The following is a 206,598-nucleotide window of genomic DNA, read 5'->3' as shown; positions in this document are numbered from 1 at the left end:
CTCGCTTTTCAGATTCTGTTGATCGAACTACCTTGTTCGCAGCGCTTCGTTCGTGACACCTGGCCCCAACTAGATTCAAGGCGAATGCCAATTTTCCATGGCATCTTCGGCTGAGTTATTCATTAGCCCAAAGGCTATCTTTATTTGTGCTATGAGATTCGATATTTTGTCACCATATGGCGCTAGTGATCGTGAGCGTGAATCCACTGACTCGAACAATAAAAGCCCTTCACTTATTGAACAAATTTGCAGGATCTTGAGATATTTGCAAAACCAAAATTGCATCCACACTAGCGTCATCTGCTGTAGAAATCTCCAATCTCTTGGCTTAAATAATGATAGTCCTTGATTTTGTTGTTTTGTTTATTAACGACACTTTACACTAGATGGGTACATTCGTGTCGGTAAGAAATGTTTAATTTGTTTCACATTTACACAATTCATTTTTGATTCTCACAATTTCTTATACAATCCTGTTTCGTGTAAGTACTCCAACAGGGCTTCTTTCAAGCTAAGCGTATCGATTTCGTATCTCCTTCTTTCTTGTCCAAACTTTCTGCAAAGCAGAATTAGATGTCAGCCGCGTATGAACGATTCTTAATTTTATTATTAAGCGTTGGTCGGCCGCATTGCCATGTATTGGAGTAGGCAGTAAAACGAACTACTCTTGGCAGTGGTAGAAACAGAAGAGAGAAAATTTTATTTAAATTAAAATCTAGCCTACTATGTTTGTTGTTCGGTCTGAACGCCTACTATGATTACTTCATCTTCCAACAATCCTCCTCGCGCAGATTCGGACGTAATCCCACAGCTAATCGCAATCTCTCCAGACGAACCCGTTGGAGTGGTTTCGTCATCAAGTCGGCCAGCATTGATTTCGTCGGACAGAACTGCAATCTAATCTCTACTTTTACTTGCAGGTCTCGTACGGAGAGCTTTGTATCGATATGTTTGCTGCACCGTTCGATACGATTATTGGTGGTATACAAATACCGAAGAATTCGCTTCGCTTCTGCTCAATCTTGCGAATTCGGGCAGCTGGTTTTTTGCGCCAGAATCGACACGCGCACGGATATATCTGGTTGCGTGTGCACAGCTACATACAGGAGACCTCGTATCAAGCTCATATAGTTGTGGTTGTTCGGCAGCTGATCCATCTTCTCATTCTGCTGTAGGTAGCTCGGATCGAGTGGTACATTGGACGGTTTCGCTTGCTGCACACCGAATCGAGCCATTTGCAGCCGATGGCCTTCTTGTCGGCCGGAAGCTGCACCAACTCACACGTGTCGTTGTTGATCAGCGCTCGAAATTCTTCGTCCATGGCGGATTGCGCCTCCGTTCGCGTTTTGGGATCGCCCGACTTGCTCGCCGGACGTTTACTCGCCTTCAATCTTTGTTGCCGATTGCTCTGACCGGCTTGGTCGGGCTGCTCTGTAGAAGGGAAAGACGGAAAGTCTTTTTTTCGGAAATACAAAATCATTGTATTTGCCTGGAATTGCGCGCTCCCGAGCGCTGCGCCTCAACCAACACCTGTGACTCCGGTGGATTTGAAGATTGTCGCGGTGGGAGTAATAGACCATTTCCGTCAGATCTAACCCTCAGTTTTTTGTAATTTTCTTCGAAAGACAATCATTTTTGATGAATATTAACGCTTTCAGATTTTGTTTTTATGTACTCCTGATTTTCTTACAATTTTTTGAAAACATGGAAACTCACCACATTTTGAAAAATAATTCGAGATGCGGCACACTTTGTTCAACCCTATGGGTATCAGCGTGGTGATTTTGCAACAGTTTTTCGATGCCACCCCTGCATTGGGATGCTTGTTTACATTTGGAAACGTCAAATCTGGTGCGCGCTCAAACTGATCGTGATCCCGGTCAGGGCGCCCCAAACAGTAGCGCCAACTAACCTGAAATTACTCAAACAAACGTTTTTAAATAAGATTGGAACAACAAATCTCTCATCCACCCAACAGTTACGGTACCGCTAGTTCTATTAGAGGCTATTTTTACTATCCATGCTGGCAAATGCCTAAATCTATCTGTTGGATGTTGATCCGGAAGATTTCCACCTTGAGGCACCAACAGCCGCACAAGGAAATTTTGAGCGGCTGTTGCTGCCTCTAGTCGGGAATCTTCCGGCTAATTTCAATCCTCGTCAGCACAAAACAGAGAGATCAGGCATCTGTCGACTACAATCCTTGCGTTCCAGAACCGTGTAGTGTTCGCCGGGTGCGGTCATGGCCGGCCGAAGCGGTGAAGGTGGTTTCCGCGGTGATTACGGAGACTTCAGGAACCATGAAGGAAGGGGGAGCGAAACCAGCGGAGCCCATTATGATGAATGAAAACATAAACAATAATCATCTGGTCATGCCAGCTGATCATAAATTCACCACAACGTGGTGGCGAAACCATAGGGGAAAAAGGGGTCTGCATTTTTCCGAGGTGAAACAAATTGTAGGGGACCGAGGGGTGAACTAACGTGCCGCAAGTTTTTCATTGTTTTCTAACAGTTGAAGGCTCCAAAACATATCGGTTCCTTAGGAAAGTTTGTTCAGTAAATTGTCAGAAAGCATATAAGCCAATACAAATTTTTCACGGAAATGGTCTATTGTCACGTCACCCTCAGCGCCTTCTGAGTATTCGTCGTCGCTGTGTTCAGCTTGCGAATAAAAATCTTCATCGGATTCATCTTGCGGAATCGGTTCTATCGGACTGGCATCGAAGTTCAATTTGATTACGTACTTCTTCACCGGGCATATAGCCGGTAGGCTTTGGTCAGCTCGTCAAAACCGACCAGGATACACTCCGTCAATTTCGCATCCCGCTTTTGCTTGAGAATGTAGACCATCGTTTTCGCACCAAAAACTCGCACATGGAAAAGATCGGACTTTCGGCCGGTCCATGACTCCTCTGGTGTTAAATCGTGACCTTTGGTGGGGAACCGATTGATCAGGTAAGTTGAAGCTGCTACCGCTTCCGCCCAAAAAGACTTTGGTAGTTTCGCTTCGTAGAGCATGCATCTTGCACACTCGACAACGGTTCGATTGACACGCTCGGCCAACCCGTTTTGCTCCGGTGTGTATTTCGGTTACGTACGTTGAAGTGACCCATTGTCCTATGCCAGACGTCCAAGTTGACTGGCTATGCTGCGAGTGATAGAGAATCTGTTCCTCACACTCGTCAAAGCGGAATGGATCATTGAAGGTAGTTTTTGTCAGTGCTCACCGCATCAAAACAAAGGCGCCACTGTATATGGGATTTAATATTGTGACAGCATTGCTGTTCTGTCAAACACACAAGACTACGGTGGCGCTATCTATGCTTTCCATAGCGGCCGTTTTGAATATTTTAATGATCCATTGTCCAATCGAACTTGGTTGTCGCCAGCTCCGCCGAGAGACATTTTCTGCATCGAGAATCTTCTTTTGAAAAAAAAAAAACTTGGGCCAATAACCTATTGGAGTAGGCAGTAAAACGAACTACTCTTGGCAGTGGTAGAAACCTAAGAGAGAAAATTTTATTCAAATTCAAATCTAGCCTACTATGTTTGTCGCTTGGTCTATGATTACTTTATTCTTCCGCCTACTATGATTCAAATTCCAACACCTGAACAACTTGTGATATCGTCCTTTTTCTTCTCCCTAAGCTTATTCTCTCTTGGTTCGAACCACAGGCTACCCCATCGGTGCCGTATGGCTTCTTTTGTCACAGGAATGTCGATAGCCGGTTGCTGTCGAGCTTCATTGGTTAAGCGGTCTGCTTTATTATTTCCGGTTATGCCAGCATGTCCCGGGATCCAACAGAACCAAAAGATTTTGTTTCGCACTATGTGCTCGATCTCTTGTATGCACGGGTGTTTGGAAGATCCTGCCTCCAGAGCCTGCAGGCCACTGGCCGAATCCGTAAGGATCACCACCTCGTTTCTAAGGTTGGGGATTTACACCGCCATCTTAATTGCATTGCATACGCCTCTGCAGAGAAAACGCTGCACTCTTTTGGTAGCCTGAACATTCTTGAGTATTCATTATTGTGAAGCACGGCTCATGCCGTGTCTTCGTACCTTGACTCGTCAGTGTAGACGATGGTCGAGTTGTGGAACCGAGTCGACAAAAGATTCTGAACAGCAGGGCGGACTGGTGACAAAGGCTCCGGAAGCAAATTGAACTATTTTATTATAAAGACTGGACTCATAAAAAATGAGACACACAAACATGATCACCAAAAATTCATTTTAAATCGAATACTTCTCAAATTTTAAGGGATTACATAACTATGTATTAGCTATCTTTTGGCGTATTTTTTATTGAATTTCCTCCCCCAAGCTGAATGCTCGTACATTCCACTTATCACTGCTCATGAGATCTTGAACGAGGCTGTGCCCGTATTTCTCACACAAATTCTCCCAGTTTTTTTTTTCAAAGCTTCATCGGTTAATTTCATTTATCGGTTTATATTCATTTATTGCCGGTTGTAACGAACGGCTTGCTGTATCGTCCGCACTCGCCTGCTACATCAGATACTTCTTCGCGAATTTGTCCATCTTTCCCTTCCGGAACTTTTCCGGAACCTGCATGCAGAACATATTGACAAAAAACTCGAGGCCGGGGATTTGTTTGGTGTCCGCCTTGATGTATGTCTCGTCGTCCATGACGAGACAGCCTGGCTTGCCTAGCCACTTACGGTACAGCTTCCGCGCACGCACTTTGGCCACCGTGTTTTGCTTGTCAGTCCGGTTTGGCGCCTTCCTAATATTAAAAACACGTAGCCCAGCCCACTTCATGATCTGCTGGACGAACCACTTCGACGAATTGACCCTTTTGGCCACGTCTCGGGTGGAAAGGTTCGGGTTATTCTTAAAGTACTGCCTTATCTTTCGCGCCTTCTCTGGGTATTCCGTTTTCGGTTTTCGACCGCATTCAGCGCGCCGCTTGATGGTCTTCGTCTCCTGGAATATCTTCACAACGCGGGACACGGTGAAATGGTGGATTCCAAGCTTTTTACCGATCCATCTGTGCCACTGACCAGGATTATTGATTACTGCGCCGAAAACACCATCTTTCTAAATGGTCAGGATCTTAAAATATAAATGCGTCAACGAAATGTGTCATGCTCACTAGCGCCACCTGGGCAAAATCTCAATTTTTTTGCTAAAATAATAATAGACCTTGAGACACTGTACAACTTTGCCGAAGACGCCATTTTTTCGTCGAATCCATACAGGCCAAAGGTCAATGTGCAAATTCTAAGGATAGGTGAGATAGTTTCCATTTTAAACATTATTTATCATGTTGTTTTCAACAACATGATCCAAAAATTTCTTTATGTTTCGTTCATATTTGCAAGAACATTGCTGTGTCAAAAAAAAAATGCGTGCTCAAAAAAGATGAAGGAACTTAGATATCGCGTCGTAAAGCCAAAAAATGAGTAAAAAAAGGACAGTACATAATCAACTCACTCTGATTGTTGATCGAAAGAGCAGAGACAGAACAAAAAACGACTTCAAAGACAGACAAACGAAATCCCGAACATACAATATAATTACCGCAATTGAACAAGTGAAATCGGGGATGAAGAAAGAACAAGAGACAAACAACATGATTATAATTAGTAATAACAGTTAGTGAAAACAAAATAAAACCACAAGCCAGAAAACAATGAATAACTCTGATACAGAAAAAAAGAGAGGGAGAGAGATGCGATAACATCCTGATCGAAAGTAAGTGAAATGAGAGATAAGAAGTGAAAAGAATTCCGAGAATCGTCGAGTCGAATGAAAATATCAGAAATAAAGATTATTTTAAAAATTAAAATCCGCTCACAGTAGTCTTGCGAGAAAGAAAGGTCCATTCTTCAACTGGTCGTCGACAAAAAAAATCCGATCCTCTACGGTTGATTACGTATCACTACCACTAGTAAAGTTGGTTATGATCACTTCTTTTATTGCGCGCACTTGTCTCACTTACAAGACTATATGTATTGTAGACACAAATATCGGTTAATCTTTTAAATCAAATTTCAATAGGTCCTTTCAGTTTGTCCTCTTTAAAAGGGAGAACGCTGAAGAACTTGCTACCTAACTTAATGTCGTATTTGGTAAATGAAGGTCAGGTCGGTTTTTATGGTCTGTTTTCGACTACCTACCTACTTAAAACTCGGAAATAATCAAGGAAACTCTGGCTTCGCCCACTTGCTAACTTATTGAGCAGGAAGTTTAACAAAAAATGCTCTCTCATCTCATCTTTTCGAATCCGAAAAGACTATAAACTGGTAATATGTAGTTCGGTTACCTGAAATGGGTTTCCTTCTACGTTGGTCGCACTCTTGCCACTCATTCATCGCCAGTCACACTCTAGGTTAACGAGGATAGGAATCCGGGAGGGGTACGGGACCATTCGTGTTGGGTCACAGCAAAAACAGTCTCGCAATCTCTTATCGGAATATGTAGCGACAACAGCGCACTGTGCGCATCGCTTCTCTTTCGTACTCTAGTAGGTCTGTGCTTATGTGTCCTAGATGGGGACAAACTTCTCCATCGAATGGATTATCGTTTGCACTTCCGTCGGGGAGTCGAAGGCCGGCGCCAGCGATACCAATCGGACGCCATTGTTGTTGACGATTTCGATGGCGGATCGTTTCTCGAGAACCTTCAGACAGTTGCGAACGGTGTCGGTCGATATGCTCTCACCTGTGAAAGGATGGATAGAATTAGTGACCTGTAGACTAAAACCTTCTGACTGTGCCTTAAGGGGTAATATTTACACCAAATTCAAATCGTGATAGCTTCGCGAAATTCTGATAAATTTTCGGTTTTCTGCTGTTTTGGAATTCAGTTTTACTAAAACATATAAAATATAATATCTCAAAAACGGTTTTATATAAAATTATACTTTCATCAGAAAAAATAGTAACAGAAGAAGGGCTACTTATTACACACTAGTTGACTGAAAATTCCTTCAAATGAAGGCGTTGACTCAATAAACATTATTTTCTTATACCCCTAAACGACTATGACGTTCTATAAATAGATCTTAGAATGGTTCTACATTCTGATAGGTAATCTGGAAAATTGATGTCTTCGTCAAAGTTGCTCATTGATTCAAAGGTTATTGACCTTTCGGTCGTCGCGCAAATTTTTGTAACCCGAGTAGTCGCGAATATCCCAGGAGTGATGAAAATGTGGGTGAAAACTCAGAAAAAAATTGCAATCCTTATGCAAATTTTTTCCAAGAAATCTATACTACATTTTCGGAAGAAGACCGCGATCGCAATTATTTTGCGTTTTATCCGGAATTTTCTAGAGATAATGGTGTAGATCAAATCCATTTGCGGGAAATTTCAGACGCTTTAATGAATTTGGACGCTTCAAAAGGTCCCGGCCCTGACACGATTCCACCACTATTTATGAAAAATTTAGCAAAAGAACTTACAACGTCATTGTTTTGGCTTTTTAATAAATCCCTTGAATCCGGAATCTTCCCAAAAATATTGGAAAGCTCCTTTTTAGTGCCTATCTTTAAATCTGGCCGAAAACATGGCTTCTTTAAAGGTCGCTCGACCTCAACAAATTTACTTCAATTTGTTGACTATTCATTGAATGCAATGGACAATACAAACCACGTAGAAGCTCTTTATAAGATTAGAATCTGTACAAAAACAATTTATTTGTTTATTTGTTTATTTCTACTATATGCTCTTCGTAAATTAGGTTGGACATCATTTCCACTTCCACCCTACAAAGCACGCTGCATGCTTATTGACACACAAACTTTGAAAGAGCGGCGTGAAATCGCAAGAGTTTCATTTGTAAATGATATCGTTTCGCAACGTATTGATTCTACAGAAATCTTATCAAAATTAAATTTCTACGTTCCTTCTAGGCAACTACGAAATCGTAACTTATTCTTGACAAACCATCATCGAACAAATTATGCCAAAAACGGGCCTTTAAATCAAATGATGGCCATTTACAATCAACATTGCGAAACGATTGACTTTACCATGTCTCGGCAAAATCTAAAAACATACTTCAAATCCATTAGAAATCGCAACACATAAAATAAAACAAAATGAAATTAACATTACTTACACTATACTTTCTTTTTCAATATTTTTTATAAATTTCATAATTTTAGTATTAAGAAATAAAACAAAAATATGTATATGTAAAATGTACTAGTCTACGTCGGTTGACGAAACAAATAAATAAAAAGTCTGACGAGATGACGTCTTCGGCAAAATCGTTCGGTAGCTTAAGGGCTATTATTATTATAGCCAAGAAATTCGGGATTTTGACACTAGGCGGCGCTAGTGAGCATGAAACTTTTGTTTCTCAGATGTCATGATACTGACCACTTAGAAAGATGACGTCTTCGACAAAGTTGCTCGGTAACTCAAGTATTATCATTGTTTGAGCTTGTTGATTCAAAATTTTGCCACTAGGCGGCGCTAGTGAGCATAAAACATTTGTTTCGCATATATCTCAGGAGCCTGATCACTTAGAGAGATGGTGTCTTCGGCAGAGTTGTTCAGTAGTTCAAATTCTTTCTTTGTTTAATCCTTGGGTTCATTCACAAATTTCATAACGCTAAAAACGATAATTTTTGACACCCATCCACCCCCTCATAACGCTTTTTGTATGAATATTTCACGAATTTTGTATGACCTGTAACATTTCGAGGACACCCACCCACCCCCTTCAGCGTTATGAAATTTGTGAACAAGCCCCGTTAAAGTTCGAAATTGAGATCCTGCAGTATCCGCAAAACAAATATTTCATGCTTACTAGCGCCGCCTGGTGGCAAAATACCCTATTTCTTGGCTCAAATAATGATAGCCCTTGAGCTACTGAAATACTTTTCCGAAGACACTATCTTTCTAAGTGGCCAGGTTCCTGAGATGTCTGCAAACAAAAGTTTCATGCTCACTAGCGCCGCCTAGTGGCAAAATTTTAAATCAAATCGCTCGAAAAATGTTAGTCCTTAACTTACTAAACAACTTTGCCGAAGACGACATCCTTCTAAATAGTCAGGATCCTGAAATATCTGCAAAACAAAAGTAAAACTTTCATGCCCGCTAGTGCCACCTAGCGGTCAAATTCCAAATTAAATGAGGTACCATCAGATAGCGCTTCACCTCCAGAACAACTTTAATAAAGACCCCAAGTTTCTATATTATCTGGATTTTAAGATATGACGATTTCAAACTGTGGTTTCCTCGAACCGTACATAGTTCATTATTATGCGACTTCCATGTACATTAGTTGATTTTACCGTCAATGTTGCCGAACAGCGATCGGAAACGCGAGGCACGATGAATTTTCGTAGACATCAAAAAAGAATTTGCGAATAAACACGAACAACCGTTCGGGCGCTTCATTCGTTCGTGTTTCATTTTCGGATCGCTGTTTCTCCCGACGCTATCATCGGGTGATTTTCCATCGCTAGGTGATGTGAATGGTACGATCCACGCTGCCTGATCTTCGCGAAGAACAGAAAAATATTCACTTCGATCATCTTCATGCAGGCTCGCAACAAGCTGGTGCGCCATGAAAGGCGTGTTTATCATGCGCGTGGTTTATTAATTTATTAATTTGAAAAAGATGTTTGGGTAAATTTAATTAAACTCAACAACAAAATAACAAAAGCATTTTTTGTTGTAATAGTTTGATGCTATACTGTTACATCTCACTCATAAAAGTGTCAAAATCAGTACATTTTGCGATTCTTATACATGCCATCGATTTTATGTTGCAATTGTACCTAAACATTACCAGAAAATTGTTGCGCAATTAGCTCAATAGCGGCCGCTCTCCAAGTCATAGCCAGCAGCACCTAGCCACGCTCGTGCCGTGCACTTTAAGCGTGTTTTTGTTGGTCTGCATGTACTCAGTACACCATGCAACCAGCAGAGTGTTTGCTTGACTTTTTGAGAAGAAGCAACCTTGCAATGAATCACGAGAATGAACAGCGCGTGGATAAATGAATCCTACGAGTGGGAAGACTTCGCGAGCCACTTATCGGTGTGTTCATTTTGGTTCTTCGGTGTTGCATCCGCTCGCTTTTTTCGATGCTCTTCGTGACGCAAAAATGAAAAATGAATTTTGGCGAATATTTGATCGCAAAGATGCGTCGATCACCGCTCGCGAAGAAGATCCATCGCAACCCTGTTTACCGTATTATAAAGAGCCATACTGTAAATAAAAACTGTCGAGTATTGTTATTGAGAAGATTCTTGAGGAATACATTTTGGTTTGCTGTCGATAGATATGTTTGTTGCAAAATGATAGCATATAAATCACAACTGTTGTACAAAGTACAACAGCGCGACAGCCCGAAGGTTAACTGTATGTTTGCTTAGTTGAACATTCTCCAACTAGGAGATACCTGAGACGAGATTCGCGAAGACGCTCTTCTTTTACTGTGATTGCTGAGTTTTCTTCTTATTGCACTCCGTGTTTTTATTAATCATGCGCGTGCTGTTCAAACCCTCTCATGGACATCTCAGCAAAAAGTTATAGTGTTTGAATCACACCACACCGAAGTACAAATAGGCTTTTGAGCGAAATTTTGTGCCAGCAAACGCAGCAGACATTAGAAATAATTAGCCTTGTGTTTAAATATATCAGCATCTTTGGAAAAACTGCTCTGCTGACTGAGATTTTTAATAACAGATTATTTTAAATAAATTTTAAATTTATTTTAAATACAATACTTTCCACTTTTCCAGCCATAAAAACAATGGGCTGCATTCGACGTTTCGTGACAGCGGAATCTGGACTGCATAGTAGTTATCACGCCCAATGGTATGGGTACCCTAGTATAGATGTAGTTGTGAACCTTAGAGGAAAACAATATGTCTCGAAAAACACCCAGAATTCGGGTGTAAATTTTTCAAATTGGGAATATTTCCATATGCATTTTGATGAGTCTGGAAAGCTTGTGCAAGTTTTTTTGAGGAAAACAAAAACAAACTGTGTATGACGAGCGTATGCTAGTCTACGTGTGTTCAAATGTCCCTAAGCTCTATATGACGTTGATATCTTTCCACTTCGCGAGTCTCTCTCAGGGAGATACTAGTTAGCTACAAACATTATTAAACAAACGAATACAAAGTAAACAAATTTACTAGGACCATAAGGTTGCGGGCTCCTGCAAACTACTAGTCAAGCGGAACTGCAAAGCATCAAGAACTCCTCATGACGAACAAGTTCAAGTTTTTGATGCAGATTATCAGTCAGGAAGTTTCATGGAGTTGGTGTTGATCTAGGAAGGTACCGACACCGGACGAAGCGAATGCCATATGGACTGATGACGCAAAGGCACGGGCGCTCATTGAATTGCCGATTGAAGATGGTCAACTATCTCACGTCATTTAACCTGCGACGGCGAAAGACATGTGGGACAGCTTTAGTAAGTACCACAAACGGTCATTTCTCTCAAGCAAGGTTCATGTGTTACGGAAGCTTTGCTCGTAGTGTTTACTGGAAATCGGAACTATGTCGGACCACCTGAACGAAGTAACGGCGCTGACGAACATACAGACTGCGATGGGAAAAGAACTCAAAGAATATCTGGTCGTGGCGACGCTTTTTTTCAAGTCTACCGCAGTCATACGGGAGCTTGATCACAGCACTGGAAGTAAGCCGGAGGAGGACCTTACTCTCGGGGTAAGTTACTGGACGAGTGAAGATGTCATGAGGAGGTAACAGAGAAAATATTGTGAATCGGTGGCGAATTTACAGGACCGTCATATGCAAGACCGAAAGTATCGTGCCGCCACTACAAAGAAGGACACTTCCGTCGTTGCAAGAAGTTTGCGAAGGATACTTTGGAGAGTTTACCAAAGACGAAATAAAGACCTCCATGACCCTTGCAGTTGTCCAAAATTTTATGGCGCATAAGGTAAAAGAGCAATCTGCGATCTGTCAAACTTGGGTACCTGTTGCAGTACCAAGAGACCAAATGCAGTACTAGAAGTGGTACCCAATCTGAACCAGAGTGGGATGCACCTTGTATAACGGTAGCGAACGAAAAGCAAATCAGGGCCAACCGCATTGGCATAGGTTTGTTTCAAGCCGTCAACGGTGAAGGAAACCCGATTAAGTTGACTCAAGTTTATTACGTTCCGGAGCTAGCTGAGAAGGCAGCAAGGTCCTCAATAACGGAGAAATGCACATTCTTGGAGAACAGCGAGGCATCCTGTATCATCTCAAGAAACGATAGGAGAAGACAATACTTACCACCGCCAGTCACCCGAAGCAATGCGTTCATCTGTGGCACACACTGCAGTGCACTGGTTGGGTCACCGGAGCATTGATGCAATCAAAAAAAATCGTGCGTGAAGGCTTATGTCATGTAGTGGAATCACTTTTCAAGATTGCGGAGTACAGACGACGTATCACTTCCCAGTAAATCGAAGGTGTATGAAAAGATCTAGCAATACGTCAATTTGACCCAGAACCAGTTCGGCCGGAAGCCGAAGATTTTTCGAACCCATGGTGAAGATGAGTACTCTAGCGACAAACTCAAGACGTTCTTCGCCGACAGCGGCATTATGTTGCAACAAACGGCACCATAGAGCCTACAGCAAAATGGAGCCGCTGAAAGGAAGAATCGTTCGTTGGCAGAAATGATGCGATGTCGACAGCTAATATCAATGTACTACCTATAACGGCATCGAGTATGACCCCGTATGAGCTTCGTATACCCATCTCCGGGTGTTTGAATCGTCGGCATGGGTGTACATTATAAACCAGAAGCGGATGAAGCAGGATCGGAAATCAAAAAATATTGTGCTGATGGGATACGCTGAGGGACGCAAAGCTTACCGTCTACTGAATTCTGAAACCAACGTTATCACTATCAGCAGGGACGTCAAGTTTGAAGAGTCAATCGAAAATACCAGTAACATGAAAATGGAGAACGAATCAAATGAAATGGAACAAAATATGAAGCTTAATGGACCAGAAATCGAATTCAAATATGATGGCAACGATGAAGAGGGTAGCGACGATGCTGCTAGCGTGGCGTCGGAAAGAAGCTATCAAGTGGGCTTCATGGCCGTGCGGTTAGTGTTACCAAGCATTTAGCCGCATCGAGTCAAGGAGTGTGGGTTCGATTCCCACTTCAGTTGCACGTTGCATGCTAGTCCGTTGTCTAGTGTGGTGCTTCCTTCAAAGTGCAAATCGTTCACTGGAAGCATTAACGTGTTGGTGTCTTTTCCTTTAAGTTTTCTCGAGAAGCAAGTGGATGTTTATCGTATGCAACTAATGCAGAACCCGTTCCTGTACCTACAACTTTGCTGAAGACAGCACGCCGTAACTTCAAAATCTTGTGAGTTACAAGCGAATTTCGAGTTTTTTAAGTGTATTTTTGAAGTGAATTTTCTCAATTTACAAAAAATACGTTCTCACAGTTTTTGCAGCATGGCCTTTCTAATGCCACTAAAAGAAAAAAATTATCGTACCAACTCCATGAGTTATGGGCATCTAAAGATTTCATAGTTTTTCACCTAAATTTGCTTATAACTTCAAAATCACAAGAATTACAAACTTGCGATGTTCAGCAAAAATGTGTATATTTACTTCCTCTGCAACTCTTTTGAAGACCACATTCACGTAAAACTGAAAATAAAAAAGTTAGATCAAAATAACTGATTTTTTGGATCCACCCTAAGTTAAAACTTTCAAAATCAATTTACTTAGCTCAAATGAAGAGTTAGATCAAAAGTGTCTTCGACAAAGTTGTTCAAAATAACATTTTCTAAAAGTTCGCAAAAGAGCACAGCCTCGAATTTCATCAAACAAAAAAATTTGAGGTAAAATTTTAACCTAAATAAGGGCCACCCTATTCAACTTTTTTCTTAAAAGATGCAAAACTCAATTACGAATAACTTCTCTGAAGACATCGAACGTCTAAAATCGACGAGAACAGAGAAAACACTTTTTTCCGGATAAATTGTCGATTCGGTCTATTGTGCAGTGGTGCTACATTCTTGTGTACTTCGAGGACCTGACCATAGCCAGCTTTAACGAACGTATACTCGAGAGAACAGCCAAATGACTTCAGATTCAGATTTTGGGACCAATATTATACAATATTTTCACATCTGACTTACCTGAGTTACCTCAGGGATGTCAAAAATCTCTGTTTGCGGATGACACAGGCCTCTCCGCCAAAGGACGAAGCTTGCGTGTCATTTGTAGTCGATTGCAAAAAAGTTTATTTTTTCTTCATACTTGCAGAAATGGAAGATTTCTCCTAACGCTTCCAAAACCCAACTAATAATATTCCCACATAAACCAAACGCTCTTTATTTGAAACCTGCAAGTAGACATGTTGTCACGATGAGGGGGATTCCAATAAATTGGTCAGATGAAGTTAAAACTTTTCAGGTGATTCAGGTGTTCATCGTAGTGCTGCTTCCACCTTTCGATCACATCGCGTCCATCCGTCAAGATGCTCCCATCCTTATCCCGGCACATCTCAGTTCACGGCACGAAGCCTTTGCGGGATGTGTTGAGCTTCTGCTGACGTCATAATGCGGGGAAATTCCCAACTAAGCAATGCGTTTTAGAGCAGTGCTTTTCATGTTGATAATTTTGACCAAAAAATGTTAATTTGGACCTTTTAAATGAAAAAACTCCCTCACCGCGCAACACCATTCCTCTGTTCATTTTTGTTGTAATCTTTTTGAAAAGTAAACAAAATTGCTCTTCAAAAACGATTGTAAAAACGAAAATCCTTTCAGATCAAGCAAAAAAATGGGGTTGATAGGTACAGTCAGACAACGTACTATTTTTAAGAAAGCTCTAGAAAACTATTGTACAAAATATTAAATAATAAATAAATAAGTGCAATACAAAAGCCTTGCAAAAATGCATGAGTGAAAAAAAACACAAACTTTTTTCACTAGCAAAAACTACAGCCCTTCAAACTGCTCTGATGTCATATTGACCCTAGATTATTATTATTATTTGTCTTTATAACGTGATTATTTTCCCTTGGCGAGTTCGTCACTTAACAATTGACCCCAGAGCACAGACAAAAAAGTGAATAAACTGGTAGAATTTTGATCACTTACCATACTTGCACTGGCCCGATTCAACCCGGGAAGTAATCTCCTTGATGCACTGCTTGATGAATTCGCCCTCGACCATCGAGTTGCCGCCGAGTAGCTGATTCAGACTGCTGGCAACGGCTGCGTACGTGTTGGTGAACGGAGCCAGCACCGATTGGAGCACTATCCGATCGCAGTGCTTCTCGGCTGGTAGGAACACCCGTTCTTCCTCTTCCTGATCGATTTGTTCGTCGAAGTAATCATCCTCGCTGTAGCTGCCATCGTTCAGTTCATCCAGCTCAAGGTTGGCCGCCAGACGGCGAGCGCGATGCTGTTCCTCAGTGTACTCAACCTACGATGATTTATCTTTAGAACTTCAACTGGCTAATGTCGCGAATGTTGTCCACTTACCTCCGGTTGCAAAAGCAGTTCCATTATGCACAACCTGTGGTAGCAGTCCTGCAGCAACGTCTCCAAGCTTTGGCAAGGTTTCGATAGGATGAACTCGTACATGAGCAGATCACAGAACTCTAGACAGGTGCTGAACAACTCCTGCCGACCAATACTGACATCTTCGATGGATTTCTGCTGCTCGCGCAGCCTCTGTTCCGCTTGCCTTTTCAGAAAACTGGCAACGGTGATCACAATCGAGTCTAGGGCAAAGTGGGGTACCAAACTGTTGGAATAGTATGCCAGTTCGATCACGTTGGGAATCATGGTGACCGGTTTGAAGAACATTTGACCCGCTCGCTTCTCCTTTGTGACCAAACCGGGACCTAACAAATCGGCTGCGTATTTCACGATGTCTTCAGACGCACCGGTGAAGCCAATGTCGCGTGAGGTTGTGTTCAAGTAGCTACGTAGTTCTTCGAGTGCTTCGGTGAGGATCGCCAGGGGTGCGCCGTCACGGAACCGATTCAGCAGGAGGAAGGCCAATGCGTTGGTGGTCATAACCGAGGTAGCTTTGGCACAGTCGTATACTACGTGTCGGGCAATGTTGTCGACCAAGGTACGGAGTTCCTGCTCCTCCTGGACAACGTCCGTCCCAAACAGGGACGACGAGGATGGTTTGTGCTGCAGGCGTCTAAACGATCAAGACGAGAAGTTACAATTGGTCACCTTTTCAGAAACTTCTTTACTTACCTATTCTCGGGAGCATAGCTGCCACCCGTTTCCGATTTGCGCAGCGACTTGACAAGTTCGCTTAGCGAGAACGGTTCGTTGAAGTCGATCCGCATGAGACCGTAGCGTGCCTTCAGAACCTTCATGATGGCGGCCGCCGCCGAGGAGAAGCTTTCCGGGACCTTCTTCTGGCCGAGCTGTTCGCGCACAAAGTTTCCATCGACCAGCTTCTCGTAGTTGATCGACACGGGAACGAGCAGTGCGTCCGAGATGCTCTTGTCATTGAACGCGTCCACTATGACCGATAGGATTCCACTCTAGAATAGAAGACACTTGATCAGACTACATAAACGGATCCCAAGAAATTCGGCGCAACTACCTTTGGCATACAGGGTTTTCCGGTTCTGGTTCGACCGCCTTCGATGAAGAACTCCACGTTGTGGCCCGCAGTTAACACCTTTTGCACGTACGTGTGCAAAATGGAGCGGTAGACGTGATCCTTTTTCCCGGTCAGGGGATCGATCTTTCGCTTGATGAAGAACGCCCCATCGTATCGGAGAATGTTTCCGAAAACGGGAATCCGCAGGTTGTCGCCGCCAGCCACCAGCGGACAACGGATGTCGTGATTCAGTAGGATGAAGCTAACCATGATGTAGTCCAGATGGGATCGATGCAGTGGCAGGAAGATCAACGGAGCGTCCGGGTTTTTGGCGATCGCACGCTTGATCATGTCCACCTGACCGGGATGGGCCGCCACTCCGGACAGGAAGCACGGAAGCAGTTTGTACAGCACCCAGGACGTGATGCGCAGCACCATGTCGGACAGTTTGGAGCGCATACCGATTAGGACCTGAAAATAGAAGATTTTTATTAAAGATGAGGCTGTTTACGAAAGTACGTGGTTAGTACTGGTCAACGACGAACATCGAATTGACCGGTTCGATGAAAAGTGTTGATAACTGAAGCACAATAAGCATAAACCGGAATGACTTGCGGAGATTTTCTGAAACGGTCTATGGTACGCGACATAATACCGTACCAGTGCCCGCAATGTGCCATGGTCTAGAAGGGAATTAGCTATCAGCAGCAGCACTAATATCACATGGTCGCAAATTCTCTTAGGAGGACTATTTCGACATCTTTGGAATCGATCGTAAAGCAATAGAGAAAGCTTTCGTTCCTATGATGTTAAAGATAGCAACTATTGACGATTAAATGTGAGGTTAAGTTGCGAAAGTTTTGCAAACTCAAATGAATATTTACGAATTATTGTGATTTGAATTGCCGAAATCTTATCAGTGAAATTATTGTGGACTAGGATGCACTTCTCACCATTCTAAATCAGCTTTGCATTAGATCACAAAAAAGCTTGAACATTAAATACCATAACGAAGTATACGGTTGCAGGTTTTCGAAAGAAGCATTGGTGTAGGTGCTGAAGTGGTGATTAATGGGAATGTGTTTGAAGTTGTTGAAGAATTAGTATTCCTTGGAACACTTGTGACGTTTGAAAATTATGAAAAGACTAATAACCCATTTACGGATTACGTAATCTTCTCTCTCGCATCTTACAAACGGGAACGAAATTAGCCCTGTGCACACGTTTGATCTGTATGTTTAAAATTATGGATCGATGCATGAACATCCATATCAATTTGTTGTGATTTTCTTGTAAACTTTGTGTGTTTTGCACACTTAATTCTTTAGTTTTGCTTTATGGACTGCTTCAACAACCGACAACAAAGTGATCAGTAGTGCTGGATCCGTTGAATCTGTTGCATGCTCCTTGTGGGCAAGCGACGGAATCCGGATTCATTGTGTCCGGTTTGCGTTTTGCGGAAGAAAAAACGAAGTGTGCCAGTAAAAAAAAAACGCATCAGTAGTGTTGGATCCGTTGAATCTGATGCATGCTCCTTGTGGGCGAGCGACGGAATCCGGTTCTATAGTGGCCGGTTCGCGTTGCGCGGAAGAAAAAACGAAATGCGCCGGAGTAAAAAAAAAAAAAAAAAACGCGTCAGTAGAGTTTGATACGTTGAACCTGTTGTATGCTCCTATCGAGCGAGCAACGAAATCAGTATCGTGTCCGATTTGCGTAGTAACCGCACTATCAGTGTCGGTCATTCGTGTATATGCTCACGTATTAATTTCGAATTATATATTTATCGTTTACCAAAACGAATCCTTTCCCACATCCAAATTCCCAGTGTTTTTTTGTGGAAGTGCAGAGGACTCCTCAGCTTCTGTAAACCAAGTAAAACATCAACATTTCCCTCCCATTCCCAAATTGACCTGCATTCGAACGCAGCCGGCGCCGGTATTGTTTATTATAATAATGAGAGCACCAGTACTTACACATTGAGGATGCTACTGATCCCGAGTAGTGTCTGTTGGTTCCCTGTGTATGTACAGCTGTTCTTGCAATAACGGAGTAGCAACTGCGGGAGGTCAATTATGCTCATGCTCATGCTCATGATTCAACAACCGACAACAAAGATTCCATATTTTTTGTCCACATAAGTTCCAGAAACTTTCCCGTTCAGATATGCGTCAACCTATGGGTGCATAGATCATCAACCATCGATGAGCTTTGCTGTCGATTTCCGTTTCAACATTTCTAAATTGTATGTGACCACCCCATAGCGAACTAAATTGTGGTTGGACTGCGGGTAGAACGACAGTCTTCAAAAGAAGAAGCAAGAGCTGAAAGTGTTGGAGAAAAATTTTCGGTTTCGATATTTCTTTTACCGGTGAAGATTTCTGAAACACGAGAAGTTCATTCTACCTTTATATGAAAACAATGCATTATTTCCAGCATTGAATATAATGTATAGTTTAGGTGAAAAATCGAATTCCACTAATAGATTTTAATAGTTTTCAGCTTTGAATACAAAATCCCGGGCTTCCAAAATTATGGGTTTGCGGCACTCCGTTTGTTGCTGGCTTATTTGTTTGTAAATAAAAACATTCAAGTGAGTTTGCGACAAGAAGAATTGCCTCGAATCCATGTTTTAGAGAGCAAGGGTTCTACTACCTAATTCCTTTTTTCAATCTCACGATATTTATGTTCTGTCACACATGACTATCTCAAGCCACTACATTCGAATTCAATAAGTAAAGCAGTCAGTTTTCATTATTTAATATTTGATATATTCATGTTTTGATTCACACGACAATCTAATGTTGATACCGTGAATGCCTTATTGCGTAAATCTGTAAGTAAACACACGACCTTAACGTGTGTTTTTTTTTCAGTGTATCTATGGACACTACACTGAAACAAGCGTTGCAGTAATGAGAACCATGAACGAGTTTTTAAATTTACTATTCCAGCCACGATTGAGCTATCATGAACGCTTTTTATTTGCGTTTTGTTCCCTCTCAATCCAACCGCGTCGATAGCCGAGCGGCTAGCGTTCGCGCTTGACAATCGCCAGATCCTCGGTTCGATTCTGGTCTGCTGCAAGTTTTTAACCATGATATAGTAATTTTTACTATACAAATGGTACCATGGTAAAATTGAATGCACAAAATATTCTAAATAAATGCGAATTTAGTCTGCACAAATCAAGTGGCGTTGTGTATTTAATTTAACTCTCTGATATAGTATTTTCAACCGCAACGCTGTTCTCAGTGTAGCGTTCGGCTTATTTTTCAAAAGTTCTCAAAATCGAAAATTCGTATGGTTTTCTGAATTCGTATCACATCAAAAGGACACCTCAAATTTTAAGTCAAAAGTATTGAGATTTCGAAGTGGCGCAAGCGACTTGAAGGTAAATTTTCAAGTTATAAAATATGACCTTCAGTAAAGTCTTCATAACTTTGTTATTTTTCAACCCATTTTAAAGCTCTTAGTACTATTCATTTGGTAATTAAATTTATAAAAAGTTTGTAGAGTTTCAGATTTGTTTAAAATCAAAACTACTCTTAGTTAAAAGTAGCCTTTTCTTGTTTTTTTCTCATTTTTAAAAAAATCCTCTTTGTTTGACCATAACTTTATAAATACTTATCCGATTCCGATACTTCAAAAGCATGTAAAAATATATGAAATCGGATGAGTATTCATGAAATGAATGGAGAAAGATTTTAGAAAAAAAAAAAACTACCTTTAACTAAAACTAGTCTTAATTGTAGGCAAATTTGATATTTAATTTTAAAGAAAATAATGCAAAGAGCTTCAAAATTGATTGGAAAATAACAAAGTTATGAAGACTGCACTTGATGTCATATTTCATATTTTGTCTATATTGTATATAATGATTTTCCAATTTCCAGAAGTTCACCCCCTTGCTAGAGTCTTCGCCCCCCTAATTTCAGTTTTACAAATTACACTGCGGAACACGTTTTTGTCTCCAGCACCAAAATACCGCTATTCACTTAATTAAGGGTTGCTGAATCCATTGCCGTTTTTAGAAATATCATAGCACGTCTAGTTTTTGAGATATCGACTGTTGAAAATGCAAAAAATGACTATTTCAGCTAACTTGCATGCAAGTTTGCCAGCTTGTAAGGTAAAATATTGGCTTAATTTGCCACAAAATTCAAACTTTATGTGTATAACAATACTTATCATTAAAGTTTGTAATACTTTCGATACGGAAAAGTTGTTTTTTGATGGTTTAGAGAATTGTTGTATTTTGCCATATAGAAGAAACGAAGAATTTTGTATGGAGACTGCAAGCATGTTGAAAAAAATCGATTTAATCGAAATTTAATCGCGCAATTTCAATCAAATTATGTCTGAAATGAAAGTTCAAGTTCTATTTTGCATGTTTGGTGGATTAGATTACAAAAAAGTTTGATAAATTGTACTTTAAATTTCATGTAAACATTAATAAAACCAGTGTTTTATACAACTTTGGCGACCTGTAGCTAAAAATTGTGACGTGCTGGAACATTTCTGAGAATGGCACCAGATTCAGCAATCCCAAATCTACTAGAGACACATAATTTGATCCTTGGGACACGCAAAAATGTCATTTTTGTTACGCTGTGTTATCGCCCCCTTGATCTGAAAATCGCCCCTAAGGGTGGGGGTCTAACTCATCCACTTTGGGAATCACTGGTCTAAACCTTCCAGAGGAGTTTTGATGGGGTTCTTTCAGAAGGCAGGTTTAATATTCCTTTCATTGCCAGGTCGGTTGATATTGGTTCTTGTTTTCGTTTTATTCACATATTTCGGCCAGAAAATTCAGCCTAAAGCTCCATCCTAAGTTTTGTAAGAAAATTCCCCAAACCTATTTCCAGATTAGTTTTTATATTCCCCGTTGGCAATGTTTACGAAATGTTCATCTGACTTGTTTCAGAAAGTAAACCAGTATGCGAATTCCGGCGCGTATTTTCTTCGAAGAGAAGAAAACATTCTTGCTGGTGAGGGATGGAAGAAAATTTCTTCTCTTCGAAGAAATTGTTCGTCGGAATTCACCTACAGGAGTCCCCATATTTCTTGAATACACCCGATTCTGGTTTGCACGGGGGATGCATACCGTGCAAAAAAAGTTTTCAGTTCAAAATTTCAAAAACCGTATCAAAAAAGTAACACTATTTCTCGACGTTTCATGCAAAAATAAGGTTTTGGGGGAAAAAAAATGCATGGAAACCTTTTTTGCAAGGCCGTGTAAAAAAATCCGTGTAATAACAGAATCGGGTGTACTTTGGTTTCCAAATCAAACTATATTTGTCTTTACAATAACAATTATCTGTTTCTTTCTGTTTGAGTTTGAAAATTTTATTATCATCAGATCACGAGAATAGTGATATTTATTTCTAGAAAAGTGACTTTAGTTACTTTTTGTTGCAAATAGTGACTTTTTAGTGACCAGGGCGAAAGAAGTTACCAAGTCACTCCTTACCAGCCCTGCAAACATCAAACAAAATCTTGGATAACATCCTGCAGGATTTTCTAAAGAAAACTGGATGTGTTAAGTCGGAGAAATAACAGGAATCATTCTTGTAGCATTTTCTAGTGTGAATACCTGAACTTTCGAGGAATCCGTGGACAAATTCGATACATGTTAGGAAGAGATAGTAGAAGTCATTCCTGGAGGAACTTGAGGTGGAATCCCTCGTCGAGCTCATGGTAACTGTTGTAAAAGATTTGAACATAAAAAAAAACTTCGAAACAATTCATAGAGCAATCTATAGAGGAATTCCTGGAAGAATGCTCATGAAAATGACTGAAAAAATAGCCGTGAGAACTCCTTGAAGAATTGGGTCCTAAAATTTTTAATGAAATCTTGTTTTTATTTAATAACACGAAAAAGCATGTTACTGTAACTACTTTAGCAATTTTTCCCGCTCAAATAATGGCTATATCATGTTTGAACTTTAATTTAAAAATTTGGTCCACAAATGAACCTTGACACTTTTGATCATGTTTGACGTTCGCTTAGTCGACAAAAACACCACAGGGCTTTTAGTTCGACCACTGGGGTTGTACCTATCTGACATTTCGTAAGGGACACGGAAAACAAAATACACCCAAAATTTGAGTTTAAGCCAAAGGACGTGACAAAATCTAATAAAATGTTTTTTGGGCTTAAACCAACGGAAAACATTAGAAAATTGAGTAAACACGTGTTTTTGGCCTAAACTTAAGCTTTTGGCACTAAAATTGGGACAGGGCTTTAGGACCCAATTGTTGTAGTTTTTACTGAAATAATTCCTAAACACATTTCTACAATCAGCCTTTGCGATTTTTTCAGGATGATTTTTTGAAGGAATATTTGAAGAATATTTTAGAGTAACAACTGGAGAAAACGATAGAAGAATTACTGAAAATTGTATGAAATTCATTGCAGAATTTTTGGAGTGATCTCTGTGGAAAATTTTGGATGTATCAGCATTAGACTTCTAAAGAAATTCATGGAGCAAAATTTAGAAGAATTCCTCTAAGTAGCATTAGATATATTTTACACAGTTTTAAACATTTTTTAATATAGACAATTTTTTGGTAGAATTTCTAAAGAAGTCAAATCAACTCCAGCAAAGGTTCATGGATGAGTCTCTGAATGTAATTCTGAACAAATCTTTAGAAAATTGTCCTCTCGCACCTCTCCGAAACGGTTTAAATCTTCAATTTTTGTATGAGTTACGGTTTTAGTTACCCTTCTCTCCTTTCAGCGTTACGTAATTTGTGGAATGAAGAATGATTTAAAAGCAGCGCTGTGAAATGTCAAAATTTTCGAAAAGTTAAAATGCCAATAGCAACCATCTACTATTGGAAATATCGCATCAGCATAGATTGCCAACATATAGTATTTCGGAAAAGGTCACCGAGAAAAACATTTTCCGATTACTTTTTCCACGGGGAACGATGATATTAGCAATATTCAAGTTACGTGTTATTCGTGACATTTAACAGCCCTGTTTAGAAGACCATTTTAAAAAGATACTTTAGAGATTTAAAAAAAATAAAATGGTTTAGAGCCTTGCAATCAACAAAAGACTGATTTCTGAAAGAATTTTTGAAGAATTGATGTAATGGGTAAATTGTCTACTAGAAGCATGGGTGTCTTAAAAACATTTGTAGGAATACTTGAAGAGGGTTTAAGAGGATTCCTTAGAGCAAAGATATTCTTTGAGGTATATCTGTAGATAGAAACTATAGCAAAAACTACAGGATAAACCATTAAAAGAATTTTCTGGTACAATCCAGACGCACTTACTGGGAAAATCTCTAAAGAAAACTAGTTGTTCCAGTGAGCTTTGGTATGAGCTCACGGCGTTATTTCACCTAAATCATATTTGTGGCCCATAATTCATAATTTGTGGGGGAACCTTGTTCAATTCGCACCTTGTTCTCATACGTACCATCAGCATTTTTCAAAGCTGGCGCTTCTGTGCAAATCATATCACGCAAAAGTAGTATTGCAATTACAAACGGATTAAATTTTGTCACAATTAACTCACACCCTAAAAACGTATTCACATGACTTACCCTGTGCGCTCTCTTTTCGTGCTTCCGCATCGTCTCGTTGTAGTACGCATCCTCATCGAACGTATCGTCGCTCTGGCCGGCATCCAACAGTTCCTGTCGCTTCTCGTTGACCGACTCCTTGGCGGCCGTTTCCAGCGCCTGTTGAACCCGTTCCTCGCCCAGCACTGCGCCGGCCACCTGTGGATAGTCATACTTCTTCACCCGGGCGGCCTGCGCCAAATGGGGACACCAGACGCCCCAATCCGTAGGGGAACTGTTCGTTCGCCGTCCAGCGTGCGATGTGACCCGCAGAATGTCGATGGCAGTCCTCCGGCGGTCCACCTGATCCAGCTGAGGTTGCTGCAAGATGAACGAAACAAGATTAGATAAGAACATAGCTGTCTCACTGTAGATATCAAGGTCGTTGTCGTAGTACCCATCCACCATTACCGCCACCTCCCAAGTGATAGACGCGATCCACACTAAAAAGACTACTGTACAACATTTTCTGAATTTTCTCCAATCGAATGCACTGAAGTTACGTCACAGCGCAGTGCTTAGTCACTGGGCAAAAACAATTGCCAATAGTTTCGAGGACTTCACTGTCGAACGTAGAAAGTGAGATGAAAAATCATCGCTAGGAATTTTTTCCCACGATCAACACGCGATGATGATGCTCTCAAGTTATTAATACTCGTGAAACTGCTACCTATAGCTTTTCCGACAGTCCCAAAGTAAGCATGTGAGATTTACTTTATCACGGTGAATACAGAGAGAGAGCGAACCACGAAACAAAACGTGGGTGACACGCGTGACGCAGCACTATCGCAGTAGAACGTAAATATTACTGAAGCCGAGCGCAGGTAACTTGCGCACCTGACTTATTCTCTTAATGGAGGATATCTCAGTCGGAGTCCGGCGAGACGGCTCGTCGAGCGTTTGCGAACTGAGAGGTGAGAATTTCATTCAACTCTAGTGGGTGGAAACGATGCGCAATGGTATTCTAATGTATCGCAGGGTGATTCGCCTATTGTTGACCAGTCCGTATATTCCGCATGTTCGACATTTAGCGAGCATCTTTGCTGTTCAACAATTGGCGAATAACCCTATATCTACATATTTAATTCGCAATAAATAAAGTAGATTATTATGACAAACACTTGTTGCAGTACACTGGCCGCTTGTTCTCCGACGCTATCGATTACGTTGAAACAAACTTGAGTGAGATTTGCATGACATTGGGTTTTCCTGTAGACCAACACAAAATCTGAGCAAATTTTACAAGTTCAAGAAATCCAATTAGTGAAAGTGAAGTCATTTGTTCATTCTCGCACAAACGCAATAATAGAGCATTGTTGTGCAACTTTTACTTGACAGTTTTGTTTAACTCTGATTATGGCCCTTTTCGAAGACTGCTGGAGTTCAATTAAAGCAGCCATTGCACAGTGGTCCAGATAGCAAGTTTAGGCGGACATGAACTTTTCGACGTCATTTTGTGGTTTTAGAGTATAGGTTGCTTCCCAGAAGTGGCTCGAAATTAGTTGTACTACAATTCGTACGAAAGGGAATTTTTGTCTGCACTAATCGCAATAGTGTCCTATATGCCAACTTTTTTATGTTAATATATAGCAAGTTGGTATATTCAGCAAAGTTGTAGTATATTTTAATACATAAAACTTTGTAGAACAAACTTTTTCTCTATCTCTTATACTTTCTGAGATAATTGACTTTTTATATACAAAAATAAGAAAATAATTTTTTCGCTCATAAGTCGTTTATTTACAAATTTTAGCAGCCTACTATGTTCTACAAAGATTTTCGTACTATTGTATTCTACAACTTTGGTAAATATACCACAGATGTATTTCTTCTGGTAACAACAGGAACAAATGGTAACGGATATGCGAAATGAAATAGTCGCCTAACAGAATATGAAAGTCGAGTTTGTTACACTACACTGAAGACGGCCTTACAATTGAGGTCGAAATACGCGTATCTGTCAAAGGAAACTCTAGTGCAATTAAATGGTATAGTACGTTTTCCATCTATTTACGTGATTAGGAATCACCTTGGTAAATGATGCGATTCATGTAGCCTCAATTTAAAAAAAAAAAGTTATCTATCCGTGCGTCGACAATTTTAATGTCGAACTATTTAAAGGTTGTTTTTTAGTTATTGCGTTAGTTTTTAGTTATTACTTTTTTTAGTTATTGTTAAACAATATGCTCGTGTAGCTCAAAATTTTTAAAACAGGACCTGCCGACACTTACGGTGACGAACCATCCATAGAAAAAAGAAGTAGATTGGAGTACCTTGTACCATTTAATTCCGCCCAAATGGCTTATTTTTGACAGGTATTTCGATTACCACTTGCAGATTTACTGCAAAGACTGCAGGATGCATAATTAGTTTTTGGGTATGCTTCGTAAATTCTGTCAGTTCCTAGCGAACTCTTGAAAGTTTCTAGGGCGTCGTATGGCTTTAGAGCGTGATATTGTAGATTTTGAGTATTTCTTGTTAAATCCAAAGGATTCTGAATAAGTTCTCAGCAAAACTTTGCTTGCAGTAGCCTAGGAGGTCCTAAAAGACTTTTAATAATTCTTATCGAAGACTTGACTGTTATATCACAGCGGAATCTTAAAATTACTAGCGAGCTCTTGGGCATATGCCAATTTTCATCGGGATCCTATGCGAAATCCTCCTGAGCATTCTAGGCGGGTTACTGCCGATTCCTACGGAGATGGTTCAGTGTGGGTTTTTGTGGATTCCTAAGGAACACCTGAATATTGATATTGGACACTTGTGGTTTCATAGCGGCATGCTTTTATTTTTTGTTGATTTCATATGGTTGGTTTATAACATATATCAAGCTAAACTTCTAAAACACAATTGAAACTCTTTTCAAATTTGAATCATATTGTGTCTATTTATGTATTCTGCAAAATGACGGGTCAGGTACGGTCATACGGAACTTACACGGTTCGGTTATGAAAAATACTTTCATTGTTATGTGAACCAACAAGCTTTTTATGTTTGCCCTTTTAATTGAAGTCAATCGTTCAAAATGAGATGTCTACTTTGCTAGAAACTTAATTTTAAAGAGACATTTTCCACTAGCGAATTTTATCAAATTTGACTGCACTATGTTTACAAACTTTTTATATGATTACAATTAATGCTTCTTTAACAAAACTTTAAAATCCAAGCCACTTTTAAATGGCACTATCGTCAGCCGAATATTAGCCAAAACGCTAAAATTATAGAGTGAAAATTCTCGAGAAAAATCGTGACACGAGCAATCGGCGCAATGCGCGTATCTGTCAAAGGATACAAACTCCAGTATAGTAGGTACTAAATCAGGTTTTCATTTACTTAAACTATGTAAGTTTTTCTCTAGTCTCTAGAATTTTGCATCAGAACTAACTGTGAATAAAATAAAATACTTAAGAGACCTTAGAGATTTTCCATTAGGGCCCAACTGAAATTGAACAATAGTGAAACCCGTAAAAAGCAGTTTCTCCATAATAATTAACAAATCGAATAACATATTCCTTGATTTGTCGTCTATTATGGAGTAAACTGCTTTTTCAGTTTTGACATTTGCTCTATTTTTACTAAAGCTCAAAGACGGGGTTGGTGGTCTAATGGCTATCGCTTCTGCTTTGCAAGCAGAAGGTCGTGGGTTCAATCCCAGGCTCGTCCCTTTCACATATTTGTAATACTCTTCCTTATAGCTGTCTTTCTCTATCTCTCTGCGTCATTATGGCGAAAACATCATCAGTTCTATGTATCGCTAGAATTGAATATATAATATATTCACTTAATCGCTTACCACAGTGGTATCCATACGGTCGAATACCTCATGCATCACTAACAAAACATTCCTACTTCCAAGATGGTAGCTGTGGGAAATGCAGGAGATTCTCCAGTTTTCTAGTAACAACGGCTAACTAATTAACTTCCTTCCTCTCTCCGGTTGGCATAAGGACGTGGCCGGCGCCGTTATCAATCGAGAAATATCAAGGGTAGTGTGATTGTACATTGAAGATGAAAAAAAAGCTAAAACCCAAGCTTCATCAGAGTGGTTCTCTGTGCAATATCACTATCCTGATTGATCACGGAGTAGCAACTACGAAGTGTATGTTCCATCAGTTGATCGTTTTGATTGTTTTTTGATCGTTGCTCTATTTTTACTACACACTTAAATAAGACGAAGTTTTTACTACACACTTAAATAAGTACAGTATTCGGTGAAAAATCACCGGAATCCGTTGAATTCCGACGAAGTTACGGTGTTTTATTTCACCGAACTGTTCAGCTGTTGAGATTACGGTGAAATTCACCGTAAGAGCTTAGTGTGTAGAGGCTCAAGAAAAAGTGTTTTTAGCGAGTTACATTAAAATAGAGATCAAGCTACTGAAAAGAGACTTGTTACGAGCCCTGGAACACTCATACACCCCTGTTGGTGCAATAGTGTATGAATAATCAAATGATACGTTTGCGATTTCTATAAATCTAGACAGTTTCCAACAACTTTGTTTCATTAAATTTGGTTTAACCCTTCCTTTCCCATGATTTTGATCGAATATTTCTCTACAAAAAGGTATTTACAGTGTCCAGGGAAAAAAAGATCATGTCACCGTGCTTCATACAAAATGGCTGAGTTTGGAAACTTTTTTTTTGTATGGTATTCAGTTGGAGCTGCCTGACAGCTTAACTTGTCAAGGCTGAACCCTCGGTCTGGCTTTTGCCAAGTTTCCCCTCTACCAGGACCAATAATCAGACGAACTAGGCAATGGCGCCCACATGAACACTGCTTTTTATTAGTATTGTGACGTGGTAGTTTTTGAAAAATACCCATATTCCCTTGCTTCTGAGAAAAGGAAGCATTGTGAAAACCAGCAGCTCCATCAGAATTTGTTTGTAATAGTAGTGTAGTAGTGTCATTATTAATACTGTCTAATCGAAATGGTTTTGAATAATTTGTCATTCAAGTGCTATTCTGATTACTCCTGTCTTTTACGTAAGACTAGAGTCTTAAATGTCAATTGTCGTCAAGTCTTAACAAAATTAGGCTGGTTAGTAGTAGTTCTATTTAATTTCAGCGTCTCACTTTCCATAGTCATTTTTATAGTGAATATTGAAGAGTAAAGTTACCTTAGGCTTCTATTAGTCTCCTACAAGATTCACTTTTCGGTGGCAAATGCAATGCTTACCAACGCCTACTTTCTACTTGTAAATTTTGCGAAAATGAAGCTGGAATTAGATTATTTATACCGCTGTAACAAAAGAGGTATTTCTTATTATGGCAATGTAAAAACCATATTAAAATAAGATTGTCGCCACTTATTTCTACTCAGTGAATCTACTAGTCATTTTCCTAAGAGTTCCTAAGTATTCCCTACGTCGTATATGATAACGATGTATCTAGCTAGCTAATAGTAAAAGTGGCTACGGATCATTCTGGTTAGCAAAAGGCAAACTGAACGTCACCAATAGTATTAATGCCCACTTCGAAAAGATTAATTATTTGAAATGGGCATCAATTCTATCAATGACACAGAATGTCCGTTGGATCATATCCGAGATATTATTTGAAATATCGGTCGCGTGTTCAGATGTCTCCCGTAGGCAAAGTTATACTCCAAAAAGTGAAATAAAACCAGTTGAAGTAAAACCAGGATCCCGACGTGTTGTCGATGCAAATATATCACACCCGTGAAATATTGGACGTTACACAGTACATGACACTGACAATAGCCTTACAGTTGAGGTTGGAATACGCGTATCTGTCAAAGAATACATACTCTATTGGATTTAAAAAGTATAGTGCTTAATCCGGTTTTCATTTACTTAAACGTACGAATTTTCTCTAGCCTCTAGAGTTTTGCATCAAGTTTGACTGTGAAAAAATGAACTGTACAGACCATTTTTGTCAAAAAAAAAAAACTTTAAGGACCTTTAAAGTTAAAATTAAATACGAGACTTTTTAGCGACATACATTTAAATAGAGATCAAGTCTCTGAAAAATAGCTTATGCTAGCCATGGAACACTCATACGCCCTTCTAGCTATAGATGAACAAGCGAATAATTTTTGATTTACATTCTGATATATGTTTACGATTTTAATAAATTTGTTTAGAGCATTTTCCCATTCCCATTGAAAGAACTCGTGGGCTGGGGTTACGTCGTAAGCCATGACATTGTCGGGTGTTGAACGGAGTCGACGGAAAATACCGAAGGTAAGAGTAGAATGATTCTGCAGCAAGCCGCTCGGAAGAACAACTCAATATTCCGTATCTCGATGTAGATTTGTATAACCATAGTAAACGCTGGTTTTATGTTCTTTAATTCGATATCTCTCTAAACTCGATGGCCCTTTCAATATCGAGTCACAGAGAGTTGACTGTAATTACAATATTACACCAATAAATCAATGAATGCTCAAATCTAACGAGACAACACTAGCAGAAGGCTCAAAATGCAAAGATCGAGTTCATTGGGTTCCTATTACTTCAGTGCCTTGGCACGAATTGCACGTTTCGACATTCATTCTATATCAACATCGTCAGCGGAATTGAAGTTACATCCACAAATCTTAGTTTGCTTACCCTGGAAAATCAACAAGCTGCTTTGCTATGCAAGATGTTATGTTTCTATTTGCTAACAGTAAAACATCGTCGCGTGTCACTAATGAATCCTCTCTATTAGACGACTAAGGTAGGTACCGGAAAAGCTATATTGCTCAAATAGGCAATGCTTAGTGTTTACTGATTTGCGTCTATATACGGGCAATTTTATCAATCTAAAACAAACATGGATAGGTGGCAGTTTCATAGTCAAATAAGCCTATAATAAGGAGGTAAATTGATATGATGTATTTAATAAATAAATATTTTTCTGTGTCTTTCTCTTTCTTTCGTTACTTGATAACTGGAATCGAGCCTGCTTTTTAGCATAGTTCTTTTGTGGACACTTTCCACAGTTATTACCCTTTCGGTTGTCGTGCATTTTTGGGAACACGAGTAGTCACGCGTTGTACTTTGTTCAACATGAAATACCTCGTGGGCTGGAATTCCGCCACCAGGTGGTGCTAGTGTGCATAAATGTGTTGTTTTGCAAGTATCTCAGGAGCCTGACGACATAGAAAGATGGAGTCTTCGGCAGAGGTGTTCAGTAGCTCAAGGGCTATTATTATTCTAGCCAACCGATTCGAGAATTCGCCATCAGGTGGTGTTAGAGTGCATGCAACTTTTGCAGATATTCAACGCATTTTTGAAAATATCTAGGAAATTAAAAATTGTTGATAATATTTTTTTTGTCCATAAACCATAGCAAAATCATGAACTTCGCTATTCTTGGCTACGCCCATCTTTACCGTAACTTGGGATAGAGGGAGGAAATGTTGATGTGCTCAAAAACTGTAAATATAACGTGCACAAACCATGTAGTACTAGAACAAGCACAAGAAACCTTAACAATAAACGGAAACAATCATTACTTACACTTTCTGCCGGCGAACAGAATCGGCACGCCATACCGGGCATCGCTTTGCTGTCCAGCGAGATGTGTGGCGTGGGCGAGTTCTTCATATGGTACAAACTGTCTTCTCGCAGCTGATCGTATTTCGGATCAGCATCAGCATGTAGACCGAGGTTATTGGGGATAGCACCAACAATAGTTTTTGGGATGTTATAGGAGGTGGTTGCCAATTCCATGTTTAGAAAGCGTGTTCGGGGAAAAAGTAAAAGCAGAATATGGGGTTTGAGGTTAGAATTGTTCGTTGATTTGATTATTTACAAGGCTGAATGGCAGTAGAGAAAGCATGACAGTGATGTATTGCTGGAAGAATCGTGCGAAATAAGTGCTGCTAATTGACCCGAACCAATTGGCCGTGTCAATTGACAGCGGTGCGTTTTCTCGTGTATGATGCACTTCGAATGCAATATCTACGGTGCAGTACTAGATTCAATGCAACCAAGCAACACAATACTATCATTCATATCAAAATGTCTGAAGAACGAAGTGACCGTATTTCGCTTACCTTGCGATCGTTTTCTTTGTCGATCTGCCGTTTGCGCTTCTTCTGCTCGCCGAAGCGTTTGAGCATGGCATAGGTGGAGAAACCTCCGGCCTCCACCGCTTGGGTCGTGCCGAACATGCCCGGCAGCCGGAACGAGCCGTATGCCTCCTGCACACGGTTGGATATTATGTCCACCATGTCTGTGCCTCTGCGGAGAAATAGGGAGAAATACAATGGAAAGATTATTAGATGGGAGATGGGTTAAGTTTAGCCCTAAATTAAGCAAATCAAATGGTAATTTATTGGTACAATATTTTTACAGTGCTGCAGATGGATTGCAATCATAGACGAAATACAGACTTTCATGTCCCTTGCAGTTGCCCAAAATTATATTGCATATGAGGTCATATATCAAAATCTAGAATGCTGTAAAAATGTACTGCGCTCTGTAAAATTTGGGTACCAAGTATAGTACAAAGGGATCAAATGTAGCACTAAAAGTGGTATCTATTCTGAGCCCGACTGCTATGTGGATAATTACCACGTGATCACTTATTCTGCAGTGATTATGATCTAAAACGCATTGTCGCATCACTACTGTTGGTTGTCAAATCAAAGTGATATTGATAGCTCGCCAGTAATATTGATAGTTTTAGTATATCAGCTATCAGCCTAAAAAAAATAGAAAATAATTTTATTAATTCTTCACAATCATACAAATACCAAAGAAATAAATACGTAGACAGTTTCCCCATGACTTTAGTGAACTATTTTTCAGTAAAAACAAAGTAATACAAAACATGTCATCAAAGAATTGTTACATGCGAGCCACATTACATTAGTATTCAAATTCCATTCGCAGGCCACACAAAATCTTCTCGAGGGCCGCATGGTGGAAGGACAGAAAACAGTTTTTCTTTCAGTTTCACAAACTAAATTAAATAACTGTACCGTTGTCAAATTTCGAATTAATTGTTTCTGACATATACCTAGTTTTTTTTCAGATCAACTAGTTTTACCCGGGTCTGAACATTTGACCATTTTGCATGGACATCTATCAACGTTTACTTTATGCTTGTCAGTACTATAATCATAATATCAAGAGATATGTACAAGTTCAGCTTAGCTTAGCTTAGCTTAGACTGACTACACATATCAATGGTTGCTATTCCGTGATTGACCGGAGTCAGTGAAAATGCACAAAGAATCAACTAGAAGATCGGCTGGGATTGGCCATAATCTTCTTCAGTGTGCATAATTCAGTGCCTCTATTTATACATGGTCAATAACGGCGCCGGCCACGTCCTTGCAGTCAGGTGGGATTGGGGGAAGGAATGTTAGTGTGTAACCTTTGCTATTTGGAGACCGTGTTTGCCTCTGCATCTCCACAAAGGTTACTGGGAGGGATGTTTGTTAATGGGAAGGATCGTTGGGTCACAGGATTCACTTTGATAAGCGATTAGACCATGATAAATAATTATTGGTGAGATATAAACATGCTTATATGTAAATATTATTTTTTCATTTGATATGAACAATATCTATGTAGAGAAAAATTATGCCGACACTTGACGTGACGAACCTTTCAAAGTTTGTTGAATAAAGTGAACCTTTCGCAAGTCTACACTCGTAGTGTCGAACCATTCAAAGTTTTTTTTTTAATTACAAAAATAAAGGTAAAAGAAAAAGGTGTTTTGAAAAAAAAAATTAGACATTAATAATTTATGAATCAGAATTTATGTCGACACTCACAGTGACGAACCTTTCATAGTTTGTTGAAAAATCATATTTACGTCTCACCGTTGTAACGATTAAAGGTGCAGTCATACATATTTTATAGATTAGAAATAGTAGCATGAAACGAGCTCACCAATTGATCCGTCATCCTTGAGCAGCAACAATCCACTTTCAGCTTCACTCATTTGATCGGCTATATAAAAGCACTCAGAGAAAATAGGCGCACGACCCGAGAGGGAAAACAACTGACGACTGCTCGGGCTTTCTTGCTGCACTGTCCAGGAGCAAGTGTCAACTTCGAAAGATCAAAAAGAACTAATCGAACGCGCCACTTTTTCACTTTACCCGACCGATCGCGCGACATGTTTGATCCTGCCCTCATCGCCGGCCCCCGTAGGAGCAAGCGTCAAGGTCGAAGGATCAAACATAACTAAACGATCACGCCACTTTTTCACTTTCACTCGACCGACGCGCGACATGTTTGATCCTGCTTTCATCGCCGGCCCCCATAGGAGCAAGCGTCAAGGTCGAAGGATCAAACATAACTAAACGATCACGCCACTTTTTCACTTTCACTCGACCGACGCGCGTCATGTTTGATCCTGCCCTCATCGCCGGCCCCCGTAGGAGCAAGCGTCAAGGTCGAAGGATCAAACACAACTAAACGATCACGCCACTTTTTCACTTTCACTCGACCGACGCGCGACATGTTTGATCCTGCCCTCATCGCCGGCCCCCGTAGGAGCAAGCGTCAAGGTCGAAGGATCAAACATAACTAAACGATCACGCCACTTTTTCACTTTCACTCGACCGACGCGCGACATGTTTGATCCTGCTTTCATCGCCGGCCCCCATAGGAGCAAGCGTCAAGGTCGAAGGATCAAACATAACTAAACGATCACGCCACTTTTTCACTTTCACTCGACCGACGCGCGACATGTTTGATCCTGCCCTCATCGCCGGCCCCCGTAGGAGCAAGCGTCAAGGTCGAAGGATCAAACATAACTAAACGATCACGCCACTTTTTCACTTTCACTCGACCGACGCGCGACATGTTTGATCCTGCCCTCATCGCCGGCCCCCGTAGGAGCAAGCGTCAAGGTCGAAGGATCAAACACAACTAAACGATCACGCCACTTTTTCACTTTCACTCGACCGACGCGCGACATGTTTGATCCTGCCCTCATCGCCGGCCCCCGTAGGAGCAAGCGTCAAGGTCGAAGGATCAAACATAACTCTGAAATAAACGCAACAAAATACCTAATTTCAGACATCAAAACCTACCTGTCCGGGTCTTACGAATTCGATTGAAAACGCATTATCACATGACGCCTTTAACGTTACATCGCCGGAATCTATCAAGAGATATGTACAAGTTCAAATCATAATCTAGTACTTCATTTGTTGCTATTCCAACGGTAGCTATGCGAAATCATTCTACGAAATCATCGGTTCCAGTAATAGCAGCACGTGACTCTCCAAAGAGCACACCTCAATGTTAATAGACTCATTCGATTCCATCTCTGTTTTTTCCAAGTCGATCGCACTCTCCACTCCACTAACTGGATCTAGTACTTACGTGGCCTGGTTTGGGCACCTACGTGAGTATTGTTGTTTAGTACACACCACATAGTCCAAGACAAGGTTCATCCGGTGTACGTGCCGAGAGCGCTAAGCCGGCAGAAGATCGCGCATTTATAGCGGCTCTCGCGCAACGTGACCGGAATTCTTGCATGGTTCGCTGGGGAGCTTTACTTGACTCTCAATAATACCGGTGATAAGTTTTCCCCCCTGAGGGGAACCAATTCGTCACCGTCAACAAACTCGGGGTACACCCAAACAAGTTTGTTATCCGAAATTACAATTCATCATCCGAAATCAATTCAGGTAGTTGATCAAAGATTCAGATATAATACCAAAGATTTCTTCAAAAATTCGTTTAGTGATTATTTAACATGGAATTCCTTCAAGAATTTTTCTAGGGAATTCTTCCAAGTATTTTGTTTTGAATACCTCAAAAATTCAATCTGGTTGTTTTTTCAGAAAACTACAAAAATTACCTTTTTTTAGAGAAAATCTTTCGTCATGCACAATAAATTCTAGTAGTTCTTCTATGGTTTCCCTGTAACATTCTAAAAGATTCCTATAAAATTGTCTTTCAGCATTTCTTTAAAATTTCTACTAATTTATCTGACAATACCTTCAGGAATTACTCCAGAGATTCCTCCTATAATTGTTTGAGAAATTTTTCCGGTAGTTCCTAGAGATATTGCTCATGGGAGTCGCAGATTTTTTCCAGCCATTCTTCCAGGAGTTTTTTTTTTCAAATCAGAAATCTTGTGAAAACGTCGCGACACACTTGTCTCAGTGTACGGCTTCTGCGTCGCAATCAGATAAGCCCTGATCGATATCGCCGTATCAGTGATTAAAAAATTCTGCGCTGCAGTTGCAGCCGTTATCGAAGAATGCAACGATTTTGATTGAATGGTGACCTTGACGCCCACAGTCGACCATAACGGTTGCCAAGTCAACGAACTCAAGATACCTCCCACCCAATCAGTCTAATCGCTCGCATCACGACACCGGGCATTGTTTACGTCGTCGCAGCGATAAATTAGGAATGCGATCCGGTTTTAGACGATTCATTTTCTTACAGGTGGTGCCATGATTTACTGCCGAACGGCTTTTACTTTCGGATTTTTCGGGGGCTTACATTTTGGCAACCTTTGAGTTATCGATTCACGCGTAGTAAGTGTGCGCGGTCCAGGAAATTAGGAAGATAAGCATTTTTAATTTGGTTTGTCATGTCGTACGATCTCCGATGATAGGAAGTGACGCTCGCGTTGCCAAGACAACTGTTTGTTGTGTGATTTCTTTCGTAGAGATAGGTCTTTTATCAGGAAAGTTTGTGACGTTGCATACAGGACTGATAGCGATTGATTTTCTTGAAATTAGGAACTTTGGAGACCTCTGGGCAAAATAAGACACCAAATAGGATCCACAAGGAGACCAAGAAATCAAACAGAAAACTAACAGGAACCAAACATTAAGCGTTTGATTCCTTATATAAGCTGACCAGATGTTTCTCTCAGAATATTTTGAAGATTTTTTTAAAGAATTCTCTCGTGATTTCTTCGGCATTCTTCGAAAAACATCAGATCGAATCCCTAGAGAAATTTGTGTAGCAATGATCGGATAAAAAATGCTATATTATTGAGGTTAAATAATGTGAAAGCTTGAATGAACTTCTGGTGGCATCCGTGGAGATTTCAGTTAAGAAATTACTCGAGAAACGTTTGAAAAAATTGCAGGATTACTCTTTGGATGAAATGCTGGAGGAACTTCATCAGGATTTCCAGGCCAAATTTATTCTGGAATTCCAGGATGAGTTATTGATAGATTTTTTCGAGTAATCCCTGGAGGAAATAAACCTATGTGAATTCTATTGGAAGAACTCCTGTAAAATTAGTTGTGATAGAAGATCTTCTCGAGTAACAACTGAATAAATCGGCAGATAAATAGTGCACAACCATCTAAAGGGAATCTTCTGAAAGTTTGTAGGAAAATTTTCAGAGTAATCTGTGGAAATTATAGGAAGTAGTAGTGTTAAACTAATCGAGAATCCACTGGAGCATTTTGTGAAAAAAAATTCTCGAATCATTCCAGGAAAAATCTTTAAAAGAATGTCTGGGAGAAGTCTGAGAAAAACTGACTGTTCGGAAATTCGTTTTTTTTTATATTTCATTAAAATTTCGAAGTATTCTTCTTCCTTTTTCCATGACGTCCCCACTGGGACAGAGCCTGCTTCTCAGCTTAGTGTTCTTATGAGCACTTCCACAGTTATTAACTGAGAACTTTTTTTGCCAAACTTGCCATTTCCGCATTCGTATATCGTACGGCAGGTAGGTACGATGATACTCTATGCCCAAGGAAGTCAAGAAAATTTCCATTACGAAAAGATCCTGGACCGACCGGGAATCGAAATTAGCTTGGCTTTGCTTTGTAGCCGCGGATGCTAACCACTCGGCTAAGGAAGGCCCCCATACAAATTGATGGTTCTCCCTATTTCCATGTTCATGGAAATAATGAGCAAATGGAAATTGATTCTTTCAGTTAATCCTCCCTTTCCCATGGTTTCGACGACCACAAGCTGAATCGAATTAGCATTATTAGCTCAATAATGATTGTAAGGAACTCATACACTCATTTATCTCACTAAACATAGAAATATGTCACCCTATGTTGGTAATACTATTGGTAAAAAATCAAAAAACTTCTATTTTAAAAGTGATTTCGAATAATTATAATTATTTTCAACAACTTTTGTTCACGAATTTTATCTAAAAACGCTGTTTTGACAATCAAATTGTCAATCAAAGCTGTGGAAATGAAAGGGTTTATGACTGCTGAAATGCTAAAAGAACATAAGCTAAGAAACAGGCTTCATCGCAGAAGAAAAATAATAAGATATGTCTGAATCACTCACACTTTATAAATAAATTTGCCTTGATAAAATTAAAACTTATCTACTTCAATATCGTGGAGGAACTTTGAAAAAGTAAAAGTTTTTTGTAATATATGGGGTAAGTCTTTTGAATTTTGTTTTTCATTCTGGAATTCAGGGATGGTAGTGAAAAGCGATGACTAAAATAGTTATCTGATCACCAAATGAGTCATAAAATAGACTAGAAATGAGTATACGTTCTATATGGATAAAAAATCAATGTACAGCAGTAATTATTAGAAAATTCCTAATAAAAAAACATGTAATGTTTCTTACCAGTTATCTGTCCAGGATAAGACTTGATAGCTATAAATGGTCATAAAGATGATGCATTGGAGATTTACCTTCTTTCTTAAAAAAATGGATGAATTTCAGAACATTCTAAAAAAAATTTTGGCCGAATTCAAAATTCAAAACAAGCACAAAAATAGAAACTCAGGCAAAATTTGCGACAGAATTTCTGTTGAATTCTCGCATAACTTATAATATTGCCCTAAGAGCCATTGGCAACTGAGTGTGTAGCTCATTGTTAGTAAGTAAATGAATGGATCAATATTAAAAACTACCACGTTATTGTTAAACAACGTGTAAAACCATTCGTTAGTTCAGTAACAACAAGTTACACACTTGGTTACCAATGGTTATTAGGGCGAGATCATAAATTAAGCGATAATTAAACCTTTTCTTCTGAATAATCACTTATTACACTAATATCTACACTTCAACTGAACGTTCCAATTAATGCATTTCTGAAAACAATCATATCGTAATTTCACGCTTCATCAGTTCTACGACCCTGAAAATGACTTATTTTGCATACCGTGCACCCCCGCTACTTTGAACGGTACGTCATGCAAAGCATCGGAATTCATTTTTAATTTGAGCTTCTAGTCACCTTAAAACCGTGTTTCTGGATACCTGTTCGACTGTTTTTGTTTTGATTCTGCATTCCGTTTCTCAACGTTCTATTTCACTTCTTTGTATTCCAAGAGCTAAATGACTTTTTAACCCGTTTTAATCTGAACGATGTGTACATTAGCGGGGTTAAAATTAAAGAGGTCAGACTAAAAACGGTTAAACCGGATTTAGGCTATGAAGCAAACAGTTAACGATTGAAATCGCATATGTGTTGCTGAAATTTATTAACAGGTGGATTTGACGTTGTTCAATATTGCTGTGTGCGTTTGAAATGCAAATATCAAATGCGGGAACACCAAACGCGGTAGGATTTTTCACAAGAAATGCGATGTCAAAGGTAGATTTTTCTTGCTAGGGCGGCGGTGATTTACATAATCGTTGCTAGGTGTCCTTTGATTGTTTTGAGTTACCGCATTTGGAGGACATTTAGTCAAGATTTGCATCTCAAATGCAAACAGCAATAATGTACATTGTACAACCATTCATTATAGAAACGAGTTTTTTTTTTATACAAAAATAATTGACCAAAGTCGTAAAAACAGTATCATGGGCCAACGCATGTAAAAATGTATATTTCATAGGTTGGGATTTTTAATGTAATTTTTGAAAGGATTTTTAGCAAACTTGGTACTCACATTTGAAGTTCTAGACGAGTTTTTAACAAACTCTTTGATTTTATTGGTTGTTTTTCAAACCGTCTTTGGTTAATTTTCCAGAGGAATTTTTCTTTGTATTTATATACAGTTAACTCTCCCTTACTCGATATTCTGTATCTCGATATTTCCCCTAACTCGATGGAATGCGCGGTCCCTTCAATCTAGCATGCTTTGATACTTTTGTAAGTCGATACCTGTCTAACTCGATGTTCCCTAACTCGACGCAATCTGTTACAGTTACCCAAGTAAATTTACCTCTCTAACTCGATATTTTCAAGAAAAGTTTCAAATGTCCTCCAAATGTTAATATATTTCATGAATTTGAATATTATGATTGAATTGATAGTAAAATTAAGGTTTACTGTCCATACCCGGGTGATAAAATTTTCAATTTTTGCAGGTAGGTAAAAAAGTGTCACATAGGTTAATGTGGTAAAATTATATTATTTTATACATTGAAACTACTATTTTTTATGCATTGTGTAAAAATAATGAAAAGTTTAAAATTTGAAAAATATGTGTTCTGTATCTCGATACCTCCCTTACTCGATGGTCCCTTCAATATGGAGTAAGGGAGAGTTGACTGTATAACAAAAATCTATTTCTTGTTGTTTGAGTTTGGAAAGCTAAACCAGCCTTAAATTTCATTTTCATCGGACCACGAAAATAGTGACTTAAGTGACCATTTTTCTGAAAAAGTGACTTTAATGGCTTCTTGTTGGAAATAGTGTCTTTTAAGAGACCAGATCGAAAAATGTGACCAAGTAACTAAAAAATTATTTGCTATCAGCCCCGTATGACCCATGTTTTATCTGGTACCTAGTGTCGAATATCGGTGGAATAAGACAAATATGGGTTCTTCCGAGTTTACCTAGATTTAAGTTGTTTTAACCCACTATGAACAGATTGTTTTCACCCTCACGGTAAAAAAACATGCACGAAGCTATCAATAGTTCTGCACTTGGATTTGCACTACCGTCAAATCTTGACAATACCAAGGTAACATTGAATGTTTCGATTTGATATTAACAAAAAAGTTAAAATAAACATTTCCGCCTGGCCCAGATTTGAACCTTCAATCTCCGAAGTGCAAGTCTTGTATCTTACCTCTAAACACCAACTCGCATCTGTTGAAAGGGGTTGAATTGATCTCAATTACTTTCTACAACGAGCTGTCAATGATTGCTTTCATACAATAGACATGATGTTCAAAATCAAAGACTTCTCACTTCAGAGTCTAGTGCTAAAGACAATTGAAATTTTGAAGCTTGTCAGCTTCTGATGAGAAGTTTGTCAGCTTCTGATGAGAAGCTTGTCAACTTCTGATGAGAAGCTTGTCAACTTCTGATGAGAAACTTGTCAGCTTCTGATGAGAAGCTTGTCAGCAACTGATGAGAAGCTTGTCAGCTTCTGAAGAGTAGCTTGTCAGCTTCTGGAGAGAAGCTTGTCAGCTTCTGGAGAGAAGCTTGTCAGCTTCTGGAGAGAAGCTCGTCAGCTTCTGGAGAGAACCTTCTCAGCTGCTGGAGAAAAGCTTGTCAGCTTCTGGAGAGAAGCTTGTCAGCTTCTGGAGAGAAGCTTGTCAGCTTCTGGAGAGAAGCTTGTCAGCTTCTGGAGAGAAGCTTGTCAGCTTCTGGAGAGAAGCTTGCTTGAACTCTTCAAATCATGGTGATTGGTGTTTTGAATTGAGTCAAGTGATCAATCCTTTCAATCGAACAAGCTGAGTTTTTACCGTGCTGATTGTGAGCTGTTTATTTTGCTGTTGTCAAATGAAAATTACCTACTTAAATTACCTATAATTTTGACCAAATTTTGGTTATCCCACGGAACAGTCGAATTGGATCCGAAAATTTTTAATAAAATCTTGTTTTTATTTAATAACACGAAAGAGCATGTTACTTCAACTACTTTAGCAATTTTTCCCGCTTACGGATATATCATGTTCAAACTTTAATTTAAAAATTGGGTCCATAAATGAACCTTGACACTTGTAATCATGCTTGACGTTCGCTAAATCGACAAAAACACCACAGGGGTTTTAGTTTTAACACTGGGGTTGTTCCTATCTGACATTTCGGAAGGGACACGGAAAACAAAATAGACCCAAAATTTGAGTGTAAGCCAAGGGGTATGACAAAATTAAAAAAAAAAAACATAAAAATAAGTTTTTTTTTGGACTTAATCCAACGGAAAACATTAGAAAATTGAGTACACATGTGTTTTTGGCCTAATCTCAGCGTTTGGCACTAAAATCGGGACAGGGCTTTAGGACCCTATTGAGTCAAGAGAAGTCAAAGTTAGGTTGATTTATGGCTCCGTGTAGTCCTCTATCGAATCACAGCGACAAAGTTGTCAAAAACTTGTTCGGTACGTTTTTACAACGCTTCGAACTTTTCATGTCATTGTCATTGTCGGCAATCTTTCCCATAAGAACTGCGGATTAATCTATTCTTCTATTATCGGCATCTCGAAATCAATGACAGCTCGTGCTAAATTGTTTTTTTTTAGATTTATTTGTTGTATCAGAGTGAAACTAAACTAACAAAGAATCATGTAAATGTATTCGTTTAAGTGTTTAATTAGAAATTGCTGTGAATTTACCCTTTCAACTTGGTTGCCGTTAAGTGCCGAATGATGCATAAAAAAATGACCGTGTTTAGAACACTTTTCTATATGTCTTCCTAGTAATTTTCATATAAACTTACATCGTCTTTGAGCCACCTCTGAGTCGACACCGAAATGCCTGACAATTTGACAGAACTCTATTTTTATCATTAAAACATGGGAGCAAGAAGTTCTAAACATTTTTTTGAAAAATAGACACCGGCTTTGAAGTGACTGCCTTCAAAATAGTGACAATCTTGCTAAAAAGTGACTTGCTACTAGCCCTGGCGTATTACATCCAAACTGAGACAGAGCCTGCATCTCAGCTTCATATGAATGTTCTTATGAGTACTTCCACAGTTATTATGTGAAAGCCGATTTACGATTTTAGCATGTAGATACTGTATGCCTTGAGAAGTCGAGAAAATGTCCATTACGAAAAGATCTTGGACCGGCCTGTGCCCCAAGCCTGTTGAATGAAAATATCGTTTGACCACTCAACAAGCGCTTATTAATAAACTGCACGCATTCAAGTAGGTATCGACACAATGGGAAATGATTTTCCTTCCGGGCGACGATACCTACATCATCAGTTCATTCATAGTCATTGGTCCTTGAGTGTCCATTCGATTACTAACTCATTTGGATTACCCGATGGGTCATCATTGGTCGAGGTTTGTCAGAACAAAAGAACCTATATTGCGTAGCTGTCGAAAAGAAAGCTAAAGTATCTTGACACCATTCGCACAAAGCTTGCAGAAACTGCGTCCAACGCCCGTTCCTATACCTACGCAAACGCAACTCCTAAGTTCTTGCATAATCTAGTACTCCGTGTAACCGACTGGCTATAGGCAGGTGACATTCGAAGCCAAAGGGTCATTGTCAACTGTCACAGTCGTTCGTTCACTCTTTGCATGCTAATCGCATACGCAATCGTCGCGACTTATATCGACTTAAAATAGAGTTTTCGAAAATGTAACCCCCGGTCACCTTCCGTAACTTTGACACAGATTGCGTGATTGGTGGTGGCGCTGTGATCGTCTGCCACTCGAACTCGAAATCTCCATCAGAGCCTACCTGTTCTATGCGATAAGATTGATCGAAGGAGGCTGGTTATGGTAATAAGTGCACCGCAAATAGCCATGCAATAAGTACGTACAAAACCGGCTTTTACGAAGTGCGTACAAGGCGATATTTATTGGGTGAACGAGTTATCCATGCGTTACGCTTTTGGCCGGGGTCAATGTCAAATGGTGAAAGATTGTTTAACTGGTTGGCCGGTTTATGCCTTTCTTAGTATTTAATTACATAAATCAATTCCCTACCGTCAGTGCACTAATGTCGCAGGTCAGGTTTATAAACAGCAACACTACTAATCAGAGGAAGCTTTTCCATCGCACGAGCTGTTTGTGTTGACATAGCTAACCACCTGATTCTTATTGTAGGTAATTATTGTGTTTGACGTACTTCTGGCCTTGGTTAGTCAATGCATCCTTCATTGTTATGATTCCTCGGCAAATATTATGGTCAAAACAATTGTACCCCACAACAGCGCACACCTTGGGAAACAGGACGGATGATGATGGACACTATCATCTCAGCGAGCGGAGTATATGGTGCCAAAGTTCATTACCGATCAAATCCACAACAAAACACTCGACGGAAAGCTGATAAGATTATAGTGATTTTCGAGCAAAAAAAAAAAAAAATGGAAATTACTGTTGGGTACTTTTCCCGCCATTTGTGTATGATCGACAGTTGAGTCGAATACAGATGAAGATAATAATCTATTACTACTTTCTAATTGATGATTTATGATGTGTACTTCCGATTTGCCTTTGTTCATTTTTCTAGAGTTCGAGTCTATGAGTTTTACATTACGCAATTCTAAGCATTTACTAACTTAGTTCTATATTTAATTGCAATTTGCTTAGTTGTTTCAACTATTTTTAAAATTATTATGATGGGCCGAGGGAATCTCCAAATTTGTTAGATTTCTTTATAAGTATCATTTAAAGCATTAATTTCTATTCATTCTTTGTGTAGGCAACTCTATCATTCTAATAAGGTAATTGAAACTACCATTACCATTTTGTTAACAACATAATACATTCATTTGCCGTAGCAGTTCAGAATGTTTACAGGTTAATTGAATTAACCTGTTTATAAGAGGCAGAAAACGCTTTTCAATAAACTTAATCTAACTTAAATAAAATTTACTAACTTAGCCAATAAACTTAACTTGAAGAACACATCGTGGCAATAGAACACTATCATCATGTTTAGAGGATGTAGGCCCGATTATGATATATTGTCGAACATGCAATTTGAGAGAAAGTTAGTTTAATAGGATAAATGTGAAACATCTTTCGATAAGCAATGAAATTTCGGATTGAATAGGTTGAGTCAGTTCACATCACGATTGATTTTATTCACTACAGATCGCTGTCATCTCCAATTGACACCTAGTCGCAAACACCATTCAATTCACAAGTCGAAGCCTTAACCATGTCTTGACTGACCTATTGTTGGAGCTATGAGTAATCAAAAGTGACCGAGTAATCAAAACAAAAACGAATAAATAAACGAATTTAAAAAATGAAATGCAATCAGGTAGCAATCTCAAATCACGCAGCTGATCGAGTGATCAGAATCTGATGCTAATACGTCACATTGCAGCAGATCCCGGTGTCATTCGTCAATGAATTGTTTATTTCTAATCTAAGTAATGTAAAGCTACAAACGATGACGGTTGTAGGAGAAAAGTGATCAACGTCATACACTATGCAGATTCAATCCTTGAAGATCGTCAGCGTTTGATCGAATTGTTTAAAAGTAATGGCCGCTAAATATACCGAGTAGCACAAGAGCTAAACTGTATCAGTAGGGCAGAAAGTGGCGGGCCTTCATACAAAGTTCGGTCGAAACCACAAATACGACCCAAATCGCTTGATAATGGTAATCTATTAACTATCTTGGATACCTTATATCACACCGTTGGAAATAACTGTCAAATTGAAAATTCAATTCTCTAGTGAAATTTGTCCAAATTAAGTTTTTTAATCCAATCGAATGGCTATTACTACAAAAAATGGTTGTAATGCAGAAATTTGTGTACAAACTTAAACTAGAGATACATATTTAACTTCCTTGTAGTAATTTCAGTAAAGTTTTAAACGAGTTATGACACATTATATAGATTTGACTGATGATATAGATAAATTATATGATATGCTACTTCTTAGAGAGTGACTTATTTTCTCAAACCACTTCACATAAAATGGACTAAGTTTTGAAAATTTATCACAATTTGGAAGACAAATTGCAAAACACATTTTTTGCTACAAATAACAGCTTAAAGTTTATGTTATTACAGCCAAATCTAATGTTGCCAGAGATCGAAAACAAAAGAGATCAAACTCAAATGTTGAGAAATCGTCACAAGTGATTTTGATAATAATAACAAGTGATTTTGAGAACATGAATTTTTGAGGTTTTGTCCGGCCATGCGCCACTGTGAGGCGGTTCAAAATCCAAAAAAGTTCGGAAATCCAATCTCGCATATCGTCTATATACCATCCTAACAATAAAATAATTGTGGAATTTGCTGCTCTTTCTTCTCCCATCCGTCGGATCGAGTTTCTCTTTTCAGGAAGTTCCTATACTAAGGTTTATATAATTCGTTTTCACTATGAGATAGTGAGTTTGTACTTACATTATACTGTCCATAACTGTATATTTGTCACATTCGACATTTTAGACAATTTCGAATTAGTACCGGGGAGAGTCATCAAATGATAATTACTATCGATCGACTTAATGAAATTTGTTCTAGAAAATCCGAAAAAAATACCAAGTTGTTTTGTCACATTGGTAATTGTAACCGCATAACAGTCACATTGACATTATACATGAGTCCCGTAATGAAGAAGCGATGAAATTTCTATCGAAACTATTTTCTGACTGCGATACGAGTTGTACAAAATTTCACCCTCAAATAAGCATTTTTGAGTTCTTTGTGATTTTTCGAAATTTTAGTGTCTTTCCATACTTTCATAAAATGCACACTTGGTATTCCATTTACTCAATGCCTACTTTTGTCGAATGTTACAAATGTGCAGTTATGGGCAGTACAGTACTATCGTGTTTGGAACATATTTCGAAATTTGTTCATAGTAATTTCCATATAAACTTACTTCGTTTTTGAGTCACCTTCAAACCACCACCGAACACTATTTTCATCGCAAGAGCGTAAGAAAAATATGGAAGAATGAATATTTAAACTTTTTTTTACGTTTTGATCCGCCCTATTGTATCATCTAGCTTACACATTGTCGCTTTACATAGGCTTTGTCGTACTATTAATGGTTTCTATCAGCAGTTTATTAAAAAGCTTCAATAGTTTTAGAAACACAATTCGAGACAAATGTTGATGCCTAAGACACACCTACTAATCGATCAAACCAAGCTGTGAGATTCAGACACTATGGTTAGAAAAACAATCTACTCAAGTTTTTATTTTATGTTTGTTCAAATACTTCGATATTCAAAACTATCGCTAGTAGAAATAATTTGCAAACGAATACCATATCTTGGTATAAGAATTAAATACAAGCACACTATAACATTAGGGTGGCCCATTTTGGTAAAATATCACTCGAAAAATCAAAAAATTAGAGCCCCAAGATCTATCCCGGGGGAAAATCGCATTTCAGTTTTCCTAGGTATTACTTTTATTGTTTATGAACGGAAAAACCTCCGATTTCTTGCACACGCTATGTCTAAACCAGCAGATTATAAAGATCGAATGTATCTTCAAAACAACGATGAAAGAAATTCATCGACTACAGCACCACCAAAGGTACAAAATGTTATTGGCACCGTTTTTCTCATATATTTGGTCGAATTTCTTCATACAGGGCTGGTAGCATAAGAGATGATCAACCAAAACAAACAACCAGCGGAATGTGAAGGAGAGGCTTCTGGACCTATCAGTAACCGGCTAAGGTTCCCGCCAAGGAAGGAGGCGACCAACTTTATTGAAAACAGTGTGGGCAAAAGCCTAGATACTGTGACGACGGCAGGCACTGGCCGCTCCAGTGCAACATGTGTGGTGACCGATGGCCCGGGACTAATCGAGGCCATGGATCGCAATAGGGAGTACCTCCCTAAAATGCAGGTAGCTGCTGAGCAACTTGATGTCATCATCGAGTATGTTAAGAACAAAACAAATATCAGCAAAGACTTGAAAACAAGTCTACTGAAATTGCGACAATCAGTCCTAGCTGCAAAGCAGGACTACGAGAAAGCCAAGGAACAACTTGGCAAGGTAGAAGGCCAAAAAGACACTAGGTCGTGTCAGACCGAAGTGTTTTCCTTCACAGGCAACGCGAATATATCTGATGATATTATTCGATATGCGATGCGGAAGAGGGAAGCTTCCGGGGATGAATACGTGGCGAAAAGACGTATGGTTGCTAAGGGAAAAGTGACCTACGCGGCCGTCCTCCAGAGCGGAAAAGCTGGCACGAGCCAAGCACCGCGATCAAGAGGACATGGCAACAAAGGAGAGGCCAACACCAAGCCTAAGGCCAAGAAAGCCAAGAAAAAGGAGCCACGGGTTAACCGGAACCAGGCAGTGCATCCACAGGAACCACGGGCGCAAGGCAACAGCAACCCGTGGATACGAGTTGGAAATAAGAAAAAACAGAGGAAACCGAAAACGGAGCCCAAGGAGAGCGCTAAACCGAAAACAGCGAAACGTAGGAATTTAGGCGAAGCCCTCGTTATCAAAACGGAGGAAGCAAAATACGCCGAGGTTCTGAAGGCGATGCGAAGCACAGAGAAGCTATCGCCATTGGGCGCAGACGTGCGAAGCATAAGGCGAACTAGGATTGGTGAAATGATCCTAGTCTTAAAGAAGGACGCCAAGGAAAAGGGTGCAGTCTATAAGCAACTGGCACAAGAAGTACTTGGTGACGAGGTTGATGTAAGATCCCTTACTGCTGAAGCGACTCTCCAGTGTAAAAATCTGGATGAGGTCACCGATGCAGCGGAGGTCTCGGCTGCCCTCAAAGAGCAGTGTGACATCGACATAGCCAGTAAGGCCTTCCACCTTAGAAAGGGCCCGCAGGGCACCCAGGTGGCGGCGATCAGGCTGCCGGTCGCAGAGGCCAACAAAGCGAAGAACTTGGGCATACTCAAGGTAGGCTGGTCGGTTTGCCGGCTGAGCATACAACAGCCTCCTGAAGTTTGCTTCAAGTGTTTCGGGAAGGGCCATAAGTCGTGGAATTGCAATGGTCCCGACAGAAGTAAGATGTGCAGAAAATGCGGCGCTGAAGGCCATAGGGCAAGCGATTGTAAGCAAATCGCTAAGTGCCTAATATGTGTCGACAGAGCAGACAACGGACACTTAACGGGCGGACCCAAATGTCCGGGCACAAGCGGAGTATCAAAGCAGCCAAAACGGAAGTAACACAGTTAAATTTAAACCACTGTGATGCAGCCCAGCAGCTGCTTTGGCAGTCAGTCTCGGAAACCAAGACTGACGTGGTGTTACTATCGGACCCATACCGCATACCAGCCAACAACGGGAACTGGGTGGCGGATAGGTCTCAACAGTTAGCAGCTATAGGGACGACAGGACGATACCCAATCCAAGAAGTAGTCTCTAGCTCAAATGACGGTTTTGCGATAGCAAAAATCAACGGCGTGTTCTATTGCAGTTGTTACGCGCCCCCAAGGTGGTCGATTGAGGAATTTTCCCACATGGTCGACAGGATGATAGCCGAACTAGCTAATCGGCAGCCAGTAGTGATAGCTGGCGACTTTAATGCATGGGCAGTGGAGTGGGGTAGCCGCTGCACCAATCAAAGAGGCCAACTATTGCTGGAATCCCTGGCCGCTTTAAATGTAGAGCTGGCAAATGTGGGTACAGTGAGTACCTTCCGCAGAAATGGTGCAGAATCGATTATCGACGTGACGTTTTGTAGTCCTAACCTTTTAGGTACCATGAACTGGCGCGTTGATGACGGTTATACTCATAGCGATCATCAATCGATTCGCTATAGTATAATACCAGGCGGGCGGAAGGCAGCGCGATGTAACTCGACCCAAGCCCGAGGATGGAAAACAGCGCGCTTCGACGGCGAAGTATTCACTGAAGCCCTGAGGCGCGAACGGAACACTCTGGACCTAAACGGTGAAGAGCTAGTTGCTGTGATATCACGAGCGTGTGATGCTTCCATGCCGAGAAAAGCCCCTCCTAGAGAGAAAAGGCCGCCGGTGTATTGGTGGTGCGAATCAATTGCAAATCTTCGAGCAATCTGCCTTCGGGCTAGACGAAGAATGCAACGCGCACGCACAGAAGCACAAAACGAGGAACGCGGTGCAGCATTCAGAGAGGCAAAGTTGGCTCTCAAAAAGGAAATCAAGAGTCGGAAACGGGCATGCTTTGAAAGCCTATGCGAGAGTGCCAATTCTAGTCCATGGGGTGACGCCTACAGAGTGGTAATGGCTAAGACCAAAGGAGCCATAGCGCCCCAAGAGAAATCGCCCGAGTTGCTGCGATCGATAATCGATGTACTTTTCCCGCACCATCCCATAAGCCCATGGCCCCCAGCGCCGTATGCGGCAGATGAAGAAGAAGAAGTGGCGAGAGTGACGAACGAAGAGCTGGCAGAAGTCGTGAAATCATTCGCGTCAAACAAGGCACCGGGACCCGATGGTATCCCGAATGTTGCCTTAAAAGCGGCAGTGAACACGGATCCGGACATGTTCAGAACCACGATGCAACGCTGCATTGATCAAGGAATCTTCCCGGATGTATGGAAGCGACAGAAATTGGTGCTACTACCAAAGGCGGGGAAACCACCAGGTGACCCGTCGGCGTATAGACCTATCTGTCTACTAGATACGACGGAGAAGTTATTGGAGAGGTTGATTCTCAACAGACTAGTACCGTATACGGAGAGTGTGGACGGCCTGTCCAACAACCAGTTTGGATTCAGAAAAGGTAAATCTACTCTGGACGCCATCCAGTCGGTCGTTCAAACAGCTGAGGTGGCAATCGAGCATAAAAGGAGCGGCATCCGTTACTGCGCGGTTGTCACTCTGGATGTGAAGAATGCGTTCAACAGCGCAAGCTGGGAAGCAATAGCACACGCGCTTCACCGCCTCAAGGTACCGGTGCAGTTGTGTAAGCTTCTAGAAAGCTATTTTGATGGTAGGATTCTACTGTATGACACAGAGGAGGGGCAGAAAAGCGTTCGAATTACCGCGGGAGTACCTCAAGGTTCAATCCTGGGCCCGCTATTATGGAATGCGATGTACGATGACTTACTGAGGCTGCCCCTTCCGACGGGTGTTAAGATTGTTGGCTTCGCCGACGATATCACCCTAGTGGTCTATGGTGAATCGATGGAGGAAGTAGAATTGACAGCAGCGCACTCTATTTCCCTGGTTGAGGAATGGATGAAGTCTAGGAAACTAGGACTGGCCCGTCACAAGACTGAGGTGGTGGTGGTCAACAACCGCAAGTCCGAGCAACGGGCGCTTATCTCGGTAGGTGATTGCACCATAGAGTCCAAGCGATCCCTTAGGCATCTTGGGGTAATGATCGATGACAAGCTGAGCTTCGCTAGCCACGTTGAATATGCCTGTAAAAGGGCATCTACGGCTATAGCGGCGCTTTCGAGGATGATGTCTAACAGCTCTGCTGTAATTGCCAGCAAACGCAAGCTGCTGGCAAGCGTGGCGCTATCCATACTAAGGTATGGAGGACCAATCTGGTCAAAAGCGCTTAGAACGAACAGAAACCTAAAGCGGTTGGAAAGCACGTACAGGATAATGTGCTTAAGAGTAGCAAGTGCATACCGGACGGTATCTAAAGAGGCCGTGTGCATCATAGCCGGGATGACGCCCATCGGGCTCATCATCAAGGAAGATGTTCAATGCTTCAACCAAAGGGGTACCAGAGGAGTCCGCGACACGTGTAAAGAGGAAACGCTCAGAAGCTGGCAGCAGGAATGGGATAACTCCACTAAGGGTAGATGGACCCATCGACTAATACCAAATGTGTCAGATTGGTATGGTAGAAGCCATGGGGAAGTGAACTTCCACCTGACGCAGTTTCTGTCAGGACATTGTTGCTATAGACAGTACCTGCATAGGTTCGGGCACTCAGAATCTCCTGCGTGCCCCAATTGTGCTGGTGTAGAGGAAACAGCGGAGCATGTCGTGTTCGATTGCCCCCGTTTCATTGTTGTGAGAGGTCGCATGCTCACTACATGCGGAGGGGACACGTCCCCCGACAATATTATAGAGAGAATGTGTGCGGATGCCGAGTGCTGGAATGCAGTAACTACGGCTGTCACTCACATTATGTTAGAATTGCAGCGTCTATGGCGCGCCGACCAAGAGTTGGCTGCAGAGGATTAGCCCTGCCGAGGCTGGTCCCTTGTAACATTGTTTAAGTCGGCTAGGAGAAGCAGTTTGCCTAGGCTACTTCTGCTACACGTGTTGTGCTATATGCACTGGTCCCTTCCCGAAGAAATACCGTAAGGTGGTTCCGGGGAGATGAGGGTCTGAGTCCAAGGGTCATGTCGAAGCACTGTTCACCACTTGAGCAATTCTAAATGAATTGCTCAAGCACAGTGCATAGGCTGGTTTTAGCGGGTCGTCGTTGGTGCGTCATCCCCGCATTCCCTGAGTTATCTTCTCAGGGGATCTGTTTGCAGATTTCCCCCTTGTAAAAAACAAAAAAAAAAAGGGCTGGTAGCAGTCAGACAGTGAAATAATAGTGACTTTAGTGACCAAAACGATCAAAAAAGTGACTAAATAGTGACTGTGGTACTTGTGCACTTGACAGATTGAATGACAATCATCATTTTTGTATAGCATGGCCTACTCAGCTATATACATAACTACCACATCTCCTTTTCTATAACAAGAGATGATCTTGTATGGCATTGATTATTTTTTCAGCGATTTTCAACGTCGTTCCTGCGTATAATCATTCAGATCAATCCTGTGTTTGATCTCTTTTATGCACGTTAAGATGAATATTTGCCACTTTTATTGAGCACGTAGGTCTCTTTTTTTATGAATTTTTCACTTAAACATTTACTCATCTTTTTCCTTCAATGGGAAATTTATGTACCATAGAAACACGAATTTATATCCGGTTTTGACATGTGTATTCTTTTCTACCTCTTTGATGGTGCGGTCAAATTTTCAAATTTTCTTCTACGTTCCTTTAGTCCATTTTTTCCTTTTCCTGATGGATTTTCATCCGTCCTTTAGGCATTTCCCTCCATTGAGGCGAGATATGCTTGCCTTCTCCGGTAGGATTTTCATCTTCCGTTAAGGCGTTTCCCTTCATTGAGGCGAAACATTCTTGCCTCCTCCGGATGGATTTTCATCCACCGTTAAGGCGTCTCCCTCCTTTGAGGCGAGTCTTTCTTGCCTTCTCCGGGTGCATTTGCATCCACCGCTAAGGCATCTCCCTCAATTGAGGCGAGACTTTTCTTTTTCCCTCGAGTCTGATCTGATGAGATTCTATCTTTCGGAAAATCAAACGTTTATAGTTACCCTTTATAGATGCCTTGAGATCTATTCTGATCCAACTTCCGACTGGTTTATCCGTTGTTCTTGGGTTCTTGCTCATCGCCAATGTGGTACTTGTGCACTTGACAGATTGAATGATAATCATCATTTTTGTATAGCATGGCCTACTCAGCTATAACATAACTACCACAGTGACCAAAAAGTGACCTAAAAGTGACTTGAAAACTACAAGTATAAGTCACAAAAATGACTTGAAATGGAAATACGTTCTATGTGTAAATTAACCTTCTCTCTGTGCGAAAAAAGCTACGTTGTTTGTGTTTTGGGATCCCCAGAATGTTCAACAAAGCAAACATATAGTGTATAGCCTTTAGACTAATGAGCAACTTTGCCAAAGACATTAATATTACAAATCATCAGAATTGAGAACCATCGTATGATCTATAGAACGTCATAGTCGCTTAGGGGAATCAGAAAACCATGTTTTTTAGCTAGCGCCATCATGTGGTCTCAACAAATCTGGTGAATAAATCGAGGGAAAAATTTTGGTTGTTGACGAAACTGCTAATCTGTGGCAGAATTTCTGTTAAATTAAACCGTTTCTTGCAAATAAACAATAACTTCAGAACACAATTGATTATTGACGAATACGAGACAAACCGAATAAGATGACTGTTATTGAAAATAATCATATTACTCAGTGACGACTCGCAACTTCACGTTTTATCTGATCTACGACCCTGAAATGACTAATTTTGCTTACTTAGATTATATAGCAAACAGTAAACGATAGAAATCGCTGAAATTTATAAACAGGTAGATTTGACGTTAGGGAATGGTCACTGATATCACTATTAATAATTAACTATCGTCAAACAATGTACAAACACTCATTAAAGAAACGTGTTTTTTCTACATAAATAGTTTTCGATTACTTTTTCAAATCGACGTAAGTAACTTCCATACGGTTTTGACAAAATTAATTCAGAAGAATCACAACCTGTCTTCTAAAACTGTTTTAAAATGAATCACCTTTTTAACATTTTTTCGACGTGTACATTGCTTAAATTTTGCATACAATTAGCTCGCGTTCAAAAACTATGGAGTTCCTATTATTTCACACATTAACTCTATGACAAAATGATAAGCCGTTTTATTCAGTTACTTGCGACGTTTTTCTACCAGTGTGAAATCGACTCAAGTAGTGTTTTGTTTTGATTCGTGGTTAAGTCACTTTGTCTCTCCATACAGCGGGGCGGCGAAAGTAGTGGTTAGGTTGCGAAAGTTGAAAATACTTTCGTCGTTTTGTTAATCCGAAAATTAAAAATCGAATTGTTTCAGAGCGAAACGTGTAGAATTTCGTCTACGAAACACGTAGGATCGATAAAGTAAGTTTGTATACTTTTTTGACTTGAGTCTATATGAATAAGTTTTCGAGAGTTGATGAAAGTCTTGTAATAAAACACGTTCAAGGGTTAATCAATTGTTTATTTGTTGGAATTTCTAATGTAATTTCTGAACCAATTCTTTGATTTTTTTTTTCATTCCTAGCCGTCTCTGGCTTTTCTTCCGGAGGAGTTTTGATGATGTTATTTGAGAAAGCGGGTTCAAGATTTCTTCTATACAGGGTGTCCGCAAATTATCCGAACAGCAAAATATAGGGAAAGATGATCTCGCATTGAAAACAATGAAGAATTAATGTCCATGTACCTTTCATAATACATCTATGCGCTTACACAACATACAACTTTAAATAATTTTGAATTGATTGCTTGTTACTGAGATAATCAAATTTATTTTTTTCGGAGACGTTTTTCCTGAGCTTCGCTAGTCATACTGGAGATGTGTTATCCCTAAAATCTAAAAGCGATAAATCCAAATGTCCAATTATTATTTGAAGTAACCTACAGTTTAGTGGCTTCAAGTTAGACTGGAAATAGAAAACACAGCGGAACAAAAATTACATTTTTGCGTGTCTCAAGGATCAAATCATGTGTCTCTAGTAGATTTGGGGCTGCTGAATCTAATGCCGTTCTCAGAAATGTTCCAGCACGTCACAATTTTTAGCTACAGGTCGCCAAAGTTGCATAAAACATTGGTTTCATTGATGTTCACATAAAATTTAAACAATTTTATGCAATCATGCAAAATAAGACTATAACTTTCATTTCATATTTAATTTGGTTGAAATTACACGGTTAAAGTTAGATTACATCGATTTTTTCAACATGCTTATAGTCTCCATACAAAGTTCTTCGTTTCTCTTATATGGAAAAATACAATACTTTTCTATCCCAACAGAAAATAACTTTTGAGCATCGGAATTCTGATGAACTTTGTAGATTAGAATTGTTATACACATGATGTTTGAGTTCTGAGGCAAATTAAGTAAATAAATTGCCATACAAGCTGGCAAACTTGCATGCAAGTTGGCTGAAATAGTCAAATTTAGCATTTTCAACTGCCAACATCTCAAAAACTAGACGTGCTAGGATATTTCTGAAAATGGTAATGGATTCAGCAACCCTTAATTAAGTAAATAGCGGTATTTTGGTGCTTGAGACAAAACCGTGTTCCGCAGTGAAATCATACGGTTCAAATCCAGTGAGTTCTACAGACATTTCTCTTCCGTCATGAAGCTCGAAAAACAGCTCCGTTTGAGATACCTCAACATATTTGGCTCGGTTTTACAAATATTTGAAATCAGAAATGTGTCAAACCTACTTTTTAAGAATATAATAAGCCAATGGTTAAAACCATGCAAGAATATTGAATTTAATATGCCTGGTTGTATAGAGCCATGTCTTCAAAGTTTGTACGGATAATTTGCGGACACCCTGTAGCTGTAGATTACTCACAACAGATATTGGTCCTGGTTTTTGCCAAAATTTAATAAAATATTTCGGACAAAAATATCTTCCCAAAGATGCTTTCTAAGTTTTGCCAGAATCTTCTCTAAAAATTATTATAGGAAATGTTGACATTTTTCATAGGAAAGTCTTTATTTTTCTTGAATCAATAATCTTCTTTCTGTTTGATTTTGAAAAGCTATTAAAGCCTAACTTGTCATTGGCATCAGATCAAGAAAAAAGTGACTTTAGTGACCATTTTCCTGAAAAAAGTGACTTTAGTGACTTTTTGATGGAAATAGTGACTTTTTAGTAACCAGGTCGAAAAAAGTGACCAAGTCACTAAAAAGTGACTTGCTACCAGCCCTGTTCATACAAACTTCAAGCTTGTTTAACCCCCTCTTAAAGTTGAAGCATTCTGCTCATCTTTTCACAGTAGCTTCTGGGGGTCCAAGTGAACATGAAGTAGCTGGATTTAAGGTTTAAATATCTCAACTTTTTGCTTCAAAATACGCTTTTAAGGCAAGATGGACCAACCCATGGTCTAAGCCTGAGCAACAGACAAAAAAAACGCTTTTAAGCCATTCCAGAATTTTTCAAGAGTGAAGAGTCGGCTTCTATTCTTGGCACTTTTGATTCACTTCGGCAGTTTTTTTTTTTCTGAAAGCTACAGAGCCCATATTTGGCCACATTATTCGTTATATAAATAAAACATTCCAAAATTAATCATAGAAGTACCTAAGTAGTTCTGCACCCTATAAATTTTGAGATCAAAACAACCGATCGCGTTGAATATCTGATTAGTAACTCGTTGGTTCGATCGATTGATTTTCATTTTATACCACTGTTTTGTTTTCTAAATTTGTGTTATTGAAAATATTGAGATGGTTTTAATTCATCTTTGACGTATTCGACGATATGGTGGATCTCGAAATTTGTATTAGGATTTTCTAATTGCAAGGTCCAAAACTCTGTCCGGGATAATTAACCCATACATTTTTTTAGGACAGTTTTAGCTAAAAAAAATCGGGTTCTCTGGAATTAGATGGATGAAAAACAACTCTTAAAGACGGATTCCATGTCAAATCGGTCAGTCACAGAACTCGACCATCTTCAATTTGGATTAAATTTTGCACATATTTTTGGTATGGTAGAATAAGTGTTTTCCATAGAAAAAAATGATCATTTAGACTCAAGTGTAACTTTCGAAAATGGCCTATAAATTATTGCATGCAACCTATTTGAAAAATTCTAACTCCGAAACTGTGGATTTTAGAGAAAAATGTTATATGAAGAAGTTGTAGTGAACCGTTTGGACTATAAGAATACACTGAAAAAATATGTTATTTATTTTCATAGAAAAATCAAACATAAAACTTGAATTTTAAATTACACAAAAACCCCATTTTTAATATTTTTTTAAATTTTCACCATAGAATCTTGATAGTAAAAAGATGTTTGGGACAAAGTTTCATGATGGAGGAATTTTTAATAAAACAATTTTTCTAAGAACAACTTTTGGTCGACTTTCAAAATTTTGATTTTTTGTCAAAATAAATACGTTCTGATGATACAGTAAGCATCTTGAAATGATTCTAAGCCATAATGATTATATGAATAATTTCTCAAGAAGAAGCCATTTTCGAATTATATCGAGTTTAACGCAAAAAATATTGTTTAAATATTAAAATAGGCCATTTTCATAAATACTTGTTTTAAATTATGAATCGTGGTTTACGGCTAACCAGCCGAGTGGAAGTTTAACAACTACCGAAAAGCTAAACATTACATATAATTTGCAATTGGATTAGATGGACAAATTGATGTGAAGATTTGCGAAAAAGTTACACATCTTCTCAGTGAGAATCTAACTCACGACTCCCCGATCTCTAGTTGGGGCGCGTTACCACTACGCCATGAGAGGACTCAGAAACCTCAGCCAACGCAGTTGCTGGCTAGTGTAGTGTGCTATTCCTATACTTAAAAAAACAATGCGCTCTCGGGCTAGGCATTGGATATATATATAGAAAGCGTTGTGTTTGGATGGGCATCTAATTCATCCGAAAGAGGTGCACTTAGGCGGCATCCACAAATTACGTAACGCTTTAGGGAGAGGGGGAGTAGGCTTAAGCGTTACGGCTCATACAAAATTTTTAAAAAATTCATACAAAAAGCGTTACGGACGGGAGGGGGACGGGGTCAGAAATTTCCAATTTAAGCGTTACGTAATAAATGGACGCTGCCTTAGCGAAAAAGGACCACGTGATTATTCAGCTGAAATCGAATTCAGGTTAACTTCTGCGTTCATGAGTCCTCTCATGGCGTAGTGGTAACGCGCCCCAACTAGAGATCGGGGAGTCGTGAGTTCGATTCTCACTGAGAAGACGTGTAACTTTTTCGCAAATCTTCACATAAATTTGTCCATCTAATCCAATTGCAAATTATATGTAATGTTTAGCTTTGCGGTAGTAATTTTCATAAGTTATACGCGTTTCTCCATTAATGATAACACGTTTTCGTGAGTAAAGACCATATTTCTTTCCACTTACTTATTATCCTTGATGATGAGAAAAAATCTTATAGTCCAAACGATTCACTACAACTTCTTCATAGAACATTTTTCTTTAAAATCAACAGTTTCGGAGTTAGAATTTTTCAAATAAGTTGCATGTAAAAATTTATAGGCCATTTTCAAAAGTTACACTTGAGTCAAAATGATCATTTTTTCTATGGAAAACACTTATTCTACCATACCAAAAACATGTGCAAAATTTAATCCAAATCGAAGACTATCGAGCACGATCTTTATTTTTTTCGACTCATTCTGGATGAAATTCGAACTTGTAGAAATCCCCCTCACTTTCAGAATGTAAAAGTTTTATAGGGATACTTACTCTCGTCCAAAAGACTCTGATAATAATAAACGAAATTTTGATAATGTGATACAAAATTAAGAATATTTCACAAGATTTATCAATATTTTGAATATTTCCGAGTGTACTGAACTTGTGGTTAGTCCATTTAAAAACATTGATGAAAGCTTAAGAATGAAATATAGGGTAACCAATATATTTTGGACCCCTATATATTTTGGACCCCCTGGGCCATTTTCCTGCAAATTTCCCAGTTTAAATCGAAAGACCAACTCAATTCGCATGTCATTTGGAAAGATAGGACTATTCCGCACTTGCATCAACCGTTTTTACGTAGAAAATGTGTTTATTTTATCAGAAATAAATTAAATTGTATCGGTTTATCCATGCAACCGTTACAACATGTTACACACAGAAATTGAAGCCGTCAGAAATTTGTAAAATGTAAACAAAAACTTTTTTCAAATTTTGGAACTTAAACGGTAGAATTCCTTCGGTTTTCCATTGCCAATCGATTGATTAGACTATGGGCAAGAATATTATACAACCAGTGTCGTGGACTTTGTCACCAAACGATAAAAATATCGGGGGTCCAAAATATATATTTTATGGGTCCAACATGTATTGGTGTGTCCAAAATAATGAGAAACAGTGCTTCAAAATTCAATTATTTTCGACGTTTTTTGGATCCTAGATGACCGTAAGGGCATTTTTATCTCTTAGAGGGAGTTTTTCTCTACATTTTGACATGTTCTTTGACCTGATTATGCTGGGAAATTGATTAATTGAAACAAAAAGCTAAAATCACTTCCTTAGGGGGTCCAAAATACGACCGTTACCCTATCGGTCTTGTTTTGGTAATTCAAGGGTTCGCGGTACAAAGTCCTTGTTACTGGCAACAGTTTCTGAAGTTGAATCTATTTTAATGCAATTTTAGAGATAATTTTCCGTTCTACAGTTGAACAGAAGTCTACCGCAGCTGTCACTTTACTGATTTTCACAAAGCATCATAGATCGGCTGCGATGATACCTTGGAAACCACGCTAATGACTGTTGTTTTCTTTTGTTCTTCAATGCTTTGGACTCTACTAGCATATTTTGATTAGACGGCTTCCTTCAATGATACAACGATTTTCAAGCCTGCGGTAGAACTTTGACAGCTGCGTTAGAACTTGGCGGCTACCGCAGAATGGAAAATTTTCAAAAGAACCGTAAAACACTTGAACTACACTTGAAGCCAGGATAACAGTCATGAGTATTAACTCAACAAGCACTATTAAGTACTGGTAATTCAAGGACTCACGTGAATTCTAATTACTAAACAAGTTTTCTAGCTTGATTCGGTTTTGCTGCTAGTACAAAGCCCCTTTTTAGTATTTTTCTGGGACTAAACTAAAAGCGAAACAAGGATGGGACTAGAGTTCCGTTGCTTGGTCAAATATTAGTAGTACCGATTTGTTTCCTCAGATTAATTAAATTGATTATGTTTGCTAAGGGGCGCGCCTTCGCTGAGATGTAAGTCTCTATGAAGGGTGTAAATAGCGGGACCTTTTCATCATATTGGATTTTTATCAATCTCTGAGAAATCAAAACAAGAACTGTACATAAATCGATGCTTCATTACCTATCCATGGAAATTGAGTAATGCGACATGCACTATACACTAAGGATAGAGTAAAGTGGGGCAAAAGTTCGAGTGGGGTAAGAGTTTCTTTTTAAGATTTCTAGCTCAATTCAAAACAAATCTTATAAATGTCATGGTGATTCGAATGCTATTCAAGCAAGAGACTTTCACTCCAAATATCATAAAAATTGATTGAGATATGGAAAAGTTATGGCTATTTGTTGTTTTTCGACGTGAATATTGTAATTTTTGGTCAAACTTTCGTTGCATGGAACCAATTGAAGATAAAATCTTTTTCAATATTTTATGTAAGGGCGTTCCGAGGCCTAACATAAGGTTGCTTTGTGGTGTATTAGTTTTTGCATAAATGCTTGAAAACAATTTTTGGCCCATAGTGGGGCAAAAGTTCGAATCAGCGGGGCAAAAGTTCGACCCATGTATAAAATCACGGAAAAATTTGCAAATTGCCTAAAATCCACATGTTATCTTCAAATTTAGTTAAATTTGTCTGATCGTGTGAAAACTGTCACCAAAATTTTACATTTCCACTTAGTTTTACAAAAACCTGCTATTATTGAGTATATTACAATCAACCCGGTTTTGGGCAATTTTTTGATGAAAATTTAGTGTGTATTATTCGTTGAACTTAAGTTTACGGCTGGTGTAAAATATGCCTGTCATAAAAGGATCGATATTTTGTGTTTTAGCCAGCGAACTTTTGCCCCACACTAGAATCGAACTCTTGCCCCACCGGTGGGGCAAAAGTTCGAATAAGACAATCAATTTTGAAATTGTTATAACTAAAAATGGGTAAATATTTTGACACAAGTTTGTTCAGCAAAATTATAGCCAATATGTTGCTGGTTCACTGTATGGTATTTGTTTTGTTTTAACTGCTATTGTTTTCCTGGAAACTTTGATTATACCACTAAGGTCGAACTTTTGCCCCACCTTACTCTACGGGTAATGTCACAATAGATCTAAATAATGGTCGCAGTGGCGCATCCAGATAGAGAAAAAAAAACCAATTGTGTAGATTTCAAGCCAAGAATTTTGCAATATTTGAGGAAAAATCAAATATAGTTTCGTTGTAACAGATCAAGCTCAAAATAAAAAATCTTGCTCAATTAAAATGCAAATATCAAATGCGGGAACACCGCGGTAAGATTTTTCACAAGAAATGCGATGTCGAAAATAGATTTTTTGCAATTTCTCATCGTAATAGGCTACTTTTCATCATGTCAATCTGTCATGAAACGGCCTACTTTCCTGCACTGAAGTATGCAGTGCGGGAATAGTCATTACGCAACTGAAACCAGTGCTGTAATGATTCATTACGCAAAGCTTCCTCATTACGCAACTGTTTTGAGAGCTTTGTTTTCCAACCTACCGAACACTCATAGAATTCCAAGAGATTAATAACCGAAATCCCATTCCCACCCGAATTATAGAGTTCTTACCAGATTTATAATATTTCCACAATACTCCTAGAATGGTTTTTAAAATTCCAGAATTATCATAACAAATCTACAATGCCAATCGAAATCCCAAAGTTCTTACAGGAATTCCAAAGGAAATCTGAGAATACGGGATGTCATTGACTACAAATTCAGAATTACTTCACAAATATCTGAATTCCCATCGACATCCCGAAATTCCTAGAAAACAGTATAATTATCGTAGCATTCACTACCCAAAATATAGTAAACCCAACGAATACATTTTATTCATACCTCTTTCTTAGATGCCCATCCAAACACAACGCATAATAACAATCGTGAAAGGTGATTATAAAATGAAGCCAAACTTTGATTTTTCAAGTGCACAAGACTGGAGAATCTGATAACAGTTCGCGTTAAAAATCAATCAAATTACTGGCTTGATGGTGGGATAAATTTTCAACGCGGAGCGCTGTTTGGTTCTCAAGTCTTGTGCTCTTGAAAATGTTATGTGTGGCTTCGTTCTAAGTTTACCTATTTTGAACATAAGCATAAAAAAGTATCACATAACCAGTTAGATTAACAAGATAGGTGACTAACCCACTTGGGGGCTTCCTTAGCCGAGTGGTTAGAGTCCGCGGCTACAAAGCAAAGCCATGCTGAAGGTGTCTGGGTTCAATTCCCGGTCGGTCCCCAGGATCTTTTCGTAATGGAAATTTCCTAGACTTCCCTGGGCATAGAGTATAATTGTACCTGCCCGCGATATACGAATGCAAAAATGGCAACTTTGGCAAAGAAAGCACTCAGTTAATAACTGTGGAAGTGCTCATAAGAACACTAAGCTGAGAAGCAGGCTCTGTCCCAGTGAGGACGTTAATGCCAAGAAGAAGAAGAAGAAGAAGTGACTAACCCATGATCCACTTTTTTGGTACATATATTTTTGTGGTCCCGAATGATAATTAAATTATATTGAACGATGAAAAACTTTTCGGTAGATTTGTCTACAAGAAAAACTAAAAAAAAAATAAGTAGCAAATCAATAACAAGTTGAGATATATTACAGTCAACTCTCCATAAATCGATGTTGAAGGGACCATCGAGTTAGGGAGGTATAGAGTGCAATTGCGATCGAGGTAGCCATGAAAACCAACTTTTACTATGGTTCTCTAACTCGATATCGAAATACGAAATATCGAGTAAGGGCTAGTTTACTGTTGCTCAGATTAGTATGTGATTTATATAAGTTTGCTATTTTCTTCTGATCAGAATTTGTCTTGAAACAAAATGATAAAAAAGTATTTCAAACTGTTTTTAATAATTTTAATGAAAACTTGAGAGGCGCTCCTTATTACATCAAGATTCTCTTGACTCCATCACCCTTCAAGTCCGGGCCTCTTTTACAAGCGCTGACTAGAACATAAAGAAAGCGATTACACTCAATGGGGTTGTTTCTGCGAGCTTCCGGAACGATTAGATGGGACTTCCAAATCGATAGCGAGTCTTTGTTTCGCAGTCAACAACAGTTTATTGACAACAGACGGTTTTGTTGACTCTCTCGTTAGACAAGGTGAAGATCGTCATACCTGCTCTTGTTGAAGAAGTATCCAACTACGCAGAGGAATAGTAACACCTCCACGATGCCGATCATTTTGAAACTTTGTACTCGGCGTCTTCTCGTGTAGAATCAATGAAAACACCTGTTCACACACAATCCAGAGATATCAAGCGTCGGCTTTTTTCTTCGGTACAATCATACCCTTCTTCAGCGGAAGATTTTCCCGACGACGACGACGTCGATCAACGCAAGAGAGCTTTTCTGAATTCACCACACTCACTTCGCTGTTCACCACAGCCAATTTTCTTCACACACCAGCCGAGGTCTTCTCTCGTCAATGCAATTGGGGGTACCCTTCGTGTCGTACCCAAATCATTCATGCGCGAAACCGAAAGGGAAATTCGACGCCACACACTTGCACCGGAAACCTTCGCTTTGAACGGGGTGTGGGGTTGCTTGACCCCTTTTTATTTTCGGATCCCCCGAGTCTGCGACCCAGCAGATATAGATGATCACGCCACCGCCGCCGAATGACGATCACTTTTGGCACCGGTTCAAAATTTCACCACTGACTGACCGATCGTCCGGACCGAAGTACCGAAGCGCGCCTTATCACCGACCTATGAACAACTTTGCACGACAAACTGACCAAGGGCCAAGAATCAATCCACTTCCGATCCGAACATGGCGACCCGCGAAATGCGACTGAAAATCTGCGATGAGCAGCGCCAATGTTTTGTTGCCTTGAGTAAATCGCACGGGTTGAAAGTGTGAGTAAAGAACGCTACTACATACTACTCGCCGTCGAGAATACTTTGGTTCGTCGCGTACCTTTAAGTATACAGCCAAACGGGCGAGCTGAGTAGGACTGATAAGTACACAGAAGTATACTAAAGGCTGAATAGGAGTAAATCGGAACGCCCTTCGTGCGTCGCTAATACGTCTCTGGAGTGGGACAGATGCTACCCGTGGTCAGTAGCATCCGCAATGTGTAACTACTAAAAAACGATAACGGCGCCGGCTGTGTCCGAATGCAGGTCAATTTGGGAATGGAAGGGATTTTGGGGATTGTTTTAAGGAAACCGATGAATCCTCTGTACTTAACTAAGAAACCACTGTTAGATTGGATATGGGACTGCCTTTATTTAAAGAATCCTTAGGAATTCAGTAATATTTTTGGGTTTCGGTAAAAAAAATTAATGATTCCATTAAGATTGTTTTTTTTTTTTGTAATTTCTGGGATTTCAATGAATATATTGATATTCCAGAAAAAAAGAGAAGGCGGTGCGCGAAAATGGACGGACGTGTAAAATTTTGCTGCTGTCAATTCGTCTCGAGAAAGTTTGATTTTTTGGGTTTTTCTTGGACAAAAAAGTATATTTTATTTTGTTTAGAAGTTCGTTTGAAGTGTTCAGTGCAGTGCAGAGAGAAAATTAATTAGACTAGTGTCGATATATATCATTGATATTTGAACCGAGAGGGTACTAAGGGTTCATTCACAAATTTAATAACGCCAAAAATGATCATTTTTGGATCCCCACCAACCCCGCACGTAACACATTTTATATGAATACATTTCGATTTTCATAAGCGCTGTACACACTTAAAATAAATCGCAGTATCCTGTGAAATAAATCACCGAATTCGAATTGTAAACAACAAAAATACAGATTTTCCTGTGAAAACTATTATTATACCGAAAAAATCCGTGAAATCGACTATTTTACCGTAACAAATCCGTGAAACAAACAATTTTACTGTAACCCTGTGAAATACTAACGAACAGTTCGGTAAAAGCATTATTTTCACCGAACTTCTGTGAAATCGTGTGACAGCCGCTCTGGCAGGCATGAGCTTCCTTTTGTTTCAGTTTTTGCACACCATTATCAAGCAGTGAAAGCTGGCTTAGTGGTAGCAGGCCTGCTTCCTGATCGAAAGGTCGGGAGATCGATTCCTGGTTGAACCGTTTTCTTGTTTTTCTTTATGATTTTGTTCAATCATTTTACAGATTGTTCGGTGATTCAGCTGTTGAGATTACGGTGAAATTTCACCGTAATCCGTATTTTTGTTTAAGTGTGTATAACATCTTAAGGACATCAAACCACCCCCTTTAGCGTTATGAAATTTGTGAATAGGCCCTAAGGTGGCTGCCACCGGGTGTTGAGCAAAAAGTGTAACGCTAGTTTTCTTGATATTTATGGTGTCGACTCAATTTTGAAAATAAAATTCCCTGACTTTCCCTGACCTTCCAGTCCTTTCCAAGAAAAATTCCAGACCACTGAATTGGTTGATTTGAACCAAAGACGAAATGTTAGTCGGGCTCAGATTAATCACGTACCACTTCTAGTACTACATTTGGTCCATTGGTACTACAAAAGTTACCCAAGTTTGGCATATCACAGTACACATTTCACGGTATTCTAGATTTTGATCTAGGATACTCGACTTTAGGATTTTAACTGTGATTTTGTGACTTTTGCTAAACTACGAAAGCAACAAAATCACAGCAGGATTTTATTACTTTATTACTATTACTTCAAGCGCCATACATTTTTGAGCAACTACTAGGAACATGGGAGTCTTTATTTTGAATTTGTTTAAGGTGAAGATGAATCGAAGCCAAACCTCAAATTTTGAAGAGCACAATTCTGGAGAACCAAACAGCCGTTTAAGCTGAAAATTTAATCGATTGGTCACCACCAGCTAGTGACCAATCGATTAAGTTTTCAGCCTAAACGGCTGTTTGATTCTCTAGATTTGTGCTCTTGGAAATTTGAATTTTGGCTTCGATTCATCTTCACCTTAATCCGTGATAATTACTATATGTACAAGAAGATAAATATCTGAATATTTTTACATAATGTATATTTTTATGGGTTCCGGGTCATTTGGCCGAATGCTATTTGGCCGAATGCCGTTTGGCCGAAAATGAAAACAAAAGTGAACTACAGTTAGCATGGATTTATTATGAATTTCAAAAAACTTATCCAGCTTATTCATAAAAATAGGAAATATCATCATTGATATACATAAGCTTTTTAGTGTTAGTTGAAGAAACAGTAGAGCTGAAAGAAGAACATCCTAAATGTAAGCAGTTGTTCAATGCTATGCTAGTGCTAATAGCCACCAGCAGATGTTTTGGCATAGCGTTTGTAGTTAACTTTTGACAGTAACTGAAACAGTTTAAAACTTATTCGTCCTTCTGCTGGATCGGCTTGCTTCGATCCCTCGAATCGTACTAAGTAATATATGTCATAGTTCTGACATCAACAAGTCTTGGCTTCTTCTTTTCACAACGGAGAAACAGTGTACTTCTTTGACGTAAGTGTTCACCGAGTCGTTTATTGCTATATTCAAGAAACGGTGCAGTGTTCAGTTCCCAAGTTGTAATTTTAATCTTGGAGGAGAATGACATCTCATCTACACCCTTAAAAATAATGAAAATCTCTCCGGACGTAATTCACATTATGACTGAATGGCACATTATGTAAGTGATGAAATGACGTAAAAATGGGTTCTGAAAGATGTATTGAAAGAAAAATGTAATTTTACATGATGAAGGACATGAAAACGATGCCGCTATGATTGACATTTCCCGAATCAGTCACCATAGTATTTAAAATGAGACACAAATTCACGTCATTTGGCTCGCTTCTTTTATGTGCATCCAAAAGACGTAAAATCGCATGATTTTTTCGGAGTGTGTAAGTTAACCTTGAGCTTAAAAAATATGTTTTAAAAAGAACGTATTTTAAGATTTAATTAAATTTATTATGAAAAATATTTCCCTCTTGAAAGAACAGCCTATGAACAAAAGAAGGATAAATCTCTTATGAAAATTAAAACAAGTGCAATGCATATAATAATTTATTTCACCAGTACAACAACAAAGAATTGCCGATGATTTAAAGAAGGAAAAATTCCCAATTAAAATATAAGGTCAATCATTGCCGATAGTTATGGAACCAGTATAACTAGAAAGAATAATTTCTGATGAAATCATTAAAAACACTTGAGACCCTATTACACCATTGGTAATCCAGTGGCGAATCAATCATCACCTCAGTGTCTTAACGTGAAGTGTGGAGTTCACAACTTCGTCCTGAATAAAAGGGTCGATGTTATCATTCTCTTGGAGCTCTTATATAGTGACAAACATGACGTCCCGTCACATCATAAAAATCAACAAATTAATCAGCTTATCAGTTATTGGGTCACACTTATGAATCCTACACATCAGCGTTGTAGCAATTTGATTTTTTTGTTCATGATTCGGCCAAACGGCATTCGGCCAAATGACGTTCGGCCAAACGGCATTCGGCCAAACGGCGTTCGGCCAAATGGCCGGCCACCTTTTTATGTTATAGACCGTATGAATAAATTGAGCAAAAGCTTTTACTTTACTCAAAAACATCTATTAGATAATTTCCTAGAGGGTTTTTTAAAGCTAGTTTGATTAAACTGGGCACTTGATAATTTTCCTTTAAAGCATAAAGATTCGTATGCATAAAATGGTAAAACCTGATTAAATACATATTCTGAAAATTCTGGGTCACTCAGTTGAAATCTTCAAGCGCGAAAGTTAGATACTTAAATACCTCAGAAATGATTCCACAAATTTCAGACATAAACGAAAACTGTGACACCTTCCGCTACCAGAGTATACTTTTTAACTTATACGCAAACTATAAAGATACACCATGCTTTTTTTAGTGAAATTCGGACAGCTTTCTTTTCAGGTAAAATTCCCATGTTTTGTCGAAGAACTAGTACGAAGAATAGCTTCAAATAATTAAACAGTGATTTCCAACTTAGAACTCTCAAACGTATTTTTTCAGTTAAATGTTGCTGCCAACACTGCTCCGCGGTGTCGACGCAACTCATATTTTCCAGGAACCCTTCTAAGATTTCCACCACAAGCTTCTAAACGTTTTTCTCTACGCATATACCTTCAATACCAGATGATACTATTTCATAAACTGTTGCTCTAAAAATTCCACTAATCAAATCTCCAGATGCTTCTCTAATTTTTTTTTGAAGAATTCCGTCATTTTTTTAAAAATCACGGATTTTTTCCCCAAAACTCATTCATTATTTTTTTCAATTTTTTTTTTTGCGATTAGGGTAAATTATGTATTTTGGACAGGCTAAGGATATGTCTGGAAACGGCGATCGATTAACTGCCTTAGATACTAATATTTTATTATATTATGATACTTATATGCTTAATGTATCATTGTTTTCTGAGTTTCTGGAGAGAAAAAGCTTACAAACTGTAGCAATAGGTACCAAAATAGCGTTTTTTAATTGCCTGTCTGTTATACATTTCGGCCATCAAATATACATTTTGGACACCCTCATGTGAATATAATTTGGACAGGGGCGTTATCTCACTATCTATTCAATGGTTTCTTAAAAGGACGATCATATCATAATGTTTGAAGAGTTTACATGTGACTTATGCATTTTTTCGCTTATTGGATGTGTATATTAGTGATAATCAATAATTTCATTTAATGGAAGCAAATATCATCAGATCCACGAAATACGCCTGCAAGTATACATGCATGCGACATTCCAGTGCGTTTCATCAGATGGCCAAATTATATCAACTGAACAAAAACCGTAATATATTTTGGACACCACCTGATTTATGCCTTATATACTAACGTTAAGATTTTAGATGAACTTAGCTTCAATTTTAGACATATTTTATCATATTGCCGCCTTTAAACTTTTTATGAATGCCTATTCTGAGCGCTATTATTGCGTTTAAAGTATGTTCTTGAAACATACATTCTCTTGCATTCGTAGGTTTCACAGGTGTTCTTTTGATACAATTTACAGTTTTGATATTTTTGAAGCCAATTTGTAATTGTTATGAAATTGGCCATCATTATTAAGTAGCATAGTGTATTAATAATGCAATACATGATTTTCCGTACATAAATTCCTCATCATCTCATTGTAAATGAGCATAGAACAAGCAGCCTGTCCAAATTATATGCATGTCCAAGTTATATACGCTACCCTATTCGTTACAGCTTATTTGTTACTACACTTTTTTACTTTGGAGCAAGTTTTACATTATGTATATGAAAGAAAACTTATTGAATTTTAATACTTCACGATGCAAAAAAAACACTTACCAATGCAAAAAAAAAAAGAAATACTAAAAATCACTAGCGAGGCGAACAAGTTAAACTCTAATATTTTGCTAATCTTGTGACAAATAGGCCTATTTCATTTGCGAACTTCAAACTTCTTCAGTTTCGAGTACTTTTTTTTTGTTTTAATTCATATTTTAGACTTCCGCGATTTGATTCTAGGTTTTCTTCCCCGAAGTATTCATCTGAAGAATAATTCATTACATAATTGATCTAATAATAAGAGGTTTGATGTCTTTTTAAAACTGGTCGTGCCTCCAGCAACGCAGTGAGGAAGTGGTCCAAGAATCTTTCAACCAATTCTTTTATGTGTATCTTTTAGAAATCTTAAAATAATGAGTATCGAAGAAATTTATTAAGACCATTTTTCTTATATTCCTTCCTAGCGATTTTCTGGATTCCTAAAAAAATCTTTCGAGTAATTATTTGAAAATTTTTCGGAGTAATTTCTTTAGTATGTCCAAAACAGGACAAAAACAGAAGTTAACAGGTGGATGACGGTGTAGAATTTACTCTATTGCATGAGCTGCTTATGATGACCGAACCCATTAGTAGATCGCAACGTTTTACCGAACTACTGTTTTAAGTTATTTCAACCAAAAAAAAAAAAATTCCCTGACTTTCCAGGTCAAAAAATGGATTCCCTGACATTCCCTGACTTTCCAGGTTTTTCCAGGTAGTCGACACCCTGATAGGTGTTTTTCTGGTGATTTATATGGGATCTTCAAGGGTCGTGGTGCAATTTCGCAGTCAAAGTGTGTGGATTTGGTGGAGAGCAAGTTGAAACTTGTTTCTGGAGATTCCAAAACCGTTCTGTTTCGCCCTCAGCGGGATGGCAGATGCGGGTCCGGCATATATCTTTTCTCTGCCACAGAACATGAGAGACGCCTCTTACAGAGTCTATGACTGCCGCTCAGCTTGACAGCTCTGATTTAAATATTTTGATTTTGAGAAAGAAAAACAAGTAAGGGCTACATCAACATTTCTTCCCCGGGAAAAGCGATATTCATACGTTTAGTTGTCTTGTTTAAGATTGAATTAAGGTTTACTCCCCAGCCTTGTTTCTGGAAAGCAGTCTAAATGAGATTATCAAAAAGAAACATGAAAATTGCTAGTATTCAACCTACGAAGTATACCGTAACTACGCTAACGTTTCAATGAACATAATGATATTCCAATGAGTATCTTGCAAATTTGTGAAAATATTGTATGTGCTTGTCAATTTGGTATGAATTCAGGAATTCAGGTGGGTATGTTCAGATTGTTATGGGGATTGTAGTGGTGGTAATTTATGGAATTTAGAAAAAATCCCCTCTGTATCCTCAGGATTCTCAACGAAACTCTAAGCATTCTTATTGATATTCCAGATATTCTCAGCGTAATCTCGAAGATTTCTGCAGATATTCAAAAGATTCTTACCAGAATCTTTGATTTCTCTCTGAATACCAAATATTATAAAAAGATTTTAACTAGAATTGCTTTCGTTCACAACAGATGGCAAGAATCCTGTCTCAAAGATTCCTAACAAAATACCAAATATTCCGATCGGAGTTTCAAAGATTTTTACAGGATATCGAAAGATTCGTAACCGGAAGCCCACACATTCCCACCTGAATTGAAAATCCCCCTGATGCCCAGAATTTTTACTAGACTCCTAAAATTACAACAAGAATTCGAAAACAACTACTCGAATGCAATAATTCTTACAAAAAATATAAGATCGGCTAACAGAATTTCTCTAGTGGCTCGGTAGCTTTTAACGATGCGCTGTTTGTAGTACCGTTTTGTCTCAAATTCCGAACAGACTCATATTCCGAACACTCGGTTTTTGTATGGCGATATGATTGAAATGTTTCGCTGAAATATGTCATCAAATTACCAGGAAATGGCATCAATTACAATTCAATTTTAACTCCTTCCAATCTATTTTATACCTCGGGAATAGTGATGATTTTCTAGTTCGTGACGAGTTAAACTAGCTCAGATAGATTCATTAGCAAAATTATTCATTTGAATACGATTTATTCGCGCTGTTCGGAATATGAGACAGAATGAGATCAGTGTTCGGCATTTGAATCAAAATGTTGTTCCATACTTTAGCGTTACAACAATACTAAACAAGTTTAAATAAACATTTTCAACGGCACACCCAACAGCTAACACTTGGGTTTTGCGGAGAAATTGAAATTTACACAAATATCAGCTAATTTATGCCCATCAGATGTGTTTGAAGTCACTGTTGGCCTTAAGTGTTCGGAGTATGAGTCAAAACGGTATCTTCGAAAGGTGTAGTAAAATAAAATGGCTAGAACATATTCCACCCGTGTTCTACATGTAGCGTTTACTACAGTCGCATCTCGATATCGAAGGGACCATCGAGATAGGGGGAGATCGAGACAAAGAACATTAATTTAATGAACACTAGAGTGAAAATCACTCCGTTACTATGAAAATAATAAACAAACAAACTTTATTTCGAGTTTCCAAATTGTTCTGAATAATTTAAACCTGGTCTAGTAACCTTTGATAATGTTCATATCGACATATGGAGAAAAAATTGGAACAAAATATCAACAGGCATACATCAAATTATGGAGATATCGAGATAAGGAGGATATCGAGATATGGAGAGCGAAATCGTATGCAGAATGAAGGGACCGAAGCAATCATCGACATAGGGAGAGATATCGAGATGTAGAACATCGAGATGTGGAGAGTCGACTGTACCTAGAATAGAGTTAACCGAGTTAACCTCACTTTTTTGACATTTCAGCGGGATTGTTTACAAGGTACGATATGCAAAAAACTTCCGGTTGAAAATGATATAGGTCAGAAAACATGATTGATGTTTTCCAATATTCTCATGAAAGCGATCGTTTGATTGTCAATTCATAAAAATTCAGTCGAAAAACAGGTTTAAGAAGTTTTACATAAAAACTTAATCCGTGTAAACAATCCTTCTGAATTGTCAAACGCCACCTTCACAACGTCATCTTACAGTGTTCTATGTAGTCATTCACTCCGCCCAATGGTTTGTCTACACTTCTACAGAGAGAACAACTGGTGCAGGTTCGATCTAATTAGTCGATCGCGTGCAGAAACAACAGAACAGAACAGAAAGCAACCGCAGCTGTTCCATGACTGATTCTCACAAAGCATCATAGATCGGCTGCGATGATACCTTGGAAACCACGCTAATTACTATTGTTTTCTGCTGTTTTTCAAAATTTCAGACTCTACAAGCATACTTTGATTAATTAGTTTCGTTCAATGATACAATGATTTTCAAGCCTGCGGTAGAACTCTGACAGCTGCGGTAGAACTTGGCGGCTACCGCAGAACGGAAAATTTTCAAAAGAAACGCAATACAAACACCTGAACCACCCGGAGTGATCCGGTTACAAGTTGGCTGAGATTCTAAAGATGCCTACAACAACAGTTTGTCGAGTGCTCAAACCCTACAAGGACACCCAGGGGTCTAAAAACCAACTGAATTGTCTTACGTAATTAATGGACCGCCCCTTTGCTACAAGTCGTACAAAGCCAGTAAACATCCGAACTGACTCATGAAGTAGAATTCCGTAGACACAAAGCGTACAAGACTCTTGTACGATCGGGCTGCACATTGATAGATGACGAAACATACGCCAAACTCGTTTTGAGCAGCGTGGGGATGTGCCGGGAAGATTTAAGTTAGGGAAGAGCTTCATAACTTGGCAATTTATTTGCAGTTGCCAAGAAACGGAACCATCCGTCGCATCCTCGACGATGACATTCCAAGTTTCGAAGAATGCCTGAAAAAGCGTGTATTACTGTTCATTCACAAGTATAGGAACAAAGTCATATTTTGGTGTGATTTGGTCAGCTGCTACTACTCCAAGGTGTGGAATGCTGCCAACAAGATCGATTGTGTCTCTAGGCAAATGAATCCTCCGAATTGTCCGAAATTTAGAAAAATAGAAAAACACTGGGCAATTTCAAAGCGGCAGTACACCAACCATTAAATGGAATTTTTAAACTTATTGAATCCCGAATTACAGGCCTTTCTGTGCGTACCAATTTACTTTTAGTCAGCCTTTAAGGCGACGCAACAGGAGAAACGAAGGATAGCGACTGCGCTGTCGATTGAGTGCAGCGCGCGATTTTCCCATGATGCGTCTTATCAATGTGGGAGTCCTACATAGGTGCCTACTGATGGCGTGTGCAGATCTTGCCAATCAATCAGCGCTGAAGGGCGTCAAACATTTCGTGAGTACAACGTGATACAGATGGTGGTGAGATAATAGGACAAGCCTTCGACGGTTTGTGTCGTTTGGGCATCGATTGAAAGCTGCGCTAGAATGATCATCACTATTATAGCTTTGATATTGTAGTTTCTCACTAGTTTGAGGTTTCTGAACAGTCCATGATGTCCTGAGACCTTCGTAAAATTTTCTTAAGATGTAATGATAGGATGAACCTCGAAAGCGTATTGTGAAGTATTGCAGTTTGACGTTCCTCCGGCATGTAAACTTCATGTCGAGCCCTATTTCTTCATAGACTCGATAAGTATAACTTGTAATTCATGCAACGCCGCCAGATGTCATTGGTATTAAACGATGGGTATTATTTTCAGCATTCTAAGTTCTCCAAAAGCCCGACATCTTTCAACGTTCAAGATTCATGACCGTACCGGTCACCGGAAGGATCCGTGTAGTATTCGAGAGATTTGCCTTTAGCTGGTTCCGATTACTACGGCACCAGCAACATTTACGAATATTTCAAGTTGACAACCCGTAAAGGATGTTGAAAGCAATCCGTACGTTCGATATCGATCCTTTTAGCGTTTGAAGAATCAGTCTAATCAGTTTTGTCGGAAATCCATGTTCTATCATTATTTGTCACTTTTAATTCGTTTCTTTTCGCTGTATCATTCGTTTCTTTGCAATCAATGAACAGATGATGGATCGCATAATTCCCAGGTAACAATGGTTGCTGAATAACCATTTTTTAGCTGAAAAGAGGCTGTATAAACAGCATTTTAGCTGAATAAGCTGTTATGTTACTTGGGATGGACTCCCTTAACTTATCCCTCCCAATTTACAGAGAGGAGCACAGACTGAAGTGCTTCAATTACAGAGGGATTACCCAGCTTAATTCGGTGTACAAAATACTGTTGCGCTTCCTGTTCAACAAACTGAGACCACTCGTAGAGTCCTTCGTCGGGGAATTCCAGGGTGGGTTTCATGAGGGCCGCACGAAAACGGACCAGATGTTTATCTTGCGAATGATCTTAGATAAATTCCGGGAGTATAACTTGCAGACATCTGTTCATTGATTTCAAAGCGGCGTACGATTCAGTGAAAAGAAATTAGCTGTTCCAGATTATGCCTGAGCATGGTTTTCCAAAGAAACTATGTGGGCTGATACGTGTGATGCTGGATGGTTCGAAATCAGGTGTTCAAATTGCAGACGAGGTGTCAACCTCTTTTGCAACGTTAGACGGATTGGATCAGGGAGACGCACTTTTGAATTTTCTGTTCAACATTGCACTCGAGGGTGCTATAAGGAGATGTGACGTGTACAGAAACGATACTATCAGCACACGGTCGCACATGTTCCTTTGGCATTGCGGACGATACCGACCTTGTTGTAATCGATCGCAGTGGAGGATGCCTTTGTACCTCTGAAGGGGGAATCAGCGATGATAGGCCTGACCATTAATTCTACCAAAACGAAGTACATGGTTGCATGTAAAGATAGAGGTAGGCCTATCCAAGGAGCCACTAGCCCGCAAATTTGAATAATTTCACCCCGTGGTGGAGTTGCCACCGAGGTTATGTTATTCAATCGATTATTTTGTAGTCCGAATAGAAAATAGACAATACTGTCTGATCATCTGCTTTTCTTCTTACTTAAGCCACTACTAAGACAAGATCGCACGAGAGACGGACATGGTTCGATGAGCATACTAACTACCTGAGCTGATCCTCTCAAGCGATGCGACATTTCCTCGGTCGTCAGTTGGTATACGTACTTAGAAGTACATGTCCAACGGATTGCAGCCAGATTGCAGTTGCGTTAAGCACTCGGTAGTCAGGGTACAACCGATTGCAGTCAGCAATTGATGAATAAGCTACTTATTTATATACTACCTATTAAGAAAGCATATGTAAGCAATCGCTACTCGTTTTGTCTGATTTGCACTTTGAGTTTGAAACGGATTTCGACCGGCCGGCATTTGTACTTGGGCACTTTGCGTTGACACATTTCTTGTGCGTTGCGTTCGTCGTACATAAGTTAGGGCTTCGTCACTCAGTGTTTCTATTCTCGTCAGTAGGTTTTTAAAAGCGAGATCTTTTTGTTTTATGAAAAATGATCAACATTCCTGTGAAGGAACATCTCACGTTTGTCATCCAGGAAATGTGACCTTACAGACATGACCCCGGGGAACGAATCCGGACAAAGTCGTACGCTACCCTACATAAACTTATTGCATTATCACAGACGACTATCCGTTCGAGCGAGACGCGCAGTTTCTTCACTCTGATCGCGGTCATCGTCTTCGTTGTCGCTGTCGTCGAATTGAGTGCATTCTCTCTGATATGTTATTGTTGGTATATGGCAATAAACGGTGTGGAGAGTTCCCCCTTTTGCCGCTCTCTTCGGTTCGGGTTATTGTTGAGATGGGTACTATTTTTATCACAACCTTAAATTGCACAGATCGAATGCACTACTATTATGGGGTTTACTTTTGAGATGGTTCATGAATGGTGGTTGAGAATACAGCAGGTTCTACGTACATGAGAGGCTGAATCGAATGTTCTGAGAGCATGATTGTGATGCAAATTCACAACAATCTAGAACTAAATCGATTCACTAAGAATGGAGGCCTAACTAAAATGAAAATCATGAATTCTAGACGTAGAAGAAATTACGGAAAGTAAAAAAAAACTATTTTCAAATTACAAATTGTTTTTTTTAGAAACATGATTTAAAATTGCATTGAATCTCTGTTAGCAAACGTGTCGACTTGAAAGTTTCATCCAAAAGGATTTATTTATTTATTTGGTTTTACATCAATTAACTTGATAAAACCTCGCCAACAATATTTCGCTAATTCAGCGGTTCTCTCCATCAATCCTGGTGCACTTGGTCAATCCACCTAGCTCGCAGCGCCTCAGCTCGTCACACCGTTCTCATGCACGCCGCCGAAGATTGTCATTGGCACTCTGCGTTCGAAAACCCCAAGAGCTTGCAAGTGCTCCTCGAGCATAGTCCACGTCTCATGCCAGTAGAGGACTACCGGTCTTATGAGCGTTTTGTACATTGTGCATTTGGTGCGGGGTGAATCTTTTTCGACAGCAATTTCTTCTGGAGCCCATAGTAGGGACGACTTCTACTGATGATGTGCCTTCGTAGCTCACGACTAACATTGTTGTAAGCTGTCAGCAAGGATCCGAGATATGCGAACTCTTCGACCACCTCGAAGGTATCCCCGTCTATCGTGACACTGCTTCCTAGGCAGGCCCTGTCGCGCTCGGTTCCGCCTACCAGCATGTACTTTGTTTTCGACACATTCACCATTAGCCCGACCCGATAGAAGCTTCGCGTTTGAGGCGGGTGAACAAATCTGCCACCGGTTCAAATTTTCTCTCAATAATATCCATGTTGTCCGCGAAGCAAACAAATTGTCCGGATCTCGTGAAAAACGTGCCTCGACTGTTAAGTCCGGCTCTCCGCATGACACCTTCAAGCGCAATGTTGAACAGCATGCTCGAAAGTTCATCATCTTGTCGTATTCTCCGGCGGAGTCTGAACGAACTGGAGATCTTGTCCGTTGTCGAGCGGCCGTCGATGAAATCTGCTTGACTTCCCACTAACTTGTTTGCAATTGGTGATAGACGACGGAAGATAAGCTGGGATAGCGCATTGTAGGCGGCGTTTAGAGTAGTGATTGCACGATCATTTTCACACTCACGTTTCTCGCCCTATTTATAGATAGGGCATATAACGCCTTGCTTCCACTCCACCGGTAGCTGTTCCGTTTCCCAGATTCTCCTTGCCTGCGGCCTTGTTGTTTTTGAGCTATTGAATAGCATCCCCACCGTGGGAGCTGGTTGGTTTCCACTGTGCTGACGTAGACATCGCCTTTGCTGTCCTGACCCTATGTGCCTGTGTTCTCTGCGCCATTTAAGTATTCATCATAGTGTACCTTTCGATACCTCGCGTCTGTACGTCAAGATCCTCCCATCCTTATCCCTGCACATTTCAGCTCGCGGTATGAAGCCTTTGCGGTATGCGTTCGAACTTCTGACGGAATTTCCACCTTTCTTAAGAACGGTACAGCAACTCTATTTCTTGGCCGGTGCTTTTTGTACCTACCGGAATAGGCGGGCTTGTTGTTTCGGCATTAGTCTATATTGTTCCACGTTTTTCCGCGTGACATGCTGCATTCCGCGCAGCATTCTTCTCGACCAAAACCTCCTGGCACATCTCGTCAAACCAATCGTTTTTTGAACTTCTTTCCATGTACCCGACAATGATTTCGGCAGCATCGCTAACGTAATATAGTTACGGGTCATTTGGCCGAACGCCATTTGGCCGAATGCCGAAATTGAAAACAATACTGAACTACAGTTAGCATACATTTGTAATGAATTTCAAAGCTGAATTCCAAAGAATAGTTTATTCTTAAAAAAGGATAAATCATTATTGATATGCAGCTCTTAGTGTTAGTTCATGGAACAGTCAATGCTGAAACAAGAACAGTCAAAATGTAAGCAATTATTTACTTCTCTGCCAGTAATAGCTGCTAGCATAGGTTCTTCAATCTCTCTGATTATTATTTTTTTGAATTCTTTTAAATTAAATAATTTCTAGCAATCACAAGTTTGGCTTCTTCTTTTTACAACGAAGAAACAGTTAGCTTCTTTAACGTAAGTTTTCACCGAGTCGTTCGATCTCATTTTTAATAAGACTCTATGAACGTATAACAAGCCTTATTTCCATTAACTATGGAAAGGGGTCGTCCATAAATGACGTAGCTTTTTAGGGGGGAGGGGGGGCTTCGCGAATTTGTGACGATGTGTGACGAGGGGGAGGGGGGGTCCCAGCTAGTGGACGTAGCATTTTGAATCACGTCGGTAAAATAAAAGGCGCTGAAAAAATGACATACAATTATTTTTTATGAAACTTCTTTTTTCATTGTTTGACTTATAAAATTGGGTTCTAAAGTGATGATTCAGCTTCAAAACATTCATATGACAAGATTGGAAAAAATGTAAGAAATTTTATATTTTCTGTAGTGCAATCAAACAGATTTTTTTATGCTTTAAATAATTTTGTGAACATTATATTCATGTAATAATAAATTTATTTATAAATAAAGATTAAAGATAGATAAATTAATTAAAAATCAAGGCTTTAACAACTTGGAAAACATTGTTTGTTTAATTCATATTTTCTGTTAGAGCATATTTCTTTAAAAAACATATGTTCGTTTTATCAAATATTATATTAAAACAAGATATTCATTCCGTGAATTATGCTCTCAATGTTGCAGAAGATCTCCACCCAATCAACTCATCGATTTGTTTTGATATATCAATGCTCTTGATGGAATAGCCTGAATAAAACTTGATAGAAAAGCCTGGACGACAGATTCGATTGTTATCGAAATTGTTTTATCATTCAATTTTCTTAACAACTCGGTAATTTGAAGAAAGATTATTTTTAGTATTTATTTGTTTCGTTATAGTTTGTGTAGGATTTTTTCAGTATGGGGAACGATAATGAAGTTAAGCTAAAATATCAATAAAGTTGAATAACTTGTACAATTATCGCTAAGATTTTCTGAACATTTCAAATATTACAAGTGTAATCTTTTCTACATCTGGCACCTGATTGCTAAATGGATTGGCATTTGGATGATAATGACGAATATCCATTTCAAATCAAATATATCCTATCTTGATAATTTTCATTAAAATCTATTTCCTAACAACAAATAATTAAAAAACAATTCTCTAAAATAATTAAATTTCTTTTCAACATATTATAACATCTATTGTACGATTGAACTCTAACTCGTTACTGTTAGCTTCATTAATCCAATCAAAGATTTTTAATTTTTTCTATATTTTCAGCTGTAAACTAATTTTTCATGGTAACAACAGCAAAAGTAATAAGATTTAGCCAACAACTTAAACAGGAGAATTGATTTAAAACTGTTTTCCATATTACTTTCGAGCGCTACTGCAAATCAAACATTTATTCGTTAGATTATCCTTACGTTTCAGTCAGTAATTAATATCAAAATCTGTATTGAACTTTTGAATTCCAATTTTTTAACCCAATTGCTAAGGAAAATAAATAAAAAAAATATAGGGGGGGTTGCTTGAAATGCTACGTATTTTCCAAGGGGGGGTATCAGCATTTGTGACAAAGTGCTACGAGGGGGGAGGGGGTGTAAAAAATCAGTGAAAAAATGCTACGTCATTTATGGACGGCCCCAAAATATTAAAATATGAAAAAACAGCCTATAATCTTCTAAAAATTTAAGATAGTGTAATGCGAATAATTCGCCCCCTTGATGCTTTAACTAGATAACTCGAAATTTGATATTTTTGACTTCAATATGTCAAAATATTATTCTCAATTAGATCTGAAAAATATCTACAGCTCATAAGCGTGTGATTCAATATACATAACTTGAAGTTTATTTTCCAATCATATTCTCTGCGAATAACCATCACCTTGTAAAACGGTCACAGTTACAAATTTGCACATCTCAAAATTTTGATTTTCGAGTTATCTAGTTGTAGCATTAAGGGGACGAATTGTTATATCAGTATAACTATAAAGAACTGCCGATTATTTAAAGAAGGTAAAATTTGCAATTAAAATATAAGCTAAATTATTACCAGTACAAGTTGAGAGAATAGCCTATGTTTAAAAGAAGGAAACATTTCTTATTAAATTGTCAAAAACATTTCAAACCCTAGCACACCGTTGATAACCCAGAGACGAACCAGCCATAAGCTCAGAGTCTTGACGCGCGTTCAGAACTTCGTCCTGAGTGAACGGATAGTTATATGTATTCTCTTGGATCACTTATATAGAGACAAATATAACGTCCCGCCACATCATAAAGTTAACTAGCAGATCAGTTATTGGGCCACACTGATGAATCCTACACATCGGCGTTGAAAAAAGTTTTTGTTTCGTTCTTGATTCGGCCAAACGACCCATTTGGCCAAATGACATTCTGCCAAATGGCGTTCGGCCAAACGGCATTCGGCCAAATGGTCGAACACCCGTAATATAACCAAAACTACACTATGAAATACGATATCGAAAAAGCATGCGCTTTAGATCAATATTGTTTGGTAGTATTTGGTATATTTCTTATATATCGAAGTTGCTTTTCATATCGTTTGATGCCATTTTGGAAGCTGCACTTCATGGGCTACCTACAATGAATACGTAATACATCAAATGCAAACCGACATCTCTTCTCGGCATCTTGCACGTCAAGCAGCGATTATGAAATCTAGTTTTTACGGGAGCTCAAAGGGGGGAGTTTTATCCAGGGTGTATACTCTTTAACAGAAATGAAATTCCCTTATATTTCTTTAAAATATCTCAAATTGATTGAATCGTGTTAACAATTGTTACAAAAGTTATCAGCTACATATTTGAATACCTTATCCCATCTAAATTAATATAAATGATTTGTAAAACTTTTGGATCCCTCGATCCATTTCTTTCCGATAATGGAAACACGGATTATCAAGTCCCCGGTTTATCCCGTTCGACTTTTATAACATATAAATAAAATGAAGATAAATGAATCTATTTCATTCGAAAATGTTCAAGAGATCTAAATTAAACCCTTCCGTCCCAATGGTAGCTCCAGTGCTCTCCATTGATTTTCAGATAAATACAATGCAATAGTTACATGAATATGATTCTATACACATTCGATTAACCCACTTAATTAACTGCTACAATATTGAAAACAAGTAATTTTTATTGCATTGGTTTCGAATAATTTAGCGCATGTTCAACCCTCTTTGTTCAAGCATTTTTTTTATAAACGATTTTTTCGTGAAGTCGAATAAAGTTGTGGAAAAAAGAGGGCTGATCATAATTGATGAATAACAGAATAATTTCCAAAATTGTTTTTTCTGAAATCAAATATTTTCTAACACTATTAAAAATTATACATAAAGCTGTTATGGTAGCGACTGAGTGTCTTGAAAATAGGAAATTCAAAAAACTCTTTCCTGAGAAAAGAGACTGAACAGGAACCAAAATAAGACCAAGAAGAGACCCAAAAGTAATCAAAAAACATAACGAAACCTAACAGTAACCAGAAGAATAGAGTTTGATACAACCAGACATTTCTCAGAGAATTCGAAAGATTTTCTTTTCTCTTCAGTAGTTTAGTGATTATTTCTCATGAAATCTTTCCAAGCATTTTCCTAAGGGATTTCTAAAAAAAATATTTTGGATATCTCAAAACCAAACCTGGATTTCTCCAAAAATATCACAAACAATACCATAAGGATTCCAACAGGAAGTCCTTCATATACATTATTGCTTATATTTTTTTCAAGAAAGCCCTTGGTCTTCAAGGATTTTATCCAGTGATTCTCTCATAGTTTTTCTCTAGAACATCCTCCATGTTGGAATATTCAACCTTAAACTGCTCCAGATGTCCACAAGGATTTCTCAGGATTTGCTATAAAATTCTCCTTCAGAATTTCTTTAAGATTTTAACTAGAAATTTCTCTAAGGATACCTCCAGGAATTACTCCAAAGATTACTCCTTAAGTTTCTAAAAGATTTCTCAAGGAAGTTTAAAAAAATCAAACGTTCTCCCAGGAGTTTTCAATGTTTTTGTCCAACGAAATGTGAATTACATTTTCCATAAAGCTGAGAAATTGTTGAAAAAAAATCGTTACAAATTTCTAAAGCAAATCTTAGGGTAACTTAACTTCTGTTAAAACTTGTGTAAGTTCTTAAGTCACCTTTGATGAATAAGGATTTCTAGAATAACTCACTCTTGAGGAAATTTTATAAGATTTTCTAGATTTTTCTAGATAATTGAAAAAAAGAAAACAAATTGAATCTGTGGAGAATATTCCGCAGGATTTTGTAAAGGAATTCATTGAAAAATGTTCGGAAGAACTCCAGTAATTCTTGGATGAAATACTGGAGAAATTCTTTAAAAAAACTCAGAGAATTTAATAATGGAACACAAGTCGAATGAAAGGAATTATTTAAAATGTTCCTAATAGATTCACTCGAATAACCCCTCGAGGAATTTTTTGAGCATTTTTTTAAATAATCGGCGTAGAAATTCTTGTCGAGTTTAATGGAAAAAAATCCTTGAACAAATGCTACAAAAAATCTGGAATTAACCTTTGCGGGTTTTCTACTCTGAAAAAATCATGCAAATCGGTTCAGTATTTTTGGAGAAATCTGAAAATTACGATATGAGGTTTTTTGAAGTTTTCAAGATCTTCATTTGACCAGCGTGGTACCAGAAACATAAATGCGAATTACTCATAGACGGTTCCATCAAATGGTTTAATTTTTTCACAACATACTCACATTATTGTATTGTTCCTAGAAGGAGTGAATATCCGAATGTGATAAACGTTTTGTAGCCTCAAATATTCACGTGGGTTATGGCTACGCGTCGCTTGCTCAAGGAATTCTGGAATATCTCTGGTTCCAGATGTCCAATAATCTATATCGACACATATTCTAAAACTAAGAGTTTTTTGAGAGCTTGTGAAAAACTGGTGCAAAAATACCAAGAAACAAAAAAGTTATCGCGATTTGAATATTTTTTTTTGGGTAAAAAATGAAACTGCCGGTAGAGGGGTTAAAGTAATCCCTGAAAAAAATACTGGAGGTAGTATTGTTGAAGTGCTCAAGGATTTCCTGAAGTAAATTCTAGAGAAATTACTTTAAGAATCCTTCGAAACATTACTATAAGAATTGGTAGAAGAATTTTTGGATAGAACCCTGTTTTAATTCCTGATAGTCTTTACATGAAATCCCTGGAGAAACCACTAGGGTAATTCTTGAGAAAAATGAGAAGAAATTTTGCATCTTTATCATCTGCAAGCAAGATAAGGACACGGTGCTCCCCTGACCGTTATTATCAAAAAAATCTCCATCAAATCTGTGCTCACTAGTCGTTTTCTATAGTTAAGCTGCACTGCCGTTATACGCATAATTGTCCCATGTTCCAAACTACGCAATCGAGAAAAACGCGTTTAAAGATGTTAACACATTTAGGCCTCGTATTGACCAGGTGTGTGGTAAATTAGATTAAAATCTTTACAGTAGTATAAAGAATAGCGTGTTCATTAGAGTCAAGAGTTTGTGTTATGGGAAAAATGTAAATTTAGCTACGAAATTCATAGTGGGACTGTTATGCCTAGAAATATAGGGTTTTTGGTGAATTTCTACGCATAACAGTCCCACAGATAGTAGTGATCAATTATGTGCTAAGCATACTGCTGTAGATGACCGTTCCTATGTATATATAGTGCCGAATGTAGAGGACGTATATCCTCAAGACTATGTTAAGGCACCTAATGAAGGCTCAAGTAACATGTGCCAAACGGAGCCACGTGTAGGGAAGTGAATAAATACGATTTTATAGTTTGGGATGGAAAGCAAAGTTTTCTGTTTGTGTGATAATGAGAAAATGTATGAGTTAGTGAAAGAAAGAGTGGATGAGTAAGTTAGAGAGTTTATATGATGTAATAAATTCCTATATCGACACTTCCAGCTGCAGGCTTGACAGAAACTCATCGGCGAATTCAAGGTTATTTAGCGGAGTAAATATTCATCTCAAAATTCAAGACACAAATATTCACCAGATTTTACATTTCTTTGGACTTGGTTTACAAAATCATCGCAAATTAAGTTTATGAACCGCCAACATATTTGCCACTTGCACCGAAGAACCAGTTATCCAGAATAACCAGGTCATCCAAAACCTCTTGAACTATTCTTCTTTTGACTTGATTTGCAAATTCATCAAGTTTGGGAAATAAGTTTCAGAACCGACAATTTAGTGGCCATTTCCCCCAGGAAACCAGGATTTCGGAACAATCCGACATGTGGTCAAGTCATTCAAATACACCTTTAGTGAAAATTGATATGTCGCAAGCCAGGATTCAGATTCGCCAATATGATGGCCACTTCTACCAGTGAACCGGTATTCGGAACAACCCAGCATGATGGTCCAACCATTTTTATTTAGATTTGGTTTACTAAATCATGAAGTTGATTTGTCGCAAGCCATGGACTCGAAATTGAAGTGGTTACTGATTCTTCAAGTGGGATTACTTCAGTGCTCCCCGCGATGAATTCAAAATTACGGTAAATTTCTAATCGAAAACCGCGGTTCCAAAAACTAGAAGAATTTTGTGATTGACCCTGAAAATTCAATTAAAATTAATTGAAAAACGGATGGGAAATAATATTTTGATATTGAAAATTTCAATCAAAATTGACGTTCGGCTCGCATGAATGATGAATGCATCCCGATAATACAAACACATAAAACAGGTTGTGTTCCACATGGGATGTAAAGCCAACGTAAGAAGATATTCAAAACGATTTTCCCAAACTTCAGCTAAATAAAAACTGCCAACTGAATATTTTGTTCGAGATCAGCGCAGCGAATTGTATAGTGTGACAGTTATGCGTAGAAATACAGTAGTGCGACAGTTATGCGTGGAAATTCATCAATGGGACAAATTGACTTGGCTAGCTTTTCATTGAGTTTCCGAACAAAGTTAATTTTTGGTAAATGTTTTCTAAAACTATACGTAAAAATAAACTGTTTGATGAAAAAAAAGTCAAAATGCACAAAAAGTAACATGGGACAATTATGCGTATAACGGTAGTGCATGCCTGGGCAAAATTTAAAAAAAAAAATCGTAGTTTTCAAGTTACGCCCTTTTGATTGTATGAGTCCTCAAATTCAAAGGAAATCTAAGATATTGAAACGGAGTTTTATTGGCCGTGATCATCAGAAGAAATAAACCATCAAAATTTGGTTCAAAGATGGTGTTTTTAGTAATATGTAATCTCTGGGCCGAGTTTTGAATGAGAAGAATGTCGAAATTTTAAGTTACGCCCTTTTTGAAGTGTGACTATTAAAATCACTAATTTTAAATAGATTAATTAGGCATTCTAATACCGGTCAAATGTTTTCAATGACACATTGCACTTACATGCCGTTAAAGTCTTTCACAATTGCCAGATTTTTCGTTGGCTCAAGCAATATAAGGCATTTCGGAGCCAATTTTGTACTGTTATCAAAAGTCATAAAATATTGTTATAACCCAACAAGCTGCCCCTGGCTGTTCTGGCTAACGTTGAGCTGCCTCAGAACTTAAATCTCAAATGCTGAGTAAAGTATTTTTGACCAAACTATGGCACTCTAGACCACCTTAAATACTTTTGTGATCATTTGTAGCATACATTACAACATTTAGATTTTTCACAAATCAATAATTCTACCTGGGGCCGGTCTTTTCGATCACACAAACATCCTGGAATCTTACTGGATGAATACAATAGTGAAAGAATTGTATAAATCAATCAACCCATTATCAAGCCAACTCGTGAAGAGTAAGCCTCAATGCTTGAAATACGCTTAAGAAAAGTAGGATTTTTTTAAATATTCGGTAACACAGCGGAACAAAAATGACATTTTTGCATGTCTCAAGGATCAAATTATGTGTCTGTAGTAGATTTGGGGCTGCTGAAGCTGATGCCGTTCTCAGAAATATTCCAGCACGTCACAATTTTTAGCAACAGGTCGCCAAAGTTGCATAAAACACTAGTTTCATTGATGATTACATAAAAATTAAACAATGATTTATCAAAAAATTTTGGGATCTAATCCACCAAGCCTGCAAAATAGGACTTTAACTTTAATTTCAGATAGAATTTGGTTGAAATTTCAAGCATAAATTTAGATTAAATCAATTTTTTCAGCATGCTTGCAATCTCTATACAAAATTCTTCGTTTCTCTTATATGGCAAAATACAATACTTTTCTAAACCAACAAAAAATAACTTTTGAGCATCGGAAGTATTACAAACTTTGTTTATATGCATTGTTATACACATGGAGTTTGAGTTCTGAGGCAAATTAAGCAAATAAATTGCCATACAAGCTGGTAAACTTGCATGCAAGTTTGCTGAAATAGTCAAATTTAGCATTTTTAATAGCCAATATCTCAAAAACTAGACGTGCTATGATATTTCTGAAAATGGCAATGGATTCAGCAATCCTTAATTAAGTAAATGTCGGTATTTTGGTGCTTGAGACAAAACCGTGTTCCACAGTGTAATGTTTGGATTCATTGATGAAATCATAATACCTGCAGAGTTTAATTTCACATGTTTTCTTTAAATATCATTACTCAAATCAAAACTCTCTTGAAAAGTAAAATCTTTTCAAGCTACGAATTTAATTTCCTCGAATGTTATTAACCAGAGAGTCATCACCGTGAACGCATCATTATGCTGAATACTGTTGTCCCGAATTTAGAATTACCTTGAATGACATTGCCCTGTGATAATGGAATTCAAAGTAAAGCCATTCTAGGAACTGGTATTCGGGGTATTGGAATTCAGAGGGGTATAATTTAAAAAAATACTTAACTTACCATTTTTGTTACCAGAAAATCTTGAATTGTTCTGTAGCCGTGTTGGTTACCTGCTAATCTATCTACCATAACAGGATTTGAATCCTGCACAAACTGATGACTTATCTTTAAACTTTCATTTATTCGCTGCTATAATCAGTAAAGACAAACGAAAATAAATCATACTTTGCTAAACATACTGGTCATAGGACAAAGACAAATATTTGATACTAGTGGTCCCGGCAAACTTCGTCTTGCCATCAAGTAGGCTGTTGGAAATCGATTTGAATCACCCCATACAAAATAACAGTTTCGTTAATGTCCGTTTTTTCGACTTTTCTGGTACATATCCTTGTATTTTGATACACACAAACACGTCGGAACCCTTGTCGATCAAAGCGGAGAAAGAATCATCCAAATCCGTAGACCCGTTCGTAAGTTATTTCATGACATACAAACACCATTCCATTTTTATTTATATAGATTATACTCTGTAAATGCTACGATTTCATATTCAATAAAACAACATAATAACGGATGTTCTATAATTCGTTTTTTTTCCATTTGTACCGCTACTTTCTACATCGTTAATTTCATTTTATTACCCTGCTACCCATAACCGAAAACACAAGTCCAAAAGTATTCTTTGACGTCAACTTGTGCTTCGATATACAACATGAATTGCATGCTAAATAACCTAGATTGTGAGTTCATTGCTTCACCAAACTATCCTGAATATTGTTGTATAAGAACTAATTTGGTTACATGATGAAATTGGCTCCGTGATGCCTTATAGCACTTGAGCCTATGCAAAATCCAAATAAAAATCCGTTCAAATATTTCAGATTTCCTTTAAATTTGTGGACATTTTGCAATCAAAACGGCGTAACTTCAATGGCCCTGCGATTTTTTTTTAATTTTGCTCAGACATGCAGCTTAGCTATAGAAAACGACTGGGGAGCACAGATTTGATGAGACCATTTCGTTAAAAACATTAGAGACCTACCTTTAAACAAAAATAGAGACTTTTTAGAGACTCGCATGAAAATAAAGTTCAATTCTCTAGAAAGCATCCTGCTGCAGGCCCTAGATATGTTAATCCTTTACTGATTAAACACAGAGATAATAAAAACGTCAATCGTTTTATGGTAAGTCAATTAAATTGCATGCTTAAAAGTAACCTCACTGAACAACTCTAATCGCGGTTTGATAGCGGCGCAGCCGATTATTTTCAGATTGAAGAGAAATTTGACGTGAAGTTTTTGTCGGCAAGCAATATCTTTTGAAAATCAATTTTCTTCAATGTTGATTTACAAACGATCTAGTTCTGGGAATACGTTTTTGTGTAATTTTCTAAGTGAAATTTTTAAGTGCAAACAAAACTTGCTTTTTCTACTCCAATATATTCCATTGACTTCTACAATCAAATTCATTACGGAAAAACTACACGTTATCGCCTAAATTTTTTTCGTGTGGTTTTCTATGTAAAATAAATTTTTAGGTGTTATCGGAAATTATTTTTTTACTAAAACATGTTCACTTGACTTTCACAATCGATTTCATGTCGAAAAAACTGTATGTCATCGCTTTGAGTTTTGAGTTACAGACAAACGGGTTAAAAAAAAATAGGATTCTTCGTAACATTTTAGTTAAAAAAAGTTTTGAGTGTAATCAAAAATTTCAATTTCAGCTTATAAATGTTCAGTTAGCTTCTACAAGTAAATTAATGCCGAACAAACTACATGTCGTAGCCTTGAGTTTTTATTTACAGACAAACAAACTCGGGAAATAAGTTGTTTATGTTGTTTTGTAGGTAAAAAAAAATTTCGAGTGTAGTCAAAAAATATCTTTCTACTCTACAATATTTACTTGACCTCTGGAAGTACATTCGTGTCGAGAAAATTACATGTCATAGCCTTCAATTTTGGGGGCCCAGATAGCCGTAGCGGTTAACGCGCAGCTATTCAGCATGACCAAGCTGAGGGTCGTGGGTTCGAATCCCGCCGGTCGAGGATCTTTTCGGGTTGGAAATTTTCTCGACTTCCCAGGGCATAGAGTATCTTCGTACCTGCCACACGATATAAGCATGCAAAAATGGTCATTGGCACAGTAAGCTCTCAGTTAATAACTGTGGAAGTGCTCATAAGAACACTAAGCTGAGAAGCAGGCTCTGTCCCAGTGGGGACGTAATGCCAGAAAGAAGAAGAAGCCTTCAATTTTAATTTACTGACGAAAAGGCTCAAGAAATACTTGTTTCGTGTGGTTCCTGGGGAAAATAATTTTTGAGTATTATCGGAAATTCATTTTCTTACTAAAACATGTTCACTTGACTTTCACAATCAATTTACTGTCGAAAAAACTATATTTCATCGCTTTGAATTTTGAGTTACAGGCAAATGGGTCCAAAAAAATAGGGTTTTTTCGTAAAATTTTGAGTAGAAGAAATTTTAAGCGTAATAAAAAATTTCAATTTCTGTTCAAACAGGGATGAAAAAAATCATGCCCACTATACTCAATTCACTGAATTTATGCCACCATCAAAGTAACCGCACCACCACCAATATGATTGTACCAATGAAGATGGCACAAAAGTAGATGGGCAAAACAAACAACGATGCCCGTATGTCGTTGGTGTTTTTGATTATCAGAAGCAGAAGAGTATCAATTTTAGAAAATTGATTATCAATGAGGTTCAAATTATTTAAAAAAATATGCTGCTATACGGATAATGAAGGATCCGATGCATGGAATGGATTATATTGACGCGTCTTTAGTGTGCCTCGTGCAAAAATTACAACTTCCCGAAGCGGAATGTAAAAAAGTCAAGCTGGTTAGAATGAATATCATTTTTTACTTCTGATTATCAAAAAGCGGTTGAGTAGCAGCAGGTTAAAAGGAAACTGACAATCTTGCGCAAGCGCTTTGCCAATCTGTGTTGTGTTGTCAAGGTGAGGATAAAAACAAATAAAAATCATCGAAGATTCTACCCAGCAAGTATCAATGTAGGCGAGGGTAGATTGAGTATTTTCGTCCCTGTGTTCAAAAATGTTCTCTTGTTTTTAATTTACAGACGAACAAACTCGGAAAATAAGTTGGTTATGTTGTTTTGTAAGTAAAAACAATTTTGAGTGTAGTCAAAATTTTGTTTTCTACTTTACAATATTCACTTGACCTCTGCAAGTAACTTCGTGTCGAAAAAACTACATGTGTCATAGCCTTTAATTTTGATTTACAGACAAAAAAGCTCAAGAAATACATTTTTGTGTGGTTTTCTGGGTAAAACAAATTTTGAGTGTTATCGGAAATTCATTTTCTTACTCGAACATGTTCACTTGACTTTCACAATCAATTTAAGGCGAAGTAGCCCGTCATTCGTTTTGACAACAATGATGACAGCTTGCATTTCAAAGTGATAAAACTCAGTATTGATAGTTTATATTGACTTGAAAATGTATCACTGTACGCGCTAACATGCATAAAGTATGCTGATACTTTTTCAGCTGTGTCAGTGCAAAACCAACTGATTTTCTTTGATTCGAAATCGTGAGATTTATTAGTAACAATCATCAACAACGCGTACAAATTTCAATGACAGCCTACTTCGCCTTAATGTCGAAAAACTATATGTCATCGTTTTTAATTTTGAGTTACAGGCAAACGGGTCCAAAAATAGGGTTTTTCGTAATGTTTTGGGTTAAATAAATTTTGTGTGCAACCAAAAATTTGAATTTCTGCTCAAAGATGTTTATTACACTCAATCAAGCAAATTGATGTCGAAAAAACTAGATGTCATCGCTTTGACTTTTGCTGCATTGTTGAATTTGTGAAAAAAAAAACTAGGAAGTGCCTTTTGCTGAATAACTTTGGGTAGACGCATCTATTTCAAAACCCAAAGATGAACATCAATCTTGAATAGTGTTCGGTACCATTGCTGAAAATTGTTTGAAAATCGCATCGAAAACTAGAAAGATATGCATGGTCAAAGTTGCACTTCCGACTCTCTGAGGGGGGTTGGGAGTACAGGTGTTAAGTAAAGTACGTTGGAGTCATTCTAGATTTCAAAGTTTCGTGGACACCTCTAGAGGTCCGAACAAAACTGGTTTTCTGGCTCTAGAGTTTTCAATTCAAATTTCTCATCAAAGTAGTCTATGAAACACTTTTAGAGCTCTAAAAAATGCGTAATTTGGTGAGTGAAGAAACTCGCTATCTCTTTCCGTTTGGGAGTTATTGTTGTTTTTCTCTCAAAAACATGCCTACTTTGATTAAGAATATCTCTGATTGGGGCAAACATAAAAAATATCTTTTGATAACATTCAAAGGACAAAATAAAATTGTAATTTATATAAAAAAAATACAGATGTGTTATTTTCAGGCGTTGCAGAATTCGCTCTCATTTGAGAATGAAGCACGATCAAAGCAAGCAAAGAAAAACATCCCATCTGTTGCGGTCCACGATCGTCATTGTATCACAAGGTGTAACAAGTCTGATAAATGGAAGCAGCGAGCGAGAGCCCCAACGAGAGAGCGATGATAAAATCCATTTTGCTCGCTTGTTTACCGTTGGGGATAGGCGTTTTTCTTTACTGGCACGATAAACAATCCACGAACTTCCAATAACAACAGTGTCCCCCAGGCTTGGAGCATGTTTAGAGGGGTTTTATCATGCACTACTATCCCCCCAATCTGATCAAACTTGTAGCAGTATACGATAAACAGTCTCTCATAATGTGCAGCATGTTATGATAGTTACAGAGAGCGATACGTGTGAGATTCTCTCAATTTTCTCAGGATTCAATCCCTGGTTATTTTTGTAACTCTTATAAAATGTCTTTAAAAACAAATATGTTTTATCACAAAAACTTCAATAACTTTTGAACTAAAATAGATATCATAAATCTTTTTGCATGAAAATTTGCGTTTTATTAAGTTTTAAAAGTCGTTCATAGACGACTTCGACGAGAAACTAATATTTAAAAAAACTAGAGTTGAAAAACTTATTTTTGTTGGACCACCCTGCGATGATTAGGAAAAAAATGCTCTAGATTGGACAAACTTCGAGCTACAGAAAAACTTTTTTTGGCAACGTTGGTCAAAATTTCAAGTTCTACCGCTTTGCCTAAGAATATAGAAGAATTTTTGCAAATAAAAAAGTTGAATATATGATTTGTGGGATATTGTGGGCCACCTTAGTTTTAAAAGACACAGTATGAAAGCTAACATTTTTAGAAACAATTTTGTAGAAGATCATTTTTGTCTAAAATTTTATTTTCATGCTCAAAATGCAAAATAATGAAGAAATACATACCATGAACATCTTCAAAATAGTTTTAGAGCCCTATCTTTCTTGTTTCAGATTTCTCGTCAAAGCGGTCTATGAACGACTTTAAGAACTTAACAAAACAAATTTTCATGCAAAAATATTGATGATATATATTTTAGTTCAAAAGTTATTAAAGTTTTTCTGCTTAAAATCCTTCGTTTTTCAGGGCTTTATTAGAGTTACAAAAATAACACATCTGTAATTTTTTGATATAATACACAATTTTATTTTGCCTTTTTAATGCCGTCAAAAGATATTTTTTATGTTTGCCCCAATCAGAGATATTCACAATCAAAGTAGGTATGTTTTTGAGAGAAAAACAACAATAACTCCCAAACGGAAAGAGATAGCGAGTTTCTTCACTCACCAAACTACGCATTTTTAGAGCTCTAAAAGTGTTTCATAGACTACTTTGATGAGAAATTTGAATTGAAAACTCTAGAGCCAGAAAACCAGTTTTGTTCGGACCACCCTATGTCACCGTAGGAAAAGAGCATCGGTCAATTTAAGAGATACAAAAAAACTTTTTTTGGCAAAGTTGCTTGAAATTGAATGGTTTACAACTTTGCTGAAGCATGTATAATATAATTTCTACAAATAAGAAAGTTAGTTACACAATTTCTATGAAAAAGTGGTCCACCCTAATTTTCAATAACACCAAATGAAGGAAACAACTTCTTTTCAGTTTGGTGGTTATTTATTGAATGTCAGTCCTTTTACATATTCAGTCATGTCTTCCTAAGTCACTGCCTACCTTGATGATATTAATTATATTATTCTTTATTACAACATTTCGGCCATCCTGATTAACCGATGTCCTCATCGGCTGTTTCATTTGTTGAATTTAGACCTAGATTATTAAGAGATAACCATAGTTTCACATTCCCTGGTGAACATACAGATTGAAAGGGAAGGCTAGATGCTTGAAATCCGTAACTACATAACGATCATTTGGTAAAACTTTTTGGATAACATAAGGACCTTTGAATTTGTCTGACAATTTTGATGGTGAAACTGTTTTAAGGACAATAAAATCACCTACCTTATATTCAGTTACTTTTTTGCGTTTTCTATCAGTTGCCGATTTACTATACATTTGATTTTTTTGAATGATCTCCATTGCCTTATTTCTTTCAGATAATCGAATAATTAATTTCGATAGCATTTCGATAGCCATTTGCTTCTGGAGTGTACGCTGCAATTTTTACATGTTCAATGCAATTACTTTCTACGAATGTAATAATTCTAGCTGGTTTGTTGTAATAATTCATGTAATTTGATAGATTTCTAATAACTTCGTCTGTGTTTGTCGTTTTTGTAGGATAGAGTTTAACATATTTAGTAAATGCATCAACAACAACTAAAATGAGCTTAAACCCTCCACTAGATTGTAGTTGGATCGGGCCATAATGATCTAAATGAATTGTATTAAATGGTTCATTACCTTTATTAATTGTTTTTAAAAATCCTTCTTTCTTACCTTCCTTCGGACTATAAAAAATACAACTTAAACAATTTGAAATATATTTCTTAACAATCTTCCTCATATGTGAAAACCAATAATGCTTTTTTATTTCAAAGATTGTTTTATCTGTACCAATATGTCCATTTTTATCATGACAAATTCTAATAATATTATCAATCATTAATTTGGGTACTAATAACATTTTATCATCAACCTTTCTGAAAAGAACACCATTTCTCAATTCAAAATTTGGAAAAGTGCTGTTTTCAAGATGCTGTTTTATATTTTTCAATTTATCATCTTGCTCTTGAGCCAAAATAACATTCCTTTCAATATCTTCTGTATCTAATAAATTAATATCAATATTTTGTAATATTTCTTTATTTTTTTGTCATATTTTGTCTACTTAAGGCATCGACATGTTTCATCCGCGCTTCATCTCTATATTCCAAAGTGTAGTCATAATTTTCAAGAAACAAAGCCCACCTACTAATTTTTGGATTAATTTCTTTCTTTATTAAAATTTGTGCTAATGCATTGCAATCGGTAAGTATTTTGAAATTCATCCCAGATAAAAAACATGGAAACGTTTTATTGCATAAACTACTGCAAGAGTTTCTAACTCAAAACTATGTAATTTCGACTCAAAATTGTCTGTATTTTTACTAAAATAGCTAACGGGATGGAAATTATTATCTTTTTGTTTTTGCATCAATATTGCTCCAAATCCATATGAACTTGCATCACAGTGCAGTTGAGTTTCAGCATTTGGATTAAAAATATTTAGTATAGGTGCAGATATTAATCTTTCCTTTAATGTTTGAAAAGCGTCAAGTTGTACATCACTAAAATAAAATACTGTATCCTTTTTTAATAAATTATATAACGGTCTAGCAACAGTAGCAAATTTTTTTATAAATTTTCTAAAATAACTCGTTAATCCTAAAAATCTTTGAATATCTTTAACATTTTTTGGAACAGAAAAATTAGACACAGCCTCAATATGCGATTTATTTGGGCGTCTACCAAATTTATTAATCGTATAGCCTAAGTAATCAATTTCTTCAAATAAAAATCTGCATTTCTCCAAATTCAACTCTAAAAGATTTTTACTTAAAATTTCTAAAACTGATTGCAATATTTCCAAATGTTCTTCAAAAGTATCAGAAAATACAATAATATCATCAATATAAACACAAAGTTTTCCTTCTTCAATCAATTTTTTTGAAAATTTTGTTTATGAACATCTGAAAAACTGCAGGAGCACTACAAAGACCAAAAGGTACGCGTAAATATTCATACTGGCCAGATAGGGTAACAAATGACGTAAATTTAGTGCACTCTGGAGCAATTTTGATTTGATGAAATCCAGATTTTAAATCCAGCACCGAAAATATTCGTTTGTTTCTTAATTTGTCCAAAATGTCTTCAATTAATGGTAAAGGATAATTATCTCTATGAGTGTCTTTATTTAATTTACGATAATCAACGCACATTCTTATATTACCGTCTTTCTTTGGTATTAAAACTATAGGGCTAGCAAATAGCTCTTTAATAACGTTTTCGTGCAAAAGTTCTTTGATTTTTTTATCTACTTTACTTTTTTTGGCATGTGACAATCTTCTAAGCTTAAAATGAAACTGAGTACCAGTTTTCAAATTAATTTTCATATCCTATTTAGTTTCAGCCTGCTTAGGCTTCTCGGAAAATAAATAGTGTCTTTTTAATATATCCAAAAACTTTACAAACTGATCGTTACTTACATTTCCAACATTTGCTAAAATGTTTGATTCATCGACCGCATTAATAGGTTTCATTTCGTCAAGCTGTTCAGCATTCAGTTTCTCAATGATTGGAGTTCTAGAAATACTTATATGGTTTCTCTCAATAATTGTTCGAACCCCAGGTTTCATTATTAAATCGCGTCCAATAATTGCATCATACGACGACATGGTTGAATCAGGAACGACCAAAAAGCTTACCTTAAAAAGAATATTTTGAATATAACCATTAGTATTAAATTTTCCTAAAATGGTTAGTCGTGTTCCTCCGATACCCTTATAGATTTTAGTTTTATCGTGATCATCAGTTTTTTCATGTTTTGTATGTTTAAGATGTATCAGAGAAACAGGACTTCCTGTATCTAATAAAGCTTTTAAAGGTTGGTCAGTATTACTAATTTGCAAATTTACAAGTCCGTTATATTGTTCGTCTAACTCAGTCGATTTGTCAGGTGTTGTATCAACAGCTTCAATCCGCTTTGGACTATGATGTATTTGCTCCTTCCATGGATTTTTCCGACAAATTTGACGACATCTCGCAGCAATATGTCCTGGTTGACGACAATTATAACAAATGATGGAAGATGATGAGTTGGTCCTCTGATGAATTTTGATGAACGCAAAGGCATTTTTGATATCTGCAACTCTTGAAAAGTTTCTTATTCTTGCCTGATTTCTTTACTGTAGATCAGGAATTCCCTCAATAAGGTACTCAATTAACGACGATTCGTGGAGCTGTAACGGTAACGCCAAAATTTGTTTTTCACTGCAATATTCACCAAAGGATTCTCCAAAACGCCATTTTCTTGATTCCAACTGTTTGTATAATTCAATTGAACTTGTCTTCACCGAAAAAATTTCTTCCATTTTCTTGAACCATTCCTGGAGATCCATTTTCATTAAATCCGTCTGTGACATGGACCAAATTTGCGCATTCCCTTTCAAATGTTTCAAAACGATAAGCTTCATAATGTCATCATTGATCTTGAAAATATGTTTGATTTGTTGTGCCAACTTCGCAAAATGTTCAAAATTTTCATAACTATTTCCCGAAAAGTCTGGTAAAAGGCCAAATACTTCATTTAAAATGAACATCCGAATAGATTTTTCTTCCGTAGGTTTTTGAGCCATTCTTGCTTTTTCAGTTTGAATACATTCTCCTGAACTTTCATTCACGTTTGTTTGAAGCGAAAAGCGATTGTTGTCCAAAACACCAACGAGTGATCCAGAATAATTTGCTTCGGCTGAATTATGTAGATTCGAAAAACGAAGTTGTCTTCCGAAATTTTCCGATTCGTAGATATCCGAAGACTCCTGGCTTGTAGAGAACATCTAGGGTACAAGGCGATATTTTCAGGCGATATCCCACTTCTGAATGGACCAATGCACGAGTTCACGAATTTGACGTTTGGGCGGTGCCGAATTCACTGGTTTCCATGGTCACATAAATAACACGGCACCGCTAAAACGTCAAGTAGTGAACCCTTGCATATGTCCATTGAAGAAAACAACTTCTTTTCAGTTTGATGGTTATTTATTGAATGTCAGTCCTTTTACATATTCAGTCATGTCTTCCTAAGTCACTGCCTACCTTGATGATATTAATTATATTATTCTTTATTACAACACCAAACAAACGACCTTACTAATACAAACAACTTTGTAGAAGACCGTTTTTGTCTAATGTTTCATTCTAAAGCTCAAAATGCATCTTTCCGCGTAAAACTGATTCCTGGACCACTGTGCACTGGCTAAAAATTTGGAATTGTCGATGGTGTTCAAAGGCTGTCGACTGGTGGGTCTTGAGTCCATTAAGGACTAAAAATATTTTAGAATGGTCATTTACGTTAAGGTGAAACAGTTTGGAATCAACTTCTAATATTGCACTAAAACTTCAAAGGCACAAATCTCGCGAAGGAAGCATCCCACAACAGTGTACTTTTTATTTTGGCTTTGTGCACTAGCAGAAAGCTTAAAATAAGAAGATCAGGAACGTTTGCCCACTATTTCTCCAGTTTTGTGCCTTTGAAAAACGTGAGTAGGGGGAGAAGTCGGCCATTGTGCCGGCCATCTTTGGATTCCGAGATGTTTCACCTTAAAAGAAACAATTTGTTGTTTGACATATAGCTAGTTCTATAAACCGTATTCAAAATTATTTGGAAATATTCTACGTTCGGTATTGACTTGATCTATCACCGAATCGGAATCTCTTTTCACCACTCCCTCCCAATCAATAAATGATGTTTGCTGCAATCACGTTCCTCCCAACTTGGCTGTATGCATCACCAAAAAGTCACGCCATCTCGTCAAAGTCGAGATCGAGCGCACACACTTCGAAAAGGATCGTTCGGTCATTCTATGCACAGTGGGAGAAAATTGACCCAAAACGGCACCTACATCGAAAAACGTTTAATTCTGTAAAATAATATATAAGGTCGAAATTCAGATTCAAACATAAGGGAAATTTAAGCTACACACAGATATGAAACATTGATTTCCTGTGCTTGATTTCACAAATGTGTTGATTGTATAGCACGCTGTAAATTAAAATAACCTTGTAAAAATGTGACTAATGGGTACCGTTTTGATTCATATTCCGGACACTTGAGGCCTCAGTGGAGTAAAACCGATCGAAAAGCATATAAATCGAAATGTTCTGTACGATACCTGTGCATTATCATGCTTTAAACCCTATGAACTTTTGAATAGTTAATGAATATTTTGACTCTGCAGCTTAAATTCTCTAAAATAAATAGAGATTAGTTGCTTTTCCATGATTCTTATTTCGGATGCAAACTCATTTTTGCATCATATTCCGGACACTTTGATTCGAATAGCGGACTGCTCGCGAAAAGCAAAATTCAAATAGTAAAATTATATATTGAAACCCCCCAGCCGTTAGAGAAACGTCAAAACTAAATTCGTATAATTAATTTTCGTGGATTGCTATGGAAAATGCTTATTAAAACGAATCTGAAAGTTGTTAACCTTTGAACGGAAAATTTTGAAACATTCCCATACAAAGTAGAGTGTCCGGAATTTAAAGCTGTCCGTAATTTGAATCAAAACGGTAACTCACTGTTCTAACATCACGTAACAGGCTTTTTTTTTGGAAATAATTTTGAATATTCAGTCAACCAAACCAATGCGATAAAATTCAAATCGTACTTGTTCAAATTTTAACTTTTTGTTAAAAACCATAATTACTCTTTTTTTTAAACTGTTTGATCTTTAAAATAATTTAAAATGACTGTTCTACCTTCATTTAATATTACACTGCTGGTTTACAACACATATGACTCTTTCTGCTTGCTTGAGGATTGTTTTTTCAGTCTTTATAGGAGCTTCAATTATAGGTATGTATGTCATTTACCATCATGTCACACTGCAGATATTCAGTCCAACAACCCTAACTCATACAGCAATTCATATTTTTTGATTGATTGCATTAAAACTCGAGATGTGCTATTTTTATCGGATCCATTTTTTCATGAATCCGTGCTGTAATGTTCATGGTCCACAAAATCAAACCTAAGTACATACTCCCAAATCTGGGAATGTACATTAGTGCAAGTTTATTCAACAGCAAAAAACAGGGTGATGCTATTTTAATTTCTCAAGTATTAGAAATCGAACTTTTATGGCAAAGTGGAGTAAAACGGGCTCTTTTAGTAATTGACATTATGTGCTCCATCTTTTTACTAATACAGTCATACCTCGATATAACGTAACCTCTTTATAACGTAACTCGATATAACGTAATTTTTACCTAGATATAACGTAACTTTTTTTTGGCTCCCATTAATTTTTCTATGTTTTAATAAAAACATGGTTTATGAACTGCAATAAACATTTTTCAAAATTCAACCACAAACCAGTACTGAATCAAAGCAATGCAAGCGTTTACTATCACTGAATACAGTCAAAAATCGATATCGAGTGAGCTAAAGCTTATGTTAAAACCAACATTTTGTCATTGCTGTATATTTGTATACATCATTCTTCATCATTTTTGTTGCATTTACGCTCCCACTGGAACCAAGCCTGCTGCTCACTTCAATCATCTATGAAAACTTTAATAATTATTGATTTAGACTTTGCATTCAAAAACTCAGATTAGACTTGTGTTTCGCCGAGCCACGCTGCCATCGCCGATGCATTTAACGTATATTTGATAAAAAAAATTCTTAAAAATGTTTAAGGAAATATTGAGCCATTTCTTTAGGAATTCTTACAGATATCCTTAAAATGGTTTCTTCAAAAATTTGATGTTTCTCCTGAAATGTCTCCACGGATTTCAACTAAAATCATTCTGAGGATGCCCCCAGAGATTCCGCCGATAATTTCTTCATGGACTCATCTTAAACTCTCTTGGTATTCATTTATAAAACTAAAAACATATTCTTGAAATAATTCCGACAAACATATTCCAGAAATTTCGCTAGTCAACCCTCCAGATATTCATGTTTTGAAACCTCTAAGATTTTCTTCAGAAATGATGCCAGGGATTCCACCAGATTTTTTTAAGTGATTTCAGAGGTTCCTCTAAGAGTTTCTAGGATCATTTCATCAATATTGGATTTCCGTCTTACGAATTCCTTCAGGAATTCCATCAAAAAATTCGCATTCAATTTCACCAAGAAATTGTTCAAATATTCCTTCAGGAATTTCTCCGAAATATGTTCAAGATCTGTTTCCAAGGAATTCCAGATTCTAGGAAATTTCAATTCAACTATTTTAAATTTCTCCAATAGTTTTTTTTTTATATATCTATGAATTCTACTGTGCCTTTGCACAAAAGTTCACCAATTAATTTCTGTTAAGATATAAAGTGGATTCAACTATGGATTCTTCAAACCATTCCACATATGATACCTTATATTTTTCCGGAGTCTAGAGATTCATAAATTTCAGCAATTTTTCATGGAAAACCTGCGGCCTTTTTAGAGAACAATCCAGTTATAATTCTTGGAATGCTTTACAAATTATTCTAAAAAATCGTACAGGTATTCGTCCAAAAACCTGAAAACAAATTTCTTGGCATTTCTCCAGCAATTTTATTATGATTTTCTACAGAACTTTCTTAAAATATTTATGCAAAAACATTCTATATGCTACTTTAGTTTCTTCAAGGATTCTATGTGAAATGAAATCCGTCATTGATTCCATCAGGGATTTCTTAATAAAGTTCTCAATGATTCTTTTTATTGAGTTCTTCAAGTAGTTCTTGAAGACGATAAATCTAGAAATGTGTCTCAGGTTTATTTTTATTAGAAAAATATATTCAGGGATTTGTCAAAAAACTCAGTAAGTTTTCCAGATTCCTTCGAAAATTCTCATAGAATACTGCTGATAATTCCACCACGTATTCGTTCAGAAACTTTTACATGGAAAATTCCTCAAAGATAATTCTTATTTTTAATGGAGTTTTCTAGTGACTTCTTCTTCAATTCCGAAAAAAAACACATCTTTTAAAGAATTCTTGGGACATTCATTCTAAAATTCTGTCAAGAAATTACAAGAAGATTTGCTTTGGGAGTTTAACCACGAGTTCCTAACAGAATTCTTGAAATTCTATGATTGCCTGCTAGAAATGTTCATAGACTGATCAACATAAACTTTTTCAAAGATTTCTGGAAGATCTCATTTATGAACTTCTTTTATAGTTTCTTCGAGTGTTCAAGGATTCCTCCAAAGATTTTTTCCTGAATTTATTCAAGGATAACTACAATGGAGAGGTGAAAATAAAAAAAAAAGAAAATAAAAATATGTATAAAATTTTTATATACAGAATTTTTTTGAAAAAAATACGTAAAATAAACTGAAAATGCCTGCTACTTCAATAACATTAATTTAAGACCCATTTTCTTGTCAAAACAATACCGTGATGCATCAAAATCCGGACAGCACCAATATCCAGACACTTTGATTTTATTCGTTAATTTGAGCCAAAGTTAATGATTATAATAATAAATTTTATTCATACATGTTTCTAAAAATATTATAGATCATTTTACTTTATTTTTGATCTAGTGGTCATTGCTAAATAATGGATTATGACATAAACAAAATATTGAACGTCGATTCTTCGATGTGCTAGTGTTTTCGATAAGAGCGTCAACAAACGCACTCATAGTGTTTAGTTGACAATAACTTGGATAAAAAAACAGTTTGAATGATACAATTAATGAAGTGTTTGCTTTTAAATTGTGCGTACAATCATAACTCAACAGGTCAGTGATTTCATTGTTTGGAAATATAGCGAAAATGAATGGTTCTCGTTCCACTCTGACTGTCCGGAATTTCACACTTGTGGTTTAAAACCCGGACATTCAATCGCAGTCCCATCATTACTTGTGTAAGTGAAAAACAAAATATCCAAACTAATCGAATAATTGTTAAATTCTCACAAAATGTGTACTGACTGTCCAGAACATCGCAATTGGCCGTTAAAAGCAGAAAAAAAGTGTATATGATTGGTTGTTGCAGTTGAAACCGCAGAAGTTGCAATTCAGTTCATCATACCTCACAGTCCACATGTGATTTACTTTTGAAAATTGAGCATTAGGATCACAGATCCACGTCTTCGTGAATTTCTTGAATATTTGAAAAGTGATGTTCAATTATATCCCCATTTTTAATTATTTTCTATGTATATTTCACATTAATATACAGCTGTCCGGCTTTCGATACAAAAGTGTCCGGATTCAGAGACATGACTTGCTCCAGGTGTCCGGATTTAAGGACAACACATGCTACATTCTTTTAACTGTTTTCATGATAGAATCATAAATTTTATAGGAAAATTCATCGTTTTAAGCAAGATCAGACATAAAAGTTTGTGTTTCATAACATTACTTTAATAATTGACGAAGAATGCTTACTGAAAACAGTGTTCCATCATTTGACGCTGCTCAAGTGTCCGGATATTTATGCAGCACGGTACATGTTGAACGAAATCTAGAAAAAAATATTTTTGCAATTTCTCATCGTAATAGGCTGTTTTTCATCACGCCAATCTGTCATGAAACGGCCTACTTTCCTGCACTGAAGTATGCAGTGCGGGAATAGTCATTACCTAACTGAAACCAGTGCTGTAATGATTCATTACGCAACGCTTTTTCATTACGCAACTGTTTTGAGTTGCGTAATGAATCATTACACAACATTTTTTCAGAAATTGTGAAATGATGGTGAATGCATTCCGATTTAATTTCTGATACCCTCAAGTGGTCTTCTACGAAATTGCAAAAAATGTTGCACGTAACTCTTTGCAGAACTCGATTTTTACAGCACTCGTCGTAGGATAAATTTACGACTCGTGCTGTAAAAATCATCATTCTGCAACTTGTTCCGTAAACTACTATTACTGTCATTATTTGATTCCTTGATTTTTGTTCCCACTGTGCAATGCAATTCAGGGCACGCTTCTTCGCGCAGGCAGAGTGAGCCTTTCCCATCTTGCAGGAACGTGAAAGTCGGCTGAAGTGCTTTACATAAGTCATCGACGTCAACACATAGCAAACCATCAGCAGCAGTAGTGGCAGCCACATCTTGGCATTCGGCTGCTGATAAGAAGCGACCTATGCCGTCCGCTGATGGCGATGAGGTCGCTTTGTTTTTTGTTTTGATATTGTTCTTGCTCTTTTTTCCTGTCTCAATTAAACTTCGGATTGCGATGCGATCTAGAAGTCACGACCGGGGAAGTGTACGGCAAACTTTGAAGACATGGGCATCATCGCCTACTAATGTATGTTAGTGATACTTTTGATCCATTTGACAGATGAAGCCGTGTTGCCAGAACTCATTGGAGTTGTATCCAAAATAATCCAACCTCACTGTACCCTATATCCGTCCATCAGATAATGCCTCAGATAGCTGGAATTTTCCACTGCTAATCGCCGCCGAAATCCGCAATCGTTTTTTTTTCTTCGCAAATTCCGATCAAGCAAGGTTAATTTAAATTTCTTTTGTTTCTAGCCAAAATCAAAAATCCTCCGCAATATCTAATCAGTTTTGTGCGAATGTTCCCCCGAACTGCTTATCGCCTTACTCGTTAGGTTCGTAATTGTCTTTTTCACATTTTTTTGTTCGTTGTGCGACGCCGATGGCAACCGCCAACCAATCTCTGCTATGGGAATCCGTTTAGCGTGTTGAACTTTGTCCCCGTCCTGAACGAAAACAATGCCAGGCTTTCGAGTCGATGGAAGTCAAGTGAAGTGGAGTGGACCCACTCATCAAGACGATTAGGTAAGGGTGCATCGAATGCACCCTGCAGACTTGAAATGAATTCAAGTATGATAAGATTAAATTGTTAAGTTGGTTATCTTGAACCTATTTATAAGAATCGATATCAGCTCGTCGTATTTCTATATTTGACCAGACTTGATGGATTAACATCCGTTCCTTTATGCGATGCACCTAAGCATTTGATGCCGAACTTCTTTGAATATTAAAAAATCGGAAAAAGTCTCAATTTCCATATGATATGACTTAGGTATACAGTCAACTTTCCACAACTTGTTGTATCGTATCTCGATATCAAGTTATAACATCATCAAGTAGCTGTCAGTTTTCGGAATATATCACCTTCTTAGTATAGTACACCGTGATTAGGGTTTATTCACAAATTTCATAACGACGAAAATGGCCATTGTTGACACCCACCCACCCCCTCGTAACGCTTTTTGTATTGATATTCTATAAATTTTGTATGAGTTGTAACAATTTCAGGACACCCACTCCCCCCTTTAGCGTTATGAAATTTGTGAATAAGCCCTTAGTATCATTCCAAACATTATTGTTATTAGACCACGCTATCATTCTAATTTGGTAAAACAAATTTAAGATTTTATTGACATTTCGTTAACAACATATTACATTTAATTTCAGGGTGGCCACCAAATTTCGGTTTTGAAATTCCCGCTTTTTTCCCGGTTTTCCCGGTATATTTTACATAATTTTTCCGGTTTTCAATCCATTCTTTCTAACGACTTTAATTGACTTTTTCTACATCGAAAATCTTTTCTATGAAAAGCATCGCAACATTTTTTTTAATCGGTCTAAATTTGTTTAGTTGTTTTCCATAGTAATTTGATTGTTTATCAATAGTTTCACTATTGGAGAAATATGTTGACTATCAGAGTGTTCTAATCTATATAGAATCTTATCCTGAAAATTATGGCTTAGTATAGTAGCTGAATCGATTTGTCTCGCGTTCATCGAGAATCAATGGAGCTTTGGAGCTATCTATCATGGGAAAGATATGGTTAATTGTGCTAATAAAACAGATTCTACTCTTAACACGACAGGAGTTTGAGATAATTTGGCCAACAAAAGCCCTAGGTGCCTAAGTAAATCATCAAGATGCCCAAGTAGTTCTTTACGGTAATTGAAATTATTTGAATTAGGGTGTATTTTGGACAGAGCGTTACGCGTATATAATTTGGCTACATCCATTTTATTTTGCCGTAAATGGCCAAATTATATACGCGTAATGGTCTGTCCAAAATACTTTGATCACCCTATTAGTCCTTTGAATTTTATTCCATAAACCAAATAACTTCAAGATATGAATGAAACAAGGCCACACACACGTAGAAGCTAAGTAAGTGCTCACAACTTTAATAACACTGAAAATTATCATTTTTGACATCCACCCACCCTCTCGTAATGCCTTTTGTAAGGATATTTTACAAATTTTATATGAGCTGTAATGGTTTGATCGTTATTAAGATCGTAAATGAGCCAATATTTAAAACTTCGTCGATTAGATAACTAGTGAAATATTAAAAGCTTTCATAAATAGAGACTTGTTTTCAAGATTAGTTGTGGTATTCAGCAATTACAGAAGAGTGCTAAGCCAATCCGTAATAAGTAATTAAACTTTGGTTCAAAACGTCTAGTAAAACAAGTTAGAGAAAAGGTAAAAAAATATTAGCCTTGGTAGTTCGAGAACAAAAATTCAAAAAAATATTTCGAAACATTGCTAAGAAAATAGTGAAACATTTTTAAGAAATATGGTGTAGCATAGTAGAAATTAATTCATTGATGTTTGAAAGATACTTGTTCAAAATTGCTGATGTCTCATGGCAATGTCATTAAACATAACTACTTTCTATAACTTATTTTGGAGGTTGGTTTGCAGATTACAGCTTGAAGATGTTCGTTCAAAACGATTTTCCCGGTGATCTTCTTGAATTCCCGGTTTTTCCCGTCTTTTTCCCGATGGATTCAAATTCCCGTCTTTTTCCCGCTTTTTCCCGTTTTTCCCGGTTCGGTGGCCACCCTGTAATTTGCCGTAGCAGTTCATATTTTTTACAGGTGACTTGATTTCACCTGCTAATAAGAAAAAAAAATACATGTTTTCAATTTACTTAACCTAAATATATAACGCATTAATCGTGGCAATAGAAGATTGTAACGATTTTTGCCTGAAATTATTAATTACTTTATTTGAAATTTGTTCCAATGTTTCAACATTGAATATTCTAATCTCTTTGGTACCGTAATTTCGGGTGAAATTGATCATTTTTCACGGTTTTTCTTATCTGATTTCTATAATGTTGACAATGCCAAACGACTGAATGCAGAAAAACAAGTACGAAGGTGAGCCTCATTTGCTCAATTACCGAAATTTTCTAACAAATATTATTTTAGTGCTGAAAAATATCTCTAAAATAAAAAAAAAAATCAAGGGATCTCATTTAGGGGTGAAATTGATCACATATCAATGCGATTATTGTTAGTTTTCAAAACAATTCTACATAATAAATTTGAGCTCCCTAAATCCGAATATGCTTGCTAAATTCTTAACAATTCAATATTTCTAGAATTAATGAATAGTTAAATTTTAAGAATTACGCAGAAAACGCCTAAATGTATGCAATTTCGTAGGGAATTTCTTGATATTTAACAGAAATTCAATTGTTTCAACCAAATGAGCGAATTGGTACGAGTTTTGGTTATGAAATCTGGTTTGGGGATATATCTTAAGTATCCTCACCAACTTCCAGGATTATACCATGTTCAAATCCTTGTCTAAAACTAGAAGTTTATTCATGTTTGTCAATACTGCACCGTACATGGTTTTTAAATTTTACATTATTTTCATAGAAATAAATATTCCTTTACACAAAAAAAAAAACATCACAACACACAACTTGGCAATACTTACGACAAACAACGTTCTGCAGGTTACATTGATATTTGTGTTCCATTAGGAAGAAATAAAATCGAGTTACACGGTGATCAATTTCACCCGAATTTACGGTACTATACCAGAGAGGAAGCTTCAGAATCATTCTCAAAATTTTTATTTTGAAATCTCTGCAGCGCTTTGTTCCTGGTTTTACAACAGATGTCCATATTGGTACAGCATACAACATGGCTGGCCTGAAAATTTGTTTGAATATCAAAAGCTTGTTCTTAAGACAAAGTTTTGATTTTCTATTGATAAGGGGATAGAGACATTTTACATATGTATTACATTTGGCTTGAATACCCTCCATGTGATTTTTGAAAGTTAAATTCTTATCTTACATGAGCCCTAGATACTTAACTTCATCTGACCAATTTATTGGAACCCCTCTCATCGTGACAACAGGTCTAAAGAGCTTTTAGTTTATGTGGCAATATAATTAGTTGAGTTTTGGAAGCATTAGGAGAAATCTTCCATTTTTGCAAGTATGAAGAGAAAATATCCAAACTTTTTTGCAATCGACTACAGATGACACGCAGACTTCGTCCTTTGACGGAGAGGTGTCATCCGCAAACAAGGATTTTAGACATCCCTGAGGTAACTCAGGTAAGTCAGATTTGAAAATATTGTATAACTAGTGGTCCCGGCAAACTTCGTCTTGCCATCAAAGAGGCTGTTGAAAAACACTTGTGATCGCCCCATATAAAATGACAGTTTCGTTCGCGGTCCTTTTTTTTCAACTTTCCCGGTGAATATCCTGGGATTTTTCTACACACAAACACGTCGGAACCCTTGACGAACAAAACTGAGAAAGAATCATTCAAATCCGTTGACCCGTTCGTAAGCCATTTCGTGACATACAAACACCATTCCATTTTTATTTATATAGATATTGGTCCCAAAATGCTGCCTTGAGGGACACCAGCTCAGGAAGTTTTTCAGACCTGGAGTTCTGATAATTAGCCTGAAGTGTACGATTTGACAGATAACTTTGAATTATATTAACAATGTATGTTGGAAAATTAAAGTTTTTTTAATTTTACGGCCAAGTCTTCATGCCAAACATTGTCGAATGCTTTTTCTATGTCTAGAAGAGCAAGACCAGTAGAATTGCCTTCAGATTTGTTGGAACGGATTAAATTTGTTACACGTAAAAGTTGATGAGTGGCCCGAATGTTGTTAATGGCGGAATCCGAACTGTTCATTGGCAAAAATTGAATTTTCGTCAATGTGGACCATCAAACTGTTCAAAAATGACCTTTTCAAAAAGTTTACTGATGGAGGAAAGCAAACTGATTGGACGATAGTTAGAAGCTTCTGCAGGATTTTTGTCTGGTTTTAAAATTGCAAAAACCCTAGCATTTCTCCATTTGTCAGGAAAATATGCTAATTGAAAACATTTGTTAAATATATCAACTAAGAATGATAAGCTACTCTCTGGAAGTTTCTTGATGAGGATGTAGAAAATTGCATCATCGCCAGGAGCTTTCATAGTTTTTATTTTTTTTAATAATAGTTCTCACTTCTTCAAATCAGTCACCCAGGAATTGTCGAAAACGTTCTCTTGATTGAGAATATTTTCGAAGTCCTGAGTAACTTGATTCTCTATTAGACTAGTAAGTCCTAAATTCAAATTGTGCGCACTTTCAAACTGCATAGCAAGTTTTTGAGCTTTTTCGCAATTAGTTAGTAATATTTTTTTTTCTCTTTCAATACCGGTATTGGCTTCTGGTGTTTTTTTTTCAAAATTTTAGATAATTTCCAAAAGGGCTTACAGCCAGGATTCAATTGGGAAATTTTTATTTATTTTTTTTTTTCTTGATTGTGAAAAACGTTTCTTGCCATATAATTTTTATAGTAGGATCGCGAGTGCGTTGAAATTGCCGTCTCCTCCCGTTTTTAAGACGGATCAAGAGTTTAAGATCATCGTCTATAATCACGGATTCAAATTTTACTTCACATTTTGGAATTGCAATGCTGCTGGCTTCAACAAAGGAATTTGTTAAAGTTTTAAGAGCATTGTCAATATCAAGTTTAGTTTCTAAAGAAATGTTAACATCAAGATTAGAGTCAACATACGTTTTATATATATTCCAGTCGGTTCGTAAATAATTGAAAGTGGAGCTGATAGGATTGAGAATCGCTGCATGGGATATTTGAAATGTAACAGGAACATGATCAGAATCAAAATCAGCATGAGTAATCAGTTGGCTACAAAGATGACTAGAGTCGGTTAAGACCAAATCAATCGTAGATGGATTTCTAGAAGAGGAAAAACATGTGGGGCTATCAGGGTATTGAATTGAGAAATATCCTGAAGAGCACAATAGAAATAATAAACCATAGAAGAATAATGTCGCTGGTGTTCCCTTTGTTCTCGCTTAGAAACATGTTGGGTACATAAGTGTCAAACTGCATACATTTTCGCGTTGACATTTATAGCCCCGCCTATCTCCGCCAGCAAAAGATGTTCCTGCTGCGACGCCAGCGACATTCTTCTTCTATGGTTTATTACTTCTATTAAGAGCACTCATCAAATAAAATTCTGCCGTTGGAATTACTTTGAGAATTATTCCATGACCGATGTTTGGCATTAAAGTCACCAATGACAACAACATTTGACTTATTGCGAGTCAATTTTCGCAAGTCAGTTTGGAGCAAATTAATTTGCTGTCCAGAGCATTGAAAAGGCAAATAGGCAGCTATGAAAGTATATTTACCAAACTGTGTTTCAACAGAAACACCTAAAGTTTCAAAAATTTTAGTTTCAAATGACAAAAACAATTGATGTTTTATATGCCTATGATTGCAACTCCCATACAAGCCCCATCAAGTCGATCATCACGATAAATAAGGGGAGGAGTTCAAATTACCTGCTACGATATTGGCAAAGGATTTTCCGTGGGTAGATACATTCGAAATTATAAGATTCGAACGGCTACCCGACGGATTAAAAGTTTGTGAATGAGCATGATTAAGATCATCCTGGTGGGTATGATTCCTAATCAAGCGATTGTTAACTGAAAAATGAGCATTGTTCGATACTCTACCAGGCAAATTCCGGAAACGACCGTTATCATAACGGATATTATCTTTCATCTGCCTAGCACGAGCCTCGACGACTCTCTTGCGCGAAGGGCAATTCCAAAAATTGGACTTATGATTGCCCTTGCAATTGGCGCATAAGAACTTATCGGTATCTTCCTTCACTTGACAGACGTCCTTGGCGTGAGAAGAACCTCCACAAATCATGCATTTAGTGGTAAAATTAGCATCCAAGCGACAATTTTTTGTACCATGACCCCACTTTTGGCACCAACGGCACTGAGTGGGGTTCTGGTAATTTCCTCCAGGTTTCTGGAAATGTTTCCATGTCACACGGACATCGAACATAAGTTTAGCTTTTTCTAAAGCTTTAATATTATTTAGATCTTTTTTGTTAAAGTGAACTAAATAATATTCTTGAAAAAGCCCTTTCCGAACAATGCCAGATTGGGTTCTCTTTTTCATAATGATTACTTGGATTGGGGAAAATCCAAGTAAACAATTAAATCCATTTTTGATCTCTTCAGGTGATTTATAGTCACTTGAGAGACCTTTCAAGACAACTTTGAACAAACGTTCAGTTTTGTCATCACATCATAAGTATAAAAATGTGCTTCTTCTCTTCAAGATGTTTGAGAAGAGGTTTGCGATCTTTAAGGGTTTCCGGCAAACCACGACAGTCTACTTTCTTTGCGATTTGGAAGGAGATCTTGATTCCCCTAATTGAGTTCAAGATCTCCTGCCTAAATCCCTCAAATTCGGAACAACTGAGCACGATAGGCGGCACTCTTTGCTTCCTCACTTGAATCAAAGAGCCTGGGCTAGAGGCTGCTTCGATTTGGTGTTCGGAAAATTTGCCTAGAGCATCGAACTGATTGCTCATTTCGATACAATTATTCATTTCACCCTTGGAAGAAAGTTCGCATTCCGGAGAAACGTACTTTTTTCTATTGTTGCCACGTTTAATGACAGTTTTAAATCCCACTTTTTTGGAAGGAAGTTGTGAATTCAGAGATTCATCCTTCTTTTTGTTTGTAGTTACTACCTTCTTTTTCTTGGCATTCTTCAGCGTAGTGTTCTTATGAGCACTTCCACAGTTATTAACTGAGAGCTTTCTTTGCCAAAGTTGCCATTTTTCGCATTCGTATATCGTGTGGCAGGTACTCTATGCCCAGGGAAGTCAAGGAAATTTCCATTACGAAAAGATCCTGGACCGACCGGGAATCGAACCCAGATACCTTCAGCATGGCTATGCTTTGTAGCCGCGGACTCTAACCACTCGGCTAAGAAAGGCCCCTGTAGTTGCTACCATGTTTAGTGAATAAACGAAAGCAGACGTGACCTCCTAAGAGGTTTTTTTTCCCAAGACGGTGTCCAAGAAGGATTACCACCGCTAGTTTTCGCCAACGGGTCCAACGAAAAATCGAAGGCACGGGTCTAAACAAGGATCGTAAAGGGATCCATAGTAGAAAAAATAGTACTGAAAAGTACTGTTTTAGTAGCACCGAAAAGTACCGTTTTAGATTTTAGCACTGAAAAGCACTGTTTTTGTAGCACTGAAAAGTATTGTTTTATTGCTTTAGGTAGTTTTTAAGAAAACTTCCAAGAGCAGAGAAAATTCGTGTACGCACATCACGAAGGTACGATGCGCACTGGTTTACTGTGGCATTTATGGACGATTTGGATTGTTTTACGTTGACGGTCGGAGGTTGATACTTTGTTACTGCACCCAATGCTGCGTACGATGTTTCACCATTGCCGCCATTCTTGAGACCATTCTAGGACAGTATGCTTTTACGTGGCCTTCACCTTTGCACAGGAAGCATTTGTTCCTTAAGCCATCATCGAAAATCCTGGCTAAAAAATGATCGATGTACACATGTGGAGGAATCTCGTTGGCTACCCCCATAGGGAAAGGGGTGGTAAAATGAACACCTTAAGGATATCATCTTGTTTCTAATAGAAAAACAAGGAATATGTATAGTTCTATGGTACTAGATCAAAAATAGGGATGCTTTCTAAAACAGCAACACGAATTCAGACTAAAATAGCTAAATTTTCACGAATTTTTATCGCTAGCAAAAAACGATGGAAATGTTCATTTTACCTGCACTATGTGGGTAAAATGAACAGCTGTTGGTGGTAAAATGAACATCATGCAAAAATCGTGAGCAAAACTAATATTTAAAAAAAAATCATTGCATTCCCGAAAATTTATTTATAAATGCTTGAAACCCATTCAAAAAGAAATCCAAAAGTTTCAGATTTGACATCATATCACAACGATATTTACATCATTGAAAAACCTCAAATCCTCCGAGCTAAAAGTTACGTCAGCTCTAATTTTGAAACGTGGTTTTCTAAAATCTTAGTTTTAGTTGATATTTTCACTTCAATTGACCTCCGTATCAACCCGAACACTCTGATTTATGCTCTAAATCGTCCGTGCGTGATAAAAAATTCATTGAAATTTGTTTTTTCTCCGAAAAAGGCACGGTGTTCGTTTTTCCACCCCTGTTCATTTTACCACCACTTCCCCAAAATCCCAACGGTAAATTATCAGACCGTGTAGCAAGCATGGGAAACATTCACTCGAATAGGGTTTCGTTCTACTTCGTCGTAATAGCTACTATTCGTCGTATCAAACTTAAAATGTTCCACTACGGTGGATATTCCAACTTACCTGCAACATAGATTCATTTTCCAAATGTAATTTTGTAAAAGCTTTTATGATTCGTCCACATGTACACCAAAAATGCAATGAAACTACTGTATTTTGATAAATAACTTCAGTTCAATTATCCACTTTACACTTTTTCACCGAAATCGCATGGACGAACACGATTTGAGAGAAATGCTTAGCGATCGACATCAGTCATACTACTTTATGATACAAATTTCTTCCCGTCCCCCTGTGTGACTTACATCGCCGGGCACTTATTTACACTACGGAAAACCTTCGTACTTCTTCACTGAAGGATTTCATTCCAATCACACGCCGTAGAACTTCAATAAATCCCCAAATTTTACGAAATTTCCTCTACCGCCGCGAATAATTGAGAATGTAAACAAAGTTCAATCCGTCGTACTGAGAAAAAAAAAGTTTGTGCGCATCAATGTGTGCGTGATTTGTGATTTGTAAAAATGTAAAAATGTAAAATGTAAATGTAAATGTAAAATGTAAATGTAAAAATGCGAATGGGTTTAAAATAGGAATTATAAATATGGTACGGAATCTTCAATTGAGAATTTCTCAATGTTTACGTTTTGCAGATAGGCCCTTTTCAAATGTTACGCTAGAAGTTAGACAAAAACGGCAACAGAATGATTCACTCACTCCTTGTGCCGAAGGCATCCGATTGCTGTAGCGAATGATTCTTTACATTCCGATTCCGCACGAGTGGCATTCGTATTTGAGAGCTGAAGAGCGTTCACTGACTGGTAATACACAAGGCGAAATGTTTCAGTGAACGCAAAATCTGTACATTTCGCAGGAAGCTTTCAGTGATCGAATGGCGAACGCGTTCTTTCGTGTCTCCAATTCAAGAGAGGATAGGTGCTCTCTTCGCTCCGTATACAATGAGAATATATACCGAGGTGAGGAAGACGACATTTAGTGTGCGTGGCATCCGTGTACCGTGCAAAACAAGGGGTGGATCACTTTTTCACTGTACATCTAATGTACATCAGTTTGCATCAAATGCATTTTTCCGACATTCACATCAGCTTAGCACTGGCCTGTATTATCGTGCCGTGCTATAGCAACGTGCAATTGTTTGTTGTTAAAGGTTCGAAATTGTGTCACTAGGTTTTACTCTGCCTAATAAATTAAACTTCTCACTGATTTTCTGCAATTATCAACAAATTTTAATCGTTTCAGATTGCCAAGCTGTTGCCTTAGAACGGATATATTGAATTTAACCTGATAAAATTTGATAAAATATACATCGTCCCACGTCCCTGCAGATACAGATTGAAATCAAAAGTTATCGGAACTGCCTTACCGAGTAACCTACATTCTGTGCTTTGCTGGTGCCGGACAGAAACTCGCTTCGATTTCTTTGCTACAATTCTAGGCGGAAGGAAAAAAATCATGGACATAATTCGTCTAAATATCTTGTTTTATTTCTTTAAACTCCACTTGGGGCAAATTGAGTATCAACGTCTTATTCTATATTGCTTTTGGAATTCTTGCCTTGGACTTTCCACAAATATTCTTTCGGCTTAGTTATACAAAAATTGTTCACGTAGTTATTGAATATGTTCTTTACGGAACAGATATTTTCTGAAATATGACATAATACTGCTCATGTATGGCAGCAAGTGGACAGCCTATCATCAGATTTGTAAGAGAGAACAGTATTGGTCTTTAGGTCATGAAACACGTAGCACAGCGTGTTAATAGCCACATCTGGATAAACTCTCCTACGCTTTTGATCTGTTATCTATGAAATAGTTGGTTTTACAACAAAGCAATCCCTACTCATATTGGACAAGTTTTCTTTTTCTTTGAGCACGCCAGCATCCCATCCTCACAACCTATGTGACCGATTTGACGCTAACAGGTAGCTGCAGTCCAACTTTTCATCAGCTTCATAGATTTTGCCCTTTTTAATGAAGAAGTAACTTAAATATCGATATCCGATATTCCAATGAAGAATGTTCTTAGTCCTTCTTAGTATAATTGGGTCGACCATGCTTTGGGAGAGGTAGCAAAGCTCTTCTCAAGTTTAGAGAAAAATGAGTTTGACACTTCGACAAGAATAACAATCAAAGGTTTGAGTAAGCTATGATTTGCAAATCTATCGAGTGTGCATTTAAATGCATTTGAATGCATGAAATAATTGCGATATAACAGATGCATCAGAAGTGATCCACCCCTTGGTGCAAAATGTTTCACAACTACAAGCGGGCGAGCTCCCATAAGAAGCCGTGTAAATTAGTGACGTAGTTATTTTTGTTTACGTTTTTTCTCTTTACTAATACATAGCCATTGCTTCTTCTTCCACACCTTAGTATATATTCTCATTGCTCCGTATATCTTTTCATTTTTGGTTTATCTCAATCGTTTACGATTCGTCGGGATTGCGCTCACCCTAGTAGCGTTCGACAGTCATTGAACATTCGGTGGCAACAGATACTTTGCAGATATTTTATCGGTAGCGTTCGGGTGAGCGAGTGAATTTTCCAATGCTTGCCGTGTAGTTACTTCTAGTAGGTAATATGTCTGTTTCTGATTTTGATTTTCTCACTAAACAATAATTCAATTATTGAATCAAATGAATGATGTAATGTTACAAACTACACAATGGCTGAAGCAGTCCAAGTCGGTGTAAAATTTACTTATAAAATTGTTATTGGATTACGTTTCTCTAATGAACCCAAATATTTTTTTTTTTAATATTTAAAATTGGAATGCTCGTTCTTTGAATGGTAAATAGGACGAGTTGTTCAACTTTCTAACAGCTAAAAACATACATAACATACATACAAACAGTACTGAAACTGAAACTTATTTGAAACCTGGATCCAAACTCAAAAAAATTCAAACTTCTTTTGTTTTCAGTCGATCATAACACTGGATGGAGCATGTGATGGAATTGCTATCATCATTCGTAGGCGTTAAAAAAAACATCAACTTTTTTCGTCATTTGAAACTAAATTTTTTGAAACTTTGGGTCTTTCTATTGAAATACTGCTTGGTAAATATTCTTTCATAGCTGTTTATTTGCCTTTTCAATGCACTGGGCAGAAAGTTAATTTGCTTCTAAACGACTTGCGGAAGTTGGAAAGATACTAGTAAAGGAATTAAAAAAAGTTTAATTGTATTCCCACCCTACAAGGAGTTGTAACAATGATGAATATCAAGCAAAAACAATAAACAATAACACATTAAATGTGTTAAACTGATAAATTTTACCAGTTTCATATGAACAACACACAAATAATTTTCGTTGAAACATCAAATTTAAAGATCATTACTGGCACACAGCTGCATACGAGCCTTAGTACTATTTGCATATGTGCGCACAAGCGAGATGGAGGGAAAACAAACCGTTCCTAAACGCAGTCATCTCTATCTCATTCGCTCCTTCATGCTCTGTTGGTTGAACACTCTTTCTCCCTCAAAACCGCATCAGCTGCATAAAGAGGTTATGGTTATTGTGGCACTTTCCCCGGCAGTTTTCCAATCATTTTCACTTTTAACAAGGTTAATCGGCACGGTACACCGGAGTCGTGCGTGATCTTGGCCAACAAAATGTCTTGGATTTGAAGCTCTTTGGTACTTACCGTTGATTTGGCGTTGGACGTTGAAGTTGAGTCGAATATGTTCCTGTTGTGGGTGGAGGAAAAATCACTACTTTCCCGGTGACGATTATAACTCGAGTTAATTCTAACACAACGATTAAGTATTTTCGGAAGTTTTCAATTATCACATCACTTGAAATCACTCGCAAAGGCAAAAATACCGGATAAACGCGATAATCCGAAAGAAAACCCCTAGACAATTTCCACGACAACCTTCACGTAAACACCGCCACGAGAGTTGAAAAACGCAGAAAGAGGTTGATGAAATAATTCCGCACTCTTCACGCCTCTGGGGAAAATACATGTTACTTATCTCGCTTTATCGTACGCTCATCGTTCGCTTCCCGGAGAGCCGAGAGTGCAAAAGAGAAAAAAATGACAGCCACACAGGTCAACCGTTTTCTCCAAACGGTTGACCTAAAACGCTTGAAATCATATCGTTTTTCCCAGATGGCTTTTGATCTTCCATTTAAAATGTTGGGCATGCTAAGATAAATCTACCAAAAAATTAGTGAAATTTACCCATAATAAGCCATTTTATGAGACGTTTCGAATCATATGGTTTCCGTTTGTTTACACGGAGAGAATGGAAAATTCTAGTTAATATATTTTATATGCGATTGAAATCATTTCAATATTTTATTCATTGAAATGCTTAAAAATCAAATTCATTATAAGCTTTCCAATGCATAATTAAGAAATATTTTCAGCTGAGCATATTGATCATCCATAATTGCTCAGAGGACTTTGCATGTTACTCACTTGCAGGCGTGTTCTATCAGTAGCGAGCTACGTGTCGGCCATTGTAAAAAATCTTGCACGAGTCAAGAATTCATTTAGTTCTTTGTGCATATCGAACAAATTCATAAAGTAAAAAAAACACCTGGTAAGTTTATTCGCAAGATAGCACTTCCCAGCTGCGGAACCAAATACTGCAACATCATTTTCTCCCAGAAAACATTCCCGTTCTGATGGAGTTCTCGTTTGTGAGAAGAGCACCATCGCCGAGGCCATCGTGAACGTGAAAACTAAAACTGTTCCGGGAATGCCACCGGTAGAATGTGCACTACTTCATGCTATGATCCACTATTGATCTACAAGCGCAACTTCCAATGAAGATCTTCAATCTGCAATGGTCTTCCCCGCACCAAGTGAGTTTGACAAAAATTCTGCTGAGACACCAACCATGCAAATAATCTTCCTGCAGGGAGTATAACATATATTTGTTTTTCGTGAAAATGTAACAATTTCAATAAATTGATGGAAACTATTAAATTTCAATTTTACTTTTATTTTTAAAATGAAAACAAAAACATTTCAATGGATAAATTGAATTTCGTCTCTTTATGTATCACTTAGATAATTCCCAAATAAGCATGATCAAATATAAATGAGTTTTATACTAGCAAAGCATATTTTAGATATATGCATTACAAGGGGTGAATAGACCGAATATGGTTTTAGTATGACATTTAAGCTTTCTAGTATATTTAATTTTCTGCGTGTACCAGCTTTGAAAGTTTATGGCGGGCCGATTTATTTACGTTTCTTCTAGCGCTACATTTGGAAGAAGCTTATTCAATAATGGCGCTGGTGGCAATGCAACAAAGTTTTTAATTTTTGCCTGTATTATTGAAATCAGCAGGCAGGGAAGATATTTTTCATCTAATGGTAACATAATACATGTAAACCGGGTAGTAATTTGCGCTGAAAGAGACGAGACGTCATCGCCAACAAAAATGTGATCAGCGCCATTCAGATATCATGCTAGTTTTTTGAACAACAACAATGAGCGGCCCGCCAGAAAACGTCATTTGAACGTCTCGTAAAATGGCTTATCTGTTGGAGGCACCACACAGCGGACAACAACAGCGAACGAGAAACGAAGTCGAACGGAGAAAACGGACCGGAGAAAGAACAAAACACCGGTGTACTTCTCAACAGTACTCGAACGAATGATATTTATTTACATTCAACTTAGCATAAACAATAACAACACTGACAACACGTTCATAGTGTACTCATACAATTAAGTTGTCTCGATACGAGGAGGGATGATTGAAACATACACTCAACACTCCCCCTCAAGTCATCATTCCGAGTATCACAGATAATCTATATCACAGTTCTGTTCATAATCATTAAAAACTCTCGAAAACTTCATCTCTAAATTTAAAATCCATTTATGCGATTTTCACCTATATTCGGCTTTATCCTACAGATCTCCTAATCAGGACACTAACACAAGTTCGTCACACATTACAGCAGGACCACACTTGAAAACAAACAGCTCCCCCTATCCGAGCCAATCGGTCACTTCTGGTTGAAAACCTCGTCGTTAGCTCGGATTCGGAATCCAAACAGTCCGCATAACACACCTTCTTGCTGGGGTTTTTTTTCGAGCTGTTGCCCCTGCCTGCTGTTCTTGAACTGGAACCCAACGAACATCTCTATTCCGCTTCATCAGTTCTGGAACTTTGATCTGCACTGTCGATGTCTTCTTTTCTTTTTCTGTTGATCCCATCAAAACATTTGCTTCAAATATCACTTCACGATTTTCCATTTTCTTCTCCACAGAATAACCGGAGCGTCGTTTCTCCATCGTAGTATTCGCTACACTGAAATGAATTTTATTGTAGAATCTACTGAATCCATGGTAAAATTAAGAACTGCACCAACGATTTTCAACCGACTACATTAATCTGTTAACTCTACCAAAACATAGTTAAAATCACTACACAATAAAAATTTCTTTTGTTGATTTAACCAGAGTTGTAGTATTTTTGACTAGAAACATTCTTGATTTGAGAAGTTTGACATCATACTTTTGACCACACTGTGTTGTACGGTGGGTGTCACGGATTGAAATACAATGCTTTGTAGTGGATGCTACTATGGACATAGTCAAATTTACTGCACTGCTCAGTGATTTTCACCAAATTATAGTAAACTTAACAGATTTTTGTAGTCGGTTGAAAATCGTTGGTGCAGTTCTTAATTCTACCATGGATTCGGTAGATTATACAACAAAATTTGTTTGCGTGTATTACCGTGTCGGCCATCATCGCAGTTGTCACATCACGTCGTTTACACAAAACATTCAACTGATATTGTTTTCCTTTATAATGTCCGACGGCCATCACTGCTCCCTCTTTCTTAATTTCCGCTCTATCACCGGCAAAACTGACTTGCGAACCTGATCTTGCCACTCTACTCACTGAGAAAAGGTTGCAGCTGAGTTCGGGGAGGTACAACACATTCTTCGCCTCACACTTTTTCTTACTGCCGCTGACGATAGCATAAAACACCATATCACCACAGTATTCCGCCAGCAATCTCTGGCCGTTCGCCACCATCACCTCGACCGGTCGTTCCAAACGCCGCATCTCAGTGAAGAAACCCGAATCATTCACCATGTGGTCCGTGGCACCTGAATCCAGGAACCACTCTATCTTCACCAATTCATCCTTCGACGCCAGGAACACAACCTCCGCACGATCCGAGGAACTATCGTCTTCAACAACTTTGTCAGTTTTACGATTCTTCGAATTCACTTTTCCGTTGAAATTTGGTTTGGGAACCACTGACACACGACAATCGCTTTTTCGGTGTCCGATCTTCCCGCATCGAAAACACTTCACCTTATGCCAAACTTGCCTGCTCGTCATGGCAACACCCTCATTGTCACCATCAGGGGCCAACTGACTCTTCTTCAATTCCACATCAAGCAAGCGCTTCTTCACAAAATCCATTGTCACGCCGCCGGGAAGCGTCTCGATCGCGGTAACTACCGAATCGAACGAAGAAGGCAATGTCAATAGCAAATGACAAATTGCATCCGACTCTTCTACCGCCGCACCACTTTCCTTCAACTCGCGAATCAAACAGTCGAACTTCAACAAGTGTTCCGACAAACTCATTCCAGCTCTCTCCACATATTTCAACGTGAGGAGCTGCTTCCGAATATACAGCTGTCCGGCAACACCACGTCGTTCGAACACCGCTCTCAGCGTGTCCCAGATTCGCTTCGGAGTAGCACAATCTTTCACTAATTCAAGTTGATTATCAGCAATGGCTGAAATAATCAAAGCTTTGCACTTCTTCTCCGCGGCTCTTCGTTCCACCATTTGTCTTTTCTTTTCCGTTTTCACTTCCGCGGAGTCGGCAGCCATCTCGCCCAACTCGTCGATCTCGGCAATCTCCCGGTGGAGGCAATCAAGTAGATCGAACGTATCCAGAATGGTTTCCATCCGGAACTTCCAGTTGTGGAAGCCGGAACCATCAAACGCGGCGACTTTAAATTTCTCGTCCATACCTGGGCCGATAACCTGTTGGAGGCACCACACAGCGGACAACAACAGCGAACGAGAAACGAAGTCGAACGGAGAAAACGGACCGGAGAAAGAACAAAACACCGGTGTACTTCTCAACAGTACTCGAACGAATGATATTTATTTACATTCAACTTAGCATAAACAATAACAACACTGACAACACGTTCATTGTGTACTCATACAATTAAGTTGTCTCGATACGAGGAGGGATGATTGAAACATACACTCAACATTATCGTCGAAAAGTACACTGTTAAAAAATACTTAGTAATGTCTACCATCACTGCATATTTAACTTTACTATGCCGTTATATGGTACCAATAAACACGTATTATTTGATTTTTACCGCATTATAGTAATCATTACTATGGCTTAACGCCAATTGAAATGGTAAATTTAACTACATATTTTAGTCAGCAATATTCCATACCGTTGACAAAAACTTTCAATTCCAAATCCAAAGTTCGTGCCCGACTTCATAATTATAAAAGAATTGAAAATAAGGTACTTTCTTCAAATTGGTACTTCAGTTTAATTTGAAGCTCGAGATTTAATGATTTGATTTCAGAGGACGGAGCAAGCCAACAGAAGCAACTGAAGAACGATGGAGGAGACTAATCCACACCACCAATATCGCCAGCATTCCACCACCGAATCAACTAGCTTCATCTGTAGTATCAACATCACCATGGCTACCAGTACCCAACCTTAACAGCGATGCATCGCGAGAACCTCCGGAACCGCCTGAAATCATTCCACCTCCTCCGGTTGGACCCGATGGATTCATGAAAATGTAGACCGCAGCTGCTATGTACTGCAGCCCCCCACAAGGCGATCTAACATGTACTCCAGCTCATCAGGCGGTGATCTCTTCTCTACGCTTTCACTTTCCGGACGGGAATCTGTGGATCTCATTGCTGAACTCCTGCAGCAGTTGTCTAGCATTTGCCGCGGTGGTGACCCGCAGCACACGCAGCGGCAAAAGCATCATCCATAGTTGGAACGGCAGCAAGTTACGGTGTGAGCTGTGTTTCTCGCTTTGTGGACAGCATCTTATCATTAAGCATTCGATTTTTTTTTGATTTTTTTTTCTCAAAATGTAATTCCTCCCAATGTAACAATAAAAATAGATAATAAAATAAAAAATTTACAAATGTAAACAAACCAACTAAACTGCATATATCATACAACTACAAACGGGGGTAGCTTTTACTAAATCCATATATTCATTATTACCAGAAACATGGTAAATTTTACTACGATGGAACTCACATAGTAAATTTCACGATGGTATAGTCGCGCCAATAATAAAACATGTTCTGTCAAAATCAAGTGGTAAAAATGTTTTAATTTCACCCTCGACATGGTTGGCGTTACTATGCTTTTCCTTTCAGTGTACACACACTCGTTTTATGGGTAACGTACTTTGACATTTCTCGCATAACTTGTAAACTCGCCTTTATAGCCATTGGTACCCGAGTGTGTAGCTTGTTTTTACCGAGAAAACGAATGGATTTAAACGTTATTCAACTATTCTATACTGAAAATAATCCAAAAGTTCGATCCACATTAATTTCAACATGGATCTATCGTTTCAAATAGCAAGGTAAAATAACGTGTAAAACTTGTAATAGGGTCCTAAAGCCCTGTCTCAATTTTAGTACCAAACGCTTAAGTTTAGGGCAGAAACACATGTTTACTCAATTTTTAATTGATTTTCATTGGTTTAAGTACAAAAAACATTTTTTTATGATTTTGTCACACCTTTTGGTTTAAACTCAAATGTTGGGTATATTTTGTTTTCCGTGTCCCTTCCGAAATGTCAGATAGGAACAACCCCAGTGTTCAAACTATATGCCCTGTGGCATTTTTGTCGAAAAAGTGAATGTCAAACAAGATCACAAGTGTCAAGGTTCATATTCGAAACCATTTTTAAAAATTGAAGTTTAAAAATGTTATAGCCGTTATTTGAGCTGGAAAACTTGCTAAAGTAGTTGCAATAACATGCTCTTTCGTATTATTAAATAAAAACAAGAATTCATTAAACATTTTAGGACCCAATTCTGTTAAGGTTTGACTTTGGTCCGATTGCAAAGGTTTTAACATACAATTTAATCATGTTTTACAATTGGGTTGTTTAGTGATGAAAAATTCACAGTTTTTTGTAGCTTGATCGAAAGAGCACATTTTTCTAAGTGTAACACGATTTTATTGCGCTTTAATATCTGAATTTTGATATAGTAGGGTGCAGAGCTACTTGGGCACTTCCATGATTCACTTTGGCATGGGGGGTTTTTCTCAGCCGAATTGTCTGAAACTTTGCAATAAGAAGCACTTTAATATGACGCATATTGTGGCCAAATATGAACTCTGTAGCTTTCAAAAAAAAACCCCACTGCCGAAGTGAATCAAAAGTGCCAAGAATAGGATCCGGCTCCCTAAATGATTAAAAAAGATTTCATTCCGTCGACTCAATGACATTTCAATTTACATAATGACAGCTCGTCCCGAAGTAAAACATTCCGAGGGGTGATTCAAACGCGATTTCTATACTAAATTCAAACTTGTTTTAAAAATAGTTCCAGGGCACGGAAAATTATGAAACTTTGGATTCTGGCTCAGTTTTTAACGTAGAATCAGAATATGTAAAAAACAGGATACCCCTAAACAAGCCAATTGTGATATCAATCACTTGTAGAACTAGTTTACCTAACATGACATAGTCTTACATTTGCCATCCAAGCATGACATGTTTATTAACATGTTATTTTTTTGGGAAACCGTGCGCCCGTAATGGGTGCCTGGTATCAGAAAATCAAGAAATTGCTAATGAGTTTACAACAAACTTTTCGAAAAATTTTCGCATACTCTGAGATAACGCCCTAAAAGCCATTGGTAGCCACGTGTGTAGCTCGTTGTTTCTGAGCAGAAGAAAGAGTAAGCATCCAAACCAACACCACGAGCAGGTAGATAATGATCCTTTCTTCCCCATAGCTTTGTTGAATAGCATGAAAATCAATTCAAATGCTCAGAAACAACGAGCTACACACATGGTTACCAACTGGGAGGGAGGCACCGATACTACACACGAAATATAGAACAACGTTTGTTTGAACTGCAAGATAGCTCCAGCTTGCCAACAACAATCAAGGCAGGCTTGGGGAAAACCGCTAGTTTTCTTTTGTTGTGTACTTTCGATCTTTCCTGACAAACAAAAAAGGCCACAGTTTTCTTTGCAATAAATAATAATTTTCATTGGAAAAAGTAAAACGATGCGTTTTGCAATGCTTTATATTCAATCAGTTCACTTCCACGTTATCTCCATTTCAGGCCATAACCGTCTCAAAACGCCCAAAATATTCAAACGAATCTATGATTTGGACAAAATAATAAATCTTAAACAAAATCGCACAAAATCAGTCATATCTCAAAAAATCCGATAAAATCGCTAATAATTCATCGAAATGCTCAAAATCGATGCTCATCCCTAAAACGCAAATGTCAAAGTAGATCGATTCTGATGTTTTGTTTATCTTCGATCTCGCGACTACGAAGTTGGTGAATGTTACCAAGTTGGAGCAGCTACGAAAAATGCAGGGTTTTTCTGTCCAAATTTTTAAAAAAGATTAATTTACATATTGTGTAGTGAAAGCTCTTTGATTCTCCTCGGCTGAAACCAAATATATTGCAAAGGTAAGGATAATTATATTACGCTACAGAACTGTTTTATTTACTCACTTTGTCTTCTACTTGGTTCCAGTTTTTAGAATTCAAGTACGGAAACATCTATGTTTATCATGAGTCACAGTGGTCCCCTATCGTTGGAAGGTGATTTTCGGACGGAAATGCTCATAAGACATGGGATGGAAGCATTAGAATCATCAATAGTTTCTGATAGAGCTAACGGTCTTAAACATACTCCGAATCTTATCAAAATTTACCAGAAGGTAATCCTTGAGGGTTTTCCAGAAACCCTCAAGAAATCTTTGAGATAATTCTCGGCCAGAAATTGCAATAAATGATGTTCAGATGTACTTCAGTAATAATGTTCAATTCTCGCGTTTAGTATCATATAGGCGTATCTGCAGTAATCGATTTCTCTTCGTCGATTTTCTCTTTGGATTAGTACACAAAATCCAATCGATTATCATAACATTGTACGATGCAGCATGAGAAAAAACGATAAGCAGTTTATACTTAATCCAAAATATTAGTTAAAAATAGTCGCCTGGCCAAGTTATTAGCTAAAGAGAAAATCGATGAAGAGAAACCGATCACTGCAGTTACGCCCTTATGATACTGAACGCGAGAATTGTTTAATATCGGATGGAATAGCAACTTCCCTCTTCCCATACTGCTTCTGTTTGTTGCCAGGATGTTATCGAAGGTTGTGATTTGAACTGCTGCAGCTGTTTTGGCCCCGCCGGCTGTAATATCAATGTTTATTCCCACGATATGCCTCAAGGAAATTAATATTACTTTTTAGAATGATGTCAGGAGATCATAAGTAAAGATTTTGGCCACATCGATCTCAATCCTGCGATTCCGAGCAATATCAATATCGTGTATTTTGTTATGTGAGCGCATAGGCCAGGAGAAGTGGATGAACTTGTCATTCATTTTTCTGTCAAATCTCATACAAAATCTACTTTTTCTTTGACAGAAATTCACTCTAGGTGAACCACTTCTCCTGGCCTATAGATTTTAAACAAAAGCCGCTGGCTAGCGACGGTTGTTTTCGTATAAAAAGAAGAAGGAGAGCTGTCAAATTAGCTCGACTATTTTTGTTCCGCTTTGGGCGATTTCAAAACGGGTTTGCTTTTTTTATGAGGTTTTTGGGATTATTTCAGTTTTAATCGATTATTAGCATTTTGCTAAGAAAACTACGCAACTGAGTGTGTGAAATTTGCGATAACTTGCAAAAACTACGGAAATGGATAAAATCCGAAAAATGATTCCATTATCCGATATAATGAAAATAATTTGTAGGTAACTAGGAAACTCAAACAAAATTGAGTTGAAATTTCAACCGAATTGATTAGAGTCGCGCCCCTAGGTAGCGACCGGTGTGAGAATGAGTGACTAAACTAAAATTACAGCTCTGTGGGTGATCATTTTACTCACCGAAATGAGCCTCTGGACGTGCCATAAATTCTTTTGTTCTTTTGACTTTTACTGTGCGCCGTGTGTTGGTGCTGTCTCGCTCTCTCTCACAGGCAACTTGAAAATAGGGCGCACAGTAAAAGTCAAAAGTTTTATTGACTGTTTAACGATAAACTTGCGACGATCGACGTGCCACCATATTTCATGTAACGGAGGTTATTAGAACTAACTTGGAGGTGATGATTTGTAGGTTATTTGGAAATTTGGAGGTTAAAATCCCCTCCAAACACTAGCGATTTTGCGTTGACGTTTGATCACGAATAGCATGCATAGGCTCATAGTCGCCCCGTTAAAAATGCTCTAAGGCGACACGGAAGACCGTGTTATTTTCCATATCTTTCGTCTCACTCTAACAATTATCATCAAAACTTTGTGGAAGCAAATCTCGAGTTTTAGTGAACCGATGAAGCTGAAAATTTATTGGGTTGTGCACTGCATATATAGAATCATAGTGATACATTTTCGCATCGAAATATGGAGTGGTTCTTGGGATTTGCTTCTCGAAATGGATAGGGTGATTATGATGACGTCCCGTGCGGCCTTAAAAAAACTCTATGCGAGTACGAACATTGTGATACAAGATTTCAGCGTGTTGCATTTATCAGCTGTCATTTTATCATGCTTCTGTGTGTGTGAAGCGCTTCACCACCCTCACGCCCTTCAAGCACTAAAGCTGGAAACACAATGTGAACGGCATTACGGAACGGCAACAAAACGGAAACACTGGTTTGGTTTACAGTTTACATGTCAGGCCAATGTTGAATCTGATTTAGACGACATTGATCGAAATACTGACAGGCCACTCAAACCGGTGTTTCCGTTTTGTTGCCGTTCCGTAATGCCGTTCACATTGTGTTTCCAGCTTAACCCCGCGCTAACCCCGCAGAAAACCACACTGAACGAAAACTCCGGTCGCACATTGAATGATTATTGACTCATCCGAGCCCCATACCTATTTTCAGACACAATCAAGATGATTTTCATCTGCGCTAAAATCATCTGTTTACAAATCACTTCGAATGAAAATCATTCAGTCTTGGAATGATTTTTATCCTTCAAATAGATGCCTCAAATTGAATGATTATCATACACACATGTAAACAATCCCCATTCCATTATAGTTAATAATTAAAAGAATTCAAATCAAAAATTAACAACTACAGAACACTGTTACTGAATGCACATTATTATTTATTTCCTTAATGAGGTTATTAAATGTTATTCACCAGTCTTCAGGAACAACCTGCCAACCTGCCGAACACCATTTCGCTGAGCTCCATGGAATCATAATACTTGCATATTAGCGACCTGTGGTTGGTAGATAGCATTAAGAAATGTGAAATAAATGATACAAAAGAGACTATTGTAAGAATCCAAGTACAATTACCTGTAAAATTCAACCAGAAACGCTTGGAAAACCACGCTGCCGTCACCATGTTTACATTAAGATTTAGAAGATTGATTTGACATTTGACCATCCCCTTTTCGTCTGATACTTCAGACAGTTATTGAATGATTTTCGGTTTGGGACATGGAAGAAATTAAAATCCGTCATAAATTGCATTCTATTCATATGTGTTATCATTGTTCGATTAGCTACCTAATACCATTCTATTATGATCTAAAATTCATCTCTGAATTGGATGATTTTTGTTCAACAGACAGTGGATACAGCATATTCTTTCATAATCATTCAAAATGAGGAATGTGAAGTTTTATAATCATGTGAATTGCGAATCATTCAATGTGCGACCGGAGTTTTCGTTCAGTGCAACAAAAAGATCGCTGCCGGGGGGAAACTGCTGCTGGCTGTCATCGTAACACAAAACCCAAAAACTCCTCTCCCAAAAGTGCATGTGTTTGTTGCGATTTTGAGTCCTCACAGAGGGAAGTGTCTGGAAAAATCTCGAATCCGCATCTGCAAGTGACTAAACCCGTTTCGTCGAAATAGCTGAAATAAAACAAAACTGGCCGTTTCCACATCTTGTTCCTCCTGACCGCCGTAAGTTTGTTCCAACTCCATAAAAGGAAGTAAATTTTTGACTGCCCCAGCAGCAACGATGTCGTCTGCCTTGGTGAATTGTTACAACCGGGGATGCGGACAAAAGTTCGATCCCACCAACAACACCGAAGGTAAGTGTCTCTTGTATCTCCAGCTTGTCCATGGTGTTTCCACCATAGGTATTAACGAAAAAGTCAATTAATTTGGACCTAGCATTCGAAATAATTGCCCCACCAAACGCTGCAGAATGAAAATGAAAATACAGTGGTCCAATTTCATATTCGTACAGGATACTGTTTCCACATCAAGTTAGTAAAAAACTATTAAATGAAGTATTGAGCTACAAATACTTTATCCACATTGAAGGTAACAGGTGTTATCTATTATTTGCCAATCACAAAATGTTTCCATTTACATTCATCTTTGGATTAATAGAAAAGTATTGAATTGATGTCTAAAATTCACCCAATTCCATATTCGTTCACCTATCAAAATTCATACGCACAACGTTCAAAACTAAATTTAGAAGCTCTATTTGATTACTGAAATGCTTTATTATGATATTCAGATGTAGTGAAATACATTTGGGCAATTTATTAGTGGGCATATATGAAATTTAGGTAAAGTTATGAGAAATGCCAGTTTTACAATGATTTTTGCTATTAAATCCTATAATTCGAACAATAACGTTTATTTTTGTCATTGGATCCAATCTATAGATTATACTCGTAAGCTCTGATAGAAATTTAGTTGAATTATACATAGTTTAAAGAAATCATAAACAGTTTTTATCCCTTTTGAGTTCAGAGAATTGTTGTGCCATAAGTTCAAAACTCTTCTAAAATGATATTTTTAATCAATGTAAACCAAATTTTCATTCTAAACAACAGGTAAATGTTAATTTTGAATTTGTCTGTAAAACTAATTTGAACTAAGAACTTCGTTTTACAATAAAGTACCCTAAACTACGCTGTACATACCTCCACATAATTGATGTCATCGTAATATTCAATTATCTTTGAAATAATATTCAAATTGATAAAATAATTGTTATTGATATAATAAGAAAAATACAAAATAACTTGAATGAGCAGAGAGCATTGATATACTATTTAATAAATTATATCCTGTTGTTTTCATCATTTTAAAAAACGTTTGTGTTGCGGTTATGGCAATAATATTTATTCTTTAAATCTCTATAATCATGTTTGGTAGTAAAATGTAAATTAAAAATGATAATTACGCAATGTTTTGATAGGAACATTAACTATGAATTATGTAATTACATTTAGGAGCCAAACATAAAGAAATTAACTAAAATTTTTGGTTTTGGATTTGTTATAAATGTTATATTACCTAAGATTCAAAAGTATAAGTTGTCGATATCCACTCCTAGCTACTCTAAAACTGATTATAATTTTTTGAAACTTGTGCAATATTCGCAGTTATCATTCTTAAGGAAGTGATGTTGAAAAAAAATGCAATTTATTGTTCGACTTTCCGAATATTTTAGCAAAAAACATGGGAAAACTGATATTTTTCTTAAATTTACTTGAGTTTCAAATATGTCCGCTTTTAAATTTTCCAAATGTATTCTACTGCATCTGAACAACACAACGAAGAGCTTAAGTAATCATCTAGTCCATTAAAAATTAGTTTTGAATGCTGTATATTTCTTTTTTGTTAGGTGTACGAATATGGAATTGGGTCAATTACAGACACAATCTCAATACTTTTCCATTATTCCAAAGATTTAAGCAAATGAATACAGTTTGTCATTGCCAAACAATATATGACACCTATAACCTTCATTATTGATAAAGTATATCGAAGTCCATGCACCATTTAATAGATTTATACCAACTTGATATGAAAACAGTGCCCCGTACGAAAATGAGATTGAGTCACTGTAGACCAAAGTCCTCAAATCACGATAACTTTCGATTCTGTTGTTGAAATATTTTCAATGTATCTTACGAATGGTGTGTGCCAAATTGATGAACATTTTTGTCCGTAAAACGGTTTCAGACACACCGTGAACATCCTTATCGAGACGAATTGATCATTGATTATGTCCCGTCCTCTAATCGTTTCAGATACCTGCATCCACCATCCGGGTGTTCCATTTTTCCACGATGCCTACAAGGGTTGGACCTGTTGCAACAAGAAGAGCGTCGATTTCACCGAGTTCCTGAATATCAAGGGTTGCACACAGGCCAAACACTCGAACCAGAAACCGCCGGAACCGGAAAAGCCCAAACAGGACCTGATCATGGACGAGGAGCCTCCGGTTCCGAAAATCCCCGAACCGATCAAGTCAACGCTTCAGCGGCCTCCCTGGGAAAGTCCCATGACCACAATGGAACCGATCGTAGCTCCAGCTTTCAAAAAGCAAATCGACGAACTCCCTGTTGGTCCCGATGCGGCCAAAAAACAGGCCACTGATCCGACAGAAATTAAGCCCGGCACGGCGTGCAAAAACGGAGGCTGCACGTATTCGTACGAAGGAACCAAAAGCGATTCCAAACCGTGCGTGTATCATCCAGGAGTGCCGGTTTTCCACGAGGGCCTTAAGTTCTGGTCCTGCTGCCAGAGGCGAACGTCCGACTTTACGGCCTTCATGAACCAAGCGGGTTGCGAAACCGGCAATCACAAGTGGACCATGGACGAAGAGGAATCCAAGGCGGTCAAATGTCGAATGGATTGGCACCAGACGGCCACGCAGGTCGTGGTCACGGTCTACGCCAAAATGTACCACTACCAGCGAAGCGTCGTCCGGTTGAATCCGATTCGGCTGTCCATGTGTTTGGTGTTCCCCCAGCAGAACAACCACGAGTACAACGTCGATCTGGAACTGCGGGGTGTGGTCGATGTGGCCAAATCAAAGGTACAAATGTTCGGCACCAAGGTGGAGGTGACCCTCATCAAGGCCGAACCGGGCAGCTGGGCCAAACTGGACTTCCCCCGGGAGAAGAAGCCACGGCCACGGAGATTCAGCGGCAACTGCAGGAACAACAGCAGAAGGCCGCTGCCGAGCAGGAAGACGGTGGCGACGATTCCGACGTGGACCTGAATGACATTGAACCGACTTTCCGTATGGCCAGCCTCAAAGAGGTCAAATAGTAACCTACCTAATAATTGTACTGTAGTTAGCGCTCGGTTCGGCAAATGGTCTCAAAGGCGCCCGGCCGCGAATAAAACTTGCTGATGTTGTAAGTCGTGCTCTCGTAGTCCCTCTCGTGGTGATTATCACGTTTCGTGTTTATCCCAGGGCTGGTCGCGACAGTGTTTAAAAAAATTGGAACTTTAGCGACCTCATACCTAGAAAATCATAGCGCGCATCGTACCTTCGTGCTGTGCGTACAAAAATTCTCTGCTATTGGAAGTTTTTTTTATACTACCTAAAGCAATAGAACAGTGCTACTTTGTGATAGAAAACGGTACTTTTCAGTAATATTTTTCTACTGTTGATCCGTTTACGATCCTTATTAGTACCCGTGCCTTCGATTATTCGTCAGTGATGGAAAGTGGCGAACTGTTCTGCTGAACTGGAACAAAAACAAAACCAAACGCTCCCGAGCGCCAGAGCGCTGGTTTACTCGCATCCGTCGTGCTCCCGAGTAACCGAAGCTAAAAGTGATTCGCGAACGTGTTCGAAGCTGTTCAGAGTCAAATTGTGTTTTTGGGAAAAAAAGCTGCTTCCCCTCCAAGATTTATGGTTTCCAGGGGTTTTTGACTTCAAACTAGTAGTTTACTGTCGACTTGATGGTTATGTAATTAAGGGCCCTATTTTATAAGTCGAGTCGACCAAAAACTACTCGACTGGAGTCACTATCGACCAAAAATTTTGCTCGACTCGGCTCTGTCACTCGAGCTTATCGACAGTTGTCACTCTATGTGACTGGATTACTATGGTAGTCGAGGGGTGACATCTGAAATATGCATGCTTACTTTGATCGACAATGACTACAGACGAGTCACGTGAATTAGCTCGAATTACAAAATAGACCCCTAATTTGTCCGTCAGAACCATAATAAATCATAACTTGCACGATTACTCGCGAGTGAACGTTCCCGAGCTTGTTGTTACTTCTTTTGACATGTTCTCCCGAGCAGGCGGGTGTGGACTTACTCACACCTAGCCAGTTCGCGAGTCTGTGATGTTTGTTATGCGTTGGTATACACTCGTGAGCTACTTCGTGATGCGATCTTTTCCAACACTGTTATTCGTTGGACCCATTAGTGGAAGCTAGCGATGGTAATACTTTTTGGACACTGCCTTGGAAAAAAAAAACCCTTAGAAGGTCACTTCTCCTTCCGTTTAGTCACTAAACATGGTTCCAACTACGAGCAAAAAAAAAGGTGAACCGTAAAACGGGGTGAATAAAAAAAAGTAGGGCGAATAGTAACAAAGCGACTATAATGCATTGATAAACTTTAAAAACCTCATGAAATATATATTTTTTCTCATTAGTTCAATAGCAACAGAGTATCGATAGACTATTTGACAGCCATTTTTGACAGCCATTTTTGACAGCTTAAAACATCCGCCATTTTTGCCCATTCCTAACATGATCAAAAATGGAAATAGTCCATTTTACGAGACGCTTTTGAACAGCTGATCGATCATTTTATGAATGAAATTTTGACAGTAGGCCGTGCCGTAACGTGTGAAAGTAACAGCAATATCATCAGTGTTGTCGTTTCGTAAAATGGACTATTGTTTAAAAAAATATCTAGAGGAATTCGCGATTAGGGCCTATCTGACAAATCAATAACAATGAGAAAATAATCAATGAAATTTTCATGTGCAATTTTAAATTCCAATTGGAGAAAATATACTCAAACTTTAACTTTTTCACATTAAAACATATTTCATAAACCTAGTTTTAAAATCCTCATCAATACCACACACATCTCCTACAATTCCGGGAAAAGCGGGAAAAAGACGGGAATTTGAATCCACCGGGAAAAACCGGGAATTTGAGATGGTCACCGGAAAAATCATGAACGAATATTTTCAAGCTCCTAATCTACAAACCACCAAATAAGTTGTAGAAAGTTGATATGGTTGATAGTATTGCCATTAGGCATCTGAAATCTTGAACAAATAATATTTAAACATTAATGATTTAATTTCTTGTGCCCTGGCCACGATCACAGGGTTTGACGGTGCCAAAGTAGAAGGTGCACCATAATAATACCCGTCTGTGAAACATATCACCTTCCCAATACTTTGGCACACCTCTAACGGTTCATGATTTATCATGAAACGGCTGCATTCAGGCGGAGGATCCGTTAATATGTTTCGGCATATTATCAGGTCCTCTTCGAACGGAGGGACCGCCAGGGCTCATTAGTTACATATAAACCAGTGCTGGTTGTTGATGGTTCAGTTCGTTTACCACGAGCTGTAGCATCCTTTGTACTAATCAGTAATGGTTGTTAAGTTTCGAAGCTAACGGGTGATCAATCGTTTTATAATGCAACATTTGAATGGGTGTTTGGTGGAACTGCGCGTAACACTTGTTGTTATTAAATTTAGTGATTGTGTTGGTGCTAATGGTGTGTTTATAATAAAATCTATGGTGATGAAAATTTGAAAATGAAATTGGGAGTGATTCTGATAGTTTTGTTAGAAATATAATAATGATGATGTATGATTGATGTGAACTCTACTAATTTAATAAAGGCCATAATACATTTTGCAATCATTTCTCTGAATATAAACATTATTGCCTAGTTCTTCAAACATGCATAATAAAAGTGTTAATAATGACAGCGAGTGCATAAAAATGGATTGAAATGATTTTGTTTTACTGTAACTTTGTTGATAGTGCTAAATTGTAGTTTGAATAGTAATGACTCTACAGCAACAAAAATAACAACATTTAAATTGAATATCTTTTAATTACTTAGTAATGCTAACAGATGGTAAATGCTAATAACAATGAATTTATATGAAAATGGTGTGATGTGAAAAGTGATATAATGGAAAGTATATCTGAAGTGTATTATGAAAGTTGATGAGTGATAATCGGTGAAATACGTGATAGTGTCGAAAATAAAAGTGACGATAGTGAGTGATGAAATGAAATGGGGAATGAGGACCTTTTAATAAAACTATTTCGTTCTTCACTTTAACCACTCTAGTAGCATTTCAGGCCTTATCATAGTTTGATAGTAGTCTAAAGTACTAGACTGCAAAACTACGGTAAGGGCTGATTGCTGCTAGGGTACACAGTGACCATTTGAGCAACATTGCTTAGGAACGTCTGTGTGATGAACGCAATAGAGGCTTATAAAAGCAAATGCTGGGAAGGAGCTTAGGGCAGATTAAGAGTGCCAGTACTACCCCTATAGCTACCGACAAAAAAAAAAAAAAAAAAAAAAAAAAATGATTTAATTTCTTGTACAAAAAGTCTATTTTGCTACACTAAACTTTTTGTAAGATGTAAAAATTGGGCATATCTATATAAATTAAAATGGAATGGTGTTTGTATGTCGCGAGTTTGCTTGAGAGCAGGTCAATTTTTTTGCTCAAGGGCTCCAACGTGTTTATGTGGAGTAACATATTTGAAAATCCTCCGAGAAAGTTGAGAAAATGGATAACGGGAATAGAAGCAAAGAAGTGTAAGTGGCAGAAACCTAGTTTTGAGATAATCGACTTTGAAGTTTTTTTTTTCATTTCATACTAATTGTACAAGAACCAAAAAAACAAGCCAATCTCCTATAAAATAATATAATTTTTCCTTTTTGACTGAAAAATTACCTGAAAATTCCGTCTAAAAGCTTGAACAAGAATTTTTAGTATATTCTATTTAAAACCCGACCAAATTGTCCCCATTTTGCGTTTGGGCCCCTCAATGAAAAACCGGGAAAATTTTGAAAATTATACCGGGAAAACCTGAAAAAAAGCGGGAATTTCAAAATGGATATTTGGTGGCCACCCTGATATATTTTTTCTTCACTAGGTAAATATATAGAGTAAAGTGGGGCAAAAGTTCGAGTGGGACAAGAGTTTCTTTTTAAGATTTTTAGCTCAAATCAAATCAAAACTTAGAAATGTCATGGTGGTTCGAATGCTATTCAAGTAAGAGACTTTCACTCCAAATATCATAAAAATCGATTGAGATTTGTAAAAGTTATGGCAATTTGTTGTTTTTCGACGTAAATATTGTAATATTTGGTCCAACTTTCGATGCGTGGAACCAAATGAAGATAAAATATTTTTCAATATTTTATGTAAGGGCGTTTCTAGGCCTATCATAAGGATGCTTTGACGTGTATTAGTTTTTCCATAAATAGTTGGAATCAATTTTTGGCCCATAGTGGGGCAAAAGTTCGAATTTGCGGGGCAAAAGTTCGACCCATGTATAAACCCACGGAAAATGTTTCAAATTTCCTGAAATCTACATATTATCTTCAAATTTAGCGAAATTTGCCTGATCGTGCAAAAAATGTCACCAAAATTTTACATTTTCACTTAGTTTTGCGAAAAACTGCTATTTTTTGGGTGTATTATAATTAACCCTGTTTTGGGCAATTTTTGATGAAAATTTAGTGTGTATTTTTCGGCAAACATAAGTTTACAGCTGGTATAAAGTATGCCTGGCATAAAAGTATTGATATTTTGTGTTTTAGTCAACGAACTTTTGCCCCACACTAGATTCGAACTTTTGCCCCACCGGTGGGGCAAAAGTTCGTTTAAGACAATCAATTTTGAAACTGTTATAACTAAAAATGGGTAAATATTTTGACACAAGTTTATTGAGCAAAGTTATAGCCAATATGTTGAAGGTTCGCTGTATGGTATTTGTTTTGTTTCATCTGCTACTATTTTCCTGGAAACTTTGATTATACCACTAAGGTCGAACTTTTGCCCCACCTTACTAGGGATATTTCTTTGAAATGTACTTGAAAAAGAGTTAATTTTGAAAAATGAAAAAAAAGTATTGATATTTACTGAACAGTGTTCCTATTCGCCCCATCGCGGGGTGAATATAAACATACACAACATCTTCATTAATATTTGTATGATATTAATATTATTTTTTAACGTGACCCATATTTGGGACTAATAAAATAATAATAACTAATAGATAAAAAACTACACGGTTTAAGTTTTACACATTCAAACATGTCGGAGATTGTTTCTATTCGCCCCATTTTATGGAATCTCTGAATTCACAACTTCCTTCCCAAAAGTGGATTTTAAAACTGTCACTAAACATGGCAAAAATGAAAGAGAGAACATTTCTCCGGAATACACGCTTTCTTCCAAGTGTGAAATGGTGAATGTTGATAATAGGGTCCTAAAGCCCTGTCTCAATTTTAGTACCAAACGCTTAAGTTTAGGGCAGAAACACATGTTTACTCAATTTTTAATTGATTTTCATTGGTTTAAGTACAAAAAACATTTTTTTATGATTTTGTCACACCTTTTGGTTTAAACTCAAATGTTGGGTATATTTTGTTTTCCGTGTCCCTTCCGAAATGTCAGATAGGAACAACCCCAGTGTTCAAACTATATGCCCTGTGGCATTTTTGTCGAAAAAGTGAATGTCAAACAAGATCACAAGTGTCAAGGTTCATATTCGAAACCATTTTTAAAATTGAAGTTTAAAAATGTTATAGCCGTTATTTGAGCTGGAAAACTTGCTAAAGTAGTTGCAATAACATGCTCTTTCGTATTATTAAATAAAAACAAGAATTCATTAAACATTTTAGGACCCAATTGATTGCTCATTTCGATGCTTAAGACAAAATTTCCGAACCTTCAGTCGACGCAGCCTCTAGCCCAAGATTTTTGATTCAAGTGAGGAAACAAAGAACAAATTACAGGGGCCTTCCTTAGCCGAGTGGTTATAGTCCGCGGCTACAAAGCAACGCCATGCTGAAGGTGTCTGGGTTCAATTCCCGGTCGGTCCAGGATCTTTTCGTAAAGAAAATTTCCTTGACTTCCCTGGGCATAGAGTATCATCGTGCCTGCCACACGATATACGAATGCGAAAATGGCAACTTTGGCAAAGAAAGCTCTCAGTTAATAACTGTGGAAGTGATCATAAGAACACTAAGCTGAGAAGCCGGCTCTGTCCCAGTAGGGACGTTAATGCCAAGAAGAAGAAGAAGAAGAGGAAACAAAGAGTGCCACTTATCTTGGTTAGTTGTTCCGAATTTGGGGGATTTAGGCAGGAAATCTTGAACTCCATTAGAGGAATCAAGGTTTCCTGTCAAATCACAAATAAATGAGACTGTCGCGCTTTGCCGGAAACGCTTAAAGATCGCGAACTACTTTTAAAACATCTTAAAGAAGAAAAGGACATTGTTTTACTTATGACGACAAAATAGAACGTTTGTTGAAAGTCGACTTGAAATGTCTCTCAAGTGATTATAATGGCGTTTTGGTTTATTGCTGGGACGAACCTATTCTCCCCCAGAGTCTATGAATCTTATCATATTCCCACATAAACAAGAAGCTCTTTATTTGCTATTTTTATGTTGTAACGTTGAAAGGGGTTCCAATAAATTGGTCAGATAAAGTTAAGTACCTAGGACTCATGCTAGATAACAATTCAACTTTCAAAAATCACATTGAGGCCATTTGAGCTGAATGTGAAAAAAAATAAAAAATGTCTTTATTCACTTATTAACAGAAAATCAAAACATTGTTTTAAGAACAAACTTTTGATCTTCAAACAAATCTTCAGGCCAGCCATGTTGTATTCTGTACTAATATGCACTAGCTGTTGTAGTACCAAAGGAAAAAAGCTCTGCATAGAACCCAAAATAAAATTTTGAAAATTCATCTGAAGCTCCCTCCCTCCCGCATAGAAAAATACAATTTGCCACATATTGCTAACAGTAAGTATCCTATACCTGTTAAGGTCAATGTTTCACAAACAGTTGCTATTGTATTGAACAATATGAAACGCAAAGCTAATAACTATAACGTGTTGTTTAGGTAATCCATACCGAACAGTGAAAATATAACTTACTGTGCTGATGTTGTTCAACTATACCGGCACGATTTTTTTTTGGATATTGTTGAAATGTTTTGCATCTTTTTGTCAAATGGTTTTGACACATGTGCCTTTTACCATATATAACTTATTTCCAACAGTTTGGTAAACAGTAACCCACCTTGGTATTTGTGAGTGATTTTTATTAGGCACGCCTAAAAATTATCAGTAGCTGCAAGCGAATGAAAGAACTTTTAATATTTATATTGAAAGAATAATGCATATGTTTTTTACAGAATTATTGTTACATATTTCAAAAAAAAAAACTCAAATTGTTTTCTTTTAAGCAAAAATTTTTAAAAATATAAATTAAAAAAATATTTTTTTAATTGTTGTACGAAAAAGATACAAACTCTGAGTTGATGGTTTTCTAGCGTGCATTTTTTTTTGCACAGATTGGAAACCGATAAAGTTAAAAATAAAAATAAACTGAAATCTACTGAGCGTTCGCGAGTTTGTGCTGTTTCCACGGCCTAGAGGAATTACCAAGCGGGATTGTTGCCTACTTCCAATGCCGCACTGCTTGAAGGCCATACGGAACGTAAGTAGTTAACCGTGTTTGACCCAAAAACAATATTACCCAAGATTTTCGTCAATTGCAGCGAAACCAAGTCTGAGACCATGAGCGGAAGCTGAATGGAAAGCGTCGTCAAATCATCGTCCCACTGCTCGCAGGTAAAATTTAATATAAATATTGTCAACTCAAGTTTTGAAACGTTTCTTTCTCTGCAGTTTCTGGAAAATCAGACCAATTTCGAATCGGAGGATCATCAAAACAGCTATTTTCCTTCCGCTGATCTCCTATTCACAGAAAAATATCAAGGAAGATGTCAACTTTTCTAGAAGTTATCTGGTGGAAGCGGAAGTGGATGCTACGAGTGTTTCCCATGCATGAAATCAACTCGGATGCGTTAGATAATCCGGATGGCTGGGTTTTGGACCAAACAACTAAAGCTTGTGCGCAGCGTATTTCGGAAAAATGCTGTGACTATGGATCGCTCCTGTTACCTGAATAATTCCTGATTTATTATAAAAGGCATAGCTGAATAATTCTTCATTTATAAAAAAATAATAAAACAATTTGCTTTAATGATTTATAGTTGAAATAAAAATTTATTGTCAAATTTGAAAGGTATTCATCTTATTATTTAAATGTATCAGTATAGTATCGCATATTGTTAAATTACCATAACGTACCATAAATGAATCATTACGCAAACATTATTTGTTTTCATTTTTATTTTATAGTTGAGCAATATTATAACAGTTTGCATAATGGTGGATTGCACTATAAAATGGACAATATATCCGTCATTTGGCAAACTGTAAACGAAAAATTTTGTTTGAAGAAATCGACGTTTTTGAATGGTTACATAACTTACCCGCCTATTACCCATACTGTTATTTTCCCGATTACAATTTGCGAAACAGTGAAAACCGTTCATGGTAGGGTTGATTTATTGTTATTTTGATCTTATACGGAGTTATCCCGATATTGTTTTGAATAGTAATGGACAGTTTGTGAAACAGTACAAATACGGTTCATGATTATGCGGGCTGGTATAGTACTAATAAGTTACATAGAATGATGAGGGCGGAGCTCGATAGGGCCCTGGAGGTCAGTCAAAGCAGCCATTAACGACGCTGCTTAAAGCATTGTCGGATATGTGGGACAGAGATCAAGAAACGATTGGTTCGACGAGGAGTGCCAGGAGGTTTTGGAGGAGAAGAATGCAGCGCGGGCTGCAATGCTGCAGCATGGTACGCGGCATAACGTGGAACGATACAGACTGAAGCGGAAACAGCAAACCCGCCTATTTCGGGACAAAAAGCGCCGCCTGGAAGAGGTGGAATGCCAAGATATGGAGTTGCTGTACCGTTCTAAAGAAACGCGGAAGTTCTATCAGAAACTCAACACATCCAGCAAAGGCTTCGTGCCGCGAGCTGAAATGTGCCGGGATAAGGATGGGAGCATCTTAACGGACGGACGCGAGTTGATTGAAAGGTGGAAACAGCACTACGATGAACACCTGAATGGCGCAGAGAACTCAGGCACAGAAGGTCAGGATAGCGAAAGCGAAGGCTACGTCAGCACAGCGGACAATGGAAACCAACCAGCTTCCACGATGGGGGAAGTTAAGGATGCCATTCAACAGCTCAAGAACAACAAGGCCGCTGGCAAGGATGGTATCGAAGCCGAAAACATCAAGATGGGCCCGGGCAGGTTGGCCGCTTGTCTGCATCGGCCGATAGTCAGAATCTAGGAAACGGAACAACTACCGGAGGAGTGGAAGCAAGGCGTTATATGCCTTATCTACAAAAAGGGCGAACAACTGGAGTGGGCGAACGCTCCATCCAGTCCGTTCGAGTCCCGGCAGGGACTACGACAGGGTAATGGACTTTCGTGCCTGTTGTTCAATATTGCGAGGTGTCATGCGGAGAGCCGGACTTAATAGTCGAGGCACGTTTTTCACGAGATCCGGAAAATTTGTTTGCTTCGCGGTCGACATGGATATTATTGTGAGAAAATTTGAAACGGTGGCAGATTTGTTCGTCCACCTGAAACGCGAAGCAACAAGAGTCGGGCTAATGGTGAATGCGTCGAAAACAAAGTACATGCTGGTAGGCGGTACTGAGCGCGACAGGGCCTGGCTAGGCAGCAGTGTCTCGATAGACGGTGTGGTAATAGATTCATAGCTGTATATAATAGTAACAGTTTTATAATATTAAAGTTATAAGAAATGGAAATTTAAATTTGGTCTGAAATAAATGATGTCGATAAATATCATTTGAAAATAGGATTATTTAAAAAATAACGCTTTGGGCTGCGTTCGGTTTGGCATCACGCATTAGAAATAGGCTTTAGTGGGAGAGTTATTTGAATCTGTGGAGACTTTGGGTTGGAAGAAGCCGCCTCTTGCTCGGCGGAACAAAACGAGAGAGTGTGTGCGTGAGTGATACGATTACACACAGAGAGCGAATTAAAAAGTCTGCGTATGCAATGATCACAGTGAAAATATTGGTCAGTCAATCGGTGAATGTTGATAGCAACGGACGTGTTGCGACGCAGACGGGTATACCTTCAAGGTGGTGGACGAGTTTGTCTACCTCGGATCGTTACTGACGGCTGACAACAATATTAGTCGGGAAATACGAAAGCGCATCATCAATGGAAGTCGTGCCTACTACACGCAAAAAAAATTGTGCGGTAAAAAGTACCATTTTAGGGGGTTAACTTAAGCGCTCGCACCGGCAATTTTCAGCAGACCAGAAATGCGCTTGATTTTACCATGTCTGTAGTTGGAATCAGATTGTTGTAAATTATTTCTGTCAAATGTACCAGTAATGCGATGGGGTGTACCGTAAACATAGTAAATTGGTCTGAATTTCCATGGTAGTTTTAAGAATGGGCGTAGTCAGCTAAATTAGTTATTTTAAACTGCGGTTAAAAAAGATTCACCCCCGCACCAAATGCACGATGTACAAAACGCACATAAGACCGGTAGTCCTCTACGGACATGAGACCTGGAATATGCTCGAGAAGGACTTGCAAGCTCTTGGAGTTTTTGAACGCCGAGTGCTTAGGACGATCTTTGGCGGCATGCAGGATAACGGTGTGTGGCGGCGAAGAATTAACTACGAGCTCGCCCTACTCTACGGCGAACCCATTATCCTGAAGGTGGTAAAAGCTGGAAGGATACGCTGGGCAGGGCATGTTGCAAGAATGACGGACAACAGTCCTGTAAAGATGGTGTTCGCTACGAATCTGGTCGGATCAAGAAGACGTGGGGCGCAGCGAGCTAGGTGGATTGACGAGGTGCACAAGGACCTGGAGATCGTGGGACGAAGTCGAGGATGGAGAGAAGCGGCCATGAGCCGAGCTAATTGGCAAAATATTTTTGGCGAGGTTTTATCAAGCTAATTAATGTAAAACCAATTGAATAAATAGATAATATCTAATGTTGAAACATTGGAACAAATGTCAGATAAAGTTATTAGGGCTGATACAAATATTAATTTTCTTTTATGTCACCACCCCCTTCAAAAAGTCGAAAATATTGAAGGGGAGAAAAAAAGTTGTTTGCTTTTGATTGACTTTATAAGGTTTTCGGGAAAAGAAGCCGTTGAAACAACTACTCTATTGTAAATCTAAGTGAGTGTCAGGCACTAGGTTTATTTATTGTCACCTTTTCAAAAAAGTAATTGAACTGCAAAACCATTTACCATCAGTGCACCAGTTTCCGCTCATGTTCCCGCTCACACTGAAAAATGATAAGTTTACGCAACGTAGATTTGAAAACTTTAGCCGCTATACAATTCAAATGGACAAATAAAATCATTCTGTGGACATTTTTTGTGCATTTACTCAAATTACCATACTTTTTGAACTCGTGAGCGGGCTACTGGAACATAAGCGGATACTGGTACCACAGACAAACAGACGTAACAGCTAGAACAATTATCAATTTAAAACATAGTCACGTAAACATTTACGCCCAATGCTAAAACTTCTTCATTTGGCCAACCGCGAACTAGGTGGCGGTAGTGAGCAAACGTAAAACTAGAACAAAAGCGATATGAGCGCTACGAGTGGCCCGTCGGCCAACTACTAAATATTAGAATTGGGCGCTATTCTACTGTGCGATGAAAATAATTAGTGTGTTACGTCTGTTCATCTGTGCTGGTACGTTGATGGTATATTGTATATTGCAATACCAAATTATCTCAGATTTATGCATACAAATTGAAAAAACAAGAAAATCAAAAAACAAATTTCGGATAATCGAGTCCGACCTATATTGGCACGCACGGCGAATTATAGTGCTAATTGGTTACTTGGGCACCACCAACAATCATAACAGTCCTTTCTTCGAAGAATCGTGGCACGCGGGCAGTGGCGACCGATGACTCCGCAAAGAAGTCTACCAACCCCCTGTCGACACCGCTGCAGAACATGCTGAATAGCGATGAACACGTGGCACCGAGGAAAAAACAACGTTCACAATCTGACGTAAGTATTGCGTTTGACAAAACCACAAACAACCACATGGACGAAGGAGTAAGCGAACACAGAAGGATACTCATTAAACCTCATTGGAAGGCTCGATCAACGATGAGAACTTGTTGAACGAACAAGATGGTAAGTCGACGGTTCCATTGAACGATCCAGTTTTGGTGAGTGGCAAAAAAAGGAACAGAAAATAAATAGGTTTATTCTACGACTGGCGTGAGGTGACAATTGTCGGCGTCGTATAGCGAGTTGACAATTGGGTTGTTTAGTGATGAATAATCCACAGTTCTTTGTAGCTTGATCGAAAGAGCACATTTTTCTAAGTGTAACACGATTTTATTGCGCTTTAATATCTTTATTTTGATATAGTAAATGATTAAAAAAGATTTCATCACGTCGACTCAATGACATTTCAATTTACATAATGACAGCTCGTCCCGAAGTAAAATTTGCCGAGGGGTGATTCAAACGCGATTTCCATACTAAATTCAAACGTGTTTTGAAAATAGTTCCAGGGCCCGGAAAATTATGAAACTTTGGATTCTGGCTCAGTTTGTAATGTAGAATCAGAATATGTAAAAACAGGATACCCCTAAACAAGCCAATTCTCGACTCGAGTGAAGTGACTCTCCATTTGATTTACACGGCGAGTCACTTCACTCGAGTCGAGAATTAGCATTTTTTCTCGCTCAAATAACGGCTATATCATGTTTAAACTTTAATTTAAAAATTGGGTTCATAAATGAACCTTGACACTTGAGATCATGTTTGACGTTCGCTTAGTCGACAAAAACACCACAGAGGTTTTAGTTTTAACACTGGGGTTGTTCCTATCTGACATTTTGGAAGGGACACGGAAAAAAATACACCCAAAATTTGAGTTTAAGCCCAGGAGTGAGACAAAATCTGAAAAAAACATAAAAAAATGCTACGGAAAACATTAGAAAATTGAGTAAACATGTATTTTTGGCCTAAACTTAAGCGTTTGGCACTAAAATCGGGACAGGGCTTTAGGACCCTATTTTTAGTTTTGTTGTGCATGACTTTCCCGAAATACACGCCGCTTGACCTAGGCCTATCAAGGGGTCAAATCAAGGTTGTAAACGAACGGATAATATTTTTGTAAACAGCCTATTGAGTCGCAATTGAGCATACTTATTGGTCTTTTGTCTTTCAAGACGTGAGAATTTTCACTCTTTGGTATCAGTGTTATCACTTCTTCAGCGAACGACGAATGTGGCGCAGTGTCTGAAAAAAATCATTAAATAATCGTAGCAAATCGTCTTTCAAATCATTTAAAAGTTAAAATAAAATTCATATGTTATACCATCATGCCCGGGGCTTTTTTTCTTGGTTGATTGGTATGGTATAAAGCTTGCTCTAACTCAGAAAGTGTAATTGGAGCTGTCCAATTAGTACAATTTATCTGTGGTTCAATGTTCAGGTAATAATCTCTTATCGTTGGAATCAAGAAAATTTTATGCACCAGGGTGGAGCACATTGTCATATTTGTAAAGCGCTTCAAAATGACTTTCAATAGCAATTTTCATGGTTTTTGAATCAGAAGATAAGTTCCCATCGACATCTAATTTCATTGGACTATTTGACTTGTTACAGCGTTTTGAAAAATACTGATTTTTTCTCCCTGCAAAACGATGCACGCGCTTGTTTTCATTTTCAAATTTTCGATTCTTAATTTCTTCGTCAATCAAAAGGGTCGGATTTTTTTTCCAGTAACCCTTCCCACATCCCCCATCGGAAAAAGGAGTTGCTAAAGTCTCAAAACTTCTAACGGCATCTAGAAATGTATCTGGCACATACACGCTGTCTAGTTTTGAAAAACGTAAACGAAGCCTTCGAGCTGATCGAATTGTCAATATCACGGAGAGCTAGACTTTCAACAAGCTGTTAAAGTCTCTGGCTATCATTTTTAACTGTTCCATTTGAAACTAGCTTTAACAAAATACAATTGAAGTCGCCTAATATCACATTGGGACAGTTCTGTGACAGATGAGTCAAAACGTCTTAAGTAAAAAGTATGTCACGTTCTTCAAGAAAAGCAGATCCAGAATGCGCGCAAATGTTATTGAAATTAATTTTAAGTTATTCTCCCATTTGGGTTCAGAAGAACATCAGAAAAATCGATGATACTAAATCAGTACCACGGTTCCTTTGTTATCTTCTCAAAAGCGACTTCTTGGAGGAATAAAATATCAATTTCATTACTCCAAACAAAATCTTGTAGCTAGTTTTTTTTTGCGTGCCTAGGGCTGATCGCATTGATGTTATTAGAAGCATATTTTCTTTGAAAACGTGGGAATTTTAGAACTCGCAGCAACTGTCCGCAACGAAATGGTCACTATTCTTTATTTTCTGTTCTTTTTTTGCCACTCACCAAAACTGGATCGTTCAATGGAACCGTCGACTTACCATCTTGTTCGTTCAACAAGTTCTCATCGTTGACCGAACCTTCCAATAAGGTGTTCATTAGCCTGGGACACGGTTATATGAAAAATTTAGAATATCTTTCGCTTCAGTCCACTTTTGTATTGCATTTAGGTCCCATAACAACTGTGCAAAATTTCAGCTCGATAGGAGAAACTATATTTTAGCGCCAGCCGTTCAAAGTTTGTATGGGATTTACTATGGGAAAACTTACTTGTTCAAAGGAAAATCGCCAGAGATCGCTCATTGACCTCTATAAAAATTCTGAACACAAACCTCGATAGGTATCTATCGAGTATTGTTCTACGATGAACAACATTGTCGAAGACCCCAAAGCAATCCGATGCTTGTGAAAAAAAGTTATTAAACAAATACTATTCGGAAATTTTGCCCGATTTTGTTATTATTGTTATTCCTTTACGTGTTAATCAACTTCGCCTTGCTTCTTCTTCTTCTTCTTTCTGGCGTTACGTCCCCACTGGGACAGAGCCTGCTTCTCAGCTTAGTGTTCTTATGAGCACTTCCACAGTTATTAACTGAGAGCTTTGCCAATGACCATTTTTGCAAGCGTATATCGTGTGGCAGGTACGATGATACTCTATGCCCTGGGAAGTCGAGAACATTTCCAACCCGAAAAGATCCTCGACCGGTGGGATTCGAACCCACGACCTTCAGCTTGGTCTTGCTGAATATCTGCGCGTTTACCGCTACGGCTATCTGGGCCCCTACTTCGCCTTGCTAATAGATTTTAATTGAATAACTTTTTTCACAAGTGTCGGATTGTTTCGCGGTCTTGGGCAATATTCTTCATCGTAGAAATACCTATCGAGGTATGTATTCAGATTTATTATAGCGGTCGATGGGACCTCTGGCGATTTTTCTTTGCAAAAGTAAGTTTTCCCATAGTAAATCCCATACAAACTTTGGACGGCTGGCGCGTAAATATAGTTTCACCGATCGAGCTGAAATTTTGCACAGTTGTTATGGGACTTAAATGCAATCCGAAAAGTGGACTGGAGCGAGAATCTAAATTTTGTCCCACACTAGTGTTCATCGATCGTTTAATGAGTATAAGCCATTTTACGAACCGTTTCGGAACAGCTGATCGCCTGACGAGACGTTTCGGAACAGCAGTCACTGACAAAAAAGTTGTAGGGCTAAAAATCTCGTTAATAAAGATAAAATATAAAATAAAATATATATATATATATATATATATATATATATATATATATATATATATATATATATATATATATATATATATATATATATAATAATTTTCTGTTAGATAATAAAATCATTACGCTAAATCTTGTAAATAAATACCCTTATAAATGCTGGCAAAATTTAAATATGAAATTCATAAGCTCAGATGAAAAGCGCATTTTTATATTTATATTAAATTATCTCAACAAAATACAAGTTATTTGCCCAGAGGATTCCTGGAGTTGTTGGCAAAGTTTTGTACAAACAGTAAAGTTGTTTGGGAATGGATAACGAGCAGCATGAAGGAAAAAATAAAAATATCTGTAGATGACCCAGAAGAAATGCTTTCTAGTGTGATTCAAGAAAGACAGTATCAAAGTAAAGTTACTCTGTGGCTAACAACTATAGGTATCAGTTATTATTTGAACAATTAGTTATCTTAACGATGGAAAAATAAGATGTGGCAAAATGCTTCTGCAGATGGATTACGTAAGAATAAGTAAGAAATTGCAGAGTTTTATTAGTATAAGTTTTGTAACGTTTTCGTTTTATCAATAAAGGAAAAAAAACTTTTAACACCGTGCATAAGTCCTCTATAATAGGAGCATACCCTACAGTATTATCATCGAACGCCGTTTTTTTGCACAGGGTGTCTACTCGTTTACTGAAATGAAATTCCCTGATATTTCCAGGTTTTTTCCAGGTCTTAAGAAATAATTCCAGGCTCAAGAAAAACTCTTAAATGATTATCGAATTATTAATTTTTAACGAATTTGAATTCATTTCAAACAGTAGGTCTTAAAAGCAGTGCTGGGAATGAATTTCGCGAAAATCACGTGACTTTCCCAGTACAGTAGTTTAAAAACGTGAATCTCACCAAGCAGCCTATATTGGGTACATGAATTTTCTAAATCGTTAGTGTCATTGAAGGCTCTAAATGCAGGAAATGCAGCGGGAAATAGAACATTTTTCTACAGTAATTTGGGGTTGCCCTTAGCAACGGGTGTTTTGCAATTTCCTAGGCTCTTTGCCTACAGCAACGATAGGCGTGAGTTTCACTGGCTTCGCTGACTGTAACCAAGCATGGGAAACACTCACTCAGTTTTTGTGTTTCCCTCACTCGCTTCCACGCACAGTCGGGAGCGAGAAAGTCGTTTCTCTAACCAAGCCGAACGTTTCAATTTCCAGTGCCCATTCTGCTTCTTCGGCGAACGCCAAGCGAACCAAAAAACGGCAACTGATTGAGTCGCTACCGATTCTAAAAGCCGAAGGCAACCGAATGCATACCGAATGATTGTTTACATTCTGATTCCGTTGGAGTGGCATTCGGATTTGAGTGCTGATGAGTGTTCACTGACTGGCAATCCACACCACGGAATGATTCAGTGAGTGGGAATCCGCTCACTCAGTTCAATGCATTCGGCGAATGGATGCTTAATGCTTTCACTCGTGCCTCGCAGATACAAGTGTATTGGTATTCACTTCTCTTCGTGTTCCTTCCGATTCTTGCTTTTACACAATCGGTTTTGACGCTTTCATGCTACACTCCACCCAGTACACTCTGAGAAGTAATCATGTTCAAGTCATTACCAAAAACATATAGCTTTTTTCCATAATGCTTTTCATATAGCTCTTATTTAGAAATTATATAGATAGCGTTCATTATGAAAATCACATACCTTTTAAGCATAAAGACGATGAATATGGAATCCAATGGAAGTTGGTGTTATAGACAGAATCATATACATTTCATCCAAAATAAATATAGATAATAATTGGTTCTTTAATAAAACTGAAATAATGTTTAAATGGCATTTACTACATGATTATTTGAAAAAAAAAGTATCAAAAATAAAAGTACGCTAGAGTAGTACATTTTAAAATTATTTATTTAACATAACGTATTAGAATCCACGTAAATGATTTCTTTTTTGACATGTTTTGAGAGGGACAAGTACTTCCCCAGTCTTAAAATCTTTCATCATCCGGGTATTCGAATCCACTACTTAACCATCTCATAGTTACTACTGGAACCTGCAGCAAAGTAATTTTTGTTGTAGGATGGTCGGTACAAAAATCTAAAACAATGGAACCATGTTAACAAAATTTAAGCACAAAACTAACTGCCGAATAAAACATCTCACCTAGATATCGTCAAACACAACTTTAGAAAGTTCTCAGTTGTATAGAATCAGCAGCGAATTTCTTCAGCGAGCAAGGTAAATGCTCGCAAATAATGGTTTCACATTCTGAAATATGTACATAAAACTATATAATTATTGAAAAGCTTATATGTACCAGCTTACCGTTACAAATTTGCAAAAGCTCGTCGTTAAACCAAAATCTGCTACCAAATTGTATGCAGTGGCCGCCATCGTAGTACTAAATATAAACAGATTTTTTTCACAATATAAAATCATATAACATGTATCTGATTTTTCAATTACCGAACGGGTAAACGATATCCAATAAGTTATATGTGAAATTCAAACGGCTTTCATATGGTTATTATTTAAACCTCGTTGGACCTTCATATAGTCTTTATTGGGTGTTAATAAAACCTATCAAATATGAATTCTGATGCGTGTATATGATATTCCAGATAAATATAATCGGATTAATTGGCTCAGTGTACGATTCAGCTATCACTGAATGTTCGGTAGCAGCAGATTTTTTGCTATTTTTTATCGGTGGCGTTCGGGTGAGTGAGAGAATTTTCCCGTAACTGAAGTAACCATGAACTCTAAAGAAAATCACATGAAAAAGCGTAGGAATTCTTGTGGGGTTCCTTGGTAAAATTTCTAAACGAATTTCTTCAAAACTATAAAATAAATCTTTGTGGGTTTTTTTTTGAAGAAATTCCTGTACATGAATCTTTGGAAAATGGAAAAAGCTGGAGGAATCGATTGAGAGATTAGTGCATAGTTTAAGATAGTTTTCGGGAAAATAAATCAAAGAAATAAATGAAGAAATTACGGGTGCACAATCTGGAGAAATTCCTCTAAGCAGCCTGCAAAAAGTCGATGGATGAATTTCTGGGATAATTGGTAGAGAGAACTCTATAAAAAAAATCTAGAGGACATCGTTGAAAGGAATCTATGACAAAAGGTCGAAAGGACAAAAGGTCGAAGAACAAAAAAGGTGGGACAAAAGGTCAAAAATCTATTTTCAAAGAAGGAAAAAATTCCCACCATGTAAATCATTTTCGACCTTTTGTCCTTCGACGTTTTGTCTTTCGACCTTTTGTCCATAAACCCGTTGAAAGTATTCCGGATCAAATTTCTTGGAATTACTGAGATATTTCTTGTAGCTTTTCTTCGAGGGATCTGAGAAAAAAATCTAGATGAGCCTGTTGAATAGTCGCATTACAGTCTCTGAATGTTACAGTGTATAATTTTGCATCAGGATTAATTGCAAGCAATATGATAAATATAGTGACTTTGAAGACCATTGAGTCAAGTTCAAACTCTTCAAGCTTGATTGGCCGCCCGTGGATGCTACTCCAGTATCGCCAGATCAGCTGCACTTACACAAGGAACCTACCGAATGACTGCTTGGGACTAACAGGCATCCTCAGTGTATAAGTGCTGGTGATCTTCTATTTTGAGGCGACAATGGTGCCTGCAGACCAATGTGGGGAAGGGGGAGGAAATGATGTTGCACTTATACTGGCCCACTGTAGACCGTGGAGTCCAACTGCATCTTCGCCAGTTCGTGCGGGAGTGTATGGATTGGCATGGCAGAGAAGTTTGCTTTTGTGGTTAGCAGACTGCCTATGAATCAGGCGTAAGGAAAGACATGCGCGTGGAAGAATGGAAGCATTAGGGAAACGGTTTCTTGTCCGTCTCTTATTCTAGCGTTTGCTATGAACGCATAGTTTGAGTGTGATAGATTTAGAATGGGCCCAGATATCCGTAGCGGTTAACGCGCAGCTATTCAGCGTGACCATGCTGAGGGTCGTGGGTTCGAATCCCGCTGGTCGAGGATCTTTTCGTAATGGAAATTTTCTCGATTCCCAGGGCATAGAGTATCTTCGTACCTGCCACACGATACACACATGCAAAAAAGGGTCAATCGGCAAAGAAAGCTCTCAGTTAATAACTGTGGAAGTGCTCATAAGTACACTAATCTGAGAAGCAGGCTTTGTCCCAGTTGGGACGTAACGCCAGAAAGAAGAATAAGAATATTTAGAATGGAAGATAGAAGCAAGTGAGAAATATACAACTACAAAGTACGAGGAAAGGAACAGGCCTGAGATTAAACCCATGACCTTCTGCTTGTGAAGCAGAAGCGGTAGCCATCAGACCACCAACCTCGTCTTTATACCGTGCACCCCCGCTAATTTGAACGGTACCTCATGCAAACCATCGGGGTTCATTTTTAATTTGAACATCTAGTCACCCTAGAAACGTGTTTCTGGTTACTTCTTTCACTGTTTTGTTTTGATTCTGTGTTCCGTTCCACGGCGTTCCATCTCACTTCACTCCGTTCCATGAGATAAATGACGTTTGAACCATTTTTAATCTGAACAACGTGCAAATTAGCGGGGTACAGATTAAAAAGTGTTCAGATTAAATGTGGTCAAACCAACGGGGGTACCCGGTAGTGACTTTGCAGACCATTTTGTTCAAACCAGAGACTTTAGAGATCTTCCTTCAAAAAAAAAAAACATTTTTTTTCAAGACTTGCGTTGAAATAGACACCAAGTATCTTAAAACAGACCTGCTACCAACTCTGCACAGGACATACAATGTGTTTTTTTTTTGTATTTCATTAGAATTTCTACGAAAAACAGAAATGCTTAACAAATATTCTGAGAGCGGGCTCTAAACAGCTAGTCTGGTCTGAAAAAAAGGTTTATTCAGAAGTTTCATTAAAAAGTATTCATTTTACTAGTGTATGCGTCAATCTTTCACATTAATCATTAGAGCATCTTTAACGGGGGCGACTATTCCGGTGAGTAAAATGATCACCCACAGAGCTGTCATTTTAGTAGGTGATTATAGAACGAAGCCACACCTCAAATTTTCAAGAGCACAAGACTTGAAAACCAAACAGCGCTCTGCGTTGAAAATCTATCCCATTGGTTACCACCAGCAAGCAAGTATTTTGATTGATTTTCAACGCGAACTGTCGTCAGGTTTTCCAGTCTTGTGCACTTGAAAATTCGAAGTTTGGCTTTGTTTTATAATCACCATAAATAGTCACTCATTCTCACACCGGTCGCTTCTATATTTAGTAACTCATTTCCGTACCGGTCCACTGTGTTTTATTTTCTCGATTTCATGCGCTTTTTGAATAGCGCCCAAACCATTGATTTTAGCGATATAGTTTGTTCGGAGAAGTTTCTTGGTATATTAAAGCGCAACTTTTGACGAAAAAAAATTTGTGATCAATCCACCTGGCAGTGAGATAGAATTTTTTTTTTTAAAAACATTTAGATAGACATATGGTGTCTTCGGTAAAGTTGTAGAATTGGCCATTTGAAACAACTTTGTCGAAGATACGATTTTTCTATCTCTTATACTTTTTGAGATATATTCCGTTGTATGTGAATGGCCCCTAAAAATCATATTTTTTATCATCACTTTTTTCCAAGATTTTTAACATTTTTTGTGTTTTCTACAAAGTTGTTTGTCATGAAAAAAACCGTGTTTTTGCTGAACATATCATCACCCTATCTTTTGAAGTAACAAAGTTATTAATAAATAAATCTTTTTATAAGGGTAGTTTATGCCTATAAAACTGGCTTCGGCGCAAAATGGCGCAGACAACTCTTACAAATTATGAAAGTACCATATCTCCCCTTTCGGCAGTTGATAAAAACTTTTGTCTATAAGCGTCTTTGCATGGGTTTTTACTATCAAACAAATAAGCCTTATTAAAATTTATTAAATTCGACTGATAATTCTTTTACTTTAAGAGATATCTATCAGGTGCAATTATCAGCAAAAACACGCGTTTTAAGATGTTCAGCAACTTTGTAGAAGACATGAAAAATGTTAAAAATCTTGTAAAAGAGTTACGAATTTTTTAACATAAAGTACATACATTTGTATGGAAAAACTCGTTTAAAATCATTATTGTTCATAACGTTTTACTTAAATTTTTAACATTCTTCATGTCTTCTACAAAGTTGTTGAACATCTTAAAACGCGTGGTTTTGCTGAACATCGCACTTCTCTATCTCTTAAAGTAAAAGAATTATCAGTCGAATTCATTTTAATAAGGCTTATTTGTTTGATAGTAAAAACCCATGCAAAGACGCTTATAGACAAAAGTTTTTATCAACTGCCGAAAGGGGATATATGATACTTTCATGATTTGTAAGAGTTGTCTGCGCCATTTTGCGCCGAAGAAAGTTATAGAGGCCTAAACTACCCTTTTAAAAAAGAGTTATTTATGAATAACTTTGTTACTTCAAAAGATAGGGTTCAGCAAAAACACGGGTTTTTCTATGACAAACAACTTTGTAGAAAACACAAAAAATGTTAAAAATCTTGGAAAAAAGTTATGATCAAAAATATGATTTTTAGGGGCCATTCACATACAACGGCATATATCTCAAAAAGTATAAGAGATAGAAAAATCGTGTCTTGGACAAAGTTGTTTCGAATGGCCAATTCTACAACTTTGCCGAAGACACCATATGTCTATCTAAATGTTTTGAAAAAATAGTTTTTTCTATCTCACTGCCAGGTGGATTGATCACAATTTTTTTTTCGTCAAAAGTTGCGCTTTAATATACCAAGAAACTTCTCCGAACAAACTATATCGCTAAAATCAATGGTTTGGGCGCTATTCAAAAAGCGCATGAAATCGAGAAAATAAAACACAGTGCGGTCGTTGCATTTTGGGTCAACATATTGGGTTGTGAAAATAATGGTGATCATTTCAGGTTGGGAATTTTTGGAACTCTACTGGAATATCTATTATATTGTGGTGCGGAATCATTATAATTAAATCGGAAATACTTGTGAATCTGACTACAATCCTTGGGATTTTTTGGATCCTTTTCTTGGAATTCCAGTCAGAATCCCAAGGATTCCGGTTGGAATCCCGAGGATTCCGGTTGGAATCCCGAGGATTCCGGTTGGAATCCCGAGGATTCCAGTCGGAATCCCGAGGATTCCAGTCGGAATCCCGAGGATTCCAGTCGGAATCCAGAGGATTTCAGTTGGAATCTGGTTGGAACCCTAAGGATTCCGGTTGGAATACCAAGAATTCCAGTTGGAATACCAAGAATTCCAGTTGGACTCCCAAGAATTCCAGTTGGAATCCCAAGGATTCCGGTTGGAATTCCAAAGATTCGAGGTGAAATCCTGAAAGACAAATTCTTTCGAGAAATCGAATATTTCAAAAATTTCTCCCGGTTTTCCAATAATTAAATCAGATTCCTAGTATTCTTATCAAAATCTTGAATTTTTACCAGAATTCCCAAAATTTCATAATTTCCACTTTATGCGCATCATATTTTCAAAATTCCCACCAGAATCTCAGAACTTCCATTGTATGCTTAAATTAAAATCGAATAGCAGCGCTACTATCGCGCAACTAAATTTGCTCACCCGATGCTTCCCGAAAGCAGTATGGTATCTTGCCATCTAATTGGAACGAATAATTTTGACGATGGCGGTATGTTGAAAAAATCAATTTATTCAACATTTATTCGTGCATTTCAACCAGATTGAATCCTACATAATCCTATTCTGATGATTATTGGTGGGTTAGATCACTATATACCAATCATAGTTTAACTTTCAACATTAAAAAACAGCATTTTATACAACTTTGAGGACCCGTAGCTCAAAATTGTAATGTGCTGGAACGTTATCGAAATTAGCTTCAAATTAACCACCCCCAAATTTACTAGGCACAAGATTTGATCTTTTTGACACGCAAAAATGTTATCTTTGTTAAGCTGTGTTATATTACTGGTACCTTTGAAAATTTTAATCATGCAGATTCATAACCTGCAACAGACATTTTTTTTCCGGAACTACGGATAATCGATGATTTTAGTACTTTATGATAAATATATAGTGGATTATTTGAAAGCATTTCACAGAAAACGTCCAATTTTATCAATGAACTGTATCGTTGAAGTAGCATTTTTAAGTGGCGCAGCCGAAATTTTTTATATTAAATAAAGTGTGCAAAAATAGTTTCTAAATAGTTAATCGTGGACACATTCAACCATGAATAACTGTTTCAAAATTATTTCCCTGAGTGTGGCCAAAATTCCCTGAGAATTACAGGTTTTTCCAGGTAGTAGACACCCTGTTGCAGGAAATGTTCGGACGATTAAAAACGCATATCCGGGTCAGTGTTCATGGTTACATAGGAATATAATATACGATTTAATAGAACTGGTTCAGACAGAATTCAGAGCTCTCAATACATTGGGGTACACTTCTCTCGCAAGGCAACTCCATCTCGTCCCAAGTTTTACCATTCATGCCCCATAAAGTTTATCAATCAATCAAACTACCAAATATTTCTAGGATCCTAGTTTCATTAGTTAACGTATGTCTGTGTATTTGTTGTGTGTAATATGAGTAATGTATGTAAATTTGCCCCCATCTCAGACCCTCCAGTTTAGCGTTTGCAGTTTGTGTCGGAAATGGTTCCGTTAGTTGTTATACTGTCCGCCCTTTTTTGGTATGGATCAATGGATCGAAAAAAAGTAGATCAAAACCAGGTTGTTTGTTAATCATTGCGGAACTGGGAACCATTTCGCCTTATTTTAATGCAGCCTATAATAATAGCAAAAATGTCTTAAAATGAACTGTCTAAAACAAATATAAGGTACAGCTAAAGATTTTTGAAAAAAAGTTGCATATATTCTGGATAAATGTTTCCAACGCCGAAAGAGTTGTGTGCTTAACGGTGATGCTTCACATCAGTCCAGCCGTCCTCATCCGGGCCGGTGTTGCGGGCTGTAAAGACAAAAGCAACGTGCGGTCAATCAACAACATGCTCAAAAGCGGGTTTCGCTTAGATTCAGTACATACCCTCCTTCGGTCGCTCCTCGCGACGATCGTCCTTCGGTTTGGCCTGATCCTGTCGGGTTCTCCAATTGCCACCGTCGTCGCCTCCGCGGGGTGCTGGCCGGCGCCATGCGCTGTCACGATCGCCACCGCGGTCTCCCCGATCGTCACGACGTGGTCCTCCGCGGTCGTCACGACGGTCACGGTTGCCGCCAAAGTCCCGACGATCTCCGCCGTCACGACGTTCGCGATCGCCTCCCTCTCGACGCATGCCGACACCTCGTTCACCATCGCTGTTGAGAGGATCGGATTAAAAGGGTAATGATCGTTATTTAACTATTGGATCAAGATTATTTGCCGTTTGAAAGTAAATTAAAGCAGTAAGCTAAAGTATGTGTGTACAGTCAACTTTCGTTCGTTGCACTAAACCTTTAGCCCGTTTAGTGAAAGACTTTCACTAATCGGGCTGTCAGGCATTGCAGAATCCGCTCTCATTTGAGTATGAAGCACGATCAAAGCAAGCAAAGAAAACATCCCATCTGTTGCGGTTCACGATCGTCATTGTATCGCAAGGTTTAACAAGTCTGATAAATGGAAGCAGCGAGCGAGAGCCCCAAAGAGAGAGCGATGATAAAATCCATTTTTCTCGCTTGTTTACCGTTGGGGATAGGGGTTTTTCTTTTCTGGCACGATAAACAATGTACGAACTTCCAATAGCAATAGCGTCCCCCAGGCTTGAAGCATGTTTAGAGGGGTTTTATCATGCACTACTATCCCCCCAATCTGATCAAAGTTGTAGCAGTATACGATAAACAGTCTCTCATAATGTGCAGCATGTTATGATAGTTACAAAGAGTGATACGTGAGAGATTCTCTCAATTTTCTCAGGATTCAATCCCTGACCAAGAACCAGTGGCGCGGGAAGTGGGTAGGACAGGTAGGACATGTACTACGCACAAAAACACCTAGGTAGGACACTTAAAGGATTGTCCTACCCATGATTCAACAAAAACAAAAACAAGATCAACAGAAAGCTTGAAAAACAAATTAATTTATTTATCATATATTCAATATACACGTGAACTCGATCAACGTCGTATTTATTCTTATGGAGGATGGAAGATACGATGAGGTTTTTCATTGTATTCTCATCAATAATGACATTGTTGTAATTGTTAATGATTTCTAAAAGTTCTGGATCGTGAGAAGAATGATTAAGAATATCTATAGTGAAAATCATGGGAATCAAACTGTAATAATTGCTACAAGAAACTTTTTTAACCGTTAGAAAAACAAATGCATCACTATGGCATTACTTAATTAAATAAAAGGTAGTTTCTTAAACATATCTATGACCAACCCTGTATTTGTTCTAGATCAAATTGCCATGAGCATTCCTGGAAGTAATTCTTGAGAAGTTTCTGGAGCATCCATAGAGAATCATCAGAAGAGTCTTTGGATGAAGTAATGAATTAATTTAATACCAGTCGCATCGTGTTATACACAGCACGAGTGTGATGGTGCTAGCGATTTCTGAACTCTTATAATAATCTTTCAAAGCATTGCTGAACCTCTTGACCACGCTAAGCCTGCTCCACGCAGTGCATGCGTTAAAACTACCGTACACCCCCGGTAATTTTTTAAGACAATTTACACCGTCTTCAGCCAAAGGCTGCACAGACTGAACGAACACTAACATTAGGCAACGGACAACACGGAACACCCAGTAGCCCTGTGATGAATTTTTCGTTTGACGAAAAGTTTCGACCGACCGGAGCGAAAATCGAACTCACACCCCGTGACACAATACGCCTAACGACTGACGCCGCTAATCGCACGGCCACGAAGCCCACAATTTGAACGTTACCTCATGCAAACCATCGGGGTTCATTTTTAATTTAAACATCTAGTCACCCTACAAAAGTGCTTCTGGTTTCACCGCTTTCACTGTTTTGTTTTGATTCTGCGTTCCGTTCCACAGCGTTCCATTCCACTTTACTTCGTTCCATGAGCTCTATGACGTTTGAACCATTTTTAATCTGAACGATGTGCAAATTAGCGGGGTACAAATTAAAAAGTGTTCAGATTAAATGTGGTCAAACCAACGTGGGTACCCGGTACACAGAATGAGGCAACCAATGCAGAACTGGCTGACTGAGTGAAAATTCTGGGTAGGTCGCACTCATTCTGTGAGTAGCCGACGTGTAGGCCTTCGGCTGTACGGGGATTGATGGAAACGGAACTGTCAATCATCTCCCGCGCGGCAGCAAACAGTTGGCCGTTGGTAAGATGGGGAGTTTTCTGGGATTTTTTTTAACGAAAAGCCGGAATATGGTCGCAAATGCGGAAGTGTTTGTCCCCATTTTCTTCCGCTTCTGCTATTCGAATGAAAAAAAATTCTAAAAACCTTAAAACTTGAATGTTTTTTTTTCAATGTTTTCAGAAGCAAAACAAAAATGGAAGCGAATTCCGCATTCTAAGCGTTCCTCCTCTGTGCGCATTTCACTCATTCGGTTTGTGGTAATGTTTGTACAACACTGTGTACAGCCCCCTTTGCACAGAATCTGTACTGCATGAGGAGAGGCCGATTTTGTGCGCGCTGCACTCATTTTTGAGCGGATGAAGTTTAGCGTGTAGTGCTTTTATTTAGAATACTTCGAGAGTTTCCTAGAGCAATCTCTCCAAAAAACCTTCTAGAGCTTTCTCAACCAATTCTTCCAGCATTTTTTCAATGGATGCTTAAAAGAATTTCTCCAGAATTTTTCCGCATCGAAATTGTTCCGATGAAATCCTCAATTGTTTATTCCATTTTTCATTTTCATTTTCATTTTCATTTTGCAGCGTTTGGTGGGGCAATGAGAGCGCAAGTCAGTCCAAAGCCGGGGTAAGGGATAGGTAATGGCCGTAATAGTCTATGCGGACCACTTGAACACCATCGGAAAGGATAAGAAGGGTTGGGGTAGGGTATAGGGAATGGAGAAGACTTGACACAGTAATGCGATTAATGCTGCAAAATGTAAATGTGCTGAAAGCAATTTAATTTGAGTTTTGAAGTTTGATTTGACTTATTAAAATTCCAAATAGATCGGCCATTGTACAAGTAAGAAAGAATATGCTGATCGCTTTCTAGAAATTTTATAAACAACAAAATAACAACAATATGAGAGCTGCTGATGGCACAATGCGACGCTTTAGGAGATTTTGATACTGAATGAACATTACTATACAGAGCGCAATTTAATCGATGGTGATAACTTTACAAACTTTATCTGTTTTTACACTGATTGACGATGCTGATTTACATAAAAATATTTTAAAAATAATTGATATTATTAGTTCATTTGTTTGTGTGATCTAAGTGTTAATAATGGAAAAATTTTACATACCCTTGATAATAATACTTCCCTGATCAGAAATATTATATTTTGAGTGCCCTTTTCGAAGCTATTCTATCCAGGTATCCATGTACTGCTTTCAATCCTGAAATTATTCTTATTGTGCATGCTCATGCATTATATTAGTGATGATCATAATCATGCAACAGATAAGAAGGAGAGAAAAAGAGAATATAGGAACAGTGATTAGTAATGAGTTAATTATGTAGTTTTGTTAGAATTATAAACAATTAAACAGCAGTAATGAATAACTTATAAAATTACTTTGCAGCATAGCTGAGCCTTTCGGAACGTAAGACCGATGTATAAAAATAATTTGTTTCGAAATTGTCCGCGTGGTCTTCTAGTGCCCCTATTAGATCAGAATCAGTCATAGACATACATATCGAATGCTCGCCATGACCCTATGACCAACATTTGTATATGTATAGACTTAGCTGATGTGGCTTTTCTAATAGGTAGTTCTTTCACTCATTGATTGTCTTCAAAACCTTGTCAAGTATAGAAAATTGATTTTATTTCATTTATTACTACATTAAAGCTACATTGTACTTATTAAGTATTAGGTATTATTTTATGTTTTTATCACTATTGATATTATCAAGGCCAGAATTCCCAGTGAGTGAAGAATTTTATAGTACTAGAACACCATAGAAGATCGCTTAACATTACCTAATCATGGAACGGCTTTTTGCTCTATTATTTTAGGTAGATGCTATTGATCTCCCTTTGCTCCTATCCGCAACCCGGTGCACGCGCCCTGTTGGTTTTCGAAAACCTCGTAGAAGATTACAAACCGTCAATGGCATTCCCAATTACTACCCCACATTGCACATTCAAGGGTCTGATTGTGCTCCTAACCCACCCTCAGTCTGTAATCTTCTCGCCAGTTTGAAATTATATTTTCCCGAAGTGAAAGTAATTTTGATGAGTGATAGCGTAGTGCAGCCCAACTGCATAGTACAGTAGTTTAACCAGAATCTTTAGGTCAGAAGATAAAATCTAAATTTTGTAATAAAAAGGTTGCCATTGCTTTGAAATTTACCCAACATCTAATCAAAACTACTAACAACAGCGATCAATTATCAAAATTCATCGCTCCCTGGAAAATATAATCCCAAGCCCAGGGAAATCCTCAATTGTTTATTCCAGAGTGTTATTTTTTTTTGAAGAAACCCTGGCAGAACTTTGGCAAAGAAATAAAAATTTCCTTGAACGAGTCCTATTTTTTCCTGGAATTTTTCCAGCATTTCATCCTAGGTTTATTTCTACAGTTTAACTAAACATTTTTGAAGAAGTTTCTTAAAAAAATCCCATGCAATCTTCAAAAGTTTATTTATTATTTACGTATGTTTTATCAGCGGTTATTCTAGGACTTTCTTAAGAATACTTCAAGGATTTTTTTTAGAAAATTTTCCTTGAAATTTCCCTTGGAAAAAAAACCAGAAAAGCAAACTTTCAAGACACACTTGAGAAAATCTCACAGATTTTGAGAAATTTAATTTCTGTGCTTCTCCTTGGAAAATCCAGGTTGATTTCTTGATGTATTCAATATAGTAATAGAACCTAGTAACCTTCAATTTTCCGTCCATGATTAACATTTTTCTTAACTGTGCACAACATATTTGCGAACGTTTGTCCTACCCATGGTTTCGAACGTAGACGAGCCTCTGCCAAGAACAAAAGAAACTCAGAACTACCAACATTGATAAATCGCGTCTTATGTCAGAAAATGACGTTTGACTTCGTTTTAGGTGGGCTATAGCCCACTTAACGGGAGCCCAATTAAAACGAAGCCCATCTAAAGATAGTGCAACAACCGAAATTCGACTGTACATATATTACCAATGATGTGCAATGCTTAATTGCAAACTCATTTTTAAGAAGGACAATTCATCAATGCAAATAACAGGGTTGGGGAATCCCTTCAATAAAAAGTAATTAATTTCAAGTGAAATGTGTTCAACTTACCGCATCGGAGGCCGATCTCCACGGCGGATTGGGCCACGATCATCACGATCGTCTCCGCCACGACGAATCGGTCCACGGTCATCGCGGTCGTCTCCTCCGCGGCGCATTGGCGGCCTATCACCACCCATCCGGCGAGGTCCATCGCGATCATCCTTGCCTCCGTCGTCTCCTCCGTGACGCCACTTGTTCGACTCCTGATCATCAGCACGTCGTTCAACACCTCCGGCTCCGCCAGCACCACCGCCACGTACATCACGGAAGCGCGGTTGGTAGACGCCGTCCTTCTTGGGTGCATCCTCTCCCCTCGGTTCCCGTGCTCCGGCTGTTCTCCATCCGGATTCTGGCTTGGTGGCTTCTTGCGCTGCCGGATTTGGTTGAGCTGCCGCAGCTGGAGCGTCACCTCCACGACGATCTCTCCAGGAATCTGCCTCACGCTCACGTTCACGTTCGCGAGCTTTAGCCTGCATTTGGCGATTTTCCTCCGCCTTCTTCGTAGCCTCTTCCTCGCGGGCGCGTCTCTTCTCTTCGAGCAACCGAGCCTTCTCGTCCTCGATGCGCCGTTCCTCGGCACGTCTTTCACGCTCGATGCGTTCCTCTTCCTGCCTTTGCTTGCGGATTTCCTCCTCGGCCCGGCGACGTTCTTCCTCCTTTTCGCGGAGCCATTTCTGGCGGCGTTCCTCGCGTCGCTCATAAACCCGTTCGGTCAGACGCCGTTTGCGCTCTTCCTCCAGGGCGACATTGAAGGCCTTAAGTTTCTCGGCAAACTGGTTGCTGCGCTCGCCCTTCAGCTTCTGCCAGAAGATTTCCCGGTCCGGTTGCATGCGCTTCAAGCGCTCCTGGACAGCTTCGGCGTTCTTGCGTTCGGCGATGGCCGCTTCGATGCGAGAGGCTTCCTGTTTCTCCCAGAACTGCTTATCCTGGACCAGTTTGTCCTCGAGGTACTTCTCGATGAGGGGGATTTCCTCCAGGCGTTTGGCCCGCTCGAAGTAATCGATCTTCTTCTCCTGCGATTTGAGATTGTTGTCGTGGGCCTTGCGTTCCTTTTGGCGTTCTTCCGCCTCCTTGGCGGCGATCTCTTCGGCGTTCATCTTCTTGATGTCTTCCTCGTCGAACTTCTTGAGGATCTTTTGACCGGCGGCCGTCTGCTTGATTTGATCGATCTTTTCCTTCATGTTGCGCTCCTTGATCATCTGGACTTCGTTCTCGTAACGTTTGCGTTCGCGTTCCTCATTTTCCTGCTCCAGACGACGCTGTTCGGCGAGTTTATGCTGGCGAGCGACTTCCTCTAGTTCGCGGAGTTCCTTCTCTTCGCGCTCGAGATTCACCCGCTCGATGTATTCCTTGCGATCTTCGATCTTCTTCTGACGTTGGAGAATGCGCTGATGTTCCTTGACCATGTTTTCTTCGTAGCTTTTGACCATCTGAGCCCGGAGACGATCGCGTTCGGCCTTGTTCCGGTTGGGGTTGATCGTGGCAATGGCACGATGAAGGACAACGGACATGTTGACCAGTTGGGAGCGGACCTGTTCCGAGGGCATCGATTGAAGCGTGGGACCATCGGGATGATCCTCCCGTTGGCTCTCGCTCAGATCCGTTCCGAAATGGACGCAATGGTTGCGGTGATCGATCGTGATTTGCATGTCGTTGTGACGCACACAGTCCACCAGAATACGCTCCAGGTAGAAGCTGGTGGAGAACTTGGCCAGTGCCAAGAAACGAGAGAATTCGATCGACTGGTAGACTTGGGAAACCTGACGGACCAAACGCACCAGGGTGACATCCTGCAGGGCCTGAGTGTACTGAGCGTAGGGATTATTCTCATCGACGGTGATTTCCTGGATGATGTTTTGGACACGTTCGCAGAGATTCAACGGATCGAATTCCACCTCGAGCCACTTGTACAAGTTCTGGAACTGGGGAGCGGCCAGTTGGAGGACATTCAAGCGGAGCACATCCTTCAGCAACGAAGCACGGGTTGGTGGCTGTTGCAGTCCAAGCAGAACCGCAAGCTTCTGGGCCTTCTCCAGGGGGCTCTTGTCGGTTTCGATGAACCGATCAAACTCCGGATGAGCCGACGGAAGTGGAATGGCCAAGGTGGCAATCAGAACGTGGGAAGTCATTCGCTGGATCTCCTCTTGAGTGACATTCTTCTTCATGTCACGGGACAGCTGGAACAACTTCAATAGAGCAGCAGCGTGGAACAGTTGATTGCCGGCCTTCCAGAACACCATGGCCAATTTTTGATAGTAAAGGGCCATTGTCTTCGGCATGGGAGTCTTCTTAGACAGTGTCATCAGCCCGTGGATGTCCTCGATGGCCTTATACGCTTCTAGCCACAATTCCATCTGGATGGCGCAGTCCAGCTGGTTTAGACGGGTGTCCAAGTTCAGCTGCTGGGTCTCCGGCTTCGAGATGCTCACATTGGCCGTCTGCGAGCTCACCTTGCTAATATCTTCCAGATGCTTCCGCAACTTCTCGCACAGCTTCCGGAACTCCATCTTCCGATTGTACTTCAAACAGAATCCGAAAGCCATCTTGGCGATGTCGTGGTACAGATTCTCGCAATGGGAGTTCACCTTCAGCAGTTCCAAACACTGACAGTAGCTTTCCCACAGGAACTTGACCCACGGCAGCAGAATCGTTCGATCCGACCGGTCCTGGGCATCCTCGCCGCAAACCGCGCTCATCAGAATCGATTCCGGCGTGGCCAAATTATCCAGATCGTCAATGTCAAGTATGGCCTGGGACGATTGCTGCTGGGCGGCTTCCGTGCGTTCCTCGGCCATCTTCAGATAGCCTCGGATGACGTTCTCCAGCGAACCCACATTCACCAGCTGGAACATGTTCCGGTACTGGAACAGACCCTCCTTGGCAATGTGGGACTTCTTCAGCTCCACGCAGAGGTCCAGATACTTGAACATAATCGGCTCAATCACCGATTCCGACCAGGTGTAGGTCCATTTCTTGATGCGGAACACCTCCTGGAGGGTGTCCAGGGCACGGGCCGGCTTTCCCACTTCGATGAATTCTGAAAAATAAATGAGAAAGATTAGGAATGAGAGCAATCATCAAGACAGCCACATAATAGTGACTTTAGTGACTGAAATGATCAAAATAGTGACCAAATAATGACTTAAAAACTAAAACTATTTGTCCAAAAATTACATACTATCGTAAATCCATAATCCGATCTCTGGGAAATTTCGGTCATCAAACTCTAACACAAAATAGCACCATTAAAATTACTTGAACGAACGTCATTCAAAACCAGGCTTGGGAACTGTGACCACTATTAATAACAGTTAATCGATTATACCAGTCAACCAAAACACAAAGCAGCACCAGCATCAATACCATCAGGCGTTGCGCTGCCGACGGTTCACACACTGCTTGAATGTTTTTGTTTCTCCACTCTGACCGTTTTCGGGCAGCCATTCCGAGGTGAATGATTGAAATAAATGTTAAATAAGTCAATCGCAAATATTTCGCTTGTGTTTTCAACTAATTGAAATTTATTAGCGCTAATAGCAAGAGCACAATTATTCCGTTGCGATACATATAAACAGGTTCAATTTTATGCTGCCTTTATCGAGCAAAAATGCAAAACCCCGAAAACCGGAAAAATCGTGTCACCACTGTGCTCGAGTCATTTCGCATTCGGGTTTGAAAAAACGTTGGGAAGAAGAAGATTACAGTTTTGAAGAGCCGTGACATTTTTTTGTTTTGAACGGTCATGTTTTGCTTTGGATTTTGATGGTCGTGTAGAAAAATGTGAATGTCGAGGTGGTAAATGTTTGCGACAGTACATTTCCCATCCCTGTTCAAAACACGTCGGTTCGTCGCAAAATCTATCCAGAGATGACTCCAAAGATTCAATGACTTCGTTATGTACACTACACATACAAGCAGAATATTTTTGCTAGATTAATCCAAAAACTCAATTAGGGAGACATACTGTATAGTGGGACACTTTTTGTTTCAAATTTATAATTATTTTTGGCGTGATTTTTTTATTAATTCCACGATTGAACAAGCGAAAACAGATCAAATGACTTGTTATATCTTTAAACATTAACTTTCAAAGCTATCACAATGTTTGTACAAATGTGCATTAATTTGTAAGTGTCCTCTATGTCCGGACCCTAAACTCCCATTAAAATAAATTACGATAAGAACTTCCATATGAGTGCGCCAAATTAATGAAAAAAAAGGAACTAGCCAAACAAGGACAGCAAATCGCGCAGCTATCCATGCGCATCACCCCGTTAACTCCAATTCTTTCCCAAGAACCTGGTACTTCCTCACGACAACCGCCCTTGAAAAGACGCCGTGATGACGGTTCGGTTTCCAACAAACCTCTCGTCGGGGGCACTAAAATAGTGGCTGATGCAAACGTGCTTACCGTGCCTGAGCCCATCGAGCTTTTCTGGGTGTATCTCTCTCGTATTCACCCTAGTGTTAAACCGGATGCGGTTGAACAACTGGTTAAGGATTGCTTGCACTGTGAAGGAATCATCAAAGCGATTCCGCTTGTTAAGCGGGGAATCGATACCAATCGCCTGAACTTCATCTCATTCAAAGTCGGCATTGACCCTAGCCTTCGCGAAGCTGCGCTCAACGCGGACACATGGCCGAAAGGAATACTGTTTCGCGAGTTTGAAGACAGCACATCAAAAAACTTGTGGCTGCCACGCCAAAACACGCCTGCTATCCTGATTTCCCCAGATCCAGCCAGCTCGCCATTTTCAACTCCGGTATCCGGCATTGTACCGAGCTGTTAACACCTGAATGCTGTAAACCAGAACGCACTGCCTGTCGCATTATGGGAGCCCTCGAACCTCTCGACACAGTCGCGCAAGCTGCTTCCCGCCATCTCAGCCGTTCTGGTCCTGTTGTCGAGTATGGTAACAGGGTCTCCCAACCCTCTCACACAGGCAAGTATTCATCGTTTAGTAGCTCTTCTCCGCTTGATCAGTTCTCACGTTCTAGCGCTGTGGATCCCTCTGCCACCACGAGTAATCGCTTGTATAGTCAAATCGCTGCGACCATGGCCTCCTCATATCTGGAGTCCGCCGACAATTATCTCATTTCCATCGACGGCCCTTCAATAGAAGCTCACTGCGCAACCCAGCTATTTTCACAACCAGGACGCACTGTATACAGCTTTTTGGAAGCCCCTGATTCCTCTAGCGAAGTCGTGCCATCTCCCGCCATCGCTCAGCACAGTCGTCCTGGTCCTTTAGCTAGATGCGGATCAGGGGTCTTCCATCGCGTACTCACAGGCAAGTACATTCAAGCCTCTGTTCCTTCGTCGCCTGATGCGCCCTCAATTTTTAGTGTCAACGACGATATTTCAACTTCATCTGCTGCTGGACAACCAGAACGCATCGTAGAAAGCTTCATGGAAGCCCTCGATCCCTCCGCTACAGTCCTGCCTCTTGCTGCCCACGTTCATCACAGTCGTTCTGGTCCTGTAGTCGGTAACGGAGAGAGGGTCTTCCAACAACCCGACTCTGGCGAGTATTCACCTGTTTCAACATGCACTCATTCGACACCTGACGCACTATTGCATTCCAGAATAAGCGAACCTTCGAAACTAGACATCGTTCTGTACTACCAAAATGTCGGCGGCATGAATACAAGTATCGACGATTATCGCTTAGCCGTCTCGGATGCCTGCTACGATATTATCGTCTTAACCGAGACTTGGCTTGACTCTAAAACGCTTTCTAATCAGGTATTCGGATCCGGTTACGAGGTATTTCGTTGCGATCGGAATCCAAACAATAGCTGCAAACGCACCGGAGGCGGTGTTCTTGTGGCGGTTCGCTCTGGACTGAGAGTGAAAGCTCTTGACAACGGCCTGTGGAGGTGCTTGGAACAAGTCTGGGTATCTATCCAGTTCGACGGTCGTACATTGTTTTTGTGCGCCTTGTACATTGCACCCGATCGGGTGCGCGACGTCGAACTTATTAATGCTCACTGTCAATCTGTGTTCTCTATGATGGAGTCAGCATCCCCGACGGACGAAATAATCATTGTCGGTGACTTCAATCTTGCTGGTGTTTCGTGGAAATCGTCTCACAGCGGTTTCCTCTACCCGGACCCCGAGTGCTCGTCGTTCCATGCCTGTGCGATTAATCTGTTGGATAGCTACTGTGCCGCCACATTGACTCAAATCAATCACGTTGTCAATGAAAATAACCGTAGTCTGGATCTATGTTTCGTGAGTTTCCAAGAAAAAGCACCAATTATTTCCGAGGCTCCGTGCGCCTTAATAAAAGATGTCGCTCATCATCCTGCGTTGATGATATCTATTGAAGGCTACCAGATATCCGAATTCGACGATCGCCCCGCCTCTGTTTCGCACAACTTTGTGAAAGCCGATCATCGTAGCATTGCAGATGTCCTGTCAAGTATCGATTGGGCAACTATACTTGACCCCCGCGATGTTGAAGTCGCTGCAACTACTTTTTCAAATGTTCTCTCATATGTCATCGACAGGCATGTACCAAAGCGCATACATCTTCAAGACGCACATCCTCCCTGGCAAACAAAAGAGCTTCGCCAACTTAAGTCGCAGAAGAGAGCCGCTTTAAGGAAACTAACAAAGCATCGAACGCTTCCTCTAAGGGACGATTATGTGAGGATCAATAACGAATATAAAAGATTAAGTCGCTTATGTTACTCTCAGCACCAGCGAGATATAGAGCTTAAACTTAAAAATAAGCCCAAATCCTTCTGGAAATTTGTAAATGAACAACGTAAGGAATCTGGCTTTCCGTCGTCTATGGAGCTGAACGGAGAAATCGCATCTACCACGCAAGAAATCTGTCAGCTGTTCGCTGAAAAATTTGCCAACGTTTTCAACGATGAGGGCATCACCGAGGTCCAAGTAAGCCGCGCAGCCAGTTATGTTCCTCTGAATGGTGAATCGTTGAGTGCTATCGACGTACAATTCGACGCGATCACCAAGGCCACTTCAAAGCTCAAATCCTCAAATAATCCGAGGCCAGACGGTGTCCCCTCCGCACTCCTGAAAAAACACATCGACAACTTGCTAGTTCCTCTCCGTCATCTTTTTCAAATGTCGCTTTCCAGTGGCACTTTTCCGTCCTGCTGGAAAACCGCATACATGTTCCCAGTACATAAAAAAGGAAGTAAACACGACGTGAATAACTACCGAGGAATTGCGGCGCTGTGTTCCGTCTCGAAACTTTTCGAGCTTGTCGTTATGGAACCTTTGCTCTCACACTGTCAGCAGTATGTCAGCCCCGACCAGCATGGTTTCACTGCGGGCCGGTCAACTACCACTAATTTACTGTGCCTCACATCCTACATCACTAATAGCATGACGGAACGTACGCAGACGGATGTCATATACACCGATCTCTCTGCTGCATTCGATAAGCTGGACCACGCTATCGCGATCGCAAAGCTCGACAGACTTGGTGTCAGCGGCAATTTGTTATGTTGGTTCCGGACGTACCTCACCGGTCGTCAATTATTGGTTTCAATTGGCGATTTCAAATCTAGTAGCTTTTCTGCTTCTTCTGGCATCCCACAAGGTAGCCATTTGGGTCCGTTGATCTTTCTGTTGTATTTCAACGATGTTCATCTGCTAATCAAAGGTCCTCGTTTGTCTTACGCCGACGACCTAAAAATGTACCTACAGATCCGCTCTACAACCGACTGCCACTTTTTGCAACAACAGATTGACGCTTTCGCTAACTGGTGCTCTCTTAATAGGATGGTAGTTAACCCAGTCAAATGTTCAATTATAACGTTCTCACGACTGAAGCAGCCGACCCTATTCGCCTACAGTCTGTATGGGACGATTATCGAACGCGTTAACCACGTGAAAGATCTGGGTGTCATCATGGACTCACAATTGTCTTTCAGGCAGCATGTGTCGTACACCGTAGACAAGGCGTCCAGAACCCTTGGATTTATCTTCAGGATCGCCAAAAACTTCACGGACATCTACTGCATAAAGTCGCTTTATTGCTCCCTCGTTCGTTCCACTCTGGAATATTGTTCTGCAGTCTGGTGTCCTGCATACAACAACGGCGCCGAGCGAATCGAGTCGGTTCAACGCCGCTTTCTATGTTTTGCGCTTCGCAAACTACCGTGGACGAATCCGTTCCGCCTACCTAGTTACGAGAGCAGATGCCAACTAATAGATCTCGAGCTACTCCGCACGCGAAGAGACACAATCGGAGCTTTGACGATCGCCGATACGCTTCAGGGACGAATAGACTGCGCATCAATCCTCGAACAAATCGACTTGAATGCTCGACCACGACTGCTCCGCAATAGTTCGCTCCTAAGGCTTCCTCTCCGACGGACGAACTACAGTACTAACGGTGGGATCAACGGATTACTGAAACTTTTCAACCGAGTCGCATCAATCTTCGACTTTCATCTCACTCGTGAGTTCTTACGTCGAAGATTTTCATCCTTTTTTGCTGGACGAAACAACTGACAACGGCTTTGAATGTGCTTTAGATTAAGTTTTAGCTCTTGACTTCCATATGTGTTATTTGTTGATTTGACCTTTCTTGTCTCGATTTGTATGTTTTTAACTACCAACATCATTGGGGCCTCACTTTGCCTGTTGATGTAACAAATAAACAAACATATTCAGTCATCGGCAAACACTTGCATTAAATCGCGCAAATTAAAGAAAATTGTGTACACTGTCCACACTATTATGATCACCTCATCACGATTATTAGTCACTCCATTCTACATGCAATTGAAGTGAACATGACCCATAATGCACGAATTCATTATTTGACGTTTGAGCGGTGCCGTCCCAAGTAACCACGAAGCTGTATATGAATACTTTATGTTTGCTCTATAGTGTGCTATCAGATTTTGTTTCAAAGTGACATAACCTTTAAGAGCTTTATAAAGCATAATTAAAGTGGGAAAGGGCCCCACAACAACCAAATTAATGAAATACTTGGTAAAGCAGTTTTAATGCACAAGCCCTACTAAAGCATTTATGTTTGTATATTTAGGGTTCATGATGTATACTAGCTTAAAATAATGTATGTTTAGGGCTTGCGTTAAACATAAACAAAACAATGAATCCATTGGCTACCTTTGGATTTCTTTACCATATCAATGATTTTTTTTTGTTGGAATCAGGATTCGAATCCACAACTAGGGTGATGGTGTACTGGATGCCTGGCGCGTTGGTGTCCTGTGCTAAAGCTGCTGATGTGATAAGGTAAGATAAAAGTTCCTTATTAACGAAGCCACTGTGTGTGTTAAGGTGAAACATCTCGGAATCCAAAGATGGCCGTCACAATGGCCGTCACAATGGCCGACTTGTGCCCCTACTCACGTTTTCAAAGGCACAAAACTGGAGAAATAGTTAGCAAATGTTTCTGATCTTCTTATTTTAAGCTTTCTGCTATTGCACAAAGCCAAAATAAAAAGTTCACTGTTGTTGGATGCTTTCTTCGCGAGATTTGTGCCTTTGAAGTTTCAGTGCAACTTCAGATGTTGATTCTAAACTGTTTCACCTTAACATTACTATTCGCCCAGTTATTACGAATAGAAAGAATTCTCTTCGGCGATTGATTTCCTTTCCTCACCAAATGAAACATCAATAGAAATCACCATTCTTTTTCGTAGTGGAAATAACAGAACATACCCCACAAAACAAAGCCCTAGCGCATTAAACAGATTTCAGGGAAGAGAAATTGATCGACATTTCCTCTCGCTCCTTATGAATAAAAGAGTCTCATAGATAAAATACAACAATTTTGAATGAATACATATATCCGTAGATCATGAAATGGGGGTTCGAGATGAAAGAAAGTCATTTCATTATTCTTCCATATCCCACAAAACGTAATGAGCCAGTGCGAACGTGCTCGATCGTCTTACTTATTTATTACAGATTCGAGTGTGTTTAATGAGGTTATGTAATCTTATATGACAGCATAACTGTATATTCACTCTAAACGCTTAGCATAATGCTATATTAAAATAATGCTACAAAGCATTTACAATGTTAATCAAATGCATCATTGCTTGACAGTTATTGAATAAATGCATGATAACATTATTAATGCAAACAATGTTGACTTTCGACCAAATTAATGCAATAGTATAATGCTTGTGGTTACTTGGGGTGTTATCTATGTGGCTATAGGCCAGGAGAAGTGGATGAACTTGTCATTCATTTTTCTGTCAATTCTCATACAAAATATACTTTTTCTCTGACATAAATTCACTCTAGGTGAACCATTTTCCCTGGCCTATGGCAACGAGTTAATATGCCACCGCTCAAACGTCAATCTAGTGAACTCGTGCATCGGTTCATAGTGGGTAACCTATGATACTGTCAGTTTTTTTTTGTTATTAATAGTGTCAACTTTTTTGTCAACCCAATTTTTTATTTTCGATCTAAATATCATTTTCGGTATCTAAAATCGATCTAAACACGTTTTGGAAAATGATTTATTTTCATTCGCAAATTTGTGAATTTTAGTTTTTGATTTTTCAAATTTTTATTTTTGAACATCCCTGTCCACACTACTGGTTATTCCGGGAGTTTTGCTCGAGAGAAATAAAAGGCACGTTGCTCTTCTCGGTTACTAACTCAACAATGACAATGTTCGTTTATTTAGCATTGGGTGACATTTATATAAAGCAATGGGCGCTTCTGCGCAAAATATCGATTTAATTATTAGCATCCTCCCCCCGGTTGGCACACAGTGTCCAACAATCTCACAGGGCGTTATCAATCGGTAGAACCGCAATCTTTCCGATCGCCCGCTTCACCAGTAGATGTCCTCACAGTGACTACTCGAACGATATTGTCTGAGCCAGGATGAATCTGCACAATCCGTCCGAGACGCCATTGCTGTGGCGCCATGTTCTCTTCTCGCAGGACTACGAGCATTCCCGGCTTGATAACCAACTTCTCCTTTTTTTTTGGTTTTTTTTGTATGGTATTCAGTTGGAGCTGCCTGACAGCTTAACTTGTCAAGGCTGAACCCTCGGTCTGGCTTTTGCCAAGTTTCCCCTCTACCAGGACCAATACTCAGACGGACTAGGCAATGGCGCCCACACGAACACTGTTTTTTATTAGTATTATGACGTGGTAGTTTTTGAAAAGTACCCATATTCCCTTGCTTCTGAGAAAAGAAAGCATGAAAATCAGCAGCTCCATTAGAATAGGGTCCTAAAGCCCTGTCCTAATTTTGATACCAAACGCTTAAGTTTAGGCTAAAAACACATGTTTACTCAATTTATAAATGATTTTCGTTGGTTAGAGTTAATAGAACATTTTTTTATTGTTTTTGAGATTTTGTCACACCCCTTGGCTTAAACTCAAATGTTTGGGTGTATTTTGTTTTCCGTGTCCCTTCCGAAATGTCAGATAGGAACAACCCCAGTGTTAAAACTAAAAACCCTGTGGCATTTTTGTCTACAAAGTGAACGTCAAACATGATCAAAAGTGTCAAAGTTCATATTTGGAGCAATGTTTAAAATTACATTTTAAATATGTTATAGCCATTATTTGAGCTGGAAATATGGCTAAAGTAGTTGCAAGAACATGCTCTTTCGTATTATTCAATAATAACAAGAATTCATTAAACATTTTAGGACCCAATTTGTTTGAAATAGTAGTGCATTACTAATACTGTCTAGTCGAAATGGTTTTGAATAATTTGTCATTCAAGTGCTATTCTGATTACTATTGTCTTTTACGTAAGATTAGAGTCTTAAATGTCAAGTGTCGTCAAGTCTTAACAAAATTAGGCTGTTTAGTAGTAGTTCTAGTTAATTTCATTTCTTGTTGTTAAAAGTATTCATTGGTCATTACGTTCATATATCCTTAAAGAAAAAAGTCGCTTTCCTTGTCTGTTCAACAATTTTTCGAAACTAGCAAGTGTACCCTAATGATCGATCTCAGCGTCTTACTTTCCATAGTCATTTTTATAGTGAATATTGAAGAGTAAAGATACCTTAGGCTTCTATTACAGTCTCCTACAAGATTCACTTTTCGGTGGCAAATGCAATGCTTCACAACGCCTACTTTCTACTTGTAAATTTTGCAAAAATGAAGCTGGAATTAGATTATTTATACCGCTGTTACAAAAGAGGTAAGGTACAGTGGGGGAAGTGTATCAGTGGGGTAAGTGGATCATTTCTCAATATTAAGCATAAATACTTGAATATGTTGAATGTTTTCGCATCATTGCCTTGTTTTAGGTTAAATTCTTATGCCCACACTGATACTATTGCAAAACTGGTACTACACGTACACTAACACAAGCAAACTTTTTAGCTGCAAAAATTAATTAATTTGAAAATTGTTTTCCATCAATCAAAAATCCATTGTATCTCTGTCTAAAATCCAATTCTATTATTTTTTTCGACACATGGTGCGCATTTCAGTTCTAATTAAATGAATCACAATGAAAAATATATGATTTTTATAAATAAATACAAATATATTGGACATGGTACACTTACCCCTACTTTTTAATGGGGTGGGGTAAGTGGATCAAGTATTATTATCATTTATTGGCAGACTGCTTACAAGAACTTTAATAAGCTTTAATATCCGCAAATGTTGTTTTCCTTTATTTTGTTCCATTCCCAGTTTGAAATTGTCAAATTCACCATAGAAAATTTAAATTAATCCACCTAAAAGTTTTTTCAACCTTTCTGGTATAAAAAAAAATATAAAAGAATAATTATTTCAAGATTCACACGAAACTTTTCGTGGTTTATCTAAGCTGAGTTGCAAAAGAGCAACCTATACTAATTTTCCAATTGAAAGCATAGTATCGTACCTTATTTGACCATATAAATTATTCTAGACAGATGATACACATATATTTATAGATAGAATAGAAGGATTTCAGTTTGTTATTCAAAAGTAAATGTAACTAATATTTTTTCGAAAACATCGTTAGGAATAATCCTACAATACTGCTGTATAACTTATGTGTATAAAAGGATGAATTTTCTCCAAATTATTCTAGTTACAATGTGTTTTTTTTTGTTCGAATTAGTGTGAACTATTATATACATATTTTTCATTATATTTTGATTAAATAAAGATACTTTTTAATTTTAAAGTATTAAAATGTAACATTACTAGCACCAATATCAAGAACGAGAGTAAAATCATTCTTATTATACATAATTACACCACATTTGTTTTGAGAACAGATTTGTTTTAACGGTGATCCACTTACCCCACCATGGTGGGGCAAGTGGATCAATTGGCGCAATTTTTTAAGTCCCTCATATTCAATATATAACGATCAGAAAAATCGAAATAAATGACGATTTGAAGTAAAATAGTCCCAAATTTGTTATCCACAGAAAAAAGTTTGAATTACATTATTCACGTTAGCTGTACATAACAATGAAGTTAACTACAGGTCGGACTCGATTATCCGGAGATTCGATTATCCGGGATTCGATTATCCGGAATTTTAGACTCGATTATCCGGAATTTATTTTTTGGTGTTCTTATTTTTCAATTTTTATGCATAAATCTTAGATAATTTGGTAGGGTAGAAGCACCGGTTTTGGCCATACGCCAGTTGTAGCCATAGTTGATTATACACCGTTTTACATAACCAATCAGCATGAAACCTTTTGTGTTCAGTAGATCACATTCAGATGATAGAGCTACATTCATTTACTCGTCCAAATTGATTCAAAACATAAGAAAAACAATTCATTTTCTTTATAATTTTAACTCCCATACACCTAATTTAGCCAGGGCACTCCTAATTTGGCCACTCTCATGAGAAATCAATGCGAATGGCCAATTTAGGAACCGAAGTTAAATCTCTGGCTGAAACTGATTCCGTTGGCCTATATTGACCAACGGGATTTTCAAAGCGAAAAAATGGTATTACCTCAGTTTTGATATTTTACACAGATAATATGGATTGAAAGCTTGCATTTGACATATTTGTAGTATAAATACGGCTTCCCATTTAATTTTTATTGTAATTTTCTCTTAGGCTGGCCAAAACCGGTGCTTTTACCCTATTGCAATAACAATATGAATGATTTTGCAGTTTTGAACGTATTTGGGTTTGAAAAAGTGTTTTTTTTTTGTGTAGGGTAACCAATATATTTTGGACACCTTGGGCTATTTTCTTGCAAATTTCCCAGTTTAAATAAAAAAAACCATTGTCATTTAAAAAGATAGGACTATTCCGCACTTGCATCGCCCGTTTGTACACAGAAAATGTGTTTATTTTATCTCAAATTAATTTAATTCAATCGGTTCATCCATGCAACCGTTACAACACGTTACACACAGAAAGTGAAGCCGTCATAAATTTTTCAAATGTAAACAAAAACGTTTTTCAATTTCTGGACTAAAAGCATAGAATTTCTTCGGTTTTCCATTGTCAATCGATTGATTAGACTATGAGCAAGCGTATTATACAGCCAGAGTCGTAGACTTTGTCGCCAATCGATAAAAAATGCCGGGGGTCCAAAATATATACTTTGAGGGTCCAAAATGTATTGGTGTGTCCAAAATAATGAAAAACAATGCTTCACAATTCAAATATTTTCGACGTTTTTTGGATCCTACATGACCGTATGGGCATTTTTATCTCAAAGAGGATGTTTTTTCTCTACATTTTGGCATGTTCTTTGACTTGGTTACGCTGTGCAATTAATTAATTGGCACAAATAACTAAAATCACTTCCTTAGGGGGTCCAAAATACGACCGGTACCCTATGCTGATCAAAAAACTTTTTTATCTTGTATAAACCCCTACTGTTCCTAGAAATAATTTCTGGCTACGCCACCGCATCATATAAATAAAACAACGAAAAACAGGTAATATTTAAGTTCTTTTATAGAAGATTTCAATTTTTTCTTAGTGATTCGATTATCCGGAGGATTCGATTATCCGGAGCGAAAAATAAATCGATACACCGGATAATCGAGTCCGACCTGTATTGATTTTTCTGTATCCACTTACCCCACGGTACCTTATTTCTTATTATGGCAATGTAAAAACCATATTAAAATAAGATTGTCGCCACTTATTTCTACTCAGTGAATCTACTAGTCATATTCCTAAGAGTTCCTAAGTATTCCCTACGTCGTATATGATAACGATGTATCTAGCTAGCTAATAGTAAGAGTGGCTACGGATCATTCTGGTTAGCAGAAGGCAAACTGAACGTCACCAATAGTATTAATGTCCACTTCGAATAGATTAATTATTTGAAATGGGCATCAATTCTATCAATGACGCAGAATGTCCGTTGGATCACATCCGAGATATTATTGCGTCTATGCCATATGAATTATGACGCGGCTTTAAGCAAAAAAATGCCAAAATGTGATACCACCACTACAGGTTACGCCTTTGGTTTCCATCATATGGGCTAATGGATTATGCCCTCCCATCGCGGCAAGGTCGCATAACCAAGGGGAGGGCTTGATAACCAACTTCTCCTTGTACCAATTACCTCTAGGCTGAAGTTCGTTGAGATACTCCGATGACCACCTTGCCCAAAACATTTGTTTTTGTCTCCGAAGATACTGCCAACGGGATAACGACGACACTCTGACTTCCTCGTAGTTTGGTTCAGGTGGAGCTGTGAGTTCATGTCCAACCAGAAAGTGAGCTGGGGTCAACGCCATCAAATCGTTTGGATCGCTTGTCAGTTGAGTCATCGGACGCGAATTGAGAATCGCCTCTATTTGTACGGCCACCGTCGTTAGCTCTTCGTAGGTCAATGATGTTTCGCATAGGACCTTTTTCAACAACGATTTGGCTGCCTTCACTCCCGCTTCCCATATCCCGCCAAAGTTGGGCGAGCGAGGCGGAATGAAGGACCATTGTATCTCCTTTGCCTCGCAGTACTGGTTGATCTTATCGGTAGCCTGCTGCGTTTTGAAAAGCCGTGAGGGCCCCTAACTCTGCGCACTTTTACCAAAATCCACCAAAATCTGGTAAATCATTTAAATTTTTGTTTAAAATTTGTTATCCATATATTGATACAATAGTAATAAAAAAATACGTGAAGAATTTTCTTGACAAATTTTCGTTTATTACTTTAATAAAAAATAAAATAGCTTTAAAAATATTGAAAAACGTCCTGTCGCGATTCTAACAGTACCTAATGGATGCATTGTCACATTTTCGTAGACTCCTCCTTCCCTGAACGATAGACGTAATTTTTGAATGCTCCCTAACCATGCAATAGAATAATTTTGATTTTTTGTATAGTTTCATGAGTCAATATCGAGTAATGGAACATCGAGGTTTAATCGTATTTGCTATATAGAAACACCAATAAAGAACTGTTATTGATCTGAAATATGAATCGTTCATTAATAACGTCATGCTTATACAGGGCGGCGATACTTGTCGATTGAGTGATGAACAATACATTAAGCATGGATATACCCTTTCGCTTAAACTATTCTTCGTATTTAGTAGGAATGTTCGGGTTTCACATATAACAAATCAGAACCAGGTTCCTATTAATTTTATTCAAACTCGGACCCGAACCGAATAAAAGAAAATTTCGTTTTTATATTTTCTATTGAAAATTCATAAACAGTCAAAGCTAATTTTCCTTTACACGCCAAGAAAGAATGCAAAAAGATGTAGTTTGTACCCTTTTTGTATGTTGCTTTGGATTTTAGAAAACTAAGTTAATTACATGTTTTGGAAATCATATGATGATTTCGATTATTTTGAGAGTTCCACTTAATGGCCTTCAGTAACAGTAATTATCATGGATTGAATTAAAGATAAAATTCACTTCACTTAATAAACTTCTATGTTAGAGACATTCCACGCTCCACTGGGGACGTAAAGCCGTGTAAAGCAAGAAAATTAAGATTAATTCAGAGTTTGAATGCTAGTAATGCTTTTAGCAAAATACTTCAACTGTTATAAATAATGTATCGAGTGCGCAGAGTTAGGAACCTGAATGCGCAGAATAAGGAGCATTGCAAAAATGAGTGCGCAGAGTTAGGAACACGGACACCCTTGAGAAAAATTAAAAATTTGCAATAAAAATCATTACTTAGTGAAGCTTTTATATTTTTTCCTTATACATGAAATCAATAAGTATTTGCTCCCAAAATTTCAGAGGATTGTGTTTTGTTTTCAATTAATTACAGCTGTTTGAAATTTAAAAATCCTTAAGTGCGCAGAGTATGGGGCCTTCACGGTAGATGGGACCTGCATAATCTATGCCGGTTTTGGCAAATGCAGGAGCGGGTAGTCAATAAACTGCCCAATTTCCGACGATTTCATCCGGAAGCAACGCACACACTTCTTCACAACTTGGCGAACGATGCTCTTTCCCTTCATCGGCCAGTAATGGCGCCGAACGATGGCAAGCAGACCTTGGTAGTCCACGTGCACGTGTTCCTTATGAAGCGTTTCGATCAATATTTTGCTGACGTGATGTTCATATGGCAACAGCAGCTGATATTTTCGTTGGAATGGAACCTGATGTTTAAGGCGACCATTGACTCGTAGAAATCCTTCGCTGTCGATGAACGGTGCTAACTGTAGCAGCTTACTCTTCCTTGTTTTGCCACTCTGCAACATTTGTAGTTCTTCGGCAAAACCTTCTCGCTGTACCTTCCAGATTATACTCGATGTTGCGCTACGTAGTTCTGATACCGTAAGTATTCCAGTCACCCGTTGAGTCCTAAGAATTCGGCAATTGTTGACGAATCGGTTCAGGTAAGCAACAATCCTCTGCAATTTTCTGAAGCTGCTGTACCTGCTCAGTAGTTCCCATCGCTCAGTAGTTCCCAACGCTTCCTTCTGTTGGAGCATTACAGGCCCGTTGGAATACTGCAGATCCACAGGAACAATTCCTCTAGAAGCTATTGTGAGGAAGTAATGAAGTGTTATTGAATTATCCATTCAGGCAACATAGTATGATAAGTAGGCTTAGAAAAATGCCTGCATGGAAACCAAGAAACAAACATACTGTCAGTTATTGGTCTAATCTTAGCTCGCAAAGACGTTTTTAAGAAAACGGCTTCCAAGTAACTACAATGGCGTAGTTGATAGAGACGAGATAATTTGAAATTATCGAACAGGAGTAAAAGAGAAATATAATGTAATATTAATAAAATGAAATACCTAGTAGTCTCCGACGGACATGGGCGGAGATGAAAGGCAAACGGTTTCTGGTGGAAATAGACAGAAAACCGAGAAAAAATGGTCTCTGGTGGATAAAGACAGAGAACCGTAAAATGGATTCTGACGGAAATGGGCAGAATTCAAGAACAAAACTGGTCTCTCACGAATACTGAGTTGATCTAAGTATGCAATAGGAATATCGGCGATTATTGTTCTAAAAGTTATTCGTATTGTTTTGGACGATGAAAGAAATACATGTAACTTCGAGCAAAAAAGCAGCTGAGGTTGTTGAAAAGAATAGCGTAAAAGATAGAGCTGCATGCATAGAGGGCCAAACAATTTAACTATCAGAGAACAACTTGAAATTGGTCAAAACTTGAAATTCATTGCGTCTTTGATGTCGAAATCTGATGATCATTGTCAGATGACGAATAGCTGAATTACATGTGAATCGCTAATGATTACCACTATGTACACACTTAGTTTTGATTACCGGAGTCGGTAGTTTTTTACTGGGTTTTTGAACAGCAGAGTTAACTTGGTATAGAACTTTATGAGTATTTCGAACGTTGCGGAGTGCAATCCTTTTAAAAGGGAGCTTGAATTTCGATAAGTAAGCATACCTACATTGAAAGAAAGTTTTAGTGTATCGCTGAACCTAATCAACAAGGCATATGGGTAATTTACGGCTTCAGCACCATTCGACTATTATCGGCAATTAATATTGAAACGACAAATTTTAGGTTTTTTCTTAAACTCACTAACGATAACATTTAGATGATTCCTTGTTCTGACGAGATTTTTGAGACTGACTGAAAACAAATTCGCCAGAGAAGTCATTAGTTGAAATAAATACGCCTCAAAATGCGGCTGATTTGGAGTTGCCGAACAGATTTATCAGAAGTACTTATGTGAAAGGCTGCCGAAGAGAACGAGGCTGCCAACCATAGCCACACTGACATGAAGTGTTTGAAGCGTTGTAAGAACATTTCCTTAAAGTTTTTATCAAATTTGTCGAAGTGATTGAGCAATGCATAAATGTTAACAAACAGACACGTAATGTATGTGCGTATGTCCGAGAAAATTAAAAAAGAAGAACGACATCGGCTTAGACTGACTTTGACTGTAACGTAAATTCAAATATTTGGTTGAAGACGAGAATTCATACAATTAAGGCTAGAGTAGATCTGTTGGAAATCTTGAACGGAAGTTTAAAACACGATATGCCTGATGGATGATCATTGCATTGCATTACTCGAACGCCGTTGGTAGTATACACTATGATGGATTAAGAATATACCTTGTGACACAATAAAGGAATTGGATTAAAATAGCAATAGAGAAACATAAAGCTCGCGCGTCTTATCAGCGTCGTTCCCAAATTGCTTGAGTACACTAGTGAAAAGAAGATAGAAATTTTACGAATTTCACTAACTACAGTACGGTTGGTGCACTAGAATATTGAAAAACATATAGACGTAGGGTAACTCGGTGTAATACGCCCCAACGGGGCAATACGCCCCTCTTCATTTTCACGTGATTGAGGCTTCTTTCACACGTAAATATGATTACATATCTTAAATATTCGCGAAAAAATGATGTTGCGCATATATGTTCTTTGAAAAGTATAAACAATCAATAGAAATTCTAAAAATATCGAAAATCAGGTTTTTGGTTTAAAATTTTGCTTTTGATAAGCAAGCCTCAGGGTGAATGAAGACCATTCTTTACAATTGTACTTATCACAAAAACTTTTACCGGAAGACGATTGCTAATGGACCCCTTTAAGATTAACAGGTGGTGGAATTCTCCTTGGAAATATTTCTACAACGCTGTGGACCTTTTTTCTATGAGAGGGGCATATTGCCCGGGTTGTTTTGAAATGTAAACATTGGAACCGTTTACAAAAAAACATCTTGTACACATTTTTGAAGCAACCTGGAAAGAGAAAGTTGCGTGCAGAGCATGGCCAACTAAATAAGTAACACATTGACATAGATAACTTTAGAAGTTATGCATTTGCTACTGCAATAGAGCAGTTTTTCCTTAAGGGGGGGCGTATTACAACTTTTTACCTTACTTGGATATAGCGACATTGAAAAGCACAACATGAATGCAATTCAATCCAAACGAAGATCGTCAAAACTAGTTGTCTATTTTGTGGTATTTAATCAGAGTATAAGCTCATCTTAAAATGTGTTAAAAAATAATTGTGCTCAACAAACTCAGGATGGAAACATCTTGGATAATTTTATGGTAACGCAAGGTTTGAGCTACGCAGATGAAGTTTTTCGAGAACGCATTTCTTTCGGAGGTGTCGAAGTGAATACCACCTACAAATGTTGTGTAGAAAATTTATTGGGAGAATTTACTACCAATGTACAATAAAAAAATCAACAAATAGGAAATGCTTTGGGTTACGGAGAAATGAGTCTAAGGTCAACTACCCAAGGTTATGATGTTATTCGAAGATTCATATGAAAACACTTTCTGTGGAGCACTGCTTTGCGTAAAGTTCCGTCAATTATTCTTCCAAATAATTCCTTCCTAATATTTTATATATGTCGTAAAAAATCTTCTACTGAAACCAATACAGCAAAGTTCGCTATAAGTCAAAAGTTTATGTTATCACAAACATTACCTAATGTTTAGTTTCTTTTCGTCCTCGGCGAATATTTAAGATATGTGAATATCCATTAATCGTTCATAGTGACAATGGCACATTAAAAGAAAAACTGCGAATTGAATGAATTTTGAAATAGGAAGAAAATATGTGTCTTCGTATACCTATTTTGATGAATTTGGAATCAAGATGCTAAAAAAAAATGTGAATCTATGAACAAAACAGATTCAATACTGAACTTAATTTAAAAAAAAATAGTAGAAAGAGGGAGTAATGTGAGGAAGTAATGAAGTGTTATTGAATTATCCATTCAGGCTACATAGTATGATAAGTAGGCTTAGAAAAATGCCTGCATGGAACCCAAGGAACAAACATACTGTCAGTTATTGGTCTAATCCTGGGAGGGAGAAACCAATACAAAATTTCTGTACATCACAGTGAGCCGAGATTTTGCTGTCACGAACTGTCACTGTGAGCCCGGATCTTAAACAATGGACTAACATGATAAATGCGCGTAATTAGCATAAGCATATTTTTGCATTTTATCAAAAGTAGCAAAAATGGAATCAGAATCAATTCATGCTCATTTAAAAGTAACGTCACGAGAGCACCGGTAATTCTTATTGAATGTAACGTATTGGAATGAGGCTTTTTTACTGTTTTCATTAAAACTGAAAATAAAACGCATAGAAAACTGTAGCCCTTTTTCAATGTTTGTCCAGAAAAATCGAAGGCACACAACAATTGAAAACTAGCGATTTTCACTAAGCCTGCCTTGATTGTCGTTGGTAAACTGGAGTTATCTTGCAATTTGGAAAACAATTGTATCCAATTTCGTGTGTAGTATCGGTGCCTCCCTCCCAGGTCTAATCTTAGCTCGCAAAGACGTTTTTAAGAAAACGGCTTCCAGGTAACTACAGCTATATCAGCGGGATTGTCGTTTGTCCTGACATAGCGCCACTCGTAGTTGGTTGTCAATTGCTTGATCTCTCGCACTCTGCTACCCACGAAGACTTCTAGATTGGCTGCCGGCTTGTTGAGCCAACACAATACCATTTGCGAGTCGCACCACAGCATCACCTTATCAACCTCCATGTCCAAAGCCTTCAATACTGTTGTAACAAGCTTCGACAACAAGAGAGCGCCGCATAGTTCAGCTCTCGGCGCAGTGTACGGTCTTCTTGCCTTCTTACTTCCAGGTTTGGCAGGTAACGGAGTAACACGAGTTTTGCTGCTCAGCAAATGCATTGAAGAAGACCCGTCACTCTTGACACTCCTCATGTACACACAAGCTCCGAAGGCCTTCTTGCTTGCATCCGAAAACCCGTGTATTTCGAATGAATCGGCGTCGTCCGCTACTACCCTGCGCGGAATTTTGATCCCATTTATGTGCTGCAGTTGATCCTTGAATCTTCTCCACGCCATCTCCAGCTCAGCAGGAAGCGGCTCATCCCAACTCAACTCCAACGACCACAGTTGCTGAATGAAAAGTTTCGCATGCACTGTGACCGGTTCAAGCAGACCGAGCGGGTCAAAGATCTTTGCGGTCTCCGACAGAACAAGTCGCTTCGTGTAGAACTCCGGAGACTCATCGCTGTTTTGCATCCGAAACAAGAACACGTCTGCCGAGGCATCCCACAGGAGCCCCAGGGTCTTAATCACATCGTTGAACTCCTGATCTTCAATTTTCACTTGCTGCTCCCCTCTAATGCTTCTTCAATACTATTTGCTCCGGTTATTGCATCGTCCATATAGAAGTCCTGTTGCACAACTCGAGCTCCGAGCGTGAACGCTTCTCCACCATCTATGGCCAACTGCCTTAAAGAAGCGATTGCACAAAACGGCGCACATGACGTTCCGTATGTGACCGTCTTCAATTCGAGAGTATTTAGCTTCGCATGTGGGTCTTCTCTATACAGTACTCTCAAATAGCACGAATCCCTGTCATCCACTCGCACCTGCCGGAACATCTTGATTATGTCAGCAGAAAACAGAAACTTGTACTTCCGGGAACGTAGAACTATCGTTGCAAGGGTGTCTTGGATCGCGGGTCCGCTCATTAGCACGTCGTTTAACGAGACGTTGGTATCCGATCGTGCCGACGCATCAAACACTACGCGTAGTTTGGTTGACGAGCTTGAGGGTTTTACGATTGCATGGTGCGGCAGGTAGAATCCGGCGGTACTAGTGTCATCGACCTTCACACAGTGTCCCAGGTGTCACTCATGAACGCGGAGTACTGCTTCTTGAGTTCGGTGTTCAAGTTGAGCCTTCTCTCCAACTGATAGAATCGTCTTTCAGTCATGGCACGGGACTCACCCAACTGATTCAAGTTGTCCCGGAAGGGTAGACGTACTACGAAACGGCCTTCATCGCGACGGTGTGTTTTGGCGAAATGGTCCAAGCACTGTTGGTCTTCAGAGTTCTCCTTCACAGTATCCGAAACTTCCTCCTGCTCCCAAAAGCGTTGCACCAGACTGTTTAGGTTCGAATCCGATGCTTCCAGGTAAGTAACGTTGGATACAGCTACCGTTCGCTGGATACTCGCAAACGCTCCACTCACAATCCATCCAAGCTTGGTGTTTGGCAATCCTTAACCTTCAAACGCTCCGACGACAGCAACTCAAAAAACAACTCTGCTCAACAACAACCTTCACATAATGCAACAAGGTATAGTGCCGTTTTCCGCAGCCGCTGATCGTACACGCTCGTGATCTGCATTGCCCGACACGATGGCCATTGAAACGCAATTTGTTGCAACACAACTGCCGTTCCTTTACCTTCGCAATCCTGTCGACCATTGGCATCTCCTTCAGCACATCACACTTGTTCACACTATGACTGCCATCGCAAATGGAGCACACATCTTCAGCTGATTGCACGGAATGTACACGCTGCATGGGTTTCGTAGCTGGATCGAGCGTCTTCGGCTTACTCGCTTCCACATACTTGCACTTGGATTTAGCCTCACAGCGCTCCAAAACGAAACAACGATTCTGCAGGAATTCTAGAGTCTCCTTATATTTTGGAAGCTCTTTTGGTTTTACGCTGTTCTCCCACAAAGCTGCGGTTGCATTGTCGAGTTTGGATGTTAGAAGAGAAATCACCAGTTGTTCTGACATTCCCTGCATTGGCAGTGTATGGAATTTCAAGGCCTCTACATGCCGACTGCAATCATCGACGAGCTGCCGCAATTCACTAGACGATACTCTCGACATCTTCCGTAGATTTAATAGTCCTCCGATGTGCACATCGACGATGGTCCTTTGATTTTCAAAGCGTTCCTCGAGTACGTGCCAGGCGATCTGGAAATTGTTTTCGTTCACGATCTGGTCACTAAGCACGCTTTCCGCCTTCCCCTTCAGGCATTGTTGCAGGTAATGTAGCTTGGTCGCATCCGAAAGATGAGGATGCTTTTGCATGAGATCTTCAAACAGTTGTTTAAAGCGGAACCACTTCTCATCCGGGAAATTGATTCACAACAGTTGGCTGCTGATGAACAACTTCTGCGACTGCCAGCTTAGTAGGATCGTCATTTTTCCGGAGCCCATCAATTGCTTGACAAAGTTCAACTCGAAGATCCTCGATGAAGAATTGCTCTTGTTCCATCCGCTGATCGGGAAACTCGGCGTACACCTCATTCTGAATTGTGTTGTATTCGTCGTAGCACGAATCGACGCGTCTCAAGTACGTTTCGAGGTGATAAACATTGTTGTTCGCAGCTTGACCCAACATATCCTTCATTGGCTGCAGCTTAGCAACTACGGAATTCCGGCGCGCAGTTAGGGCATGCATTTTCATTTCTGCCATCGTTAGCTGCCGACGTTGTTCCTGCTTCCTTTTCTGCTCGTCGATCGGAGAATGCATCAAACTTCTTCTGCCTCTTACCGAAGGCGTCGTCAAAAGTACATTTTCTTCGTTCATCTCACTTCACTTTGTTTACATTTTTTTCTCAGCTCGTTCTCGCCTCACGACGGCGGAGCAACTTTCTCACTTCTCACTTTGTTCGACCGGCATTCACGGATGGCCGGTGCTTTTCACTCACTAATGTTTGACCAGTCCAACGAAGGACGGTGCTTCTGTTTCACTCACGCAAATGTCCGACCGGCTTTTACGGAAGTCGGTGCTTCTTCTCACTCCGCAACAGACCGCAACTTCCGCAAAAGTTGGAGCGTTCCACACTCGTTGTGGAAGCGAACGAATTGAGGTTAAGAACCTCAAGCACACAATGCAAATCGCGTCCGGATGCAGCTCGTTGCGATGCGCGAACACGAAATCGCATTTCCCGCAGGAGTAATGCGATCTTCGCAACGAATTCCGGCTTCTACGCGCGGAGAACACTCCCGGAGACGATCCGGTTCGAATTTTGGACCAAACATGTCCACACTACTGGTTATTCCGGGAGTTTTGCTCGAGAGAAATAAAAGGCACGTTGCTCTTCTCGGTTACTAATTCAACAATGACAATGTTCGTTTATTTAGCATTGGGTGACATTTATATAAAGCAATTATTTTCAAATATTAGAAATAAATACAAAAATGTCTCAAAAGTTGTATAAAACATTCTCAATAGGCGTATTATGACGCAAGGTTTAAGCCAAAAATAAAATCATTTTGATTTCTGAGCTAAGAAAAATACACAAAAATCCAAAAGGTACTCCGTCGAAAGGCGGGGTTGGGTATCAGAGGGTTAAAATGTCTGTAGGGAGATTAGGAGCATATTGAACACACAAATGGACACCGTTTTATTCTCTAGGAATATGCAGATTTCACCAAAAATGTACACACTGTACAAAATCTGTATTGAATTGTTTGATGGTATAAAAGTTTATGTTTTGCTTCAATAATTCTCTAAAGTTTGCCTTTATTTTTTTCTTAGTTTCAATTGGTTTATGAATTAGCAGAATTTAATTTTTGAGCAAAATAACTAACCTATCGAAGTTTCTTCTTGCTAATCTGATAGAGGGGGAGGCACTTTTATATATCAGTACGTTTGACACCCATTCATAATATAGTTTTCACCAAATTCCACGAAAGTGTTCATTTTTCCCCGATACCGTTTTACCAGCCGTGTTTTCGATCCAATTTTATATCTCGTTTTTCTGACATTTTATATGTTTCTTTCATCATGAACGAATATAGCACGTCATACTAATTACGATCGTGGAAGCCAGTCCAGGGTAACTGAAAAATATTGCCATTCTATGGTCTTAAAATAAGCATTTCTGGACAAACATTTGAAAAGGGCCCAAGAGGTCTTGAGCCTTTTTTTTACAAACGCTGCTTTTGAGCCCTTCTTAGCTCGCCCACGCAAACTAACACCACTATCAGAAAGATTGGTGTTAGCTCTTCCTTATAGTGGTATTGGTGAGCGTGATCGAGTTGGATTGGTCTCAACAGCATCTTTCAAAGCCAATGTTTACCAATGTCGATGTGCCCTTTTGAAATGTTTGTCCAGATTTGCTTAATGTGTCCATTATGCCCCTAATCCCCCTACTTCATATTTAACATATGATCTCTGCGATACACACCGAACAAGTTCTAAAATTTTGATTTTTACGAAGACTAAACCAAATTGTCCATTTTTTTGTCCAAGTTAAGTGTTAACAGCATCTTAACACGTTAAATTTTGACAAAAATCGATTGTTCGATATTTTTCACAACTTTTTGCGCTACATGCAATATAAAACACTTGTTTGACCAGGAAAAAAAAAAATCTGAAATGTGTAATAATACCGAATAACATGTATACCAATGATACAGATTTAGGGCGCCATTCATCCCAAGTATGAAGTCCTATATACAGCACTGGTTGAAATTAATTTACATTCATAAGCTGGTTATCTTTGAACCAGATTACGACAACATATTAAACCGTGGCAGCGAAGAAGCATTTTTCGATCTGCCATAATGAAATCATTGTTAAACTCATGTTAACCGCCTTAAAATCATATGCATTTCATTTTTATACAATTCATTTTGGTATACTAAAAGATGCTGATAAGTTTTATTCTACTAGTACTTATCTAAAGTTTTTCGAAACAATGCTTTGTTATTTTTTCAAATATGTTGTTTTAGCTATTCCAGGAAGACATTTTAAAGTGATTTGTAATAGTTTAGGAAAATTATTAGTCAAACCCGATTCAGTTGTGCTGTTGTATGGCACGAATGTACTTCAATCGGTAATACTGAGAAAATGAGTGATTAAAGCATGTCTAATCAGTCTTGTCATATAACATAATCAAAACACGGCCAATATTACTGCTTTTTGAGTGTTTGCCATCGGTTCTGAATTAATTAGACTAACAAATATCTTTCTTCTTGCCATTACGTCGTCACAGGGGCAGAACTTGCTTCTCACAATCAGCTTTGTGTTCAATGAGTGCTTCCATAGTTATTATATATTCGTATATTGCGTGACAAGAACAATGATACTATATTCACAGAGAAGTCAAGGAAATTTCCGCACAAGCTCATGAGTTTTAAATACAAAGAATTATTTCAAGAAATAAAAATAATATTAAACAGCTTCATTTAAAATTTGTTGATGTCGCTAGAAAATATCAGTGCCAACCTATGTCACACATTTTCCTACACACCAAATTTTGAGTTTGCGTTCCATCAAACTGAAATGCTGGAAGGGCTTCAGCAATTTATATTTTACTGGTAATTCAGTAAAGTAAAAATTGTTTGCTGCATAATCAGCAAACTGGTAGTTTACTGAAATGATCCGCAAAACAACTTTCAAAAACTTAGTTTTTTTTTCATCTCACTCAAAAGATCTCCATGTAAAGATGGATGTTTGTAAGTATCAAACATCTTTTCAAAATATACAATCAGGAAACAAATGGAGACGTTTGTTTATATTTTCAGACTTTGAGCTTCTAGTCTAACGCGGTTCCACAGAAAATCCGAAGATTTTGCCAGTTCCAAGAACAAAACCCATTGGAAACAGATGATTCATCACAAAGGCCTTTATGGTGGCAAACGGGAAAGTTGCAGCGTAATGACAAACCAAACACCGAAAGTGATCCATTGAAATGTGTGTATAATTAATATACACTCCCGTGCAAAAGTTTGGGTTCATCCCCTTAAAAGCATACAAAAGTGTTTTGTCCATATCTCTGTGATTACACATCCAATTGAAACTCTTTATGGCGCATTCGAAAGCTAATAAGTTATTCTTACTTCGTATGTATTTTTTCAAAAACTTTTTTTGAATGCAGTATACTAACTTTTTAATTAAAGTTGTGACATTTTTAAAAAAACATATCTAATTTCCTTAGCATTAGAATAAAGAGTTTCAATTGGACGTGTAATCACAGAGATATGGACAAAACACTTTTGTATGTTTTTTAGGGTGTGAACCCAAACTTATGCACGGGAGTGCATAAGTTTGGGTACATAGCATTGCGGTACATAGCAATTAAATATGTTATTTTATGTGGAATCAAAATGTAGTTAATTTATTAAATTGAATTCACGAATTGCTGGTTGTACAGCAAATATTGTGTGGGATTTAATTACTGGTTTTTCAGCAAACCGGTTCGCGCATTGCTGAATGTTCAGCATAAGAGCTGTCAATTTCCTGACAATCCAGTTTGCTGAACGATCAGCAAAATATATTTTGCTGGAAAAATTGCTGGACTTACAGCACAAAAGAAAAATCAGCATTTTTTTGCTGGTTGCCAGCAATAAAAATTTGGTGTGTATATCTAATGCTGACAATGGATGTCTACTTTCGTAGACCCCCGCTCCTTCAATTCATGGACTTGATTTTTGAAAGTTCTCTTGCAGAAAACGCTGAATGCCTGAATGCCTTGTAAGACGAAAAATGTGAAAAACTTCTTCATTTTACATTATACATACATAGTTAATGCTTGCAGTAGTGATGACGAGTGATTTCTATGCTTGCACAACTCAACTACAGATAGTCTTTTAACTCAAAATTCATTCTTATCTCCACCAGCTTATGAACATCTAGAAGAGTGTTAAAATCAAATTTTAGTTTGAAATCGCGATCCAAGGCAGTTTGAAGTACCACTTTTAAGGGGAGCATGTTCCAAAATTACAGGTAGGTAGGTTGTCGGTTGAATATACATTATCGTGTAACCCCTCTGCATTATATTCAATTTGTCTCTCACCATTATGACCTTAATCTTCATCAGCTTATATGTATGTTTCGTGAGAAGCGTAAGAGTGTCAATGAAGGTCTTGGGAAGCCAAAATCGCATTCCAATGCCGTTCACGACTGTGTTGGGCATTAGGGCGGTTGAAAATTTAAAAATGTTTGAGAATCTAATCTCCCATATGTGCCTTACTATAAAAATAGTGTTCTGTGAAATTTTCATTTTTCTAGGTAGTGATTTAAAAGTGGCCCAAAGATGTTTCAAACACGGTAGTACTGGACTGTAAGAACAAAATTGCAGTGGCGTCTCGTCCTAAGGTGCACTTGGTGCACTGCACAGTCAATGTGTAGTTGTTTGAAAATGTTGTTTGATTTCTTCACCTTCAATTGGTGCATCGCCCTCAGTGAACAAACCGTTTGATTCTCCCCCCCATGGTCTTGCTCAACCAGCAAGCGAAAACAGCCAAGCAAACAAGACAAACTGCCATGCGTCTCCATCGTATTGCAGAGAATGTTCATTTCTGCCGTGCACTCTTTCTTGTGCACGAAAATAGCGTGTATGGACACAGCAGGAATGTGCATTTGTATTGGCATTTCTAGAGCAACAGTGGCGTTGTATAGGTAAAATCTGGTTCACTCCAATTTGTGCACCCGAGAGAGAAATTGCCCACGACGCTCGCATTGGTTTGCAAGAATTGAGAAAGCGCGCGCAACTGGCGTCACGACGTCTGCTGTTGGAAGAGAAAGCGTCAACAGCATACATGCTTTGTGTGTATGTATGTTGCATGGAGCTTCCAGGTGTCGCGCGATAGTAGGCGCAATATTGATTGGAATCAAAACTAGATGTTATAAACATATTGGCGAAATTGATTATGTTTTATCTTATTAAATACACAAAAATTATGTGGCTTTGAATTGATTTATAAACTATGTGTGAATATAGTTTTTCTTGCTCAATAGACCGACCGACAACTGATAAATTGCGGTGGGCGTGTGGGTTTCAGCGTTCAACAGTCAGTCATCATTTCAATTAAAAGCTTTGATGTATCAACAAAAGTATACAAAGAGATGTACCAGCGCTGGACATCGTCGAAAAGCTAAGATATCGTGATACAATTGACAAGCTGTAAATAATGATAATTATTATATAGATAGAATAACAACGTTAGGAATTATGGAGATTCGGAATTTCGCGAAAGCCACGAAATCCACGGAATTTATCCTTCATCGCGAAACTTCGAAAATAACGCGTAAATAGTTGAATTCTTAAGGTTTATATGATAATCTCAGAAAAGCTCAGATTTTTGCTCATAAGTATGGTTTATTTATTTGTAAGCTGAGTTTCATATAAAAAAATGTGCTAATCGTTTAGTTTCAAGTTAAACGTCTTTCTTCTTGCTATAAATTTTGTATTGATAATATGATATTAAACTTATTATCTCAGTTCGCAAAATACGAAAAATGCTTGAAATTTACGCATATGAAGGTCATTTTACTGTAAATATACATTTTTATGTCAAATATTATCAAACTATGGGACCGCGATTAATACGCAATTTTTTTCTTTCATCGCCTTGATATCAGCGAAATTTTGAGAATTTTTCTTGTCCCTAAACATCATATATTGTAATCATCCAAAATTCTTAAAACTTACAACTAGTGATTGAAACAAAGAAAACAAACAAAAAATACGTCCAATGAGCAACAAATATAACACTTCAAGATTGCATACAGTATTGGAAATTACATTTTAAGGTGTTAATAATAATAAATTACATTTTAAACTGAAATACATTTGAAAAACTCAATTGAAAAATTCGTATTCATAATTCAAAATAAACGGTTTGTGCGAGTCAGTGCACAGGTAATCAAATTCCTCACGGGACGCCTCTGCAAAATTGTCATCACATAGTGAACACTCTTTCTTCAAACCATAATAAAGAAATTTGCTCAAGAGAGTAATTCCATCCGACGGATCGGAGAAGAGATATTCATGAGTTTGTTTGCTATTATTTAGCTTAATATGGGATTATAACCCTGGAAACATGAAACATGTAAAAATCTCAAACAAAATTAGCTCAAAAGGGATTTGTTTCTTCAGCAACATCCTTCATTAAGGTTTGAAGAATGAGTTTTCAATATGGGATAATAAGTTTGTACTTACATTACAGTCCTAGCATGTTTGGAACATTTCTCAAAATTTCTCCATAGTAATTTCCATATAAACCTACATTGTCTTTGGGCCACCTTTAAATCACTACCTAGAAAACTGAAACACAGAACACTATTTTTATAATAAGGATGGTAAGGAGCATATGGGATATTGGATTTACAAACATTTTTAAAATTTGAATCGCCCTAGTGCGGCATACAGTATTCTAGTTGGTGCGTAAGTGGGGTTGGGGTTGTCCCTCACCTCACCCTTAAATCGCTTTGAAATCCATCATGCTTCCCTCGTTAATTTTCCGCCATTCAATACTTTCTACCTTTCGTTACTTGCCCACTATTGTAGTTTTCCGCCTTTCGGACTCAGTCCCTTAATCTCAGGGTGTCCATTCAAAATCCGTTTTCCAATTTTAAGATTTTTTCCCGGAAGCGGAAAAAATATCTAACTTATTTATGGTAATGTGACTTTAAAACGGTTTTAAAGTCTACTTTAACTTTTACACAGTATTTTCTATCAAAACACATATATTAAAACATTCCGATGATTCTTTGTTCTGCCAACTTCCCGCTGACGAGATTGCCGAGACTGAACAAACAATTATCATTTATTACTTATCACTGATCTTTCGAAGAACTTTTGATAAACTGGTCAATTAAAACCTCAATTCCTGCAAAGAACTTATCGAAAATTTGTCATGGATCTAAATGGAAATCTATCTAGCATCTCACCTAAGTACCTTTCTAGGAATGCTCTTTTTCTTGGCATTAATGTCCCCACTGGGACAGAGCCGGCTTCTCAGCTTAGTGTTCTTATGAGCACTTCCACAGTTATTAACTGAGAGCTTTCTTTTCCAAAGTTGCCATTTTCGCATCTGTAAATCGTGTGGCAGGTACCGTCAACGTACCAGTATCCGCTCATGTTCCAGTAGCCCGCTCACGAGTTTAAAAAGTGAGATAATTTGAGTAAATACGCGAAAGATAGTCTATGCCCAGGGAAGTCAAGGAAATTTCCCTTATGAAAAGACCCTGGACCGATCGGGAATCGAACCCAGACACCTTCAGCAAGGCTTTGTTTTGTAGCCGCGGACTCTAACCACTCGGCTAAGGAAGGGCCCTTCTAGGAATGTTACAAGTACCTTATTGATGTGCTTTTCTAATATCTTGTACATATATCGTGTATGAACCAAAATGAACTTTTGTGGATTCTCCTGGAATTCCTTTAGGAATCTTTGAAAGATTTCTTGGCGTAACAACTGAAGAAACCACTTTAAGAACGTCTCGAAAAAGTATTTTTCGAGACATTCTTTAAGTGATTTCTTCAGTTGTTACGCCAGGAAATCTTTCAAAGATTCCACGAAATGTTTTCGGTACAATCCCTGTAGAAATTACCGGAGATATTAGCATTGCTTTGGTCAAGGATTCTGGAAGAATTCCTTCAAGCATACCTAGTGAAATCATTCAAAAACTTTCTGGAAGGATACCTGCAAGAATTTCTGTCGAAATTTTTTAGAGAATTGGACAAGTCTCTGAATGTATTTTTGAGTATGAAGGAATTTCTGCTAAACCTATTTTGGATTCACGTGGAAATTTGTATGGATATTACTTGACTATCAATCATTACACCAGGATTCATTGCAAAAAATAGATTTTTGTGTAGAAATTCCATCTAGGGTGAATTCAAAATTTCACCACAGATGTCTCTCCTGATACTCAGAAAAATTTGTCAAAAACAATCTGCAGGGTTCATTCCAGTTCCTTTTGCCAACTGATATTTTAAAAAGGATTCTTTTCAAGACTTTTTCAATAGTATTGCAGATATTCTAATCCAGGATTTCTTGAAAAATTTATATAAAATAATTACAGTATGGACAGTATCTTCGAACATTAACAAATATTTCGTTCAATACATTCATTGCAGTAAACAAGGAGAAACTTAAAGTGTAGCCAACTTTGGATGTAGGACACATAACTCCCATTCGTATGGAATTGAAAACAAATCCATATCAGAGATTTTGTTTTAGATATTCTGCCTGAAGAATGTAGTTTTTCTATGATTAAAACTAAATCCACGCCAAATTATCACGAAAGCTCAAAATTCACTTCCAATTTCGCGTAATTCTTAGAACCCTGAAAATGAAGACCTGGTCTGTCAGATATTGGTCCTGGATTTCGTCAAAATTCATTTGAATAATTGGGTCAAACATACAGTCTTCATTTTTGTTGAAACTAGTTCTCATAGTTCTTCTAGAAAGTCAGTAATCCCTAAACTTATTGATACTTCGATAACCAACAAAACATTTTATTTTATGGAATATTGTATTTAAAATAACAACAATATGTGAAACATTATTGTTTTGCAGTGCAAGTTAGAAAAGCTAACCCAGTTTTTGGATTTCTTTATAATCAGAACACGAAAATAATGATCATTCCTTTAGGACGACCGGCTTGAAAATAATGAACAAGTCACCCAAAAGTGGCTCGCTACCAGCCCTGCAAGACAGGTGCGGAGTGGTGAAAGGCCACCATATTGAAATCGGACGGTCGATTGTGACGACTTACCATTGGCCCGTTTTAGGGCATTTTCCGGACGTTGCATATACCGGGACATGTTGACATTCGTGGCAGCGGGCACCGGTCACTGGATTGGGACACAATTTTCTCACTTTTAGCACCGATTTACTGCTTTTAATGCACTTTTTGCGGTGACGAAATTTCACCACGCAGTCGGTTGCGCTTGTGACAGTATCGTGAAAGGGTGCTGCACGATGACGTTTGCGGTCTTCGCGACTGACGGATGACAGTGCGGATTCCAAAATGGCGGCATGCGGCGCGGGTTTGACAGGAAAGCGGAAAGAGTGCTAGTGCCCAGTGAGTTTGACGTGCACGCTAAGATCAGATTAAATGAGTTAAGTGTATTTTCATATCACCGAAAATAGCCATTTTCGACACCCACTGACACCCCTTCGTAACACTTTTTGCATGAAGAATGTTCTTATTTTTTGTATTGATCATTGAAGGTAGTTTTTGCAAGTGCTCACCGCATCAAAACAAGGGCTCATTCATTTATTTCATAACGCCGAAAATGGCCATTTTCGACACCCACCCACCCCCTCGTAACGCTTTTTGTATGAACACTCTACAAATTTTGTATGAGCTGTAACATCATGAGGACACCCACCCACCCCCTTTAGCGTTATGAAATTTGTGAATGAGCCCCAAAGGCGTATAAAAATTCTATAAATTTTGTATGAGCCGTAACATTATGAGGACACCCACCCACCCCCTTTAGCGTTATGAAATTAGTGAATGAGCCCTTTAATGATCCATTGTGTATTTCTTTCACTACTAGACTGCGAAATGCGGTTTCATATGTGCGAAAATTGGAATAAGGCGGCATCCACAAATAACGTAACGTTCTAGGGGGAGGGGGGAGTAGGCTAAAGCGTTACGACCCATACTAAATTTTTAAATTTTTCATACAAAAAGCGTTACGGAGGGGGGGGGGGGGTCAACAATTTTCAATTTTGACGTTACGTAATAAATGGACGCTGCCTGAAAGTGCAGGATTGCATCAAATCATGTTGGTGTTTTCAGAGCACCTACCCAAGTAACCAGTAGGCCGTATAAATCGGTCCCAAGTCGGTTCTATAGTCGATTTAAAAGCATGGCTAACAGAGCTAATAGACCATTTCCGTGAAAAAATATTATTGGCTCATAAGATTTCTATTAATTTACTGGACAAACTTTCCCAAGGAACCCATATGTTTTGAAGCCTCTAACTATTGAAAAACAATGAAAAACTGGCGGCACAGTAGTCCACCCCACGGTCCCCTACAATTTATATCTCTACGAAGTTTTTGGGAACCCCTATTTTCCTTATGAATTTATCTCCACGTGGTGGTGAATTTCGATCAGCTGTTCCTCCGCGGTCTCCACTTTGTTGCTCTTTGGATTCGGATGTCTTTGTTGTGTTTTGGCATGGTGCATGATGACAAAACATTGTCTATCTCTGTTGCTCTCTCATCATGGCCAATTGACTATCCTGCTCTTTGACATTTCCTGCAAGAATTGTTTCCATTTTTATATGGAGTTTACATTCACTGCAGGAATCGTTGACTTTGTTTTTATTCGAAATTTCGAGGTTATGTCAAGCGTGAAACGATCTATCTCCTCCTTTGATGCCACTTCTAAACGGTGGCAGGAATTCCCACATCCATCCCAGGAAACCACCTTGGTACTGGTCAAAAGGGGTCATGCACAAATTACGTCACGCTTAGAGGGGGAGGGGGTCGAGCCAAGTGTGACAAGCCTTACAAAAATTTCGGAGGACTCATACAAAAAACGTGACAAAGGGGGGGAGGGGGTCAAAAAAGATTAAATTTAGCGTGACATAATTTGTGTACCATCCCAAATATCTATATTTACCGGCGAATACATATTTCCCCCCAACTAATTTGAAGGGGGAAGAGAACCATCCCCAACGACCATAAAAATCCTTCATATCCTTCGCATGACGCTATGGTTGAATAGTTTTCAAAAAGGGTCCTGCTCTCTCCTGGTTTTGTAATCAGAGGAAAACTGACGACAAAAATTCCACTGCTTGGGGGCAAATCGTTTGCTGTTCTCTACTGGAAAACCGGAAGAGTTCCTGTGCCAAGGTTGCAGGAGCTCCTCGATTGCCATATCATTGGATCCGAATTAGGTCCAGCTTCCATGGGTACCGATTACCGAGGATTACCTACAATATGCTGCAGCGCAGTAAAATTTTCGTGGCTAGTTTCCGCCGGTCGCAAAAGCAAAGGAAAACAGGACCCTTGTCGAGGATTTTCGCGGAGCACCACAGCAGCTTCAGCAAAGGAGATGAAGGCCATGTGTAGGATTCCGTACTGGGATGTTCTGATTCCGTCTGGTCCGTATTCCGTTTTGGGATGTTCTTATGATTCCGGTAACGGTTTGAGGTTATAAAACGAAAATTGCTGCTCATAATTTTTTTAGATGTCGAGAGACACTTTTGTTGTTTGCTGAAATTTGACATTTCAGTATGTCTACAATGTGTGTATGTCTGCAGGGGTGTCATAGAACATTGTTGAAAAATCTACACTCAGTATGCCCATAGGGTTGAACAAACTGTGCCGCACGACGATTTTATGCTCAAAATGTGGTGAATTTTTAAGTTTTTAAAAAATTGTAAGAAAATCAGGACTGCATATAAATAAAATCTAAAAGCGTCAATAATCATTAAAAACAATCGTCTTTGGAAGAAAAATATAAAAACTGGGGGTAAGGTTTGACGGAAATGGTCTATTGGAACTATATCGTGATGAAGGGCTGCTTTAAAGCCACTGTTGGCGAATTATTCGGCTAATACACTGCCTACTCGTTCCGAGTCACTGAAATAAAATATGTCAAAATTTTATTGCACGCGGACTAAGGAAAAAAGAAAAAAAAGTTGTTTATTTTCTGAACCGTTCTTTTCTTTCTATGCTCCTCTCCACAGTTTTTTATTTGCTGCTTGTTCCAGATTCGAACTTATGTATTTGAAGCTCCTTTCGGACGATTTTCATTGCATTTCCCAACTGCTCCACCAACTCATCAATAATTTACATCGCCCTGCATCATATATAAAGTAAGGAAATTTGCTGTAGCCTTTGTGAGTACCCAGCAGAAGAAAGTTTAAGATACTGGTAATGCCAGCAAGATCGTGTAGGTAGTTAGTTAGACATGGATTCATTTCTTACTACATGAGAATGCCCAGATAGCTGATAGAATATGTTTTTTCGTGGTAAATCTCCTTTCCCCGCAATTGCTTTCACGTTATTTTTTGTACTTTTTCCCTTCCCGTTTTCTCTCATTAGTTAAGAAACTTCCGAACCCACTTCATTATCAAAATCTATATTGAGCAACCCGGGAGCATCATGATAGCCGCCATACAATGACAGTGTACCGAAAATTTTTGGTTCGTGGTACTGTCAAACTCAATGAAATCATGGAGTGCGCTCGAAATAGGGCGTACTTTGGAAAAATAATAAAAAAAGTTTCAATATTTATGTTTGGAATTTGTAATATCATTGAAAACTATTTATCACCAAACTGCGACCCTCGGGATGGTTTTGTGAGTTCCTCGGGAAGATTTTGTACGGCAAGCGGGTTTTGATGTGATGTGGTCTAGTTATCCTTTATATATATATATATATATATATATATATATATATATATATATATATATATATATATATATATATATATATATATATATATATATATATATATATATATATATATATCTATATATATATACAAAACAACTTTTACCGAAATAATTTCAAGCGGATTACATTACTCCTCAAGAAAAGTTCAAAATAAACATAACGCATGTTTGTTTGGCTCACGTTTTGATAGTTCTCGCTGCTTGATTGACTCACACTTTGACAGAAATTTCAGCTTCCACGAATCTCTCTTATAAACGATCATTAATGTGGTCCGCATGCTGTAAGTTCTTACAGCAACCGATCTATTGTTTTTGTAATTAATTTTTGAATATCTATCAATTTTTTGAACATATCTTATCGCACCCGATAATTTTACTCCGTTGTGCCATGAAACGTGATTGCCAAAAACAAATGTTATTTAACATTTGTTTATTGTGTTTATATGTTTATTGAGCAAAGGCATTTCACCAGCATTTCCTCTACTCACGCATTAATTTCTCGGGTAGCATTTATGAATCGGATATTGAGCAAAGGCATTTCACCAGCATTTCCTCTACTCACGCATTAATTTCTCGGGTAGCATTTATGAATCGGAAAAAAATGTTTCCAATTTGCATCATCGCTCAACACTTTTTTGTTTTGGTTGAAATCTGTTTTGCTTCTTTCGATATAAACGTCATGATATTGAGCCGTTCATAAGCATTGACAGCCGTTGCATTCGGCTTATTGACACAGGGTTTACAAGCCCTGTAACATAGAGTTATATACTCATATACGGCTTATTTCAGGGCTTGAAGTCTACAGTGTCTAGAAGCATTTGAAAATGTCTTATGATGCTAATAGGCACTGCAAATCTGTTTAACAGTTCATATACCGCTTATAACAGCGCTTAGTGATTACCTGGGTATGGATGATTTGCTGCTTTATACTTAGTGACTTATTTTCTCGAAACACTTCACATAAAACGGACGAAGTTTTTAAAATTTATCAAAATTTTTAGAGAAGGATTGAAAAAAAAACATTTTTACTACACCTAACAACTTAATGTGTAAAAGTTCATGTCATTATAGCCAAATCAAAGGCTTAAGACTACGCTTTCAAATGAAGCCTATTGAGCTTAAATCGGTTATGATTTCGTTGAGATACAGCTGAGCTAGCTGTTTGCAAAGTTTGCTAGGTGAACCATAGTTGATGAATTTGAAGCAGTCTAATTTTCCCGCACTTACGATGCTGCCAAAAATCGAAAACAAAACAGATCAATCTCAAATTTGAAGGAATCGTCACTCATTAGTATAGAAGTCGATAGAAAATACTTACAAGCGATTTTGCGAACATGAATTTTTGAGGTTTTGTCCGGCCATGCGCCACTGTGCATTGTATTTGATAACGTTTTCCTCGTTTCAAAATATTGTTGAATGTTTTACGCATTAGTTAGGTATCATTGATGTCTCCTATCCAAAAAATCATATGTTTTGGCAGTCCCAAAAGATTCAAAACAAATGCACTGGACGTCATGTTGAATCAATACTGGGTAGCTAATTATTGGCTCATTTCACCCCCTTGGAAGACACCGACTCGATTTGTGCAATAGCGCACTTTTAAATATTATTGCGCATTTCTTTCACCACTGGACTATCGCAGAAGTTTTTACAAGTGCAGAAACGCTAATAAAAGTGCGCAATTGCATCGAATCCGATAGGTGTCTTCGACTTATTTTCATAAATCAAAGAATAAGTGCTCTGATGACACCAACAGGATTCAATGCAATCCCGGACTTTTATTTACACTTTCGCATGTGCTTTCGCACTTATAAGTGGTGAAAGAAATACACAATTTTATGATTATTTATTTATTATGCGATAGTCCAGTGGCGAAAGAAATGCGCAATATGACCTGTTAATTTTTAGGTAACGCCACATTCCTCTTTCGCGGTATGATGTTTGTAGATGAGAATCCTTCCGGAATCTATCATACGCAGCGAACTGGACTATCGAAATTCATACACTTTGTCTTAGGCCCAAAGCACAATGTGAACGGCAACGCGGTACAACGACAAAACGGCATGCCCATCTTGATTTACACTTCACTTATCAATCCCATGTTGACTAAATCCTTTTCAACATTGACTTGACAAGTACAGTGTAGCTCAAGATGGGCTTGCCGTTTTGCCGTTGTACCGCGCTGCCGCTCACATTGTGCTTGGGGCTTTATTACGCGTGGTGTACACACGGGTCTATCGATCACAAGGTTCTTGGTTCGATTCCAGGTTGCTGCGAGAACGTTTTTTGTTTGAAAAATTTTGGTTTCATAAGGCAAATTTAGGAATTTAAACCCGATTTCTTGTGGCGAATTTGCATAAGGGGTTTCCAGAGGCAAAAAAAAAAATTGTGCGGTAAAAACTACCATTTAAGGGGGTTAACTTAAGGTGAAACAGTTTGGAATCAACTTCTAAGATTGCACTGAAACTTCAAAGGCACAAATCTCGCGAAGAAAGCATCCAACAACAGTGAACTTTTCATTTTGGCTTTGTGCACTAGCCGAAAGCTTAAAATAAGAAGATCAGAAACGTTTGCCAACTATTTCTCCAGTTTTGTGCCTTTGAAAACGTGAGTAGGGGCACAAGTCGGCCATTGTGACGGCCATCTTTGGATTCCGAGATGTTTCACCTTAAGCGCTCGCACCGGCAATTGTCAGCAGACCAGAAATGCGTTTGAAATATAACGTAACGCTACAGGGGGAGGGAGGGGGTCTAACATAGTGTTACGCTCCATACACAAATTCAATTTTTTTCATACAACAGATGTTACGTGGGGTTGGGTCTAAAATTCACAAATTTTGGGTTACGTAATATTTGAATGAACCCAGAGATTAGATTGATGAAAACGATTTCTGTCAAATGTACCAGTAAGGTGGTGGGGTGTACCACAAACATGGTAATTTGTTCTGAAATTACATGGTAATTTTAAGAATGGGCGTAGTCAGCTAAAATAGTAGGGGAACCTGGTCCAATTCGGACCCTGTTATAATTCGGACCATCAAGCATTTATCAATACTGGCGTAACTGTAGAGATCGTGAGTACCGTTGTTCTACCCACCGTCTGGCTTGGATCTAACTCAATAAATTTGACGCCTTTCGGTTAATTCGTTTGACTTTTATAATAGTTTGTTGTTTTGAAGTGCTCTGGTGTGCTGTCGGTTAGTAATTTTTCCAAGCTTCTGTAAGTGACCATTAATCTCCAATGTTTCTGTGTTATTTTATAATCGAATCCTCCAAGCCAAAACTTTCATCTGATCATATGGCTTTGATATATCTATGCACTGTTTGTGCTCAACTAGTTTGAAAATCACAAAATGTGTGTTGGTCCAATCCAGACCTTTTGATATGGTTCAAAAGGGACCTCTTGATTTTCAACTAGCACTCAATCTATTCTAAGAGCTCCACCCCGTGAAAGTCTTCTTGGCTTGGTAGAAAATCACCAAAAGTTGTAATATTGATCGATGATGTCTTTGTTTCTGGTGCGGTTAAGAAAAATTCTTCGAAACAATCTAAGAAATACGGTAGACCACCAAAATATAAAGGAATCAATAATCCAGCTACTTGAAAAGCATCTCCAGCCTATTTTGGATACGCCTTCCCAAAATAGTTTGACAATACGATACAAAAAGACGTTTACGATTTTTAGTTCACCTTTTTAACCCGATATTTTCATGCAAAGTTTAAATGTGTTGAAATTTTACTGTATTCAAGACCTTTTTGAATATATTTTGTCAAAATGACAAAAAGCTCCAAAATATGTATGTTCTTTTTCGCGATATCTTCCATATATGATGGTCCGTTTGAAATTGAATTAAGGAGAGTAAACTTTACTTAAATTTGAACCAGTTTTGGATTTCACTCTCGTTTTTTTAAGAATTTCACATTTTACTTGAGCTAGTTCTGACTCGAATTAAATTAAAAATTTTCACAAATCGGGTTTATTTTTTATGCTTGAGCTTACAGAAGAAATTCAATAAGCTTTGATACCAAACAAATTGGAGTTATATTTTATAACTACCATAGCATAAACGATAAAACTTAGGGTGGTCCGGAATAGAACATGGCGGGTCCGAATTGGAACAGGGTTGGTTCAATTCGGACCTTCTGGAGCATTTTGTTCAAACATGTCTAGTAATGTCCCGGTAGAAGATATCTCAAAACTCTCTGAGAGAAAAGTGTGCGCGCTGAATCAGGCGTTTACGTAAACATAAAACTTTTCATGTCGTTCATCATACCACAGATAACAGATGTTTATGCTAGAACAAAAATCTTCTGAAAACTTGTGTAAATATTCAAACTAAAACACGTTGAAAACACTAGCGCCGCCACACAACGTATTGCTGCAATCAGTGGTGAATATAAGTATCTTGAAATGTTTCATATTCACCACAGACATTACCATGGGAACTTAGCGATAACAGCGCCACCACGATATTGCTACTTGTGTTACCACTTAAAATCGCCATTAATTGTCTTACACAGTTTTACAATCGGACATAAACATCTGTTATCTGTGATCATACTGAAAAGATATGGCCAAAAAACTGTTACTAGGTCTGAATTGGACCATGTTCCCCTAATATTTACCAAAGATTTTTTTTTCCGTGTATGTATTTCGATAGCCCATTTTCCTGAGTGCAGGAGTCCTTCCGAAAAACTGCGGGAACCCTTCCAGAATTATTCGAGAGCCTTTTGGGAATCCTTCGCAATTCCTTGGGGAATGATTCCAAGGTTTTTCGGGAATCCTTGCAAGGATTCATCAGTGATGCATGTAGGATTCATCAGTCATCCTTGCAGTACTCATCAGATATTCCGGCAGGACTCATCAGGAATCCTTGCAGGATTCTTCAATAATACTTGCAGGATTGTTTAGTAAATGTTGCAGGATTTGTCAGTAATCTTTGCAGGATTCTTCAGTAATCCTTGCAGAATTCTTCAGTAATCCTTGCAGGACTTTTCAGAAATCCTTGCAAGATTCTTTAGGAATCCCTGAAGGATTCTTCAGGAATCCTTGTAGGATTCTTCAGGAATCCTTGCAAGATACTTCATGAATCCTTGCAAGATTCTTTAAGAATCCTTGCAGTTTTTGCAGCCTTACTGGACTCATCATTCAACTATCAGTTCAGAACTACAAATAAACATTAACTATTGTTTAATGACAGCTGAATAAAAATTTTATCTTTTCAGCTAAAAATATGCTCTTCAAGTTTAATCATATGTCAGTATTCAGCAATGCATAAAATTAGAATGAATAAAAGTTGAATCACAACTCTTTAAACGTTTTTAAAGATTCTCATTTGACTAGTCAAAATTGTTTTACTAATGGGCTGAACAAGACATGTTTAAGGGGACAGTATTTACCATTGATTTGAGAATTTTCTACAACCGAAACACAGTGAAAACATTTTCATCGAATAGGTTTCAGTTTTGAGCAGAGAAACTGCTTTTGAAGTTTCAATGATGATGATGATTACGATGACGGATTCTAGAACGTTAAATACTCCACCAACCAAATGTACACTGAAACAAGCGTTGAAGCACAGACAAACAGACGTAACAGCTAGAACAATTATCAATTTAAAACATAGTCTAACGAACATTAAAGCCCGATGCTAAGAACACTGTGTTTGGCAAACCATGAACTAGGTGGCGGTAGTGAGCAAACGTCAAACTCGAACAAAAGCGATACGAGCGTCACGAGAGGCCCGTCGGCCAACTACCAAATAATAGAATTGAGCGCTATTATGCTGTACGATCAAAATAATTCGAGAGTTACGTCTGTTTGTCTGTGGATTAAACAAAAGTTGGCCGTGAAAATTATTAAAATATTATTTAACATGATGCTACATTATACTGACATAATGGTGTTTGGTAATGAGGGTAAAAGTTTGTTCGGCAGAAATCCTTGCAGAATTATCAGGAATCCTTGCAGGATTCTTCATAAAGCCTTCTGAGGGAATCCTTCCAGGATTCTGAGGGAATCCTTCCAGGATTCTGAGGGAATCCTTCCAGGATTCCGAGGGAATCCTTCCAGGATTCTGAGGGAATCCTTCCAGGATTCTGAGGGAATCCTTCCAGGATTCTGAGGGAATCGTTCCAGGATTCTGAGGGAATCGTTCCAGGATTCTGAGGGAATCGTTCCAGGATTCTGAGGGAATCCTTCCAGGATTCTGAGGGAATCCTTCCAGGATTCTGAGGGAATCCTTCCAGGATTCTGAGGGAATCCTTCCAGGATTCTGAGGGAATCCTTCCAGGATTCTGAGGGAATCCTTCCAGGATTCTGAGGGAATCCTTCCAGGATTCTGAGGGAATCCTTCCAGGATTCTGAGGGAATCCTTCCAGGATTCTGAGGGAATCCTTCCAGGATTCTGAGGGAATCCTTCCAGGATTCTGAGGGAATCCTTCCAGGATTCTGAGGGAATCCTTCCAGGATTCTGAGGGAATCCTTCCAGGATTCTGAGGGAATCCTTCCAGGATTCTGAGGGAATCCTTCCAGGATTCTGAGGGAATCCTTCCAGGATTCTGAGGGAATCCTTCCAGGATTCTGAGGGAATCCTTCCAGGATTCTGAGGGAATCCTTCCAGGATTCTGAGGGAATCCTTCCAGGATTCTGAGGGAATCCTTCCAGGATTCTGAGGGAATCCTTCCAGGATTCTGAGGGAATCCTTCCAGGATTCTGAGGGAATCCTTCCAGGATTCTGAGGGAATCCTTCCAGGATTCTGAGGGAATCGTTCCAGGATTCTGAGGGAATCGTTCCAGGATTCTGAGGGAATCGTTCCAGGATTCTGAGGGAATCCTTCCAGGATTCTGAGGGAATCCTTCCAGGATTCTGAGGGAATCCTTCCAGGATTCTGAGGGAATCCTTCCAGGATTCTGAGGGAATCCTTCCAGGATTCTGAGGGAATCCTTCCAGGATTCTGAGGGAATCCTTCCAGGATTCTGAGGGAATCCTTCCAGGATTCTGAGGGAATCCTTCCAGGATTCTGAGGGAATCCTTCCAGGATTCTGAGGGAATCCTTCCAGGATTCTGAGGGAATCCTTCCAGGATTCTGAGGGAATCCTTCCAGGATTCTGAGGGAATCCTTCCAGGATTCTGAGGGAATCCTTCCAGGATTCTGAGGGAATCCTTCCAGGATTCTGAGGGAATCCTTCCAGGATTCTGAGGGAATCCTTCCAGGATTCTGAGGGAATCCTTCCAGGATTCTGAGGGAATCCTTCCAGGATTCTGAGGGAATCCTTCCAGGATTCTGAGGGAATCCTTCCAGGATTCTGAGGGAATCCTTCCAGGATTCTGAGGGAATCCTTCCAGGATTCTGAGGGAATCCTTCCAGGATTCTGAGGGAATCCTTCCAGGATTCTGAGGGAATCCTTCCAGGATTCTGAGGAATCCTTCCAGGATTCTGAGGGAATCCTTCCAGGATTCTGAGGGAATCCTTCCAGGATTCTGAGGAAATCCTTCCAGGATTCTGAGGGAATCCTTCCAGGATTCTGAGGGAATCCTTCCAGGATTCTGAGGGAATCCTTCCAGGATTCTGAGGGAATCCTTCCAGGATTCTGAGGGAATCCTTCCAGGATTCTGAGGGAATCCTTCCAGGATTCTGAGGGAATCCTTCCAGGATTCTGAGGGAATCCTTCCAGGATTCTGAGGGAATCCTTCCAGGATTCTGAGGGAATCCTTCCAGGATTCTGAGGGAATCCTTCCAGATTGGGAATCCTCCAGGATTCTGAGGGAATCCTTCCAGGATTCTGAGGGAATCCTTCCAGGATTCTGAGGGAATCCTTCCAGGATTCTGAGGGAATCCTTCCAGGATTCTGAGGGAATCCTTCCAGGATTCTGAGGGAATCCTTCCAGGATTCTGAGGGAATCCTTCCAGGATTCTGAGGGAATCCTTCCAGGATTCTGAGGGAATCCTTCCAGGATTCTGAGGGAATCCTTCCAGGATTCTGAGGGAATCCTTCCAGAAAAATGAGGGAATCCTTCCAGGATTCTTCGGGAATCCTTCCAGGATTCTTCGGGAATCCTTCCAGGATTCTTCGGGAATCCTTCCAGGATTCTTCGGGAATCCTTCCAGGATTCTTCGGGAATCCTTCCAGGATTCTTCGGGAATCCTTCCAGGATTCTTCGGGAATTCTTCCAGGATCCTTCGGGAATCCTTTCAGGATCCTTCGGGGATCCTTCCAGGGTTCTTCGGACGGAAATTAAAACACTGGAAACTAGCCAAAATTAAACAAACTAAAAATACTTGTATGTTTTGGTTCTGCTCTGCTGCACCAAATACAGCACTTTGTAGTTTTTCATGGGCACTTCAAAAATAGTTCTAACGCTAGAAAAATTC

General features: G+C 38.4%; 3 protein-coding genes and 2 long non-coding RNA genes across 8 annotated transcripts; 2 read left to right on the top strand and 3 right to left on the bottom strand.

The window, feature by feature from the left end:
• Positions 1-5,889: 5,889 nt before the first annotated feature.
• On the bottom strand, positions 5,890-116,667 carry LOC110681520 (glycerol-3-phosphate acyltransferase 1, mitochondrial-like). 4 transcript variants are annotated; one of them, XM_021857471.1, is made up of 9 exons: positions 116,393-116,667; positions 32,145-32,331; positions 31,606-31,716; positions 24,121-24,459; positions 16,564-17,034; positions 16,206-16,501; positions 15,474-16,146; positions 15,087-15,414; positions 5,890-6,690 (listed from the first exon to the last, which is right to left on the bottom strand). In XM_021857471.1, exons 2-9 carry the CDS (start codon positions 32,319-32,321, stop codon positions 6,515-6,517), a joined length of 2,571 nt encoding a protein of 856 aa, XP_021713163.1. In that variant the 5' UTR covers positions 32,322-32,331; positions 116,393-116,667; the 3' UTR covers positions 5,890-6,514. The 4 variants fall into 4 exon arrangements, with proteins under 4 accessions (XP_021713163.1, XP_021713162.1, XP_021713164.1 ...); XM_021857470.1 differs by lacking the exon at positions 116,393-116,667 and adding an exon at positions 63,474-64,165; XM_021857472.1 differs by lacking the exons at positions 31,606-31,716; positions 116,393-116,667 and adding an exon at positions 63,474-64,165.
• Positions 116,668-127,946: 11,279 nt separating this feature from the next.
• On the top strand, positions 127,947-131,126 carry LOC110681519 (cysteine and histidine-rich domain-containing protein-like). The gene is given in 3 exon segments (XM_021857467.1): positions 127,947-128,041; positions 130,007-130,888; positions 130,891-131,126. Coding segments are annotated over 3 exon segments (1,098 nt in total). The 5' UTR covers positions 127,947-127,968; the 3' UTR covers positions 131,034-131,126.
• Positions 131,127-138,329: 7,203 nt separating this feature from the next.
• On the top strand, positions 138,330-139,026 carry LOC110674609. Its single transcript, XR_002499038.1, has 3 exons — positions 138,330-138,473; positions 138,535-138,607; positions 138,665-139,026. It is a non-coding gene; the product is annotated as an uncharacterized LOC110674609 (long non-coding RNA).
• Positions 139,027-148,656: 9,630 nt separating this feature from the next.
• LOC110674608 lies at positions 148,657-149,221 on the bottom strand. Its single transcript, XR_002499037.1, has 2 exons — positions 148,904-149,221; positions 148,657-148,846 (listed from the first exon to the last, which is right to left on the bottom strand). It is a non-coding gene; the product is annotated as an uncharacterized LOC110674608 (long non-coding RNA).
• Positions 149,222-154,920: 5,699 nt separating this feature from the next.
• Positions 154,921-194,783, bottom strand: LOC5568726 (eukaryotic translation initiation factor 3 subunit A). Its single transcript, XM_001658055.2, has 4 exons — positions 194,575-194,783; positions 160,954-163,981; positions 155,612-155,880; positions 154,921-155,536 (listed from the first exon to the last, which is right to left on the bottom strand). The coding sequence occupies exons 1-4, from the start codon at positions 194,621-194,623 to the stop codon at positions 155,481-155,483; spliced, it is 3,402 nt and encodes a 1,133-aa protein (XP_001658105.1). The 5' UTR covers positions 194,624-194,783; the 3' UTR covers positions 154,921-155,480.
• Between the last annotated feature and the right edge of the window lie 11,815 nt (positions 194,784-206,598).

The sequence above is a fragment of the Aedes aegypti genome, chromosome 1 (genome assembly GCF_002204515.2).
Source record: "Aedes aegypti strain LVP_AGWG chromosome 1, AaegL5.0 Primary Assembly, whole genome shotgun sequence".
In the NCBI taxonomy this organism is placed as follows: Eukaryota; Metazoa; Arthropoda; class Insecta; order Diptera; family Culicidae; genus Aedes; species Aedes aegypti.
The sequence above is the reverse complement of the archived record's forward strand: the minus strand, read 5'-3'. Positions and strand labels throughout refer to the sequence as shown.

Bases quoted from the DNA above. Each gene is read 5' to 3' on its own strand.
- LOC110681520 (XM_021857470.1), bottom strand. From the start codon at position 63,538: ATGATCGGCATCGTGGAGGTGTTACTATTCCTCTGCGTAGTTGGATAC. The intron at 16,502-16,563 runs GTAGTTGCGCCG...CTTCTATTCTAG, and splicing joins GAAAACCCTGTATGCCAAAG to AGTGGAATCCTATCGGTCAT. The intron at 15,415-15,473 runs GTAAGTGGACAA...AAATCATCGTAG, and splicing joins AACTGCTTTTGCAACCGGAG to GTTGAGTACACTGAGGAACA.
- LOC5568726 (XM_001658055.2), bottom strand. From the start codon at position 194,623: ATGTCCCGGTATATGCAACGTCCGGAAAATGCCCTAAAACGGGCCAAT. The intron at 163,982-194,574 runs GTAAGTCGTCAC...TTTATTTTTCAG, and splicing joins TGCCCTAAAACGGGCCAATG to AATTCATCGAAGTGGGAAAG. The intron at 155,537-155,611 runs GTATGTACTGAA...TTGTCTTTACAG, and splicing joins CGAGGAGCGACCGAAGGAGG to CCCGCAACACCGGCCCGGAT.